This window comes from Acomys russatus, chromosome 15, assembly GCF_903995435.1.
Source record: "Acomys russatus chromosome 15, mAcoRus1.1, whole genome shotgun sequence".
Taxonomy (NCBI): domain Eukaryota; kingdom Metazoa; phylum Chordata; class Mammalia; order Rodentia; family Muridae; genus Acomys; species Acomys russatus.
The window spans coordinates 16,033,099-16,321,456 of NC_067151.1; the positions used below are offsets into that span (position 1 = coordinate 16,033,099).

At 38.9% G+C, this 288,358-nt stretch overlaps 3 protein-coding genes and 1 pseudogene across 4 annotated transcripts; 3 read left to right on the forward strand and 1 right to left on the reverse strand.

Moving 5' to 3' along the window:
* The first annotated feature begins 17,829 nt into the window (after positions 1 to 17,829).
* Positions 17,830 to 192,337, forward strand: Bltp1 (bridge-like lipid transfer protein family member 1). Of its 2 annotated transcripts, XM_051157074.1 has the most exons (86): positions 17,830 to 17,932; positions 21,182 to 21,298; positions 22,229 to 22,307; positions 23,382 to 23,446; positions 30,348 to 30,534; positions 32,340 to 32,421; positions 32,990 to 33,183; positions 35,239 to 35,318; positions 37,061 to 37,211; positions 41,479 to 41,635; positions 42,058 to 42,136; positions 45,875 to 45,966; positions 47,615 to 47,732; positions 55,686 to 55,841; positions 56,493 to 56,590; positions 57,931 to 58,109; positions 58,249 to 58,355; positions 59,260 to 59,468; positions 66,795 to 67,022; positions 67,734 to 67,871; positions 72,188 to 72,367; positions 73,852 to 73,980; positions 75,960 to 76,079; positions 77,922 to 78,202; positions 78,880 to 79,130; positions 81,167 to 81,425; positions 82,682 to 83,519; positions 84,827 to 84,897; positions 85,449 to 85,622; positions 88,049 to 88,169; positions 89,579 to 89,725; positions 93,016 to 93,143; positions 93,349 to 93,548; positions 95,259 to 95,456; positions 96,159 to 96,370; positions 100,732 to 100,883; positions 101,316 to 101,466; positions 101,642 to 101,794; positions 104,544 to 104,784; positions 105,821 to 105,963; positions 108,026 to 108,245; positions 108,943 to 109,101; positions 110,429 to 110,604; positions 113,715 to 113,890; positions 118,519 to 119,225; positions 119,633 to 119,878; positions 121,679 to 121,772; positions 123,912 to 123,962; positions 126,506 to 126,712; positions 127,558 to 127,796; positions 130,917 to 131,161; positions 133,320 to 133,425; positions 139,563 to 139,660; positions 140,473 to 140,658; positions 141,580 to 141,748; positions 143,560 to 143,771; positions 145,967 to 146,165; positions 149,706 to 149,765; positions 150,955 to 151,181; positions 151,823 to 152,023; positions 152,213 to 152,343; positions 153,811 to 153,934; positions 155,292 to 155,401; positions 156,263 to 156,353; positions 156,840 to 156,902; positions 158,618 to 158,871; positions 161,860 to 162,075; positions 163,803 to 163,983; positions 164,440 to 164,641; positions 167,005 to 167,166; positions 167,651 to 167,790; positions 169,005 to 169,206; positions 170,220 to 170,420; positions 171,109 to 171,288; positions 173,064 to 173,201; positions 174,275 to 174,532; positions 174,949 to 175,099; positions 175,610 to 175,767; positions 175,896 to 176,088; positions 176,301 to 176,518; positions 179,398 to 179,649; positions 180,504 to 180,707; positions 182,154 to 182,348; positions 182,947 to 183,081; positions 186,684 to 186,849; positions 191,549 to 192,337. In XM_051157074.1, the coding sequence occupies exons 1-86, from the start codon at positions 17,836 to 17,838 to the stop codon at positions 191,763 to 191,765; spliced, it is 15,282 nt and encodes a 5,093-aa protein (XP_051013031.1). In that variant the 5' UTR covers positions 17,830 to 17,835; the 3' UTR covers positions 191,766 to 192,337. The 2 variants fall into 2 exon arrangements, with proteins under 2 accessions (XP_051013031.1, XP_051013032.1); XM_051157075.1 differs by lacking the exons at positions 151,823 to 152,023; positions 156,840 to 156,902 and having other exon boundaries at positions 191,549 to 192,335.
* Positions 114,959 to 115,397, forward strand: LOC127199179 (FAU ubiquitin-like and ribosomal protein S30; annotated as a pseudogene).
* A 6,443-nt stretch (positions 192,338 to 198,780) lies between the features above and the next one.
* Adad1 (adenosine deaminase domain containing 1) lies at positions 198,781 to 228,634 on the forward strand. The gene is made up of 11 exons (XM_051156820.1): positions 198,781 to 198,957; positions 199,659 to 199,847; positions 200,740 to 200,907; positions 202,876 to 202,944; positions 207,697 to 207,822; positions 211,149 to 211,272; positions 213,252 to 213,422; positions 214,553 to 214,782; positions 221,548 to 221,785; positions 226,766 to 226,898; positions 228,310 to 228,634. The coding sequence occupies exons 1-11, from the start codon at positions 198,840 to 198,842 to the stop codon at positions 228,421 to 228,423; spliced, it is 1,680 nt and encodes a 559-aa protein (XP_051012777.1). The 5' UTR covers positions 198,781 to 198,839; the 3' UTR covers positions 228,424 to 228,634.
* Positions 228,635 to 232,967: 4,333 nt separating this feature from the next.
* On the reverse strand, positions 232,968 to 238,188 carry Il2 (interleukin 2). The gene is made up of 4 exons (XM_051156821.1): positions 237,740 to 238,188; positions 237,590 to 237,649; positions 234,872 to 235,018; positions 232,968 to 233,299 (listed from the first exon to the last, which is right to left on the reverse strand). Exons 1-4 carry the CDS (start codon positions 237,884 to 237,886, stop codon positions 233,186 to 233,188), a joined length of 468 nt encoding a protein of 155 aa, XP_051012778.1. The 5' UTR covers positions 237,887 to 238,188; the 3' UTR covers positions 232,968 to 233,185.
* Positions 238,189 to 288,358: the final 50,170 nt, after the last annotated feature.

Below are 288,358 nucleotides of genomic sequence, written 5' to 3' on the forward strand. Positions count from 1 at the left end.
ATCAAGAATTTCCCCCACAGGCTTGTCTACAGGTCAATATGATGAAGACATTTTCCAAATTGAGATTCTTCTTCCCAGATAACTCTAGATTGTGTCAAGTTGAAAACACAAAACAAAACAAAACAACAAAAGAAAACCCTTAGCCAATACTTTTTTAAAAATGAAATGGTATCACAGAAGTGGAAAACTGTTTTTTAAGTCAGTTAGGATACTTTCACCTTGAATTCACAGAAAATTCACTTCAGCTGCCCAAGCAACTCAAGATACAGATGTTTTTTAATGACTAGTAGCCCAGGCAAAGTCAGGGAGTGTTGCCAAGGAGCTTTCTACCATTATCAAGGTTTTCTCCCCTGTTCCAAAACACCACCAAAATGTACACTTTGGAAAATGTAAGCTTTGACTAAGAGGACAGCTTCCCCTGTGAATGAGATGACTTCATATGCTGATATCTGGGTGTGGTAAACATGTGGCTATTTTTTTCTCATGCATCTCTTTCTAGAGAGCGACATTTGATGGAAGCCCTTGGATTTCTTTCTCTGGGAACAGAACAACACAACCCCTGCAAACAATTGCTGGGAAGCACGTGTGGCTAACAGGATCGAATTCTGGGGCATAGCAGGGTGAAATGTCTAGCTGTGCCAATTGAGTTTCATTTGTCAATGGTGTCATGGAGAACCGAACTAATTGAGGCTTCAAAGAGGAAGAAAATTTCCCACATGAAAATATGTTACCTGTTGTCCGCAGATGACTCACAACAACAGCTTATGCAGTTTACAAACATGAAGGTAACTGAGTAACTCTTCTGTGCTAGACTTGTACCACTAGTGGTCAACCCAGCTGCAGGTCATACTTACTGGAAGGCTTCTTTATCTCCTGACACTCTCAAATGGAGAGGTGAACTGGGCTGTCTTCACTCACATCTGAAGTAGACTAGGCAGGCGTCATTCTCTGAGAAGGGCCCTGAAGAATAACCAGAAACAGAGCTTTTTCTCACTGCAGAACAAACTCTCCACGTATTAATTGTCTGGGGTCAGAAGCCAGCCCCTGGAGTTCTGATACCCTCGACCCCACCCCACCCCCCACCCCCGAGAGAGGAAGGCCTCATGGAAACAGTCCTGCATGACACAGCTGGGTCTTCCTCATGGCTGGGATGGTAAGAGTTCAAGTCTAAAAGCATCGTGCTAGCATGGATGCCAAGGATTGGGTGATGAAGGTCTTGCCTTTCTCTTCAGTCCTATCTGCCCTCAGTACTTCAATTTGAGAGGCAAAGAAAATAGTTTTATTTTATTTTAGGACATTTGTCTTTATTTTATGAGCATGAGGGTCTGTGAACTACTTGGGCACAAGTATCCATGGAGTGCAAAAGAGGTTTTTGGAACTGGAGTTAAAAAATGGTCGTGAGCCACTGTGTGAGTGCTGAGATTTGAACCCATATCCTCTGGAAGAGCAGCCCGTGCGCTCATCCACTGAGCCAGTCCTCAAATGGCTCTATTTTCCAGTACGCATTCTTGGTCTCACCTAGAGCTGCTTCAGTAAAGCCCACACCCTGTCAGTGAGAACCACACAGCTCCCATCGGCTCCCCTGTACCCCACCCTTCAAGAGCATGTGCCTTTGAATCCACAGTTTGTTGGGTTTTATATGAATGCTTTGGCTCTTCTCTATGCCCACATGCAACTGAGTTGGATTCTAAATTCCAGCAGAGCAGAGACTGAGGCTGGGTGCCTGTCACATTAAACATTCAAGCAAAGAAGCCATCGGCACAAGCTCTCACTTCACACATGAAAAAGATGAGCACAGGAAAGGACCCTCAAATCTGAAGCATAAAGTCATAACAAACATTTCTACGAACTAGGATTCCATTGTTTGTGTTGAATATTAAATAGGTTTAAATTGATATATGAGTGGGTGAGTATGCGTGTATGTGATGTGGGTGGGTGTTGTACGTGTGCCTACTGATGTGCCATTCATGCTCTCTTTGCATGGATTCTAAGGATCAAACTCAGGCTTGCGTGGCAAGTGCCTCTACCTGCTGTGTCACCTCACTGGCTCTGTGGGAAAGTACCAGCTAACAGATACAGTAGAAATGGTAGAACAATTATCACTGTAGCTGCTAATTAATATAGGTGTGACGACTCAACATATGCTAAACAGTGGGTAAATTGTTACTGGGGAAATAGATGTCACATGGTTTCCAAACATGACCTCACAGATAATGCGTTCATGATAAAAGAATACAAAGCCTGTGTTTTTATCATGGGATGATGAGTGGTCACCATTGTAACCAAGTGATAAAACTTTACCTCCTCAGCAACAGAATCTTTTTTTTTTTTTTTTTTTTTTTTTTTTTTTTTTTGTGATGTGCTGAGGTACATTGCCTGTGCAGAATCTACAATTAGGAAATAATAAGATAAGTGTGGATTATAGGATAAGTTTCACTGTAATAAGCTTTCCAAAACATCACTCCAAGTCAAATAAAAGGCAAGGAAATGCTTCTAGACTAAAGAAGACTAAACAGTTCTGGAACATGCCTCAGTCGGTGAAATGCGAGCATGACTGCCTAAGTTTAATACCAGGGCCTATGTGAGAGTAGAAACAGTCTGTATTGCCTTCAGTGGAGGAAACTGTTATACGGATACCAAGATGACGTCCCACGGGACAGAAACATAATAAAATAAGAAAGAGATGAAGAGATTAAAACACTTCATGGAAAATCCAGACACGGAGAAGGTGTACTTGTTACCTCAGAGATGGAGAGGTAGAGATAGGAAAGTTCGTGGGGCTCACTGACTAGCCAGCCTCACCTGCTTGGCAAGTTTTAGGACCCACTGAAAGACCATGTCTCAAAAAAAAGTGGATGTCCTGGGAAGGATAGAGGAGGCTGAGGTTGTCTTCTGGCCTCAACACACACACACACACACACACACACACACACACACACACACACACACACACACACACACACACACACACACTCATCTGTTCGCCTTCATACCCAGGAACACAAAAGCTGACCAAAACATTTATGACCGCCAGCCATGTAATAAATTGTCCTCAGTGGGATCCTGGATGAAAGCCAAGTGAAAGAGTGAGAAGAAATGTTCTGGGTGTGAATTAAAGAAAATTAAGTATTGAGTCTGAGTTTAAACTATGTTTTAGTTAAGTCTCTGTGTATACTTGTGATCCTATGACCATGTAGCCAAGGTGACCATGTAGCTAAGGTACCTAAGGTAGATATTCAGGGATGCTAATGGAGGGTACATCAGGAGGAAGGATAGCTGGATTGATTAGAAATATGATTAATTTGAGTATTTCTTTAACTTTCTCTAGATCTGAAGTTACTTCAAAGTAAGGGTTAGTGGCATACAGTTTTCAAAAATAATACACTATATCTATGCATATTGAGAAAGCAATTTTTTTTGCCAGTAGCATACACAACAGAACAATTTCAGAAGCAAAAGTTCATTAATAAACAGTGCACAGACAAGCCTGACTGATGCCTGGCAGGACAGAGAAGCTGACAATGATCCTAGCGAGTGCAGTGCGGGTGGGCATAGCAAGAAGCACACAGTGGGGAGGAAAGGATTTCAATGGGCCTGTCCCGGGACCTCCACAGTCTTCACAGGCAGAGCAGAAACCTTAGGGTAGAGCGGGAGGGTTTCAAGAGGGGAAGGGAAGTAGGCAGAAGCGGGGAGAGTGCTGGGTCCTAAGCAGCATTCTCTGCTTCTGCAGGAAGATGTACATAGTCACACTCCAACACGAAGCTCACTGTGCTGTATTGGTGACTGGGCTTGATTTCCAAGCACTTCTTTCTTTCTTTCTTTCTTTCTTTCTTTCTTTCTTTCCTTCCTTCCTTCCTTCCTTCCTTCCTTCCTTTCTTTCTTTCTTTCTTTCTTTCTTTCTTTCTTTCTTTCTTTCTTTCTTTTCCCTGCTCCATAACTTATAGTTCCAATCACAGGGCCACTAAAGGGCATAGGCTCACGGTTATTTTCTTAGGTTTATGACAACGCCCTTCTTTCCCAAGCCCTGAGGAAAAGCTCTGGGATATGAGCAGTGCATGAAGTGGATGCTGAAATGCAACATTTCCCGAGCAGTGGAGTACATCCTTTCCTAACCAGAGGATTTACAAACAGAGGGCTTTGTGCAAACAGGAAAGCAAATGCGCTGCATCTCATTTCCTTTTTTTCCTGTTGCATGAACATTTCCTCCACATCTGCATTTCCTAAGAAGCCTAACAAGCAACGCAACCCTTTATGTTTGCCTGCTGCAGGGGCTGTGGTTTCACTCCTTGTTGGTGTTCTCTTCAGAGAAGACAAGCGCTTCCATAGGAAATGTAAAGCTCTGTATAGCAACAACTGCCTCCTTAGTTTTCTATGCTTAATGAATAGATCCCTTTTTTTTTCTTTACATATTTGTATGTTGGCACTTGTATCCCCCATTTGGACTTTGTTATCAGAATACAGTGCTCTTGTTTAATGCGGGAGTGCAAATTTGTACAACCACTTTGGAAATCAATCTGGCACTTTCTCAGAAAATTGGGAATAGTGCTACCTTAAGACGCAGCTATACCACTCCTGGGTGTATACCAGAAAGATTCTCTACCATACAATAAGGATATTTGCTCAACTATAGCAGCTTTATTTTTAATAGAATCTGGAAACAACCTAGATTCCTTTACACAATGAAATACAGCTCAGCTATTAAAAACAAGGAAATCTTGAAAATTTCAGGCAAATGAATGGAACTAGAAAAGATCATCCTGAGTGACATAAAGCAGACCCAGAAAGACACAGATGGTGTATACTCACTTATAAGTGGATATTAGCCCAACATAGATGTCCTCTGAGAGACTCCACCTAGTGGGGGATTGGGACAGATACTGGGACTCTCAGCTGGACTCTAGGCTGAGCACCAAAAACTGTATGGAAGAGTTGGGAGAAGGAAGGACCAGGAGGGGTCAGGAGCTCAGCAGGTAGTCCATCAAGGCCAGAGGATCTAGACACAAGGGGGCTTGCACAAACTGATGCACCAACCAAGGACAATGCATGCAGAGAACCTAGACCCCCGTTCACATTTAGCCAAAGGACAGCTCATTCTCCATGTGAGGGTAGGGAGGGGGGACTGCTGCTGCACTGGTGACATGCACTCTGGTGCCCACAATCTCATCACTTCCCCCCAGCAGGGCGGCCTTTTGGGCACACACACACAAAAAGGAGATGCAGACTATCCTAATGAGACATGATAGGCTGTGGTCAGACAATGGGGGAGGAGCCCCCTCCCCACTGAACCTGTCAGAGGTCTAGGGGAGGGGAAGAAGGCTGAAGAGGGAGGGGTGTGATGGCTAAGGTAAGAGCAAGAGGATAACAATCAGGATGTAATATGGATAAAATGTAATGAAAAATTCTTATCTCCAACACTACAAAAGGAGATTTGCTGGGCATGTCTTGACCAGGAACCCATGATTCTCCTGGGCTTACACTTTGAGGTGGTTCACTTAATGGTTCTTGTTGTACCTGGGAAGACGGTTGCTGCTGGACTTGACTACTCAAGACAGGTTGGTTGCCAGCCTTCAGGGCTAAACAGCATCCTCTCAGTGTTTCTTTCCGCTTTTTAACTTCTTCACTGCTCCACTGTGAATTGAGAGACAAGTCAGACATTGGAAAGGTTAAATAAATTTTTTTTTTTTTTTTTTTTTTTGTAAAATTGTTCTTCATGCCAGAAATCCTCCCAAAAGTCTAAAGACAAGAAAAACAATGAAGCATGGAAACATGCATTTTCTTCAATAAAAACAAACCACAGTCAGGCAATCTTGCATGCATGTCTGTGTGAGGGTCTCAGATTAGAAACAGGTACGAGCTGCCTTGGGAGTTCTGGGAGTTGAACCTGGGTTCTCTCAACGAGCGGCCAGGCTCTTAGCTGCAGAGCTCTCTCTCCAGCTCCCTAATCAGGCAATTTTGGAAGTAAGCTTTCTCCCACTAGATCAATCAATCTATTATTTGTCTATTATATATTTATTTATCATGCATCTATCAATTTCTCTATTTATCATCTATCATGTATCAAATCATCCATCTATCAATTTATTTGCTTATTTATCATCTATTATGTACCTATTGGTCTGTTTGTCTGTCTATCTATCTATCTTTGTCAGTCATATATCTTCCTGTTTCATCCACCTGTCAATCATCTACTTGGTGTACCCATGCACACTAGTTACTGGTCTGCATCTACCATGTTTTCCACATCCATTCCTCTAGCCCCAGCTCCCTATGGGCAGTAGTGGTAATAATGAATATTTTCACAAACAGCAAACCAGGGACCCGTAAAAACATGTTCCTGGAATGGAATCACTCTGTTAGAGGGAAAACGCACACTAATTACTTTAATCTCCATCAGGCAGTTTCTAGGATGGATGTCTCACTAGCAGTGCACTACCACTTACCCAAATTTGGCATTCTCTTAGCCTTATAACTTTTGCCATCTGATAAGTTCATCAGACATGTCATTAAAAATGTCCTTTTTAACATTATGATAGGCAGATTTGGGCCCAGGGGTCCCGCTCAAACTAAGGTACCAGCCAAGGACAATACAGGAGGTAAACTTTAAACCCCTTCCCAGATCTAGCCAATGGTCAGAATATTCTCCACAGTTGAGTGGAGAGTGGGATATGACTTTCTCACATACTCTGGTGCCTCACATTTGACCAAGTCCCCTGGAGGGGGAGACCTGGTGGCACTCAGAGGAAGGACAGCAGGTTACCAAGAAGAGACTTGATACCCTATGAGCATATACAGGGGGAGGTAATCCCCCTCAGGAACAGTCATAGGGGAGGGGAAATAATGGGAAAATGGGAGGGAGGGAAGAATGGGAGGATACAAGGGATGGGATAACCATTGAGATGTAACAAGAATAAATTAATAAAAAAAAAAGATTAAAAAAAGATTAAAAAATGTCCTTTTTTTTTTTTTTTGTTCTGGTAAATTAGAGAATCTTATAGTATGCTTATGGGGCACTGGGCCTTCTCCCCTTGGAGCCTCTATTTTTCTATTCTTTTCTTACTTCAGGGACACCTCTACATTTGTTTGTATTTGTTTTCTTTCAGGCTATCTTGGTGACTTATTATCTGGTGCTGGGAACAAATCCAGAGCCTTCTCCATGATAAGCATGTACTCTTTTCTACCACTGAGTCCTGTCCCCTCATTGGTTTGTTAGTTTTAATATGGCAAGTGTTACTCCGGAGACAGTGACGTGTCTCAGTGCTGCTTGTGGTGTCTTACCCTGAGCAGAAACTATGGCCATTTTCACTTAATTTTTATATAGTCAGCATCCATTTGACGTTTTCTAGTTTTGCATTATTGCTTTGTGAAGAAAGCCTTTGCCCAACTATATATTACAAATCATTACTTTATATCATGTTTTGTGAGCTCTATTGCTTACCTGTTGCCCCTGTCTGTCTTGTTTGCATGGTATACATTAGGAATGCAATTAAGTACCTCGAATGAGCCAGTTAGATAGCTCCAACTCGACAACAGATCTTTTCATTGTAGCACTGTTTGGGGCTGTAAATATATATATATATATATATATATATATATATATATATATATATATATATATCAGTTTTCAGCACACACCCTCATACCATACCATTGTTTTACTATTTATCTATTCTTGCTTCAAAAAGCAATATTAGTTGTTTTCTTACTAACAATTTTCCTACTTTTTTCCTTCTTTTATTCTATTCTTCTCCCTCCCCTTCCTTCCTTCTTTCTTTCTTCCCCTCCCTCCCTTTTCCCTCCCTCCTCCCTTCCTCCACCCTTCCCTCCCTCCCTCCCTCCCTTCTTCTTATTGAAACAGGATTTCACGTAGCCCATACTGGCCTAAAATTTGCTATAAACCCCAAGATGGCCTTGGACTCTTGCTTTTTCTACCTCCAAGTTTAGAAATAGAATTATAGACTTAGCTTAGATTTTTTTTTTTAATACCTACTGAAGTAAGCCCCCTTTTTTGTTTACTGAAATCATTGACTTAATTGCTTCTGAAGCAAGTTTTTTATGTAATAAATTTAAATTTTCAAATAAATCACAACTTGTACGTGCACCCATCTCCCACCACTGGAAATCTCATGCCCAATTCTGTTTTAGTCCTTGTTTTCTGTTCAGGATCACCACTTTAGTTTTCTCTTCCCCACTATTAAAGACAGGGTATTGATTTTTATAAGAAGTTTAACACAACGTAGATAAAAATGGCTGCCTTTGAAGAAAGGACTAGGTGTAAGCAGTGGATCACCTACTCACCTCCGTTATTTCAATTCCAAGTCTGTGACAGTGAGGGCAGTGAGAGCAGGAATGCAGGCAGGGCAGGAACCTGGAGGCAGGAGCTGGAGGAGAGGCCAGAGAGGGGTGCTGCTTAGTGGCTTATTCCACAAGGTTTGCTCAGCCCGCTTTCTTACAGAACCCAGGGCCACCGACCCAGGGATGGCATCACCTACAAGGGCTGGCTGGGTCCTCTCCCTCATCAATCACTATAAGAGATCTTATGTCAGCAGTAAAAACAATTGAGGTTCCCTCCTCTCAGATGACTTTAGCCTTTCTAAAACTAAAACTAGCCAGCACACCAGGGATTAGCGACAGAGCTGAAAAGACTGGAGAATGACTATAAAGAACAGCAGGAAGAAAATCTCTCTCATGATGTGCACTGATGGCTACATGAATGACAGGTGACAAAGTGGCACGGAGCTGCCCACATATCACACCAGTGTAAAATGCATTTTTGTTTTTTTAGTTCCAAACCATCATTTTATTTATGTTGGAGAAACTAATAAAAAGTATATTTTCAAGAAAAAAAAAGTGAGGAAGGACACTTGGAGATCTTTAGGCTTACTATAAAAATATAATAATCAAGAGAGTGTTCTATAGGAACAAGAATAGTCAGTTCAATGCCACAGACTAACAAGCTCAGAAATACAACTTTATAAATAACATCTACCCATCTTCAGCAATAGTGGAGATAATCCATGGATAAAGATAATCTTTTCAACAACATGTGCATGCCTTAAAAATAGTTTCTATATAGAGAGATACCATTTCCAAATAAATTAAACTGGATCACGGTTCACAATACTGTGGAAGTCCAAGAAGATAACACAAGAGAAAACACAGATCATATTGGCCTTAGACACCACACAAAGGCGTGATTCATGGAGAAAATGGTGACAAGCTAGACCTTATTGAAATTAAACTTCTCTGGGGCTGGAGAGATGCCTCAGCAGTTAAGAGCATGTACTGCTCTCGCAGAGAACCCAGTGCTGTTCTCAGCACTCACATGGTGGCTCACAGTCATCTGTAACTCCAGTTCTAGGGGATCTAATGCCCTTCCTCACTTCTAAGGTCACCAGACACACATCCAGGGCACGTATATACACACAAACATTTGTACACATAAAAATAAATCTAAAAAATTGAAAAAAATTAAAAATTTCTAACCTACAAAAGATTCCATTAAGAGGATAAAAAGATTAATGCACAATCCTGCAGAAAGTATTTACAAAAAGCATATACAAAGAACTTTTGAAACAATGATAAGAAAACCATTAAAATGATATTTTAAGTTAACCAAACATTAACAGACCTTTGTTGTGTCTACCACTAAGAAGATATACAGATGGCAAATGTACATATGAAGACATGTATTACATTGCATCATGGAAATGCAAATTAAAACAATTAGATAGCAGTGCAAGCTTCTTAGCCCAGATTCCAGAACATTGGCAAGACCAATGGTGATTATATGAAGCAACAGAATTCTTCACTTGTTGGTTTGAGTGCTAAATGGTGCAGCCACTTGAGGGAAGTGTAGTGCTTTCACAAAAACCAAAACAGTGTTACCCAGTGCTTACATTCATTCCGCTTACCTTGATTGCTGAAAACTTACACATAAGACCCCTCACATGAATATTTAGCACTTTTAATCATATGTGTCAAAAATTAGAAACTAAGATGCTTTTCCATGGGTGGATGGATAAACTATGGTATCCTCAGACAACAGGATATATACTGTTCAGTGTTAAGGAGAAATTAGTCACCAACCCATGGAAATAACCAAAGGAAACTTAAATACACATTTTCTTTTATGAAATGTGTTTTTTATGTTGTATTATACTTACATAAGACAGAACCTTCAGAGGGACTTTGCTTGATCTTCTCAACTTCCTGCAAACCAGCCCTGATTTCAAACACTGTAACACAAAAACGTCATTAGATGGCTTTTGTCTTTTTGTTTGTTGCTCTTTACTTTTTGAGATGGGTCTTTTGATGTAGTCCAGGATTCTCCTGCCTCAGCCTCCACTGTGCTGGGATGCAATGCACACGCGGCTGTGCTCAGCTGGAGAAGTTCATGGTTTATTCTCTGGAGGCAGTTTCTTTGCGGCCTCCACCTTGGTGAACTGCCCGTGAAAGGTCAAAGAAGGAGGAAGGGTAGGGGGCCAGGAAGCTTGCTAGGGATAGGTCGTGAGCCACAGGAGCTCTCAGCTTAGTCATCTCTACAGGTTATAGGCCTTTCATCCTGATGATGCCATCCTGATGATGTCATCTCAGGTACGCCTGTAGTTACAGGGCGGCTCTCCCATCGTAGGGATAGGAAAAAAGAAAGGGCAGAGTGTGCAGATTCTCCAGCCCTTGTCTCCTGCAAAGGAGGTCCCAGCAAGCTACACCTCGCTCCTTGCCATTATAAAAATCTTCCTCTTATCTCTGGAACAACTTTGCTTCAGTTTAGTTTTGTCTAGGGGAACCTGAATCATATCTAGGTCACTTCTAGTTCAAAGAACTTGTAAGATCTCTCTCTCTCTCTCTCTCTCTCTCTCTCTCTCTCTCTCTCTCTCTCTCTCAAACACACACACACACACACACACACGCAGGCACACACACGCACACACGTATGTTTTTGTTTGGTTTGGGCCTCACTTTCCTTATATTCAATAATAATTAGGGCAGTTCCTTTTATTTTTTTCAGTTTACATCTGGCTTCACATCTGTTTAAGAGTAGATGCTCCCACTCCCTTGTAGAAATGTTGAGATGACCCGATCTCTGAGAACCAGAAGCTTACATATGGGCAGGTAGTGTAGAGAATTGACTGGAAGCCCTTTAGACTGGCAGTGTATTTCAACTTCCTTTTCAATTTGTGAATTGGAGAAAGACGACGATAAGAACATTCTTTGCAGAACTCACGGAAGAGAAACGAGTATGTAAGTCCTGCTCAGCAGTTTGGGCTTGCTGCTCCAGCCATCTGAAACCTGCCACTTGGCCAAGGCTGCTTAATGCTTTGCTTTATACAATCTGTGCACAAGAAACACACAGGTTAAGTATCTATCCTAAACATTTAATCTGGAGCTTGGCTCACTTGCTAAATCGTATTCAGAGTGGTGATCTCAAACCACTTTCATAATTAGAATAACGTATTCGGTTGATTTACAGCTACCTGACTTGTTTTGGCTTCCTTGTCCTATGTTGCCTCTACTGTACTATGTACATTATCAGGGCGGTGTTTACCTCCCCACTTGGAATCTGGAGCAAGGCAATTTTCATGTCCTAGTGACCTCTGCCCCTCAGACCAGTCTCTGCCCTGTGCACAAGGCCCCGCGCCTCTGCTAAGGCCTCGCCCCTGGTCAAGGCACAAGTCCTTTGCCCAAGGCTCTCCCCTAGGCGCGCCTAGAGCCTCCGATTTGGTTCCGAAGCTCAGGCCCAGCCCCTCGGCCTTAATCTCATCGGCGGCCTATACCGGGTCCCACAACCTAGGGCCTTCTAGTCCCAGGCCCGCCCCTCTCCTAGGCCCCGCCCCTCGTCCCAGGCCCGACTGCTTACACCTGCTCTGAGCCAGTGAGGGGCGGGGCCAACCCGGTTCTTGGGCGGGGCCAGAGTGGCGTACCCGGAGGCGCCGGCGCCCTGACGTGGGACGCTGCCGGTTGACGTAGCTGCAGTGGCTCCGGCCTCCGTTCCTGTCCCGGCCCTGGCTCTGCTCCTCCGCCCCATGGGCGTCCGAGGCGGCGAGCCGAGCTGGACCTGCTGCAGGCTGAGGGTGTAGGCGTCGGCGGAGGTCCCGACTCGGGGCTGCCGCCCTTGTCAGGTGAGTGGAGCTCGCGAGGCTGCGCGCGGTGAGGGCTGGGAGGTGGCGAGGTGCGCAGCGCCTTTCCGGGCGAGTCTGGGAGGTTTGCGGGGTGGCGGCAGTGGCGCGGGCCTCCGACGCGGGATCGGAGGTCAGAGGTTGCGATGGAGGCCTAGCAGGCTCTGACAGCCGGGTGCCGGGGGGTGGGGGGCATGCAGGCGCGCGCCGAGCTGCCTGGGCGGGCCCCGGGATGGCCTGGCTCCCCCCAAGGCGGGAAGCCTGGTCCAGTAGGGCACACCTGAGTGGACACCTCTCTGGCCAGAGGGAGGTCCACGACGGTTATCTTCCATTCAGAGAGTATTAATTGTCATCCTTCCTCGCCTCATTGGTCCCGGCGTGGACAGTGGGATGTCTGTTAAATGGAACGAATTCTTGTAAATTTCCTCTGTGGAAGTCATGGGTTCTGGAACTGAGAGTAGATTTCAGCCTGTTTCGTGTTCCCGTTTTCATCCCATGCATGGCAACGAGGCAGCTTTAGTCTGACAAGTATTAAAATGGACGAAGTAATCAATGTTTGACTTATCAACGCTGACTGCTATGTGCTGTTTAATGTGGTATTAGCATTTCCATTAGGCAAAACATAGTCCCGCGTTGTAGCTGAAGTTCTGTTTCAAACCTGGCTTTCTCACTTCTTTATAGCCCCTCAGGCAACATGCCGCCCTAGGGCCCAATGTCTTAGTGTTTGCAAGGCGACTGTCATTTTATGAAGTGTGCCTGGTACCCAGAGTAGAAAGGAAACTAAGGCACACGTCTTTCCATCAAAGACTCAGTGTCAGTAGAAGAACTTGGTCAGGGCCACACTTACCATCAGTGACCTGACCCCTGCCCTGCCCCATGTTCTTTTCACATGTGGAGTGGTTTTGAAAGTTTTAGTCTCATTTGAGATCTAGAAGTTCTTGTTTCAAGGGAATGTAATAGTAGACCAATACCGAAGAGTTTCCTGGTGTGTTTAAATAATTAAATTTGAAAGAGTTACAATACCAACAAAATTAGGATACTACTTGTAATTGGTTGATATGCTGTTCTTTTTCAGACTTAAGATGAAACGCTGCAGAAGGGCCTTCAGAAGAGGAAAGATAAACAACATTGAAGATTAACAAAACAAAACAAAAACACTTGTGTAAGTATTTTTTCCCCAAGATTAAAAAAAAAAAAAAATCCAATGCCTTATTAAAGCCCAGATAGAGAAACGTTGACTTTATGCCTCATTTGTGGTTTAGTCCATCTGTGACCGAGAAATTATTTTATCTGCATTTTGGACCTCTGATACTTGATTGATAATTAACTTGAGTGCTTAGCTTTGCATTGTGAGAAGAAAGTGCAGGGAGTCCCTGGCTTCATTACCAAGTGCCAGTATGCTTGCCTTTTACTTGTTGTATGAAAGATTTAAAAAAGAACATCCCCCTTTCTCTCTGTTATTGCTGTTGTAGTAGTTTGCTTCTCAAGCACGGATAAAAATCTGCACAGTCAAGGCTTGCCTCGAGCTAGAGATCCTCATGCCTCAGCGTCTTCATATAGGCTTGCAACAGTTACCCAACTGCAAGTGTTTTCTTTTGTTTAAAGTTATGAGTTCTATAGAGAATAGTAAGAGGCATGGGTAAATATGATTGAAAGCAATTTAATTCATTTATAGATATTTATACAGTGCTGTAGAGCAGACATCATTTTAAGCTTCTGGTAAAGATTGAACTGTTCAGGATGGTAGAAGAGGAAAGACACGCTTCTGTTTCTCTTGGATCATTTGCTGTAAGAAGATTATTCACTGGTCCTTACATTGGCTTCCAGCTTCTCTTCATTAAGCAGTTGATGTACCCTGAGATGTGGTTGAGCTGTGTAGCTCTAGTTCCTATGGCTACTCTGTTGCCTTGATCCATTGCCAGAATATGCTCTTCTTATTAAAGGCTGTATTAGTTTCTTTTCTAGTGCGGTGATAAGACACTATGACCAAGGCAACTTATAAAGGAGAGTTTAGTTTGGCTTATGGTCCCAGAGAGTTAGAGTCTATGATGATAGGACAAAGGCATGGTGATAGCTAACTGGAGCAGCAGTGGAGAACCCACATCTTGATCCTTGATCAGGAAGCAGAGAGCATCCTAGGAATGGCCCTACTTGCTCTAATTCATGGCAGACCTGCATAAGTGTAATTACTAATAACCATGTGACAGAGTCAATATTAGGCTGTCTTGAAATCTCCACTGCCAAAGAAATTAGTCCATCACTTTTCAATTTAGCCTCAGGCAAAGTTAGGACAAGGTTAGTAGGCAGCCACATTTTTTTGCCAGAATACATTGAAAATAGTCTGAGGCCTGTTGCTAATATTTTTCCTCTCTGAAACCTCATGAGCTGGGCCTCTCTAGTCCACATTGCTCTCAGTATGTCTGTCCGCTAAGCTTCTACTAGCATGGCCTGTTACACTCTGCTTATAACATTCAATTGCTTTTCTAGTCCAAAGTCCTGAAGTCTTCCACATTTTCCCAAAACAGCAACAACAACAACAACAGGAGCAGCAACAAAAACAGCATGGCCAGGCTAGTTATAGCATTAGCCCACTTCCTGATACCGGCTGCTGTATTAGTTTCTTTTCTATTGCTTTAATAAAGATGCTATGAACATTGCTACTTATAATAGAAATAATTTGATTTGGCTTGTGATTCCAGAAGGTTAGTATGATGACAGAAAAAAGGCATCACAACAAATGGCTAGAGCAGCAGCTGAGAGCTCACAGATCCACAAGCAGGGAGGTGCATTGGCAGTGATGAATTTTTTTTTTTTTTTTTTTTTTATTAAATCAAAAAGCCTTCCTCAAATGACATTCAACCTCGAACAAAGCCACAGCTCCAAGTCCTTCCCAAACAGTTACTCCAACTGGGGACCCAGTACTTAAACATAAGAGCTTATTCCCATGCAAGCTACTGCAAAGGTCTTCTGTGTTTGCACAAGACAATTGGTCTTTGATGATTTTTCTTAAAAGTGTGCATTAGTCTTATATTGGGGAGAATGCTGGTAGACACTAATCCTGCAGACTTAGCCTTTGCAGCTTCAACACCCCCTTTCTTCATTCCTTTGACAAGAATAATGAGCTGTTATAGTGGTAGATGATGGTCATTTTGGATGCGGATTCTAGGTTCTTTTGTGGATGAGTTACCACTTCTTGGATTAGATTAGAAACAAATTACCTTTGTATGTGGAGATTCTAATGCCAGAACATAGTCCTCAGTTAATGGTGTTATAGACCCTGTTTCATTGAGTATATACTCAGCTGGCATCTCTAAGATGATAAAAAATAAGCATAAGATAGGTACATGTTATTTTACCACATGTAATTCATTATAAAAGATGTGGAAATTTATTTGTATGTTTTTTGAGGTGGATTTTACTGGGCTTAAAGTCATGATCCTCTAGGGTTAGCCCCCCAAGCAACTGAGATTATAGGATTATTTATATTAACATTAGCTATGTTAATATATTAATTACTGGAGTTACTATGTCTAGCTAGGTATATTCTCGGCCTTTTTCCTTTCAGTGTTGAGTTTGGCATCAATTGTGTGTCCTCACATAGTTTTTGTTTTTAAGCTATGAGTGGATCTGTTCAAAGTGTTTCTCTCATTTGAATTAAAAAAGTTATTGAGCTAGGCACTGTGGCACAAGCCTGTAATCCAGGCACTTGGGGAAGAAGAGGCAGGTGGTTCTTGGAGAGTTCAAGGACAGCCTGGTCTACAAAGTCTGGGCTACACAAAGAAACCAGGTCTGGAAAAACCAGAATACCCAAAAAGGATGGAGAGAATGATCATTGTTATAACGTGATCCCTTCCTTCCTAAATTTAACCTGGTGACAGGTTTTTTAGTGCTTTGAGAAATATGAGAACAAGTCCCACTCAGTTTGTAAGCAGTGGGAACAAATGTAGATGTAGAAACATTTTTTTCCATTATTTTCTCTAGCTTTTCTACTGTTTCATGCCATTGTCACTGTGCTTGCTTCCCCCTCATTTTACTTTAAGAAATGTTTTGTTTACTTCTTTATGCTACACTAAGATTTTAACAATAATAACAACAACACACACACGTATACACATACACACACACAAACACATTTGCAAAATTACAATCCGTTGTGATCCTCAAAGTGAGAGTCATGATGAGCAAACAGAATATATTTAGAAACTTGACAACTCATATTCATTGAATTTCAATGAAAAACTTAGCCTCATACGTTCTTTGTACATCTTGAAAAAATTTATTGTCATTTTCCTCCTTAAAACTTGTCTGTGCAATTTGGTCAAAGGAATATTAACAATACAGTTCTCTTTATGATTCCTGCACCTTTTTTCGTTAAGATTTTTTTTGTGTGTGTTTTAATAATTTGGATAATTACTGCATACTTTATGTTATAAGTGGATTGGCTTAATTGTGTCAATACTGTACTAATGGGGGAATACTTCTATTGTTTTTAAATTATAACATAAAAGCTTTATTTTTTATTTTCACTCATTCTTTGTATATATTAAAATAATCATAATTATGATACTTGCCTAGCTGTTTGTAAAAATACACAGTCTTAGGTGAGTTCTTTTGCTGTGAAGAAACACCATGACCAAGACAATTCTTATAAAAGAAATCATTTAATTGGGTCTTGTTTTAAAGTTTCAGAGCCTTACTCTATTATCATTGTGATAGTTGAGAGTTACAGCCTGATCCACAGGCAGAGAGAGAGAGAGAGAGAGAGAGAGAGAGAGAGAGAGAGAGAGAGAGAGAGAGAGAGAGAGAGAGAGAGAGAGAAAGAGAGAGAGAGAAAGAGACACCCCCCCCCCCAACACACACAGACAATGACAGAGACAGACAGAGACCGGATAGACAGGCACTGGGCCTGGCATTGGCTTTGAAATCTAAACACCTACCCCCCAGTGACACACTTCTTTCAGCAAGGCCACCCTTTCTAATCCTCCTCATCCTATCTAAGAGTTCCCCTCCTGGAACCCTAAGCCAATGGGGCCATCTTCTTCAAAACATCATACATATATCAATATACACATTTTTCTACACAATTGGTCATGTGTGATCACAGTTTGACATTTCATTATAATGATCCTGAACATCTGATGACGAGAGGTCCTTTAACTATTCATATACTACGTAGAGTGAACTTGAGCAGATTATTATCCAGTCAAACACTGGAGAACACATAGAAGTCATGAAGATCATGAGGGTGTACTTAATATGTAACTCTAATACTAAGTGGTAACTTTCTGGAAAAACCTAGAAGAGTAGTTCTGTAGATAATTAATATTCCTTATTAACATAGGTTTTTACTGCGAGCTTTAATGGGAATCATGCTGTTTCTCTTAGTAACTACTCTGTTTTGCGTCTGTGTATATCTGGCTACCCTGGAACTCACTGTAGACCAGGCTGGCCTTGATCTTCCAGAGGTTTGCCTGCTTGAATGATGTAATCAAGACATTCCTAATGTGAGCCATGGTCTTTTATTTAGATAGAAATGTGTACACATTTCATTTCTTGTTTACTTGCATTCTCAGTGACAGAAATAGAAGGTGACTTAGTGAGCCTTGTTAATTCACCTTTTATTCCTTTACAAGATTTCTATTGCTCTTTTCTGAATCTTTGCCCTGAGTTTAACTGTTGATCTCCTCTAGGCCTTTAGATGCTCTGGAAAACATCAGGAATGGATCAAAGGAAGAATGAGAGCATTGTCCCTAGCATCACTCAACTGGAAGACTTTCTTACAGAGCACAATTCTAATGTTGTCTGGCTTCTTGTTGGTAAGTAGAATGTATTTTTAAAAATACTGTACTTTGTGCATATTTTAGTAACTGTCAGGTTTTAGGCAGTGGTTGACTGTGTCTCATCTTAACCTGTGACACACTACTTTCTCCTTTCTTAGAAAATAGTTATACATTTAAAAGAAATGGGCAATTCATTATTAAAACAATACTTTTTGTGTTTTTCCTTTTGTATATTCATGAATAGGGTGTCTTAAAAATATAAATCTTATAGATGACAACTTCTCATGACTAGTTAAAATTTGACATCATCTACTGTACCATAATCAGTGACGTTCTTCAGTAGTAAGCTATTGTTATAACAGTCACTGCAGATATTTGGGATAAAGTAGCCTATTTAATGTGCCTTTGGCAACATTTCCTGCATTCTATTACTTTTGTGTGTGTGTGTGTGTGTGTGCGTATGAGATGTGATATACATGTGTTTTGTGGAGTCTAGAGGTTGACATCAGGTGCTTTCTCAGCACCATATATTTTGAGACAGATCTTTCGACAAACTTGGAGCTCATCACTGACCAATGTGCTCTTGGGATTCTCCTGTCTCTGGCTCCCCAGGTCTGTTTAACAGTTCCGTGGTGCCATACCTGGCTTTTATGTGGGTGTTGGAGATCCAAACTCAGGGTCTCATGCAAGCCCTGTACCAGCTGAGCCATTTTCCGGGCCGTGCTTCTTTGAACATAGAGATCATTGATTAAGAAACCATTTTTCTCTAAGTTGAAAGAGGCGTGGCTCAGGTAGTAGCTCTGGCTCTGGCACCTGTAGCCTAAACAGGAATGATGTGAATGTGGTGGCAGCAGCTTGTGAGCTGCTCACCTGTCCCTTGAGCTGAGCTATTTCTTCTTACTGGCTCTGTGTTCCAGGCTTCCTTCTGCTGGGAGGGCAGGCCTTGCCTGGGAGGAGTGGAAGTGCTCTTAGGATCTTTGCAGAATACTCTGGGGATGGTTGGGATGCCCAGCATGGAAGAAATACAATAGTTTCAGTAGTGAAGGAACAAAACTTTGGGACTGTGCAGAGAGAGAGGTGGCATTGTGCTCTGGACATCATGAGACATGGGCCAGAGGAACATCAGGCCATCAGGCCCCCATAAGACTTTGTACTCTACCAATTTCTCTTTCCTTCTTGTTTATATTTCTCTTATGTATCATCTAATTCAATTTAGTGGATCAGTTTTATTCTCTTTCTCCCTCTTAATTTTGGCTTTCCTTAAGAACACAGATTGGCCAGGGTTTGTGGGTCTTCCTGCCTCAGTCTCCTAAGCACTGGGGAGGCTTTATGTTGTTGGTTACGTTTCCTTACATTTTTTTCTGTCTCCATTTCACCATTAAATGGAGCTGCCTTGTACCTTTTATCTTTACTGTTACATCCCTCTGTTTGTTTCCTGTCTGTTGCTCTAATACTAACCATTAGTTTTACTTTATTCTTTTTTCCATCACTGTTCTTAGTAACTGATACATTGTTGCACACTGTATTTTTGTACTCACCCAAAAGTATTAGGGTTGAGGGCAATTATTTTAATTAAAGACTATTCTGTTTTCATAATACACTTGACTTGTAGTCAGTAGTGGTTTGTTCTCAGGTTGAGTCAGATCCAATGGGGGGAAAATGACACCGTAACCACATTACAACTTAGTTCTACTTGAATACTGCAAATATTTGCAATGAAAAAAAGATAAGGGTGATTTAAAAAATCCAACCAATGATCTAATCCCAGATGCTTAATTCTCCATACAGAAATGCAAGAAACATAAAAAAGCAAGGCTGCAGTACACATTTGCAAATTCCTAATTGTGCAGTAATAGCCTCCAATGAGAGAAAGGATTGAACTCTCAAGGCAGTCAAATTTGTGGACAAATGGATTGATCTAGAAATTATCATAATGAGTGAGTTCACCCAGAAGCAAAAAGAGACAAACGGTATATACTCACTTATATCAAAACACTAGTCCAAGGGATACGTACCATGAAAATCTTTACTTACCAAGAAAGTGGGTCAGAGGAGAGGATATCCGATTGAGACTTTAGGCAAGAGTAGCATGGAAGAAAGAGGAAATAGTAGGACCCATAGGGTCCTGGAAACCTACAAGAAGAACTTTATGACAGGCAGATCTGGATCCTGGGGTCCTCCTCAAACTAAGGCACCAGCCAAGGAGAATGTAGGCAGTAAGCTTCAAACCCCTACCAAGACCTAGCCGACGAACATGATATTCTCCACCGTTGAGTGGAGAGTGAGATCTGACTCTCATGCGAACTCTGGTGCCCCTTTTCTGACCGTGTCCCCCGGATGGGGAGACCTGGTGGCACTCAGAGGAAGGATAGCTAGTTACCAAGAAGAGACTTGATATTCTGAGAACATATATAGGGGGAGGAGGTCTCCCTCGGTCACGGACATAGGGGAGGGGAAAAGGGGAGAAATGGGAGGAAACGGGACGGGCTAACAATCGAGATGTAATATGAATAAATTAATAAAAAAAAAGGATAATAAAGAGCGTTCAGTGAAATCAAAGAGGACATAAATAAAATGAATGACCTCAAAGAGCACAAACAGTTGAATGAAGTAAAGAAGTCAATACAGACATAAGAAAGGAATTCCTTAGATTCATAGAAGTGCTGAAAATAAATCAGTTTGAAAATTTCAATAAATTAAAAATAAAAAACTTAGAGAAATCCTCACCCATAAAATAGATCAAGTGAAAAGTGAATTCCAGTGCTTGAAGGCATGATAGATGGATTAGAACATTCAGAGACTAGTCAAGGTGAAATAGTAAGAGAGTGCGAACAGAACACACACGAGGTATGGAATACCGTTGGATGGACAGGTCTGGGAGTTATGGGCAGAGGAGAGGTACGAGAACAGTACACAGAACAGAGAAAGCATGCTGGAGGCTGTAAAAGTGAAGCACCAAGGTCCATGTAAAGGCAAAAACCTGTCAGAATAATTAGTTATTTTAGTTCTCTTAGCCGAAACTGAAGGCAGAGGCATGGGGCAATGCCTTCAAGTTCTTGAAACATTGCACTTTAATCTGATTAACACCTACACTTTAAAATTTTATGTGTTTATTTATGTATTTATTGTTTATTTGTTTGTCAAATAAATAAGAAAAAGAAAGTTATGTAAAAAAGAATTAGCTTATGACTTTAAAATTGCTATTATTAAATTGTCAGAGTATAGATTCCTATATGGAAGTAAATCTTATTTTTGTTGATTTTTTTTTTTTTCTTTTCTGAACAGCTACCATTTTGTCTTGTGGATGGATTATTTATCTCACATACTACAATTCTCGGAATGTTGGTCTTATTTTAACACTGGTTCTTAACAGATTGTATAAGCATGGCTATATCCATATTGGTGAGTATGTATAACACTTCATTTCTTCCATGTTACCATAAGATAATACATTATAAATTTATGTTTTATAAACAAATAGTAGCTTTAGAACATTGCTTTTGGTTCATGAGTTTGAAGTAGTCAGTGTATCTGGCTTTTCCTGTAACATTCCTTAAATAGCAGTGAACTACTGTTTACCCTGTTCTTAATACTTAAAGTATTTCTACAGTAACTTTTTGGCTTTTTTATCTCTTACAAAAGATGCTTATTAGAAATATTTGAGGAATTAAACATACTTAAATCAAAATTTCCTTAGAATTTGCATATTCAATATAGGTGTGACTTTTTTTTTTTTTATAAAGTTGACACTTTAAGAATCTATAGGTTGACATAATTTTGTGTATTTCATTTTGTGGCCAATTTTAGTCCATTTCTTGCTATCAGTAGAAAGCGTGCAAGTGGATGGGAATTTGCATTAGGAAGCCATGTTCCTTGAAGTGGAAGGGTTATTAGGAAGAATGGGAGGCAAGGCGGCCGGATACAGCCCCTCCTCGTATTCAGATACCTCTTAATGAGCACGAGTAAATCTTCTCTGAAGCATAAATGGTCTTCTTTTAATTTGGGAAATGACTGATGCAGACAGGTTAATGGAGAAAGATGGTGAGTTAGATTCTGTTTGGGTATGTGCAGTAGCTGTTTGTAACTGAAGGATTTACCCATATGAAATGGTTACCTATGTGATCACTTAGCAGTCAGTCCATTAGTGATATTTTTGACTCTTTTGTTTTTATTGGGAAAAAATGAAGAGAGATTTATAAGAACTGCAAGTATATGGAGAAAAGAATGGGAAAAGATTATTAAATTAAAGGCTAAGATTGTCTAAGCTCTAGTGCTCTTCTGTGCATTAAAAGAATTGCTGTAGTTAATTACTATTTCTTTTCTCTGTAACAGGTTCCTTCTCTTTCTCTGTTCTTTCTGGAAAAGTCATGGTTCGTGAAATATATTACATTACAGAAGACATGTCTATTAGGTAATGAGAAATAAAAAGAGACACAAACAAATGTGAATTATTTTAAAAATGATTTTATTTAATATAACTTATGTATTCAAATATGCTATAAATTAAAAGTTTTTTTTCAATAGTGTTTAAAATTATTTTTATCTGTGAGTTAATTTGGTTTAGGTTTATTTAGACTAGCAAAAACTTTTTTTAGCTAGCAGTTTATAGAAATGAATAATTTCATTTGTTCTGTAGCTGAAAATTGAACCATTGATTTACATGACTATTTCAATGTTTGTTACTTAAAATAAGTGTCAGGCGCATTGGTGGCTCTTATCAGTGAGCTCCTTTTTCAAGGTTAGCATATGCAGGTGTGAAGCAGGTGTTGGCACCTACAGTTTTGCTGTGAGAATGTAAAACTAATCTGAATATAATAGGGAACAATGACATGACTAAAGTGTTTCCTGTAGCCTTTGAAGAAAAGCTTACTATATTTTTATGTTTTTTCAAAATTTGAGACTTAGAAAAATTTTTGGGTTAATTGAAAGGAACTGTGATTTGGCATTGTTTATACCTCATTTAAAACTGGGAAACAACTTCTATGGTAGTCTATAATTATTTCTAAATCAAGTACAAATTATAGTTACAAAGCTGAGAGTGAATCCTTTTAAGGCATGAGGTCAAAGGTCATTAATAGATATGAAAGAGTATCTTTGAAAAATTTCCCTCAGTTTAATAGCACCCTTTTTAAGATTTACCCTTTAAATTAGAATTTTCATACTTAAAAATGTTATTTAAAATACAAAGTCTTTTTGTTATCTCTTCACTTTGCTGTAACTGTATTCCAGCATTATGTTTTATCTAATTAGAAAAGTTGAGTGATTTATATGTTATACATAATAAAGCTATACAATTTTATCAATTAAATAAGCATTCCTTTTTAATTTGGAGTTAGGCAGTCTCTTTCTTTTTTAACTGAAAGATGATGACATAAGAACAAGTAAAGCTGGAGGTAGAGACAGGGTGATTCCAAACAAGTCTGAAGCCAGTCTGGGTTTTAAAAAGTGAGTTGGGTTCTTGTTTTTGTGCTCTGTCTTCCTTTAGGATTCAAGATGGATTCATTATTTTTCGGTGGTGGAAAATGTATAACCCAAAGCAGAAACAACATGGTAAGTTCTTACTTTTACACATATTGAAGGTATTTAATCATATAACCAGAATTTTCCTTTATATGTATTTAAAGTTTCACAGAATAGGTAGTTTTAAATAACTTGGCATTTACAAAGCTCTGATTGTATGTCTTGCTTAACTTACTCCATCATTTTACCATTTATTCGGTCACTTCTCACTATGCTACCCATGTTTCTAGCATCTGTAGACTATGTGGGGCTGACCATATTCTGAGTAGAATGGCTTCCCAGCACTCTAGGCACCTTTCTAAGGTATCCACAGTCTTCAGCGTCTCTTTAGTCATACTTGGTATGTTACCCATCTTGGTCTTGACCTTCTGGACTCAAGAGATCCTTGTGCTTCTGTCTCTCTCGTAGCTGGAACTGCATGTGCCAACACACCTCATATGACTAGTGGTGGTGATTACTTCTATGTTAGCATTCATAGGTCTTCTTTTGAGAAATAGTAGGTCTCTTGTTCACTTCCTAACCAATTGTTTTCTACCTGCTTGAGTTTCTTAAATATTTTGTGTACTGTCTTTATCAGAGGACTTTTTAAAAATCAGTTGTGTGGTTTGAAAATAATTGCTCCTAATGAATAATTTGTATCTTCTGTTAATTATTTCCTTTGTTTTATGTCAAAATAAAGGTATTTTATTTTTATCTTTTTTTCTTGTGTTTTTTGGGTCAAGTCTAAATATCAGTACCTGAACCAACGTGATATTTAGTGGTTACTGTTCTGGTTTTTTGTTTTGTTGTTGTTGTTGTTGTTTATTTTTCCTGGTAGTTTTATGATTTGGGGTTTTATAAGTCTTTAGGCCATTTTAAGATGATTTTTTTCAATATGGTTTTGAGATTCTGCATGTGGATTTATAGTTATCAATACAATTTATTAAAGAGACTAGTTTTATCAACGTCTTGGGTTCATTTCTAGACTCTCGTGTGGTCCTGTTGGTCTGTTTGTCTTCTTTGCATCAGTATTGTGCTATTTTAGTGGTAGTCACTTTGTATCTAGTTTAACATTGAATACATGAGCTATCTGTAGCTTTGTTTTTGTGCTCATGATTTCTTTGGCAATTTGGGGTCTTCCGTAGTTCCCAATAAACTTTAGGATTACTTTTCCTTTAGCTGTTAGCTTTTTAAAAGAGTTAATTTATTTATCCACCTTACCTCCTGATTGTCACTCCTCCCTCCTTTCCTCCCAGTCTCACCCCCCCCTCCTTTTGCCTATCCTCTCTTCCCTGCTTCTCAGAAAAGAGGAGTCCTCCACCCCCATCAGCACATGGAGCTGCATCAGAACTGAGCACATTCTCTTCCACTGCAGCCTGGTGAGGCAGCCCCACCAGGAGGAACTGATCAAAATGCAGGCAAAAGCGTGTATGTCAGAGATAGCCCTTCTCCCTTTGCTAGGGGACCCACATGAAGCTTGAACGCTTATGTGCTACATCTGTGTAGGGGACGAGGTCCAGTTTACACACAGTCCTTGGTTGGTGCTTCAGTCTCTGCAAGCCCTCCTGGGCGCAGGTTGGTCTTCTTTGGGAGTGGTTGAAGGCACTATACAGCAAGCCTATAACCAACATTAAATTAGATGGAAAGAAACTTAAAGCAATCCCATTGAAATCAGGGACAAGACAAAGCAGCCCACTCTCTCGGAATCTCTTCAATATAGTGCTTGAAGTCCTAGCCAGAGCAATAAGACAACTACAGGAGATCAAGGGAATACAAATTGGAAATGAAGAAGTCAAACCAAGTATTGTTATTTGCAAATAATATGATAGTGTGCATAAATGACCACCAAAATTCTACCATAGAACTCCTACCGCTGATAAACACCTTCAGCAAAGTGCCTGGATACAAAATTAACAACAACAACAACAACAACAACAACAACAACAACAGCAACAACAAAACTAAATCAGTAGCCCTCATGTAAAACAAAAACAAAAACAAAAACAACAAACTGGCTGAGAAAGAAATTAGGGAAACTATACCCTTCACAATAACCTCAGGTAATATAAAGTATCTTGGTGTAACCCTAACCAAGCATGCCAAAGACCTGTATTACAAGAACTTCAATAATCTGAAGAAAGAAATTGAGGAAGATATCATAAGATGGAAAGATTTCCTATGCTCATGGATCAGTAGGATTAACATAGTAAAAATTCCCAACTTACCAAAAGCTATCTACAGAATCAGTGCAATTCCCACAAAATACTAACAGGATGCTTAGCTGCTATCTTGATTAGTGTTTTCTTGCATGGAGAGGCACCATGACCACAGCAGCACTTACAATGGGAAGCATGTAACTGGGGCTTGCTGTCAGTTGCAGAAGTAGTTCATTATCGTCATGTCGGGGAACATGGTGGCATGCTGGTAGGCGTGTGCTGGAGAAGCAGCTTAGATTCTACGTGCATATCTTAAGGCAGCAGGAAGAGAGGGACTCTGGGCTGGGAGTGGGCCTGTTGAAACTTCAGAGCCAGTGACATACTTCCTCCAACAAGGCCCACCTCCTAATCCTTTCAAATAGCACCACTCCCTGGTGACCAAGTATTAAATTTATGAGCCTACTGGGAAAATTGGAGTTTTTGAAGTGACTATATTGACTCTGTAGATGACTTTTATTAGCAAAATTTTAACAGTATTCTAACCTGTGAATATGGAATATATTTTCTCCTAATAGTCAATTCCTTTTCTTCGTGTTTTACAATTTTAGGTGTCTAGGAGTTTAATTCCTTTGGTTAATTTAATCTTAACTATTTATTTTTTGGTAATGTTGAAATTGTTCTCTTGAAAACTTGCTATTAGTGTGGAAAAATGTGAATGGTTTTTGCATGTTGAACATCTTTAATCTTGTAACTTTGCTGAGTTCATTCTTTCAGTTTTGAGTTTTTGGTGGAGGGGCTGGAGAGATGGGTCAGTGGTTATAGAGCACTGTCTGCTCTCCCAGAGGTCCTGAGTTCAGTTCTCAGCAACCACATGGTTGCTCACAACCATCTATACTGGGGTCTGATGCCCTCTTCTGGCATGCAGGTGTACATGCAGATAGATCACTCAAACACAAAAACAAACACATCTTTTTACAAAAGTTTTTTTTTTGTGGAATAGTGAGGATTTTCTAACTAGAAGTCTGTGTTGTTAGCAAACAAACAATTTAATGTCTTTCTTTCGTATTGATGCATTATTTTTCTTTTGGCTTATTGCCTTGGTAAGGAACTACAGCAATTCTGAAAATACAAAAGGGTAGATATTTTTGTCTTCATTGAGTCTTAATGGAAAGAATTCCACTTTTCACTGCTGAGTTAATGTAACTATGAGCTTAATCTATTTTCTATATACCTTTTAAGGGAATTCTTTATTATGGAAGTTAATGTTCTTAGCAGTGTGCTCATAATCACAGAAGTAAAGAGATGTGACGTAGCAATGTAGAGTGTACTGTTCATTCTGTATGTATTATGAATCTTCCATGATTTGGGACCAGAGTTTTAGAATAAAGTAGTTTTAGAATAGTGATATGCTGGAACATAGCGCTGACAAAATCTAAGTACTATTAGTAGATCATGTGATTATTTGTAACATGGAACATTTTAATAGTGAACTATATTCTCTAGTAGGAATTTATAGCCAAGATATTATTGCTGACGTAGGGTCAGGTTCATGTGCTTTGACAGTTACCCAGTCAGTGTAGATGGTTGGCGTTCCTTGACAGAAAACTTTCGAGTCTAGCTGGAGCATGGGCCTGAAAACAGTGGAAACTATTTGGACTTCCCAGGAGATGAATTAAAGACTGCCTCTTGGTAAGGCCAAGATTTTCATTAGAAATAGGAATTGTTTGATTTGAAGAAAGAGTGATGTTCAGGTCCAGAAATTCTTTGCTGTAGATGTTTTTTGGAATAATTTTAGCCAGGAATACACTGAAATTTGTTGGTTGTTCAAGATAATCATACGTTAGTAAGTAAGTAAGTAAGTAAGTAAATGAATAGAGCAGAAGGAAAGAGATATATTTAATGATTTTTAGCCATAGTATTTGTTGTAACTTATTCTCTAGGCTATAAAATTAGTTGTTTGCAATAGTTAGATGTCTGTAAAAGACATTTGTCATTGTTTTAGTAGTTGTAGGCGTGTACTCCAGAGTATGTGCTTGTGAGGCTTGTCTTTGAGTACTTCCAAGTCCCTGTGTGAGCACACCTATGTATGGTGTACATCTTTGTGTACTTGCCTCTTTGATAGGTATACTATTCATTGTTTGTCTGTCTCTATGGATCTGCTTTTAGAACTTTTGACTCTGTATGTATCAGGGTAGGGATGAAGGATAGAGGAGCAAGTGTTGCTGTATAGAGCATTTCTGCAAATTATAGGAGGCTGGTGGCATTGATGGAAAAGATCATGGACAGAGACCATGTGTAAGCATGGATGTCAATCTGGCTTTTAAACTTGATTTACTGTTAGAAGTCTGGCTTCACTATTGTCAGTGCAGGGAAAACAAATAGAAACAGTAGGTTTTATTTAAGGTTTGACCCATTACTATTTTTGGTCAGTATTTTAGGTATGTATTGCGTTCCTGCCCATATACCAGGCATGTGGTAGAACTACGGAATGGAAGAAGGAATTAGGGGATCTTATAATGTTTGGTAGTGTGTACTTAGTTTTTATGAGGGTTGCCCAATATATTAATAAATTAACACATTTAATTTTATACCTTGGCATCCTAAATACATTAATGCAGCAGTGTTACTGAAAAGAGAATCTTCAGCATATTCTGCATGGTAGAGATAAAGTTGGGAGCAGCCGGCTTCATCTTCTGCAGTCCTCATTTGTTTATTCATCACTGCTGATCCCATTAGGGACAGATTTGGGCTCTGTAACTCCTCCATTGGCCATCATGGCATAAACCTGATGCTCAGGGCGTTTCTCCTAAAGGAGCATTACTAAACTTCTAGATACCTAAAACTGAGGGCAGGTGCCTCAGTAAGTTTCCAGTTGAGTTGTTTATGACTTGAAGAATTGGGTAATAATTTCTACTTGTACAGGTCTATGTGAGATTATAAAAATATTCTTATATTTATTATATTTGTACTTATTATTTAAGCAGTGTAAGATCTCATGGTAGATTTTTGCTTTACTAGACAGATGGCATGTTAGGAAGATGCCCTGTTGATTCTTTTTGTACAAATGAGTTTTTCTGTATATTTAGCATTCTTCCAGGCACTAGGAATTTACCAGTGACTAAAATGGTACCACTGTTCACTGCGCTTCTCACATTCATGTTAGATTTAGATAATCAGCAAGTAAGGAGAAAAATACAATGCTGAGAAAAGTTGTATAAAAGCCAGGTGAGCTGAATGTTGAAGTTGCTCCTGGGACGTCAGAGATCCTTGACTGGCAGAGGAGAGCTAAAGAGAACAGTTCAGCCATGAGGGGAGTGTATGAGCGTCGCTGTCTCAGGGAGAGCTTTCTGTGGTTCTTCTGTACTTGGAGTTGGAGTGGACAACAGAATTACCTGGTGAGAGTGTAGCTTGTGTAGGACTTACATATTTGGAAGGTCATATTATCTCTCTGAGTGAGATAGGAAGCCATTAGAGAGTTAGGGAATAGAGGATGAGATGATCTTGTGTTTTAAATAATCTGGTCAATGTGTTTAGCCCAGTGTGAGGAAGAACAGGACAAAAGTAGACTAGACTGAGATGGCTATACGTGGAAAGTGACGGTGACTTGAGGCTGAGCAGTAGAAAGTGTTTGGATTCTAAATGTTTAAGAAAAGCAGACATGAAAGACCAGTCAAAGCTTTTGAACTGTAGCAGTGGAAAAGACAGATTTGTTGTTGAGGAACACTGTATTGGGTTTGGGTAGGAAAATTACGTATTGGTTAAATAAAAATTGGAGACATTGAATGCTGCCATATGCTCTTTGACCTTAGAGTCTGGGGTGCCATTGTCGATTACAGATTTAAACCTGATGGATGATGGAGTTTGAATTACTTGTTTAGAATGGTTTTAAGAATATAGTTCCTTATGCATTTTAATAAAAATTACCTGTTTATTTGTCTGCTTTAAGCATTTGATATGCAGTAAGGAAGAATGATGGAACGGTTGATGCAATAGGGATTGTCTTGGCTCGTAGTCATGCAGTGAGCCTGGAGAAACAGCAGAGAATCCAGGTCAAAGAGCTGTTTAAATGACAGGAAACTTACCACTCATAGCCACCAAGAGCTTGGAGTTAATATTACTTTTCTTTATTTTTACCACCGTTTTAATTTTTATTTTTTGGGCTGAATTTATTTCCCTCCTGCCCAGTTCTCCTAGAAAGTGATGATAAAATACTTCAAGATTGAAGTAACAAGATTACTATGTTAAAAATAAATATTTATGATTTGTTTTTCTTAGTTTTCTTTTAAGAAATGTGAGTGGCAGTATATTTTCTTAGTAAAAAATTTATAACAGCTAATAGTTTTCAACATTTCATTTTGGTGTCTTCACAAAGAGTAGTATCTCTCTTTAAAATTATAGTTTCACATACTACTAAAATAAAAGTTATTTTTCACTCATTTTTTAAAAACTAATTTTAATTGGTTATTCAATTTTAAAGAGTATTTAATATAATGATTTAGGTGGAAGATAAAAAATCGACTAAAATTACAAAAGATGTCATGAAAATGTAAATTTCATATTAGAACAAAAGAAATCTCTGTTAAGTTTCTCCTGATATGGTTAACATGAAATCCATGGCTTGAAACTTCCTCTGTAAAAGCAAATGTCCTCTCTCTTATAAGTAGGTTTTATTTTGTTAAACAAGTTTTGACAAAAAAATATTTTGATTAAAATTCTTCAAAAGCTGACTAAAACCCTTCTTTTCATTACTCTCTTTCTTGCTTTATTCATTTTTTTCCTGTATCTTGTGTCTTTAGATCCAAAGGCAGAAACCAGGTTATATATTACAGTTAATGACTTTGAATTTCATGTCTACAATCGCTCTGACCTTTATGGACGCCTTCAAGAGCTCTTTGGTTTGGAACCAACTATAATTCCACCCAAGAAAGATGATGATAAAACCCGGGAAAATGGAAGAACAAGAACTCAGTCCAAAATTGAAAGGTTCTGTCCTATACTTGACTCTTAATTTCCATATTTAAACTTTAGTAGAATGTCATTAACACTGTTTACATAAATAGAATCTAATCTGTTTTATATAGTTTATAATCTTTTAAATATTAAAGTGATACAAAATTAGTTTATATAAAAGTCCCATATCTTGTTAGTCTTACTTTTCTCCATATTCAGAGAGACTATTATTTGCCTTTTAATCCTTTTAATATGTGTATATAAACATAAACCATATTTATATATTCAAATGACACAGGAAAATACTGTATTTTGAACAATCATGTGTGGCCTCTTCTTGTAATGTAACTTCTTTCTTTCTTTCTTTCTTTCTCTCTTTCTTTCTTCTTTCCTTTTTCTTTTTGTTTTTGATGGTGCTGAGGATTGAACCCATGCTAAGTGAGAACTGTATGACTGAGCTAACCCCCAACCCTGAACTCTGCTGTTCCTTTAGAAACACATGTTAAAGTCTTTTTGTATATGTATACTTTAAATATATAACAGTTTCGCAAAGGAAAACAGAATAAGGTCTATTTGCCACAAAGATATCACTATCACAAAAGTATCACTGTCACTTATCTTTGTTTATATAAGGGCGGAAGATAGGGCAAGAACAGATTAAAAGAAAGGCTATTACAGAAAGAGAGAACTTGAAGGAGGCATTTATGAAAGAATGCTGGCAGTCAACACAGTGTTCAAAGCATAAGAATTTAGTATGAGTTTTGGAAAATAAGCCATAATTAGAAAGCTACTAGTAAATATAATAACTCATATACTCTTTGCAGAGAAATGAAAGTTTCTTTTTTTTTTTTTTTTTTTTGGTTTTTTGAGACAGGGTTTCTCTGTGTAGCCTTGGCTGTCCTAGACTCACTTTGTACTTCAGCCTGGCCTCAAACTCACAGTGATCTGCCTGTCTCTGCCTCCCTGAGTGCTGGGAAAGTTTCTTAAATTAAAAATTATATTCAAGAGGTTTTGTTGTCAAACTATTATTTTCAAATGAAGCTCATTTTAATTTTAACTAACTGTTTTAGATACAGATTCTCCTTTTATTTGTGTTTTTTTTTAATCTGAAAATTGTTCCATCATGTGAAATATTATTCAGCTTTTTTAAGAAAAGGAAATCTTGTTATTTGCAGCAAAATGGATATGATAAAATAAGCCAGGCACAGAAAGGCAAATACAACATAATCTTGTTTGCATGTGGAGTTAAAAATTCAACTCAGCTAGGTATGGAGACAAATGTGGGTTTAAAATTAGCTAATAGTAAAACCCTTTCTTTAAAAAATTAACAAGAAAAGGAAAATTTCAAGGAATTAATAAAAATACTCTTTAAAATAAGTAGAAAAAAGAAAACCCAACAAAATATGCCTGTCTTTCCCCAATCTTAAACTCAGAGAAATAGAGTGGAATGTGGTTACCAGGAGCCAGAGGCGATGAAGGTCACACTGACTTATATCTTGATAGCGTGAGTCACATGGTTGATATAATGACTTTGTTGTGTTCTATATCGGGGTGATGTAATGGGTGTCACAGTACAGTAATGATGCCATGTTTTATTCTACAGTGTTATTCTACAAAAATAGTTTTCACTATAACTTAAAAAACTAGAATGAAAAAGTACATGCTAAGAGATACTTTTGGAATATTACCATGTCTTCACATGGTCATTGTTTTGCTTACTTGAATACTCATTATATGTATTAGGAAAATGCAGCTGGCATTAGTGGTATATGTTGTGAGGAAGTTTAATTTTGTATCTTCAAGTATTCAAGTTTTTCTTCATGTCATTTTCTCATTAGAGTTAAAGTAAAAACAGAATCTCAAGACCCCACATCTTCATGGAGATCACTTATTCCAGTCATTAAGGTCAATGTGAGCACAGTAAGTAAATTATGTTCGAGTTAATGTTTGGCACATTAACACATAGAACTTATTTTTGCAAATACAATGTCCGTGTAAGAAAAGAAAATAATTTTGTACACATTTTAGTTCCTATTTCTGTAAGGTGTGAATGAGCTATTTTTGCACCAGCTCAGTGTTTAGACGTTTATTAAACCTGAAGGGCTATTTACAAGTGCATAAATGGCTCTAAACTTATATTGGTTTAAATAAGTGATGATGATTTTGGATAATGATTTATTTATTTGTTCATTTACTTATTTATTTATTTTTAAGTTTTGCAAGACAGGGTTTCTCTGTGTGTACCCCTGGCTATCCTTGACTCAATTTGTAGACCAGGCTGGCCTCCAGCTCACAGGGATCCATCTGCCTCTGTCCCTTGAGTGTTGGGATTAAAGGTATGCGCCACCACGCCCGGCTGGATAAGGATTTAAATAGCATATACAGCTAATGGGGACTCATTTAGCTGTTGCTTGAAAATGTTATTAGGTCAGCTAAGGAAAAACAATGACTAGACAATGCTGGTATAATGTCTCTTTTATGTTTCTAGGGACGTTTGGCCTTTGGGAATCATTACCAACCTCAGACTCTATGCATCAACTTTGATGATGCTTTCTTAACTTATACTACAAAACCGCCTTCAAGTCATCTGGACCAGTTCATGCACATTGTGAAAGGAAAGCTTGAAAATGTTCGAGTCATGCTTGTTCCTAGCCCAAGATACGTTGGTCTACAAAATGATGAGTAAGAAAACATCATGAAAATAGGAACGTCATGTAGCGTCCTTCTCATTTCAGTGGTAGAACTTGTACAGCAATCACACACATTTTTCAGTTGTTAAAAAGCCTTTGTGCTAAGAATTGATAGGTATATTTTTCAATGTGTTTCTGTGTGATTGTAATGATAATTTTTTTACCCTCTTTTGCTCACTTATTTTGGCTTAACTTAAGCTCTGGTGTTATGTTAGGACATACCCATTTTTCTATCTAGAGCACGTGGATAAGTAGTAAATTGAGCCAGGTGTGGTGGTGCACGCCTTTAATCCCAGCACTTGGGAGGCAGAGGCAGGCGTATCGCTGTGACTTCAAGGCCAGCCTGGTCTACAAAGAGAGTCCAGGACAGCCAAGATAATATAGAGAAACCCTGTCTCAAAAAAACCAAACCAAACCAAAACAACAACAACAACAAAATAAACCCAAAAAACAAAAAAGGTAGTAAATTGAAGGGATTGATTACAGTGTAGTTACTGAAAGTTGAAAATTGATCAAAATTTCTTTTGGGAAAATTGGCTAAGTTCGAGAGGTCATGCTTTGAGACAACCGCTTGATTTTCTTTGAACCCCCACTCGCATCCCAGTGTTTTCCCTGTGCTGAAATAGCTGTTCTCTTTAGAAGATGTTACACGAGTGACGCGCACTAGACCCGCCAGTGTGGTGAGGGGCTTGTGCAGCAGTGGACCAGGCAGCCCTTCTTTAACTCCTGTCAGACACCAGGTCTTGTATTGACCTCTGGGGTATGGTTCCCAGGCTTGATACTTTCTTAGTCTCTTTATTTTTTATGACGTGAACTCTGGCCGAAGTTGTGTAATTTTAAGTATATCCATGGAAGATTTCTATTGTGATGTTGCAGCTTTTTCTTTGTTGTATCAATAATGTAAGTTTTTATGAAATCATGAGAAGGAAATTTTAACTCCATGAGTTGTAGGTGGCTGTGTGTCTTCTTGGTCTTGGTCTTTGAGAGGATAGACTTGAGCAAAGATATTTTTGGAATTCGGTAGTTGAACACAATCTTGTATGTTTAGATAGAATGTATTGAGTAGAACTGCAGTTTTAAGTAACTAGAGTGAGAGATGAAAAAGTGTTCAATTAATGTAACATTATTTAATGTAACATTATTTAAAATTGTATTTTTTCAAAAATGTGGATATTGTGTGTAGTGGTCTATGACTTTTATTTCAGTATTTAGTGGGTAGAGGCAGGAGGATAAGGAATTCAAGATCAGATTTGGCTACTTAATGAGTTTCAGGCCATAGGCTGTATGAAATTATATTTTGAAACAAAACAAAACAAAAAAACTCCAACCAGATTGGCTTAACTTTTGTGGCTTAAAACATATGTAGAAGAAAATTATTGCATTCGTGTGTGCTGTTATCTGATGATTGAAAGTTGACTTTTTATGTAGAATACAATACTATAGGATTGAGAGTAGGAAACCTATGCTAAACATTCATGATTTTAAGTTCAGGATGTTTGCTTTACATTCATTTTAAGTTATTCAATGAAATATTCTTAGAGGAAAAGTTATTCAGTTGTTACAGATAAAAATGACAATTCTTTTGTTTCTGAATGATTATACTTTATTATGCTGGGAGACTAAGTATTACTTAGGATTATAATGGAATTAACACATCATTTATATTTTGTCATAAAAGCAGATTTGATTATTATACTTCAATAATTAGTGTTGTATTTAACCTCTGTTTTAAATAATTTTATCTCATTCCAAATTTAAAGTGAGGACTATAAGCTAGTTGTTTTCTTCCTACACTAACTTACCAATTAACTTTCAGAGTCATTTTATCATTTAACCTGATGTAAAATACAACTAGATTAACTTGTTACAGTTCTTGTCTATATAAAAGATGCTTTTTTCTTTTAAATATAGAACCTGTCATGTGTTTTGTAGTTTTATTTTTGTTTGTTTTTTCCTCTTTCTCTTCACTTTTAATTACTGTCCACTAGAATGCTGAGCATTTTGTAGTCTAAGCTATATTTAGTGTGTCTCACCTTTGTTCTCGTAGGCCACCAAGACTAATGGGAGAAGGTTTTGTGGTCATGCAGTCAAATGATGTTGACATCTACTATTACATGGATGAACCAGGTATGTCCTCTTTGAAGGTATGTCTTAAAGGAATGCTTCTGTTTCTTCTATGGAATGCTGTTGCCTACATATTTGAAATCTTCAAACTTCAGACTTGAGTTATTACATTACCATTTTCTAAACTAATTTTTTCTGCAGACTGCATTTTACAGATACACCTCAAACATTGGGGATGCAAATAACTAAGGAAAACCCTTCAGGAGTGTGGTAAAGGTAGTTTGCCTTAGCTTAAAGGCGAAAATCCAAATTTGTTACACTTGAACTTCAAAACTTAAAAATTGAGACCTAGCTACTTTCAGTGATTGTTAGATGACTTCTATTTGAGAAAAGTACCTAGTACTGGATTGTTTCAGCTCTTTTATCACACTTCTGTCTTTTGCCTCCAAGGGGCTTGTGTGGTCCCAAACCCTCTATCTTCAGTATAGGACCAGGATTTTACTTGCCTTTTTATCTTGACGTTGTAGATGCAATGGTGTTCAGAAGTCACGGCTGCATATTGGCGATTCAACAGAAAATGCCAAATCTGAAAAGATTCCTAGAGGAAACCTTAAAGATATCAGTTTTATCACCTGTTGAGCCATAAGTAGTCTTTACGCTTGGTGTGATGACCTGGGAAGGAAGCACACACAGAATACTGCTGCAAGCCAGGGTGTACTAGTGAGTGCAGAAAACAAGCACTCACTTTATTGACTCACACGCCTATTTGTTGTTGTTGTTTTCATGGAACACTATTTTTACTTGAAAAAAATAATTCAAGACAAACCCTGTAGTTTTTCGGGTGAAAATTAGAAAATTTTGCAAACTTCAGTGTTGTCTGACAGCATCTCAGTATTAACAGCTTTTCTAATGAAACTATTAGTGATAGTTGTATGTGGTTTTAGGAAAAGTTTAATGATAAACTTGCCAATACTTATAAAAATGAACAGTATATATTATACAATTATAATTTGTAATATATAATTATATAATATAATTAATTAATGTATATATACATACATAGTTCTGTATGTAAATCATATATATTAATAATATAGTATTACAGAGTAATGTACAGATAAAAGATTCATTCAGAATATAGGAGAGAGAAGTAGTTTTAACATGAGAGAGTTTGAAAAATTGAGTAATGGGTTTCAGGGTCTACACTGTAATCTTCTAAAAGTGCCACTTGTTGAAGTTGTTCAAGTATCATTAATATCATCCAACTGTATATGAAAAGGCTACATAAATGTCTCTTCGTTTTTCATATATACATGAGGCCATATTGCTTCAGATTCTTTTAAAAATAGATAAGTGTCTGCAGCTATAACAATCTACTTGTTTTCTGTTTGGCTGGACATTGACCTGTTGATGTAAATACTTTTATTACAGCACTTCCTACTCAATTGTTTTCGCAAACACAGTTTTTGCTTTTCTTTTTTTTTAAATGAAAACTTCATTTAATTTTTATTAAATAGTTATTTTAATTTTTAATTTATTTATATTTTTATTAAATACTAAAGTTTTTATGTAAGTAAATTCTAAGTTTATTGTTTAAATAAAGCCTTTTAAAATCATGGAATTTTAATTAAACAATACATTTGATATATAACATATAAATAAAACAAAACACCACCCTATCTGGAACTTTTACATTTTTTTATGAGTAAGGTTTCCTGAGACTAAAACATTTGAATTGCTAATATTGTAAGAAAGCTTCTTAATGATTATTTTAACTAATCGCCTTTATATATTCTGGCATGTAGGACTTGTTCCAGAAGAAACAGAAGAGAGTATAGAAGGAGAAATAAGCAGTGAAGATTGCAAATTACAAGACTTACCTCCATGCTGGGGACTAGATATTGTTTGTGGTAAAGGAACAGACTTTAATTATGGACCCTGGGCTGACAGGCAGAGGTACTTGAATGAATTCTATTTCTAATAGTTTTCCAAGTGTATTGAGATCTTGGCTAACTATTTAAAAATATTTTTATTATTTTAAATTCTGTGTATTTATGTGTGTCTGTGGGTATGTGCACATGAACTCAGGTACCCACGAAGGCCATGGGATCTCCTGGAGTTGGAGTTACAGTCAGTTTTGAGATGCCTATTGTGGGTGCCAAGAACCAAACTCAGGTCCTCTGGAAGAGCAGCAGGCTCTTTTAACGGCTGAGCCATCACTTTAGCCCCCATTGTTTTAGTTTTTATAAACTATGATGTTATGGCAGAGTACTTTTTCCATGAACACTTTGCTTCAAATTTTAACTTGTTTGTGGAGAAACTACAAGCAAACTCCAATGAGCAGCCCATTTATTGGTTCCGTTGTTTTATTTTTGTATTCAATGGATGATTTACTTATTGACCCTCGGTGAGCCAAGTATTTTGGGGATGTATAGATTCAGAAATTAAAGACTTAAGTGAAATGAAAGCCATTGCTTTAGTGAAGCTGTGAAAAAGGAGGAAAAGGTCTTGGTGACAGGCTTAGACAAACAGTAGTGATTTCCCAGGACTGAATAGCAAAGCATCACTGGGATATAGCTTCAGCAGCAGAAGTTTGTTTAATCAAGTTCTGCAGGCCAAAGAGTCCTACTTGCAAGTGTTCGCCATCTTGTTCCCTGTGAGGAACCAAGAGGAGGATACGTCCCAGGCCCCTTACTGATGCTAGGGCAGCATGTGATGTCTCCTCTTTTACATGCTCTGTACCTGAGTGTGTTGATCCCTCAATTAAGGAGAGCACCAGCCATGAGAGTTAGGGTATATTCTGATGCCCTTGCACCCACTGTCATCCCTGAAGTCTCTGTAGCCGAGTACAGTCATGTTCTAAAGCCTATGCTTAGGATTTCAACGTGAGTTTTCAGGACATAGTTTAGCTTGTAATCAGCTACTTTGCATTATGGTTAGCACAGTGGAGAAGGAAGGCTTTACTAGAGGCAGTGCAAGTGTAGTTTATGAAAGATAAGTAGTGATTTGCTAGGGGAGGAAAAGGGGTGTGAATAATCAAGGGAAAATGAATAAGGACAGTAGAAATTGCCTTGGGGACTTGTAGGTAGTGTTTAATGGTGAAGAAACATGGCCAGGTACAGTGATCCATGCCTGTCACTTTAGCACTTCAGAGGCTGAGGTGGAGAATTGTAAGTTGGAGGCCAGTCTGAGCTTTGAGGTGAGACCCCAAACTCAGAAAGCAATGGGCCGAGGCTTTAAGTAAATGGTAGAGTGCTTGTGCAAGGCCTAAAGAAAATAAATAAATAAGTAAATAATAAACCCAGGTATGGGTTTTACAGTAACGGCGAGTTTCTGAAAGGCGTGCTTGTTTGTTTTGAGGTGGGGGTTCTTATTCAACCTGGTCTTACACCCTGGATTCAAGGGATCCTTTTGCTATAGATTCTGAGTATCCAGAACTGTATATGTCTTTAGTATCATGCCTGTTTAGTTTTCAGAACCAGTCATTTATTAATTTTAAAATAACTTATTTGTAATATATTATGACCAGTTTCCTGCTTCTGAAGAATTTTAAAGGAAACATTTAGCACTGATTATTAAGGGACATTGAACATTAAAGTAGACATTGCTTAAAATTAGTTTAGTTTTTTTTATTCATTGATCAGTTTTTTTAAACAGAGAGAGAGATAAGTGAAGTCCCTGATGGAACCAGGTATTAATAACCTGTTGGTGAAAGAGTAGTAAAACTGTCTATCTATGCATTGGCTTTTTATACTCTTAGTTTCAAAAGAACTGCCTACCTAGTATTGTTGGAATAATTACACACTTTGTCAAGTAATATGGTCTTTGTTCTTAGTTTTTAAAAAACGGCATTAGAAATGAAACCAGGACCCCACATATGCTAGGCAAGTATTCTCAGTGTGGTTTTATTGTTGTTGTTTTGTTTTATTTTAAGACAGGGTTTCTCTGTGTAGCCTTGCCTGTCCTGGACTCGCTTTATAGACCAGGCTGGCCTCGAACTCACAGCGATCCACTTGCCCCTCCCAGTGCTAGGATTACAGGCAGCGCACTGCACCCAGCTGTATATTGAAGTAATATGCTGCAAAGAGTCGGTGTTTAACAGTTGTTCAAAAACGGAATACATTTTGCTGAAAACCTTTGAAATGTATTACTATGATCATTAGGTTTTAGTTAGATTACTTACTAAACTTGAGCATTGACGGAGCTTAATAGTTCAGGTTAGATAGCGAGACTATGTTACTGGATTTTATTTTTCCTTTCATAGTAAGTTTTTTGTTTTTTGTGATGCTATTGTATATAATGTGTGATTCTTCTTAAATTATATTTAATCTGGCTACCCTTGAAAATACTGTCACATAGTTACTCAAAAGCGGAAGCTAAGTTTTTTATAATACATACGTTTTTTTTTTTTTGAGATAAGGTCACTCTACACAACCCTGTCTGTCATACACCTCACTATGTAGCCCAGGCTGGCTCAAACTTGCAAAGATCCGCCTGCCTCTTCCTCCTGAGTGCTGGGATTAAAGGTGTGTGCCACCATGCCTGGAATATAAATTAACTTTAGAGACTGACCAATATATGTATTATTTAGAGAAATGACACTGTAGTTAGTGTGTGATGGAAGTTCACTTTCACAACCCCTTCTAGCAGGATTTCGCTGTGCTGAGAGAGAACCCCAGTATATTTTTATTTAGCCTCTGAGCTGTTCATATTCATTAAATCACAAGATTTGTTTTTCATTGTGCTTTATTCATGTGACTGTGCTTGCTTCCTCATTCTCATGGAAAGAGACATGCACTACTACCTTCTTCGAACTGTTAAGTCTGAAAACCAAAACAACCCAAGCAGTCACAAGATCTTTATTTGAATAAAATAAAGCAAAAACTGACCCCTCAGAGACAATAGCATAGATTCCAGAGCTGACTGTGTCTTTGAACATTCATCTTATCCAGTTTTTAAACAGATGACAAAGATTTATTGTACTTAGGCTGCTATTGATCGGTCAGTGCTGCAGAACAGACTTAGGAGCTGAATGCAACACAGAGCCAGAATGTTACAGAGTGTTTAAGTCTCCAGTCTACAAATATCTGTGCCAAGTTACCCGACCAATCAGGATTTAGGGACGGGGACTTCCTTAGGAACATGTGTTTGTGGTACATTTATGCTGTTACCATTGGTTGGATTATTCACCTGTGGCAGAAGAACTTGCCTAGCAGCCATGTCTCAGCTTGCCAACCATGTCAGTTACCTGTGTTACATGTCTCTTCCTGCCAAGCAGGATATCAGTTACCCAGGGAGGTCTTTGGAACTAAAACTTCATTTATTTGATCCCTACTCAAAATGGAAATTATATTCAAAATGGCTTCAGTTTGGTTCATTCTTACAGACCATGGTACTAAAATAATGTTGGCTCACATAGAAGATTCTCTGAATTAAACATTTCTTAGGTTCTTTCATCTTTGTCAAGTGATTTAGGGAGACATACACTAAGTTCAGCATCTAAATACTTGCTTTTTAGAATATATTGCTCTTTGTCCTTTCTCTGATATTGTGTTGATTAAAAGTGATCACAGGGAATTGGAGAGCTGGTTTGCTGGCTAAAAGCGCTGATTGGCTTCGAAGGGGACCTGGGTTGATGGTACTTACGACTAACTGTAACTCTGGCCTCGTGGGATCTCACACTTTCTTTTGGCCTTCACGTGCACTGAATGCATGCAGTGCACAGATACATGTGCAGGCAAGACACCCATACACAGAAAGATTACAGTTTTTCGGTGACTGAAAATAATACAGAAATTCTTCTACGTGTCACACACTGTCAAGTATTTTAATTTAATCTTCAGTGCCACTCCATGAGATAATTTATTCTTAGGAACAAGGGAGCCGGTCAGGTTTCCTCAGCAGGTTTAGGTCACTTGCTCAGGGAGGAATGATGAATTAAGCTATCATCTTTCAGTTCTTCCTTGATAATTTGTACAACTGATGTGCTTGTGGCATGTTCTTACAACTCACGTTCACTTAGACTGAGGACTGCTCATTTTTCATGCTGTAATAGTTTATTATTTGGTGCTCAGAGCTTATTGATACCTAGAAATATAAGGTGGAAAAATAATTTGTTAAATGAGCTGGCAATAATAATGTAAGGTTCAAATATGATTTGGTTCCATATCAAAGACAATTATGTTTAACTAACATGCCATTACTCTTTTTTCTTTTCATGTAGAGATTGTTTATGGAAGTTTTTCTTTCCACCTGATTATCAAGTTCTGAAAGTTTCTGAGATTGCACAACCTGGAAGACCAAGACAGATCCTTGCATTTGAACTACGAATGAATATTATTGCAGATGCTACCATTGACTTGCTGTTTACTAAAAACAGGGTATTCATTATAGAAGAGTAGAAAATAGTATATAAAAATTGAAAATTTTTCTCAGAGTATTTTTATGGGTCATAATTCTATACTTAGATTCATTTTTGTGAGCTCCCTATGCTTCCTTGAATAATTTTGTACATTTTACTTTCATAATACTTTATTAAGTGCTAAATAATGGAAATAAATTAACAATGATTGATAATAATAACAATGGACTTTTTAAGTTATCTTCTTGTTTCTCCTTTGTATTTTGTTAAATTTGTTTAGTATAAATTTTGATATAATTTTAGTATAAATTTGAATCATGTTTTTTATGAATTATTTATGGTTCATATTATTAGTAATTATAGTTCTTTGATAATTTTAAAGTAAAATGATAGGAATATAAGTTCAATAAATAATATAAATTAATCTTGTTCTTTTGTTAGGAAACAAATGCTGTACATGTAAATGTTGGGGCTGGCTCATACTTAGAAATTAATATTCCAATGACAGTTGAAGAAAATGGTAAGCTATCATTATTTTGCCTGAAATTTTTAGTGACATGGTTAATAAACTAATGTAGTTTGTTAGTCCTTTCAGATTAATATTGGTAATATTTTATTTTTAATTTTTGTCTTAATTTGAATATAATTTAGTTTTTTTTACTAATACAGAAAATAGTACCTATTTATGGGATACTATGTGTTGTTTGAACCCATGTTCAAAACAAAGTAAATATGTCTTTCTGCAATTATAACGTCTATGTAGTAAAGTAATTTAAAATCCTCTTGGTTAGCTTTGTACTTATTATTATTATTTTTTGTGACAGCTTTTTACTGTATAGCACATGCTGATCAAAGACTTTCTGTGTAGCTTAGACTTGTCCCCAATGTGAGATGCTCTGCCTCAGACACGCAAGTGCTGTGCTCATAGCTTGGTACCACCATTCTGAGAGACTTTCATTGAGCTTTTTAAAGTATACAGTATAGTCTCATCTGAGAGTCAGCCTATATAATTGCTGTCTGTAACTTAGTAGTCACTGTTCACCCACTACCCACCCTTTCTTTCTCCTTATTCTTCCTAACTACCATTGTGCTCTCAACTTCTCTGAGCTCAGTTTTTGTTTTATGTTGTACACAATAATGAGGTCATTAATATGATCACATCTTTTTTGTCTCTTGCTTATTTCACTTGACATAATGGCTTTCATTTCAAATTATTTTGTCACAAATGATAGGATCTCTTCTGTTTTTTTATGGCTACCTTTCCATTTCATATATGTATCATATTTCTTGTCTATGAGTTATAGGTACCATACCTAGTTTGTTTTCAGGTCATGACTTTTATGAATGCTGCTCCATTGAACATGGGCATGCAGGTGGCTCTCCAGCATAGTTATTTCATTGTTTTTGGAGTTATACCCTATAATGGAGTTGCTGGATCATGTGATGGAAGGATTCATGAGCAGATGAGGGCATTATTTTGATGGACCTGTGGTTTACATTAATACATAATCATTTGAATTTCTAGACAGAAGAATTTTCTACTTGTTAGATGTTGTAATTCTGAAATTTTGTTATATTGTCTTCATCTTGTAGGATTGAAACTAATCTGCTTAATATTTTTTCTAGTTAGACTCTGGTACTGTGAGAGTAGATGCTGTGCAGTGCATACTGAGCTCAGCTCCTGGGATTTGAGCAGTAACTGATTAGCTAACAGGCCTAATGTTTTAGGGCATACTGTTAGTAGAATTTTCCCCCTTAGAACACAGTGGGTTCTTAGAACAGCATAACTTTGAGAAATGCATATTTAAAATATCAAACAATTCTCTTACATCTACAGTTTCATCTGAGCTAATATAGTTCATTGCATGTTTGAAATTTGGGCACTTAATCAGTAGCACAAATAAACGTTTTTTTGTTAAATTTTGCTTTTTTTTATTTCCGCCTCTTAGTGTGTTCCTGACTGAGGAGAGTTAAGATGGTGGCGTACTTAGTCACTTTCTAGAGAGTAAAGAGAGTAGAAATACTCTTATTTTAAGAACATTAAATGACAGTGATACTGTGGATAACTGTGATTAATTTTATTTATTCATATTTTGTTTTACTTAGTTCTTATCTTGTACCTGCCACCTATATCGGCACTACTATAAAAAGAGAGAAAGTAGAGGGATTGACATAAAAGTTACACCATTTGGGCTTTCCTGTTTAGATAATGCATTGAAACAGTGACTGAGGATGTCATAATATATACCTCCACCCAACTTTAGGTCTTTTTTTGTATAGAACCAACCATTGTATTAGCTGGCTTTAAAATAATAGTCATGTGAGGCCGTGAAGGAGAGAGTTGAGATTGACTAGCACTGCCTGATTCAGAGGAGCTATTTGGTAAGAAAAGTCTGTTAGAAATCCCTTAATTACCATGTATCATAGGGGAGAAAGGAAGTTGGAGGGCGTACAAAATTAATAATAATTCAAATATAGGGCTGCTTTTACCTTTTAAGTTGGTAATGTAGGGGCTGGAGAGACGGCTCTGCAGTTAAAAGCACTTTCTACCCCTACAGAGGACCTGCTTTGGTTCCCAGTAGCACATGGTAGCTTAGACTCATCTATAACATTCTTTTCTGGCCTTTGTATGGCACGACGCACGCATCCAATGCATATACACATAGGCAGGCAAAATACCCATAAAATATAATCTTCAAGTTAATAATTGTCCTAGTTAAGGTTTCTATGGCTGTGATGAAACACCATGACCAAAAAGCCAATTGGGGAGGAAAGATGTTATTTGGCTTTCACTTCCTTACTGCTGATCATCATTGCGGGAAGTCAGGACAGGACTCAAACAGGGCAGGCACCTGGAGGCAGGAGCTGAGGCAGAGGCCATGGAGGATGCTCTTATTGGCTTGCTCAGCCTGTTTTCTTACAGAACCTAGGACTACCAGTCCAGGGATGGCACTGCCCACAATGGGCTGGGCCCTTCCCCATCAATCACTAATTAAGAAAATGTTTTACAACTTGATCTTACAGAGGCATTTTATCAACTGAGGTTCCCTTCTTTCAGATAACTCTGGCCTGGGTCAACTGACAGAAGACGAGCCAGTACAGGATGCACATAGTAAACATCCCCGTGTCATTTTACAGTGTATAACTATCATACGAATGTTGGCACACTGAGGTAATAGGGCCACCTATTGACTGAGGAATCAGTATCCCAGATAGCCATATAGTAGGAGGAGATAACTAACTCTCACAGGTTATTTCTCTGACCTCCACAGACATATTTCCAAGGGAGTAAAATGTAGTAAAAGTTGTTAAAAGGATTTGGTGGATTTAAGATGACTTGTGGAGCTACGACTTCACACAGAAGCCTAACACATTTTTCAAATTCAGATGTTTGGGATGGAAAAGAAAGCCTACAGTAGGGTGCATGGCAGAGTAGCTATAAAGCTTTTAGAATAATAACATATAGCTATTGTTCTTAGAAAAATAAGCCCATTAAGAAAGGAAATGGCACTTTAAACTTCTGCTTGTGCTGAGAATGGCCTATATTGAAGTGAAAGTGTCATTACAGGAGAAATAGATGATATGTGGCAACTGTCCTACTCCCTATAGAGGGAGTAATTGAAAAAATGATAATATATATACTTGACTCAGTGGATAAAGAAAAGAATGGGACTTGTGTTAATAGTTGAAAAGTTTTGCTTACAGAATAAACATGTGCAACTGGTCTATATTACTAGGCATTGCATTCATAGACTCAAGCAACTGTGACATGAAAGACGTTGTTTTTGTACTGTATACCTTTTCCTTGCCATTCCCTAAGCATCGCTGTTTAATGGTTATTACAGTATTTGCATTGTATTAAATATTACTTATAAGTAATGTGAGATAATTTGGCATATGTGGAGCATATATGTAATAAAAGAAATACCTTGACATTTTGCATATAGGTCTTGAACACCTGTAGATTTTGGTTTAGGTGTGGGATTTTAGAACTGCCCATATGAGTACTGAGAGATCACTATGGGTTTGTGCTCAAAAGCAAAGGAGGGTAGGTAGCATGTGGTGGTGATGCTTACTCAGAGCAGTTTATCTGAGAAGGAGCCCTCATTACACTAGCAAGCTCCCTGCCACTGAAGTACACTTAGGCTGTTTGTCCAGGCTTTCGTTTTTGAGTGGTAATAGGATTCAGTTCTACTCCAAAAGTTTTAATTGTATACTTTCTATTCTGGTTCTTACATTTTGTATTTTTATTTATTAGGTTATACCCCTGCAATTAAAGGACAGCTATTACATGTTGACGCGACTACGAGTATGCAATATCGGACCCTTTTAGAGGCAGAAATGTTAGCGGTAAGTCTAAATATATGAAATGCATTCGTTTAGATCATTAGATCATGGCTTTAGTTTTAATTTTCTAGTGTAAAATTTAAAAAAAACTATGTTGACGCTCCTTTTTATTTTATTTTGGTTTCTTAATGCCTCTACCTCCTTTCTAACTCCCCAATACTAGGTAGGAGAGAAGGCAGGTTAAAAAGGAAATGGGGTGGGGCATAATTTCCTTAGCTACTTCTGGCTGTTTAGGGTCATCGGGTTCTTTGAGAAAATACCCATCTCAGTTGTCAGGACATCCCACAGTCCAGCAAAACAGCAAACACAGCAGCAGTCTTCTTCCTTCCCGGAGTGTCCCTCAAAGCCTCCTCTTTTCTCTCTGGGCTCTGTCTGGTATTTATACCCTCTCAGAGTCCTCAGAATTCAACTAACTGCAGCTGCCAAAGACCACACCCCTCACAAGACAGTTATCAGCCATGGACAAACTAAAGGCAGCCCCATATCCCACACTTGGGATTAAAACAAAAACATAATTACATGACATAACTGAATTTTTAAAGAAATCAAAACTTCCACTACAATTATCTCTATTCTTACATAAGAACTTCCAAGTGGGTATTCTGGTTCTACCTAACTTGGGAAGAGAGCTAGATTCCCAGTGCTTCGTACTGCCTTTGGCATCTCTTTTTATCACTCTGCTTCTAATATGTTGGAGGTTCTAGAAGCCCCCAAACTTGTTAGAATTTAATTTCAGATTAGAAGACAATAACAACAACCACAACAAAAATCTACTCTGTAGGCTGGTTTATATTCACAGAAGATTCATTTACATAAGATGATGTCATAAGGCTCTAAATTACTTGCCTTAAGCCAATATCTTACACAATAAGATATGAAGTTAAGATGAAAATTTCACAATTTTACGATTAGTAAGAAACACATATACACGTATATAATATATATTAATCATCTATGACAGCATGCATATATTGTTTTAGCCCCAGAGTCTCTGCAGTCTTTTCTGTTGGTGTGGCTTAAGTCCATGCCATCATAGTTGGAAGCAAAACAAAACAAAACAAAACAAAACTTACTTCTTGGAGCATTCTTCCTTTCTAAGTATAAAAACATGTAGTCAGTATATGAATAACATAAAATACTACAGGAAATCTATTACTATGTTAAAATATATTATAAAATCATGTATCAAACTCAATATTCATTACAGTTCAGCAGTTGTTAGAATTCTCACGCTGTTGCTGATAAATGGGGTTTTATAAAACACTGCTTTTCCTAGGCAGGCAGCTTTTTTCTTTGCAGAAATGCCCAAGTCAGGTCGAATGGTACTATACATGGTACTCCACCCTCCTTCCTTTAGCAAAGGAGAGTACGGGCGTGGGTTGCTACCTGCTACGTTAGGTGTATGTGTTGATGGAACCATAGAATGACTCTTTGCTCTCAGAGAATTTTAGTCACATCAAAGCTTAATATTTCAAGATCTAGGTATTGACCAGAGACACTGGCCTTTTGCTACAGCCGTTTAGAAAGTCTCAGTGACACCTTCTGTACAGCTCAGTGGAAAAGTGAGTTTTACTTACTCACTAGTGTGTGTGGCTTCATTTCCAGCGCTGTTAGCAATGTTACATGTTAAGCTCTAACATTTGTTTTGCAGTTTCACATCAATGCCAGCTACCCCAGAATTTGGAACATGCCACAGACATGGCAGTGTGAATTAGAGGTTTATAAAGCCACATACCACTTCATCTTTGCACAGAAGAACTTCTTTACAGGTATTTTCTGATAAATAGAGAGTGATTTATTGTGGTGAGCCTATTTATACTCTGTATCTTTTATTTTATATTTAATATAGAGATGCGTGATATGATTATATGCTTCCTCTTTTTCCCTGAGTTTTCTTATTTATTCTTTTCTCATATATTACATCCCAACTGCAGTTTTTCCCCCCTCCCTGTCTCTCCCCCAACCTCCCCTTTCCCCCAGATCCACCCCCACCCCCTTCACCTTCCCTCATACCAAGGCTGGATAAGGCAACCTAGTAGGAGGAAAAAGGTCACAAAGGCAGGCAAGAGTCAGAGACAACCTGCCCTCACCCCCACACACTCTCATTGTTAGGGGTCCCACAAAAACAACAAGCTACACAAACATAACATATGCAAAGGGCCTAGGTCAGACCATGCAGGCTCCCTGATCTCTGTGAGCCCGTTTTAGTCCCCATTAGTTGATTCTGTGGGCCTTGTTCTTGTGGTATCCTTGATCCCTCTGGCCCCTCCAATCGTTCCTTCCCTTCATGGGCTGGACTTCCTGAGCTCCTCCTAGTGTCTGGTTGTGGGACTCTGCAGCTGCTTTCACCAGTGGCTGGATGAAGTCTGTCTGGTCTCTCTGATGACAGTTACACTAGGCTCTGGTCCCATCACATGCTATAGGCATGACAAACTGTAGGTTGGAGGTTTTGTGGCTGGGTTGGTGTCTCATTCCCTCTACTTGAGGCCTTTCCTGGTTACAGAGGATGGTTCAGGCCCCCTGTCCCCCATTATTAGTCTTTGCTAGTGTAGATATCATGGAGTTCCCATTGCATTAGGTTTTTTTCACCTCACTCCTGAAATGCCCCCCCAATTTCAGTCTCTCTCCCATATTTTCTCCCTCCATCCCCACAATCTGATCATACCTGTTCCTATCCCCATACGTCCCCAGTCCACCCATCCTGTGTCTCCCCTGAAGCACTCTTTGTTATTTAGCTTATCTGGATCTATGAATTGTGACATGATTATCCTTTACTTTACAGCTAATAGCCACTTATAAGTGAATACATAGCATGTTTGTTTTTCTGGGTCTGGGTTACTTCACTCAGGATGATTTTTCCCCCCATTTGCCAGCAAATTTCATGTTGCCATTTTTTTTTAAACGGCTGAATAATACTCCATTGTGTAAATGTGCTACTTTTTTTTTTTTTTAAACCCGTTCTTCAGTTGAGGGACATCTAGGTGCTTTCTAGTTTCTGGCTATTATGAATAAAGCTGCTATGAACAGAGTTGAGCAAGGATCTTCTGGTAGGGTGCAGAGTCCTTTGGGCATATGCTGGGTCATGAAGTAGGTCAATTCCCAATTTTCTGAGAAACCATCATTGCTTTCCAAAGTAGCTATGCATTAGCTCTCTCACCGGCAATAGAGGAGTGCCCCCTTGGTCCACAACCTCCCCAGCATGAGCTGTCACCTGTGTTGTTGATCTTAGTCATTCTGACAGGTGTAAGCTAGAATCTCAGAGCTGTTTTGATTTACATTTCTCTGATGGCTAAGGATGTTAAACATATCTTTAAGTGTTTCTCAGCCATTTGAAATTTCTTTGTTGAGAACTCTCTCTATATCTCTACCCCATTTGTTTGTTTGTGTTTGTTTCCTCAAGACAGGGCTTTTCTGTGTAGCCTTGGCTGTCCTGGACTCACTTTGTAGACCAGGCTGGCCTTGAACTCACAAAGATCCGACTGCCTCTGCCTCCCTATTGCTGGGATTAAAGGCGTGTGCCACCATACCTATGTCGACCCCAGTTTTTAATTGGATTATTTTGTTTGTTGATGTCTACTTTCTTGAGTTGTTTATATGTTTTGGATTTTAGCCCTCTGTCAGTTGTGGAGTTGCTGAAGATCTTTTCTCATTCTGTAGGCAGCTGTTTAGCTAAGTGGTATGCTTTCTTAACTTTTCTTAGGCCGAGAATATCAATGGGACTGTTGTAATACAACCTTTCTGTTCTAAATGACGACGGTAAAACTATTAATCCAGGGCTGGAGAGATGGCTCAGGGGTTAAGAGCACTGTTTGCTGTTCCTGAGTTCAATCCCCAGCAGCTGCATGGTGGCTTATAACCATCTATATAAGGAGACCTGGTGCCCTCTTCTGCCGTGCAGGTGTACATGCAGGCAAAACACTGTATACATAATAAATAAATCAATCTGTAAAAAAGGTTAATCCAGTTTTGAGCTTAGAAGCAATTGGAAGAACTCAGTTTAGGCTGCTGCTTTGTATCAGGCTAGCAAAAGGTAAAGATCGCATTGATGAATCAGTTGCTCCCTCTTCTAGCTTGGTTATTTCATTTTGACCATTGCCATCTATGACAGTATGCTCAGGTAGTCAAATATGTTGTTTTAGGCTCAGAGTTCCTGTTCAGACTTCTGTTAGTGTGGATTAAGTCAATGCCATTATAGTTAAAAAAATCTTCTTGGCACATTCATATTTCATAAGTATAAAAGCATGTAGTCTGAGTCTACAAATAATATAAATATTACATCAGATCTAGTAGCTTTTATTGATTCTGGCTTTAGAAATTTAGTCCTACAGAGTTTATCTGATTTATTAGAATCAGTAGCTATCCGTGGAAATATAACGTTTGATTTACTGCTTTTTATTATGTAAATCTTCTGATGACTTTACCTATTTTCAGATATCTAACACCTTATATTACTTTTTTCAAGTATTTCATTTTTGCATCAGCAGCATTAAAAATAGAGTGGAATTTAGCTTTTCACAATTGAAAAAATTCACTTGAAGTTGTTTTTTATTTTAAACTGGTTGCGTTAATTACTTTTAAATACTCAATTATATATTTCTTTAGTTAGAACAGATTTTTCTGTAAACTTTTTCTATCACTCTAATTTTTATGCTTTACCTGTTGTAGTTCATTTTTAAAAAAATGTATTTGTACCATTAAGTTCTCTTTTCTCAGATAACTGGTACATTTGACCGTTTTGAAAGGCATGACACCCTGAAGTAACTTCTAGAGTACCGTTTAGATTTACTAATTCTCCTGAAAGGCTGACTCTTAGATACTAATAGTGGTTTGGCCTTGACTGAATATCCTTGGTCACAGTGCTTGACTTGCTTTCTCTGTTGTCGGGATCTATGGGAAAGACGTTCTCCATCTGGTGTGAGGGAATGCCCATCATTCTTCAACAGAGAAATATTTCTTTAGAGATTTGGATGTGGGGCCGAGCTTTACCATAAATGTAAAGCCTGAGAGGAAAGGCTATAAAAGGGAGGCGGAGGCTGGAACCTCTGTGGAAATAATTAGATTGGCTTAGAGCATGGTGACGGGATGGGGAGGGAAGAACGATGGAATGATACAAAGCTCTAATAAGAGCTGATTTGACATTTAATGGAGTATTACCTAACAACTTAATTGTAAAGTAAGTTCTTGGTGTGTTTTTCAGATCGTTTTTAAAATTTATTGCCTTTATAATTTTTAAATTTCCTGCACAAATGAATAAGGACATCAAAAAAAAATGCTTCTTTTTAAAATTAAAAAAACAAAAATGTTGGTTCTGAGCTAGCTTAATGGTTCAGCCATTTTTCTCCAGCCCAGTGCTTCATTTTTCTAATCACAGTACATAATAAGACCATCTGGTTATGTGAGGAGCTTCTGAGCTAAAGAAAAACAAATGCTATTAAAGTGCAGCAAGTGCTTTATGTAGATGTTAATACAATATTTTTGGCAGTCACTTAGACTGATGATTGTACCATAGTCGTCTGTAAGTCACAGTTGCTCCTTGCCATGTGACTGACACTCACATTAGATCGTTTGTTGTAGCAGTCTTTCTTGGCCTACTACCACTGCGGTGTCAGGTGTTAGGTGATATCATAGGGCTTTTTGATTAAGTATTTAATTTTCATCTTTCTTAGATCCTTTTGGCCTCCCAGTTGAATAGAGATTTCTGTTAAACAGTGTGAATTTATTGTCTCTTGTAACAGAACCCTAATAGTGTCTGTTATGTTTGCAAGAAGTATTTTTCACCCTAATTTTTAATATTTATCAGTAAAGATACTGTAGATGCTGCTGTGGAGACAATAAGGTTTTTAAATGTAAATTTCATTAAAGTAGGAATTAGCTATTTGCACCATTTCCGTTACTACTGAGGAAAAACATAAGATTTCTTAAAATAAAAATTGGTTAATGAAGCCAGGTGTGGTGGCACACGCCTTTAATCCCAGCACTCGGTAGGCAGAGGCAGGCAGATTGCTGTGAGTTTGAGGCCAGCCTGGTCTACAAAGTGAGTCTAGGACAGCCAAGGTTACACAGAGAAATCGTCTTGAAAAACCAAAAAAAAAAAAAAAAAAAAAAAAAGTTAATGAATTTATTTAGAAATTACATGGATTTCCTGAGATACTAGATCATTTAAATTCCTGTTTTATGCCAATTTCATCTTTTTTTAAAAAAGAATATATGAGGTTTATTAAATGAGCACACGGGAGAAGGAAAGCGGGGAGGGGTATCCCAGAGAGAGACAGAGACAGAGGAAGAGGAAGAGGAAGAGAGAAGTGAGGAAGAAAGAAAGGGGGCAAAGTAGGTCTGTCCTTTTATATACGGGGCAGGGCCACGCCCCCATGACAGGTAGTCAGTGGCATCGCAGGGAGGGAGACTGAAGCAGAATCGTTTAGCTAGTGTAAGTAAGTATATGGTAGATAAATGGCTTTTGCTAGATAGTCCAAGTCTCATAATAATTCAAACCAAATACTAAGTATAATTTCTGCCCGCAGACTTATGGACATACCACTTTTTTTCTTGTTTTGCGTTGTTAGTCTCAAGTTCATTGACAGATACACTAGACATAAAATGAAACAATGCCAGACAGTATATATGTTGAGCTACAGTGAACTGTGGTGCTAGCACTGCATCTGAGATGGGTGGACATAAGAAATCATTATCATCTGAAGCCATCCAGAGAAAATAAGGATTATTAATAGTAGAAGTGGTCTTTATAAAATGAGTTTGGTATAATATGTTAGTTTGATTTACTTAACATTTTGCCTTTAGAACACATATTTATATTGCCTTCACATGACCCTAAAAAGCAATACTACTATTATTGTCTCTGCCGTAACAGAACTTAAAGCACGAAATTATTAAAGCAGAAGTAGAGGAGACATTTAAGATCAGTGTTTGGAGTGCAGACCTTGTGTTCTCTGTAGTACCTGCCTTGAATAATGTTTTTTTCCTTCAGCAGAAAGGATACAAATGGTAGTATAGTCAGTCTTTACTTGACATCCATAGGCCACTGGTTCTTATCCGTAGCTGCTTAATGCCTTCTATGAAAAGGTGTGGTTCTGCATATAGAGTGCACAATACCCTACATAGTCGCATTAATCTGCCAGTCACTTAAAGTACATATCATAGTGTGGATATTTCATAAAAAATACTTGTAGTATTTGCGGAATAAAGACAGGAAAAACACCTGCATGTTTAGTGCATTTACAAATACACCGTTTCAACCCATGACAGTTTGAAATTATGGTTATGGAGAGATGACTACATTAGTTTCAGACAGGATATGTAGTTTGACTAGGAATGCTGAGCCATAAGAGTTTATTAAGGAGAAAAAGTGAGGAAGTCAGCCTGGAAAATAATGAATTTTATTGTGAAATAAGTTTTGAAGGATAAGTTTTGAAGGAATAAAACTTGGGGAAAAAAAAATAAGAGTTGGGCTCCTTGAAGAGGCTGGCCTTTAGAAGTGAAGTTTAAGCATCTCCTAGAATGTTTTTCCTATATAAGTTTGTTTTTGAGGACAGTATCTACCTTTTTAAAATAGGGAAGAAGATTCTGTTTGAGAGTGAGGATGGAAGTGGAGGTGTGCGCGTGTTTGTCAGCCATTATGAAGTTTGTACATGTAATGTTTGTATCTGTAATTTTGGTATAATCACATCCTTTGGTAGAAGATAAACAGGGAGGAGAGAGTGAGAGTGTTTAAAGGTAAACATAGGGATAATAAGCAGTGGCTATGCACTGTAATGTTTAAATGGAATAAATGTGTATTTAAAAGAAATTTGATATACTTAAAATTTTCCTTTTCTATTAATAAGGGCTAAGAGTCATAGACCTTTTATTTATTTGTTCCTATTAATTAAATTAATTACAGTTAAGATTGCCATTTTATTAAGTTAGGACTTTATCTCTTTCATATATTTGGATAGCAGCTATATATACATGGCAGCTAGTTTTTAAATTAACTCAAACATTTGTGACTGCTTTCTGTAATGATTCTAACTTACATTTTTCAACTTAAAGTTCCCCTTTTAAAGCCAGGCATGGTAGTGCATGCCTTTAATCGCAGCATTCAGGGAGGTGGCAGCAGGCAGATCTCGTGAGTACGAGGCCAGCCTGGTCTACAAAGTGAGTCCGGGACAGCCAGGGCCACACAAAAAACCGTGTCTCAAAGATTTCATTAATTTATTTATTCACTGTACAGCCTAATTGCAGCAGCCCTCTCCCTCCTCTCCTCTCAGCCCCACCCTCAAACACCTCTCCCCATGCCTACCAACCTACTCTGGCACTAAAGATCCTCTTGAAAAATAAAATGACATTTAATATTTAAGTTTTATCTATAAATTTCTATAAAGTATCCTCAATGATAAATGCACTCTATTTATGAAGTGCTTACTTAGTATTATTTACTTGTTAAAATGTCACATAAATCATCTCAATTCTAATTAGGAAAATTGTTCTTTGTACAGGAGAAAGTAATGATACTTAAGCTATGTTTTCAAAATTACATTGCTAATAATATAAAACCAAAACTTAAACTTATTATGGTCTGATGTGAAAGTCGAGCACATGCACCTCATTTCATACACATAACACCAGGGTCTCTATGTACTCCTGAGTATACGCCTCTAATAGAGCTATTGCTCAGAGATAAACAATCCATACAAGTGATCGGAAGACAGAAGAAAAAGTTGTGGGAACTACTGTACACCAGAGCTAGTATTATCATACAGAGAGCCTTTACTTCTTAAGCTTAAAAGGAAATTAAATACCAGAGAGGAACAGACTAAATGTATAAACACAAATTTAAAAGCAGCAGCTGGGGACCAGTGAAATGGTTCAGCACATAAAGGTACTTGTTGTGTGAAGTCTGGTGATCTGAGTTTGATATCTGTAACCTATGTAAGGTTAGAGGAGAAAACTGACTCCACAAAATCATCCTCATATGTACACCATGACCTGCTTATGGCTTGACACATAAATCACACACAGTAATAAGTAAAAATTTATAAAACACCTTTAAAAGGAAAACTCAAACATAACATATAATCAAAGATGATTGTCTTTTACTTTTAAGATGCATTTTTTCCCCATTTCTGGGACTATTTATCTCATTTCAGTCCCAGAGTCTAGAACAGAGGCTGCAACATAATAAGCACTCAGTAGACATTTTTTATGAACAAATATGAAAAATGTTCGTCTATATTTAAATTAGTGGTATTTCTTTTCTTGCTTATTTTCTAACCCCCTCTCATATATTGTATATATTTATGTATAATATATACTTATATATACATAGTTTATATACACATGTATAACATACATGCATATATTTAGAACAGGGTCTCACTATGCATGCTGGCTGGCCTAGAACTCACAGGGATGATCTCCCTGTGTCTCCTGGGATTAAACAGGTTCACCGCTATTCTTAGTTGTATTTGTTACTAAGAAAATTTACTAAAGTGAAATACGTTTCACTTATAAAATAGCAAGCCTCTCATACCCCTAAATTAAAAACTAGTAGGTAGAAATAAACACAATGAGTTGATTCAAAGAAATTAGTGTGCAAGTATAAAGACTCTTGTTTTTTAATTTACAAAAGAATGTTTTTTTGAGAAACTAGAATGTGTGTATGTGTGCGCACACACGTGCGTGTGCATGTTCGGTGAATTTTGCTTTTTGTTCTCTAATATTTTTAGATCTAATTCAAGACTGGTCTAGTGATAATGCTCCAGATATTTTTTCATTTGTTCCATACACATGGAATTTTAAAATCATGTTTCATCAATTTGAAATGATTTGGGCTGCAAATCAACATAACTGGATTGACTGCTCCACTAAACAGCAGGAAAATGGTAAGAATGCTATTAGTTTGGTTAATTTGCTCATTAAGATGTGCCAATAAAAATAGTGTTAGGGTTCAGTGGATTCCCTCCCTCCCTTCTTTCCTCTCTCCTAGAAATCAGGCAGTGTGCCCTTGCAGTCTGTCCCTTAAGACAAACATTTGATGGTGTCTTTGCTGATCAAGGACTCAGGCCTTTGAAGAAAAAGTAAGATCCCTTCTAGCCACAAGATAAATTTATGGTCCTGGCAGTGCCTGTCTCCTCAGTAGGTAGCTCAGGCCAAATTATATAAGTGGCACAAAGGTTGCTTACCCCCTAAAAGCTTGTGAGAAACCCCCCTGTGCTCTTGTCTTCAGCCAGTCATCCCTACCCAGTCCTGCATGTGGGGAGTAGTTCTCCTAGGTGAGGGCCTTCCTCAGCCTCCGCTGTTGAAGCCCCCTGAAGGGGCATCTGCTGTTAGTGCTGCCCATGAGTCTGCTTCTCTTCTCTTTCCCTGACAGCAACTGGAGCTGATTTTCCTGTATTATCTTCTGAGACTATTTCAGAATGGGCTTTAAGATGTTCATGCTTTCATACAGCTACTCTTATTTAGGTATATATTTAATGTAGTTTTGTCATTTAAGTTTCATTGACATTAAAGTAGATTTGCTTTTTCTTTTACAGTGTACCTGGCAGCCTGTGGGGAAACCCTGAACATTGACTTTTCTTTGCCTTTTACGGACTTTGTTCCAGCTACATGCAATACCAGATTCTCCTTGCGAGTATGTATGATTGGACATATTGTTTATTCCACAGAATCATTTGTAGTTTGATTTCCTAGAGCTTCTGCGTGTTCCTGTCTATCCATTGCCGCCCTGAGAGTGTAGCACCCTTCAGTAACGTTAGTGTCAGTGTTCCTCCTCTGCCCTTCTTGTTATAGCCCCCAAGAAGTTGACTTGAGAAAATTACAAATTATTTTCTTAGAATTCATTTCTGATCTCTTTAATCTTTTTCTTTTTGTTGATATTGTTAGAGCCCCTTCCGTCTGTAAGGTGTTATAAACAGATTTTGTGCTTCCTTGTATTTGTTATACCACAAATTCAAAGAATAACTATAAGTACTTTGCTTTGCTTTGTCTAAAGGACAGCAATTACGTACTTTCAGTTCAAAATTTTGTGTTATATCTTATATCAAGGTATGGGTAGTCATTGCCAGTGATAATGCTCTTTGAATTATACTAGTAAATACATCAGTAATGAGAGGCACAGTTAACACCTGTTAACTCTTTTTAAATGTACCAGAGCTGTTCTCAGTGCTTTATGCATAGTAACTCATCTGGTTCTCCAAAAGCCTCCTTGACCTAGTTCCCTGCATTTGTATCGTACAAAATTGAGATATATTTGGGCATGATGCTTGTTATTCTAGTGTTCAAGACCCAGAGGCAGATAAAGGAGAAATTGAGGAGAATCTGAGCTACATAGATTCATCCGAAGGGAAGATAGGAGGAAGGATGCATAAAAATTGGGAAACAGGCTATGTAAATGTCACACACCTAGTGAGTTGCCAAGTTGGATTTTGAGCCCTGACAGTGTCCCTTAGGGTGCAGCATTCTTTTAACAACCCTGTTCTACTATGTTATCTGCTGAGAAACTAGCATTGAAATGAGAGGATAGAGGACCCATAAGAGAAGGTGAAACCCAGCCAAAGTCAAGTGGGTAAGCTATTTTAAAAGTTAAGAAATTGTAGACCATATTCTACCTGATCCTGAAGTAGAGAAGTTTTGATTTTCTTAAATTGAGTATCATTCTATCCATGATAAAGTATAATTCTATTATACTCTATTAAAATAACTCCAATAAAAATAACTCTGTTATTGTTATTTGTAAACTATGCATTGCTTTCTATAATATCTGTTCCATATTTTTCTATAAGCATTTAATTTTAGTCATTGTAAAATCTTATTTATCTGATTTTCAAGGGTCAAATATGCTACTTAAAATTTATTATTTAATTTTCAGTTTCTTTTCAAGATTGTATAGATAGATTTAAGTGTAGATAGACTTAAGTGTATATAATGTGCTAACATATTTATGTACTGATTTTTATTATATATTATTTTTAGGGAGAAGATGTTGATCTTCATTTATTTCTACCAGATTGCCACCCTAGCAAATATTCATTATTTATGTTGGTAAAGAATTGTCACCCAAATAAAATGGTTCCTGAAGTTGGCATTCCTGCTGAATGTCAGAGTGGCCAGAAAACAGTAAAACCAAAGTGGCGCAACATTACTCAGGAGAAGTAAGAGCATAGCAGAGTGGTCTGAGTACTTTAAGCTTATAGGTGGAGAAATTCCTTTTAAATAACAAATTATCTGAAAGTAGTGTTTCTGTCCAACTAAAGTGTCTAAACAGATTTTATTGTCGTTTGTATTTGGAAGGGCTGGTTGGGTTGAATGCTGGACTGTCCCAAGTGTCATGCTTACCATTGATTATACCTGGCATCCAATTTATCCACAAAAAGCAGATGAGCAGCTAAAACAGTCATGTAAGTGTTTTGAATATCATTAGTGTTTTGAGACAACTTCTGTTTTAATGATACTTATTGAAGATACAAAAGATAAAATTAATTGAAATGTATGTATTCTCAATACCTATGAACTTGTATTCCTTAAGTATTTTAGAATAGTTTTAGATAATTTTTATTGAGCATTTACTCTGTATCAAAAATTGAATCAAGCGCTTTTCTTACTTATATTACCTTATTTAATCCTTGTTAGCACTCTGTGATATATAAATAATGTAATTATGCTATTGGAGAGTTTAAGAGATATATTTTCCCCAAGATTTACCAAAGTAAAGCAGCAAAGCTGGACTATAAAATATAGAGTGTTATGTGGTATATTGAGTGAAATGTTAGTTTTTAATGCACATTAATAACTATCATGTAATTCATAGATTATCAAAGCTAATTTGCTGCATTTCTAAGGGCAGAAAAATAATTCAAGAGTTAAGTGATTTTTATCTTTGTATTTTTATTTGTAATTTATAATTCCAAAAACAGTTTTTATGGTTATTCATATTTATAGGATTTAATAACATCACACATATTTAAATAGCTGAATATGTGAAAACAACTTTAATGCCTAGATATAGTTGGTGTCTACTGTGATCTGAATTTCTATTTTAGGGACTCACAGTGTTATGTGTAATAGGAGCTTTTCATTGATTCTTTTCTTAAATTCTAATTTATGCATTTCCCTGTATACATCAGTGAAATTCTTTGCTTTCTTCATTATTGGTCTTTCAGGTTTGTTATTGTTAAATATTACAGATACTATGTTATGATTACACGACAAGAAATTTTATATAACTTTCTTGAAGAACTTCTAAAAAAATCAATTTATTCTTTCCTGGCATATTAATCTTTTGCCTCTATCAATTTCTTCCAGTGTCAGAAATGGAAGAAACAATGCTATCTGTATTAAGGCCAGCTCAGAAAACATCCGAGAGAGTTGTTTCTTCTCCATCTACCTCTCCTCGCCCTCCTGTTGATCCCTCAGAACTTCCACCTGATAAACTTCATGTAGAAATGGAACTGTCCCCAGACTCTCAGATAACACTCTATGGACCGCTGTTAAATGCCTTTTTGTGTATAAAGGTATTATTTTAAGAAAAACATATATTTTTAAACATATGCTAAGCAGTGATAATAGAAAATTAGGGCCATAAGAAATAACTAATTGGATGATTTAAATGGTTATTGAGGTATTATGTATGTAACTGGACTCCACACCCCACATGACTAGATTTTTTTTTTTAAAGTAATTTTTCATGTTTTTCCTTCGCACAACTTCTCCTAGACCCTCCCCACATCCCTACAAACCAACTTTATATTTTCTCTTAACGCTTTCAAAAAAAAAAGAACAAAAGTAGTTACAAAAAGAAAAACCACAAATACAAGAAACACAGATGAATATTATTCTGCTGTGTAAATTTATCACACTTTTATTGTTCATTCAACATTTTATGGATATCTATGTTGTTGTAATTTTTGGCTGTTATTAATAGAGCAGCAATGCCATGAATGCAGAAGTATCTCTGTAGTAGAATGTTGAGCCTTTTGGGTGTATGCCCAAGAGGTAGGATAGCTGGGTCTTGAGGTAGGTTTAGTCCCAGCTTCCTGAATAACCACCATGTTCATTTCCATGGTGGCTCTACATGTCTGTGCTTCCATCAGTAACGGATGAGTGTTCCCCTTATCTCATATCCTCACCAGCATGAGCTGTCATTTGTTTTATTGATTTTGGTAATTTTGTCTGTGGGGGAGAGGAAATCTCAAATAGTTTTAATTTGTATTTCCCTGATGGCCAAGCATATTGAATATATTTAAAGTGTTTCATAGCCGTTTGTGTTTCATCCTTTGAGAACTTTCTGTTTAGTTCTTACCCCATTTTTAAATTGTGTTGTTTTCTTGATTTTCAGCTTTTATGGTCCTTTATAATCTAGGTAGTAAGCCTCAATCAGATGTATACTTGGTAAAAACCTTTTCCTATTGTGCAGCTTGCACCTTTGCCACACAGAAGCTTTTCAGTCTCATTGTTCCCATTTTCTAAGTGTTAGTGCCTGTGCTGTCTGTGTCTTGTTCAGAAAGGTTTTTTCTGTGCCAATGGGTTCACTCCTATACCTCACTGTCTCTTCCCATAGATTCAGGTCTTATGGTGAGGTCCTGAATTTATCTGGAGTTGAGTTTTGTGCAAGGTGATAAATATGCATCTATTTTCATTCTTCTACATGTAAACATCCAGTAAGTAATAGTTGCTAGATAGGTAGATTCTAAACGAATAAACTGAAGGAGACAGACCTATGAGCAGATTTTTATATATTATAACTAATATACAGAAGTGCCCCTTAATATTTGACTATAATTAGCTAAGATTTCTTTTAAACTGTGCTCAACCATGTTCATAGCAGCCTTATTCATAATAGCCAGAACCTGGAAACAACCTAGATGTCCCTCAGTCGAAGAATGGATAAAAAAAACTATGGCACATGTACATTTACACTACGAAATACTACTCAGCTATTAAAAACAAGAAATCCTGACATTTGCTGGCAAATGGATGGAACTAGAAATGATCATCCTGAGTGAGTTAACCCAGACCCAGAAAGATACACATGGTATATACTCACTTATAATTGGACACTTGCCCAACAGAGATGTCCCATGAAAGTCTTCACTTAGCCAGAGATTGGGCTAGATACTGGGACTTCCTTTTGGGACTCTAGGTGAGAGAGGTAAGGAAGAATGGGGAAATAGAAGGATCCAGAGGGTCCTAGAAACCTACAAGAAGACCATTAAGGCTGGCATATTGGACCCAGGCAGATCAGCTCAAGCTACTGTACCAACCAAGGACAATGCATGCAGTAAACCTAGAACCCCTATCCAGATCTAGCCAATGGACAGGACATTCTCCACAATTGTGTGGAGAGCAGGGACTGACTCGGACATGAACTCTGGTGTCCCCTATTTGACCACTTCCTCTTGGTGGGGGAGACCTGGTGACAATCAGAGGAAGAGTAAAGCAGGCTACCAGGAAGAGACCTGATAAGCTGTGATCTTATAGTGGGGGATGAGGTCCCTTTCTGTCACAGACCTAGGGGAGGGGAATAGGATGGAGGAAGGAAGGAGGGGGAACGGGAAGATACAAGTGAGGGGATAACAATTGAGATGTAATATGAAGAGATTACTTTAAAAATTAAAAAAAAAAACCTATGTTTAACAAATGGAAACTAATTTATCTCAGAGTAATCCAAATTAATAAGTTTTAAGTAAATGTGCACCATATTTTGAATTGAAGCATGAATCCAGGGCTGTTCCTTTTGGCATAACTTTTCCAGTAATATTGCTTAACTGCACAGTAGGATAGCATTTCTAGGCTAATGCTTGTAGCATGATTATTCACATAATATTCCAGGGGCTGTTTCTGGAAAGATATTTGAGAACTGTTTCTTAAAGTTTTTTTACTCTTTCTATATTCAGATCGCATTTTAAAAATGCCTCCTACAGAGCTGGACACACGCCTTTGAGTTTGAGGCCAGCCTGGTCTACAAAGCGAGTCCAGCCAAGGCTACACAGAGAAACCCTGTCTCCAAAGACAAAAACAAAAGCAACCAAAAAATGCCTCCTAGAAGCCATCACCAAGCCTTACTAATTTATTATTCCTAATAAATGGCCTGCCTTTTCTCGGGAGTTCGGAACCCTGTTTTGTTCCCTGCTACCTGCTTAGTTTCTGTTAGGTGTAAACTGCATCTGACCAAAGAGAGATTCTCTTCAGCAGCAGTAGAATTACTTGTGGCCAGAATGGTTTTGCGGATCTAATTTTATAGGGCCTTTTCGCCTCTTTTGTCAGTATTTCAACTGTAGACATTTGGTTACTGAATACTTTGTTAAATGGGAATTTCTTATATGACTTTTCCTGGGCACCAACAGACCAAAGAGAAGAATGCATCTATCTCTGGCTTGGTGAACCAGTGGGCTTACTGGGGTTACTTAATAGCATGGGGAACTCATCAAAGTAGCTACCCCACTCACTATGAAGTCTCACTTTTAGCATTCAATTATGAGAAGCTGCACCAGTAAAGATTCAGTGCCCTTTGTCACCCTGCCCATCCTCTATTCTGTAGCACCCTCCAGAACCATGTGTAGCTGGAGAGGGCTTAGGTGAGCATGGAATGTTAGTAGCCTCATTAGCATCACCACAGGCATAGCCATAGCTGTGTCCTGCTTATTTGGTTGCTGTGGCTCTAAGCCAAGAACTTCTGTAGGTTATCACAGCCACTCTGTTTCGTGAGTGCTTGTCTTTGTCATGTACCAGAACGAAGCTGCACAGTCCACAGTGTCCCATGACACATTACATTAGTCAGGAAGCAGAAAGAGAGGAATGCTGGTGTTCTTGAATGTCCGTAGGATGGTTTCACCACATTCAGGGTAGGTCTTTTCTGACCATTTTAACTTTCCTGGAAATACTCTCAAGATGAACCCAAAGATATATATTTCCCTGGTATTTATAAATCCTGTCAAACAGAAATAAGTGTTAACTGTCAAGGTAGCTTCCAAAATTACATCTTAAGGAGCTGCTAAGGAAAATCATGAAGCTTCTGGGATACCACAGAATTGATTGCAGCTAATAAGGTAAAACCATAGGAAACAAGGGTTGTGCAGGGAATTAAGATTAAAAACAACAAAACTATGAAGGATGTTTATAGTCCTGTCTGTGGAATGCTGATAAAATTTCAGATTTGCATATGGGAAATGAGTAAGGAGATATATACTTAGGTCTCAAGCATAGTATGTTGCTATTTTAACATTATATTTGAAGTCTTTCTATATCAGGGAATATTTCCATGTAGGCAAGCTTTGTGACAAATGTTGTTAGTTGTGCTGGCGTTCTTGACTCTCAGCTGATGAGAGCTTTCAGCCAGTCTCTAGGATGATGGGCGTCTTCCCCTCCTCCCTGTAGCTTTTTGTTATGTGCTGCCTCACAGCAGTGCTTGCATTAGCACATGTCTTAATTTCATACTTTGTAACTTCTACTCCAAAAGTTTGTCCTGTTTATATTTTGATATAATATTTTGTGGTGTCCAGAGTTTGTGGTGCATTGAAAAATGGTTTAGAATCTGAATTCATCTAATAACTTAGAGCTTCTATGAAATATCTAAAACAAATTATAAAGATGCATGACTTAATATTAAATATATATTTAAAACAGGCAAAAAATTGTTTAGTTGAGTAAACTCAGTGCTTCTTTGTGTGACTCCTATTTCTGACGTGAGCGCTAGAAAGCATGGCATTCTGCTGCTAAGAGGGTGGTGCTCTGTCTTAAGTATGCTCTCCTTCTCTTCTGCTGGCGTCTTGTTCATGTTAGAACCTTAAAAAAGAAGGCATTATCTATATCATTTATACGTCAAACATACCAATTCTCATATGCAGATAAAAAGTTTAACTTATACATAATATATAAAATAAATCTATATCTGGTGGTGTTTGAAAAACTGATATCAAATCCACAAAAAACACTGGTCCCAGCTTTATCTCTGTGGCAGGGAGCTCTTAAGAGGAACACAGAGGTGCTGTAACGTCTCTGAAGCTGCTTTATAGAGGAGGAGTGGGATAACATAATTATATGAGCCCAGAGTCATTTCAGTCATTGAAGCCTCACATCTATAAATATTGTATCATTAAAAAAAAAGACATAAGGTTTTATAATAGTACTATTAACGTGTTACTTGTATTTACTTCTCTATATTTCACTAACGAGGAGGAAAGTCTTACTCTTTATAGTCATATCATGTCAGTGGTGGGGAATAACAACTGGGGATGAAAGCTTTATGTGGCGTATATATTCCTTACTTAAAATATTCTTAATGAACTTGGGCAGAAATTCGTGAATCACTCCTCCTACCATTGATTTTGTTTGTTTTGGCAAGAGAGGGACTTTTGTTTGTTTGTTTACTTTTGTGAGACAAGGTCTTCTGGAGCACAAATTGGGTTGGAGCTCATCTGGTAACCTAAGCTGGCCTTGAACTCACAGCAGTCCTCCTGCCTCAGTCATCTAACTACTTAGATTACTTGATGAGCCAAAATACCTTTATCTTTCTTTATTTTTTGAGATTAATATAATTAGAACATTTGTCCCTTCCCTTTTTTCCCCCCAAACCCTCCCAGAACCCCTCCTTGCTCCTTCAAATTCGTGGCCTCTTCTTTTATTGTGTGTGTGTGGGTGTGCATGCGTGTATGTGTGTACATATACATTCCTAAATATGGCCAGTTGGTGTACCTGTCCCTTGAGAAGACCATTTCTCCTGCTCTCAGCATTCCTCCGTTCCCTGTAGTTCTTTGAGGAGTTCTGTGAGCGAATGGGCCTTTTCTGTCTACTCTGGCATGCCCATCAGTGTCATGCTTGTTTAGCTCATGTTCAGGCAGGCATGTTGGTGAGGCTTTATGAGTGTGGTTTCTGACATTACAAGGAGACACAGTCTCAGCAGACTCCCTGATCTTCTGGTTCTTAAAATATTTCTGTTGCCTTTCTGCAATGTTCCTGTAACCGTTAAGTGTGGGAGTGGCTTGCTGATGCAGTTATTGGGACTAGGCTGCGTTTTGATCAGTTGTAGTTTTCTGTAGTTGCAAAGCCACGTTTCTTTGATGAAGGGTGAAAACCACACTTACCTCTGGGTATAAGGACAAATGTTTAGATTGTTGGCGATTGTGCTGGTTTAGTAGTGGTTGTAGATTCTCTTAGAGTATCCATGACTTCACAACACTGAATAATTAGCGAGGGTTCCAGTACCAGGCATGGTTTCCCTCTTTTTGACCAGGTCATTAGTCCACTGAGAGAGCTACTGGTTGCCGCTAAGGTCTGCATGTCGCTGCTGTGTCCTTAGGATTGTTGTGCCATGCTAAGGTCTGCCTGTCACTGTTGTGTCCTTAGGATTGCTGTTGTTCATAGGTGTCACAACTGCGTGGAGCTGTGGGTGGCTTGGTTGGTTGCTTGATTGGTTTGTAGAAAGGTAAGGCATAGATGTTTGGGTCAGAAAATTGTTTACAGATAAAAGTTACTTGAAGGATTTTTATCTACTTCATACTTTTCTGGACTCAGTACCTGCCACATACCTCTAAGACTAGGATAGTGTGTATTTTGAGAACAGAAAACTATTGATTTGAATTCTTTTGAGTTTTGGCAATAAATTTAATATATTACAGCTTATAGAAATGGGTAAAAGTGCTTCCTGGGCAAACATGAGTACCTGAGTGGATAGAATCCTGAGCACCACATACAAAGTCATGCTTGTGGGTGGCAGACAAGTAGATCCTGGAAACATGCTGGCCAGCCATCCTAGCTGAATGGTGATCATGTAGTTCAATGAGACTGTTCTCCAAGAATAAGGACAGCAGAATGGAAGACACCCAACATCCCCTCCCCCCCAACCTCTGTATGTGCATGCACCACATATTCATCTGTTATGCACTCACAGCACACATGCATACACATGAAATTTAATGTTGCAGTTACAATCAAACAGTTTTATTTATGCTTCAGTTTTTTAATCTTTCTGTTTTATAAGGACAGTTAGTAAAGTTTCAGTTAGCATCTGTACTATTTAGGGGTAGACAACACTGGAGAAAAAAGGGAAAAGTACTGATTGAATCAATGCTAATTTTAGTCTTTTCATTAATTATATGAGCTTAAAGGATATCCTTTCCTAGGAAAAGGTACTGTAGCCCGATGTTTGTAACATTGTCATAAAATAAGTTTGACAGTTACCAGCAGTACAAAATATGCTAAAATACTGGCTCGGTTGTCATACTTAAAAATATAACTAACAGTGATAATACTTAATGGCTTTTCTTTCATACTCATAGACCAAATTGGTAAAATGAAAATTTATACTTAATGGGAAAAGAGAACTAAATTTTTTTCTTAAGACAATATATTTTATTTTCTAATGTAAGGAAATCAGAATAATAATACTTTAAATACTTGTATATAAAATAAAAATCAATGAACTGTGTGAAAAGAAATTAGATAATTGTTAGGAATTTATTCTTTCATTTCAATAATACAAGCTGGATTTTAAGAGCTTTTGAATATTTCTGATAAATATTCCAACTGGAATGTATAATTATATCTATCTAATTGGACTTAGCTGAATTAATTTTCAGTGGTTGGATCTGCTTTGCTCAAAACACTTCCCTGGGATTGTCTCATAACTCTGGGAAGCAAAGATCAAAGACTATTGAGTTTTACTGTATTTCATATTTTAATGCAGAATATTTATGTACTAAGAGAAATATACTTTGTCATGTGAAGTAAGTAGAGCTGATGTTTTAAATTAAGTGCAGCAGTTTAGAGAGATGCATATTGTATAAATGTAGGGTTCACAGGCCTGTCTCTTATTAAGGCTAGCTTGTTTAAAATATTTACAGGAAAACTACTTTGGAGAAGATGACATGTATATGGATTTTGAAGAGGTTATTTCAAGTCCTGTTTTATCACTGTCAACATCCTCCAGTTCTGGGTGGACCGCTGTTGGAATGGACAATGACAAAAAGGAAAATGAAAGTTCAGCCAAGTCAATTCATCCACTTGCTTTGCGTCCCTGGGATATTACCGTGCTTGTTAATTTGTATAAAGTTCATGGGCGTCTTCCTGTGGTAAGAGTCTGGCTTATACTGTGCTATCTGTCTAGCATAGGAAGCTGCATATTTGTGCTTTGGTATACCTACATAAGAAAAACTTAAACCCAAGAGCTTCGAAAGGTATCTGTGTTTTTCTTCATTGTATAATTATTTGATCATCAAGGATTTTTACTTCTTTTTGTTGCTGTTGTTTGTTTTCATTTAAGCTCCTTCTTGTCCTGTGTAACTTCAGAACATTTTGCTATGATGTTGTAGTAACCTAGTGGATATTCTAGAACATGACAAACTAGTTTGGTGTGCATTCTTACTGCATAGCACTGACCTCCCCCCGCCCCCACCCTCCAAGCCCAAAAAGGTTCAGGCTTGGCCTCAGAGGTTGACTTGTGTTGTGGGTTTGGATTTAGTCTGGTTCTGCTTCACTTGAAGCTTGTCTTTGAACCCGTTGAGGCTTCCCTGGCCTGACATATTATCCCCAGAAGCCAGGGGCTTCAGACCCATGCAGGGATAGGGGACTCTGGAACATTGTGTCGTAGACTGGCTCCAGGACATACACCACCTTTGCATAGCAGAAGTCGTCTCTCGTTCTTATGTTGTTAAAAAGGGGACACATTAATTAGTTCGGTCAGTATGCACTGGTATTCCCTTTGAAGAATAAAAATTTCTTAAGCGTGATAAATATTATTTTTGAACTTTGTGTATTGATGGTGATGTTTTATTTAACTCTAGCATGGAACTACCGATGGTCCTGAGTGCCCAACAGCATTCTTGGAAAGATTGTGTTTTGAAATGAAAAAGGGATTCAAGGAGACCATGCTGCAACTTGTCCTGTCACCCCTGAATGTGTTTGTCAGTGATAATTACCAGGTAATGACAAAGTGACATATGGTAAAGACAAAATATTGTCTAATAATGACTAATAAGTACCTGTGGGATCAAGTCAGTGCTAGCTTCCATATGTGGTTTCTTTTAAAGTTAGATTTTTAATTTTACTGTAGTGGTGTTTTGTAAGTATGTGGACATACAGGAGTTGGTTGTAGAGTTCATCTTTTTCTTGTGTCTTTATTTATGTGATCCTAATCATGCTTTACTTTTATTGCTTTTAGAAATGGAATGAGATAGTATATGATTTTCTGATATGCTTATAGATGGCAAATGATTTCTATAAACCAGTGTCATAAAACAAATCTAGTCAATGATTCAATTCTTATTCACCTAATGTACTTACACAATATCTTGAAATTTACTTTGTCCTATTCTTTGGCTCTCTGTTGGAAGAGAACTCATGGCACTAACCAAATGTAGACTTATTTTAATCCTGGATAGATTGTCACTTTAATTATTTTTTAAACATCAAACAGTTTTTATTGGTGTGTGTTACTATATAAATGTGTGATGCCAAAATATAAATGGAATATAATGTAAGGCAAAAATATTGAAAATAAGAAAGGCACATCTCCAGACCTTCAGTAGGTAATCACTTACGATGAATTATGAGTAGCTGATGACTTTATTTTAAAAAGGACAGTCATCTTCACTTTTAGAAAGGACAGTCATCTTCACTTTAAAAAGGACAGTCATCTTCACTTTCTGTTTTGACTACAGTTGTTTGTAGACTTGCTAAGGATCCAGGCTTGCTTTAAACTTGTAATCTGCTTCTTGAGTGCCAGGGTTCTAGGAAAGAACCAACATGTATGAATAATTTATAGACTTTTATTTATTTATTTTTAAAATTTTTAGAAATTCTATTAAAAATTGGTTCTTATAATACATCCAAAACACAGTTTTCTCCTCCCTTTAGATCTCCCAGCAACCCACAACCTCCAAGAGGCAGGTCCTCCAAGAGAGAACAGCCAAACAGGACAAAAGAAGGTAGAAGAAGGCAAGGAAAAAACCCTCCTATAAAGGCTGGACAAGGAAACTCAAAAGGAGAAAGAGAGTTCCAAAAGCAGGCAAATAAGTCAGAGGAACACCTGTTCCCACAGTCAGGAGTCCTGTAAAAACACCAAGCTAACATCCATAACATACAGAGGATGTGGTGCAGACCCACGCAGGCCCTGTGCTTGCCAGTTCAATCTCTGTAAGCCCAGAGTAGTTGATTTGGTGGGCCATGTTCTCCTCATATCTTCCATTCCCTTTGACTCTTATAATCTTGCTCCCCATCTTCTGAGGAGGGATTCTGCAGGGAAGGGACATGATGGAGACCTCCAAGTTAGACTCTATCTGCAGAATGTCTGGTTGTGGGTCTCTGCCCCTGCTCCCATCTGCTGCAGGAGGAAGTCTTTCTGATGATGACTGGACAAGGCACCAATCTATGAGTGTGGTAGAATATCATTAGGAATCATTTCATTATTTTTTTCCAGGAATATTTGGTTTTACCCTGGGTCTCTGAACTATCCTGGCCATCCAGGCGATGTAGGGCATGGGCTCTTTCTTATGGCGTGGGCCTCAAGATAAACCAGACATTTGGCTGGCCACTCCCACAAGTTGTGTGCCACCATTACCCTAGCACATCTTGCAGGCAAGACAAATTCTAGATTGTGCTGGAGTCTAGGTTTCTCTTTCCATAACCCATAGAGTACCTTCTTGTGCCAAAGAATCTAGGGGTGAAGGCTCAGTGTCTGTACCAGCTCTGCCTCTCTACATTCAATAAGCTGCGGGGATGCTGTCCTCATCAATGGGACTCTGCTGTCAGATTGTAACCCAGTCCCATCACCGGAAGCCTTGCCTGACTACAAAAGGTGGCCACTTCAGACTCTTTATCTTTTAGTACTGGAGAACTTCACTGGTGTCACCCTCATAGATCCCAGGAAGTTTCTACTGCGCTAGGTTTCCACTTATTTGTAAAATTTTATTCTTTGTATTTGTATATTTGATGCACCTGAGATCATAATAGTAGAAAGTCTGTATTTAGTAGGTGCTAGACAATGTTTTTATTTTTGTCATAAAATGAGTTTTCCTTTTTTAACTTTCAATTGAAATGATTACAGATCTTTAGGAGTAACAAAGATCCTAAAGGAAGGGTTCTGAATGTACCGCTCCACCCCAATTCATTGATAGTTAAACTTTTACATAATGATAGCTCAGTTTCAGACAGCATAGTGTGTTCATAGTTAGGCATCGTGTTGTCACATGTGTATTCACTTCACTAGAAGAAAGAGACAGAACTGTCATTACAGAAACTTCATTTATTTAAAGCTTTAGCTTGTTATAGAATTTGAAAAAAACATGGACCCTCTTTTCTGTGATCAATGGGCTGCTACAGTTGGTTTGTATTCTGAGATAGGTATTTGTGGAAAGGAAAGGACAGCCATCTTGGTTTGTATTCTGAGATAGGTATTTGTGGAAAGGAAAGGACAGCCATCTTGGTTTGTATTCTGAGGTAGGTATTTGTGGAAAGGAAAGGACAGCCATCTTGGTTTGTATTCTGAGATAGGTATTTGTGGAAAGGAAAGGACAGCCATCTTGGTTTGTTTGTTTTGCCTTGAGGAAATTGATAAAGGGGGTTTTTACTTTCTTATGGGTGAATTCTAAGAATCTTAGATAAATTCCTATTTTTTCAGATTACCAAATCATGCTTCAACTTTTGATTATCACAAAAGGCTTTACTGGATTAAAAAAAAATGTTGAGCTCAGTATGAAGTTTTACATTAACCCATATTATTGAGGTATATATGAGTTTATAAGGAGCTGAAATTTTAAAATTGATTTAATTGAGAATTAGAAAAATAATTTATAGGAAGGAGATATGAAGGCAGTTATAGAAATCCTGTTCGTGATTTTGCTTCCTAGATTATTGAACTTCATATTTCTTTCCAAAGACAAGGGTAATGTATGCAAACTTCTGGAATTTCTTACCTTGCTCACATTCTGTTAGAGAGCATTTGTTCATTTGTCTAGATTGTTTAATGTGCTTTTGTGATAGGAAGCTTCATAATGGGACCCCTCCCAAGGGCCATTGATGAGCCATTGAGCCTGTCACTATTACTCTTGGAGGCATTACTCTTAACTCTGTGCTTTAAAGTAAAGGATCTGAAGTGCAGTAATTGCTGCTATGTACAATTATGAAGCAGCATACCTTTTTACTTCACAGTCTTTCTGACCGTGCTGCCTGTGTGAGTGAATGCGTGTGTGCATGCATGTTTGTGTGTATTAGTAGAAGTCAAACCCAGTGCTTCATGTGTGCTAGGCAACATTCCATCACTGAGCTAGGGTACATCTCCAGGCCTGTATGGTTGTGTATTTTTTACGTTTTCTTTGAAACAGGGTTTCTCTGTGTAGCCTTGGCTGTCCTGGACTCTGTAGACCAGGCTGGCCTAGAACTCACAGAGATCTGTCCGCCTCTGCCTCTCTGAGTGCTGGGATTAAAGGTGTGTGCCACCGCGCCTGGTTATGTATTATTACTAATGTTTTGTGAAGCCAGTGTATCAAGGCACACTTTGTTTTAGGATATAGTATGTCTTAGATACTTAATCTCAGCCACAAGGCTTAAAACGATTCTGAATGTCTTAGTTTTTCTCTAAAAGACATTCTTTTCGGTAGTAAGTGTGTAAATCTGTGAGATAAAACTATCCTTTTATTCATAAAAGTAGTCTTCGAAATCTGTACTAATCTTGGTTCCTCCTTCCCTTTTCCTATCTTCTCAGTTTTATAGTCTTTTCTCAGTTTTCTTCTGTGTTTTGGTTTTTGCTGTTTTAATTAATTTATTTATTAAGTATACAATGTTCTGCCTGCATGTATACCTGCATGCCAGAAGAGGGCATTAAATCACATTATATATGGTTATGAGCCACCATGTAGTTGCTGGGACTTGAACTCAGAACCTCTGGCAGAGCAGTCAGTGCTCTTAACCTCTGAGCCATCTCTCCAGCCCCTGTCTTTTAATAGCATGATTCCCAGCCTCCCCACAAGATTGGCCTCTTACATTCCCTGTCAGAATACTAACTTGCTTTCATTCATGTTACCAGTCTGAGATCTGCATACTTTCAGGATTTAGCATCTATTCTTATGGTGGGCCCCATGTTTAGATGTTGTAACACTTCAGCTGAACAAAAAAAGCCAAGATTAGTTCTGACATCTTACTTTCCAGAAAGAATAATTTTATTGTTCATATCCATGGACAACAAAGCAATGAGAAATTAAAGTGTGCTTTCTTGGACTTCTTACCATCTTGTTGTTTTCAGCAGCGACCTCCTGTAGATGAAGCACTCAGAGAAGGTCACATCAATTTGTCAGGTCTCCAGCTGAGAGCACATGCCATGTTCTCAGCTGAAGGTCTTCCCTTAGGAAGTGACTCCTTAGAATATGCATGGCTCATTGATGTGCAGGCTGGAAGTCTTACAGCTAAAGTCTCAGCACCACAGGTAGGTTCTCACAGTACTGTCTCCTACCATCTCTGTTTTTTTTACTCTAACCTTTTTAAGAGTCCCTGTATGCCAGCCTGATGCTCATTGCATTCCAGTAATGCCATTCTAATGGGAGCCTTCTCAACACTCAGAATTTAGCAACAGACAAATTACTGTTAAGTTTTATTTTTCTGAGCCATATATAATTGACTGGTATGTACCTCCATATAATACATGAATTTTAGACTTTTTTGGGAGGGGGAAGATGTTCCAATATTGGAAGGCCAACTACTACTGTATTTTCCAGTGCATAAGATGACTGTGTGTATAAGACGGCCCCCAACTTTTCCAGTTAAAATACAGAGTTTGGAATATACTCACCATATAAGCTACCCCTCTTCCAACTCACACCCTGTGCAGCAGACTCGGGCATTTGTCTGTTTGTAGGCAGGGCACAGACAGCCAGTGCCAGCCTACACTGCCCCTTTAAGATGCGCTCCACATTCAACCGCACAGCCCTCCAAGTCAAATGGGTGGGTTCTAGTGGAGAGCCAATCCATGCTCACATTCTCCTCCTTCGGGGTCAGGAAGATGCGTGCAGCTTGCTCCTCTCTGCCTCATACTCTCCACACAGAGTGGGAATTGGCCGCAGCACTCCTTGCTATATAAGCCAGACATATAAAGCAAGGGAAAGCAAGCTGCAGGCAAGTACCTGGTGTATAAGACTACCCCCGACTTTGGCACGAATTTTTTGGGGCTAAAAAGTCACCTTATATGCTGGAAAATATGGTAATTTTAGCTTTAATAATATTACTTACAGAGCAGTTATCATCACTTTGTATTTTTCTCCATCTTATGTGTTATGTGGAATCACATTATTTTAATTCATAGGTGACTTTATGTTTATTGTGCTAAAATAAAATTTATATAGTCTAATTGATGAAATTATGTATTTGGAGTGACATTCTGTGTACCAGTCTCAATACACTTATTGTTAACAACTCTAATGCATTATAAAATCAAGGGTGTCTTTAGTATCTGAATTATTCTGTTCACTTAAGCTATTACATAGACAGAATTGCTTTAGTCTTCAAATATCTAGTTTTTTAAATCTGTAACTTGACAGTATCATAAGTAATTAGAATTTTCAAAATTAAAGAGGATTTTAGGTGCCTTTTTGTGCAGTTACCTATATAATAGATCCAATTAGCTTTAGAAGAAGAGTAAAGGTACAACCTGTGGTTTAAAACTTCAGAAGTTGCCAAAGTGGAGTTTTTAGTTCAAATTAGTTTTCATGTAACAATGTATTTTTACATTCACAAATAAAAAGCAACAAGCTTATAAATGATATCAAGATAGAAAACCATTGGCTAGCCAGTATTTATGAAGTAGCAGTTACATAATTTTGAGTTCTTTCAGGCCATGTTAGACTTCATAAGCTATTGCATACTGAACACTTGTTTAGATTGCTAATAGTATTATCACCCTGTTATTGTCTGTAGCTGGCATGTCTCTTGGAATGGGGACAGACATTTGTTTTCCATGTGGTATGTCGGGAGTATGAACTGGAAAGACCAAAGTCAGTAATGATATGCCAACATGGAATTGATCGTCGCTTCTGTGAATCCAAGGTATGTTAACAAGTGTGCTGGCAATACTATAACCATTCACTGCTCTTTAGAAATGAGTCAGGCTTTGCTCTAAACAAATGGACATACCCATGAAGTTAACTTTCAGTTAATAACATTGTAAATTCTTACTTATATAGTAGTTCTAAAATCATGCTACTATGAAAACAATTCACAAATATAAGAGTTTTGTATTAATTTACATATTTTACTACTAAAATTCTATCTTATTCACTGTTATACTGTCTACTCATTTGTAGTTTAGCTGTGCATATAGAGATTGAGAAATTGAAGCAATAAGACCACGTAAGTGCCTTATGTAACTCAATTCACACACTGTCCTGAAACTTACTGTCAGTATTGGCAATTGTCAGACTTTTGATTCCACAGATTGTTATGTTCTTTTGAGAATACTGAGTTGCTTCCAGGTTAGACACCCCACAAGTGTCATGGAGAATAGATGGGAGCCTCTACAAACTGTTTACAGTGACATTGAAATGCATAGTGTCATTGTCACTACGTGCCCTATGACAGGGTCCTTTGCCCCCTGTTTGGGAAGTATGCATGCCTCAGAAAATAGAAATCATGGCAGTTTCACACAGGAAAAGTAATCATAATTGTGTAGCAAATAAGATGTGTCAATTGAATCATTCTTTTCCTAACAGTGCCTCCCTTTATGTTCTTGCTGTGCAAATTGTATGTTACCTCACTAAAATTTTATGTTAAAAAAACATTAATTCCCACAAAAAACAAACGGCAAAGTGTTTGCATTGCTACTAAAGGTTTTACTAGCCCGGCATAGTTTCCATGTGGTATATTCACTCCTTTAAGCTGTACAATATAAGTTTTAACACGTGTGTGTAACATGTAACCAGCTGTATGCATGTGTGTAGCCATTAGCACAAGTACAGATACAGAACATTTTATATCTCGGAAATTTTTTTTCCATTCCAGTCCGCCCTTGCCCTGCACAGCTACTGATCTGTCTCTTTTGTCACTTCATATTGTTTTGTCTAGCTCCAGTGTAAACTCTTTGTTATTGTTGTATGTGTGTGCATTTGCTATGTGCCCATGGGTGCTCGTGTACCTCAGTTCTTGTTTAGTGGTCAGAGAACAGCTTTATGGATTCAGTTCTCTCCTTCCACATTTATGTGAGTTCTGGAAATTGAATTTATATCAAGAGGCTTGCATCAGCAAGGATTCTTACCTGCTGAGCCGTCTTGCAAGCTTCTACTCTAATTTTTCCTAAGAGGAAATCCATCAGTATTGGGCATTGATTGCCCTGAAGAGCAACCATTTTTTCTTGTGCCTATGCCACTAATGTACCATACATGTTCTTTGCCCAGGCAATACTCACGACTTCCTTTTCACCACTAAGTTCATTGAAGTGGGGGTATGTTTGTTTTCTTCCAACCTAAACACTGTCAGATCTACTTCAGAATCAAAGTGAAATGAAGTTTGTGTGTATTATTCTAAAAATGAAAATATTTATAGTTGATTTCCTTGTGGGTGGTATGAAAACATGCATATGTGACAAATGTGTGCCTGTGCATGTGATTTTCATAGGGAAGTCTTATACTTGTAAATGCTATGCAGTGTTATATTAAGCTTGTGATATGTTTACTTCATCAATAATAAGTAATAAATATTACATATATAATATATCTGCATATTGTATGAATTATAAATATATAATTATATAGTATAATATACAATATCTATTATAATATTACTGTATATAGCATAATATACATATAATATAATCAGAGAGAGAATAAGAGATTTGCTACTTTTGAAATTGGTACATGGTTACACAAGGCTAGGTTTCTGGTGAGTTCTTTTGATTTCTGATTATTTCAGCTATCATAAAACAATGAAATTCAGTTGAGAAAAATATTATTTAACAAGAATTTTACTTAAGTGAGATTTGACTAAGTGTCAAAATAATGAATTAATAGTTGTACTGTCCTCCTTTATTCTAGTTGAGCTGTATTCCTGGGCCTTGTCCAACATCAGATGATTTAAAGTACACCATGACTCGTTTAGCAGTAGATGGAGCTGATATTTATATTGTGGAACATGGTTGTGCTACAAATATAAAGGTAACCATTTGTTTATCTCTTAGCCAGGGTAGTTCATTTTCTTTTCACTGAAGTAAATCTTTATAGCTAGAACCTTTTGTATGGTGTAATCTCATAGACTATTCCTACTTTTACTCACGTCTGTTTTCTTGAGTGTTGTTTCTGTTAGCACTTCCACCTCTTTTCCACAGTGAGTTACCATAACATTGATTCATGGCAGGGTGTAAAGTAGCAGGTTGCATTTATGTTCATGGTATAGTATTTTTTAAAAGATAGTACTTTGAATTAACTAAAAACCTGGCTGCATGGCACACATCTACACTCCTACTACCCCAATGGCGAGCTGGGAGGTAGAGAGACATGAGGACTGCCCAGAAGCCGGCAGGCCAGTTAGAATTGACAAATAGCAGTAGAAATAAGAGAGATCTTGGTTCAACAAGGTGGAAGGAGAGAACCAACTTCTGGAAGCTGTCTTCTGACTTCCACATGTGTTCCATGACACATGCTAATAGTGTGCTCTTCCTCCCTTCTTCCTATCCCTCTCTCACTAAATAATTATGAGAAGCTTTTGCTTTGAATGTTACAGCGGGACTTCCTCAGACCCTCCAGCCATGTACTGAGCACAGAGGCTTATTAGTATTTTAAAGCCTAGCCCTTGCCTTGGCAGTCTCCTGACTACTCCATCCTGACTATTCCTGACTCGCTCTGCTCTGTTCTGTCCTGTACTCTCCATGTCCACTAGCGAAATCTCTGATTTCTTCTGCCAGAATCCCTCTCTCTGCCTGGAATCTGCCTTCCACTTCCTGTCCAGGTGTTAGCCCCCATTAGCGGGCAGCTTTTTATTAATGCCAATCAGATACAATTCTAGATTGCCTCAGGCAGGTAAGGAAGGAACAAAGACTTACAAAATATGAGACTGGTGATGGGCCATATAAATAACAATACCAAGATCCTAGCTCTCTGCCTGTATGGAATTAACATTTGAATATTCAAAGATAGGCCTTCTCACAGTGCCCCCCAACAGAGCGGCTCTTGGTTTTACCCATTTATATTTCTTTTTGGCTTCTGAAAGCATCTGCTTACCACCTCTGCTTTATGGATTTTTATTATTTAAATCCAGCCCTGCTATGTTCCTGCGGTTTTGCTGCTTCGTACTTTGAATACTCTACCTTCTCTTGTTCCTTTGTAGTTAGACTCCTTTATTTGCATCTGCTCCTTAGAGTCACTTATCCATTTAGTTCTGTGTGGGGCGTAGAAACGCCATGCGTGTGTATGGAGGTCAGAGGACAGGTAGGAGTTGTTCTCTCCTTTGACCCTATGGGTTCTGAGGACCCAACTCCAGGACTGACAGCATGTGTCCATTCCCCACTTTGTCTGTCTCACCAGCCCTGCTCTAAACAGGTTTTTTTCTTATATTTATGTATTTGTTTTTAGTGTGTGTATTGGGGTACACACACGCACTCAGTGCCTCGGGATGTGTGTGTGCGCGCGCGCACGCGTGTTTGTGTGTGTATGTGTTGAAAATTAGAGGACAACTTGTAGGCTTTAGTTCCTTCCATCCACCATTTTTTTGTGGGCACCCCACTCAGGTGGGGAAGATGGGTGGCAAGCTCCCTTACCCACTGCGCCGCTACACTAACCTTGCCTCCTTAGGTTTTATTGCATGTCTGTTATTGAATTGTACCCTTATTTTCTTCCTTTCTTTTCCTTTGCTATTTCCCCCTTTCTTTCCTTATCCTTTCTCTTTGTTTCTTCCACCGATCTTTTACTTTATTTTAGGTAGTCATCAATTCTGTAGTTTCTGCTAATATGCTTAAAAATACTGAAGTTAAAGCTTTGTTTCTTTTTCTAATTCAATTGTAGATGGGTGCAATTCGAGTTGCAAACTGTAATCTTCACAATCAGTCAGTTGGGGAAGGAATAAGTGCTGCAATTCAGGACTTTCAAGTGAGACAGTATATTGAACAATTAAATAACTGCAGGATTGGACTTCAGCCAGCAGTGCTACGGAGAGCCTACTGGTTAGAGGCTGGGTCAGCCAACTTAGGTCTTATTACAGTTGATGTTGCACTAGCTGCGGATCATCATTCTAAACACGAGGCACAAAGACATTTCTTGGAAATTCACGATGCCAGAACTAAAAGGTGGGTGAAAATCTTTTAAGAGTAGGGGTATCAACTTCCATTGGGAATTATTGGATAAGTTTAGAGGAAATTCTACGGTTGCAGTGGATTAAACATGACTGTGCTACTGTACCTTATTGATTAATGTCCAGAGACTTAATATTTATAAGTAAATGTATCAGTTGAGGTTCTGTAGTGATGGTGTGGTTTTGGAAACAACATTATTATTTTTTCTAAGTCCGTGCTATGTATTTTAACAATGATAACAACTCAAATTATGGATTCCAGATAGCATTTTATGAGACACTATTCTTTTTCTCAGCTCTGTACTTCCAAGTCATTGCTCCTGGAAGCTGTCATATCATTAAGTGCTGCAGGCTTTCAAATTGGAGGGATGAGTAAGAGTACCTGCACCCGGTTTCCTTAGCCTTTAAGGGATGACTATACCTTTTAAAGAGTTACCAGAGCCTGTATTATTCTTAGTGCCTTTTCATCTTTTTTTGCTGTGGTACAGATGTGTTTTCATTTTGAAAGGTAAATTAATTAAAAGATATACTGTAATATTAAATGGTTATTTTGTTTACTTTGATTTTTATGTATAGTAATGATTGAGTTATAATTATCTACTTTTTGAAAAATTTCCTTAATGAGTTTTCTTCTGTGTTGTTTTTGTTTGTTTTACTTTGGGTTCTGTTTAGGTTATGGTTTTTGTGGCCGGATGATACTTTAAAGAATAAGAGATGCAAAAACAAGTGTGGCTGTCTCGGTGGCTGCAGATTCTTTGGTGGCACAGTAACTGGGCTAGATTTCTTCAAACTTGAAGAGCTGACACCTTCCAGTAGCTCTGCATTTTCAAGTACAAGTGCGGAGTCTGATATGTATTATGGCCAGTCGTTGCTACAGCCTGGAGAGTGGATCATTACTAAAGAAATCCCCAAAAGTGTAGATGGTAATGAACACGTGTTGTACGTCTGCAGCTATCCTCTTACCTCTGTCTGTGTGCCATTCTGAGAAAAGGCCTGTCATTTTATTCAATGTAATTGATTTTTTTTTTAGCAGTGTTATATATAGGGGTTAAAATGATCTATATTCATTTTGTAAGTAACTCAAAGTCAGATAAATGGAGTCTTTCTTTCCTTCTTTTGAGGGGTGACATAGGGTCAAAATAGTGTACTATTCAGACTTCCTGCTGGGGACAGTGGACAGCTTTCCCTCGGAGCTCAGCCTGCGCATGCCCTCATGCGTGTATGTTCCCTACAGCTCACTGCAGTTCACTTTTATAGAGTAACGTATCACCAGCAAGGTTTTTACTAATGCCCATATTACCAACCAATTGTTCAAGATATTTTAGTTGCCAATACAATTGAGCATGTGAAGAGAGACCTCACCTCTGAGCATACTCAGGATGGTGTGGTAGACACAGTGGTTTGACATGAGCAGTGCAGTTGTGGCTTTGAGTGTGTTAAGGTTTAGATTTAAGTGCTGCCTTTTCTCCAAAGACTACAAAAATGACTTTTCTTTTGGGCTTCTTAGTCAGATATCTCTAACAGTTAACTTTAAAGTTCACTGCTTAAGTGCCACATCACATAGATAAGAAATACAAAGACAAGTCTTGATATTTCATCAATATGCAGCATTTCCCCTTAGGTTACTCAAAAAAGAAATACTAACTTAATTCTTAGTTTTGGTTCCCCTCTCCCTTTTGGTAGATTTTTAAAATAAAAGGTAGTAGTTTTAAGAATTTTTATTAGACTGATTTCCTATACTTAGAAGCTTTTAAAGGAGACAGGCTACTGTGCTTAATCCTTGTATACTAGAATGCAAAAATGTGTACGTTATTTAGAGACATTTTATTTCAGGAATGTTACTATCACATAAAACTCAGAAGTATTAACACATTGCTATCTTTTTGTAACCTTTAAGAGACGTGTATTTTACAGTGTTGGCCCTGGCATCTTCCTCATTTCTTCCTCAGGCTATCATGTGACGTGGATGCTGTCCCTGCCAGTTGTTTGTTTGCTGACTCATTATTTTATGTTTGTGAAACCTGATCTTGCTATGTAGCCAGAGTGTTTTTTGTTTATGAGCCAGGACTTTTTTTTCTTAAGTGGTTCAGGGATGGCTGCGGGAGAGGGCAGATTGAGCAGGTTCTAGGCTATGGGGCTCTAGGCAGCTGAAGAGCTGTCCTTTTATCTCTTAGTGGCCACTCCTTCATTTTTATAGCAAATCATAGCACTCTTATGAAACTGACTAGGGCCGATCCACCCTAGCTGTGAATTCATTACTCTTTCCTCCATGTATTGCTTTGTGTCTAAGGTTGTTCTAGGCACTACAAGGACATCAATGAATAGAAGATGGTATAATCCTGCTCCTGTTCAGTTCTTTTCAGAAATTGTGGGAAATGTTTTAAAACAAGTAATCTAAGTGAAATACATGATGCCCTTGTATTAAAGTTTTCTGTTAAATATGAATTGTGTGCATAAGTCTGTACACATGCACATACGAGCTGGGATTCGAACTGTTCCTTCCCACATCCTGATCACATTCTCCACCGCTGACCTACCCTTAGCCCTGATCACATTCTCCACCGCTGACCTACCCTTAGCCCTGATCACATTCTCCACCGCTGACCTACCCTTAGCCCTGGTCACATTCTCCACCGCTGACCTACCCTTAGCCCTGATCACATTCTCCACCGCTGACCTACCCTTAGCCCTGGTCACATTCTCCACCGCTGACCTACCCTTAGTCCTCAAAGTATGGAAATGAAAGATTAAAACAAAAAAGCTTACATATTGTAGACCGTGGGCCAAGAATTTTGTAGACGATGTTTTGTAATGTGTAACATGTTACCATGTGAAGTTAGATGCGCGAGCTTTTAGAAAAAGGACAATACTGTAACATGCAGGTATATTAAAGTGCCATCTTATTTTTCATATTTTCCTGAAATGTTTATAGTCACTTAACCCACATTTTTTTGTTTAGGCAATGTGAATGGTATGAAGAGGAAAGAATGGGAAAACAAATCAATGGGAATAGAAGTAGAGAGAAAAACTCAGCACCTTAGTCTTCAGGTGCCCTTGCGGCCTCACAGCTCATCCTCTTCCTCAGAGGAAAGCAGCAGCTCCAGTGCTGCGCAGCCGTTACTGGCTGCTGAGAAGGAAAGTCCCTCTTCTGTTGCTGATGACCACTTGGCCCAGAAAGATTTCTTACAAGGTACCAAAAGAGATGATGGCCAAGCAAGGTCAGTATTCAGTTAGACTTAGAAACTTGATTATAACTGGATTATAATTACTTAAATAGTAGCACAGGCAACTTCTTTCCTTTCCACTTCCTTATTTTAGATTTTTCTCTTTTGAACCTGAACATATATCAATTTGTCTTTCCAAATAAAATTAATATACTTTTGGCAGACATTAGAAAATGTTAAAATTTACTTATAATGGAAATATTTCTTATCCTAACACTCAGTGTATTTTTATTACTACTCCTATACTGTCCTCTGTTGTTGAACATTTCTTGGTCTTACATATTAACAATTGAACAGTCCCTTCTTTTGAATTACCTTGCTTTCAGCACGATTCAGTTTGCTTCCTCTTTCTTGGCTGTACCTTCTGTGTCCATTACCAGGCTCTTTTTCTTCCTCTTTGTACAGCCTGGTGCTGTTGCGTGGTAATGTTTCTCTGAATTCTGTTCTGATCCTTTCTATGCCCTTTCCTTAGCCGTCTTAGTAGCTATTTGGCTTACTTAGGTATGATGATAGCCAACATCTTTCTAATATAAAACCTACAGTCAAAATCTTTATCCCACTAGCCTAGGTACCTTGATATTGCTGTTTGGGTGCTTCATGGAGACCTTCAATTCAGTGTCATTAAAATGATTGTTTTAGTCACAGTTCTCTAGAGCAGTGGTTCTCAACCTTCCTAATGCTGCAGCCCTTCAATACAGTTTCTCTTGCTGTGGTGATCCCAATCATAAAATTAATTTCACTGTTTTCTCATAACTTTGATTTTGCTAGTTATGAGTTGTAATGTAAATATTATTAGAGGGAGAGGTTTTCCAGGTTGAGAACCACTACTCTAGAGTGGCAGAGCTAGTGAGTAGAGTGGGTAGGAAGAGGTGCCTCAGTCCTTCCCTTCTTCCCTTGTCTATAATAAAACACCTGAAATGTATTTTGCTGGATGAGCTTTTAGAAGATGTGGAAAGAAAAAAATAAATAAACCAAACAAATGTGCTAGTATTCCTGGATTTCTTTAAACTTTTGTGATGTTTAAGATGTTTCTTTTTTTGTTGTTGGTGTTGTTGTTTTGCTTTTTAACTTTATGGGAGATATGAATTCATGTTGTAATATTTTGCTATTTTGAATTAATATTGTATTGTAAAATTCTAGATTTCTTTGATTTGTAAAAAGATAAAAATTAGCGAAATTATTTTATAAATACTTCATATTGAAATTATGTGATGTGCTGAAAACAGAAACAGTTTTCCTCTCTTTTGTAGTATTCCTACAGAAATCTCAGGAGCCAGTCCTGTGTCTCCTAACACCCAAGATAAGTCTGTAGGACAGTCTCCTCTCAGATCTCCTCTGAAGCGGCAAGCTTCTGTGTGCTCCACCCGCCTCGGCAGTACTAAGAGTCTCACTGCTGCTTTTTATGGAGACAAACAGCCTGTTACAGTTGGAGTCCAGTTTAGTAGTGATGTCTCTCGAAGTGATGAAAATGTCCTAGACTCACCAAAGCAGAGGAGAAGCTTTGGATCATTCCCCTACACGCCATCAGCCGACTCTAATTCATTTCACCAGTATCGGTCGATGGATTCCAGTATGTCAATGGCTGATAGTGAAGCCTACTTCTCTGCAGCTGAAGAATTCGAGCCCATTAGCAGTGACGAAGGCCCTGGAACTTATCCTGGCAGAAAGAAGAAGAAAAAGCAAATGCAACAGATTGACTACAGTAGGGGTTCTATATATCACAGTGTAGAAGGACCCCTTACTGTCCATGGAGAAAGCATGGCAGATCCCAGAACGCTCCCATTCAAAACTCACCCTTCCCAGGCTTCCTTTGTTTCTGCGTTAGGTGGCGAAGATGAAGTCATAGAGCGTCTGTACATCGTGGAAGGTGAGAAAGCAGGAGAGACTGAGCAGATCACGTCGCAGCAGCCTGCGATGAGTTGCTATCAGACTTACCTTACCCAGTTTCAGGTAATTAACTGGTCAGTTAAGCATCCCACCAACAAAAGAACCTCCAAGTCCTCGTTGCATCGCCCCCTTGACCTAGATACGCCAACCAGTGAAGAAAGCTCCTCATCATTTGAACAGCTTTCTGTTCCAACATTTAAGGTACCAATCAAATCATTGTTTCCCATTAATAGACTTATATAGTAAAACAATTTTGTAGGTTGTTTTCAGAATTCTTGAGTCATTTCAGCTAGCTTTCTCGAAGATAGGCGTTCTGTTGTATATCAGTCCATGTAAAACAATTAGGTTACACGGTTATTGCGGAATATTATAAATGTTAACGAATTAAATTGAGGATGGCTTGAGCTTTCATTGTGTTAATGTGGTAAACCACCACTGCATTGCCACTGCTCCCAAGATTTGGATCAAGTCTTCTTTGTGAGTTCATATTTTCTCTGTCTTAAAAATAAGATTTTGGAGGCCAGAGAGATGGCCTAGTGGTTAAGAGTGCATAATGTTCTTCTAGGGGGCTGGAGTTCTGTTTTCAGCACCCACGGCTGGCTCACAGTCCCCTCTAACTCCAGATCGTGGGGATTGGTGTCTCTCTTTTTGCCTTCACGGGCACCTGTACTCATGTATATACACTCATAATTAAAAAATTTTTTAAATTTCTTTTTAAAATAAGATTTTGGAATTATTTTGAATAGGTATTTTTTTTTCCATTGGTCCCAGTTCAACTCAGTTGATTTTTGAATTATTATAATTTAGTGTGAATGTGGTTTCTGTATATGACATTAGAAAAACTGAAAACTTTTCAAAATATATAGTATATATTTTAACCAGTATAACTATATATTAGCCAATGTGAATCTTATCTTTAAAACAGTGAACAGTGTTTAGGGGTCTCGGGGTGTGTGTGTATGTGTGTGTGTGTGTGTGTGTGTGTGTGTGTGTGTCTGCCTGTTTCCGCTACATGCATTATGGGCACGTGCTTCCGTGTCCATCTTTTTACATGGGTGCTAGGGATACAAACTCAGCTTGTGATGTTTATGTAACGAGCACTGTACCACTGAACTTTATTCCCCAGCCCAAATTGATGAATGAGGAGTCACTGAGGATGAGAATCAGACCCAGGGCCACTGAATGACAGGCAAAGGCATGGTCATCTAAGCTTCTGTGTGTGGTGATATTCCTTTGTGTCATGTGGTTATCCTGGAATACTGGAACAGACTTCAGAAAAAACTAACAGTGTAAACAAGAACTCACAGTGGAGAGAGATTTGAAATTCCTGGTTTTCATGTCTTTATCTTTCTATTCATTACCCATTGAATGTTTGCTGTTAAATATTTACATAGAATATATCAAGATCATAATAGCAAGGCTATTTTGGGTATTCACAACTATTGCTTATCATAATAAAAATAATAATTAAGTTTTTAGACTGTAAGCAACATTTTATTCTATTCTAGGTCATCAAACAGGGGCTTACTGCTAATTCTTTGCTAGACAGAGGAATGCAAGTTTCAGGATCAACTTCAAAGTAAGAATTTTATTTTATTTTTTTTAGACATAGGATCTTATTATGTTGCCTAGCTTGACCATTAATTCTAGGGCTAAAACAATCTTTCTGCCTCAGTCTTCAGGCAGCTATGACTACAGGTGCCTAAAAATTTTGCATTTTTGAAGTTCATAGTGATAGTTCTTCCTGATTATGAGATTAGGAGAGTTTATTCTGAGTAATAACTACTTTGTACTTGAGTTTAGGCTTTGTTTTAAGAATAAAATACTCCAAATAACTTTTTGTGTAAGAGTAGATAAACATGTTTGCACATTTTAGGACAGGCCTAGCTAGTAAATAAATATATCAAAAATATTTTTGTAATGTGATATAATTGCTCTCTTTGACCAATATGCATTTTAGTACCTCATTTGGCCTTGTTTTGAGAAGTGTTTAGACTTGAAATATTACTCTGTGAGGTTTTTTTCACTGAAATAAATGTAATTTAAATGTTCATTTACTTGAAAGAAGCCTCAACTTCTATTCTTGTATGTCATTGTTTAAATACATGCTTTTCTGATTAAACTCTATAGCACACCATATACTCCACTGGACAAGAAAATTGTTGATAATACAGACGATGAAACATTAACAGAAGAATGGACCCTGGATCAGCCTGTTGCTCAGACCAAGACCACAGCCATTGTTGAAGTGAAAGGAACTGTTGACGTTGTTCTCACTCCACTGGTGGCTGAAGCTTTAGACAGGTGTTAACTTTGTCTAAAAATATAATTTCTGCTTTATAAGTGACACATTTAAGGGACATAAGTAAATGTAACACAGACTGTTCATTTAGGAGTGTATTAACTAGCTGAGCATGGTGGTGCACACCTGTAATCTGAGCACTCAGGGAGGCAGAGGTAGGGGTATCTCTGAGAGTTTGAGGCTAACCTGGTCTACAAAGCGAGACCAGGACAGCCAGGACTACACAGAAATGTTGACTTGAAACAAAAAACAAAACAAAACAAGAACAACAGCTTAAAAAAAAAAAAAAAAAGAAAGAAAAAAAAGTGTATTAACTAGCTATTTTAGTAAAGATGAAAATAGATTTTAAAGAGGCTGTGTTTTAGTTAATCATCTGATATGTTTACAAGCTAAATATATTATAATGTTATAATAATATACTTTGTCTTTTACATTTGGACTAATAATCATAAAATGATCAAAGACTTAGGAAGACCTTTCCTTTCATACTAGTTAATTGAGGAGATAAAGGAAAATTAATAGTTACTCTGTCCTCAAGGTGTGCATAGTCTATCAAAGGAGATAAAGCTGACACGAGTAGAAACCCAAATGAAACAGAACGAAGTGTAAATCATGTAGAGAATGAAGAGGAGAGGGGCTCAATAAAGACTACTTCTCATGAAAATACTCCTTTTGCTAGAAGGGTACATAGCTTTATTCTGATAAATTGTCAAGATTCTTGTAAAGAGTCACACTAATGAAAAATACAGAAAATTGTCCTTGGGAGATTCTAGAAGACTTACTGGTTTATGCCATGGTTGGTTGATATCCCTGGGAGCCCTGCTCGTTTCTCAAGGGAAATGGAATGGGAAAGGGGAGGTAGAGGAGAGGAGGGAGGGAACTGCGCTTGGGATGCAATATATGAGAGAATAAAAATAAACAAACACATAAATGGGGGAGGCCAGGTGTGGCGGCACACGTCTGCGTTTCTAGCACTTGGGAGGCTGAAGAGAGTCATGAGTTAGATGCCAACCTGAGTAGCTACAAAGCAAGACGCTGTCTCAGAAAACCAAAAATATCAATTCAGAATGTATTAACAATTGAAGTAGAATACCTGCATTTGTCAAACTACCTCCCCCACCCCCCCACACACAAATGCACAGTGCAGACACTTTTGGATATTAACACGTGTAAGGATTCTTCATTTGGGGGCTAGGATGGGGGATGCAAAACCATAGCGGCAAAAAATAATTAAGCAGATAAATGGGATTACAACAAATTACAAGTTTTAGCAGATATAATATATAGTTCACGGGTAGGAGAAAATATTTGTAAGCCTAATACTTGGCAAAGTGTGGATATCTAGTATATATTAGGAACTCCAAAAATCTATTAGCAAATAAACAACACAATTAAAAATGACAATAGATCTAAGTAGACATTTCTCAGCATTGATGTACAAATGCCAACAGGCATATGAAAAACTACTAATCACTGGGAAAATGCCAATTCAAACTATAGTAAGATGTTACCTCACCCCAATAAGAATGACCATTATAAAAAGGAAAATAGATTGCCGTACATTTTTATGCAAATGTTAATTAGTATAGCCCTATATTTAGGTTCTTCAGAAAGCAAAAGACAACTATGATTCAACAACCCTATTAGTGGGTGTATATGCAAGAAAATGAAATTAGTATGTTGTAGAAGCATCTTCCTCCCATGTGCACCAGCACTATTTACATAACAAAGAAGTGAAAGTGATCCATGCCACCCAATGACAAATTCTGTACATTTACATGGTGGAATATCGTTTAGCCATAAAACAATTAATCTCATTATTTGTGGCAATATGGATGGAACTGAAGGTCAGTAGGTTAGGTCAAATAAGCCTGGCACAGACAGTTGTACATGACAGCATTTGTGGCCTTGGAGACAGTTTGGTCTCAGGATTTTAGTGGAAGAATGATGAACACCAGAGTCTAGGGACAGAGAGAGAAGAGGTTGAGTCAACGTTAGGATCTCTGATGTGTACTGCTGATGTGCCCTTACGAAAGACAGGGTTTTCTAAAGTCTTCACCTTAAATAAGTGACATTCACAATGTCTACATGATACTGTTAGTATGTACAATCCTGTGTTTTTATGTATTGGGTAAAAATAAATTTAAAAAACCAAACTGTTGGATTTCATTTTAGAAAACATTGATCACTGTTTATGGTGGGTGAAAAATGTTCCTGCCTAATCTGAGGGTCTTAGTGTGAAGGTAGGGCTGAAGTTTCAGTTATGTTTTCCATGTAGAATTTCTAAATATGTAATTTAGAATTTTGCATTTCAGTATGGAAGAATTGTAAATATTCAAATGGTAGTAAGCATCACTGATTGTTTGGTAAAATGAGTCATAGTATTAAATGAAATTTCAATTTTTTATTTTCCTTTTTCTTTGATCAGATACATTGAAGCTATGGTTCACTGTGCTAGTACCAGGCACCCAGCTGCAATTGTAGATGATCTTCATACCAAAGTCCTTAGAGAAGCTGTCCAGAATAGCAAAACGACCTTCTCAGAAAACGTAAGATGTTTCCATTCAGTAGGCATAGCAAGTTATCTAAACGTGAAAAACTTAAATGTTTCAAAATTCTATCAGTAAGTTAAATTGGAATTCATCTGATATTTCACAAAAGGGTTTTATATGCATGGCTTCATAATAGTACAGATAACTACTGCGGATTAAGTAGTACTATTTAAAAAGCATAGCTTTATTTTTTCTTTTGTTTTGAAAGTGGCTTATTTTTAAGTCTTTTTTTTTTTTTTTTTTTTTAAAGTCTTGTCCTTAAGCAATGAATTTATGTGCACAGGAGTACAGGTGCCTACAGAGGCCAGTAGAGGGTATTAGATGCTGGGGACAGAAGTGTGTGAGTAACTGTGAGCTGCCCAACAAGGGTCCTGGAGACAGAAGTGTGTGAGTAGCTGTGAGCTGCCCAACAAGGGTCCTGGAGACAAAAGTGTGTGAGTAGCTGTGAGCTGCCCACAAGGGTCCTGGGGACAGAAGTGTGTACTCAGGGAGAGCACGGTATGTTCCTAAATGCCAGCAGTCTCTCCATCCTTCTGGTGGACGTTCTTTAGAATTAGTATTTTAGTACTTTCAGAAGCAAAGGTACATGTATTTTTTTTAACTTCCCTTTATTTTTATGTTGCTTTTTCTTCACCTGAGTGAATAGCTCCCTTTTCTGTGTGATGATAGCTTTATTCCTGCTGCCATCTGGCTGTGATACTCTGGTGGTCTTTTGATGATTCTCTTTTGATTTTCAAGATGATCCTTATCATATTTAGATTAGGAACCAGAGTAGAGATGACAGTGAGCCTGAGTATTTCTGGTGAACCAGTTGCTACTCATCCTATGTTGGCTTTGCGTATTGCTACATTCAAGTAGCTAGGGTAGAGCTGTATGCATAAAGGAAATTTGAATTAATCCCAATCCAGTAAGGAGCCAGTTTTCAGAAACCAAGTCAGCATCCAAGACTGTAGAAGCCAGGTGTGGTGGCACACGCCTGTAATCCCAGCACACTGGGAGGCAGAGGCAGGTGCATCTCTGTGAGTTCGAGGCCAGCCTGGTCTACAAAATGAGTCTAGGACAGCCACGGCTATATAGAGAAACCCTGTCTTAGGAAAAACAAAACAAAAAGGCTATAGAGTTGAGTTTTACTAAAACAACAACAACAAAAAACAAAGCAGAAAAACACACCCATTATAAAAATATACTATTACCATCTTTGCTTCTCTGTGGTTGGGTTTCATTTTAGTATATAGTACTTATTTCAGTCTGGCAAGCTGGTCCATCAGGTTTTGCTTGAACTTCAAGATTGAGTGTTCATGTCATGTGGATAGGAGGCGTGGTGACGACACGATGACCATACGCATTGTTGTGGATGATGGAGAACTTATGAAATGCTGGAAAATAATTCTACTCAATGCTTTCAGTTATCCCCCAAGCAAGATGTCCGAGGAACAAAAACAGAGCATCCTGTGATAGGAACAACGAACCCGGGACAGATTCAGACAAGTGTCACAACGAAGCAAGATAATGTGACAATTAAAGGTCTACAGGCTAATGTGAGCGTACCAAAGGTAATGCTAAGCTTTTCAGAATCACTGTCCTGATAGAGGAGAGCATATATAGTTTGTTTTACCTTTTACATTTGCTAAAGAGAATGTTAGTGGGCCAGTTTGCAGTATCAAAAGATATATTCCATTTTTTTGATGATTTAATGTAAATTTTGTATATTATAACTAGTTTACCATAGCAGACTGTTAGTAAATGTTTAATAAAATATTCCATATCCATCTAGTAAAAATTTAATTGTGTGGATTTTCTTATTGTTTGACAATTTTATGCATGCATATAGTGTTTTGATCAAGTCCTTCCAATTCCCTCCTATTGAATTTCTCCCCTATCCACTTTTCTACCACTTTTCCCTCCCACTTCCATGTGTGTGCTCTTTTTCTAAACCCATAGAGTCAACACTATAGGCTCTCTGACTGTGTGCGCAGCCTATGAGGGGCTATGTCCCTGAAGAACACTATAGGCTCTGTGACTGTGTGCGCAGCCTATGAGGGGCTATGTCCCTGAAGAACACTATAGGCTCTGTGACTGTGTGCACAGCCTATGAGGAGCTACGTCCCTGAAGAACACTATAGGCTCTCTGACTGTGTGCACAGCCTATGAGGGGCTACGTCCCTGAAGAACACTATAGGCTCTGTGACTGTGTGCGCAGCCTATGAGGAGCTACGTCCCTGAAGAACACTATAGGCTCTCTGACTGTGTGCACAGCCTATGAGGGGCTACGTCCCTGAAGAACACTATAGGCTCTCTGACTGTGTGCACAGCCTATGAGGGGCTACGTCCCTGAAGAACACTATAGGCTCTGTGACTGTGTGCGCAGCCTATGAGGGGCTATGTCCCTGAAGAACACTATGGGCTCTGTGACTGTGTGCACGGCCTATGAGGGGCTACGTCCCTGAAGAACACCGAGTGTCTCCCACTGCAGCTATCAGTTGACACGAGTGCTTCAGACTGAGCTAGGACTTTGTTGAGCCCCTATTTTAGCTGAGATTTGGCTAGCTAGTTGTTTTTAAGTATAATTTTTTGTTGGAAAAAACTCTTTTATACCATATATTTTGGTCATTTTTTTCCTTCCCCATTGCATCCCAGATCATTCCCCACCTCCCTACCTACACAACTTTATGCTTTATGTTTTCTCTCTCTCTCTCTCTCTCTCTCTCTCTCTCTCTAAAAAAAAAGAAACATACAAAAACTGCAAAAATAAATAAATAAATAATGAGGCAAAATGAGGGAAAAAAATGTACAAAAATATGATTGAGTTTATTTTGTGTTGGCCAACTACTGCTGGGCATGGAGCCTGCCCTAAAATGTCATTAATATACCCAATGAAACTGCATTAGAGAAAACCATTTTTTCCTTAGCCAGAGGATATCGGTTAGACACAGCTTCATGGTTAGAGGTGGATGCCATGTCTACTTCCCCTTTGCAGTGCTAGGGTCCCATCTGGCTTTAATGTGTGGGTCCTTGTGTGCATGGAGCTACAGTCTCTGTGAATTCAAGTGTGCATGAGCCCTGCTGTGTCTGAAAGATTGTTCCCATGGAGACAACAATCTCCTCCAGCTCTTAGAATCTTCCCACTTACTCTTTTGCACAGAACCTTGATCCTTGAGGGGAAGGCTCATTGAAGACATTCCATTTAAGAACTAGAGCTCCGAAGTCTCTGTTTCTTTGTACATTATTCAGTTGCGTTGTTTGCATGTTAATCACCACCTACTACAAAGAGAAGCTTCTGTGACAAGGGTTAAGTGACGCTCTGTTATGGTATAGCAGTATGTCATTTCCATTTTGAAGCTCTGACTTATGGACATAGCAGTATGTCATTAGGAACCATTTTAGTCCTATGTTCCTCTATAATAATAGAATAATAGCAGTAGGTTTCTCCCCATTGTCTTTTGACCTATCTAGTCTCAGGTTCTTGGCCCCTTTAACATTGTTAGGTATGGAGTCCATCTCATGGAGTGGGCTTTCAACTCAATCTGAAAGTGGTTGGCTACTCCCATACTGTTTGCAACAGTTTATCTTGCAGCCATGTCATTGTTGTAGGTTGTAGGGTTTATAGCCAGAAGATATTTTCTTTTCTTTTCTTTTTTTTCCTTTTTTTTTTTTTACTAATTTATTCATATTACATCTCAGTTGTTATCTCATCCCTTGCATCCTCCCGTTCCTCCCTCCCTCCTTCCCGCTTTCACCCTATTCCCCTCCCCTATGTCGTGACTGAGGGGGACCTCCTCTCCCTCTGTATGATCATAGGGTATCAAGTCTCTTCTTGACAACCTGTTATCCTTCCTCTGAGTGCCACCTGGCGATATTGGCTGCCTTTCTCCAGTAGTGTGTGCAGTACCTGCCATTATCATAAATGCTAGGGCTGGCTTGATCTTATTCGAGTCTAGTGCATGAAGTCTGTCTTTTGTTAGTTGTGTGTAAGTCCAGTCTTATGTAGAAAACACTTTCTTAGCAGTCATTCACCACCTTAGGCTCTTAAGATCTTCCTCATCTCTTTCTCATTGGTATCTGAGGTTTGGGGTTGGGCGTGTGACACGAATGTTCTGTTTCTGATTGAGTACTCTTATTCTCTACATGTTGACAGATCGTAAGTTTCCATATTAATTGCCATTCACTTTAAAAGGAAACTTCTCTGCAGTTTTCTTTAAAAGTGTAAGTGACTACACTCCAGTCGGAGAACACACATCCACAAGTATTGTGGGCAATGCAAATTGGTCTTGAAGGATTTAAAAAAAAAACACACACACACACAAAATTGGGTAGGTATGCAAGGCAGGCATGGATCTGGGAGGAGCTAGAGAAATAGGAAGAATACAATCAAAAGTCAACTTAATAAAAAGGAAAGAGATATAGAAAACAGGTTCTTTAAGAAGTGTTGAGAAATGTATTAATGTGTGAGCAAAAAGATATACTTAGGAAAAAATTTAACACTGTGTCCATCTAGCAGAACAACATTAGTACGTTTTCTTCAGTCTGTCACCCACCTACCCAGCCACCAGTTCTTGGCCCAGTTAACAATTCCAGGTGTGAATTATTTCTTGATTAGGCCTTAAATCTAGTCATAAAGTGTTGATTACTCCCATAACATCTTTGCTACTATGCACTAGTGGGCATATCTTTGCAGGAATTATGGCTATTTTGAGAACTTAAAAATTTTGTCTTCATTACCCTCAGATAGATCTATATACTATTATTATTAGGTTTTTTTTTTTTTTTTACTTGTGTTTGTGACTTAGGTTTAAAATACAGTTTTTAACTTTTCAATTCTGAAATATGTGTTTTTGTATGTTAGGTTAACTTATGCTTGTTACAAGCCTCAGTGGAAGAATCTCCAGCTATAGTTCCTAGTAGAAGTGTGACTCATGTTTCCCTGGTGGCTTTGTGTTTCGACAGAATTGCTACGCAAGTTCGTATGAACAGGTGAAAAGATTTTATTAATTTGGGCCATGATTGTTGGATGTGAAAAACCTTAATTATCATAATTATTTTCAAGAAACACTTAGGTAATATTATTAGTAATGGTTTAGTTTAGACAGTGTTTCATTTTAAACAACATAGTTAAATATTTTTATTGTACTAAATTATTTAAATGTTAACCATGTGTACTTTTTTTGTTTTCACTAAGAGGTGTGGTTGAAGAGACTTCAAATAATGTAGACCCTAGTAAAACATCAAATTTTGATAGATACGTTCATGCCAGCAAGATGCAGCCTCAGTCATCTGGGTCTCTTAGGTCAAATGCTGGAGCAGAGAAAGGCAAAGAAATTGCTGCCAAGTTAAACATCCATCGAGTCCATGGCCAACTTAGAGGACTTGATACTACAGGTAAGCATCAAAAACTTGGTGATTCTTTGGTATTTGTAAGTGTCAGATTTTCCAAAGTAGAACATTTTCTTTGGAATACTGCAGCAAATTGACACTGTAAGGAAGAGAAAGGTATATCTATGTATGTTGTACTCAAGGTATTTAACTACTCCATAGTATAGACTATGCAGAATATAAAGTAAGTTTTTGGGGCCAATTAGGAATTACTTCATCTCTTTTGTTTTTTGTGTTTGGTTGGTTGTTTTGGTTGATTGGTTGTTTATTTAATTTCTATTTCTTGCTCATATAACAGAGAATACACACACACACACACACACACACACACACACACATACAGCTTTTAAATAATTGTATTATTAAAAAGAATTAATTGTAATATCAATCTAGTCTAGATAGACATTTTTCTTTAATGTCCCTAGTGAACAGCTCGCCAAGCCTTGAACACTCAACAGTATGGTCGAGTATCGCAGCAATACCCCAGCATCCTGGTACCAACTTGTCTTAGTTAGGGGTTTTATTGCTGTGATAGAGCGGCATGAACAGAGCTCAAAGCAGGGCAGGGCCTGGAGGAGCTGATTTGGAAGCCGTGTGCTTACTGTTTTAATGAATGCTGCTTACTGGCTCGCTCTTCATGGTTTGCCCACAACCCAGTCTTAATGGAGGCAGTTTCTTAATTGAGGTTTCTTTCTCTCAGATGTCTTTAGCTTGTGTCACGTTGGCATAAAAGTATCCAGCACAGGGCTTATTTCATCACCCTTTGTGTAAAGTCACATCATCTGGCCTGAGCCTTTCAAGAGTTCTTTTTTTTATAATAATCTGAAAACCATAGTCCGAAAACTGGGACAAAACACAGTGGTTTGAGTTGTAAAAGGTCTATAGTTGCAGTGGTGGCCTGTTTGCACTTACTTATTGTACCAAATCATAAGCATTACATTATGTAACTTGGAACCCACCAGCTAGAATAAAAGCTCATTACAAACAACAGTCTCCATGAATTTCCAAGGTACATTTGCGTAAAAATGCAGAACAAGTGGAAATTTTTTGCTTATGCATATGTTTGAGATTCTCAGTCTCATGGTATTTGATAGCTTCAGGGAGATGAAGCAGGTTTCTGAGTGCAGTACTCTGGGCTTTGTATTGTATAGCTGCATATCTATGGGAGTAGATGACTCACAAAATTAAATGTCTCACTTTATTCCTGTACTTTAAGTTCAAGAGACTTAGAAATTCAAGTAATTAAGTTATCAAAAAAAGTTGTGGGGAAAATGGAGGTATGCATTTGACTGCATTGCATCTGTAAGCAAGTGCATCATAGCAATGTCTAATAAATTGCAATTATATGAAATGTTAGTGTAAAGCTGTTGTCTTTCAGTAAAAGCTATACTTTTCCTAGGAAATAGTTTTTCCTGAGGCCACATAATTAAAATAAATTTGTAAATTATGAAAGCTTTTTAAATTACTTTACCACATATCTGGATTATTTAGACCCTTTTCACAGAATAGTCTTTCAAAAACAAATTGATAAATTCATTGTTAACGCTGGAATCTTCTTTACTTCTTTGTAGATCGCATTGTTTTTTAAGTGTTTTATTTATTTTTCTGCTTTTTCAGAATACTAAGCTGCCTTTTTAGGACAATCATTTGTTAACATCTTTTTTTTTTTTTTCTTAAAACAAAACAAAAATGTTCATTGTGCTCTTTCAATAACAGACATTGGGACCTGTGCCATCACTGCCATTCCTTTTGAGAAGTCTAAAGTCTTATTTACTCTTGAAGAATTGGATGAATTTACTTTTGTAGATGAGACAGATCAACAGGCTCTCCCAGATGTTACACGGATAGGTCCCAGTCAGGAAAAATGGGGCTGGATAATGTTTGAATGTGGCCTTGAAAATTTAACTATAAAAGGTAAGCTTCTTCCCCGCCCCCCAGCCCCACCCCCGAGATCTGCTTTAGAGCGGCTGGTTCAGTCCCACACTGCTGAAATGTGTTTTGCAGTTGTTTCTTGTAACAACCTGGATCAACACAATACAGCAGAAAGTGTGATACTTGGATTTATGTCTGAGGTGTGCGTAGACATCCCAACTATAAAAGTGGTATCTTTCCCACAGCCAAGTAGAGATTCCCTCTGTCCTGAAAGTCAGGGCCTCACAAAGCTGAAGGATTTAGAAATTACTGAGTTCACTGAACACCTCATTCTTTTCAGAGTTTAGAGCTTTGCCATATAAAAAGTTAATATTTCATGTGAATTCTTCATTAAATGAAAACTAGTGATTATCTACTTGTTTCTTACATAGGAGAAGGGGAGGGGGGAAGAGGAAAGGAGGAGGGAAAGTCTTGTGTGCTTATGAATGACACTTTGAAGTAGGAAAGTGGAGTTGTTATAAGACTTCAGGTTTAAAAAAAAAAGACTTCGGGTTTAGTCTTAAGTGGTACAGTAACTTCAAACCTCGTAGCTGTATGTCTACACCTGTTACCTGGTCAGTCAATCAGACACAACTCTTTTAGATAGGGAAAGGCTAGTAAGGGAAGTTATATACAGATATTTTAGAGTACAACAGTAAAACACATATCCACTCTTTTAACAAATGGCTCCTTTCATTTTTATAGGAGGAAGACAGTCTGGTGCAGTTTTATATAACACTTTTGGAGTTATGGGTAAAACTAGTGTCACAGAAAGAGGTGGAGTGCTGACATCTAACAATTCTTCTGATTCTCCTACGGGCAGTGGCTACAATACCGATGTCTCTGAAGATAACCTTCCGTGTGACCGAAACAGTCCTTCCTCTGATATAAATGGAAACTCAGTTTCAGATGAACAAGTTGGTGAATTTCTAATGATACTAATAACTTAGAATTAGAGAAGTACATACTTAATTCAAAATCAATTTCTGGAGCGTATCTCCTCGTTGTTTCCTCTTTTCAGTTGTAACATTTTGTTAAATATACTATGGCTAGACTATAATTCTAGAATAGGTGCAGGAATATATACCTATGGGGCATCTTTCTGCCCAGTATAATATTTAGGATAATACTCTGCTTAATGTTATATACATAATAAATATTTGTTAAGTAGATGAATTTATAGAACTTAAGAAAAATAGGCCTTGATTAGTTAATTAGGTTTTGATGAATTCTAGAATTCACATATATGTTGTTATTGGTGATATTTTATATAGGCAATAAATATTTTTATCAACATCTACATATTTTGGATACCGTCTTAAGTAATACCTTATATTCAACTCATTTATTATTTTTATTGTGGTGGAATTTAATTGTGATGGATATGGTAACAGCAAAAATACTTAAAATTCCATATTGTGGAAAAGCTGGATCACTAACTGGTGGCCTTGGACAAGCAAGTTTCTTAGCCTTTTCTGTATTTTTCAGCTGCAATAAGAGTGTAGGAAGTTATGCCATTGGTGCTGCAGAGTTTTGAAGATTGAAACAGATGCTATGTACGAAAAGCTTTACTAGTTACAAGCAAGAATTCCTGAGAGTAAACAAACAAGCAAAAAACAGAGAAAGCACTCTTTCATTAAGAACTGGGTGCATGACTGTAATCTCAGCACTCTAGGAGGCAGAGGCAGGTGGATTGTTATGAGTTCAAGGCCAGCCTGGTCTACAAAGCGAGTCCAGGACAGCCAAGGCTACGCAGAGAAACCCTGTCTTGAAAACAGAAGTGGGCCAGAGAGATGGTTCAGAGGTTAACAGTACTGTCTGCTCTTCCAGAGGTCCGGAGGTCAGTTCCCAGCAACCACATGGTGGCTCACGACCATCCGATGCCCTCTTCTGGTGTGTAGGTGTACATGTAGGCAGAGTACTCTATGCATATTAAATAAATGCATCTAAAAAAAAAGAAAAAGAAAAAAAATTTTTTTTAATTAAAAAAAAAAAAGGAAAGAAGAGGAAGGAGGAGGGGGGAAGTAATAGTAGATTGTGGGTACCTATTTTTCATGGTTGCACTCACCTCTGAACCCTGTTTCCTGGGGATTATTTGTCTTTGTTTCTCTGAGTGTGAGAGTCAGATGTGTGAGTGTGTGAGCATAAGCATGCACCTACCTGTGGAAGCCAGGGCACAGCCTTTGCATGGCAGCCCTTACTCTCTTACCTTCAAACAGGGTTCCTCAATGCTATGTAAACCAGGTTGGCTGGTCGTGAGACTTTGTAGATGCTCCTGTCACCACCTCCTATTTCTCTTAGGTACACACTGAAATTACAGACACATGTGACACTGCCTGATTTTGTGGGGTTTTGCTTTTTAATGTGGGTTCTAATGACCCAACAGGTTGTGAGGCTTGCTGGGCAAGTGCTTTTACCCACTGAACCATCTCCCTAGCCCCTAGGGCTTTATTTTTTATTTGGTGCATAGTTGTAGAGTTAATCAATTTCTAGAACAGCCTGATGGCTCAGTAGGTAGAATCTATGAAGTCTGAAGTCACAAAAACGAAACACCAAGGACATCCTTAGTAGAGCAAAAATTTTATTTTCCAGGCAACAGGGACATGGTTTTAGTCTTCGGAGTGAAAACCATGACCATGAACAAGCTTGTACAGTCTTTTAAAAGCAAAAAACCATACACAGAAAGCATGTGCAGGAGGGGGGAGGGCAGCCTTATCTGGGCTGCTCAGTACCAGAAGGACTCATAAGTTTTAACAAGGCAGGAGTTGACAGGACTTGACAGGGAGTCAGCAATGTGTGGAGTCAGCAGCAGCAATTTATCTTGGGACTGGGAACATCTGTCTGTCCTTGGTTAATATCTGGTCCCTTTATTTTCCCAGAACTGAAGACCTGTGTGTATTAAGATGCGGGACAGGCCCAAGATGGAGTCTGGGTTGTTAGTCCTTTCAAACTAATTGCTAGGTGACCAGCTTGGCAACCAGAATTTGACCTTTTGAATCCTTATAAAAGTAGGAGGAGAAAACTGACTGTCCTCTGATCTCCATGTTTGTACCATTGTACTTTTTTTTTTTAATTAATTTATTCTTGTTATATCTCAAAGGTTATCCCATCCCTTGTATCCTCTCATTCTTCCCTCCCTTCCATTTTCTCCTTACTCCCCTCCCCTATGACTGTGCCTGAGGGGGACTTCCTCCCCCTTTATATGCTCATAGGGTATCAAGTCTCTTCTTGGTAGCCTGCTATCCTTCCTCTGAGTGCCGAATGATCATAATGAGTGAGTTAACCCAGAAGCAGAAAGAGACAAATGGTATATACTCACTTATATCTGCATACTAGCCCAAGGGGCATGTCCCATGAAAGCCTTCACTTACCAGGAAACTGGGACAGAGTGGAGGACATCCTATTGGGACTCTAGATGAGAGAAGCATGGGAGAATAGCAAAGTAGAAGGATCCAGAGAGTCCTAGAAACCTACAAGAAGAACATTATGATAGGTAGATTTGGGCCCAAGGGTCCCGCTCAAACTAAGGCACCAGCCAAGGACAATACAGGCCATAAACTTTAAACCTCTACCCAGATGTAGCCAATAGACAGGACATTCTCCACAGTTGAGTGGAGAGTGGGGTCTGACTTTCACAAGTACTCTGGCGCCTCATATTTGACCATGTCCCCTGTACCATTGTACTCTTGCACCTACACTTACACATCTTGTTCACACCGCACACAATAATAATAAATACAATTTTAAGTTAGCCACTTTCCTTTTTAGTTCTTTAGAAGTGTTTGACGGAGGGGGCAGGGTGCTGGAGAGATGACTCAAGAGGTTAAGAGCACTGGCTGCTCCTCCAGAGGTCCTGAGTTCAATTCCCAACAATCACATGGTGGCTCACAACCATCTATAATGTGATCTGATGCCCTCTTCTGGGCTACAGCAATACATGCAGGAAGAGCACTACATACATAATAAAAAAAATAATTTTTTAAAAAAGAAGGGTTTGGAGGATTACATTAGGATTTTAATGAAGGGAATTAGGTCATATGTGGCTGTGTATTAAATAAAGGTTTCTTTAGTATTCTTTCCTTTTCACCTATTGAGAAACATTACAGAATCTTTTTTAGAGATTATTAAAATTTTATGTGGATAAGTGTTTTGCTTGCATTTGTGTCTATGCATAGTGTGTATGCCTGATGCCCACTAAGAGCAGAAGAGGAAGTTGGATCCCTTGGAACTGGAGTGGTGACACTTGTGAGCCACCATGCGGGTGCTGGGAATTGAGCCCAGGTCCTCTGGAAGAGCAGCTGGTGTTCTCACCTGCTGAATCATTTTCTCCAACCTCACTTTACAGAATTTTAAGGGCTTTTCTCCCAGATCATATGCTCCTTGGATATCCTAACCATTTATTCAGGTTCTGTGTTATCTTTTCCCATTTCTTTATGGAATTGTTTCTCCTCAAATGTGGGTGTTCCGTGGAATTTGTATTCATGGTCCTAATTTCCTCTTGCTGGTTGTCTGTTCCCTGACTTGCTGCCGGCTTCAGTATGTAGTGATACTTCCTCATGATTCTTTCACAGACCTTCTGAGCCGTGTAATGCCGTTTATGCATCGCTTTAAGTGTGCCGTGGCTCTGGGGACAAGTCAGTCTGCAATCATTTGCTTGACCATGCACACTGCTGTAGTAATAATGCATAAGTCTCCCTCCTTTTTTCACATGTCAAGTTCTACATCTGCATATACCCAAGTGCCTGTCTCATAGCGTCTTGAGAAATCAATGTTTCAAGTTTTATTTATTAGGTTTTGTGATGCTGAGGATTAAACTTAGACGTCACAGCATGCTATGCAAGAGCTAGCTCTACCACTGGCTTACCTCCCAGCTGTAGAGGCTTCTGTTGGTGTTGCTGTTTTGTTTTGTTTCTGTTTTTAAGAGAGAGCCTTGCTGTATTGACCTCCTGGGCTTTTAACAGATCCTCTTGTTTCAGCGTCCTGAGCATCTGGGACTACAGGCTTAGATTTCTTTCTCAAAGGAAAATATATGGGATTCCAGTAGATGGCTCAGCAAGCAAAGGCATTTTCTGCCTTGCTGCCAAACCTGAATTTAGTTCCGGGGATTTTCTGAATTAGCAGAAGACTACATGGAGCAATGTCTACAGTTGAAGGTTTTATGTAAGGGTGTAATCCGTCAAGCCTGATGGATGAGTAGGTTTTTTACATAAGTGCTAGTAAGCCTGTATTAATGGTTTTGCAGGATCAATACATTAACTTTTTGGCTTTTTAAATATAGGATGAAGGAGTTGAATCTGATGACTTGAAAAAAGATCTACCTCTAATGCCACCACCTCCAGACTCATGTAGCATGAAGTTGACCATTAAGGAAATTTGGTTTAGTTTTGCAGCTCCAACCAATGTGAGATCTCCTACACATGCATTTTCTAGGTAAACATTTTTAAAGTGCAATCTTGTCCATTGACAGTTTCTCCTTATCTCAGCATACTATTTTGCTTCGTGTATTTAATGAATTATTTTTCTGGCATATCTAATACTTTGTAAGTGCTAAAATGGCTATTCTTTCCATCTTTCTCATTGGACACTTTCTGTAGACATTAATTATTCTCTATTGAGCCTAATTTCTTTCCTAATGTAGCTGTATTTACTTGTCGTGCTGCCATAAACTTTTATTCTTCATTTTGGACATGTTTCTCCCTTCTTCCTTCCCAAGTGTCCATTTCTTATTTATATATTCAAAATTTACCAGTAACCAAGAGGAAAGAAATGCTGTCAGAGTAAAATAACATTAAGTGCTATAGGTGCAGGAGATTGTTTGAAATATAAAGTTTAATCTTACATTTTTTTCTTTTGTTTTAAAAGGCAGCTCAATCTTTTAAGCACTGCAACCCCAGCTGTTGGTGCCTGGCTGGTTCCTATTGATCAACTCAAGTCATCTTTAAACAAGTTAGAGACAGAGGGAACCTTGCGAATTTGTGCTGTTATGGGATGCATAATGACAGAAGCATTAGAGGTGTGTCTTTTAATCATATAAGTTATCAGGCATATTCTGTTACTGAAAATGATTTTTTAAGTATTATAGTTGTTGGAAGAAACCAGATCTACAAGTTCCTAGTTACTAGATATCTTTGATTATAGAATCTTTTATGTATGTCATTCTAAATCTATTGTTCTTGTTTCATTTTCAGAATAAAAGTGTGCATTTTCCTCTAAGAAGTAAATATAATAGACTTACGAAGGTTGCTCGCTTTCTCCAAGAAAACCCTTCATGTTTGTTATGTAATATTCTACACCACTACCTGCACCAAGCAAATTACTCCATCATTGATGATGCCACAATGGTGAGTACTAGCTATATGCTGCTGTTCTGTAGCAGTGATACTAATGGACAGGTTGAGAAATGTAGTTAGAAATACAGGTTAGTAGATACCAGTTTTCTCCGGTTGACACTCTCAGAGTGACTTGTATATAGAAGCTGTCAACAAGGATAAGATTTCTCAGCATGAGAGTTTGAAAGGGAAATTGTCAAAGATGGAATTCTGGAAAAAAAAAAATGCCAGCCTTCAAGAAGGTTAGAGAGATTACATAAAGCTAGATTGATTGCTGAGAAAAGAAGTAATCTCTGGGGTGGTCATGGTTTGGTAAAATAGTGGTTAGTCATAAGGGGAGAATAAATCATTGCACAACTTATCCCTGCTCCCAGGAAAGCAGATAGCAAGTTGGGAATGGGATTTTAGAACTGTGAGGACATTGCTTGTCTGCTCCAGGCTTTTGAAAAGTAGAGCATATACAACAATAACTAGCCAAATTATGCACCTATGTGTCAGCGTTATTAATGGCTAACCAAACCTTCTGTCAGGCACGTGAAGAATCTTTTAAGTGGTGGGTTTTACAAAGATGCTTATATCTAGACTGAAATAGCACTTCCTACTTTCTGGGATGAAGACAAAGTTGTACAATGTAAGCCTGACATGCCCACCCTAGAGAGGCTAGAACAGAAACACTTGTAGGCATTAACCACGAGTGGAGTGGGTGCTCTACATGCCAAGACAAAGCCAGAGGCAGGAGAAGTACTAGGCTTACTCTTCAGTAGCACCCCATATACAGACCAGTCAGGTCTCACCAGAACTACTGTAATGTTTTGCACTCTTTCAAACATTACCACACTGAGAACCAAACTTTCCAAATGCATAAACCTTCGAGGGATAATCTCTATATGTGTAGCTATGGCAGGTTTTATTGTCAACTTTAAGTCCTAGGTAAAGTTGAATAAATTAAAGATCTGCATTTTAGTTTCTTCTTGTCTAAGTGGAAATTTTGGGATTAAAATAATCTCATCATACATAATAGACTTTGGTGTGGTAATACATACCTTAACTTCTAGGCGGAGGCAGGTGGATCTCTGGGTTCCAGACTAGCCAGGGCTATCTAGGCTTTGTCTCTAAACAGTAAGGAAATGTGCATAACGGGCTGGTAAGGTGGCTCAGCCTATAAAGGCATATGCCACCAACTGGGACCTGAGTTTGAGCGCCAGGATTCACATGCTAGAAGGAGAAAACAGATTCTGGGATCTTTTATCCTCCACACAAGTGTAGTGGCCCTCACTAATTCATATATGTAAAAAATGCACAGCATGGTAAAAATAGAGGTTGACACCACCTTCAAGGACTGTTTTGTGTCTCATAGGAATGGTTACACTGGGGAAGTGGAATTTAAACTTGGTCTTTGAGCAGGTGCTACTACCCTGTGGTGGGGGTGAGCAAGTGGAAGGAATAGTGCTCAGAAAAAGGCACTGTACCTGCTGGCATGGGTTGTCTAGCCATTGTTTAAGTGTGCATTTAGTTATTGGTGCCAGGGTATTAGAGTGCCCAAAGGATGTCAGAAGTAGCAAAACACTCTGTGCTGCTAGCCTTTTGGGAGGGCTGTCTTCTTGGCGATCCTCTCCCCAGCATCTGCACACTGAGAGTAGTGTAGAGAAGAGGACGGGTGAGGGGGTTTCTGATAGAGCCACCACATCCAGAGGACAGTTTACAACTGTACCCAGGGCGCCATATGTGCATATCTGGTAAAATACTCGTGTTTATTGTGCACGGAATTTATTCCACATCATTAAAACTTTATAAATGTTCTAAAGAAGAGCTTATGGTTGAAAGGATAGCTAGTTAATATGGTCGAATCAACAGAAAAGGTTCCTCTTGAACGTAGAATTGTTAAGCCATGTCTGGACTATATGAGTTAATTCGTATTGCTAGGCTGACTATGGAGGGCCAGAGAGTGGCTCCAGGGGCAAGATCTGCAACGCTGTATTGAGACTGATATCTTAGCTGGGCTGTGGTGGCGCACACCTTTAATCCCAGCAGAGGCAGAGGCAGGGAGATTGCTCTGAGTTCAGGGACAGCCTGGTCTACAAAGTGAGTCCAGTACAGCCAGGGCTACACAGAGAAACCCTGTCTCGAAAAAAAACCAAAACCAAACCAAACCAAAAACAAAAACAAGAAAAGAAAAGAAAAGAAAAGAAAAGAAAGAAAGACAGACTGACATCCTGAGGGCCCTGCCATAGGTGCATCTTCCAGATACTCCATAGGAGAATACATTTATTGAGCGGGAACACCCCTTCTTCCTCATTTGTTAGTATACAGATCTGATGATAAATTTAGAAATGCTGTACTTAGTGTGGTCTGTTGCTTTGTGTTTCCTTGTAAGCTGAGCACCGAGGGAATGCAGAGTTTAATTGTAACTTTGCCAATACATATATCTAGATGCCTGCTGCCATTTTTGTCTTCTATGAAATTTTTGCCAAGAAAGATAGGATTGCAGTTTTGTCTGACAGATTGAGATGGCATGGTAGTGTGGAGATTTTAGTTGGTGAATATTCACGGTGTGGGGAAAAGCATGGTACATGCTGTATAATCTCAATTACACAAGTATATGTACAAGTTTCAGAATCTAAAAGAACACAGCAGCTGAGCCGCTTGTGACTGGGTGACTTAGTTCTTGGATTCTTGTGTTTTGTTTCCTATAATGCACATATTAAAAAATAAAAGATTCTTTAGACGCTTAAAAAAAATAAGCTCTTCATTATTATTACAGAGTGATGGGCTTCCTGCACTGGTAACTTTAAAGAAAGGATTAGTTGCTTTGGCAAGGCAGTGGATGAAGTTCATTGTGGTAACACCCGCCTTTAAAGGAGTCAGCTTGCACAGGCCAGCTCAGCCACTGAAACCTCCAGCTGCTGCAGACCGTGAGCATGAAGACGGACTCGGCCTGGATAATGGAGGTGGTCTTCAAAGTGATACCTCTGCTGATGGCGCAGAATTTGAGTTTGATGCAGGTAAGTTTAGTTTAGGGAACTTTTCTTTCCTCAGTGTAATCATTGTGTGTTTTTTGGGTATGTACATCTTGTAGGAATAGCTTCATGTCAACAATGTGCCTCTTTAAAAGATACCAACAGTACCTTTTGCTTATAGTTATTAGCAAATTAGTAATAGAAGCAAATCCTAGCTGTTACATACTTGGTCACATGGTACTCTATAATTTTAATAAGTTTTGTTCCAAATTTGAAAGTCCTGTGGATAAACTATGCAGTTATGAATTTCATTAATCCAAATTCACAATGCCTTTGGATTTTTTTACCAATCAAATTTTATAATTTAGTTTTGTGAGAAACAGTAGACTGATAACATGTCCAGTAGAGACAGCTTTTATAGCAAACTTGTAAACAAAAGCTAGCCTTTTAAAATTAAATTTTCCCGTTTATCTGTTGTCTGAGGAATTTAGTCTTATCACCTGTTACATATATTTGATCTTTAAGTAAATTTAGGGCCCTGATCTGAACATACAGTTCTATTTATAAAATGTGTTGCAGTTAAACAGGGTTAATAAACCTTTTTGAAACATATTTGTATTTTAACTTTTTGCAAAAGATTAATTTTTTATTATGATGATAGATTTATCTTAAAGAATTCAAAGTGCTGTGGGAGAAAAGTCCTAAAATTAAAGCTTCTAGAATTAAATAAAATTATTTTTAATCAATACATTATAAGTAGTAGTTTGAGTTTTATTGGGAGTTACCCAGAATTTGTTATGTACAGAGGTTGAATTAGTTTTCTAATTAACCTTGGTGCCTGTGTTCAATCCTGGCACTTTACATATTCTAGAGGGTGGTTTAATTGGTTTTTGGTCACTGTATCAGTTACACGGGTGGTATAAACGCAGATACAGGTTGGAGAGTAAGGAAACAAATAAATAAAATTATAAACATTACCCATTATTTTAGATTATAAAGATGGGTTGTAACTATACAGACCAGAATGTTGGTTGATGTTTCAAGAAAATGTGTGGTCACTTATTCTTTTGAACCATTTCAGCCACTGTCAGTGAGCACACAATGCTCCTAGAAGGAACAGCTAACCGGCCACCGCCTGGGAGCTCTGGACCTGTCACTGGAGCTGAAATAATGAGGAAGCTTTCTAAAACTCACACCCATAGTGACTCTGCATTAAAAATAAAGGTATAGCATTGCTGGTTTTGATTAGAGTTCAAAACTTACAGAAGCAACATACTTTTATTTAAATTTCAATGTTAAATATTTTAGATGTCTATTTTAAATACTCTGAAAATTGATGTTGAAATTAATTTTGTTAATAAGTTTTAGTGTATATATTTCCATGAAAATTATATCATCAATATTTAATACTTAAAGATTACTAAACCTTTTCTATCTTAATGAATATTATATATCATAACATTCAATATTGAATATGTTGACAATCTTGTCATTTCAGTTTTAGTGAGAAGCCTTTTAAGTTGTTCATTATTGGTTACTGACAAAGTTTAGGTTGAGTTTTTGCAAATTATACTCTTAATTTACACTCCATTGTTTTAACAAGTTTAAAGGATGCTTGATAAGAGGGGCAGTATAGCCAAATGGTAGACTTCCACTGGGAGCAGTGCCCTCACCTGAATTTTGCTCTGTAACTTGAAAAATTACTGATTGGATTGTACGTCAGCTTCCTTACTTGTAAGGCGTGGATTTTGATATCATCCTCCTTTGGAAGATTGTGATGAGAAATAACCGGTGAAGACATGATAAATATATCTGGCACTTTCTGTTTTTTAGGTTTGTTGATGTTAGTTTGCTTTTCTAAAAACTGAAAATACAAGTTAATAGTTTTACTTTCACTCAAAGTCTGCATATAGACTTACACTGACAATCAGAATACTTTTGACATTCAATATGAAATTTCTAAATAAAACTTTTTAAACAAAATACACATGAAAAAGAACTAATATTACCTAAATAAACAACAACAAAAGTATTTTTAATCACTAAGAAACAGAGATATTAAATATAATTTATTGGCCCTCTAAGTTTGTCTTGTGTCATGCCCACTATTTTTCCATTATAGGTGATGATAAAAGAAAACAGTCATTCTCACACAATATTAAAAAGTTGTTATATGAGAAAGCTTCTCCTGGGGAGATATTACAAACATGTCTACTCACCCCAAGTAGGGAGCTCCTGACTGCCAAAGTATAGATAGTACCAGAGTCCAGCTTGGTGAACCAGTGAGTTTTGTTGGGGTTTTTTTACAGGAGTAGAAATGGAATGTTTCAATCTTGGAGGAATTATTACATAAGTGAATATATGGTTGTGACTTTTTTGAAGGACAGTGTGGCAAGTATAAATGCAAACCTTTCATGTCAAACACTTTTGTTCTGGAAGTAGCCATAAATGATCAGACAGATCCTAGAGCTTTCTTGGTAGTATTGTTCCTGGAAACTAGTGGGCATGACACGAAAGAATTACACTTACTGGGCCAATAAATTATGTACACTGTTATAAATTCCTACCAGGAACTCTTTCCTGAAAGGGGTAGGTTTATGTGTAGCTGTCAATGTCACTGGAGTAACATGGGTTGAATTAATAGCAAAATATAGTGGTGTGTGTGTTGTACATTTCTATTGCTGTGAAGAGACACCTTGACCAAGGCAACGTAGAAAAGAAAACATTTAAATGAGGACTTACCTCCAATTTCAGAGGGTTAGAATCCATGTACAGTAAGCATGGCAGTAGTAGGCAGGCATGGAAGGTAATGGATTAGTAGCTGAGAGCGTACATGGTAAGGCAGAAAGAGAGAGCTAACAGGGAATGGTATGGGTTTTTGAAACCTCAAAGCCCACCCTCAGTGACACACCTTAGTCCTTTCCAAACAGTCCACCAACTGCAGAACAAGCTTACTAAGTCCCAGTGCTCTGGATACCGGCCCCTTAGATATTAACCAGCATTTTATTCCCTGTAGTTTGCTTGAGATGCTGCTGTTCTATGATTCTGGTTTAGTTGTGGAAACTAATGATTTGCTGTTAAAATACATAATGGGATATACATGAATATGGTGCATAGCCCTTAGTATTTTATTACAGCTATAAAGTAATTCTAGTAGACAAAGTCACTGTGAGTATTAAAGGCTAGAATAACTAGCAGCAATAGCAGCATTCAGAGAGGTTGGAATTATTAGCAGTCGTTTTCACATACTTCAGAAAAAAAACAAAGCCCTGTGTTCATTTTGTAGGGCATTCATCCATATCATTCTCTGAGCTACACCAGTGGAGACACTGCTACAGATTCTCCAGTCCATGTTGGCCGTGCTGGGATGCCAGTAAAAGAGAGTCCAAGGAAGGAGAGCCTTCTCAGCTATCTGACTGGGAGCTTCCCAAGCCTGCACAACCTTCTGGAAGGCACTCCACAGAGAAGTAGTGCAGCTGTGAAAAGTAGCTCCCTAACAAGAACAGGTATCTAGCTCCAGAGGACCCAACTCCCTCCTCTGGACTCTCCCACCCACTGCACTCACATATGCACAACACATACCCATGTAATTAAAAATTAAGTAATTCCTCCCATTTTTTTGTGGGAGAATTAGGAAAAAAGCTTATTATATCCTTCAATTGCATGACTAATCTTTTTAGTATGTTTTGGTTTTGAGAAAGTATTTTAGAACAAAATTGTAACTTTGTCTTTGTATCTTTCATTTTCATTTTCTAATTAGTGCTGACTAATGCCGTGTACACATGCTGAGTCTCAGGAACACAGAGTCATCACTGTGTGATAATAAAAGTGAATTCTGCACTAATGCCTTAAGATCCACATACCAACATCATGAAGTGGGAGTTTAAAAGGACTTGGAAAGATGGCTGAGTAATTAAGAGCCTTAGTTGCTCTTTAAGAGGACCTGGGTTTAGTTCCCAACACCCTCATGGCTGCTGGCAACCATTTTATAACTCCAGTTCCAGGGGATCCAAGTGCCCCATTCTGAGTTGTACACAGACACAACTCAGGGAAAAACACCTATACACAAATAAGTAAATAAGTAAACCAATCTTTTTTAAAAAATTGCAAAGACATTTTAATCTGACTTTCTGAAAACATCTAAGTGACATTTTTCTTTTTGTAGTATGTAATATTCTTATTGTCAATAAATTTTGTTTTCAGGAAATACAGTGGCCACTGACATGCTGTCTGAACATCCTCTGTTATCTGAGCCGTCATCTGTGAGTTTTTATAATTGGATGTCGAATGCTGTGGGTAATCGTGGGAGTGTGGTACAGGAATCTCCTGCTACAAAGTCAGGACATAACAGTCTTCCAACAGGTATTACAATTATCATTTTTATCTTAACTGTTTTAAGTGGTACAAACAATTACAGCAAAATCTTGTTTCTCAGAGGATACTTAAACTGTTAGATATTTGGGTGATATTTGGTTGAAATTGGATTCTTTCAGAAAATGGCAAGTTATACTATCACTTGGTGTTCCTGTGATATTAAATATGAGATTCAAAGAATTTAAAACTTTGTGTGATGTGGTTGGTTAAAATTTCGTAACACCGAAGGAAGGAGGTTAAAAGTGTAAAGTATAGTTACAGCGTGATGTGCCTGTAGCACAGGAGATAGTTTGAATTTGTCAGCTCCCGCTGAGACGTTATAGCTTTTCATTCATACACTCTTTGTAGCTACCTAACAAGTATATACGCAGGTCTAGGCGAACAGTAACCACAAGGAGAGAAATAAGTCAGGGCCATTTAATAATGTTAAAAGAACATGCATGTGAGGAAAGAAAAGTGGCAGGATATTGCCCGAGAAAGTGGTGGCTATATCCAGTGTAAGCATATCAGCTTTCCTTTTCCTATTTTTAAAGGTTTCCAAATTAGCGAATATTGAAGTAGACTTTGATAGTGATACTAAAAGTAGCTAAAATGAATCCTAAAGGCTATTTGAGCCATGTGAACTCTTTTCAGATAAGAATTATTAAATGTGAAAAGTAGTTGATTTATGACTGCTTACCGAGCTATTTCTTTTGTTAGTGTAGTTAGTTTTGAAGTGATCTGAATTCTAATTGCATGCTATCTCTGCATTGACCTTTGACTGAAGAAAATAGAAAGATGTATCCTGCGGGTCTCAGCATCTTCTTGGTTGTGATTTCATTATTATTTGAGTGGCTATATTTTAAATTTCAGGTGAACTAGAATAGAGCAGTATCTATCAAGAGTCCTTTGTCTGGAAGGACAGGATAAAACTTGGGTGTAATTCTGTTGATACCCATGGATTTTGCTCTGCTGCATTTGCTTTTGAAAGATTTTTCAGTCATAAAAGTACATTTTGGGTTGAGTGGCTTGAATACCTATGTAAGGATCACTAGTATTTTCTGAATATTTAATTTTATTTTTTATTAATAAATCACATCTGTGTATTTTTACTGTTAAACATTAGTAAGAATTTTTTGTTTTGTTTTTGAGTTTTTTGATTTTTAGTTTTTGGTTTTTGGTTTTATTTATTTGTTTATTTATTTATTTGTCTTCCTTTTCAGGGGTCTGGAAAAGGAACTACAATATGGTTGCTTTTACATTTGACTTGTTAGGCTCTTTTTTGGGTTTTCTGTTTCCAAATGATTTACATTTACTCTTGGAATTTTGCTGTTAGGAGTTGCACCCAATCTTCCTACAATACCTTCAGCCTCAGATTTCAACACCGTCTTGTCCAGTGATCAGAACACTCTGGATGGGACTCATTCTCAACACAGTACCAGTCAAGATGATGTGGTAGGCGTGGAAGAAGCCAACCAAGGGTTTCCTGCTGTTCAGCTTGCTGATGCCCAGGTGAGCTTGTCTGCTTTACCTGACAGTAATGTCAGCCCTTCAGCAGCCCTCAGGGCAGGCACCGTCAAGCAGTAGCTACCGAATTCTGTGCCTGTGCTAAAAGCCTTCATGCAAAAAAGGAGCAGCCTTTAGAAGGACATGGATTAATTATGAATGCAATAGGTTATCATTAATTGAAAGTTTCAGCATAATATTTTTGTGTTAACATTTGACCATAACATGACTAGAAAGTTGAATTTTATTATATTCTACAGTCTTTTGTACAAAGTTAAGATTTTATTAACTGAGCAATTGGAAGACAGTGGATTTAGAATAGAGAAATAATTAAAACATGTAGAGATATAAGTGTAGCAGTGTGTTAAGTGACTGGGTGGAGAAAGTAGAGGTGAAAGATGAACTGTTGAAATAGTTCTTACCAGTGATGATGAAGCTCTAGGAAATGTGGCCACTTTGCAAAAGTATAGGCAGATGCTGTGAAATCATTGGAAATATCTAAGTTTGAATGAATAGAAGGCAAATTGGACAGTGGGACATGTGGGGTTATGGTGGGGTTTTAAAGGTGGAGGTCAGAAAGCTGTGTATTACAGCTATTCACCAATCCACAGCTGTGCAGGAAACTTGTTATACTTCCCTCAATGGCGTCTTTCTTTCCTGCTATGTAGTAATAAATACCTAACTAAAATTTCAACATCTTGACCATAGTTTTTCCTGTCCCATGCCGTCCTCACTCCCCCATCCACTCCTCCTTTTTTTCTCTTCAGAAAAGGGCAGGCCTGCCATGAATACCAACTAGCCATGGCATATCACGTTGTAGTAAGACTAGTCACTTCTTCTCCTATTAAGGTTGGACTATGCAACCCAGTGGGAAAAAAGGGTCCCAAAAGCAGGCAACAGGGCAGAGACAGCACCCGCTCCTACTGTTAGGAGTCCCACAAGAAGACCAGGCTACACACTGTAACATGTGTAGAGGACAGGCTCTGGTTGATGGTTCAGTCTCTTTGAGGCCCTAAGAGTCCAGTTCAGTTGATTCTGTGGGTTTTCTTGTGTCCTTTACCCTCTCTGGCTCCTACAATCCTTTTTTCCCCCTCTTCTGCAGGATTCCTCAAATTTCACTTAATGTTTGGCTATGGGTCTCTGCATCTTTTTTCATCAGTTGCTAGGTGAAGCCACTCTAATGACAGTTGGGCTAGGCCCCAAGCTAACCAATACATGAATATTGCAAAATATCATTAGGAATCATTTCATTAATATTTAAATTTTTAATTTATTTACTTATTTATATTTTCCCAGTTGTGTTTGGTGTTTTCCTACGTCTCTAGGCTCTCTAGCCTCTGGTCCCTGATCCTCCAGTGTCCTGGAGGTAGACTCTTTACAGTGGCATGCATCTCAAGCTGGACAGTTATTGTTTGGCCATTCCCACAATTTCTGTGTCACCTTTACCACAGCACATCTTGCAGGCCTGACAAATTGTAGGTCAAATCTGGGTGTGGTGGCGCCCACCTGTAATCCCAGCACTCGGGGATGTAGAGGCATGTAGATCTCTGTGAGTGGCAAGGCCAGCCTTGTCTACAAAGCTAGTACAACATAGCCAAAGCTACACAGAAAGCCTGTCTCAAAAGACAAAAAACAAACAACCAAAAAAATTGTACATCAAAGGTTTTGTGGCTGTGTTCGTATCCTAGTCTCTCTACTGAAAGACTTTCCTTATTACAGGAGATGGCCAGTTCGGGCTCCATTGTACCCCATTGCTAGGAGTCTTAGCTAGGGTCACCTAGATTCTAGGGTCTCCCTTATAAATTCCTGGGCATTTCCATTGCACTATGTTTCTAGCTTGTCAGGCTAGTCACAAAGATGGCCACACCCATTCCAGTTGTCCCTCGCCCATCGTCCCCCTACCTGACCCTCCTATTCCCATCCCCACGTCTACATCCAGGCCTTCCTCTTGTCCATCCATGATCTGTTAACCCTTCACAGTGAGATTCATGTGTTCCCTCACGCCCACTCCCTTTAGCCCTTCTCGCTACATGGTTTCTCTGGGTCAGTTTTCTTGGGTCTGTGAGACTTGCTTTGTGACTAAGTATATGGTCCATTTTGGAGAAGGTCCCATGAGATGCTAAGAAGGCATATTCTTTTGTCTTTGGGTGAAACATTCAATAGATATGTTAGGTCCATTTGAGTCATATTATTTTTGTTTAGTTCCTGTCCAGATGGCCTGTCCACTGGTTAGAGTGGGGTGTTGAAGTCTATTCGTGTGGGGGTCAGTGTCCATTGGAAGGAGGTGAGGAGCTACTGGATAGCATTTAGATGTAGGATATGGAGAAGGAAAAGGGAGCCGACACCAGAGGGCCAATAGTTGAGTGTCACAGTGTCTGTGATTTGCTCCTGTGAACTTGACTTAGCTGGAGATTTAACCAGAGTAATGCTCTGCTGTAAGCATTTATAGAAGGATTCTTTAAAATATAAAATCACTTATTAGTAAAAACATGTTAAAGGACTGATATAGCTAGTGATTATCATTTAAAATGGGATACGTGTTCATAATACAACATTTAAAATGTTTTTATATTATTACAAGAAGTTGATAAACTGTTAGTGAACCTTGTATATTAGTTTTCGGTCGTTTTGTTTTGGTTTTGATTCCATTGCTGGAGATTGACTCATAGCCTCTCTCATGCTTGGACATGTCTATTACCAAGCTACGGCTCCATCCCCTTTGTAAAAGTTACTTTGAGATGATGTCTAAGTTGCCAAGGCTGGCCTTGAACTTACTCTCTAGGGCAGGTAGGCTTTGAAATCTTTCCTTTTGACTAGCTCTCTGTTAGCTGTGATGATAGGCTTGGGTGGCCAAGTCTGGTGTCAGTTTTGTTTTGTTTTATAGAAACTCACTGGGTATCCACAGATTCTTTTAAAAAGCGTGAATGAATATAACTTAAATTCTTTTACCCTCGGGGAAGTTATGGAGTGATCTTTTTTTTTTTTTTCCCCAAAACAATTATGATGTCATTTGCTTTTGTTTCATTTTGTATTAATAAATACTATATGCTAGAATAATAACTGAAGTAATCAAGGAGCAATAAATTATCTTAATGTTGTTGTTTGGTGTCTTCCAGGTTGTTTTTAAACCTCTTCTGAGTCATACTGGGATCCAGTCACAGGACACAATGCCCCTTTGTTACCGGATGTACTTTGGAGAACACCTTTCATTTTCAGGAACTTTAGACTGCCTCAGAGCAGATATTGTAGATTCAGACACAGCTAAAGACAGGAAAGGCAAAAGAGCAAGAAGGTATTTTTCATGTTGTATAAAATCTTATTCAAGAATTATAATTTTAGTAACAATGAAACCATAATTTCTACTTAATAATCATATTTGTTATGAATAAGTTACTGGTTTTATTAATGGATTAAGCAGTGAGTGTTAGGCCTATCTACAGACTGTGCATGAGGTACTACTCTAAAGTGTGTCTGTGGTAAGTGCACTCAGTATTCATATGCTTCCTTCAATTGTGGAGTTTTTATGGTTCTGTGGTTTTAATCTTTGTACCTGCAATTTATTCCTAACTTACCTTATAAGTTGAGTTTTAACATTGTGTGTGTGTATGCATGCTTATATACGTCTGTATGATTGTATGCACACATGTATGTAGAGGAATAGGGTATATACATGCACAGGGGTCAGAATAGGGTATCAGGAGTTCTCTAACATTTTCTATTATTTGAGACAAAGTCTCTCTCTGACCTGAACCTAATATTTTCTTGCCTAGGCTGGTACATAACAAACCCTGGAAATCCTCCTCACTCCCGCACTCTTAGAGCTGATGTTACAGGTGTCCCTGGGGTACTTGAGTGCTGAGCTCTGGACGCCAGTCTTCATGCCTGCATAGCCAGCACTCTTAGTTACTGAGCCGCCTCTCCAGCCTCTCAGACAGTATTCTATATCCAGAAATAGAGTAAAAGTCATACTGAGAGTATAGCTATCCGAAACAAATACACAAGAAGACAAATGTAGCATACGAAGAATAAAGATGTGAACTATCTGTTACTGCCATCCTGTATTCTTGTGGGTAGTTCTTTCATTTCTTTACATAGTTACCAGTAGGTTTGACTCTTCTTTTGAAAAGTGAGATTTTTACTTTGGGTGTCTTGTTGACATGGAAAGGGATCCTGAAATATGGCCACAAGTGACATTTCTGATAATATTTTTACAACATTCTTAGTTTTCTTCTTTGGAGTTTTACAAGGCTTAAGACTAAAATGTCACTTATATCCAATTTAAACTTAAGAAAATTATATTTTTACTTCTTGACTCCATCTTCGCGGTAGCAGCAGCGTCATCCGCGGGTTAGTCGCCAACATGCAGCTCTTTGTCCGCGCCCAGGAACTCACACCCTCGAGGTGACCAGCCAGGAGATGGTCGCCCAGATCAAAGCTCATGTGGCCTCACTGGAAGGCATTGCCCCCGAAGAGCAAATCATGCTTCTGGCAGGCTCGCCACTGGAGGATGAGGCCACCCTAGGCCAGTGTGGTGTAGAGGCCCTGACCACTCTGGAAGTGGCTGGCCGCATGCTGGGAGGTAAAGTTCATGGTTCCCTGGCTCATGCTGGAAAAGTGAGAGGTCAAACTCCCAAGGTGGCCAAACAGGAGAAGAAGAAGACGACGACAGGCCAGGCCAAGCGGCGAATGCAGTACAACCGTTGCTTTGTCAATGTCGTGCCCACCTTTGGCAAGAAGAAGGGCCCCAATGCTAATTCCTAAGTCCCACTGTGATCCTGGCACTTTAATAAAGCCATTTTGCCCAGAAAAAAAAATATTTTTTTAACTTGAATATTCTGTTCAAATTTTTTAAAAATGTAATTATATTTATTTCTTGTGTGTGCTTGTACACGCATGTGTGCAGGAATGGGGCAGCATTTCTATGGAGCTTAGAGGACAACCTTTGAGAGACAGTTCTTTCCTCCATGTGTGTGCCAGGGGTTGAACTGACATCATCAGACTTAGTGGCTGGTCTTTATGCATTAAGCTATCTTTAATGACCCATATTTCAATTTTAAATAATTTAATCAAAGTAATTTTCATAAATAATTTAATCAAATTCATTTTTCTAAAATTCTCTGGAATCATGATTGAATACATGATGTTTGAGATCAAAATATCTGAAGATTGTGTAACAATACAGGGACATAGATGTTGTGGAATTAGTAATATTTAATATTGATTCATGTAATTGTTAGGGTGTATATAGAAGGAATTGTTCTATTAGTTTTAATTAGTGATGGTTATTAATAAGACAGCTGTTATTCTTTAACCCACTATTTTATAAATAAAATACTCAGACCTGTTACAAAACTCCAGGGTTAGGCAGATATTAACCCTCTAAGCTATCTTGTACTCCGCAGCAAAATTCCCTGTAAATACTTACATGCTCCACTTGGCTGCTTCTGCTCCATCAGGCCAGTCCTCAGAGCCAGCTGCTCTTAGTCATGTGCTCCTAGTTACACGAACCCATGGCAACCTGCTCCTTTCTTCCTCCTTCCTCTCTCCTGTTTGTGGTCCTTCTGCAACCCCAAAGCCCAGGAACCCCAAAGCTCCACCTCTCTCTCTTCTCAGCCCAGGCTGTAGGCAACTTTATTAGCCAATCAGGGATAATCTGAGAGGCAAGGCTCACACAATGTCATTTTGGATTCGTGAGAATTTGCTAACAGGGCAGAAAGGATCGATCTTGAGGGACAAGTAATTAATATTTGAATACATTGTAGCCCCAGATCAACCCCAACACACAGGAATAGTTTTCTCTTTTCTGTTAAACACAGAGAGTCCTTGAGAAGTGTTTGTAAAGATTAGTGGAAAAAAATTGAGACTCTGAAATTTTGGCAAGTGTGTGTGTGTGTGTGTGTAGAAAGACACATACAAATACATTATATCTTCTAAATAAATACATACAATTGCATTATACATAGTCACTATATATAATATATAAAAATATAAAAAGTTACCTGTAGAAAGTCAGATTTTGTACATATGCACATAAGTATGATTAGATAACAGTTAACAACTTTTTACTGGTCTCTAAATGCCATGCAGTGTGGTGTATGTACCAAGTCCCACCCACTAGCCACGCTTTCCTTTCTGTGGTTCTCTAAGCAGACTGAACATTCCTCTTTCTATCGCTTCCAGCAGCACACAGGGCTCTACCTTCTTACAGCCAGCTCACAGCCAGCCTGCTCGGGGGTTTGCAGTTTTACCCTACACTCTTGGTTGCTTCAAGTCTCACTACACCATACATTTCTCAGCCATTAATTTTAGTCCCAACTGCTTTGTTTTGTAGCACACCATTTTTTCTTCTAGTTATTTTACATTATTTTAAATTGCAATTTCTTATATAAACATTCACAACACTTTGACGTCAAAGCCTTGGCAGTTAATAAAACCATTTAGCATAGGACCAGATGCTATATCTCTTAGATGTAGTTGACAGATTAATTTGCAAAGCGTTTGTAAAAATTGGTAGGGAAAAAATTGAGAGCATGAAAATGTTTGTCAAAATATTATATATAAATATGAATAAATATAAATATATACATGGATGGATGTAGGAACATAATAACTATTTTAAAGTTGTAACTGTAGCTTTGGCTTCATAGAGTCCATGCCAGTCCTTAACTCACCTGGCTGCTTTTGCCCTAAGTGACAGCTTCAACATATACCTGGAGTTCTTTTACCAATTTCTTGGCTGTCCTAATATTTTTTTTTCTTCTTTTTGGCCATTCTTATATATTTCTGGTTTGGGGAGGTTTCTTTGTTTGTTTGTTCTCAGATGTTTGTTAATTATCCTCTCAGTTTTGGATTATTCTTACAACTTTTCAGTTTTCTGTTTGTTCTTAGTGTCCAGTGTTTCTTTCTGCAACCACATGTAGAACATTGATAGCTCCTTGTGAGCATGTGCACTTGTAAATATTACACTATAATGTGACACACTTTTTATTAAATAATAAGTGCCATTATCCAGTAAGGAATTCCATACTCTAGCTGTAAATTCATAATTGAGAATATCAAAGTAGTTTCTGATTTTTTTTTTCCAAGTCAGAGTTTCTCTCTGTAGCTCTGGCTGTCCTGGAACTCACTCTGTCGACCAGGCTGGCCTCAAACTCGCAGAGATTCACCTGCCTCTTCCTCCCAGGTGTTGAGATTAAAGGCCTGCACCATCACTGCCTGGCCCATTTCTGATTTTTAAAAATAGAAATATGACCTCTGTTTCATTTGCCCTTAGTGGCAGTGTATTCACAGTGTATATAGAAAAAGAAAGGAAGTGCTGCTTTACTTGAGAATTATTATTATTGTTGATAGAAGTGGCTTTTAAAAATAAAATGTTTAAAATTGCTGTAATTCTAGATAAGTGGGGGGGTTTTAGCAATAATTTTTTTTGTGTAAGATTTTAGGTATTTTTAGTGTGGTTTTGTTTTCAGTGGTTTTCTTTGCCCTTGCAACTTGCCAAACTAAGCTGTAAGGATTTTCTAATAACAAAATTATACTAAGTTCAAAAATTCAATTCATTGTTTAGTATGACAGGTTGTTTCTAATTGATCTGTGGTTAACTGTAAATCTCCATACTGTTGGATGTGCTGTTGGGTAACAAGAAGGAAAACTGTCTCATTGTTTCATTGAAACCATTCTTTTAATAGAAGACAATTGATTTTGACTTGTTAGTCAATTTTAGAGTAAAATTAACAAGAAAAACTAAAGGCTATTTGCTAGCTCATGAAAAACCTCGACTAGTGCAAACATGTAATGTATTGAGTCTCTTGCTTAATGGTACATTTCAGTTTGGAAGTTATTATATTTAAGTACATAAGAATATGCTATGTAGTTCTTCACAGAGGGAATTAACAGCTTTTCCTTTATTTTTGGGCATTTTAGGCAAGGCCATGTGAATCTTCCCCCACTGGAGTTCAAGCCAGCACTAATGTTGGAGACGTTCAGCATCAGTGCTGTTGTGATGGAAAAGTCAGTGTGCACTCCTCAGAACCCTACCAGTGCCCTCTCCTTTCATGATCTCAACAAGCGTTATTACAACACTTTCCATTGCAACTTCACTATTTCCTGTCAGTCAATAAGTCAGCATGTGGATATGGCTTTGGTCCGTCTTATCCATCAATTCAGTACGATGATAGATGACATCAAAGCAACTCAGACAGACATTAAACTTAGTAGATACACAGCCGGATCAGCTTCCCCTACACCTACCTTCAAAACTAGAAAACATCGAGATTTCCGCTCATCTGACTTCAGTCGCAGTTCTAGAGGAAGTCTCAATGGTGGCAACAGAGTAAATAATGCCAAGAACAAACGGACCAATAATGAGAACAACAAAAAAGAATCAAGAAACAAAAACTCACTAGGAAGGTCTGAAAGAAGAACTTCAAAAGTATCTAGGAAAGGTTCAAAAGATGTGGTGGATCACATGACCATTCATATGGATGATTCAGATTCCATTACAGTGTCAGAGCAAAGCGAGCCGTCAGCTGAATGCTGGCAGAACATGTATAAACTGCTTAACTTCTATTCACTTATCTCTGATCCAACAGGAATATTGGAAAAATCTTCAGAAACTTTTGGACCAGCAGGTAACAAGCTGATTTTTATTATTTAAAATTTCTGCTTAGGAATACCAAAGAACACAGTAGGTTGTTCACTATGTTAATGGTATAAATTATTAAATGCAGAGGAATTGGTAGTTCCCAAGGAGAGAAATGGTGGTGACACTTAGATATTTTGTCCGCATACTTCCTGTCTCCCCTGACCCTGACACGGACTACTTTTAAAGGATTCAGATAGACTTAATTTCAAATATCTAGATTAATCATTTACTTCTGTAAGGTCTAGGAAAGATGTTGAAAAATATAGTTGAATCATTTAGAGAAGGGAAAAATCAGTTTGGCATTTGAAACCAAGAAAGCTAATACAGTATTTAGAATGTTCTTTATGTGGTGGTTTTCAAGTCTCAAACCATGTATTAACATTCACTAAAAAGGTGTTCGGAGTCCTACAGAGCCAACATGTAGAGTTGTGTTCGAGAATGAACAGGACAACAACAGTCTGACTAAAACACAGAGGAAACGCAGTCTGGTGACCTCTGAACCCCAGCATGTTACTTTGATTGTGTTTGGGATTGGTATGGTGAACCGAACACACCTAGAGGCGGATATTGGTGGGCTGACAATGGAATCCGAGCTGAAGAGGATCCATGGCAGTTTCACCCTTAAGGAAAAAATGAAAGGTATGATGCTTTTCCAACACTGTAATGTTGCTTTGCTGAAAAAAAATGAATGCTACCATGTTGTTGAAATTCCCAGAGACTTGCCAAAATTTTGCAAGTTAGTCAAGATCAGTGAATTAGAGGAAGCTTTGATATCTAACAGAAGTACTTGGGTTTGGGTAATTAATGTCTGATGGTGAGTGGTGGTGCCTATTCACTAACTTGTCTTTGAATGTTAGCTAGTAACAGATTTCTGATATTTGAGAATTCAAGAAAAAAGTGACATTTGTAAAAATAATTGCTTTTCTTTATTACCACCATAGAAATTTATAATTAATACTCATTTTAGTATCTTTATAAAATTTAAGAACTTTATAAAATTCTATTACTGAATATAAACTTTCCCTAGAGTAATGGAGCTGTGCCATTTATTTCTAAAATGATCACAGAAAGTATGGTAGTTCATTAAACCTGGGAGAGCATCTGTTTGAATACACACCATAGCTTTATCACAAACAAAATAATACCCTAGCACTCAGAGAGGCAGAGTCAGGCAGATCTCTGTGAGTTCAAAGCCAGCCTGGTCTACAAAGCCAATCCAGGACAGCCAGAGCTACACAGAGAAACCCTGTCTCTAAAAACAAAAACAAAACAAAGCAACCAACAAACAAGCAGAAAGAAAATGCTGTCAGATATAATTGCTTATAAAATATAACCCATTTTCAGAAGTTAAAAATAATATTAAATGTTAAAGTCAGTGGATTAAACAGTGTGGAATTAACTTTGAGGATTCCCTTTCATATCAGTGGTGGGTTTTTTGTTTTGTTTTTATTTTTGGTTGTTGTACAAGAAAACAAAATTATGAATGATCATGGGTTTTTGTTAATTTTATGATTATCCAATATACAGGGTTTAAATTTTGCATTAAATACCCTTATATAGCTGTTTTGTTTCATAATTAGGGTATGAAACAAAAGTTAAACCCAGATTTTACATGAAGACTTATGTGAGATTAAAGATAATTATGTGAAGAAATAAAAGATTATAAATTGCTAAGAAAAATGCAAACACGTTAATTTTAAAATACAAGGCATAAGATAGTTACATTGAAGTAAAATTTTCTTTTACTTCAGTGGTTTTTAAGTTAACCATTTTTTTCTTCTGTTGTTTTAGTAAACATTGAAAATGTCTGGGAAATAGACATTCACTACTAAATCAATTGATTCAGCATTCCCAAAGTTTAATAGGTTTTATCAATAATTTTTAAACTATATTCTTTATCTTGGCAGTTCTAGTTCTATAAACTTAGGAAGAGCAGAAGGCATAATTCTGTGGAAAAGACTGATGCTGAAGAGCTAGTGATTAATTTTATAGCACCAAGACAGTTTAAGATTTACCCATTACAAGTGGTACCATAGGGTTTATTTGTATGAAAAAAGGCTAAAAGAGAAAAGCAGGCAAAATGACACATTTATTTAGTTTTTTTAAGTAATAAATATTAGTTTATTTGGTTTCCTTTTTTTTTTTTTCAAAGTATATCTGTGATGTAGACCATTTGATACCAGTAGATTATTTAATGCATCTAGGCATGATAAAGTGCATTTTTCATACATATATACTACTTTTCATATATACTCTGTATTCATAAATGGATATAAAAATTAAACTGAGGAAGTTTTTTTAAGGTAGTTTGACAAAGATAAGCACATTTTGTTATAATTTGCATTATTGTTTGTCACCAAATATATTGTGAATAAAGTAGTTTTAATATACAGTTGTCTTATTTTCAGAATTTAAATTACTTTTTTCCTCATATTTAAGATGTTTTACATCAAAAGATGACTGAGACGTGTGCTACTGCTCACATTGGAGGTGTTAATATTGTGCTACTAGAAGGGATCACACCAAATATCCAGTGAGTGTTTACTTTTACGTTTTCTTTCACTTCTTTGTCACAACTTATAAAAACTTGAAATTCCTTGAATGAGCTCATACTTGATGAATTCTGAGGTTTCTACAGTGTTTCCAGATACAGTTTTTAAAAATATTACCAGTAAAATATTTTTGGGAAAAAATAATTGATTTTTGTTGCCCTTCCTACCCTAAATTCATTCTCCCATTAAAAAAAAGAAAGTCCAGTTTCCCGTACTTTGTGAGATTGTCTTATAAGAAAAATGATCACAGTACAAATTTCTATTTAGCATGTAGGCTGTAAATTTTCCTGTCACTTAAGTAGCTAATTTGAATTATAAAAATTAAAAACTCTTAATTTTATATTAAGTAGTCATTATTTATATTCATTCACCTAGACATCAGACTTGTCATTTTGCATGCAACAAACTTAAGAGTAAATCCTTTTAAATTTGTTGCAGTATAAATTAAACATTTTTATAAAGATCATATCAAGACTCTGAGCGTGGTGGTGCACGTCTTTAATCCCAGTACTTGAGAGGCAGAGGCAGGCGAATCTGGTCTACAAAATGAGTCCAGGACAGCCAGGGCCACATAGAGAAACCCTGTCTACAAAATAAAGCAAAAAAGGATCATCTCAAGCCAAGTGTGGTACCTCACCTTTAATTCCAGTACTTAGAAGATTGAGGCAGGACATTTGTCACAGATTAGAGGCCAGCTTTGGCTATACATTGTGTCCCAGGCTACCCTGGATTACAAAGCAAAAACCTATCTAAACAAAGAAACATCAACAACAAAAAACAAATAAATTAAATCCCATATACTGTATTTTTACTGTTTGTTCTTACTTTTTTCTTATAAGTTCTGTTCTTGGGTCTGTTCTGATTAGAATTCTTATGTTGATAACATTTACTCCTGGTATGCAGACCACTTATATAAGAAGAATACATGTGTATATGACTTTGTTTATATCTTTGGTAATGTTTGCCTTAATTTATAATTGTTTTTCAGTGGATCAGTTTGGTGTTGTAACTAAAAATGTTTTATAGTTAAGGTTATATTTTGAGCATTTGCTCTTCTTTGATAGTATACTTAGTGTTATACTGTTGCCCTGCAGCACAGTCTGAGCCTAGATAACTACTAGATAGAGAAGATTTGGCTCCTACTGTAAAATTATTAATGGATAAAACTAAGAAAAAGTGTATGTTATAGTTGTAGTCACAATATTTTAGAAATCTGGATAATGAAAAGCCTGTCTTGGGCAACATTTCAAGTAGACATTGATAAACAGGGCAGAGCCTGGTGTAGAGAAGATCTCAGGCTTAACTCTGCTCAGGAAGCTTAGAACTGCTACCCAGAAGCATTGATAGCTTATATCATAGGAGCTTCCCAGGGCCATTCAGTAAGCCATCTTAAAACAAAGCAAACAACAACAACAAAAAAAGCAAGAACAGCAAATTCCCATGCTTAAATAAAACAGGCCATTGCCCATCCATTGTGGAAGAGCAGCAGGATGCAGTAATACTGGTATTGTGAATCCCCTCTTGTAGGCCAGGAACTGAATATCAGTTTGTTTTCTTAGTCCTCTTGCAATTCTGTGAGCTGGGGTGATTAGCTCCACCTTATCAAATAAAAAGAAGTGAGATTTACAAAGATCAGTGTATTAGCACAAACTGTTTAAAGTGGTCCAGTCAGAAAAGCCCAAAGCCGCCCTGCCCCTTTCTCAGTTCACCCTCAGCAGCTCGCCACAGAAGGCAGCCCTGCTCTCGCTGTCTGTCACCTCTTAGCGAGTGCCTTCAGTCTCTCCGCTTGCACGGTTACTATGAAATGTGGAGGGGATACTTAGCTTTCCCCTTTATCAGTTTTACTTGAAATGTAAAAGTTACTCTTCTGTTACTGCCAAACTCTTAGTCTTAAGACTTTTTGCAAACACTTTTCGGAATTATTCTTTAGGATTTTATTTTTAACTGCAATTAAAAGAAACAGAATGGGAAACCGTAGCTTCAAAAGTGATTTGAAGGAAAATCTTAAGAGCTGGACATTAGCAAAGCTTCCTGATGTGCAGTCCTGTTGTAACTTACATATGAATGCTGATTTTGCTTCCTTTTTGTTTTCCTGCTTTCTCTTGAATCTGCATCTGTAGATTGGAGGATTTTCCTACATCTCCTACAAGTACAGCCAAACAAGAGTTTCTGTATGTCATATTCTTTTTCATGGCTCGTGATTAATATTGTATTATATAGTGTTTATATCATTTTCGTGGGATGTGTATAGTTAGTTACCATCTCAAAGCTTTGCCATAGACACCTGTATATTACAAGATGTTAACAGTCAATCAAGCCTAAGTGAGGGCTGTCTCTTAGGTAAGACAGACTTTGTTTTTTTGTGCTCCCGTGGACATGCTATTATTTGATACCATAATTAGAAACCAAAAAATTTCACTTGGTGAGTTTTTGTTAATTACCAAGTAATTTTTAAAAACTAACAAAGCATCTGCATGTTTCGCCTTTATATTTTTGCTTTTAGTGGGAAGATCTTAATTCTGATTATCAAGTTTTATCTATGGCTTTTACTATATGTACATTAAATTTTTAATATTTTAATTTAAAGCATTGTGTATTTTTGCAGTTAGCTGTACTTAATGGGTATATATAAATCTTCACCACATGAGTCTGTCACCGTGTCACATTAACATTTTACGAAGCAGTGGTTATGCCTTTGAACATTTTTTTTTGTAAAATTTGAATATGTTGAATAGGTAGGTGATCTATTTATTATGCTTTCTGCTGGTAAGATTATCATATTTTATGAAATCTGTTTCATTATTAATAACAAGCCATAGATAAAACATCAACAGTTCAAAGTCATTTGTTGGATTATATTCTATGTCACTTAATTGGCCAACTAGAAGTAATAAAAATTTAATTTTATTTCTGGAAAATAACATGTATAACATTAGTGTCTTTTTATGAACAGAAAAACCTACATTTAATTCCACTTGGGCAGTACCTAGAAATTTTCTTCTTATTCACTTTCTCAGGATGTGTAACAAAATATCACTGTTAACTTTAGAGAAAATGCTTTTAGTGGCCAAAGGTCAATCACATCTTTCAGGAAGTTATTTATAGGCTTGGATATTATGCACTAGAAAGGCTCCAGGAAGGCAGCAATGGAAAAGCAAAAGGGGGTCTTATTGTGAGTCCATTCTCAGGTTTTCTGCTGAGAGAGAAGATCATGTGTAGTACAGTTGCCAAGTGGGAAAGAAATTCTGTCTTTCATCATTGACTAAATAGGACATAGACATTCTACTCAACCCACATTTCTACTATAGAAAATTTCAAGCAGAGTGAGTTGAGATAGTCAGCACAGGCAGAATTATGTAAGTCAGTCTTTTCTGCCTGACTTGCTCAGCCAGTTCAAGGCTGCAAGGCCTTGGGTGGGGGTTGGGAGTGGAGCGTGAGCTGGAGCTACTAGTCGGTGTAAGACTGACAAGATTACAATGTAAAGAAGACCTCCTACTAGAGCAGGGCAGTTCTTAACCTCAAAACTTCCACTGAATCCATGAGCGGGCAATCACAAGGACACCTACTAGCTTTCCATTCTGAATTTAAATTGAGAATTAAGTTTGGCATGTTTTCTTATGAAATCCAGGTGATATTTAATCAGGCTGCTACAAGTTAAAAGGCAGATATGAAAAGGCAAATATATTGGTTTTTTTTTTTTTTTAACTTATACTTCTGCTGTGTGGTAAAGACCTAATTAAAGTTCAGTGCACATTGAGCAAAGCTGCTGCTTTTTGTAAGCGTCAGGAGGCTGTATAGTGCAAGGAAGGCATCCCAGAGGGTTAAGCAGCATGGTGGTCCTGCCCTGATCAGATCAAGCCAAAGCTCACAGGGGGTGTTCTTGTCAGCCCTGAAGGAAGTGGCTGTTGGTTAGCTTACAGGTTGTTAATGTGAGTTGTCTATTTCCAGTTTTATTCCTATTGAAGAGAGTTACTTCTTAGTTTAAGCCACGTAACACATATTTCTCAAGTTTTATTCAAGAAAGACACAGTTAAAGTTTCTTTAAAAGATGATGAAAAGCTTGTAGCATGTTTGATATGCCCAGCGTATGTGTGAAAAGTTCATGACAGATGTCCGTAAAGACTGGCTGAAGATGTACGGAGAGCGTAGTTTACAGCGTTCTGCCCGATCTACTGTAAGTTCGGCCTCATCCACCTTCATGCCTCAGCACACCGGGGCCTATTCCCAACCCATTTTCCTGAGCTCAAACAGCAGGCCTATTTAAAGCAGACCCCTGCCTTCAATTTCTGTTAACAGAGTAATGATTGTTACAATAATTTTCTTATTCTTTGATTGTATTTTAGAAGTATAGTAAGTTTATTTTTTTCTTCTTGTAGTCAGTGCCCCCCCCCCCCCTCGGAAAAAAGAGGTTCTGAGTGAGAAAAAAAATCAAAGTGGAATTTTTCTGTGTGTATGTATGTGTATGTGTGTGTGTACATAATGATGTACTAATCTTTGTGCTTTTACTTACATGTTAGTCTATTCTAAAGGAATAATAGACTTTTCAGTATAGTATAAAGGAATATACCTTAATATCTTTTAAAATAACTTTTCAGACTGTTTTGACACATGAATGATCTCAGGCTAACACAATGAGTAAAAGTATTTTATGTTCTTGGTATTTTCCTAAAATTTTTCTTTGGCTGTTTTAATAGTCTTCCTCCTCTGTTGCTAGAACTGTGGTGAAGTGCAGCATTGCCAAGTCCCAAGCCCTCTACAGTGCCCAGAGAGGGCTGAAGACAAACAACGCTGCAGTGCTCAAAGTAGGAGCTATCAGCATCAACATTCCTCAGCACCCTGCCACCTTACACAGCATGATGGTGCGCAGCTCTCACCAGCTCTCCAAACAAATCTCAGACCTGATTAGACAACCTTCCACAGCGTGAGTTATTTCCTATGCAGTACTCTGTGACTATGCAATAACATACACCTTTTATTTTTGCTGTGATAGCAAAAGGTTTGTAGAAAAATGAGCAGTTGCTATAAACATGGACTACCACTGTAATGGGTCTGGAGAGTATTCAGACGACATCAGAGGAGAATTAAGGTGCACATTATAAAACTATCATATCACGATGGCCATGCTATTGTCCCATACTAAATATGGAGCATAAGCATAAAGTTTAAAAAAGATCCTAGACATTTATTAGCACCATAAGAAATTCCAATAAAAAGCAAATTAATGAATTCTAGAACTCTCAGTCCTTGTTTGAGTTTTAAAAATTGCAGTGGTCATTTATAGCATACATGGTTTTGCATATTCCTTTATTGTGAAATTACTATTTACTATTGAAGACAGACTGTGCTCCATGTAGCATTGAAAGGGCAGTAAATCAGACCTGCTCATAGTGATCTTTATTCCCTGTGAATGCTGCCACTATTCATAGCATCTGCTTTTCTGACTTGTGTGTGTGTGTGTGTGTGTGTGTGTGTGTGTGTGTGTGTGTGTGTGTGTGTGTGCGCGCACGTATACTTAGTTTTCTCCATCCTATAAAGTGATGAAATAGTGTTTTTTGATAGTCTCAGAAACCAATGGCTCCCCCCAATAATTGTTTTATCCAGGTCTTTAGTACTCATATTAATAAATTATGGCCCAAGTTGTTACTCTGGTTTTTTTTAGATCATCATTATTTGTTAGCTGTTTTCCACTGATAAATCTAGTAGTTTTATCAATAAAGTAGTAGTTGCTAATAGTTTTTTGGGGTGGGGGTATGTTTTGGTTTATAGCCCACAGCCTATGAAAGAAGATATTGCAACCCCACTGCCTTCTGAAAAAACTCCAACAAGTGTTAATCAAACTCCAATTGAAACAAATGAATTTCCTCAACTCCCAGAAGGCTTAGAGAAGAAGCCTATTGTTCTCAAATTCAGCGCCATGTTGGATGGCATAGCCATTGGAGCAGCACTTTTACCGTCACTGAAAGCAGAGTACAAGATGGGGAGAATGAGAAGCCATGGAATGACAGGTAACGTGGAGTTTTAAGTCCAACTATGTAAAACTTACCATTCTGAAAAGAAAGTAACACTTTGATGAACAGGTAAAGTTCTTTAAAATATGATATTAAAAAATATAAATAGCCAGGTGTGGTGGTACACCCTTAATCTCAGCATTGGAGAAGCAGAGACAGGGGATCTCTGTGAGCTTGAGACAAGCCTGGTCTATGTAGTGAGTTCCAGACCAGCAACCACATACTGGGACCCTCTTAAAAAGCGAAAAACAAAAAGGTTAAATTATTATATCACTTAAATTTCAATAATGATTTTATTCTAAATGTTATTCATCTAGTCTTTTATAATTTCTTTCATGTATACATTGTATTTTGTTCATATCCCCTCCCCTCATCCCCGACTTCTGCCAGGCACCTCTAAACCACTGTTCCAACATCCTATTTTTTCCCCATTTATAAGATGATTAATCTTTATTATTTTTGCCTTGTCTTGATTCCAGTTTTTAAGGTGTAATAGTCAATATTTTACTGATTTTAATTATTAAAAATTTAAAAATAACTTTTTTGTTTTATGTACATAGGTATTTTGATTACATGTATGTTTGTTTGAGGGTGTCAGTCCCCTGGAACAGGAGCTACAGACAGTTGTGAGCTGCCATGTCGGTGCTGGGAACTGAACACAGATCCTCTAGAAGAGTATCTAGTGCTCTTAAGCACTGAGCCATCTTTCTAGATCCTAATTTTTTTATTTAAATATTAAAAAAACAATTATGATTGTCTGCTATAGGTTTTATATAGGTTTCTTTTATTGTGTTAACAAAAGCCATTTTTTTCCTACTATGCTATGAAATTTATGTAAAGAATAATTTGTGAACAATATACAGATACTTTCTTCTATACTGGTTGAGATATAATGTCTTTTTCCCTTTTTTTTTATTTTAACATGATAAATTACATTAACTTTTAAAGCACTTATAAACCTACTCAAACAAAGATAAGTTACATTAAGGATTTATGTATTACTACTTTTTATATTTCAAAGTTTCCTTTTTAAAAGAGTTTTCTGAACATCTCAACCTTTATTTTACCAGCAATAGAAATAATCTAAGGTGAGCTTTAGGATTTGGCCAAGTGAGAAAACATGGACTTTGAGAAATCAGAGGCCAGTTCTATCAATACATTGACTAATTTGCTCAGGTATTCATGTCTTCTGAAATTAGTAGGCTAAGGAAAAAAGCAAGCCACATAGGCAGTTTCAAGTTGAAAAAATAGAAATATTTAACACTACAATGGGTACTTGTAAAACACACAGGTTTTTTTGTTTTTTGTTTTTTTTTTTTCTATGTCCAGCCTAGCTCCCAAATAAGCACACAGAGATCTATTTTATTTATTAAAAATTTTGGGCACTATAGCTGGGTAGATGACCCGCTATTCTAACAATTGGCCTACTTCCTGTCAGGTGGCCTGTTACCTGTCATCTTACTCTCTCCCTGACTGCTCCCCTCCTCTTGGCACTCCACTCTCCTCTGATCCCCATCTGAGACCTCCTCACTGGGATCAGAATCTCACATAAGGAGAACCTCTCCTGGCCAACTATTGACTATTCAGCTTTTTACTTGACCAGTCAGTAGGTGATGGAGAAAAATGTTTACAGATTATTGAGTTAGGAGATGCTTCATAAAAATGACAAAGCCAACTTCCAGACTGTAACCAGATCTCTGGGTATAGAAGTCAGCATTTGTATGCACAGTGCACAAAAACATCCTCCAGTTGTTGAGTAGGCATACAAGTAACAATCCAGAATTCTGTAAATGAAGATAAAAGGCAAACCCAGTAAAAGAGTGACACATTCATGACTACAGATGAGTGATAACTGAGGCCTAGAATTGCTTTGATCTCGATGTTTTTATTTAGTGATGCTGACATGGAGGGACTAGGAGACAGAGTATGCCTCTTGCAGCCTGCAGGAGCTAGTCAAAGATATACTTGGTTGTAGCAGCTGTAAGAGCTCAGCATAGTCAGGACCTTTGTGGCCATCTGAAAGATACTCCATTGGAGAGTAGCATTTTCTCTTATGAGAAGAACCTGGTATGTATATACATTGCCTATGTCCTGAGCAATAATAGAGTTGATGATTATTCAGCTTCTGCCTTCATACCCACATAGACGGCTAAACAGTACTGGGAAAATAATGGAATTAACTGTACATTAGTATTTGCTTGAACAACTCTTTGCCAGAGAAAAGGCTTTAAAAAATTAACACAATATTCAACTAAACTATAACGTATTATTTGGTCTCTTAGTAGTTGTTAAGATTAAAGGAATGTGTGTTTAATGTTTCAAAATTTGGGACTTGGTTTTTTTTTTTTTTTAATTAATTTATTCTTGTTACATCTCAATGTTTATCCCATCCCTTGTATCCTCCCATTCTCCCCTCCCCCCATTTTCCCCTTATTCCCCTCCCCTATGACAGTTCCTGAGGGGGATTACCTCCCCCTGTATATGCTCATAGGGTATCAAGTCTCTTCTTGGCAACCTGCTGTCCTTCCTCTGAGTGCCACCAGGTCTCCCCCTCCAGGGCACATGGTCAAATGTGAGGCACCAGAGTACGTGAGAAAGTCATATCACACTCTCCACTCAACTGTGGAGAATGTTCTGACCATTGGCTAGATCTGGGTAGGGGCTTAAAGTTTACCACCTGTATTGTCCTTGGCTGGTGCCTTAGTTTGAGCGGGACCCCTGGGCCCAAATCTACCTGTCATAATGTTCTACTTGTAGGTTTCTAGGATTGGGACTTGTTTTTAGCTTGTTGTAGTATAATTTCTCTAAATGAAGGACAGTGTCTGTTCTCCCTTCTGTGGTAGGCAGAATCTGTACGTGTCTCTCTGCATTTGATACGATGTTGGGTACCCAGTTGGCTTCATAAATACTGCAGGCTGATTAGTACTTGCTGACTAATTCTTATAGTAAATGTACTTGTTTAAAAGTAGGGAGTATCTTATATGCAAATTTTAAATATTATCTTTATGTATATCAACATAGATTGTGGGATGGCAAAATGCTTTTCTTACTCAGCATTGTTGAAAAAGTGATTATAATACATGCTTGTACAGCTATAATGCTCTGTACTTCCCACAGGTGCACAGACAAGGTTTACATTTGAGTTACCAAATCACAGATTACGTTTTACTTCAAAAGTTTCTGCCACAGATATGTCAACTATCCCTCCTTCTGCAAGTCTTAACCTTCCACCTGTCACCATGTCTGGGAAATACATTATGGAAGAACATGATAGTTACTCAGACCAAGTGTGGAGCATAGATGAACTGCCTTCTAAACAAGGCTACTACTTACAGGGGAATTATCTACGCTGTGTGGCAGAAGTAAGTTTACTTTCAAAGTTACTTTTTGAAATTTACAAGTTTCCAAGATTTATATACTAAAATACATAGTGATCCAAACTTTGAAGGCTAAATGTTATATTAGTTGTTTCTACAGAAGGCTAATCTACTGAATTTCAAGAGAAAGTGCGTATATCTGTCTGTCTTTGTGTACCCTCGCTTTTCGGTCTTTTATGAAACATGCTTTTTGAAATAATGTACTACCATCTATTACTTTATATTTTATATGTTAATTTCAAGTTCATCATGGCAATATTTTTATGGCTTACTTGATTATAAAAGAGACTAGTAGCTAACATTAAGATGTTTTTGTGTTTACTTCTGCAGTCCTTTAATTAACTTTGTGTTGAACATACCTGTGTTCTTTTTGAGTGGGAGACAAAACAGATTTTTACTATGTTTATATGCTTTAAAACATAATCATTGGTCATGATCTAAAGATCATGTAAAATGATAAAATAAATTAACAGACTCATTTTTTCAGATAATGTTAAAAGCTGGCACTCCTGACTAACTCATTATTTTTACCTCTATGTATAACTGTCTAAAACTTAAAAAGCATGACATACCTGTTTCTTTTGGTTTGAAGATGTATAAGAAAACACTTTGAGTTTTTGATAGAAATACTGTAATTTGAGGAGACATGTAAGTCTGGTGGTGTACCTTTTTCAGACTGGACTTCCCTTAGCACCCAAAAGTTGGGATTTCTTCAGTTTTTTGTTTTTGGTGGGTTGCTTTTGGTTTTTGTTTTGATGTGTGTGCGCGTGCATGCGTGTGTGTGTGTGTGTGTGTGTGTGTGTGTGTGTGTGTGTGTGTAATATGTGTTGCAGGAAGGATGCTACAGCACACATCTGGAAATCAGATGACACACCTGTGGTATCTGTTCTTTGCTTCTACTTTTACCTAGGCTTTAGGGACAAAGCTCAGGTCTCCAGGTTTCCATGCTAGCTCTTTTGCCCAGTAATCCACGTAGCCAGGCCAAGAGTTGCAATTTCTGTGTGTAAAAAAAACAAATGTACCCTAAGTATTCAAGATTCTAAACTGCCTAAAATTGAATTAGGAAATTTTTTATGGCACGTATGCTTTCCACAAAGAAAAATAAGTGGCCTAAACTAGTTGAGCAATACTGTTAATAATGCTTCATTTCAAAGAAAGTAAATTAAAAGCAATGTATTGTACAATTCCATATTAATGTTAGATACTAAAAAGGAAGAATTTATAGTCTAGGAAAAATACAAATCCATAATTACCAAAAAGGAAAAGAAAATAACAAATTAATTTCAAAACATCTAAAAGTGTATCTTATTTCAAAATTGCCTATTTTATTGTGACCTAAAGCACATTGAAACTCATCTTGTCTCTTTTTGTACTATTCTGTGCAAGATAAAAGCGTCTGGTGCATAGTTAGAGAAATAATTCGGAAGTTAAGAGCATAACTCCCAAAGGGCCTCATTTCAGTTTCCAGCACCCTCATGAGGCAGCTCAAACCAGCTCCATAAGAGTGTCACGGCTCTGCCCTCTGTAAACACCTGCATTCATGTGCACAAATCCCACATACAGACAAGACACACATAACTAAAAATAATAAAGATATATATTTTTAAAGTATCTCCTGAGACACTTAAGATTTTTGTTTCTCTTCAAAGATAACAAATATATTTTGCTCTATTAATTTTTAATAAAAATATGAACAATATCACAATGATAGAAGTATTTACTTAACTCATGAGAGTGCTTGAATCTGGCTTTTTTGTTATAGCCACTTAATTAGAAGCTGTTTTGTACTTCATCTGTTTGTTGACTAATTCTTGTCGGAAACTAATGCTTTGTACTAATCACAGGACATGTTACATAAAATTAGACTAGGTGTCTCTGATTTGCTAATTCACTCTCACATAATCCTGAGACCTACAGTGTGCTGTTTTCGGGTTCTTGTTCTCAGTCACCATATTTTTAGCATTTAATACAAATAGAAGTGATCATTGGCACTGAGTACTTTGAAGCCCTTTTTCAATGCATCGCTCTCACATGGTGTATAGATACTTGCCTGCTTTTCCTAGAGTTGTGCATGGTTGGCTTTACAGCCAAGCAGAGCTAACTACTCAGCAGTACAATCTCACACTCTGATTTTGTTTGGCAGGTTGGTTCCTTTGAACACAATCTCACAACAGATCTCCTAAACCACTTGGTGTTCGTACAGAAGGTGTTCATGAAGGAAGTGAACGAGGTGATACAGAAGGTGTCCGGTAAGGTGCCTGGGGCCCAGCAATGCCAGTTTCTATTCTCATTTGCCATATGAGGTTTCATGATCTGAAATAAGACCTAAGTGACATAAAAATAGTAATAATTATATCAATAACTGGTATGTATGAGAGAGACAGACCAAGACAAAGGTGAGAGAAAATGCACATTTGGAGAACAAAAAAGAATGTCAGCTCACTTCTTTCTTTTACTTCTGGTTGTCTTATTCCCTTTCCCTGGACCTGGAGTCACCATTTGCTGCTGTTGTCATCGTTGTTGTTGCTGCTGTTTGAGAAGTAGGGTCCTTTATTTCAAGAAGGAAAACCCGTTGAAGGGAATGTCTCTGTAAAATCAAAGCCTAACATTCACTTATGAGCTGGAGTAGGTACAGGGCAGACAGAGAGGGAGCAGGGAAAGAGGGTAAAGCTTTCTTTTTGGCCAAAGATGAGCTTTTTCTAAGAGTGACCAAAGAAATGGTGAGCAGTGAGTAAAAGAATGTCAGGTTATAGGTAGACGTGTCGATGGACAGCTGGAAGCTCTGTATGTGTGGCAGGAGTCTCAGCAGTTACCAGGACAGACATGGGGGTTCAAAGTGCCGTGACCATGACTAGTATTCTTGGCTTTTGTTCGTGTGGGTAGATGGAGAAGAGGGCACATTTGTTGCGCATGTAGCCTTCCCTGCTGTCGAGATTAGCATCCCCATCATGCTTTGGGGAAGTTCTGGTGTTGGAAACATTGGAAGAGGATGCTGTCAGGGTGGAGTCTTCCTCAGAGGCCTCAGAGCTGGTAATACCTACCTGTCCAGCTAACGTTCTCCTCACAGTTCGAGACCCTGAACCTGTCTAGAAGGTGGTTGTTGGAAGTCAGTCCGGCTGCTAACAGCAAACATTGGGAGCATAGAGAAGCCTAGAGTCTTCTCCCATGCTGACTTTCAAGCATGTGAGATCAGTCAAAGGGACCTAGAGTTAGATTCTCTCAGGAACATATGAGCGTGGATCAACCATAAATGAATATAGACAAAACTAAGACAGTGGTTGAATACACAACATCTAGAGAATAGCACAACTAAAGTTATAATAGATTTAATATCCAGAGATGCAACCCTAGAGCTGTTTGCCAATGAGATGGTAAACTTTGGCTTGGTTTTACTCTTATTTTGTAGTTCTTGTAAAGAAAAGGAGACATAATTAGAATTATCATCAATATACAAATAAAAGTGTGTCTGTGGTTATGAAAAACATGAGGGGGAGAGAGTCCTTTAATTTGATTAAGGGCCTTACTTTGATTAAACCCATTGTCTCTTTTCAATTATCAATTATTTTAACTTCCATTATACTTTTCTGCTGTGTGCTTAAGACTTTAAAGGTGACCAAAATTAATCACTTTCTTTTTACTTTGATGGACATTTAGGGTCTGGCCCTCAAGGATTACCTGAGGTCAGGAGGAGCCTTCGTTACTTGTTCCATCTATTATGAGGATAAGTGCAAGTCCTTGCTTGACCATGGCTTCACCTGGAAACACGGAGGAAGTTTTCCCTCTGTATTGACCTTCCTCTTTGTAGAATGGATATTACAGTCTCCTTGATTGGGTCTTTATGGTCTCTTTAAAAAACAGGCCGGTAATTCACCAGAGCTGCAATAGGGGTTGAATCTTAGAAGGCAAAGAACAAAAATCTGTGCCTTTAACCCCTCTGTCCACATTAGTATAGCAACCAAGTACACCCAGAAGGTGTGTGAACACCAATTTAGTACTTTAACCGCTGTTTAATAAAATCTGAGCAAAAACTAAGCAAAAACTTTTAAATAAACGTTGATTAGATACACATTTTGTCCTTTTAAGTCAGTGCTTGTGTTACCAAGAACAGATAAATACTTACTAATTTGAGTAGAGGTTTAATGTCAGTATATTGTACTTTGGCCTTAGAAGTGTGTGTATGCACATGTCTTACAGAAGTTGGAGCTTTTGTGACTAGCTTAGACATCCCTACTAGAATGACAGCTATCAGCTTTTATGTGAATGCTGCGGATCCAAACCTCAGGTCCTTCTAGTGCCACAGCAAGCACTCTTCCCCACTGAGCCATCTCCCCAGCCCTGGATAAATACATGTCCACTCATCCTTTCTTTATATTTTTTGGGTTTTTTGTTTGTTTGTTTTTAGTTACCATGGAAAGTAATGGGTTTCATTATGACATTTTTATATACTTTGTTTTCATCTGTTTCCCTACCTCACTACCTCACTCAGTGTTTGTTCACTGCCCACCTCAAGCAGTCCCCCTTTTCCAGTCAGTCTTTCCAACTGCTTTTTTACAGCATACATTCTATTACCTTTACCCCTGTACTTAAGATTTCTTCCTTCCCTACCACAATTCCCTTACTACTTTATTTATTTTTGCCTTCACAGAGAATTTACCACTTATTCATTATTTCACTAAGAATTGCAGAGACTCTGTAAAGAAGAATCCTATAGTCCTCACTTGGTCACACATGTGCTGTGTTGGTTGTACCATAAGATTACTCTGTAGCAGTGACCTCAAACTTCCTAATTCTGCAAGCCTTTAATACAGTTCTTCATGTTATGGTAACCCCCAACCATAAAGTTGTTTTCATTGCTACTTCAGAACTGTGATTCTGCTACTGTCATGATCATAATGTAGCTATGTGATGGGTAACCCTGTAGAAGGGTAGATCATTCAACACAGCCCCAACGCGCCGTGACCCTCAGCCTGAGAGCCACTGCTCTACCATCATCTACAGCCTACTCTTGACTATAGAGCGATATGAGAGGCTAAGAAGTTTACTTGCCTAAACATTTTTTATTAGCAGCATTGAAAAAGTAATTCTCAAAGTGATTTTTCCTCCTTAGTACATGATATACTTTTGTATTTTTAAGTACAAATTGTCTATAAATTATCTTTATAAACTGTTTCTCTATATAAGAGAACTTAAAAGGCCATTTAAACGTATTTATGAGATAGAAAATATGTGACTCTAAGTTAGATGATGAAGGTACAGAGATATGTGGGTAATAGTTCTCGGACTTAGCAAATTTACACGTGTGTCACGCAGTGTACAGTGATAGCCTGGGTTCTGTGTCTGACGGGAACAGAGGAGAGGGATCTTGAGATCAAAGGTCCTTTTTCACTCAGGGCAAGCCTGTGCACTAGGCTAGGCTTCTGGTCTCACTGGGGGAGGTGGGAATGAGTTTTCCACTGGGTGTTACAGTTAGCTCTTGTGAAATGAGACTGCTGGTATCAGATGACAATGAAAACTTGGGAGTTCCAAAAGCCTGTATGATACCAAAAGTGTTACAGCCCCTTGCTAGGCTGCCATGCTAAGAATGCCAGAGGATGGAGGCAGACACCAGAAACCAGCCAGAAGGCAGGTCAGGTGAGATGCAGGCCTAGCGGGTGCTTCACTGGCCTGCAGCACTGATCTCTTAGCGATGAGCAGGTTTCAGTGGCTGCCCAGGCAGCTCCACCATCACTGCCTGACTGGCAGGGCATCCAGCGTTTGTTCTTCCCCTGAATAACTGAGTCTCAGATGGCGGTAGTGAAGGAGTGGGTTGAGAGAGCAAGCAAGCCAGCCTTTATTTTATGCAGTGGGAGGGATTTTGAGGGTGAGTATGTTTGACTCCCTGGGGCTAGGGATACCAGGGATACTTGATCTATATGTAGCGAAACAGCCCTGTCATAAGAGGGGAAAGCAGTGCTTAATTATCCTGAGGGATGGTCATGCACACACACACACCTCTTTAAAGAAAACATGCATAATGAGAAGTATTAAAAGCATTAAGGAGAATGGACAGACTGAGGACTCATGGCATCAGGATGACTTGAGCTAGGGCTTGAATACATTCCACTTTTATCATAGAGCCATTACAACAGACAGGGACCATTTCAGAGGGAGAAACCCACAGACATTACAAAGAGAAAGACATGCTCATTTGCTGTGATTGAAGGAAGAAATTCATGAAGACTTGCCATGGCTGTTCTGAGAAGGGCCTAAGACATGAGTGAGATGATAAGCTGGACCCTGAAACAGCACAGGTACTTGACAGAGTCCAGGAAAGCACTGAGAACTCACTAAGATACTGCTTCCCAAGGAACTCAACCTACTTTGGGAGATAACTGTGAAGATAAGTCAGAATTATAACAGAAATGAATAACTTGAGAAAGACCAAGTTCTCATAAGGATACATCGGGGAAAAATTGATAAATGAGAATTAATAAGAATAAGAGTGAGTATGCTCACATGTGGTGGACTGGGGTGAGCACGGGGCACATGTGTGCTCGCAGTAACTCGCTGTCCTTGGTACTAGGCTCCACAGGGGTGTCTGCTTAGTTGAGAATGTAGCAAGTAAATAAGAACAGAGTGAGCCGGAGGCCAGAGTTGCTTTAGAAAAGGGAATTCAGAATGGGAGTGTCAGAGAGCTGTGGCTTAGAATCCAAATGATGAGAAACGGGAACAGTGATTTAACATTTTAGAAACTACACTGAAAAGTAATGTAAACACCCTCTGTTGGAATGAGATAGCGTGAGACTTCCAAGTGTGGCATCAGAAAAGGCCTGACTTGAAGGGAGTTAAGCCATCTAAGAAATAATGTGAGTAATTTACATCACCTGAAACTTTGGTGGAAGCTGGATGATAGAAGTAAGAAGAAAGATGGAGCAGTTGATAGCTAGCTGGGGATAAGGTAACCACTAACTAAGTTTGGATAAGAATGACTATTGCAGATGTCAGACATGAGGTAGAGTTTAGGACCTGGTGATAGCAGAAGAAGGGGAAACAGTGTGCTGAAAGTTTGAGAGCAGAGCTGTTGAAAGAGGGAAAGTGCAGTCATGCAAGCAGGCACTCAGCACACAAAGTTATGGCCCACACAGATTTGTAGTAGATAGTAGGTTCAGTTTTACCTACAAATCCTAAATATTTGGGTTCCTGGCTCATACATTCTATTCCTTTTTTTTTTTTTCCTCTTGCCTGTGTATCTCTTTATCTATATATATGACCTTTGAATCAGGTTCTGTGTCTTACCTTGTACTTTCTATAAATCACTGCTTTCTATACCTTGCTTACTATTTTTATCACAGTAGAGATTTCAAAGTATATTTTTATCATAGTATTATTGAATAGATTTGTATCACTAGTCTATTTTTAAATTTTTAGTTTATCATAATTTATTCAGATTACATCTCGATTGTTATCCCTTTGCTTTTATCTTCCCATTCTCACCCTCCCTCTTCTGCCCTATTCCCCTCCCCTAAACCTCTGACAGAGGGGGACCTCCTCCCCCATCATATGACCATAGCCTATCAGGTCTCATCCAGATAGCCTGCTTCCCCTTCCTCTGGGTGCCCTTGTAAGAGCCGATAAAAAATTAATTTATCTTTCAAAGCAATATGTACTTCTCAAAATATTTGTTAGTTTGCTATGTCTGAAGTCTGTAATAGAAGAAAAAGAAGTTCTTGCCTTACCTATGTAGGCTCCCTGGGGTGATGCAAGACTCAAAACTTAGCAAACATACAAAAAGTAAAAATTTTTGAGGTAGAATATTTGGAAAGATAAACATGCAGAAAAGTATTCAAGTTGAGAGGAAATAAGTAGAAAAGAGGTTAAATATGAGGTTGCCTTAAATATGAGCATATTACTTCCTGTATCACATTGCCTGGGCGTAAAATGTTCATAGGAACTTCACTGTCAGGTCCCTGTCACCAATGGTTTTAATTCTGGAGCAGATGTTTGCTGTCACATTCTTTATTAGTAACACATTTTTCATTTCTTGGGGTTCTCTTTTCTTTTTGTTTGCAGCATATCTGACTATAAACAAGCTCACATTGTTGATTAAAGAAATCGTTTACATTTTGACTTCAAATATATTTTCTGAGACATATAATCATTCATTTGGTGCAGTTATGTATTTAATGCTGAGAATTGGTAATGTTTTAATTCTTTATTAGATGCTCTGAATAGTGTGTGTTATATAACCTGCCTCAGTGAAAGATGATTTGACTAAAGGTTACAACTAGAGATTGAGTTGTCATTAAAAAATATTTTATTGAAGGTTTTCTTTTTAAAGCACAAAATACAATGAATATTTTTCTGATAAGGAAGCTGCTCTGGTCCTTCAGTATGTAACCTTTTCTAGGTGGGGAGCAGCCCATTCCTCTCTGGAATGAGCATGACGGAGCAGCAGATGGAGATAAGCCAAAAATTCTCCTCTACTCCCTGAACTTACAGTTTAAGGTAAACTTTCTATAACAAGAATACTTTTAGGACCATCTTTTGTAGATTTCACCTTTTCCAAGCCTACTTTATTTGGGGTTCTTTCAGTGCTGGGGTTAAAGGTGTGTGCTACCATAGACTTCAATAATAATAGTAGTAGTAGTAGTAGAAATAATAGTAATTCTTATTATAATATTATTATATGCATGTATTTATGTATCTTGAGAAACTTCTATAGATTATTGAGATCAGCTTTATCTCCTGAAAGTTGTATTATTTTATATAATTGAAAACAGTTTGGCTATAATCTGTTGAACATTTGATATTTTTAATCACTTCCTTTATAATTTACTCTGCAAGAACATTGTAAATATTTGCTCAGTTAAAAATAATATTTGGGGCTATGATAGAGTGCTTGCCCATGTGTGCAATTAATTAATTATCTGAGTGAAACGAGGCTCTAGATTCTATCCTCAGTACCAAAGGTTGGAAAACAGTGTGTGGCCAAGAGGCAAAACAAAAAACTGTAATACTTTACATCTTAATTAGCTCCTGTAAGAATAGAAGTGTTTTTAAAAGTTAAAAATATTACTTAATTATTATTTAATTAAAATTAATATATTTAACCCATGAACACTTTGAATTTTAAATAAAGATACTAAAATGAAATTTGTTAACTATAAAGTCCTACTAATATAACTGAATTAAAGAATATTTGCCTTATACATATCCTATACATGCTTTTAAATGACTTTTTAGTCATATTTTAAAAGATTGCGTTGAGACTGCATCGATTTATTTTCTTATTATCCTCATACCATCTACCCTGCTAGGGTATTCAAGTGACAGCCACCACCCCTTCAATGAGAGCTGTGAGATTTGAAACTGGGCTGATTGAACTGGAACTTTCAAACCGACTTCAAACCAAAGCTTCACCAGGAAGTAGCAGCTATCTTAAACTATTTGGTAAATGCCAAGTGGACTTAAATCTGGCATTAGGGCAAATTGTCAAACATCAGGTTTGTATAAAATATGTTGTCTATTGGCACTCTTGTCTTTAAATTAATTCATGTGTTATAGTTTTAGAAATAGTTAAGTTCCTTTATATTGTAAATTTTGATGGAAAGGTACGTAGGCCTTTAGAAATTTGCTTTGCCATTTCTTGGAATATTTTGACTATATACTACCTGGTGCAGATTTATACAAGAGTGCTTTCATGAGACTTTATCTAGAATCTACAGAAACATTTGCTTTAATTTTTTAGTTTGTTAAGCAATATTTTTATTTGCTGTCTAGAGCTTTTACTAGTTAGTATCTAAAGTGTTAAGTTTACACCTTCCCTCTAGAATATTTGAAAATTTCATATGTATTCAGTGCTAAGTATGTAAAGTTTTAGGAAAAAGCAGCAGCGAGTGGAGCTCTCTAATAAAGGTTTACTGTTTATCAGAGATTGTTTCTGTTGTTTCAATTTTGCTAAATGTGTTGTTTAATGTCCCACCTAATTTTGATTTGAAGAGTCATTTTTAAAATGCCAGTTATAGTTTTAAAAATTGATGACTACATTAACTATTTCAAATTGTTATCTGTAGAGAAGCTATTTTTTTTCCAAATAGAAATATTTTGAGAGGGAGAAATAAAAAGGTCTTACTTATTTTGAAACATTTAGCCCACCACCGTGCTTCCCTCTGCTGGATGGCTGTACCGCAGAGCCTCAGTCCTGTTCCAAGTTTACCTGTTACGTAGTTCTTCATATTTTATATTAATTTTAAGCATTTAAATTGTACAAAATGCTACAAAATGTAAGGGATTTATCATTTAATGGTGGAATTGGGAGAGTATACTGTAGGTCTTTTGGGGAACAATGCTATTACTAATGTTTAAATTATTTTGGTAAAATTTGTCCATTATTTGATTCTGTTAAGCTTTTGATTTTATTTTAGGTTTATGAGGAAGCTGGTTCTGATTTTCATCAAGTTGCATATTTTAAAACTAGAATTGGATTGAGGAATGCCCTTCGAGAGGAGATCAGCGGCTCCTCAGATAGGGAAGCCGTGCTTATTACCTTGAATAGACCAATTGTTTATGCACAGCCTGTGGCCTTTGACAGAGGTGAGAGAAACCAGCCATTACTGTCTTCTGGGTGGTGAGCATGCTCAGGATGCATGCTACAGCCTTCCAGTGCACAGGTTTGACAGCTAAATGTCTCCTAAATCTGTAATGTGAACACCTAAGACAAGTCTTGCTAACTATAGTTTTTAAAATTACTTTATATTTTACAATTATTTTGCTTTTGACATAAATAGGATTATTTTATTCCAAGTGTCAATCTTAAATGCTAAAGGTTTTTATTTGGATTATCTACTGGTTTGTGTTTTTGCCTTTGGTTGATTAATTTATTCTAAAAATGTTTAGTGCGCGGTAGCTAAAAGTGGGATACAGTGGATAACAGGATCAGGATTTTTGCTCTCAAAAAACGTAGTGCACTGAAGAAGAGTTCAGGTAGACTTCTAAACAGAGTCAGTAATGCTTGTTGTAGATTGGAAAGCGTCTGTCGTGTTCTTTGGTTTTTAGAAGAGAAACAAATTCTTCAGTTTCAACTTTGAATGTACAGTCCACCAAGGAGATCACCTATTATTTACTTTCTTATCCCAGAGTAGCCGTAGCATTTAGTACTCCATACCAGACATTTCCAAGTGAGAAAGCGAGTGTTTGTGAGCACAGTAGTCTACGAGAAGATAGCAGCAGCTCTCAGAAAAGAAAATAGTTGGAAAGAAGACTGATTAGATGGACAAACTCATGCTAAATTGTTTTTCAGAGAGAGCGATAGAATGCTTCTGAATCCATGTAAAAATTTCAATTCTCAGTGGTCTCAGATCTGCCATTAAAATCTTCCCTTTTGGCATTGCGGCCATATCTGTGTTTTGCTGAACCTTTACTCCTCCTATGCATCTCCCATGTCACCACTGTCCTCCACCATGCCTTACAGCACTGTCGACTAGTGTGGGGCACCCTTCTTAGGTTTGTCTCTTCTAGTGTCTTTCCATTTTTATCCTCTTAGACTTCCATACTATTATGAGATGAAGATTTTTTTTTGGGTGTTCTTCTTACTAATAACTCAAATGACCTTGACCTTTCCAAATCACATCCTTTTAATATATATACCTAGCATTGTGTCTACATACTTAGAAGTATTTGAAAGCAGTAACTATATATAGTTGGTTTTCTGTTGGTAAGATAAAATACTGTGAACAAAGGCAACATGTAGATTAAGAGTTGATTTGGGTTAGAGATAGTCCATTGGCTATAGAGTCATGACAGCAGGTAGCCAGAGCACGAAGCCAAGAGACTGTATCTGAGCATGCTCACTCTGGGACTGTATCTCAGAGTGAACTATAATAATGGGCACTGCTATAAGCTTTCTGTCCACCCTCACTTGCCTATTTCCTCCAGCAAGGGTTGGTCCTAAATTTCCCATAACTTCCCCAAACAGTAACATCAACTGGGGAAAAGTTTAAATATATGAGCTTATGACATTTCTCAGTCAAACCAACACAAAAAGTAAACTGTACAGTTAAGGTCAAGGGCCATGTTTGTTTGCACTTATTTCTCCACCCAGGACCAAATGTATGATAGGAATTCTACAATATTAAATGGATGAATGGACCTGGATTTTCTTTTTGTTGACATTAGGCTGTTGCTTGCTTTCTGCTTCATTTTTGTATTTGTCCATGAAAAGTATTGACTCTATTTTTCTAAAGAAACACTTAAGTTTTGTCATAATTCTAGTACCACAATTTTCTAGTAGTAGTTTTTATTAGTAATTCTCATTAGTGATCAGGATTTTATGGTACTTGAGATTTACTGACTGTAATATATCACTGACTTTACTTTTCTTTCTGCCTGTTGCTAATTTGGAAAAGCTGTACTGTTTTGGCTGAATTATAAGGCTGCCTATGACAACTGGAACGAACAGAGAATGGCTTTACATAAAGATATCCACATGGCTACGAAGGAAGTAGTTGACATGCTTCCTGGTATCCAGCAAACATCAGCCCAGGCCTTCGGGACGCTCTTCCTCCAGCTGACTGTGAATGATCTGGGGATTTGCCTCCCTATAACAAACACTGCACAGGTACAGAGCATCAAGACAGAGGAGGCTTTACCCCAGGAGTGAAAGCTAGGGGCCTCTACTCACCACTTATGTGAACACAGAGTAATCATTTTAAGTAGAGCTGTTTATAACCTGAGTGAGAAAGAACTCTTTAAGTCTTTCGCATATAAGTTTCACAATCTTCCTATTGCTTTTTTAAAGTAAGAAGTCTTTGGATCAATCTTTGTATAAAGTGGAAACAAAGGGACATTTTAGAATGCACTTCAGTACCCCCATCTGTAATATAGCAGAGCATTTCAGCTTGCTTACAAACTGTAGTAAGTATGGATATTAAATAATGATAAAGAAACTTTCAAGTTTATCTGTATACAAGTATAAAAAAGGATGCTGTCAAAAAAAAAAAACAAAACAAAACAAAAAAAAGGATGCTGTCTTCATAGTTTAGGGCCAGTTTGCATTTGCACATGCACATGTGGTTATACAAGAAAATGCTGTCAGACCAAGAAGAGATTGCTCTAAGAATCCTATGCAGAGATGTGTCTGTTACAGTTTTCCTTCAGGTCACTTTTAATACTTTAAATGTCATGGCAGAGATACTAAGCCTGTGAATGGAATGAATTTATATTTAGGGTTCTGATTGGCAGAGCAGTGCTGAGAGAAACTTGGAGTTCAAGATGGGCAGTGTTGTTGTATCTGAAGCAGTTGAGATGTGGCAGCTTTTTAATGACATGACGAGAGGATTCAGGAAGGCTACACACACAAGAGCTGGTTGTCACATTGAGAGTGTTTCCCCACTATTCAAACAGACTACAGAAACACAGATGATTAACCCTTTGCATGTTAAAAAGGAAAAAATGTACAAGGAAATGTATTTCATTTGAGTAATGCTTAAACCTTTCTTACTAAGCTACTTTATATTATTTCTAGGCTTAACCCTTTCTAGATTTTTATTCTTAAGAATATAAAGATTTCTAAATTTTAGAATCATTGGGTCTGGAGAAATGACTCAGTAGTTAAGAGCACTTATGTCACTTTGGAAATCTATCTGGTGCTTTCTCAGAAAAATGGGAATAGGGCTTCCTCAAGACCCAGCTATTCTACTCCTTGGAATACACCCAGAAAATGCTCCACCACACAACAGGGACATATGTTCAACCATGTTCATAGCAACCTTATTCATAATAGTCAGAACATGGAAGCAGCCTAAGTGTCCCTGAGTAGAAGAATGGACAAAGAAACTGTGGTATATTTACACTATGGAATACTACTCAGCTATTAAAAACAAGGAATCCCCAAAATTTGTGGACAAATGGATTGAACTAGAAATGATCATAATGAGTGAGTTCACCCAGAAGCAGAAAGAGTCAAATGGTACATACTCACTTATATCTGGACACTAGCCCAAGAGGCATGTCCCATGAAAGTCTTCACTTACCAGGAAAGTGGGACAGAGGAGAGGATACCTATTGGGACTCTAGGCAAGAGAAGCATGGGAGAATGGGGAAATAGAAGGATCCAGAGGGTCCTAGAAACCTACAAGAAGAACATTATGATGGGTAGATCTGGGCCCAGGGGTCCTGCTCAAACTATTGCACCAACCAAGGACAATTCGTACAGTAAACTTTGAACCCCTACCCAGATCTAGCCAATGGACAGGACATTCTCCACCGCTGAGTGGAGAGTGGGGTCTGACTTTCATGCAAACTCTGGTGTCCCAAATTTGACCACATTACTTTGATGGGGAGACCTGGTGGCACTCAGAGGAAGGATAGCAGGCCACCAAGAAGAGACTTGATACCCTATGAGCATATACAGGGGGAGGAGACCCCCCCTCAGTCACAGACATAGGGGAGTGGAGTAGGAGGAAAGCGGGAGGAATGGGAGGATACAAGGGATGGGCTAACAATTGAGATGTAATGTGAATAAATTAATAAAATATTTTTTAAAAGAAAAATAATTTTTAAAAAAGAGCACTTGTTCTTGCTCTTTTTAGACCCTGGGTCTAATTCCTGCACCTGTATGGTGCTCTGCTGTCATCTGACCCACTCTAGTTGAGTGGATCTGAAGCCCTCTTCTGATTTCTGTGGGTACCAGACATGCATGTGATGCATGTACATAGGCAGGCAACACATTAGCACACAGAAAATAAAATAAACTCTTAAAAATAACTTTGTAAATTCACCTTTTGCCTCATTTTTCCTGTGATATTTCTTTAGTCTAATCACACTGGAGACCTTGACACTGGTTCTGCTCTAGTGCTGACCATTGAAAGTACTCTCATCACTGCGTGTTCCTCAGAGTCTCTGGTTAGCAAAGGCCACTTCAAGAACTTTTGTATCCGATTCGCTGATGGCTTTGAGACATCGTGGGATGACTGGAAACCAGAAATCCGTGGAGATCTAGTAATGAATGCTTGTGAGTCTGATTTATTTTCTATGTGAGACTTATAACTGTAAAAAGATAAAGTGTCTCTGTGTTGAAAAATTAATGGATGTACAGATACAGGAATGCTTGTTAGCAATGAAACAACTTCAGCTTTCTGGTAAGGCAGAAAGACTTGTACCCATTTGAAATTTTGATCACTACCTGAATTTTCCTGTCATCAAACTATGAGTGATCTGTAATAGAGTGAGCCAAGGCCCAGCTCACTAAAGGTAGAATAGACTATAAATCCATTGGGCTAGCATCCCAGCTTTAGTTATTGCTGACGCAAGGAATGACCCAGTGACACAGCTCACATTTCTAGGATTTGAGAGTGTCATTCTGAATTCCTCCAATTCCACTATTTATGTATGTGCTGATTTGAAAGTAGAAAGGTTTGTTTGTGTCACTTTGGGAGTCGGGCGGGGGGGCTTGGTTTTTCAAGACAGGGTTTCTCTGTGTAGCCTTGGCTGTCCTGGACTCACTTTGTAGATCAGGCTGCTCTCAAACTCACAGCAATCTGCCTGCCTCTGCCTTTCTAGTGCTGGGATTAAAGGCGTGCACCACCATGCTCAGCTCGTTTGAATCATCACTTTTAATATCTTTAAGTATCACAGCAAAGATACTATGGTATCACCCTTCTTTATAGAAGCTTAATGATAGTGAACTGTAATCTTCAGTCAATCCTCTGATCCAAATACTCTTTAGAAAGTGGCTTGCCCTCATTTATGCAATTTTCTCCTTTCTGAGAAATTACCTTAACTTATTATTTTTTCAAATTAAAGGCAAAAATAAATGTAAATGTGACTTGTATTGACTGTGACATCTTTGTCATCTTTGCACTAATTAAAATAAATAGATTGTGAATTATTGTTTTAAAATTACATGTATTATCAGTAGGCCCAGCTAGCAATCAATCAAGACACAGACACTTGTTATATTTTAAAATAGCGTTAGTTAGCCTGGGGCAGGGCAGATATCAATCCTCAAAACTACTTCTCATACTAGGGTCTCAGGCATGGGATCCCTGTTTCAATCCCATGCCATCTGTTTCTAAAAACTTCTATCAAGCTACCTCCCATCTATAATCCCATATACTTGCTCATGTTCTTCATCTGGGCTGGATTCTCCATCCACACTTGCAGGCCATGTGCTTCTCCTCCAGCTAAGTCATGGCAGCCTGCCTCTCTTCACTTCAGGTCTCTCTCTTTTTTTCTCATGGCAGTCCTTCTTCACAGATTCCTCTCTCTCCTAGCCCACCTATCTCCTGCCCTGCCCAGGTGGGATGGCTTTTTATTGAGCAAAAGTTGGGTCACAGAGACAGCAAGTTGTAATTAGCATCAAAATACATCAGACCATCCCCCAACAGTGAATAGAAAGGAAATAGACTATTTCCCTAATAGTTAGGAAAATTTATCTCATAGAGAATATAAAAAAATAAGCCTAGGGTTTAGAATTAAAATTATAAGTATTAAAATGAATACACTATTCAGTACCTCAGTATATATTCTTTTGAAAATAAAAATCCTTGCCATTCTGATCTCTGATATTCAGAATAACTAGATTTAGACTTTGGAGAACATTTACCTCTTTAGCTCACTGTTGTTTCTGGGGAAGGGAATTGGAGGGAGAGTAAACAGAGTAATTGTTTTATTGATATGTTATATGAATTCAAATTAATAAAATGAACAAATTGATTTAATAGTTTATAGTTTATTTTCACTATTGGGGGGGGGAGGAAGAAATTGTCTTCAAATTTAAAGAGTTTTCATTGTAGTAATCTTGAATTTGAAGGGCCAGTAATGTAGACTTTGTTCTGGCTTGTAACTTGTGTCTTTATCTGAAGGCACATCTTGCCTTATTTGTTTTAATTTAAAATTGACAAGGTAAACATCCATACTTTATGGTTTAAAAAAAAAAAATACAGTTTCTTTAGCAGTTACTGGCAATGTATATTTAAGACATAATAGGGTTAGGGATGCAGCTCACTTGGTAGAGTACTTGCCTGCCATCCAGGAAACCCTGGTTTAGATCGCTAGTACCACATAAAATTGGCATGGTACACACGCCTGGAACACCAGCCTGCTATACAAGTGGTAAAGGGATCTGGAATTGAGGTTATCATGCTAACCCTCAGCCTAGACGACAACATGAGGCCCTGAGGATCTTTCTCAAAAAGAAAAAGAGGGAAAGAGAAAGAGACCTGATCTTTTCTCACAAAGGATATTGTGCCTACGTTGGGATTACTTTTCTTTTTAGAAAAATTTCAAGTAAAGACAAACTTAATATCAAAAGACCTCAAAAAAAGGAGGTCACTCCAATTTTAATTGACATGTGAATACTAATTTAGGATTTACGTAAAGTTATAAAAGGACATTTCACTTAGGGCTGTAATCAAATTTAGATTGATATTTACTGATTCTTCCTTTACAATTTACTTTGTTTAGAGATTATTTCAAGATAGTGTATTCTTCACTGTATAGGTTTAAAGTACCAAGTTAAAATCAGGTGGTAGTAACATTTTGTAGTTAAAGTCAAATATGTTTCTGGGCTTAGAGCCAAGATTGTGAGGTTGACATTATAACAATCACCCATTTTTCTCATAAAATACTTCTTGGCAAAGAGATAGCAAATGTGACAAATTGTCTCTGACCTAATATGGCAGTTCTTTTTGCTGGTTTTGTTTTGTTTTCAAGACAGGGTTTCTCTTTGTAGTAGTCCAGAGTATCCTGGAACTCACTTTGTAGACCAGGCAGGCCTAGAACTCTCAGAGATCTGCCTGAATATGGCAATGCTTAATTGTCATTTTTTTTTTTTCACTGATTCTCGTTCTCAAAATATTCATACATGGGGCTGGCCAAATGGCTCAGCCAGTAAAGGTACTTGCCACTCACTATGCTGCTTAGGTGCTCCAGGAGCCACAGGGTAGAAGGACAGAGAACTAACTCCTTCTCTTTACTCATGTCATGGCTTTTGAACCAGGTCTACACACCTGTTCACACTCATGATAAATAAATTGTAATTTTTTGTAATTTAAAAAAAAATTTCCTCTCCAGGGTTTAGTGCCTTGTCTGTAATCGCAATACGTGGAAGCCTGAGACTGAGTTTTAAGATCAAGGGCAAGGCAAGCTACATAACAATAGCCTGTCCCCAAAAAATGAAACCAGCTACAACAATGTGTGTGTGTGTGTGTGTGTGTGTGTGTGTGTGTGTGTGTGTGTTGTGTTGTGTTGTGTATACATGATGTCACAAAAATTATCATAGAATCCTATAGGTTGACAGAATGCTGTGTCAGATGCCCAGGTAATGTGACTGTAATAATTACATGCCACAGGTAAAGCCATAACAGTAGGTTAAGTTGCTAAAATCATAAAATAAAATGTTACACTTTATATAATAGGGTCCAAAGTCCAAAATTTGTCCTTTTGTGGAGAGGAATTGAAACCTAGCAGAGCTAGAAATGCTGTTTACATTTTAATGTTTAATCACAAGCGTATTTTTATTGACACCTGTATTGGGGTTATTCTTGTGCAGGTGTAGTTCCAGATGGCACCTATGAAGTTTGTTCAAGGACTACAGGACAAGCTGCAGCTGGTAGGTTCACCGTTCACTTTGGTTGAAACAGAGTTAGGTGAAAATCAGATGGGAAGTCTCAAATGCCAAATTCAGGAGTTGATTTGATGATTAATAGTGTAGCTATTAAATATTTTTGAGCAAGAAATCAAATGGTGATAACATCAATGGACTACCTCAAGGCAGCAAAGCATACGAAAAGAGCTGAGAACTAACTGTGCAAGTGTGATTGGTATGGTGGGGTCTCAGCTAAAAAGAAAGCAGTGTCAACTATTATTTCTTATGCAGTGAAAGTTAGCAGTGTGCCCTAAAGACAGGCATTTACTTTAAGGCTCTTTGGAGGCTGAGAGGCATAGAAGCTGATCAAAGCCAGTAATTTTTCTAGTGATCCTTTCTTTTCTTGCTGGTCATTGACACTCTTTCATCTGCAGCCTCTGTACTCATCCTGAGTAAGTCATCTTGAGACACCTGCCGTCCCCAGCACAAAGGTCTCAAAAGCTAAGACGGTCTCCAGCAGCACTGCTAGGAGGCTAGAGACCGAAGCAAACACACCTTTTTGAGAGAGAGGATAGATGTCTTTACAAAGGCTGTCTGTTTATAAGTGAAAGCAACCTACCCAAACTAGCTTAACCAAAAGCAAGATCTTTCCCCAGGATATTTGTAGATGATGTTAATTTTAAGAATGCTGGGGCAAGGCAAGAAACAACTGGAACCATTATCAGCCAGCAGGGCGCAGGCAGCTCTGGCTCTCGCTCCTCTCTCACTGCCTCTTTTATTTTAGATTCTTTGTTTGTTAGTTTGTTTTGCTTTTATTGATAACAATCATGTCGCTAGAAGAGCCATGGCCTCATTTTCCACTCTCTCATTTAAAAGAGACCCATCTTTTCTCAAGTTCAGAGAAAGAGTTTTGTTTCTACAGCTTTGATGTTTACTTTGACTGGTTAGTTATTTGTAGCTGATAGATGAGACTTATGATGGTTCCTGTTGTATGCATGGGAAGAATCTGGGCTCAGAGGAATGAAAAGCAGTGCTACTGTACAGAAGAGGTAGGTGCGTGCTGTGTACATGGAAACCAGTTCACTGCCTGGTGTTTCAAACCGCTATTGCTGTGAAAGGCATTAGGCATCAGATATGGCCATCATATTGTTCAGAGTGCTTATACTCCAATTCCTAGGACTTTCCAAAAAATGCCACTCTTTAATTTTAACAGAAAGCAGTAGTGCTGGAACCTGGACGCTCAATGTGTTGTGGAAAATGTGTGGGATTGATGTCCACATGGACCCGAACATTGGCAAAAGGCTGAATGCTCTGGGCAATACCCTTACCACACTGACAGGAGAGGAAGACATAGACGACATTGCTGACCTCAGTTCCGTGAACATAGCTGACCTGTCAGATGAAGATGAAGTTGATACTATGTCTCCCACAATCCATACTGTAAGTGCATTCACTGCCAGGAATTTCAAGACTGGCTTTTCCTGAGACAGATAACTGGTTAACCCAGGATTATTTAGTATGGTTGCTATTGTAGAGGAAGGGGGGGAGGTGGTGATTTCTGAGTCTGCATTTTACAGTGCTGCTGTGTTTCATAATAATGCCATTATGAAATGGGCCTTAACCTCAGTATAATGGAAGAACATTGAAAGTAGGGTAAGATAAATCTGTAAACACAGTCTGGGGGTGGGGTGAGGTTGGAAAACAGGGCTGGAAAGGCCTGCTACTAGGAGAGGAGCTTTTCTGGGTGATGCGGAGGGTGTGGTGGTGACTGCAGAGCTCTGTGCATCCTAAAGCCACTGAGTTGTACATTTTAAATGGTTGGGTCTTAGGGTCTGTAAATCATAGCTAAGGCAAGAGTTTTTTTAAAAAGCAAAGTGTTTATATTGGGACATATACATTTAAATGTATTTCCCAGCTATACTGCTTATTCTGTAGTATCAAGTTATTTAGTGGTCATAAAAAAATGACTTTCAGTTTTCATTCTGGTTTTGATTTGTAAAGAGATTTTTAAGTATATTTATCTATTATATCATAAAATAGTTTTTCTTGGGAAGTAATTAATAATACTGTTTATTATTTAGAGTTCAGATGGAAGTTCAGTGAGTGGAGATGGCCACAAACTCACCTTTGGGCAGCGACTTGTAAATCACCTGCTAGGCCTGGCGCCCCCAAATCAGCGCTATTCTGTTCCTGCAGAGTATCTGTGTGATTCAGAGATGCGGGGCTCCCCTCAGTCTAGCCAGTCTCATTTGAAAGCGTGCAGAGCACACTCATGGGGAAACGTAGGTAGCAACTCGGTAGATGCCTTACAAAATGCGGGCTGTGAATCAGTGGAGAATGATAATCATCTGACCTGCTGTGGATAGCTTTGATTCTTGCATGCTCTCTTTGATCTGAGGCATTAATTTTGTAGTGTAGATTGTCAGTATGAACTGATGGTGGTATTAACATATATTCTTTCAATTTTTTAGGAAGCTATAGATTATCGAAGACAAGGAACATCTTCTAGTCAGCCAGGAGAAGCCAGAGGAAGAAAGATTGTGAAACGTTTAGTGGACATCAGAGAACTGAATGAGCAGGCCAAAGTAATAGATGATCTTAAGTATGTCCCTGGTGTTTACCTTAATGTCGCATTCTGTAGTAATAGAATAATAGGTGCTAAAGGTGGAAGAACCCTTTCAGTTTATCAGTGACGTCATCAGTGCTCCAAAGAGTTCAGTAAATTTTTTGAGCTTATAAGTAATACAGTCAAGATGGAATCCTAATTTTATGTCTTTATAACTCCTCATCTTTGTATGGCGAATCCTGACTTTATATCACACCCACACATACCCAGCTCTTTGTGCGTGTTCATGCTTGACTGTATTCACATGCATAGTTGATAGTTGAGTGTGTGTGTGTTAGTTGCTCACCTTGTTTCTGGGTTGGAAGGTTTCTTTAGGAGTTAAGAATCAGCATTTATGGGTGCCTGTTCTGGTGTGACATGCTATCTCACAGTAAACCTCACAGTGTAGTTTTGAGGTTAGATAACATTTTCCAAATGTACTGTTGAGAAAACTGGCTCAGAGTAAAGAACTGTGATTTGTATTTGTATAAATGTGAATTCAGAGTCTGTGGGTTTAAAAAAACAAAAACAAAACCTCCCCCCTCCAGCCCCCAAGACAAGGTTTCTCTGTGTAGCCTTGGCTGTCCTGAGCTCACTTCGTAGACCAGGCTGACCTCGAGCTCACAGAGATCTGCCTGCCTATGCTTCCCAGAGTGCTGAGATTATAGGTATGTACCACCACACCTGTCTTTAAAAACAAAAACAAACAAAACAAAAACAAAAACTCTTGACTGTTGATATTAACAGTTCTTTAGAAAACAGTAGGGATAAAGCAGAAAGCATCAGTAACCTTTTTTAAAAAATCTGTTGCCAGCTGTTTTATAATTTTTATAATTTTCCTAAGTATCCCCTGTACAAGAATAAATATTCTTCTTGCTAAACTTTGAAACTTTGATTTTCTCAAAGTTGGTGGCTATGCCTCATCTTTCCTAAATCTTGAGATGCTTATACCTGTGAGGAGTTTGGTGGTGTCGTTCAATCAGGACTTCCCCCAAAATACAGAAAATTTGAAAAATGAAGGGATGACCTTAAACTTTGTCTATAAATTATCATGTAATGATTCATATTTTTTATTAATTTGAGTTTTATCCTCAGGGAGAAAAATGACTTGAAACAAAATATATGTCTTCAAAAATCTCACACACACACACACACCTTTTTTTTTTTACAGAGTGAGTGTTTGGTTTTCATGAGATTGCTCATACCTTTTGATACATCAGTAGATAGAGAGTGTAAAGGCATTTCCTAGATGTTAGTGGGTCTTTTGTAATTTGCCAGATGTGAGTGTTAAATTTACAGGAATTGGGCTGGCCAGATATGCTTCTTTGCTTTCCTGACAAGTGAAAGGACTAAAAGAAGCCAGTGAGAAGTCAGTTGTGCTTTCTTGCTTCTTTACAATAACCCCTCCATTTTGGTGGGTTTTCTGTTTTGTTCTGTTTTTCTTTTTGGTTTTGTTTCATTTAGAAAATTGGGTGCAAGTGAAGGAACCATAAACCAGGAAATTGAGCGTTATCAGCAGCTGGAGTCTGTGGCTGTGAATGACATCCGAAGAGATGTTCGCAAGAAGTTACGGAGGTCCAGTATGCGGGTGAGTGCACACCTAAGACTTTCACCAGATTCATGTTACACGCTCACTTTCTAAGACCTAACAGTGATATTTATGCTCTTGTTCATGCTGGTGATAATACTATATGATTTATGAAAAGCAGACCTATGTATCAGGCACTATTTAAACATTTTGCCATTAACCACCCATAAATCTCCACAGCAACCCTATGAAGAGTTTTTCTCCCATTTTAAAAATGAGAAAACTGATACACAGAGAGGTCAAGTAATTTTTCCAAGTTTATATAGCCAGCAAGGCTTATGGAATCAAGTCTCAAAGCCACCAATGGAACTCTGCAGTTAGGCCCAAGCCACTGTGTGTGTCCTGCCATTCATGGACTCACACTGGCTTTTAACCTCTCATGTATATCTCAGAAATGTGCAGTCTTTTTCCTTGTCTTTGTCTCCAATTTTTTCAGTATTTACCGCTAAGTCACAATTTCTCTCTTTTCTGCTTTATCTTTATAGTAAAACACAATTTTTAGAGCAATTTAAAGCAGAATTGTGAGGAATGTATAGAGATTTCGCTTTATGTATCAGCCACTGTCAGTATTCTTGAGAGTGTTTTACTTACACAGTAAGTGCATGGACAGACACATGGACACAGTTCCCAAGGTTGGTGGTTTACAGGAGGATTCCCTCTCAATGCTGTGCAATCTGTGGTTTCAGAAAAACATATAATGGCATGTATTCTATGTTACATACACAGGAGTTTCACTGCTCTAAAAACCCACTATGTTCCCTTCTTATTCCTTGTTTCAACTGTGATTTATACTTAAAATCATGTACTGTTGAAATTATTTCTACATTCTTAATACTTGTTTCACTCAACATTTCCCCTGTAGTCTCTACTATTTCACGAGTCTCCAACAGTATGACAATCTTTCTAGCACCCAGCTCCTCAGCACATTTGAGCTCAAGTCTCTTCTTGCTGTCATCTCTTACAGTGAAGTAGACATCTGCAGGAGGGGTGCGTGTCAGTGTCCTTGAAGTGATAAAGTGGTTTGTTTCCGAACACATACTTAGCTTTTCCCTGGGATCTTTGCTCTTTTTCCCCCATTCTTTTCCTCTAGTTATTTTCTTTATTCTCGCTTTGTTTCTGTACTCCTCATTCCTTCCCCAATCCTTTCCTTTTCTGTTGAGTTAGCTAGTGGCTCTTACTGATACCATGACATCAGGCTAGCTGATTACTACGGTACTTTGATTCATATATACTGAATTTCATTTAAAGTCACTGGAAAGTAAAAGAACTAACTTAGTTTTTATTTTAGCTGAAGTGAAATACCATATCAGTATACAATTTCCTTGAGTCACTTTGTTTTCCTCTACCACTTTATTAGGCTGCTTCCCTCAAGGATAAGTGGGGTTTAGGTTACAAACCAAGTTACAGCCGATCAAAGAGCATTTCGGCTTCTGGAAGACCACCTCTTAAAAGAATGGAAAGAGCAAGGTAATACATATTTCAGCCAATGAGACAAATTATAAAATTGCTGACATCTAACCAACCAAGGTTCAATACTTTTTGGGGGATGGGGGGAGTAGTTTAAAAAAATCATCCATATTGGTAAAATAGCAGTCACTAGTTACTTACTGTCAAACATCGTGGTTTGAGGAAAGCTTTACAATGTTTCTTCCTCAACCCGAGCAACATTTTAGTAAGGCAAAACTATTTAAATATGCTTTATGTATAAGCTTACAGAAATGAAAATCTGCATACCAGTGGTTGCTTTCTAAATAGTCAATTTAAATAGTCAGTTTAGGAAAGATGATTGTACACATTAAAATCTTGTTTTAATATTAAGTCAGCATTATAAAAATAAGATGTATAAATTTTTGAGGTGAATTGTATAGTGATTAGTAGAGTGTTTGCCTGGCACGTATGAAGACCTGGGTCCAATTCCTAGTACCACATAAATTGAGTGGTACATACCTGTAATGCTAGCTCTTAGAAGGGGATCAGAAGCTCAATAGCATTCTCTGTCCCAGCTATATAGTGGATTTGAGGTTGGCCTGGGATGCACAAGACCCTATCTCCCTCCAAAGTAAAAAAGCATAAATTATTTTTATATAGTTAAGTTTTAGAAAATTTAAAGTTAATTGAAGCAAGGCTTTTTCACAGATGTTGAAGGTTAATACATGAAAAGACAAAACTTCAATCATCTGATAAGGTTAATATTCAGAAATAGAATGTTAATATCATTAATAAGACTTTTGCAAAGCCAAGATTTTTTAAAGTAGGAGTATTGGGTTTTTATATTTTATATTTGTGATGCATATTTATGCTTATATCATAACTACATTTTACTTATAGTTCTCGGATAGGAGAAACTGATGAGCTCCCGGAAATCCGTGTGGATGCAGCATCTCCTGGACCCAGAGTAACTTTTAACATCCAGGATACAGTAAGAGAGACAATACTTGTTAGAAGTTTGTATTGCTAAGTAGTTTTTAAAATTGCAGACTTGCAACATTATACAGTTTAAAAATATAAATTGTTACCAATGATGAAAGTGGGCGTTATAACTGAAGTATTTGCACTACCAGCGAGCAGGTGTTGCCTATAATAGCTACACTGCCCATGGCCAAGTATATGTGCAGAAAAAGTCCCATAGCTGCTTGCTCTTAAATAGGATTGTTTTTATTGAGCAGTTTTTTTATAATAACTGAGGACCCACATTAAACAGTTGTTAATGTGAAATACGTATTCATTTACATGTTTAGTTCATGGCGATTAAATAGTAGAAGGCAGAAGGAAGGACTGCTTCAGAGCTGCGCACTACCGCATGTTGAAATTTATGTTACAGTGTTTATTTGTGGAATGTTTGTTTGCATTGTCTTTATTTTCATGAGTTTTTTTTTTCTTTTCTTTTCTTATTACTTTAATTAAGTTGAAAAATACAGTGTGGGGAAGTTCACCACAGTCCAGCTCTCCAGGGGAAGGGTACTTTCAGGTACTTATGAAAACCACATAAAATTTTACTTTAAAACTAATTAACTGCCCTGAAAATTTGCTTTCAAAATGTCTTCTTTTCAAGCTAAACTGAGACCTGAGAAATACTCTGTGTAAAGATTTAAGGTTGTTGGGATTCTTTTTTAATGTGTACCTTATAACACTCCAATGTGGTTTTACATTTACATACGTCTTAATTTTGCTTTGACCTTCAAAAGTGAATAACTTTAATCAGCTTATCAAACCAGCTAAACCAAATTTTAAACTCTAAAACTGCAGTTTATTAAATCAATTACTATTAATTTGTTGATTCTGAAATCAGTCTCTTTTCCTTACATTTACAAAGTGAGTGATTTTAAAATCAGCAATCTTTGTTAAGTGTTTCAAACTCAAGTCAAATCTAACTCCAAACAACGGACTATTGGTCACTGACTATTACTTCTTTTAAGTCACTATGGTAGGCACAGTAGTTTTTAATAAATGCTATATTCAGAGCTGACTCTGATGACACATGCCTGTAATTTCAGCTACTTGACAGGTGGAGGCAGAAGAACAGGAAGTGCAAACCCAGCCTGGATAGCTTCATTTTGTTTTCAGTTTTTTGAGGCAGGGTCTAATGTAGCCTAGACTGGCTTTAAACTCACCATGTCATGAAGATTGCCTGGAATTTCTTATCCTCTTCCTGTGCCTCCAAATACTAAGACTACAGGCTTGTGCCATTACCCCTGTTCTCAACCTGAGCAGCTCAGGGGGACCCTATCTCATAAAAACAGGGCTAGGGATACTGCTCACTAGTAGAGTAATTGCTATCATACATAAAATCCTGAATTTGATCTATAGCACCGAAAAAGGAAAATAAAAAGAAACATTTTTAAAATTATGTTCAGAAGTGTGAAAGTGTGCTATATAATACTTATTAATATAATTAACATTTTAAGCCAAATTTTACCCTGCATGTGTCATTAAACTAAATATATATAATATATATCCTACACACAATACCAGGCATCTAATCTTACCTAGAATTTTCCTTTAAATTAGTTTTTAATAGAAAATTGGCAATTACTCCAAATATATTTCTTGTTTTTATTCTTTCAGACTTGAGTCTCAACATATATATCTTAGTTATATCTCAGCAAGTAGAATGTAGTTCTGGGGAGGACATGGCTTAGCAGTTAAGAAAAGTAAGGAAAAGAAACTGTGGCCTCCAGTTATTTCCTTAGAATACAGCATTGTTAAGTTTGGGTAGTTGACACGTGTATTACTCAACTGTTCACACGTCTTCTATCAACTCGTGACAGTTCAATTTTAAAAATTTGCCCACAAAAGCGCCTCCAAAATGTCTTTACTAGTAGTCACTGGACTCACCATGAGTTGTTCTTCCATTCTGATTTATACTTGATTGCTTCTTTCTTTACATCTGCCTCTGTGTACTAATTAAGTCTGATGCTTTATGTTCCTATAAAGTAAAATTTCACTGTGACTTTTCAAGTGTCAGTGGTGCCTCTCTGTCATTTGACCTGTTTCCTTCCTCGGTGTGCCATTTCATATGTTCATGAGTCTGACCTTCCTCCTTTCAGTTCAGAGTGAGCAAATTCAACTCAGAGATCCTAAAATACTTAGACTTACATCTTTCATATGTTTAATTTTTCTCTTGTTAATTGAGAGAGAACCTGACAAACAAACTTGATCGATATTTTCTGTTTATGTAATCAGTTTCCAGAGGAGACAGAACTGGATCTTTTGTCAGTAACTGTTGAAGGTCCATCACATTACTCATCAAATAGTGAAGGATCGTGTTCAGTGTTCAGCTCTCCTAAAACCACAGGAGGCTTTTCACCAGGAGTGCCTTTCCAATCAGAAGATGGCCGACGGGACGACAGTCTGTCTTCTACCAGTGAAGACTCTGAGAAGGACGAAAAAGATGAAGACCGTGAAAGGGAAAGATTTTATATTTACAGGAAAGCCTCGTGAGTAGCCTTCTGTTTAAGATCTTTAGGTGCTGAGTCAGAATCTAGAAGTCAGCCTAAGGTATTTTATCTAGTCTAATGTTTAATAAACCACGCATGATGTCACATGTCTACAAGTTCTGCAAACTCAGATATTCTGTCTCAAAAATATAAAATTATAAAAATAGCAACAATAAATTAACACAAAAAGTGTGAATTTTTTAGTTATACTAAGATACCTGTTCATAATTTCTAATGTGTTTTAACTTTTATGGTGCTATTTTCTTCTTACTATAAATGAGTTTGTTTAAATTGCCAATAAAACAGAAATACAGATATGGTTATAAATTACAATAAAGGAGAGAACACTGTTCCTCCTAGGCTTAATAAAAATAAAAGGAGACATTGAAATGTGTCATATAGTTGAGAAGTGTAGTGAATAGTAAAGGGATATGTATCAATGCTGAGGATTTCAAATCATTCTTGAAAGAAATGGATGAGATAGTGTTGATGAACTAAAAGGCCTGTGTGTATGAAGTCCTCTGAGAGTGCATCCGTGTGAGGAGCTAGGAGGACTTTAAAATGCACCCCACTTCTGAAGCCTGATCCACTGCAACTGGGCAATAGGATTAAGAGTTTCCACTGTTGCCATCTGAAGTCTTCTTACTGAGCTAAGAGGATTCTTGCCTCCTTTTCTCCAGAGTCTTGAAATCTTTCATATTAGCATACTTTGGCCTATTCCTTCACTTACTGGAATACAGCTTCAAATAACTATATTCAAAAATGAATTATAATTCAAATCTGCTTTCTTAAAGGTTTTAAAAATATAAAATAACCTTTATGTTCTGGATTGTTGAGTTGAATATAGAGTTCTAAGAATTACTGTTTCTTGTATGAAAATCTTTTCCTTTTCTTCCAGCACCAGTGTTGAGCATTTGTTGTTTGTAGTCTTCTCGGTACTGTCAGTATAAATTGCTCTTGTTTTCTAAAAGCCCTGTGTGCACTTCCACAGGGACTAGAAGGGGCGTCAGATCCCCTGGAACTAGAGCTTTACATAGTCATGAGTGCCATGTGGGTTTCTGGACACTGAGCCTGGGTCCTCGGGAAGCGCAATCAGTGCTTTAACTGCTGAGCCTTTTCTTCAGCACCTGCGTTCTTTCTTAATAGGAGCCCTCTGCATCACACAGTTACTTCCCTGGGACAGAATTTATATCTCTTTTATTGGCTTTTACATTTCCCATTTCAAGTAAATAATGATTTTTGCTAATTTAATAATCTTTTCCAAATGTCCAGCTTGATCATTTTTATGTTTTCTTTTGGCAAGAACATTCAGCATGAGATGTGTACTTCCTCAGGTGTCTGAGTGGGTAGTACAGCACCATTCTCTGTGGCCAGTGGCGCGTAGCAGGTTTTCTAGAGCCTGCCCTGAGTAGATGAGACTTGGTGCTGTTGGTTGGTAGTTCCCTCTAGTACCTATCACTCCTTTCATTTTTCTGTGATTTTTGACTGTTTTAAAGAGGAATCATGTAATACCTCTTTCTCTTTCACTTCAGCTTCTTTTGCTTCATACAATGTCCTCAAGTTCGTTTGTGTTGCTGCATATTGCTGTGTTTTGTTCTAAAGCGGAATTATGTGTAGGTTTCCTCCTAGGAGCTTTACCATCACAGCTCTTCTATCTCAGCCATATATACTGACAGACATTCATATCTTATTTCACAGCTGTTTTGCAATAAGTGCAGTGAACGTGGAAAAGCTGTCTCTTCACCATCCCAATTTTAGTTCTTTGGGTAAATGTGCAGAAGTGGGTCATACAAGAATTGTGCTTGTAATTTTTTGAGGAATCAGTTTCCTCTAGTTGTTAGACATTCCTACCACCAATGAAGAAGGATTCAGTTTCTGTAAATTCTGGACCAGTTTTATTAATCGTCTATTTTAACAGCCTGTTCTGTTCTGTTCTGTTTATTTTTATATCACGCTATGGTTTGGTTTGCTTTTCTTTAATTGTTAGTGTGAACACCTTTCATATACCTGTATGTGTCGACTATTGTTAGTCATCTTGGGGAAATGTCTCTTTAAGCTGTAAGCTCTTTTCATAATTACATTTGTTTGGTTTTGTTTTCCTGTTTAGCTCTAGGAGTCCCTTGTGTATTCGGTGATTAATCTCTTCTCTCAATCTGTATGCTGCCTTTCACTCTGTTATTCCCTTTGCTCTGGAGACACAGCATGCATTTGGTTTGATATAATATTGTGTATTTTGCTTTTATTTGCCTCTGCTTTTAAAAACTGTGGTATCTTTGAAATCATTGTCAAGATCAGTGTCATGGAAATTTTCCCCTTTGTTTCCTCCTAGGAGTTTTACCGTCATAGGTCATATGTTTAAGTCTTTAATCCATTTGGAGAGTTTGGAGTTTTTTGTTTGTTTGTTTGTTTTGTTTTGTTTTGTTTTTTCTTTATAGGGATAAGTTCCTGCTGTGTAGCCCATCTGGCCTGGAACTTACACTTATCTTGCCTCAGCCTCCCAAGTGCTGGGATAGCAACATGAACTATGGAGCAATATCAAGATGAGTGTCATCACCGTTGTGTAGTGTTTAGTTCCACCACGTGTCAAAGAGCTTTGGCATCTCTTCCCTTTTGCCTTCCCTGTTCTTCTATCTTTTTAATAAAAATGCAGAAGTCAGCATGTAGGCTTTATAATTTGTAGAAATGAGATCTATCCCAATATAAAGCACTGTTCATCCACTGTTGTTCACATCTGTTACTAGTTGTGACTTTGCCTGTGTCTTCAACATCTAGCGCCTACTGGCAGATAATGACCAATTCATAACTGTTGAATTATATGTGACTCCAGTAAACCCAGGAAAACCATAGTTAATATTAGCTAGATGAATACTTTCTATGAGTTGATAAAAACACTAAAATTTCTTTACAAACTATTACTCATTTAACGTTGGGAAATAATTCACTAAGCAAACTTCAGTTACTATAGTAAATGAATCCTTGTTTCTATAGACATACCTCTCGGAAGAAAGCAACAGGCTTTGCTGCTGTTCATCAGCTGCTTACTGAACGCTGGCCTACAACACCAGTCAACCGGAGCCTTAGCGGCACAGCTACTGAGAGAAATATTGACTTTGAACTTGATATACGGGTTGAAATTGACAGTGGAAAATGTGTCCTTCATCCAACCACCCTTTTGCAGGAGCACGATGATATAAGCTTAAGAAGGTAAGAGTCTGGCTGGAAAATTTACATGGAATTCATTAGTTAGGAACATCGTTCAAGCCTGGCATGGTGGCGCACGCCTGTAATCCCAGCACTTGGGAAGCAGATGCAGGCAGATCTCTGTGAGTTTGGGACCAGCCTGGTCTACAAAGCGAGTCCAGGACAGCCAAGGCTACACAGAGAGAAACTCTGTCTCAAAAAACCAAAAAAAAAAAAAAAAAAGGAGGAGGAGAATAAAAGGAGAAACACTTTATATATCATGTATTACCATAAACTTTCCGCAGTCCAAAACTGCACATCTTAAAAGTAACTGATCATAGTTACAGTGGTCATTTGCATAACATAACAATTCTTTATAACAAATACATATTTTTTGGCAGTTAGAAGCGAATATCTGATTTAGAGTCTGGTAAATTTGTTAATTAAAATAAATGTATAGACTAGGGATTTTAGCTTAGTGGTAGAGCATGAACATGTTGTGTGAGCAGAAGATTTACTCCCCCGTAGTGTGCACACACTCATGCACAAAACACACACAAAGATGTAAGTAAAGATTCTTTGGAATATTTTCAACAAGCCTGAATTTCTGTCTTGCCTTTGTATTAATTGAATACATTTCTGTTTTAAAGAATTATGCAGGATGAAAGACTGGAAACAATTATGCAAATACAGCCTAGCTAAATGGAAATATTCAGGATATGACTGCAGGATTACTATTTGTTTCTGTCATTGACTAAATGATGTTGCAAACAGATTTGACATTAGATTGTGTGTGTGTTCTAGTGTAGACACTTGTGTGTGCTCTTGTGTGTGGAGGTCAGAATCAACCTGGAGTGTCACTCCTCAGATGCTGTGCAACTTTGTTTTATGAGACGCGGCCTTTCACCAGCCTGCAGCTCAGCAAGCAGGCCAAGCTGGCTGACCAGAGAGCCCGAAGTACCTTCCTGTCTGTACCTACCCAGCACTGTGATATAAGTGTGTTATTTTCCTGGGCTGCGAATCTCAAACTCAGGTCCTCATGGTTGCTGTTGGAAATGCTTTCCTGGCTGAGCCACTTCCTCAGCTCTTTCTTTGAATCTTTCTATCTTTATTTTTTTCTTTCCTGGTCAAAAAAAAAAATTATGAAAGTAAGATAACAGAAATATTGACAAGAATGGCAGAATGCTATCAGCTGTTGAAACAGATGATACAGATTCTCCATCCCATCCCCTTTATATTTTATATGTCTGAGTAAAGTCTTTTTATGGTCTGACAAATGAAATTTTTTATAAAATGAAAGAATAAAAAACACTTTAGGTAATTAGAGTATCCCATAAGTGTAATGATGATCTGTGAATGACTGGTAGGCCGTTTTAATTGACCCATAACAGAGTGTTATGTTTAGCCACATCTGGGTCATCCTATTGAACTTACAAAAGAATAAAAGGAACCATGCATACTTGTAACTCCAGCATTCGGGAGGTGGAGGCAGGATGCCTGATCTCTTTACCTTGACCCTGTCACAACCAAAGAGTAAACAAATGGAGACAGCGAGTTTGAAAGCATGCAACGTTATTATCACTCTTCCATGACATTAACCACTCTAACTAGAAGTTCTGTTCTTTCCTTTTTCAGCTTGTCAAACTATTGCTTTTCATTTACCGCATAAGTAAGTTTGCTTTGAAACAAGAGAAAAGTAAATATTTTTTAAAAAAATAATTAACACGCCCCCACCCTTTTTTTTTCTGTAGAAGTTATGATCGAAGTTCTAGGAGTTTAGATCAAGATTCTCCTTCAAAAAAGAAAAAATTTCAAACGAATTATGCTTCTACCACCCATTTAATGACTGGCAAGAAAGTACCATCATCTCTACAGACAAAGCCCAGCGACTTAGAGACAACAGTGTTTTACATTCCTGGAGTAGATGTAAAGGTAAAAACCTAATTGTCTACAATAAGAAACTAGACTACTAATAAGTGTTTATTTTCTACAAGATACTTTTCTTTTGCTTATTTAAATGGAACTTCCTGGTTTATCTTATGTAGCCATTGTCTGGACATGAGAGTATCTAATTGTGGCTTACCATAGTAGGCTTGCTAAACCTTGCCTAGTATAATTTCCTTAAGCAGTGATTTTTTTTTTTTTTTAGTTTCTAAAATTGTTGAATGTTATACTGTTAAGCTCAAACGGACTTTAAAGATGATCTGGATTGAGCTTTTTAATTCTAAAATGAAAAAGTCAGGTAGTTTCTAGAACCTCACAACTGACTTCTAAAGCTGAAGCTAAGTGTTCAGGCTCCTGAACCAGTGTTTCTCTGAACTACATCTTCTATGTGTCATGCTGTTTCCTCATCTGCAAATTTTGATTTTGATTTTTTTCTTATTACAGTTACATTATAATTCTAAGACACTAAAGACGGAATCACCTAATGCCTCCAGAGGATCTTCTTTGCCTAGAACACTCTCCAAAGAGTCCAAGCTGTATGGTATGAAAGATAATGCAGCACCTCCTCCTTCTCCTCCTTTACCTTGCACTGTCCAGAGCAAGACTAACACCTTACTTCCTCCCCAGCCCCCACCTATTCCCTCAGGTACTTAAGACACTACACTGCATTTTTGTCATGTTTTCCTGATTTTTAGTTAATCTGCTTGTTCTGTTGAGACTTTTTAATTCCTATGTTTAGGAAAGGACATAGACTTATCAGTAATGGCTATATATAATCCATATGTGAAAGTACGAGACGATTACTTTTAGACTCTCTTAAATTTTTATTAGATTAGAATATTTTTAGTAAATAAACCACACTTTTAGAACAACGTATATTTACCAAAGAGAAGTTCATGTGGTTTAAGTTTGGGCAATATGATCAGCTAGGGATCAAATTACACGTATACAAATACACTGGTATTATCTGCACTTATTAATTATCTGTTGTGAAACAACCCATTGCCCAAAACTTACAGCCTTAATCACAGTGCCTATTGATACACACACACACACACACACACACACACACACACACACACACAAGAGGACTTTGGTTTGATAAATCTCAACTCAAAATCTTTCATGAGATTTAAGTCAAGATGCTGGCTATGTCGCCTGACGAGACACTAGAAAGATCTTCCATCACATCCTAGTCATGTGACTGGTGCCCCATAGGGCCATGACCACTAGGTTAGGAGGGGTTTTTGTTGTTAGGTTTTTTTGTTGTTGTTGTTGTTCAGTTGGTTGGGGAGGGGTGTCTGGTTTTTGTTGTTGTTGTTGTTGTTTTGGTTTTTGAGACACGGCTTCTCTGTGTAGCCTTGGCTGTCCTTGACTTGCTTTGTAGACCAGGCTGGCCTTGAACTCACAGAGATCCACCTGCCTCTGCCTCCATAGTGCTGGGATTTAAAGGTGTGCGCCACCACAGGAGTATTTTTATAATGTTACAGTTAACACCCTTTGGGTGGAATGATCAAAAGAGAAGCTGATCAAGCCTGCAAATCTTAATAGCTTAGCTTTAAAAGCCACAGAGAACTACATTTACAGTGTCTTACTGTTACACAGACCATCGAGGACAGGAACTGAAGCTTAATGCCAGCAAGGATCATTGGAAGACATCTTGGAAATGGATATCATAGCACATGATTGATACTTTACACATGCATAAACACACACACACACACGAATTTCTAACATAGGGACTGTTAGAACTAGGCAAGGATTATTGAAGAGGTTTTATTTGGAAATTTCACATGATACACACACCCTTTAGTCAGTAAAGAGTTGTGATGATAGTGCCTAGAGCTAACCACTTTCCAATTGACAAAGCATAGCTAGATCCATTAAGAATGAGGCAGATACTAGTATTCCGCTTTAGAAATGGAGAAAGTTAGGGCTTGTAGACTGGAGGCATTTTCTTATATTTATACAACTAATGTTCAATTTGGGGATATAGCTAAGACTTTGTTAGGTGTTTTTATACGTTTTATGAAGCAGAAATAATTGATTAGGGAGAATGAAAGAGACATAACATCCTAAATAGAGGAGCATTGTCAGTGTGTACATACTAAGCATAGAAATCCAAAAGCACTGGGCACAGTGTCACGCACCTGTAATCCCAGCACTCAAGAAAGCAGAGGCAGGAGGATCACTGTGCGTCAAGGCCAGCCTGCTCTACAAAGAGAGTCCAGGGCAGCCAGGGTTACACAGAGAAACCCTGTCTTGAAGAAAAAGAAAAAAGGAATCCAAAAGCTGTGATATTTTTTTTCTTCCCATATTAGTTGAAATTTGCTATCTTTTTAAGTGAACAAATGGACTAACACCAGCCATAAAAGTATAAAGCTGGAAATTTGGAACATATTGTGTAACCTAGCACAAGTAAGAACAGCATGGCATTATAGGCTTTAGTGAACATATTGTGTAACCTAGCACAGGTAAGAACAGCATGGCATTATAGGCTTTAGTGACATATTGTGTAACCTAGCACAGGTAAGAACAGCATGGCATTATAGGCTTTAGTGACATATTGTGTAACCTAGCACAGGTAAGAACAGCATGGCATTATAGGCTTTAGTGACATATTGTGTAACCTAGCACAGGTAAGAACAGCATGGCATTATAGGCTTTAGTGAGCATATTGTGTAACCTAGCACAGGTAAGAACAGCATGGCATTATAGACTTTAGTGACATATTGTGTAACCTAGCACAGGTAAGAACAGCATGGCATTATAGGCTTTAGTGACATATTGTGTAACCTAGCACAGGTAAGAACAGCATGGCATTATAGGCTTTGGTGACATTAATACAGCATCTCTGTCACCCTATTTCTACTGTTTTCTCTCACCATCGTAGGAAAGTGCTTCACTTAATAAGCTGTCATACAATTCTAATTTCTCATTAACGTGCCATATTTTGTTGAGACATTTTACTGAATTCCGGTCATTGATTGACATTTATCAATATTGTAGCCAAAGGAAAAGGAAGTGGAGGAGTAAAAACAGCCAAGCTCTATGCCTGGGTAGCACTTCAGTCATTACCAGAAGAAATGGTTATTAGTCCTTGTCTATTGGACTTTTTGGAAAAGGCTCTGGAAACTATCCCAATTACTCCAATTGAAAGGAATTATACAGGTGAGTATTCTCCACATAGGCGTTCTAACTTTAGATCTTGTTTGTAGAATTTCTCGGTGCTGTTATACACTGTTATATATTGCATTATATAGCCAATATAGAACTGGAGAGGAGCTGGAGAAGTCATTGCATTCTTGTTTGCAGGTAAAGAACCCAAACGGTGGTGAAGCTATATGATTTTTTTTCGAAGATGCCCCTAGATAGTGGCAGTGTTAATGTGCATGTCCTGTTGTAATGTGTTCTTGCACTGGAACCTCCTTGTGGGCACAAGTGCTGCTCTCTGTGTGCAGTGTGTGATACGGTGGGAGAATTTAGTTGGGGGAAATGAACATGAGGTCTGAGTAGACCAGGATGTGTAGACTGACAGACTTCAGAGCAGCTCTCTGCTAGGGAGGTGTCTTATGCCAGTGCTAGCTAGAGATAGGGAGCTTCCGATGATTTGCCCTTGACATGATATAAAACTTGAAACTAAATATTTTAACAGCGGTCAGCTCACAAGATGAAGATATGGGACACTTTGAAATCCCAGATCCTATGGAGGAGTCAACAACATCCCTAGTGTCATCTTCAACGTCTGCTTACTCTTCCTTCCCTGTAGATGTTGTGGTTTATGTGCGAGTTCAGGTGATGTGTGTCATTTCTTCATAAAGGAAATACTTTATTTGAAATTTCAACATTATTTCCCTTCAAATTTTTTGAGTCACAATCTCATGAACGTTTGATATTTCTTCAACAGCTTAGAAGTTTTCTAAGTCCTGGGAAGTATATGTTAGAATTTGTATATATGTTTACTATTCTAAGCAGTTCCATAGACTAGGTGTTTTCCATTTTTGCTTTTCAATCTTCTATGAAAAAAATTAAAATATGTAAGTTTAAGCCATTTGAAAGCATCTTATCTCTTTATTAGTACAATAAGTACCCTTTGCTCTCACCATTGCACTTTCTGGACAGATTTACAGTATAAATAAGATACAATAGCACCTTTTATGGAGTTTGTATAAAAGTTAGGTAGTTTTTAAAATGTTTTATTCTTTAATGCAATCTTATTATCAATACACCTTTAGGAATATATATTATCCTTTTTTAATCCATCCGTTAAAGAGGATTAGAAAGATACCTGTATCTAAATTTCAAGCTCAGATTACCATTCGTACAAAATTTTTAAATCAATCTGTTTGAAAAAGAAAAGTTCTGGTGTCATCTGTTGCATGAATTTTCTACAGTAACAGTTTGGCCAAAAGATACTTAGTCTGATACTCTGAAGCTTTGTACTAGCTTATGTTAAAGGTCTGATGAAAATATACCAAGTATTCGAAGGTTTGTAAAAACCTTTGTTACTAACACAACAGTATTTTTAAGTGTTTTAGTATGAGATTACTTGCTTTAATAGATTTTATTATTAACAAAAGTAGTATGAAAATAAATATGTTTAAGGTTCTGAATTATCCAAATGTCAATGGGTCTTCAAATACTTAGCTTGTTGTAGACAAGATTTCAACTCTGTACCCCAGGCTGCCATATACCCTAGGTTGGCTTTGAACTTTGAATAATCCTCCTTCCGTAGATCCCCTGAGAGCAAGGTGAGCTTCTTTACTTCGAATATTTAGGTTCATAGAGATTGTACCATTCTGTTAATACATTTTGGTTCATATGTCATCCTTCTGCTTTTATAAGTTGTGGCATTAAGTTTAATTGCTTTTAAATATCAGATGATTAAACATAATACATTTGGTATATGTATATAAAAATGAAATTACATATAACTTTTAGATTCTAATATGAAATGTTTTAGCTATGCAGTTCCTAGAAATCCTTTACCCCTGCTTTCTACACTTTAGCCTTCACAGATCAAATTTAGCTGTTTGCCAGTGTCAAGAGTGGAATGCATGCTGAAGCTACCATCTCTGGACTTAGTGTTTTCTTCAAACCGAGGAGAGCTGGAGACTTTGGGGACTACATACCCTTTGGAGACCTTATCCCCTGGGGGTAATGCTCCTCAGAGTGGAGCAAAGGCCTCTGCTAGCAAAGCCGGAATGCCAGGTATAGAAATGTTAAGTCACCTGGTACAAAGCCTAATACTATTTTAAAATAAATTCTTAGTAGTTACTCATCTATATTTTAAGTAGATTTAGAAAGACAAAATATTAGAGAATTGTGACATTTGTAGGAAAGCAATATATAGTAGACCAAAGTTGTAAGTATTCTTCATGTGTTGGTAGAATGAGTCCCCTTTAATTAATATTTTTAGCTCAAGAGTAATTAGATAGATTGGAGTTTCAGCCTGCATGCCACTAGAAGCACTGTGATGAGAATGCTAACAATTCATGCTTTTGGATGTTTTGTGTCATGTTGAATTATACATTTTAAGAACAGTGGGTTTTACAAATAGAAAATAAGAGATATGCTTTTATGAAGATCTATATTTATCAAAATTTTGCCAAGTAGCACTTATGTTTTTAAATGATAAATTAGGTTGTCTACCTCATTTGTTTCATGAAGTTTTATTGTAAAGTACAGTTGAGGATTTTTTGATTTCTAGCGCTAAAAGCTCTGTGCCCATAAATCACATAGAAATTCAAATATAAATGAGAGCAAAATTGGCTTGTTTGAGTGGGAATTGACAGTAAAATTGAAATGTCATTAAAACAGATTCTTAACCAAGGACAGCAGATGCCTTTCATTATTGGGATTTCACAACTGAGAGACTTTAACTGGAAATGAGTGGGGAAACCACGAGCAGCTTGCAAATTTCTTGCCAATCTGAAAACTCTTCTTTCAGAATGAATTATTTGATCTAAAATGCTAGAAGTGTCAAGGTTGAATACATTAAAGCAAAAAATGTGAAATGAAATCCTAAACTCCAATATTAAGAGAAGCATGAAAGGCTTCAGATTTGGAAGGAACCACTCAGGGATCGGGTCTTGTGTTTTGTGCAGTTATCTTGAATTCAAAACTTTCCCCAAGTAGCCTTATGTGTCGCTTTTGAGAGAGAGCATATCAGTGCTTGTAGACTTCCTAGTGGCTCATGATATTGGGGTATCTCTTATTTGCAGGTTCATCAGGATTAGGCAGCCCACTTGGCCGAAGTCGACACAGCAGCAGTCAGTCGGACCTGACCGGCTCTAGCAGCAGCTCATCAGGCCTGAGCTTCACGGCATGCATGTCTGACTTCTCCCTGTATGTGTTTCACCCCTATGGTGCAGGGAAGCAGAAATCTACTGTTTCTGGTCTGACATCTGGATCAGGGGGACTAGGTATATTTCCTCGTTTGTGTTTTTTGCTACATTTTTTAAAAGCTTTCTTTTCTTAGACCATGTTACCTTAAATAATGAATATAAACCAGCATCAGAAGTTTGTATTTTCCCCTTTTGATAATATCTATTTTATAAGTAAAAATATGAAATAAGAAATTCAGATAAGCTGAGTATACAAGGATTTCAAACTTAAGAATGCTTGTTAAACGATATGTATAGCATACCATCAAAGATAGACAAGTTTTCTTATATTACATATTTAAATGGATTATCAAATTACTTTGTATAAACTTATAGTCCATAAAAAGTAAAATTTTAAAGTATGTAGTTTATGCTTGGTAATTTTAAATGAGATCATTAAACTGTCATTTAGTAAAACTAAATTTATGTTTTAAAGTTCAGGTCTCACTAATGAATATTTTTTACAGTCATACAAGTAAATAACTAGCTTTTGTTGCTTGGGTGAGCTTGTCAAAATTACAACTCATGTATGTGGGCTTCAACCTACCTAAACTGTTCTGAGAAATGATTATTTTGTCTAAATTTTCCCTAATTTAACTCCTTCCTTTTGACTGGTGGCATGTTACAGAATACTGGGTAATTTTCATTAACTAGTTGTCTGCATACACACACTTCTGTATGTACATATGCATACATATGGGCGTTTTTCTTCTTTTGGTTTTCTCAGGGAATGTGGATGAAGAACCCACTTCAGTCACTGGTCGAAAAGACTCACTGAGTATAAATCTTGAGTTTGTAAAAGTGAGCTTGTCTCGGATAAGGCGATCAGGAGGTGCCTCATTTTTTGAAAGTCAGTCTGTAAGCAAGTCTACAAGCAAAATGGACACTACATTAATCAATATATCTGGTATTCTATTTTATAGTTTTAAATGAATATACTATTGTTTTTAAACAATGACCTCTCCTTTTAATAGTAATTAAGTATTAAGTACACTAAACCTTCAGTGTAGTGATAAAGGAAAAAAGTTCAGCCCAACCTACAGGACTCTCAGATCAAACTACTAGTGTTAGATAGATATATATATATATATATACAAGGGCAAAACCTTGCCAAGTTAAAGAACAATTTCTTTTTTTTTTTTTTTTTTTTTTTGCCTCTTCTTCGTTATAAGTTCATAAAATTTGTGACTTTTTATGTGTTTCAAATTGAAGATGTTTACAACACTAAAAATGGGATGGGTAGCCTTAATAAACATTCTATTTTGTATTAATAGGTCTTAGCCATCCATTTGTTTCTTTGCATTATACCTTGAATACTTAAAATTAAATGCATATAACCGCCTTTGGAATTTAAGGTACTAAATGAAAACTTTAATTCATCAGTCTCAATAATATAGTATTTTCCCTTAACCTGATAATCATTTAGCAAACATCCTAAGCCTATGTTTTATAGTAAACTTTTCCCAGGTACCATGCTACATTAGTGGTGTGAACAGGCGTGAGTAATGCAAGTTCTTATATATGGACAAAATAATGATACCACACATTATTTCCTGGAGAATATCCTTGAAAGTAGCGTCATGATATTCTGTATTTTGTATCATAGAGGTATCAAAAAAGAGCGTACATTGGCTGCTATGGCTGAATCATTGTGATTAACCAAACACTTTATTGTACAGAATGGATGGGACAAGAGGGAAAAGTCCTGGCTAAAGGGAAAGGTGAAATAGATCAGGAACATATATGGTGGGCTCAGGTTGAACTGAAGGATCAGATTTTTTTACTTCAGATAGTGAGTGATTTTTAAAGAAATGGAATGATGCTTTGGATTGATATTTTAGAAAGCAAGTTGATGATACCACAAAAGATGGGAGTGAAACGATGCCTGAGAACATTGTTTAATCAGCAATAGTGAGTGAAAATCTGAATATAACAGTAAAAAGGAAAAGATGGGAATAGCTTCAAGATAAAAGAAGAAAATCTCCAGGTTGCATAAGCAGTAGGAGAGGACAAGCAGTGGCTTTGAGCTTACATGATTGGGAGGGAAGTGGTTGAAACCATTAACTTAAATAACTATAAACAAACTAAAGTGAGAATGATCGTAGATCTGTCAGTGGGTCAGCTGGCCACCAGGCCTAGGTGTGTGGGCTCAGACACTGTGTCCTTGAAGTCATTGGCATGCCACTCTAAAGAGAAAGGTGGCAGAAGGGGAGTGATGCCAAAACAGAGCCCCTGAAGGCAGCCAGAGAGTGCTTTTCCTGTGAAAGCTTCTACCCTGGAACAAGGCAGGAAGTGAGTTCTCCCTTCCACACAGCTATGTGGTTTGCAATTGCCTTTGTGCAAGTTCATATCCCAGCTCCTACTGTTGACTTATTTCCAAATTTGAGTGGAGCCCTGTGTTACCCTGAAAGCCTGTTATATAACTAATCTATAGACTCTCTCTGATAACTGTGACAAAGCAATAGTAGAGCCCAAACTTGCGATCTCCTCAAGAAAAGGACACAGTGCACTATTTCTGTGATTTGAAAAAGACATAAAGTCACTCATTAAATACAATGTATCCTGGTATTTTACGGTTTAGAACAGTAGATAGAGTCAGCTCTGTAACACCATGTCTGAAAACTGAAGTTTGAAGTTTTAAAAGTCTTTTCTCAGCTCTAACAAACTTTATTTCTGCATCAGCTGTTTGTGATATAGGGTCTGCTTCATTTAAGTATGATATGCGCCGACTCAGTGAAATCCTGGCATTTCCAAGAGCCTGGTATAGGAGAAGTATTGCAAGGCGCCTGTTCCTTGGAGACCAAACTGTAAATTTGCCAAGTAAGCTTGTTATGTAATAATTATATTTCTTTTAATTTGCGTTAAAGAAAACAAGATCCTTGATAATAACATAAATTTTGACTTACTTTGTAATCTATACCATACAATTCATTCGTTTGTTCAAAAGAATGTTGAGTCCCTCTAGTGGCAAGCACTGGGCATGCTGAACAGACAAATGCCTTACCCTTATGAAGATTACCTCCTCACCAACCAACATTTTATTCTATAATTAATTTACTCTGTACTCCTTGTAAATTAGTTAAAGCATAGAGAAATGAAAATATTGAAGGCATACTACCTGTTTTTCCTCCATCTCTTTCTCAATCTTAGACAATGTCATAGGTATTGTTACGTTGAGCTGAAGAATTGTGGAAGTGAAGAGTACAGTTGGCCTGATACAGTGGAAAATGTAAAAAATTCTCACAAGCGGGTCTATTGGTTCCCTTTAATGGAACAAAAATATCTGTTTTGCCCTTCTCGTACCGTTTCTGCTAGAATTAAATAAAATACTGAACTGTTGCCAGACATAGTTGTGCAAGCCTGTAATCCCAGGGGGCCGAGGCAGGTGGATCTCTGTGAGTTCGAGGCCAGCCTGGTCTATAAAGTGAGTCCAGGACAGCCAAGGCTACACAAAAAGCTTTCTTTCTTTCTTTCTTTCTTTCTTTCTTTCTTTCTTTCTTTCTTTTCCTCTTTCTTTCAGATTTATTTATTTATTTTTGTATACAGTGTTCTGCCCCTATGAACGCCTGCGCATCAGAAGAGGCCACCAGATTTCATTATAGATGGTTGTGAGCCACCATGTGGTTGCCGGGGAGTAAACTCAGGACCTTTGGGAGAGCAACCAGTGCTCTTAACCTCTGAGCCATCTCTCCAGCCCCAAGAAACCCTGTTTCAAAACAAAACAAAAACACTGAACTGGTCTTTGCAAGTTATTTACTGCCATTCAGTAGCCAAATAGAGAAGTGGAAGGAAAATGCCATGTAGTTAGAAATCATGTCTGAGTGAAAGAACTTGTATCACTTAATGTGCCTATCTGTGACTTTTATTTTGTTTTGCCTCTACTGTTGTACTAGCCTCTGGTCCAGGGACTCCTGATTCCATTGAAGGCGTGAGCCAGCACCTTTCTCCTGAGTCATCAAGGAAAGCTTACTGCAGAACCTGGGACCAGCCAAGCCAGTCAGCCTCTTTCACCCATATGCCTCAGTCGCCCAATGTGTTCAGTGAGCATATGACCAACAATACCATGTCACCAGGGACAGCAGCGCAGAGCCTCAAGTCCCCAGCTTCTATAAGATCAAGGAGTGTGTCAGACTCTTCAGTTCCTCGGAGAGGTAACTGCTCTTTTTCTGTTGTCCTTGGGCTTATGCCTCAGTGTATTAAAATGACTGATAAGTTCTTGGTATAACCAAGGCTAAAGTTTAATGAGCAGTGATGCCAGGTTCCCAGCCGGTGCCTCCGTTTCAGCATGCCCCTGCCTTTGAGACTTCTATTTGGCTGAAGCAGTTTTGGGTTTTCTCTCTTATGAAAAAAATCCTAGGGTGATGAATTTTCTTTGCAACTATATCTCAAGCTCTATGCCTTGTACACCTAAGCTCCCTCATCTCACCTGTTTTAGAAGCAATGTGGCTACTATTAGCATTTGGTTTCACACAATATCATGTTTTAGCTCATAGAAACTAGTGGGTTATACTTTGTAATAAGCCTTGTTTTGTATGCATAAATACGCATTTGGTTTTTCTGCCTTTAGATTCAATTTCAAAAACATCAACACCTGTTAATAAAGCAAACAAAGCAGCAAGCCAGCAAGGAACTCCATGGGAGACACTTGTTGTGTTCGCTATCAACTTGAAACAACTAAACGTTCAAATGAATATGAGTAATGTCATGGGAAATACAACGTAAGCTATTCAGATAAAAAATGTATCTAATAGCATTTAAGTGTTTTTTATAGTGTTATAAAGCAGGTCAAACCCTTTTAAATGTAGATCTTTGAGACAATAAATAAGTGAAAGGTTGTAAACGTTTTGTTCTGAAAATGGCTTAATTGTAAGGACACTGAATACAAACAACATGAAGCACATTCCCAAGGGAAGATTATAAAAGGAAATAGGATTATTTCCTAGCTGTAACACTTAATTGGTTTTAATATTCAAACATCTGCCACATAGTTTTTAGTTCAAATATGTGTTGAGCTGGGTATGGTGGGTGTATGCCAGTCATCGCAGCACTCGGGGGCTGAGATAGAATCATCTGAGTTCCAGTGTCGTCAACACAGTGAGAGCCTGACGCAAAAAGGAGGAAAGATTTCATTGTCAAGGGGATCTTCTCCTTAATAATCTGATTTAGCTACTGTTTTTAATTCATGACATTACCAGCCACTTATCTAACAACTTTTTCCCTCCTTTTAGTTGGACAACTAGTGGTTTGAAAAGCCAAGGCCGACTTTCTGTAGGAAGTAACCGTGATCGAGAGATTAGCATGTCTGTTGGCCTGGGAAGGTCACAGTTAGATTCCAAAGGAGGAGTAGTTGGTGGAACCATTGATGTCAATGCTTTGGAGATGGTTGGTATGTTGGAATTTTACAGATTACTACTGTAACTTCAAGCATTATGTTGGGGAAAAGAAGTTTTAGAAAGTTGAATTTGGTAAGTTTTTCATGAATATTTCTAAGGAAAATAATTGTTTCTATTTTAGCTCACATTTCTGAACATCCAAATCAGCAACCCAGCCACAAAATACAGATTACCATGGGTTCTACTGAATCTCGAGTTGATTACATGGGCTCAAGTATCCTCATGGGTATATTCAGTAATGCTGACCTTAAGCTTCAGGACGAATGGAAAGTCAACTTATATAATGCCTTGGATTCAAGCATGACTGATAAAAGGTATTTATTAGGATGCTCCCTTCTGAAAACTCTATGTGACTGCCCTTAACATTTTTTAACATTCAGGGATGAGAGTAGTTCATTTTTTTCTCCAGACTGATTTTATATTGTACAACTAATATAAATGAAAAGCTGGGCAAGGGGGATAGTTATTCTTGCATTATTTATATCTTCTCTGAAATTTATGATACAAATTCTGTTTCATGCTCTAGTGAGATTTTTGTGCATGGAGATTTGAAGTGGGATATTTTTCAAGTAATGATATCAAGATCAACCACACCAGACCTGATAAAAATAGGAATGAAGCTCCAGGAGTTCTTCACGCAACAGTTTGATACCAGCAAACGAGCTCTGTCGACCTGGGGCCCTGTTCCTTACCTTCCACCCAAGACAATGACCAACAACCTGGAGAAAAGCTCACAAGAGCAGTGTAAGAGTGAGAGTTCAACATTGATACAGTCTTTATCTTCCTCGTGTAGCACACTTACATGACATACTTAGAAAATATCCTGTGGGTTCTCCATCCCATCCACTCAGCAGAAGCTGACTGTGCTCCTAGTAATGGCACCAGCTGCCCCTTGGGAAGGTATTACTTTTTATCCCTCCACCACAGCTTACCTGCAGCGTGCCTGCTCCATTTGTGGCATGAGCTGAGGAGGTAGAATTACTGAGTCCGTCTATTATTAGCTTGTGTTTACTAAGCAATAACTATATGCTTCGGTACTTCTCTAAGCACAAGAATTGCAAGATAATGAATGTCCCAACCTCATGAACCTTATATTCAAGTAGAAGATGGAGACTATAATTAAATACATAAATGACATGGTTTCATGTAGATTGAATTAATTATTTAAAAACAAAGCAAAGGAAGGATATAAAGAAGGCTAAAGTGAAAGAATGGCTGCTTCAGGGAAGATGATCAGGGAAGCCTTTCTGAAGTGACATGCTTTTAGAAATGAGTCAGTGGCTAAAATAACTGAGCTAAGACAGGAGGGAAAGTTCTAGGCAGAGGGCCATGGAGGTCTAAAGCTCCCGCTGATCCTCATAAAGTGGCTAATTTGAGAATGGGTGCTAGATCTGGTGGCATAGTTCTCTAATCTTAACTACTTAAGAAGCTGAGGCAGGAGAATCACAAATTCAAGTCCAGCTTGGACAGTGTAATGTAAGACCCTATCTCAGAGTGAAATGGTCACAGTGGTCTGTAGATAGGGCCATGTCTGACATGTTCTCAAAGGATGGGGTTTGAGGGGGAATGAGAGAGTCATTAGTAGCCTGTGACCAGAGCAGAGTGATCACTAAGAAAAATACTGCACATTAACTCAGGTATTAGCCACAATAAGGTTTTTAATATGATGAGTTAAGTATTGTAGAGTCTTTAAGAGATTTGGTATTATTTGGTTTACCTTGTCTTAAAATACTCCTTTTCAGAACATCACCATGGCTACTGGGTGGAGAACAGTCTGCATAGGCAGTTAGGAATGGGCACAAGGAGGACATTGTGAGAGTCCAGACTAGACATGATGGCACCTTGGGTACCTAGGGTGACAGTGGTAAATGTGATGAACAGTAGGCAGAATGACAGCAACTCTTAATTGGTTTGGTTTGTTTGTTTGTTTGGTCTTTTGATACAGGGTCTCTCTACATAGCCCTAGCTATCCTGGAACTGACTATGTAGATCAGGCTGGCTTCAAACTTAAAGAAATCCGCCTACACCTGCTTCTCAAGTGCTGGGATTGAAGGCATGCACCACTGCACCTGACCTAACTCCATAATTAATTTTTTATCATAGAAATAGTGTGTATACATTGAAAGCAAGCTAGAAAATATAAACAAAAGTGAAGCATCATATTCCTGCCTCAGAATCATCACAGTGACACAGCTTATAGCTTGCACATAGACATTTTTCTACATATTTGTATGTTTGCTTGTTGGTTTTGTTTTTTAAGACAGGGTTTCTCTGTATAGCTCTGGCCTTCCTGGAACTGTATAATTTTTTTTTTTAAACCAAAGTACCACCTACCCTTTCCCACACTCCAGCTTTCTACTTTGCCAGTATCTCTGTCTTCCAAGGAATATTCAAACTTCATGACTGACCCACAAATATCAAGTAGTTTGTCCAAACCAGAGCTTAAATCTGGTTGTTATCTATCTTACTCTCCTTTAGTTTGGCATAGTGCCTTCTTGTATGGGTGCACTTATGAAAGACTTAGTCAGTTGTCTACAGGACACTTACTCTTCTCAGTGACTTCTTTGTGGTGTCATTGTCTTATCCTTTCAGGCCTTTATATTCCATATAAACACTATTATTATTATTAGCAAGTATATGTAAATTGTGGTGCTGAACAAAGTGTATGCTTTATTTTACAAAGTCCTTGTCAAGAGAAACAGTCAACAGATTTAGAGAATTATTTTTAAAAAGTGTGTGTGTGTGTGTGTGTGTGTGCGCGCGCGCCAGCATGATCCTTGGTAGTGCTGAGATAAACATGACAAACAGGCAAAAGGAAAATTACTGGAATAAGTGAAAAGAATCTAAATCTGAATTATGTGAATTATTAGCACTTCTCAAACATTTAACACCTAGAAATCTATATTTTGAAAATGCTAAGGAATGAACTCAACTTTGCACAAGCCAAGGAGATGCTCTGTCACTAAGAGTCCTCAGCCCAAGAAATTATTTGAAAAGCAGATCTGATACAGTACATAGTGAGTGGATTTAACAAAGGCGTGGTCATACATGCCTTTAATCCAAGCACTCAGGGCAGCAGAGGCAGGTGGATCTCTGTGAGTTCGAGGCCAGCCTGGTCTACAAAGTGAGTCCAGGACAGCCAAGGCTACACAGAGAAACCCTGTCTCAAGAAACAAAAACAAAACAAAAAAAGAATGTGAAATTCTAAGAAGTTCCTAGAATGGTGCTGGTCCTCTGAGCTCACTTGAAGTAGGAGAGAAAGAAACATAAAACCCCTCACTTCTTTTTTTGTTCTTTGTTTTGTTTTGTTTTGTTACCTATGAAAAGTTGATAGATAATTGCTTTATTTATTGTTGTGTAGAAATTGTGTAAAATGCCATACAAGCTCTTTCTAATTCAGTCAGCATTATAAATGTACGGTTCATGAGAGTTGTGAACATTATAAAGTTAATACCTTCCCACACTGTGTTCATCCTTAGGCAACAGCTCTTCTTAGTGTTTACTGAACAATAGCTTAACATCCTCCATTTTTTCTACTCAGCATTGTAGTCACTTTTAACGCTTTTGCCCTGTTTGGGATACTTGAGACAGTTTATGACAGATGTTTCTTGGTTCTCTTGTAGTGCTCGATGCTGCACACCATCGACATTGGCCTGGGGTTTTAAAGGTGGTGTCTGGATGCCACATATCCTTATTTCAGATTCCATTACCAGAAGATGGGATGCAGTTTGGAGGATCCATGAGCTTACATGGAAATCATATGACCCTGGCTTGTTTTCATGGTCCAAATTTCCGTTCAAAATCCTGGGCCCTTTTTCATTTAGAAGAACCAAATATTGCCTTTTGGACTGAAGCTCAGAAAATCTGGGAAGATGGTAAAGTGACACATTTTCAGTTTTGTTTTTTGTTTTGTTTTATTTTTATTCTTTGCTGTCTTCTAGCATGATCATAAATGATTTAAGTAATTTTCTTTCTTTGATATTTTGTGTGTTAAATTTTGAGTGTGTGTGTGCGCGTGTGTGTGTGTGTGTGTGTGTGTGTGTATGATATGTGCATATGTATGAGTGAAGGCATGTGCATCCCACAGTGTACATATGGAAGTAAAAGGACAGCCTGGCTATCAGTCCTTCCCTCCACCTTGTTTGAAAGTATGACTGGCCATGTGCTTCCAGGGACTCTCTCCTGTGTCCACCTCAGATCTTAGCATATGAGCCCTGGGATGAGAGACACACTCTACTGTTGGCAGCTTCATCAAGCTTAGGGCCTCATGCTTGCACAACAAATGCTCTACATACTGAGCCATCTCCCTGACCTCCCTTGTGCTTGTGTTTGTTTATAATTATTTATTTTGGTAGAGACACATTTGTGGTATAGCACACATGTAGGCATCAGAGGACAACTTGAGGAGTTGGTCCTCGGTTTCCATCTCGTGGGTTGAAGTCAGGTTGTCAGGCTTGGTAGCAAGTCCTTTATCTCCTGAATCATCTCACCAGGCCCTTCTGCGTGTTTTTATTGGTGAAATCGATCACGATTTGTTATCCTGTACCTAATAGATCAGGGAGCTCATTGCTTGTGAGTCAGTATCTATAAAGTCTCGACTTGTTAAAGAAACATCTAAACATTATCTGTGTTTAGCTTTAGTTATATATGTTACTCTGAAGCCACAGTTATTTTCTTAGATATAAATACAATTTATCACTTTCAGAAACATGCTTTTCTTGGATTATAGGCTCTAGTGATCACTCTACATACATTGTTCAAACTTTGGATTTTCACCTGGGTCATAATACCATGGTCACCAAACCATGTGGTGCTCTGGAAAGTCCTATGGCAACAATAACCAAGATAACGAGGCGTCGCCATGAAAACCCACCCCATGGAGTGGCAAGTGTGAAGGAATGGTTCAACTATGTCACTGCCACAAGGAACGAAGGTCAAGTATTTAGCCTTTGTAGGACTTATTTTGTTTCTTTTTCTATTTTGAGTCATGTGGGCTTTTAAAATTCAAATAGAGGTCAAGTGTTCATGTCTTAATACAGTTCTCATGTATTTATGTTGATACAAAAAAAAGTGGTTATTTCATACAGGATCAAAAACTTGGTGGCACAGCATTTTATATGCTCAGATTATTCTAGACATAAATGAAACCATCCTAAATAAATTGATTTTAAATAAATAAAATTAAGTTTGTTTTATAACATTTGGGAAATATTTTAGAAGATACTGAAAAACATGTTTTGTAGTTATTATAAAAATTGGTCATTTGGGAAATGTATTATACAGCTAACTAACAGAATGCCAAAAATGTAAGATTCTACTTACCTGGAGTAAAATTTTAGTAATGTTCACCCTACTGATTCCTATCTTTAAAGAAATGCTTTTGATGAATTTTTCATCTATTAGACTGCTTCTGGGGTAATTTGCCAGGTCGCTTTTTCGTGATTGCTTTCAGTTTACATATGTAACATTGACTTTTATCAATCATTGGTATTTGGGAAAGCTGACTAGATTAAGATATGTTGAATGTTTTACTTAAAAATGGCCTTTCTAAATGAAAAAAAAATTATTTGTACCATGTGATTTTAGAGTAGCTTTCAGAATAGATACTATAGATGGGTAAAAATATGTTAAGAATCATAGAATGTAAGAGTAAATTAAACTGTGGCCTAATTTGACTTTTTTACATTTGAAATAGAGTTGTTGTTGTTGTTGTTGTTGTTGTTGTTGTTGTTGTTGATTTTAAAGATTGTTTTTCAGCTGGGATATTTGAGGGAACTGTTTGTGAATCTACAGCAATAATCTTCACAGCTATAGAGTAGTCATATGTTTTGAAAAATAAGAACTACATTATTTCAAGGATCAGAATAATATTTAGTCTTCAACCTAATAGACCAACTTAAGACATGATTAAAATTGAGAATAATAGTCACATTAAAAACTGGAGAAACCAAAACTAGTAGGTATTGGGTTTATCCAAAATTCATACTACAAAGTTGTGGTGTTGACACCAATAATGTATACATGCACATTTCTTCTTAATATGATTATTTCCAACTTGTAAAGTCATAAGAGTTTGCTATATTATAGTGTCTTTTTTTTTCTTTTTTCTTTAAAAAATTTATTCAGATTACATCCCATCGCTTGTATCTTCCCGTTTATTATAGTGTCTTTAAAGCCACACTTTGAATAACTTACTTAAATCTATTACTCTGGAGTCACAATTATTTGCCTGCATCTAAATAGAGTTTATCACTTTTAGAGACAAACTTTTATTTTTTTGTCACTAGGCTCTAATACTCATTCTACCTACATTATTCAAATGCAGTGTGATGACAGTGCCCTTTGGCTTAACTTAACCCTTTCTGTTTTATGCATGTAGAGTTAAACTTACTTCGTAATGTTGATGCTAATAACACGGAGAACAGTACTACTGTGAAGAATTCTAGTTTGTTGAGTGGATTCAGAGGAGGTTCTAGCTACAACCATGAAACAGAGACTATCTTTGCCTTACCAAGGATGCAGCTTGAATTTAAATCGATTCATGTTCAAGAACCACAGGAGCCTTCATTACAAGGTATGTGAGAAAAATCTCTAGTCTTAACAGTTACTAAGAAAATTCTAAAGAAAATTCAAACTAGCTGGGCAGGGTGGCACACGCCTTTAATCCCAACACTCCAGCATTCAGGAGGCAGAAGCAGGCGGATTGATGTGAGTTCAAGGCCAGCCTGGTCTACAAAATGAGTCCAGGTCAGCCAAGGCTACACAGAGAAACCCTGTCTTGGAAAAAAAAGAAAATTCAAACTACTCTTACTCTCTTACTGCACGTTATTTTCTATGTTAATTTAATAAAACTGATAGTGTAAGCCAAATTGATATTTTTACCAGATATATATATCCTCTGTTAAATTTATTTAGACTATTTGTGCCTTTTCTCACAAATACTGGGGATAATAATTTTACTTTATTTTAAGGAACAATGACACATTCTAGGAATGTTTTGATACATTAGTCTGTAAGCTGTATGTTCATAGCACACAGCAATTGCTCATTTCTTTCTTTACATTTATATTTCAAGTGGGTGCATTTACATAGATCTATGTAAATCAATTAATGGAAGAGGCCCTGTTTCATGGAATTTTTTTAACTGTAAAAAAACCTTTATCTTTTTGCAGATGCCAACTTGAAACCCAAGGTAGAATGCAGTGTGGTGACAGAGTTCACTGACCACATCTGTGTGACAATGGATGCTGAGCTCATCATGTTTCTCCATGATCTAGTGTCAGCATATCTGAAAGAAAAAGAAAAGGGTGTGTTGCATGTTTTTATTTTCTTCTTGTAATTTACAGGAAAGGCAGGTGTCAGTGGATTAACATGGAGAATGTTGTTATGGTCCAGGGTAGGACAATTGGAGCATGCCTTTTTCCTTTGTGGGCCACAGATGTCAGGAAATAGCATTGCTAAGACTATATGACACATATCCGAGTATCTGCTGGGTCCATGGCACTCATTTTAATTTTTTGTCACATTTATTTCTTTTGGGCTCTCTGGGTGGGGGATGGGTTCATCATGACACACATGCAGAGGTCAGAGGACAGCTTGCAGGAGTCAGTTCTCCCCCTCTGCTGTGCAGTTTCCAAAACTTAGACTCAGGTCATCAGCCTCGGTGGCAAACATCTCTACCTGCTGAGCCATCCACTGGCCCACAGGGATATCCATTCTAATAATAATGTGTTTTCTTACTTCTTATAAAGAGTTTTTTTTTTAAGGGGGCGGGGGAATACTGGTAAGGTGGCTCAAAACAACCTATAGCTCCTGCTCCAGAGGATCAAACATCTTCTAGCTTCTGCCAGTACGTGCATACACACATGCAACGTACATGTACATATACACATAAATAAAAATTAAAATAAATTTCTAGAAATTTTTAAAATATGAAACTCTGCAATGAACCCTTATAGGTGATTTTTGCAAAGTTGGAAAATGGGAGGGAATAGTACAGATTTAAGTAAAATTACTGAAGAGACAATTACCTAATAGAGTTGCATTATTATGCATTGTTGAATTTATTTTTATACAACTATGTTTCTCTTATCTTATTTCTTAACCCGTCTATCACACAAATAATTGAGTCTTTTATAATTCTATGCTTCGCAACACAATCTGAGCAGTTTACGTGTATTCTTAACCCTTTATGCTATTTTGTCTTACTCCCAGCAAACATTCTCAGCTCAGCTCCTTCTACCTCAACTTCCTGTCCCCTGTCCCCATGGCTCCTTCCCTAACTCCTCCTCCCCTGGCTGCCAGGAAGTCCAGCCCTTTTCTCTCCCCTACTCATCAATTGGCTGTAAGCTGCTTTATTGACATAACAGAGGGACAGTTGGGGAGCAAATCAGAATTTAAACTACACAATAACCTTATGCCTACACTGCATATCATACAGTTATAGAAACTAAATTTAATAAGGAGATAATTCTATGCAGAGAACTTTTTGGTTTATAATAAATTACTTAGACCTTAGTGGACTGGTTTTGGTTTCATGAGGTAGATAGCATCGGCTTCCTTACTGGTCCATAAGTGTTGCTGTAACATACTGAATGTTACAATAACCTATTTGGAATTGGTTGCATATTCTGTAGTACCCCAATACTATTGATAAAGTAAGGAATGGCCTCCCAAACACTGATTTGCTCCATTCGGTGTTTATTGCACACTATTGTGTGTTTATAACATAGGGAGTTACTGTGGGTTAAGCATCAGATGTGTTGGTTTCCCCAGTGCTGAGCTCTGGGCCTCACACATGCCAGCAGACTCTCAATCACTTAGCTACATACACACCCGTTGTTCACCTTTTGTTGTCGCTGCTGCTGCTGCTGCTGCTGCTGCTGGTGGTGCTGGTGCTGGTGCTGGTGCTGGTGGTGGTGGTAATATTCAGGTAGGGTCTCCCTAAATTATCCAAACTGACCTTGAGCTCACTTTGCATCCAAGACAGGCCTGAACTTTTACTCTTCCTGCCTCAGCCTCCCACATAGCTCTGGGACTGCAGGGCTAACTGCCAGGCCCAACTCTACATGTAATTCTCACTAAGTGTAGCCTGGAAAAATATAGCTTGTTCAGATCATTCTATAGTACTGTTTTGTTTTCCCATGAAAAAAATGTTAAATTTACAAAATAGACTTACAAAATAAATTTACAAAAAGCCATATTGAAAGAGTACAGAGTTAACATACCATCAACTACATCACTCTTCCATTACTCTTCATCAGAATGAGAGAATCAGCAGTGATGCTGGAGAGCAATATGAAGCCTCAGTTGAAGCTGCTACCTACCTCGCACCTTGCCCTGGACTCAGTGTGTCAAGCCCCACCAAAGCATGAACCCACCTTTCATGGTCTAGCACTGAAGAATAGTCCTGAGTTACCCCGCTCTCACAGTCTGTTCAGTATTTATACATAATGTACACAAAGCAGGCCTGTACAAACCAGCATTCAAGCTTCATTTCCAGTCTGCTCATGTGTGAAAGCCCCTGTATGAATTTCTCTTAAATGTTATATCAAACCTTTGGCATTTTGTGAAATATTGTATTGGGTTCAGTCTGCCTCAAACTAGTCTACCTCTAAAGCAAAAGTCTCTTAAACTGTTTTATAGGTGTGGTGGCATAGGCTCATAAACACAATAACATAGAAGATTGCAAGTTCAAGGCCAACCCAGGCAACATAGTAAGAGTCTCTCTTTCAGGGAAAAAATTAAATGGATTAGTGGTAGAGCACTTGTGTAGCACCCAGTGGCCCTAGACTCAATCCCCATTAGTGCATGAACAGTTGTAAGACATTTGAATGAGAAAATGTTATTGTCTGTGAAGATGTTAGTTGTAAAGATAGTGTAATAGCCACTTAAGGATAGCTCATTATTACAAATTTTTAGGCCAAAATAAGCAATAAAATTTCTCAGAAAGTTTTTACCATTGTGTAAGACTAGACTAAAACCAACAATTTCTAGAAGAAGATGATAAATTATAGCAGTGTAACTACCATCAACAATTAAAGCCCAGCAAGCAGTAGAACTCATAGACATCTGTGGTGACAGCGTGGTGCAGCCCAGCTCTTTATCAGTCAGGTTACGACTAGAGCTGCACAGTGAACATCACGTTTAGTTGTCTTAAGTCCGCTTTGTGTTTTGAAGTCTATACCTCAAAAGAAATGCTGTGTTTATTCAATAAGATCACATAAAACGCTCTGTGTGTCTCAGATGTGATCATACATGTGTGTGTTTATGGTAGGCAAGTTTTAAAAGACTTAAGCACCATGAAGAAAGGATTTTACATTTTTAAAAAACTACTTATTGTCACTATTTGCATAACTATACAACTGTTGGCACACTGATTACGTGCTTTAAATGAATTTGGTATATAAATAACAGTCCGTCTAAACTTTTAAAAGTCATCAAGCTACAACCTTTTTTTTCTAACCATGCTGAAGTTTAGACTCAAGGTTCAAGGTTTTCACACATGCTACGAAAGTATTTGCCATGGAATTAATCACCCTTACCCCTCCTTTAAATTTTTATTTTGAGACAAGATCTTACTAAATTTTAGGCTGGCTTAAAATTGGCAGTGTCCTCTGTCTCCTAGTCATCTGAGATTACAAATGGTGAACAGCATACCCAACTACTAGTTACTGTTTAGGAAGTCCCCTCTATTGAGCACAGAAGTGATCTCTACGTTCTTTATCACAGTGGCAACCTTGCTTTTCTTAGAAATACTAATTGATATCTTCTCTTGGCTTATTTTAAGATACCTTTTAAATGAGGCTTAGCATGATAATAAATAAAATAATAGAGCCAGTAGTGGTTCTTCAATTTGTTTAATAAATTTTTGTAAGATCTGACTTTTTTTTTTTTTTTTTAATTATAGCTATTTTCCCACCTCGGATTCTGTCTACTCGACCAGGCCAAAAATGTCCAATTATTATACATGATGATAATGCCTCTGACAGAGATAGAGAAGACAGTATCACTTACACCACTGTGGACTGGCGAGACTTTATGTGCAACACATGGCATCTGGAGCCGACTCTTAGGTGAGAAGTGGGTGTGCACACCTCAGCACGTCCAAGGGTACTGCACTGGTTGTTCTTCCCATTGCTGTGGCCAAATGCCTACAAGAAGCTCAAGGGAGGGAGGATTTATTTGGGCTCACAGTTTAAGAGGGAATATAGTCCATCCTGGTGGCACAACATGACACAGTTGGTCACAGCGTATCCACAATTAGAACCTGAAATGTGATAGAGTAGAGCCAGGCAATAACATCTCCCAGCCTGCCCCTGTGACCTATACTTGCTCCAGTAAACCCTCACTTCCTCAAGTTCCACAGCTTGCACCACCCTCAATAGTCCCATCAGCTGGGGCCCAAGTGCTCAGTGCAGCCCATGGAGGACATAGTTGTGTTCAAGCACAGCACCCACTTCACCCCACAGAGACGTGTACCCATTCCATAGTGGAAAATGTGCTCATTCACCTTCAGAAGCTGTCATAGTCCCAACTGTATTTAAAAGTCCAGAGTCTTTTGAGACTTAAGGCACTCTCTTGATGGTGAGCCACTATATAATCAAAGAACAAGTTAATATTCCAGCATATAGTGGCACCGAACAAACTTTCCCTGTTACATATAGAGCAATAGAAGCATAACAAGGAAAGGTTGGACCAAAGCAGTACTGAAACCCAACAGGGCAGAAACCCAGGCTCAGAGGTCTTCAAGGCTCCACTCTTCCAGCTCTGCTTTCTGAAACACACATACTCTCTCTCTTGGGCTAGTTCCTCTCCATGCTTGCAACTTTTCTCAGGATCCTGATGTCGTCATCATCCTAGGCTTTCCCCTGCTGCTTAGGCTTCACTTTCACAGCCTCATGCAGGAAGCTCTTGGTGCTTCTTTGCAAAGATTGTGACACTGCTACACGTTGTCTGGCTTCAGTGGTCTCAGGAACCTCGGCACAAACTTCTGTGATCCCCCTACCCTGAACCCAGTACTATGGAGACAGTGCTGCCAAACTTTGCTGCTAGCTGAAGATATAGCCTGCCCCATTGGACAACAATGCAATCAACTTCTATGTATTGCTCATGGGAAGCACTTTCCAGGGAGATGTTCTTCCACTAGGGAACCCCTTTGGCAACACTCTCAGTTGAGGCTCTCTCCTTTCAAGATGGAACTTTTGATGAGCAAAGTTTTGCCAGGACACCTTTTCTGATGTTCCAGTGCAGATCATAAAAGTGTCTCTTTGATAGTGTCAATCTCTTTTTAACAACCACTTTCTTGGCACTAGACTTATTACAGTTTTAAACATACTCTTTTTACCAAACTGCAGATTTATCTGTAGCTGGTCTTTGCTACTTTGTGGGTTCTTCTTTTTCCCACCTTTTATTCCCCCACCCTTGTTCTGGTTTCACCCTCTAACAGGGGACAGGGGACAGAAACAAGGATAGAAGAGATAGAAAAATTAGGAAAACCCCAGAATCTAATTTGTCTTTTGTTTCTTCTTTGACCATGGCTACTAACAACTGCAACCAACCTCCATAAATGACCAACAACCATTGACCCCACATCTCAGGGCCCTCAAAGTTACACACTCTCTGAAAAGTCCCCAGGATTCCAAACATCACAGAAATTAACTGCAGTTAGCAAAACCATGCGTCTGCTGGAGCACAAGGCAAATCATAGTCAGCTGCTGTGAAACAGCCCCACATCTCTACACCTGGGATTAAAATGAAAGCACGTTCTTTTAATATTTCTGTGGGTTTTTAAAAAAGAAACCAGAATTACAAAATTCTCACTATACTTATTTTCTCCTTTTATTGTTCAACTTCTACTGTAGACCTAAGAGTACCCTGAATGCTGTTCTGCTGTATTTCCTCTGTCAAACAGATTATCCCATTACTTTTTAATTCAGCCTCACTCAAGTTCTCAGAACTTAGAATGTAGCCAAATTCTTTGTCGGAATATAGGAAGAACAGGTTCTAGCCCAGTTCCCAGCAGAGTCTTTATGTCCCTCACCAGCTGTACCTTCACTGTCCACATTTCTTTGGGCATCCTTGACTTGTACACTTCTACCCATTAACCTCTGCTAGTAGTATTCAATGGCTTTTTAAGCCCAGAGTTCTAAACTCAACCACATCCTCTAGTTAACAGTTTCCAATGCCTAAGAACCACGCGTTCAAGTTTATCACAGCAGCAGCCCCATACTCAGTACTAATTTTATAAAGTAGTCATTTTTCTCACTGCTGTGATCAAATACCCAACAAACGGCAACTTAGGTAGGAAAGGGAAGGCCTGAGACCATCTATAGCCAGGAAGCAAAGCACAAACAGGAAGTACAGCACAACTGTAAAACTCAAGCCTGCCCATACCCCCCACATTCCAGGCTCCACTCCTAAAGGTTTCACAGTCATCGAAAACAGTGCCACCATCTGGTGACTGAATATTGAAACACATGAGCCTATGGGGAACATTACACATTCAAATTACAACAGGTACTGTGAAAGAGGTTATGAGCATCTTATGTAGGTTAAAGCTAGGTACATAAAGTAAATTTACAAGTCAGTCACATGTGAGCTCTTCATCTTTGACGACTATTTCTGCACTTCTTCCTTGCTTTTGAGAGTTCCCATGGTGAAGCAAAGCAAGCACAAGCATTGAGAGGCACTCAGTGAGCTTCAGTGTTGTCACGTCTTGTTCAGTCACTGGAAGATCAGGGTACCTCCTTAAGCTGTTGCCTTCTTCACCTTTTGGCAGGGACCTTACATTTACGTTTTAGCCACAGCAACAAGTGTCAGTAGTCGTACGTCATTTAATAAGGAGCCATCAGAGTTTCTTACTGAATGTATGTTATGACAGTTGTACAGTGACACAATGTCTTCCTTTTGCATGCTATACAATATAAAGCCATGTCTACAACGCTGAGTCTAATGCTATCAGATAATCATTTTTGTAAGTGGGTCATATTTTCCAGTCATGATACACCAACTATTCTTCATATTGAATCTTCAAAAGTATTTTCTAATTTTAACTATAACAATTGCTATAATTAGTGGTACCTGCTTTATATGTTATTAATATACTTGCTTTATATGTTATTAATATCCTTTTTGTTGCTTCCTAGCCACTTTATTACTCAAATGCTTTTCCAAATCCTTGGATGGTATCCAGAACAGACTCAGCCAAACATTCTGCAAAATATTTTTATTTAAATTAAGTTATTATTCAGATATATTTGTGTCACAAAATAACACTAAAATAACAAAATTTAATATTGTACAATTATGGCTTGTTTTTAATATATATTTGATAAGATTTGCTATGACCAAGTCAACAGAACACTTTGTTATGAAAAGTTTTAACGTTGCTATTACTTTGGGCCAACATAAGTATTTTTCAGAGGTAAAACGTTTGGAAATATGCATATGAAAATATGCAGTAAAATATTTGGACGATGTTTTAGATTTGTAAATCTAAATTATAATGGAACTAAGTGTCTTTAGAGTGTATTTAAATTAAGTATAAATGAAGTTCCAAGTGAATATTTAAAAAGTTAGTGTATTCCTTTTTAAGCAAACTCATAACTGGTTGGTGAATATTGTATGTAGAGTGCTAAAGAGTATTGTTACTAGTTCTGGCTCCAAGCTTGGCTTTATCACAGAGTAGTTCAATTATCATAGCCAAAAAACTTCCACTACTTTAGTTTCCTCATGAATTTTTTTTTAATGGTAATGTCTACATTGTAAGGTTGTTACACTGGTTAAATAAGTTAGCTGATGCAATACACTTAGGGTTCTTTTAGGGAGGAAGAGGTTGAAAATTTTTGGTTGGTTGGTTGGTTGGTTGGTTTGGATTTGAGATTGTTGTTTTTTAAACAATCAGAATGCTACAGTTGAATTTCCAGAGATTAGTGCCTAATAACATCCAACTGAACTCAGGACCTTATAAGAGAACAGGAAAGACGTATCTAGAAATGAGGACAGTTTGAGTGCTCATAGGGTAGACTGTTTATCAGCAGTGGCTTTCTACTAAAAGCTTCAGTGATACAGAACTCCTCGGGGGTCAGCACTTCTATGTACCCACCTAGCTGTGGGCAATACCTAGTGCCTGGGACCAGCCTGTTTCTTGCCCTTGAAATGAAGCAGGGACAGACTAAAACAGTCTCCCTCATTTAAAAAAAAAAAATCAATTCAGGAAGCACTTAACATACAAGTCAGTTCTTCTGTTAACTTTGCCAGTCAGATAAATCTTAAGTATAGACTGAAATACCAGGAAGTGAGTCATCAGTAGCGTGTCCTCCACATGAAAAAGGAAATACCAAGATCAAGGAGAGGTACTCAGGAGGCAGAGGCAGGTGGAGTGAGTTCGAGGCCAGCCTGGTCTACAAAGTGAGTCTAGGACAGCAGAGAAACCCTGTTCAAAAAAGCAATTAAAAAAAAAAAAAAGATCAAGGAAATGATGGTTATCCTCTCAAACATGTTCAGCACATAATACTTAGTAAATTTTAGTTTTTCTTTTATGTTTTTATAAGACATGTGTTTGTAAAATCTTTTATCCAGTTGTCCTTGTAGGTATCTAAGATGACTATGCAGTAGGCCTGAAATAAATTAAACACACTGGAAGTCCATCAATATTATGGATGTATGTAGCATGTGTCTGCTGAAGTGTTTTACCCAGAGTATATTAAGGGAGTACAGTAATTTTCATGTATCATATACCTTGATAATGAACATTTCTAATTACTATTTTAGATTAATTTCTTGGACTGGAAGGAAGATTGATCCAGTAGGTGTTGATTATATTCTTCAAAAACTGGGCTTTCACCATGCCAGAACCACTATTCCCAAATGGCTTCAGCGAGGAGTGATGGACCCACTGGACAAGGTGCTGTCTGTTCTTATTAAAAAACTTGGCACTGCCCTGCAGGATGAAAAGGAAAAGAAAGGAAAAGACAAAGAAGAACACTAGAATAGTAACGATCTGTGGAAAAAAAACAACAAAAACAAAAACTTGATTGTGTCCGTTAAGTTTTATTACACTGGAATTTTTTTCAGCATATTACTTTAAAATAATTCTAATTTTGTGGCCATTATTGTAACAGCTTGTAGGTTAATCTGTTTGTTCTAGCTCTACTATTCTGTATACAGTAAAGTATTGCATGAGAATGTAAATTTTGTAGAAAAACTAAATTAAAATACACACATCTACCCATTAAAGTTTAAGATTGTTTTATGTGCAATATTATTACTGCATTTAAAGTATTTGCAGAGTAACTGTGAAATTTGTTATTGGCCATAACTTTTAGAAAAATCTTGTTGATAATGTGATTGGGGTCTTTTTTTATGTAGCCTTGTATAAAGATCTATTTGTATATAATTTGAGTAATTGTGATGATTGTATACCACAAAAATATTGTTTGTAACTATTGTAATAAAGTCACAGTAATGGCTTCAGTCAGTGAGTAGTGGTTTCCTATCTTGTTCTCATTTGCTAGTTTGTTAGTATGTAGATGTTCATTGTTTCACCATGTTTTCATTAATGGTGCTTGTAAAAAATTTAAGTGCATAAAAATACTTAATAAAAAAAATAGTTCCAGGGAAAAGGTCACCAAAGGTTTCAGAGCCATTAGGTATTATTCTTTTCTGTAGTGAGTACACAGATGTTCATTTTTATCATTATACTGTATTTAATCCTTATATGTATTATGCAACCCTTTATGCTTGTGAAGTCATAAGGATATATATATATATATATATATATAAAATACACATGAGTATATAATGTATGTGTGAAAAACACATGTGTAAGCATACTAAAAATAATTTAAAAGAATTGCAGTATTGGGCTAGAGAGTTGGCTGGGCAGTTAAGAGCAATGGCTGCACTTCCAAAAGACCAGGGTTCAGATCATATAAATTTTTCACCTTGTACAAAAGACCAGGGTTCGATTCCCAGCACCCACATGGCAGCTCATAACTGACTGTAGCTCCTTTTCCCTCACAGAGACATACATGCAGGCAAAATCTTAATGTATATAAAATTCAAATAAGTTATTTTTTAAAAAAAGAATTGCAGTATCTAAAATTAATACTCCAGTTCTCAGTATACATAAATAAATAAATATCCAAAAGTAGCTATATTGTTGATAATTCAGGTTGGAAATTTGGCCAAACCAGGACAGTCTAAAGATTGGACATACAGCAGAGCTGAAGAAACCAGAGCTATAAAACACCTCAAGGAAACTTCTGGTGGGCCTTTGCATAGAAATGAGTATTAACAGAACAGACCTCTAGAAAAGGCACATGCTCATTCACAGAACTGTGTCCAGTATTCAGTGATAAAGGAATATCAGTTTTATATCCTTTTGACAGACCATCTCGTGTAACCAGTTCTACAAAAATGAAGATACTCTGAAATGATACTTGTGCCCCTCCTTTTGGCTGAGTATTGAAAAGATAGGCCTCAGGGAGCTGAGGAATTTTTAGAAAACCTCATGCTGGGAGAAAGCCAAAAGCCTGAGCCTGAGCCAGCCAGAATGGAAACTTTCCTCTGGAAAGAGACCGCCTTGCAGGAGAATAAAGCCAAAACAATAAGGGGACAGGACTATTTAGATATGTGTAACTCGATCCCTTGACTTAAACCTTAACTCATGTCAGGTCTCACAAGATGCACTTGGGCTATCATTGGATCTTTGTCACTCTTCCCTCAGTGTCTACACTGAATGAAAATCTCCTCTTCTTGCCTTCCACTAATGACTTGGATCTTTGAATTGGCTTGTCAAGGACAAGTAGTCAATCCTGGCTTGTTGGGGCACAGGCTGTGACAGACAGTAACAGTCTGTCATATGTCAACCTCTGAATCCTCTCTAGCTCACCTAACAACTGGTTCCCAGAGGTATGTACAAAATTAATTTCATTATTCCAGCTCACCAGAGAAGCAAGTTATGGGTCTAGTTTGGTTATAAGGTTAAGATAGCACCACTAGAAAGTTAGTTACATATGCCTTATGTAAGCTCTGGTCAAAGTGTAGTCCCTACCACTTAGCACTGACTCTTTATCTTGGTTCAAGTCTTTCCTGTAAGGTGCCCCAATTTTTTTCTACTTCCTTCTTTTTTCCTAGCATGAGATCCCTTGATGCCTTGCTTTAACAGTCTGATGACAGGGTGACAAATATACTTTTGGGAAAAGAAAGTCCTCACAAAACTCCTAAATGTTGGGAGTTATTTCTGGTTTTGGTAAAATGCTATTGAAAAGCACTCACAAGAACAACTGCTGTAGGTAGGGACAACACCTGTCCCTCTGCAGAAGCAGTGCTGCAAAGTGGCAACCATCCAGTTTGCACTCAGAATGAATGCAAGTTCTAAGTGGAATGCTGTTCTTTTTATGCATGGCTGCTGGCTGCAGTGCTGAGCAGTGTACTAAGTTTTGCTAGCATATATCTTCTATATTTTGTGTAGGATTTTCATTGTTATTGATATCAAGGTCATAGATTATGAAAGTATATATAATCAGTGGTGACAGAAACAGAAACTCAACTCCGTGCTGTCAGTTGCAGCCTAAAGTGTTCCCTTCGTCCATTAGGGACCTAAACTCAGACAAACAAAAACAAGATTCTTGGCCACACTATTACAGTAATCTTGGGAGCCATTGTGAATAGCTATCAGGACCTGTAGTGACACATTAAGGGAAAGTTACTTCCTCCTGGTCAAAAGAATGGAATCTACTTCTTTCCCTAGGTGGAGACATGACAGCCTGATCTGCTCCAAAGATCTGAACATTGCATACTATTGTCTCCTCCCAAGACCTTAAGCACTAGAGAGCCATGGGTAATTAATGACTGCTGAGCAAGGGATGAGCCCCTTAATGGGTAATCCAAGCAGTCAGCCCTAAACACATGTGCAGCATTTAAACACATACATACATGAGGAAGGTCAAGTGAACTCCGCAGCTTGTGTTCATAATGCATATATGTGTAACTAATAGTAAAGGCATGAATTTACAAGGAGGAACACAACTGAGGAGTTGGAGGAAAGCGAGGGAGGTGACATGTAAATACAGTATTCACATATGAAATTCTCAAAAACTAATTTTTAAAGTTACTTCAGCTGTACCTATCACCTCCAGGAGAACGCCTCTGAATCCTGGTTCACCTGAATTTGTGTGAAGGAGATGGGAGGAATAATTGTCTAATGAAATAATATATTTGACCTCCCCAGAAACTGCTGCCACCCAGTTGCTTCCAGAACTGCCTCTCTGTAACTCTGCTAATCCACTCTGCTCTCAGAGTTACTTCAGAAGTATAAGTTCCCCTTTTCCTTTTAAATATTGATTTACATGCTTTCCTGGACATTGGCTTTCTCACTCTTTTCTGAAGCTAACAGTGTTTTCCCCTTTCTGCCACGTCACACAGCTGAAATTTGTCATGTGCCTGTTTGCTGACCTCCATTCCCTGCTGTTTTTCTAAAACTACTAAAGTTGTCCACAAACTTATTTCTGAGTGCATTCTTAATTTTTTTTAATTAACAAACTAAGAACCTATGAAAGTGAACATCAGTTTTCTCAGTAACATTTCCATCCAACATTGGACTTTCCCAAAGTTCCCTGTAACTGGCAACCCAGATGGAATTGGTTTGGTTTGGCTTGGTTTGGTTTGGTTGTTTATTTCAAGACTGGGTCTCTCTGTGTAGTCTTGGCTGTCCTGAACTTTCTTTGTAGACCAAGCTAGCCTCGAACTCACACAGATCTGCCTCCCTGAGTTCTAGGATTACAAGCATATGCCACTGTGCCAGCTCCAGATGGAATCTTAAACAAAACTGGTGAGTATATCCCAAGACTTTGGGCTCCTACTTCTTTTATTCACCACTTTTTTCCCTCGATTCTGAGAAACCCTTGGATAATCAAGGTGAACAGGGTAATTTGGCTTGGTTAGATCTGCAGGTACTTGGCTGAAATAGAGGGTGCCAATGTGACAGAGAGCAAGACAGTGCAGAAGTTCTTTCATCTTGTATCCTGGTGAGGACATTTTAGGTTTAACTGAAATTTTATCTCAGTGGAGAATCCTGTGGAAAATTACCCAACTGCATGCCCCTGCTAACTTACCTTAGCTTCTGTTAAACTTCGTGTTTGTGCAAACCTTCCTGTCCCTCTGCTTATCTTAACTTCTGTTAAACTGCTTGTTTGCCCAAAACCTTCCCTTGAAGCTGCCAAACAAGATTCAAAGATGTGGTTTTTGCCTTTTAAAAGCCTTTACCCTGAACACTTGGGACTACACTTGAGTCCTGAATGCCTAAGTGTAATTCAGGTGGCTTTAATACAGACTATAAACTGTGTCTGAGTGGTCATCTCTGGTGGGGTCCCTGTTAATGCCAACAATAAGACTTTAAATTGTATAGTTCCCAAGGCCGTGTAGGTAATGTACACACACTGAGTTTAACTGCTTCTAATGTGTTGGTTTCTAAGGGACTAAAAAGCCTGCCAACACAGAATGTCAAGATCTCAGCCCATACTATCCTTGTAGAATGATCCACATGGGACAGTTACTGATCCCATGCTAATTAAGTCAGTTAAATTTTTTGAGTCCTTTTTTTATTAGTGGACAATCAAGAGTGAGATCATAACTCTGAAAAGCCTCTTGGTGCCTGAGTTCAGGGATACAATGTTTAAGAAAAACATAATTACATCAATGCTGCGGGTGGTGTATTAAATGAGGATTTTAAAGAGGCCTCATAGCATCTGCTTTCTTTGCAAGGCTCAACAGTATCTTCTAGACATTTCATACTAATTTGGACCATCGTCAACAGGAAACCAAGGGATTTTACTGTCATTATTTTTCTGTAAGTTGTATATTTTAAAGTCTCTCTCTCTCTCTCTCTCTCTCTCTCTCTCTCTCTCTCTCTCTCTCTCTCTCTCTCTCTCTCTCTCTCTCTCTCTCTCTCTCTGTGTGTGTGTGTGTGTGTGTGTGTGTGTGTGTGTGTGTGTGTGTGTGTGTTTAGGAGAACCTACAGGAGTCAATTCTCTCCTAAGGATCAAACTTGAGTTAGCATGCTTTGCAGCAGGATATTTCTTTCTTTTGTTCCTTCAACTTCTACTTCTGTTCCATATCTACCTTTATATTTGACCTTAATATAATCGGATTTGTTATTAAATATTTTACTCTCATCTTTGTCCTTAGCAACAAAAATCCCTATTTAATTAGTTATTAGTGGGCATTTGATGAAGCAAACTTAATCAAGACATCTTGATAATAACTAAAGAAAAATACTTATTGCAAATACTTATGAAAATGGGACTATTTTGCCTTCAGTTTCACTATGTACTTGTGGATGGATGTTATGTCTTACTACACTTAGGTAAATGGCCATCAGTTCTATTGTCTTTTTCTCTTTCCTTATTTTTAAAAATGCCTTTAATTCTTGAGAAAACTTGCCACATCAGAGTAGATGTCATCAAAATCTCATGCTAACAGAACTCAACACTGCTAATTTCTTTTTGATTGCATGTCAACACTTAGTAATCTACTATTTAAAATATTCCCTATCATCTAATACCTTGGTAAGGTTCTTTTTTGACTGGTATGAGAAAAACCTCAGGACAAGGGGAGGGGTGGTCAGTCACCCAGATATTAGGGCCATTTGCTTTCAGCCTCACATCTGACTTCCTGATTGTTCTTGGTAGCTGCGCTGGTGGATGGATCTTCAGCTTGTCAAAGGCCTAACCCCTGGGCCCTTCCTCAGAACCTACCTGGAGAAGGCTTGTCTTTGAAAAAGCCCCAGGTTTTCCCGGCTGCCTCCAAGGACCTTGGGGAAAGTGCCCCTAGGTACAGACACTGAGGTGGACTTAAGCAGACACCTAGTGTTTTGTAAGGGCTGGCACCCTAGATGTAGAAACTGAGGTGAGGATTGGCAGTCTCTTGGTACCCCTTGAGGGTTGGGATCACTCTTAAGTATAGACAACTGAAGAGGGTATAAGCAATCATGTGATGCTCTGTGAGGCAGGTGGGTCGTCGTCCTAGGTGTAGACAACTGGGGCAGGAATAAGCATCCAAGTTTGTTTGTGTGTGTGTGTCTGTGTGTGTGTTGGGCGTGGGGATGGGGAATCTTCCTAAATATCCACAATGGAGTGAGGACAAGCAGGCACATGAGGCGGTGAGAGGGACAGGGCAGGAGAAGAGGCTGAACCTTGGGACTTTGCCTTCCAGAGAGAAAGAATGCAATCTAATCACGGCCTGGAGAAGGGGCTCGAGAGACACGAGGCCTGGAACCTGCGCAACATTCACCATGACCCCTCCCAAGCTACGCACACGTGCGCTCCTGCGCGCGCATGGGGCGCGGGGGGCGGGACCAAGAGCGAAGGTTCTTGCTGATTGGACAAGGGGCGCCGCGGGGGCGCAAGCCTCGCTCCTCAGGGTCAGCTCGAGGGGCCTTTTGAAAGACGCGACTGGCCGCGTGTCTCGCAGAGGCCTGAGGCGAGAGATCGACGGTGGCAGCGCAGCAATGGCGACCGCGGGCGGCAGCCGAAGAGCCCCGGTCCCCAGCCCTCGGCTCGGCCTGCCTCTGGCCGCTCACCTGCCTGCGAGCCTGGGCGGGGAGGCCTCGAAGGACAGCCTCGGGGGTGCGCTGGCCGGGAGGCCGTCGGTTTGGTTTTGTCTCTTAATGTTCTCATCTTTCTAGACCTTGCTATTGAGGCCCCTCAGCGCTAAGGAGATTCGCGCTTTTGTTGGTTTTGTTGCTGTTGTTTTTCACACACGCTCTGTGGGCCCTCGGTTCCTTTTGTAGTTGAATTTAGGAAAGGAATTCTGCAAAGTTCTGTGTTAAAACGCAGCACAGCTTTAAGGTCGATTCAAGAGGGAGTTGGGAGTAGGCATTGGGAACGTGCGTGTGGGGGGGGGGGGAAAAGTCCGTGGAATTAAGTTTTGGTGGGTTCCTGTTCCGGGAACTTGTTTACCTACGTTTTTCATTTTCTGCCAATTTCATCCCCACACAGGTGAGAAAACTTCTGGAAACAATGACTGGTTTCAGAGTTCCAGGGTCCCTAGCTTTGCTCAGATGCTGAAAAAGAATTTACCAGTTCAATCATCAGCTCAGACGGTAACATTGCCCACCGGATACTCCTCCGAAAGTTGCAGCCTGTCGAATATGGCATCCAAGGTTACACAAGTGACAGGTACAGCTTTACTTGTGTTTGTAGCGGTACCTTGGTTCACTAAGACGCCGGGATTGTCAGTAAGTGCTAAGCGCAGTGTGTGCCTATAATGTGTGGCCATGTGCCATTTGGAGTTAGTAACTGACTTATAATACAGTAGGAGGGCTGTAGCACTGGAGCCTTGCACGTCATTTGTAACCCCCCCCCCCCCCCCCGTCACTGTTGAATTACTCAGTATGACTTACACACACACACACACACACACACACACACACACGAGTTCTCAGGGAAAGCACTAAAGTAATAAGCATATTGTGTTCTACCTATCACTTAGCATAATATAAAGCAGAGGCAAACATACTGTAAAACTTCGGTTGAATTGCATTCAGACAGCTTAGAATGCATCAGTGGAATAGGAGATTGGAGCACAAAACTAGATTGTGGTCCCAACCATACCAGATCTGTATCATTTCCACTGTAGGTCTTAGTGCCCTCGTCTGTAAAAATGACTAAAATTCCGTTAGTTTTTCTATCATTAACTATGTTTCTGTACAATGTGTCTTCAGTATGCCAAAACACATATACAATAACAGGTTGTACCTATATGTGTGCCCAAACTGTCCAGTAGGAACTTAGTGGAAAACATGCTTATTTTAGAAGGATTTAGTTCTTTTGCTCGTTTTCTTTAAACCAAACTTACCAATGTGAACATTTGTTTTTAGGTAATTTTCCAGAGCCATTGCTTTCCAAAGGTCTTTCATCTATTTCAAATCCTGTCCTTCCTCCCAAAAAGATACCTAAAGAGTTTATAATGAAGTACAAGCGAGGAGAGATAAATCCTGTCTCAGCCTTGCACCAATTCGCACAAATGCAGCGTGTGCAGCTTGACCTTAAGGAAACTGTAACAACAGGCAAGTTCAAAATTTTGTCTAATTATCCCATACTGGCATTTGTTTTCCCAACAAAAGTATGGCATGTAAGCAATTCTATACTTACTTTGGCGTGCAGTGTAAGGGTTAATAGGTATTTTGTGATGCACACATTTCTGCTGATGTTAAGTATGTGTCCTGAAATCTGTGATTGTGATACCTAAAAAAAACATATGGTCAAATGTAGCCCCTGAAATTGAAGGATGTGACAAGGAAAGGGCACTTGCACGGTTGATGCTGCCTCTGCATCTCTCTGAGGTCCCTGCCACTCTCCTTTAAACCTTAACCTTGAGCCACGTCTTCCTGTGCTGCCTTGTGAAAGGCTGCAGGAGTGTAAGCACTTACAAGCAGAGAGAGGCTTCCTATCTCCTCATGTGTGGACAGTAACCAAGAACCCCGGCACCTGGAAAATAAGAATTAAGTGCTTTTAAGAAGCACTGACTAAAATGTGACAGTGAAAACACAGCTTTAAAATAATTTGTGAGTTTTGTTTCTGTATTCTTCCAATGTTTGCCTATATGTTTCTCAATGATGGCATCTCTGCAACCTAATTTAAAGCTCTGGAAATTTTACTGAAGATCTTAAGTAAGTTTCTTTTACGTTAACATACAGGTAAACATGGAAAATAGTAAGTTCAGATGCTTAGATAAAGGGGGAAAAAAGCAAGATTAGCCAGATATGGACTTAAGTTCCTAGTAAAATCTTAAGTGTATGTTTTAGGAGTTAGTGTACCATGATTGTAAATATAAAGGAGGTCATCAAATGCTAAATGGTTTTCCAGAATTTTATATGAACTATTTTACTAGTATTCAGACATTACTTAAAGGAACATACTGTGAATTATTGTAGCATTCATTCTGGGTTCTTTCTCAAGGTAATGTTATGGGACCATATTTTGCTTTTTGTGCTGTGGTGGATGGTATTCAGTACAAGACAGGACTGGGACAAAATAAAAAGGAATCGAGATCCAATGCAGCAAAACTAGCTCTTGATGAGCTTCTACAATTGGATGAGCCTGAGCCAAGAGTTTTAGAACCAGCAGGTAAGTGCGACTGACGAGATAGGTGTTTGAATGTGTTATTTTCCAGAAGTTTACTTAGCAACTACAAAATGACAGACAGAATTTGAATAATTTTTTTCAGTTGTTATTTGCTGGAATGTTTCATAGTCACAGTGATCTTGTATTTTCATCCCCAAGTTAAGTCCCTCACAACAAACAGACAAAGGGGTCAGTAAGATGCCTGCCTAGGTAAAAGAGCATTTGTTATGCAAGCCCAATGGCCTGATTTCATCCCTGGGACTACTATGGTGGAGGAGAGAGCTGACCCCTGAAAGTTGTCGTCCTGCCCCCACATATATACACAACCAACTTACAAAAAACTTGAAACAAGCTACTATAAAGATATAATTATATTTTGCCAGTAGTCACAGTAAAGGCTGTAGAGAAGTATCTTTTGTGGTTTTGACTTAAATTCCCCTATTGATGTGTGATGTGTTTATTGTATATTACCTTTTTAAGGAGAAGAGACAAGTCATGCTTAAGTCATTTCTTCCATTTCCTATTAATTCTGTTGTTACTGACTCTTAAACTTCTATGAGTATTCTGGGTATGTGAGAGTGGGGCTGGGAGGGGAGGAGGGGGGTGTCTGTGATCAGGTTGTAAAGTGTTTAAATAAATAAATTAATGAAGAAAAATTAGAAAGATATATGATGTACAAACAAAAGCACTCTGTCCTGTGGGTTACCTTTAATTTTGTTGGTAGTACCGTTGATGTACAAACAATTTTGATAAATTCAGTTTTCCTTTGGTATCTAAGCCTTTGGTGTCATACTCAAGAAATTATTGCCAAATCCAGTGTCAAAGTTTTCCCACCATAGTTTCTTTTTAGAGGTTTGTAGTTTCAGCTATTACATTTAAAAGATTTTGGAAATTTTTTATTTTATAGAAGATATTAGTCTCCAGCTTCATTCTATAGCTTGTGAATATTAGTTTTCCCAGGAACATTTGTCTTTTTAAAAATGCCCCTAACATCCCTGTTAAAAACAACTGGGTGTTGATTGATTACTAATATTTAATAGGAATTATTATTTTAGTGAAATCAGCAATTGCTCCTTAACCAGCTTTATATATAAATAACCACACAGAGAGACCAGGATCTATTTAATTAGCCTACAGCACTAATTGCTCTATCCTGAACCTCCATGCTCATATAGTTTCTTCCCATTCAAATTTCCCACATTATACTTGATTTTAAATCATCTTTTTTTGAGCTTCTTCTGGGCGTTCTGGCCTACGTATCTACTCTTATACCAATAATGTACTGTTTTGGCTACTGTCATATTGTTTTGATTACATAGCTTTGGAATAAGTTTTGAATCTGGGTATGCAAATTCTCTAATTTTAGTTTTTCAAATGGTTTGGCTGTTTGTACCCAGTGTTTTACAATGAAGTTTCCTTGTATGGTTTTGTTTTAATTATTGAGATTATTTGTTCCTGATAAGCAGAATTTAATGTCTTTAGTTTTCCTTCTGCTTGAGCCATGTACTCTTGAGTAAATAGATTTTAAATCCTTCCTTCTGAGTTTTCAGCTTGCTTTTCTCAACTCCAGGGGGTGTGGGTCTAACTGTAGTAAGCATTTTCTCTGGTATGAGGTCTCAGGTAACATCACCATCCTTTCCTTGCTGTTTCTATATCTTTAACTGCTGTTTCATCTTAAAGGTAGTCTAGAGGAGTTCTTCCCACTGTCTTTTAACAAATTGAAACCCCTAGCTTCTGGAGCCTCTTCGTTCAAACTTTTCTGACTTGTCCTTGTAGGTCCCTCTAGTTTAGTGACAGACAGGAGCTTCTTATTTCCCTGTGCTCTTTAGCATTTAAGACTGAGCTGGGATATTATTTTTTGGATTTCATTCTTGGGTTACTGTTACTGCAGCCTAGTAAAGTGATAGCTCTCAGCGTTTCATGATGTTGCCATTTTATTGTCTCCTTACATTTTTGTTGTTTTGTTGACAGGACCTCCTCCTATCCCTGCAGAGCCTGTTGTCACACCTGAAGCAGCATATGTTTCCAAAGTACAATATGGTAGGAAATGTTCTTTTTAGAAGATTAACCCAATGAAAAACTAAATTGTAGATATAAAAATATACCTTAACATTTTATTCAGACCTTTCATGCTTCTGTTAAAGGGGAAATTTTACTTTAAAAATGTTCCCTACGCGCGGGTTCAGTTATTCGTGGAGTGGCAAGGAGGGTCGCGACCTGTAAATAAAGAATTGGGCGAAAGAAAGGCACGAGCCCAGGAAAACTTTGCTTATCGAGGGCCGTTTATTGTAAGGGGGTATCCAAGTTTATAATAAGCTTCTGAAAGGGCGGGGGTGGGAAGGAATGCAGTGAAAAGTTACAAAATCTTCTGGGCCAGGCCCAAGGACAGCAGGTGTGGAGTGGGGCGATTATACAGAAGTCTCGATACACCGAATGTTCTCTTTCTCAAGGTCAGGCTGGGTCTTTGTGGTAGCCAGGCAGAATAATTATCTCAAGTATGCAGACAGCTGTGGCTTTTAGCCAGCAGGGCCTCTCAGCCACTGGGGCAGGTCAGGCAAGGTCCTATGGCTCCTGACATAAAAATTGCTTGTAGTGACAGAAATGAGGTTGGAGAGGAAATATTTAAAAGGGAATTTGATCCAGTTCTGATGGTATAGCCATGTATATATATATATATATATATCTCCTAGCTGTTCTGGGAGCTGAGGCAGAAGGATAGCAAATTCAAGGCTTAACACTCCACCAAACAGCCTATCAATTTAGTGAGAGTTGTCTAAAAACTAAGAGGGGTCTTGGGCTAGCTTGTTGTTACAACACTTGCCTGCATGGTGTGAGAACTTTGACACAAAATACTGGAGGCGAGTCATTTTAATAAGGAGGTGGAGGCAGGCGGTGGTGGTGTATGCCTTTAATTCCAGCACTCGAGAGGCAGAGGCAGGTGGATGGCTGTGAGTTCGAGGCCAGCCTGGTCTACAAAGTGAGTCCAGGACAGCCAAGGCTACACAGAGAAACCCTGTCTTGAAAAAACAAAAACAAAATAATAATAATAATAATAATAATAATAATAATAATAATAATAATAATAATAATGAGATGGATTAATAAAGCATGTACATGGTACACATATACATGTAGACAAAATACCTAAAAACAAATCTTTAAAAATCATATATACATATGTGTATGTGCATATATATGTATATATGTATGTATCTTCAGTTGAAGTTACTATTTATGTGACCAAGGACTAATTAATTTTCATTGTACTTTAATTCCCTCATTTTAAAAGTTGCTGTTACAGCAATTACCTCATGAAATTATTGTGAGAATTGGGTTGATAGGTATAAAATATATGAGTATCTGGCATACAGAAAGTGTTGGTTAAATCAGAACTTTTGTTCTTTTATTTTGACACTGTCACATTCAATGTTATATGGCCATTGTGCCCTTGACTGGCAGACTGTTGTCTCCTGGAAGGCAGAACATTCTTCTTAATTTCTGTATTAATGATATTTGAGAGATACTTCAGATTTTACAGTATTTGTAAAATGCAACATTTTCCTTTCATTTTTTTCTATTTAGTTAGACTTTCTTTTTAGTCAGCCTTGCTCTTGTATTCATCTTTCTAAGACAAAGTAAGAGGTCTCAAATGTCCAAGTGTTTATATGGACAGACCAGGGAAAATAAGCATATTCAAAAGACAAAGTCCACCAAGAGGTAGGTATAGCCACTTGGCCTCAGGGGTGTAAGAATTGACTAGTAGCTGTGAGGGCTCAGACTTCAAGCCTGATTGCTCCATGTTGGAAGAGGTTTGGCCATCCGCCTCAGCCCCTATAGATGTTTTTAATGACCAACGGGCTAGATTTCAAACAATAAATAAACTAGATCACATTACCCTGAGAAAACAGGTCATAGTATATGAGTGAGAAAGGATACAGTTTTTAAAATAATGTAAAAGTGGAGTCCAGCTTGGGAAGTTGAGTTTTGGGGCCAAATGTTAGAAAAAGGTGAGCAAACGAATGTTAAAGCCTTTGAAGAAAAAAAGATTTGAGACCCCAAAAATGAATGAACACTTCATGTTGGGCCAGTTATCAAGTTGGTCAATACTTTACAGCCTGTCTACTCTGCAGGACATGTCTAGTGGACTATATGGCCATGAGAGCAGTAGTATGCTGGCTCTTAAAACAGATTCAGATTACCCATGACAATGGGCCTCACTTGACATTAGTAGCTTGTAGTCAAAGAAGTGGTGGCTCAGTAGGTAAGATCTCCTCCTACTCATGCAGAGGACCCAAATTCTGTCACAGCACTCAGAGCAGGCCACTCACAGCTGCCTGTAGCTCCTGCTCCAGGAGGATCCATCCTCTGGGTCCTATAGACCTGCCCTCACATTTACAAACTCCCCCCCCCCCGACACACACTACACATACAAGTGATAAAATACCTTTAAAATAAATACTGTGAACAGGTTTTATGTTTGAGATGGTTTCATCTCATTATTCCTAATGCTTTGTGAAGCTGTGTTATTCCCTCAAAACTGGCACACATATATAAGGCAGACAGTATTGTACTTACTCATTTTTTCACTCATATGTTGAGAGATACATTTAGTAACTATTTGATTTGATTTGATCCAAAATATTTCTTTGAGCATTAAGGTCAAGGTAGAGAGATGCCTCAGCAGTAAAAAGCACTTTCTGCTTTTGCAGAGGACTACAGGCTTTGACTCACAGAACCCACATCTAGTGGCTCACAGCTGCCTGTGGTTCCAGCTCCAGGGGTTTGGACATCCTGTTCTGGTCCCCATGCTCCCCCCACCACCACATGCACATATACACAGAAAAACAGACCTACATGTACATAAATAAAAATAAATCTTTAAACTAAGATGAAGAGCTATTTAGCTTATTGGTTTGTTTGTTTTTATGGTGTTTATGATTGAGCCCAGGGATACATTTTAAGCACTTTAGCAATGACCTATGTTTTCATCTTATATTGAACAGTGATGAGTCTCAAATGTTCTTTATGTTATTTTTAATATGCTGAAAAATATTTTCTTGCCACATTCACAATTTGTATTCTGTTGGAACTAATTTCAATGTACTTTTGGAGTGGGGTTCAAAAAATCTGGCTATCCTATAGACCAAGCTGACCTACGCCTGCCTGTTGAGTGCTGTAATTAAAGGCATGAGCCACCACTTGGCTCAGTGTACTTTTTTATATCATAAAATAAGACACAAAGTAATTGCAAATCATATATAGTATATTCATTTTCAGAACCATTACAGAGCATGAAAGACCATTAACAACAACCTTCAGTATTTAATGCTATATACAAAGAATGGGCTTTAGCATATTCTTGTTTTTATTTTTAAATGATGTTTATGTTTATAGATTGTGTCTCAAAATACCTGTAAAGAATTTGTGGTAGTGGTTCTGCATCTAGAGAGGGAAACTTCTGAATCTGCATCTCATTTCTATGAAAAATGAATAATTAAAAATGTTTATGATGGAAGCTTCTTTATTTGTACCATGAATTCTGGGTGATAAACAGCCACAAGTTCGCTCAGCTTTAACTCAAAGTTTAATTCTCTAATTTTGTGACTGTCGTTTTACTCTTTGTCTTTTTTGTAATATAAATTACCTGGCTTGTTACAAATACAGTGTTAATAATATGAACAAATAAAAAAAGTAAGCTCAATTAAAACAAGAACAGAAAAATGAACTAAAAATAAGTTATATCCACTTAGCAGAATACTAAAACTGTTAATGTTTTGTGTGCTTTTAGAAAATAATGATTATTAAAATAATTTACTGAAAAACTTAGCCATACATGGCACAAATGCAAAATCATTTCAGTTTTCTTTGAAAATGTTAAATGATCTATGACCCACTTAATAAACCATTAACACCCACCATGGAGCATCAAGAACCTTTTCAGTGGGTGGGGCATGTTGGCATATTCCTGCAATTCCAGAGCTCATAGGACCACGAGTTTAAGGCCAGCCTGACCTATACAGTGAGATACTGTCTTAAAAAACAAACGCAAAAAGCAGTGCTGTACGACCATTTTTGGGAAATAATGTGCTAAGTGATTTCTGAAGTTTCTTACCCACTAGAACAATGGCCTTTCATTAGCAATTCACAGTTGTAAATGAACAAAATAGCAGGTCTCTTTGCCTTGCAGTTTCAAGCTCCATTGTGTTAAAATAAAAATAAAGGGTCCTGTATAACTGTGTTGTATGCCTTTTTGTTATGTGCACTGTTCTTTTGGTGACTCTGGTTACTTAGAATTATTTGACACCTCTTTCAAAGTCAGGAAGTTCTTTAGTAGGCGTATGGAACTGTATCAGGAACACGGTGTTTACTGATTTGAAGTGGTTCTCATTGGGGCAAATTATTAAGTACATTGTATCATATGACTGTGATGACTATGTTTTGATTGTCATGAGTTGGGGAGGATTATTACCATTAAGTAGTATGTTGCAGTAGCAAGGATATACAGTACTATACGGTAAAACACAAGAAACACAACAACAACAACAAAGCAGTGTCTCTTAGGAGTTTGAGTGTCATGTCAGACTGAGTTCTGCAAATATGAGCAGTAATGTTAAGGTTGTAAGGTTGATACTGACACCGCAAAAAGTTATTCACAAAGTGCTGTAATTTATAGTCTTAGTATACATCTGTCTATATATCTATATAAATTATTAACAGATGAAACTGCAAAATAAGACATCTCAGAAAAATAATACTGCTCTTTAAATTAGTACTGCTTTTTATTTTTTCTAGAAGGGAGACAAATGCAGTATGCCAAGATTTCACAGCTTGTTAAAGAAACATTTGATCAGCTGATTTCTAGTCACTCACAATATCTGAAATGTAGCAGTTCATTGGCTGCTTTTGTTATTGAAAGAGGTAAGTCTGTATACTTGGTATATGTTTCTTTGCAGAAAAATTAATACCTTAATGATATGAACTGTACTTTATAGTATTTGGTTAACTGTCTTTGCTTTTGCAGACAGTGATTTTACATTGATTTGAAGTGATCTTTTCTGGTAGGCAAGTCATTAAATGCAAAGTTTCTCAAAGGTAGAGCCTAAATGGACTGACCAGGAGCCAAAAGAGAGCTGCAGAATAGTGAAAGAGTTAATACTCAGCCCTTTCCCCACCAGAAACAAAGCCATCTCCACAGCAACACTCACTAAAACAGACATTTAAGAAAGAGCTATGAAAATTAGCATCTTTATTTATTTTTTAACATATACATTTATTTTTATTATACATGAATGAAACAAACTAATACAGCAGGGAGAAGCATTTTTATTTTCAAGTAAGAAATTATCAAAATATGAAAGACTATGTTCCTATGGGCATTTTGATATTATGGTTCTATTTTAACCTTATTCTGTCTTTTCATGTTTAAAGTTTGAATTTTATATTAGAGTTGTTGATAAAACAATTTTTGATAATTAATATATTCTTTAAATTTTTTATGATCAAGGTGGAAAAAGAAGATATTTATGTTTATAAGATATATATATTAGTTTAAGATGATAAAAATGAAAAACGGCTTTTAGTCATGCAAACATGTGTGAGAAGCTGAATGTGGTAGCACACCCTTTTTTAATCCCAGAACTGAGAAGTCTGAGACAGGAGGATCCTAACCTCAGGGCCTTCTTGGAATTACAAAGTTAGGCAGGCCCTATCTCAAAAACCAAGTTATAAGAATTCATAGATAGGAGAGAAGTAACTGAGTAAGTATTCTTCTGCAATAACAGGCAAGTCTTAAGCTGAAACTTTAAATGCTAGTGAGGTTTTCCTGAGTAGAGGAAAAGAAATATTTTTAGACACAGGAAGACATGAGGAAAAAGTGTAGTGGAAAATATTTATTGGGACAACAAGGAGGTGAATTTATTGATAATACATGGTAATATATGTAATGGAGCAAAATAAAATAGATTGATAAGATATAATATTAGACTACATAGTGGCCTAAAAGCCAGATAAAAATCAGATTTAATAAGATTGATAATGCAAAAGATATTTAGATATTAGATAAACACAGCTGAAACTGTTACACTGGAATTCCTCTATAAGAACTGGGAACATTAACAAAGAGAAATCCATATTTAAATTGATAAGATGAAGGTGATAATAATATACTAGGATCAATAAAAAACATGACTTCAAGTTCACATGGTAGAATAGTATCTCCATGTTCACAAAAATTCTGCAAGATTGACATGAAGTTGTATGAAGAATATGAAAGGGAATAAAATGTTTTAGGAAGTACAAGTGTGTATGTGGGCTAATAAATCTGAAGGAAGTCAAGTGAACATTCCCGTAATAACTCACATGTATTCCCAGACTTTATTACCTTCCTTGCCTCTCATTTTAGTTGAGTTATAAGAAGCTAACAGGAAAATGGATAGTGAGCTGGCAAAGTCCCAAAAGAAAATCCCAATCTCTGTCAGTATGCAGGCGTTAACTTTAGTGTTTGCATGTGTGTAAATAAGTGGGAGTGGGTATTAGTTGTCAGAGTAGACAGGAGACCATAAAAGGAAACTAGAAGTATAAGGAAGGGGAATAGAGGCCAAAGGCTGCATGTGACATGGAAGCAGAAAGTAGCCTACTGAGATGGAAATCTGTAAGGTAGAGAAGGGACTGAAGAAGTAAATCAGTAAAAAATGAGGAGAGAGAATATGTTCTGGCATTGGCATGCTATTCATGTAAATAGGCCCTTGTCAGGGCTTATCATTTATGTCAATTCTGTACACATTTCACAATGAAATAAGCTGGGGAGATGTCTCAGCAGCTAAAAGCACTTGGTCTTCAACCATGAGGACCAAATTTGAACCCCAACACCCATGTAAGAAGCTGAGTATCCCTTTAAATTTCTGTATCCCCAGTTCTAAGCAGGGTGGAAACAGGAGGATTTCTAAGGCTTGCTGCTTCCAGCCTAGCCAAGAAGTGAGCTCCAGGTTCAGGAAGAGACCCTGCCTCAGGAACAGGCAGAGAGCAATGGAGGGGCAGTCCTGACATCCTCTCCTGGCTTCTGCACATGTACACACGTGCAGCATGCTCACCCACACATACTTCCTAGGGCAGCTCTGCCGACTGTATGCCTCCTCAGGGCAATACTTTGCATAGTTTCCTCTGAGGTGGATGCCCTTTACCCCTTAGGTTGCGGCTTTAATTGAGCATCTGCCATGCATGGTAACCTCTTACTCCTCACATCAGCTCCATATCTGTTTCCTTCAAAGCGCATATTGCAGTTTGGGATTCGTTTAGCCTTTCCCCCTTGTCTTCTACATGATTAGTGAAAGTATGTCTTTTTCAACAGTGAACCTAACTAGCATCTATTCAGACCTGGCACTTGCTGGGATATTTCCAAATTCTATTGAATTACTAAGTTCTTCAGATTGCAGATGTAAACTGGACTTTGTGTGAAAGGCTAGGACTAGAGATTATCTGAAATCATCAACATGGAAGTAAAAGATCGAAAAGGAAGATATTTACAAGTGAATTTTGTTATTGTGAAGGGAAAGCAATGAACTAAAAAGGATCCATGATCAGGATGTGAGAGGAGAAAAGACTGCCAGTTTGAATTGCACGAGTGTGAGCACAGTAAAATGCGGATGGGAAAAATAAACTGCTGAGAAATGCATAGGGGTCTTCTATTTAAAATAAACCAGTTCAGTACAACAGAGAAAAGTACTTGAGTTTATAGAGAGTTTGAGTAGATTAATGAAAGTTGGAGGCATTACAGGTAGTGCTCAGGACAGAAGAGCCTTGTGAGTCCTGTACATAGTGAAGGCTGAGGATATTTGGTAATTCTGTTGCTTGTATTAAAAATTAACATGATGTACTGTGACATAAGAGTGTTGCCACTTATATTGAGATAACTACTTTTAAATTTCATTTCTGAAAACATTCTAAGACTGTTGGGACTATGTTTCCTATTAGTTTTATCTGATTGAAAATTGGGCATAGGTTCGGCAGTTTCTGCAGAGTACCTGAGTGTGGCTCCCAGCACCCACTTTGGGTGACTCACAGCTACCTATAATGCCAGTTCCAAAGGCTCCAACACCTTCCGGCCTCTTTGGGCAGTGGCATTCATGTGGCATAGACACAGATATATGCATACACATAAGTAAAAATAAATTCTTTTAAAAATAATGATAAAGCTGGAATTTGAACGTAAAGATCGGGGCTAAATAACAACCTGCTGCTGTTTACAGCTGGACATCATGAAGTTGTGGCTGTAGGCACAGGCGAATACAACTACAGCCAGTGCATCAAGCCGAATGGAAGGGTGCTGCATGACACTCACGCAGTTGTTACAGCAAGAAGGTCTCTCCTTAGGTAAGGTAAATGATTTACTAGTGTTCTGAGATCAAAGTAACTACATAGAAGTTTTCCTGTTGACAAGTGGAACTTAACAAAGTATATAACAACCTGTAATCCAAGTCATCTGTTGTGGCAACCACACCATGGTAATTACAGTGTCTTCTGTAGATTTTGGTGACTTCCTTGTGAAGTAGGTTTTAAGAGCCCTACAAGATATTTTTCAATGATTAAAGTTATTGAAAAGTGTTACTTTAGCATTGTACAAAGTAAACTTGATCTTATTTTACTTCTTAATTAGATATACTTGTCTGAAAGCAGCACCAGAAAATAACATCTTCCAGTTACAAACTCCTCCTTACTCTGCTGCTATTTAGCAGGGTATAAACAGTGTACTTTAGACTGGCAGTTCTCAACCCCTTTTGGGGCTGAATAGCCCCCTCATGGAAGCTATGTATTAGATATCCTAAATATCAAATATTTACATGACAGTTTGTATCCGTAGCAAAATTACAGTTATGACATAGCAACAAAATAATTTTATGGTTTGAGAGTCACCAACATGAGGAACTGCATTAAAGGTCGCAACATTAGGAAGGTTGAGGACCACTGCTTTAGACTGATAGAGCAAACGAGAAGGAAAAGGGGGAAGTCAGATTCCTCTTTTCCCCCCAAACTGATCGGTCATTCTGCTTCTCACAAGAGGACGGAGTGACAAGTGGTTCAAAAGACCAAGAATGATGTTCTCTTTAGAAGAGGGAATTGAGTGTTACTCCATATTATATACTTTAACCTTTAATTCTCTTAAGCCGTTAAACTTCTTACAAATTTCCATTATAGTAAATATCAAATCCAAATTGAAGTAAGTTTTGTCAGCCAGCTTGGACAGTACCAGCATTCTTCTGCTTTTGCCTAATTTCTGTATTCTTACTGTTGCTCTTTTCTTTGCTAGAATAGTTTAAAACAAATTTTAGACCATTTTGGACCTGTTTTACCTGAAAAGCAATGCAACTAGGGATCTCTAATCAGGAAAGAGTCATATAATCTTAAAAGTTGTTAGAGAAGCATGGTGGGAAGACAGCTAAGTGTGCTTGAGAACCTGCTAGCAAATCTCCAGAACTCAAATACAAAGCTGGGCATGGCTGCATGTCCTTGTGACCCTAGCCCTAGGGAGTCAAGATAACCAGAGTCTGAGAGCTGGAGGGCCAGCTAACCTTAACTAACTTAACTGCCTTTCTCCAGACGATAGAGGAGGACAGTTGAGGAATACACCCATCCTCTTGTCCTATCATTTCCATGTGCACCGTGCACACTTATGTACGTGCATCTCACACACACACACACACACACACACACACACTATTGTGGAAGCCCATTAGGACATTACAGCTCATTGTTGTCCATTCCTTCTTGATGCTGATGGAATTATCTGACCTTCTTAATGCTGCTACCTGTGAAGTGTGAAGTTTTTCTCATGCTTGGCATTGTTGCACACTGGTGTTTAATTATGTGTTTCTGGTGATAAGAATAAATAGACTATCCATAAAGTCAAGATGGTTTTTTTTTTTTTAAGTAAAATAACATCCATCCTCCCTGATTAGTTGCTATCTTTCAGGATATCTTCTTTACTTCTTAGCACAACCAGTAATGAATATCCCCTCTGTTGTGTCTGTAGTCCTGGGTTTTTCTTCAACACTGTTAATGATGGTGATGGTAGTAAAATAGGGTAAAGGGCAACAAGTTGACTCTGCAGAACGATCTGAGGAAGAGAGGAGCAGCCTGGAGAAATGGGTCCTTTGCAAGACATGACAGGACTGAAGTGCGCAGCATAGAATAGTAAGGACGCAATGATGCTGTAATAGTCCAGGACTTGCTGAGGGGCTTCTCACTAGATAAAGTTACAAGAGCCTTATCAGTATCAAAGCTTTGACATATATTGCTCATGTTATACTTGGTTATGGTACTCATTAAGAAACTTCTGACAACATTTATTTTAGGTACTTTTATAGACAGCTTCTACTCTTCTACAGCAAGAATCCAGCTATGATGGAAAAGTCAATCTTTTGCACAGAACCAGCTTCTAATCTACTTACTCTGAAACAGAATATCAACATTTACCTCTATATGAACCAGTTGCCTAAAGGATCAGCCCAGATTAAGTCACAGTTGTAAGTAGTTTGGACTTGCAACGTATCTTTAAAAGACAGCAGGATGACCACTGTACATGTGTTCCGAGTCCCTCCCTCAAACAGAAGGAGTAAGCTTGTGTATATCCATGTTTCCTGTGTGGCCTGGAGGTGCTATCTCTGGGCTTCAGGGCACAACAGAACTCTACCCCCCTCTCCATTCACTCTGATCTGTGACCAGTTTAAAAAAAATACTTTCTATTCTATTGAAAAATCTGCTTTTAAGATTTCACAAGCTTTAGGAAACTATGGATCTATGTGATACGCACATTCAAATATAGGAGATTAAAAACTGTTCTATAGTCAAAATGTCATTGTTTTGATGAACACATAGTAGCAGATAAAGTGAACTCTGAGCAGTGCGTATAAGCTCAGTGAGAAAAGAAAATCCCAGCCCCAGTATGACCATCTAGAAATAACCAAGGGCAACATTTTTTTTTTATATAAAAACTCTAGGAATCACCTGGAAAATAAGATCTATGGATAGATAAAATTCTAGAAAAATAACTTTAGATTTTATTACAGTTTACCATAGATGAATTTTGAGTAAAACTTTTTCCATTTTTTTATTTTGTAGTTTGTATAGAAGAAACTAGTTCTCAGAGTACAAGAACAAAAATTTTGTTGTTACTATTACTGGTTGTTTGAAATAGGGTCTCATGTAGTCCTGACTAGGCTTGAACCTTGAGCCAAGGCTCATCCTAAACTTGTTGGCAGGGGTCAGGGTGTTGAGACAGCATCTTGGTATGCATCTCTGGCTAGCCTTGAACTTGCTATTTAGACAAGACTGGCCCTGAATTCATGGAGGTCTGCCTGCTTCTGTCTCCCAAGCTATGGAGTTAAGGCTTGCAGCACCACACTAGGCTTTACCATTCTATTGTAAAGACGCATAAAGAGTGATGATCGTCGGAAAGGCGTGCTGAAGCTCAGTGTGTTGGTAATTTGGGTTAACTTGGGGGGGGGATGGTAAATCCATTCCTACTTTGTGTTTGCCTCTGTTCATGTTATTATGTGTGTACTGGCAGATTAAACCTGTATAGAACAATTCTTGAGAACATGCATATTTTACTTTTAACAATTTTGTTTTTCTTAAAACATTTTTCTCTCTCTAGGCGCCTTAATCCACATTCTATTTCTGCGTTTGAAGCTAATGAAGAGCTGAGTCTCCATGTGGCTGTTGAAGGCAAAATTTATCTCACTGTTTACTGTTCTGCTGACGGGGTTAATAGAGTAAACAGTATGTCCTCAAGTGACAAACTGACAAGATGGGAGGTGCTCGGAGTACAGGGCGCATTGCTGAGTCACTTTATACAGCCGGTTTATATCAGCAGTATACTTGTTGGTGAGTTTTAGCACATTTTGGGAATGTTCAATGAAAATAATCCACATATTTGACATGTTAGTATACAGCCAGCTTTTGCATACAGGAAACAAAGTAAAAAGCAGACATCATTGCTTTGTTGAGCTATTTGTTTTCTTTAGGCCCCTTCTTCTCCTTGCATCATTTGAGTATATTTGGTCATTACAGATTACATTGGTCAAATGAGTGGTTAACTAGAGCAGAACTAACATTCTTAAGACACAACTGTTCATCTCTTAGACAGAGGGTGCTGTAGAATTTTGGATTTATATTTGAATGGCTTTCTAGATACTATCTCATTGAAATAACAGTTTGGGGATTTTCTATTAAATTAGTATAGAAAGTAATGGCATTCATTATGACATTTCCATACATACATGCCATTATATTTCTTTCTATAGATTTTCTTTTATTATCATTTGGCATACAAGATAATGCGAATCATGGCATCTACATGCATGTACGTCAATGTGCCGTGCTCATATTCATGACCTATATCCATTAACTGCATCCCCTTTCTTCTCCTCCCCCCTCCTGCTGGTCTCTGCTGGCTTTCATGGTGTGTGTGTACACATACATGCACATACGTATATATGTATGAAAATTCAGATTCTTCATATAAGAAAACATGACTAAAACCACATTGTGTTTATATACTTAATCCCCCTTTCTCATTCACCTGTTAAAGGGAGCGTAGGCAGGTTCACACCTTGTGTGTCATGCTTACTGCTGTAAGAATGTGTGGCTAGGAGCCTAAGCCTGGAGCACCTTTGGACTTCTTCAGGTATACACCCAGGCCTGTTACAGCTGGATCCTCTGGTCATTGTGTTCTTAGGTGGTTAAAAACCTCCATGCTGACTTTCATAGTGACTACACCAGTCTACAGTCCAACCAGAAAGTCATTTTGTGTTTCTCTTTTCTCAACATCGTCAACAGCATTTGTTGTCATTGGTTTCCTTGATGATAGTCACCCTGACTGTGGTGACATGGAATCTCAGTCTGATTTGATTTGCACTTCTCTGAGGCTAAGAATGTTTAACATTTTTAAATGTATTTATTGGCCATTCACATTTCTTCTTTTGAAAATTATTCAGTTCATCAAGCAGGTAAAAGAGTCAGACTGCCGCGTCTCCTACTGTTAGGCACACCAAGCTACATAAACATAACATATATCCAAAGGATCTAGGCAAGATGCCTACTTATTCCCTGATGTCTTCAAGCCCCCATGAATCCCAGTCAGTTGATTCTGTGGGCCATGTTCTCACGGTATCCCTGATCTCTCTAGCCCCTCCAACCCTGCCTGCCTCTCTCCTCAGCACTCCCTGAGCTCTACCTAATGTTTGGCTGTGGGACTCTGCATTAGGTGCTGGATGAAGCCTCTCTGGTCTCTTTGCTGATGATTCTGCTAAGCTCTGGTCCCAAAACATCCTACAGGCATGACAAACTGTAGGTTGGCGGTTTTGTGGCTGTGCTGGTGTCCCAATCCCCCCATTTGAGGCCTTGCCTGGTTCCACAGAAGATGGCTGGTTCAGGGTCTGTATCCCCCATTATGAGGAGTCTTTGCTAGGGTTGAAATATATTTACATTCTAGATAATAATCCCTGTTTAATACAAAGTTGATAATATTTTTCTATAGAGTATGCTGTTTTGTGACAGTGGCTCTACTGGATGCTTTGGATCAGGCATTGTGATGGCTTGAGCATTGTTCTTTCTGCTCACAGTTACTCAGGGTTCTTTCGATCTTTGTGTCCATAGGAATTTTCTGATTGTTTTTACTATTCTGTGAAGAATGCCATTTATATTTTGAAGGACATTGCTTCAGATTTGTAGATTGGTTTTGGTTAGCCATTTTAAGAATATGAATTTTACCCATCCATGGATATGAAAGGCCTTTCTATATTCCGTCTTTCTTAATTTGTTTATTTTTTGAAGTCTTCATTGTAAAGGTATTTTGTCTGCTTGGGTAGATTTATTTGTAAACACCTTTTTAAAAAGCTATTGTGAATGGTATTCCCTGATTTCTTTTTCTGCATGTTTGTTACTAGTGTATAGAAATACTAGTGCTTGGGCTGGAGAGATGGCTCAGTGGCTAAGAGCACTGTCTGCTCTTCCAGAGGTTCTGAGTTCAATTCCCAGCAACCACATGGTGGTTCACAACCATCTATAATAAGATCTTGTGGACAGTCACACATGCAGGCAGAACATTGTATACATAATAAAATAAATAAATAATTTTAAATTAAAAAAAGAAATACTAGTGCTCTTTCAAATGTTAATTTTTTTAACCTACTATGAGAAAAGGGCTTGTCAGATTTAAGAGTTTTTAATGATAGACTATTTAGAGTCTTTTTAAAAAACATTTTATGAAGGGATGGGATAATCATTGAGATGTAATAAGAATAAATTAATAAAATTCAAAAAAAAGAAAAAAAAACATTTTATGATTTATTTATTTTTATGTGTATGAGTGTTTGCCTGCATGTATGTATGTGTCATGTGCATTCTTGATGCCTACAGAGGCCAGAGAGTGTGTCATATCCCCTGGCATTGGAGTTAGAGGTGTTTGTGAGCCTCTGTGTGGATAATGACAACCAAACTGGGACTTCTGCAAGAGCAGTAAGTACCCTTAACTGCTGAAACATATTTCCAGCTCTATTTAGTTTTTGTTGTTGTTGTTTTTATTAAAAACGTATTGTTTGTAAATAGGGATTTTGCCTTATTTTTCATTTATTTTCCCCCTTCAGATTCTAGCTACAGTTTCTACACTACTTAATAAGTGTGCATAGGTAGACATCTTTGTTGTTTCATTGCTAACTTTAGAGGAAGACCTTGAAGGTTTTCCTTACTTAGTATAATGCTAGTGAGACATCTGTCATGTAGTGCATGCTTCTTCTTTCCTGGCTTTCAGCACTTTACTCGTGAAGAGATGCTCAACTTTGTCCAAGGGTTTTCCTGATTCTATTGAGATTATGGTGTAATTTCTACCCCTTAGTTTATTTATGTTCTGTATTACAAAGCATTCACTTGTGTATGCTAAAACATCCATCTTTAAATGTCTAGGATGACACCAACTGAACATGGTACATGTTCTGCATGTGCCATTGAATTTGGTGTGCAAGTGTTTAATTGAGAATTTTTACATCTGTGTTCTTTGAGGCAATTAATATATAGTTGTTGTGTCCTTGTCTGGTCTTTGATATAATAGAATGAGCTTGGTAGTGTTTCATCTCTTTCTGTTTTATAGACTAGTTAGTGTTATTCTTAAAAGATCTAGTAGATTTCCATAGAGACTCAATTCAGTTCTAGGCTTTCTTCATTAAGCTACTTGCTTAAATTCATTGCTCATTACAGATTGTTTGACTGGTTTATATACTCCTGATTGAATTTTAGTAGGTTGAATTTTAGTAGGTTATATATGTCTAGGAACTTCCTGTTTCTTGCAAATTTCCCCATATTTAGGAATCTAGGTTTCCAGAGTATTCCCTAATGAGCATTTGGTTTCATCTCTTAATTATATTAATTTGAGTCTTTTGATTACTTTGGCAAAGGGTTTATTAAGCTTTATATTTTCATTGAACCTACTCTTTGCACTCTTTTTTACTTCATGTCATTAATTCATCAGGATCCTTTGGTGTCTCTTTCTGTCTGTTGCTTTTGGGTTCTGTTTGTTTTTGTTTTTCTAAGACCTTTTAGAAATGTTAAGTTGCTTAATTGAGATCTTTTGATTTCCTGTTTGTGTGTTTGTTTCTTTGTTTAAGACAGGGTCTCATGTAGACCAGGCTGACCTGAAGCCCCTCATGTAACTGAGACTGTCCATGAACTCTTGATCTTTCTTCCTCTGGTCTTAAATTCTAGGATGTGACACCATACCCAGCCTTTCCACGTGTGTTTGTTCAACTTCATAATGCATATTGTAAAACGGAAAATGGTTATCATTTATTTTGCTTTATTTTAAATGTAGAGGAAATACATTGATTTGTAATTCAAAAGATTCAGCAAAAAGTCTCTGTCCCACTGCAGTCCCTCGGGCACCCATTTCACTTCTGTGAAGCATGTTATTGTTAGTTTCTTTCTGTGGGTAGTTATTATGCTTTATTAAAATCAGAATATGTATTCTTTGTTCATATTTTATACTTTAGTCACACCGATATCAGCAGGAGCATCCAATTTACACTTTTCTGCATCAGGTTTTCTCATTTAATAAAGGGTCTTGAAAAATTTTACATATGTATATGTAAATAACTTGTTATTCCTTTTGGGCTTATGTATATCATGATTTATTTAACCAAATGTCAGTTGATGAAATTCTAGATTGCATCTAATCCTCTGCAGTTACTAAAATGTTATTGTGAATGACCTTTTCATACTTCTATTCATACATTCATATATATAAATTATATTTATAAGATGAAGTTCTAGAAGTAAAGTTATAAGGCAAAGAAACTTGTAAAAGTATTACAAAAAATTCCTGGTTCACCTCCCTACTAACTGTGGGCAACTTACACCCACAGTCTTGGTCATTTCTTACACTCCACAGGGAATTATTTGATACTTTTTAAGATTTCATTGTTGACTAATGTTCTTACTATCTATCCAATTTTAGTCTATTTGAATCCTTTCTCAAGACATGTCAATTTTTAAAAATCATCTGTAGCAGATTCTCTTTGCTGTTAATAAATATGTGTGGGATCTAAGAAATCCCAGATTTAGTGCTCAGAGCTTTTGTTAAGTTTTATTATGTTTTTAAAAAAATTGTTTGGATGCTCTAACTTCATTCTGTACTAATAATGCTGAATAAGAGGATAGACATTTTCTTTTGCATATTTGGTTAGTGGTTTGGAACAGAAACAGAAAAATTAGATCTAGTCATTTGACTGCCATCTTGCACCTAACAATTCAGGGGGTGGTATACAGGCAATGGGAAGAAAATGGCTCTGGAAGAGTGCTTCAGATTTCCCTCTCAGCATCCCTGTGGGTCTCATATAGAAATAACCAGTGATCTGTCTGGTATAGCCTAAAAACGTGCTCTGTGTATGAGTAAGAAAATGAACTCTTCTGGAACTTTTGGAATCTGCAGTAGGTTCTGACACAAGTAGTTGAATGGCTCACATTTTTAGCAATTCTCATTTAAACATCTGTATCCTAAGAGTGATTTGGATACCTGGGAGATACTGAGAGTTAACTGAGCTTTATTTGCTGTGTCCTACAGTTTCCTACCTAACAGATAGCACTTATTAAGTTCCATTCTGAATAGGCAATCGTCTTAAATCAGTAGAGTCTAGGTGTGAGCACAACCAATTGTGTTAGCTGAGCAGATCCAGTTCTTTAAAAACTTCTTCCTTTATATCATTGAACTTTGCTTTCCTCTTAATTCTATAGCAAGGATCATTACTAATTAAATTTAATTCTTTGAAGATGTCTTTATCTCTTTTTCTCTTAAGTCTTTTAGAATGTTTATAATTCCTTTTAAAATAGGGTGACAAGTGGACACACAAACACAAACGCAATGTAATTTTGAAATGGTCTGTGTCCGTATGGGGCTCAGAAGGCAGCTGGCAGCAGCAGGTTCTCTCTCCACTGTGTGAACTCTGGGATCATATTGATTCTCCCAAGCCTGTGTTAACTTAGCAGAATAGGAATGCAAAGAACAGTTTATTTTAAACCTCGCTTTAGTTTGGAAAGCTTTTCGTGGTCTTTGATAGGAGGGTTAGGTTTAAACAAAGGGCGAAAGGTTTGCACAGTTAAGCACTCCCTTTTCAGTCTGCTCCCACTCATCATTGTCCCAGGTCCAGTTTCCCCTACAAGATTGTCTGACAAGTTGTCCAAACAGTGTGAAACCTCTTTGTGAGAGACAACCCTCACCCTTGCCCTGGCTGCCACCTGGATACCAGTATTTTCCAAATTCTTGGGGTTCATCATTTTAGTAGTTTGATAGCCAGAGTGAGTGGCACTTGTGTCTCGGGAAGACCTTTACTCCTAAACAACATTGTGAGAATTTAAAACGTTTAGTACTGTTTACAATGTTAACCAAAAATGGCCAGTCTTTGAATTGCTTTGTGTCCTGAGATTGGAACATTGTGGTTCTATGACGGTTACTATGTATGGCCATTAGGTATAGAAAATTAATTTTTTCCAATAATGAGACTCGTTTGATGCTCCAATGGTGACTTCATGCTGAAGCCAGAACATGAAGACAGAATGAGCAGAGCTGCTGGCAGGGCCCTGTAAACAGCACCGTTTCTCTGTGGGTCACCACTGGGTTTTGCTTTTTTGTTTTTTATTTTATGTAAGTGGGTATTTTGCCTGCATGCATGTCTTTGTGCAGTGGACTTGCAGTGTCTGAGGAAACCAAAAGAGGTCATCAGACTCTCTGGGCTGAATATTCATAAGGTTGTGAGCCACTGTGTGTTGCTGGACATCAAACTCTGGTCCTCTGGAAAAACAACCAGTGCTCTTAACCCTGAGCCATTTCTCAAGCCCCTGGTTCTTGGTTTTTATTCACTAGTATTACTTTATTATTTACTTTTTGGCCTTTTTACATGAAAATTTTGTTATTTTGTCCTGATTCTGGTAAAATATATGGAAATAGCTGCTAAGAGGATAGATGCAAGATAGAGAATATTTTCAAAGAAAAAATAGCTTTGGATTGTTTACAGTTAACCAATTCCTATATTTATCTTTTGTTTTTTAACACGACTTTTTCTTTTGATCTTAAAATCCTGACTATGTTTTGTTTTTGCTTTCTAGGTGATGGGAATTGCAATGACACTAGAGGCTTAGAAATCGCAATAAACCAGCGTGTTGATGATGCACTCACTTCAAAACTGCCCATGTTTTACTTGGTCAACAGACCTCATATTAGCCTAGTGCCCACTGCATATCCACTGCAAATAAACTTGGACCACAAATCACTCAGTTTGAACTGGGCACAAGGGGACAATTCTTTGGAGATTGTGGATGGCCTAAGTGGGAAGATCACTGAAAGGTTAGAATTACTACTTTCTCTTTTTAAAAATCATATATTAAGCAAAAGAAGGCATTTTATTGTTCTTCTAAATCTGAATTTCCAGATCTGGGATTAGGAATCTACATTCTCTCATATTCTATGCCAAATATTATAAACATGTAAGTATAAAAACCACGGTAACATGTTATGTTACCTTTTATTGTGATAGGCATGTAAGTTGCATAGGATTTTTCCAATATTTTATCTAAGTTACCCCTATAGTAAGGATTACAAACTGAAATTTTAATCTAGACATTTTATTTCCAAAGGCACTTTAACAGTACTATTCTATGCCTTCTAGATATTTCTTTGTAATATTCTTGCAATTTATTACTGAATAAAAATCAAACCTTCTAGTAGTACATATATACCTTTTAAATGAGCAGTGAGTGATGTTAAAAGCTTAATGTCCAGGAGAGAAGTCTTTTTCTTCAGGATCGTAGCCATGGTAAATGACCTAGGATCCAGTGACTAACCCTGTAGCCATGCACACACAAGCAGTTCCGAGGAAACTAGTGTTCTTCTAGTGTGATTTTTTTTTTCCTAGTTCACATGTTTTTAATATTGTCCTTCTGGAAGGACATGTAATCAGGACCAACACAACTATTTCTTGGCATGAATATCATCAAGCATAATATTCCGGATAAAGTCAATAGTCATACAGACTACTCTAGCAGGGTTAATGCATTGTCTGGGCTATGTATTATAAACAGATTCAACTTTACAAATTAAAACAAATACAAGATATTTTAAAACTCAAATAATAATGATATGACAAAATGGAATAAATTAATGTGAAATTAGCTTAATTTTTTTATTATAGCCAAGGATTTGCAAATAATAAAAGTAAAGCAGTCGATGTGTCCAACTGTTAGGCTATGTAAATTTTAGTCCCAAAAGAATCACAATAAAGCAAAAGAAGTCCAATCTAGTGGTGCTAAACTTGGCACCGGATAGAAGAAAACAGGGAGGGTCCTCAGTTTAGAGCAGCCTGCGCTTTTTAAAACAAAAAGATGCTTGGTTTTTGTTGTTTGTTGCTGTTGTTGCTGCTGCTGCTGCTGCTGCTACTACTACTACTACTATTACTGTTAGATTTTTAGATTTTTGAGCCCTGAGGCCTCTATCAAAAGAAAAAAAATAATAAAGTCAGGGTCTCCCTATCTCACCTAGGCTAGCTGGAGCTCAGCAGTCCCCTGACTCTGCCTCCACAGACTGCTGAGATTAAAGGCATGTGCCACTATACCCAGCCTTCCAAAAATGTCTTAATTCTTTATTGAGTTATGTACATATCACATTTTTATTATCCTTTCTTCTGTTGAGGGGTGCTTAGGGTTAGATTATTTTCAATTTCCTGGCTGTTATAAATATAGAACATCCATGAACATGTATCTGTGGAGTAGGATATCAAATCCTTTAGCTATATGCTCAGGAATGATATAGCTGGGTCATATAGTAGATTGTTGCTGCTGTTGTTGTTATTTAAGGATTTTCCGTACTGATTTTCAGAGTGGCTTCACCAGTTTGCATTCCCTTCAAAAGTTAGTGAGCATTCCTCTTTCTTCACAACTTCCCTATAATTTGTTGTCAGTTGTTTTATCTTAGTCATTCTGCCTGACATGAGAGGAAATCTTCAAAGTTATTTCAGTTTGAATTTGCCAGTCTGCTAACAAAGAGAGCAGATGATGAGCAAAAAGGGATGAACACTTTGAGGTATCTCTTAGCCACTTTTTTTAAATTGAAAATTCCCTAGACCATTTTTAAATTGGTCCATTTGTTTCCTTGAATGTTTTGTTGTTATTTTGGTTTCTTTCTTTCTTTCTTTCTTTCTTTCTTTCTTTTTGAGTTTTGTATATTCTGGATATTAATCCTCTGTACATGTATAGCTCAAAAAGGTTCTCTCAAATTGTGTGGATTTCTTCTTTGCTCGCTTGATTGTTTACTTATTTGTAAACTTTTTCATTTTATGAGGCTCACTTATCAGTTGTTCGCTTTCATTTTTTGGCAAATGGGTTTTTATCAGAAAGTTATTTTCTGCACCTATATCTTACAAGATACTGTCTATTTTTTCTCTAGCAGTTTTAGTGTCGCAAGTTTTAAATTGAGATCTTTGATCCACCTGGATCTAAATTTTGTCCTGGGTGGTAGATAAAGGTCTAGTTTCATTCTTCTGGATGTGAAATCCAGTTTTCCCAGAATCATTTTTTGGAAAGTCTGTCCTTCCTTTAGTGTATGTGTTTTGCCTCTTTGTCAAATATCAGGTGGCTATAGTTTAAGTGTGTGCGTGCACACACACACACACGCGCGCGCGCGTGATGATGATGATGATGAACGGCTATCAACTTGAGATGATGACATGGGATAGCCTAGAGGAAAGGAAAGGGTGGTTATTTTATTTCAGTTAAAAACATTTTTTTTTAAAAGCAAACAGAAAAAACAAAAACACTGAGGTGAGAAAAAAAGAAGAAAGAAAATATATAAGTGCCAGAGAGATGGTTTAATGATTGAGAGCAGTTGCTGATCTTGCAGAGGACAGGAGTTTGATTCCCAGCACCCACATGGGATGGATCACAAACACCTTCAACTCCAGTTCCAAGGGATTTGACTCCCTCATCTAGATTCCAAGGGCACTTAACTTGCACATGTATATATTTGCATGTATGCATATGCTCACACACATAGATTAAAAATAAAACATTTCAGAACATCCGTGTGTGTGTGTGTGTGTGTGTGTGTGTGTGTGTGTGTGTGTGTGTTTATGTGAAGACAGAGTTTCCCTATAGCCCTGGCTGTCCTAGAACTTGCTCTATAGACCAGGCTGGCCTAGAATTCAGGGATCCATCTGCCTCTACCTCCCAAGTTCTAGGATTAGAGGCCTGCACCACTGGGTAGCCTCAATTTTTCAGCTGTGTTGCCTCAGCCTGCTAAGCGGTAGGGTTACAAGTATATAACCATGCCAGTTATGAATCCACCAATCCTTAATATGAAGTAGGTGCATCTTGCAACCTGAAACATATTGAAAGATACTTTTTCCCCAACATACATGCAGAACTTATAAAGTAAGTTTCCTGATAATCAAAACTGCAACAAATAAATAGTATACTAAAATAGTCAGATATTGTATACAACAGTACTAATTGAAGTTTTTCTACAAGTGTAAGAATGGTAGCAGATTATGATGGGTGGATCTGGGCCCAGGGGTTCTGCTTGATCTAAGGCACCAACCAAGGACAAAACGTGCAGTCATCATCAAACCCCTACCCAGATCTAGCCAAGGGACAGAGCATTCTCCACAGTTAAGTGGAGACTGGTGACTGACTTTCACAGGATCTCTGGTGCCCCATATTTGGCCATGTCCATTTGTTGGGAGGCCCGATGGCACTCAGAGGAAGGATAGCGGACTACCAGGAAGAGACTTGATACCCTAGCACCATATTCAGGGGGAGGAGGTCCCCCTCGGTCACAGTCATAGGGAAGGGGAATGGGGTGAAAGTGGGAGGGAGGGAGAAATTGGAGGATGCATGGGATGGGATAGAAAATGAGATGTAATATGAATTATTTTTCAATAAAAATGTGTTTAAAAAAAAGAATGGTAGCAGAGATGGCACCAAGTTATATATTGATATTTCTTATCCCTATTTATTCATATCATTATTCCACTAGAGCATATATCAAAGACCTACTAAGAAGGAGACATGAAAAGGAGAGTAGTAGATGGTTTGTTGCAGAATAAAATACATCTTTATTGACTCAAAAATACTAAGATAATTGGTGCTGAGATGGCAGGGTGACTGTTCACTGCGGTTGTGTGACATCAATATGCCTAATTAGAGAAAAATGAGAAGCAAAATATGGGTTGAGGAGATAAAACTACCACTGGTGGCACCTCACAAATACTAGGCACATGCCCTTCTTCTGTGTTCCCCAGTTCTGCTGAATGGCCCAAGAAATTTACGGAAAACCTGACCACAGGACCATGGTGGGAAACTAATTGCAGAGATCATTAGACTCTATATAGATGAGTGCATGCTAGCATTTGCTACATATAAGCACCCTCAAAATTCAGCGATTTAAAGCAACAATATATTGTTTCTTCTCATTAAGTGTTTGGATGAGCTGAATGGTTCTTCTGGATCTGGTTAGAACTTCCTCAGGCATCTAGAACTAGGTGTGAGGCAAATAATAAGTCATTTTGGTTAATCTAGTAGAAGAATAGCATTTTTCCCCATTTGTAGTGTAATCACAGAATGCTTGCCTAAACATGAGTCTCAAAAGAAGAGCACAGTGTTCCCTGGAACTTAGGCTCCGAACCGTCACAAATCATAAGGCTAGCACAAAATCAAGGGGATGCATGACTCTGAAAAGCTACGTGATTTAACCATTTTAATCATCTGTCACAAACACAGCTAATAAATTATAACAAGGGGGAAAGGTTACCTCATAAAAAAGTTTGTGATCTATGGACCCAGTTTTATTAGAACAGACAAATAATACACATGTGTGCACGCACATGTACATATGTAGATGATTATGAAGTAGTATTTTCTAAATTAAAGTTTGCAGAAAAATGCATTTTACAATTTCTGATTTGATAATGTATCCATCCAAGTCACCTATTACTCTAGTCAAAATTCAATGGTTGTCGTCACTCCAGAAGGTGTTTCCATGCTGCCTTTTAGTTAATCATGGGAGAATCACTCCTTTCAATATATTATCATAGATTAATTTTACTTCAGATAGCAAAATATTCTGTTTAAACTTTTGATTTGTACAGTACTAAGTTAAATTAGCTTTGGACAGCAGGGAAGGACTCAGAATGCGTATCTAAAGTAAAGCCTCACTGCATGCATTCTTCTTCCTGACTGGGACCACAAATATTTGTGAGCTGTTATTTAATCCCTACAGTTGCCAACATAAATCATTAACTGTGACTACTGCATGTTTGATTCCTTTTGACTTTAGTTCCCCATTTAAAAGTGGTTTGTCAATGGCAAGTCGGCTTTGTAAGGCTGCAATGTTAAGTCGATTTAATCTGCTTGCCAAGGAAGCTAAAACAGATGATTTACTTGAAGCTCGGACATACCATGCAGCCAAGGTAAGGTGATCATAAAAGTACAGCTAAAGACAATAATGTAGTGAATACATGGAAACAGCAAAAATGTATTAAATGGTTTTGATATATATATAACAGTACGTATTTTGCTTAGCACTTTTTGTTGTTGCCAGAGAAACAAATGTAATAAAAGTCTTTTTTCTGCATGACATTATTAACATGTTAAGTCTTACAAATAATGCATTGCTCAAGGTAAGTTTCATTCCAGGCCCTAGTTTGGACATGATTCACAGGTAATACAGATTTTTTTTCTCTCTAAACAAATCTTTGGGGACAGGAGGGATAGATTGATTGCATATCTAAGGGAAGCATTGTAGCACTGGCCTAAACTCACAGCACATACTGGATTTTATTAAACTTCATTTAATATGGCATGTCATCTGAACACTTATCACATTATCATTAGTATGTGGGTTTTCTGATTTTAATAATACAAAGCTTACATGAATGTTTATAACATCATTTTCCTAATAGTAAAAACTGCAAACAATGCAAGCTCATAAGCTGTGCTAGACTCATACAATGGTGTTAATCAACAATTAAAAAAACAATCTTGACGTATGAAATAACGTAAATTGAAAAATACTGTGTTAGCCTGACATAGCAGAGTGCATACTGTATTGCTCAACTTATATGAAACTTCCAGGAAAATAAATCTAGAGACAGAAAAATATGTAGTTGCCTAAGGCTAGGGCCAAAGGTAAGGGGTCCAGACTGACTTCAGACAGGCATAGTAGATGATTTGGAGGTGGCAAAGTTGCATTACTGTTGGATTTTGGCTGTCCTAGACTCACTTTGGTGACACTTGCACATCCCAATAACTTTAACAGAGACCAGATTGTACACTTGCAGTGGGTAAGCTTTGTAGTAAATCATACTTTAGTAAAAGTAGCTTTTTAAAGGATATATATGTTCACTTACAGAAAATGAGAACACATGAAAATAGCAATGGTAGTTATCTATAGTTTAAGAGTTATAGATCATAATTCTGTGCATTTCTTTGAAGTATTTCTTTCGTGAATTTGTTTTGTGGGTGTTCATTTTGTTTTTGTTTTTCAAGGCAGGGTTTCTCTGTGTAGTTTTGGCTGTTCTACACTCACTTTGTAGACCAGAATAGCCTTGAACTCAGAGATCTGCCTGCCTCTGCCTCCCAAGTGCTGAGATTTTAGGCAATCACCACCGTGCCAGGCTGTGTTTTGTTTACTCATAATTAAAATGTTAAATAGCAAAAAAAAAAAAGTGTCTGTTTAGGCATGTTGGGAAAGAATTGTTTTAAATTAGCACAGGAATTGAGAGTTTTTTTCATTAGGTTGTTTTAAATGTAAAGTTAAGCAGTATGGGATTATTTACTTTGTAGGCCAATTTGATGCAATTCAGCTTTCCCTCTCTCTAGTGTATGTCTGGACCCTATCAAGAAGCTAAAGCACTATTGAAGGCCTACTTGCAGCAGCACGGCTATGGCTCCTGGATTGTGAAGTCTCCCTGTATAGAGCAATTTAGTATGTGAATTAGACAACATATTGTCATATTAAAAATCTTTTATTTTTGGTGTGTTTGACTGGTAAAAATATTTTAAAATATAGAGGCGTTAGGCTTCACCGTGGAGGTTTTGCAGCAGTAGTGCCTCGGTGTTGCTAAAAGTGTGTAAATACCCATGTCACCTTGCACTGACACATTATGTTCCTTTGCCTTTTATAAAAAGAATTATCTGACTAAACATGTAGACATTTTTCATTTATTTTTATAGACATAAAGCTACTATGTAGTTTAAGAAGCCATTAACCTTTTAATGGCTTTAAAAGAGAATTCATATTTCTCTCTTTACTTTACACCATTCAGGTGTAACATACAACACTATATCTGGTATCCAATTACAGGTTTTTATAATTAAAAGTGAAAGCCAAGAATAAAAATAATACTAACTTACTGACTAGTTTAGCAGCCATGCAACTCACCCTGCTTGGTGATAGAAACTAAAGATTAGAATGTCATCTGTGGCTCAGAAGTATGAATAAACTCTACATACAAATACCTAAAAACCTTAAACACATTAGGAAAGAGTCTGGTAAATGATTGTGATTAATGATATTCTGTAAAAGAAGTTCCCATTTTAAGCAGCCTATTGGACTAATGATACATGTAATTTACTTCTTTATAATTAGATTACTAGAGATTTTTAATTGATAGGGAAATAAAATATCGTTGAGACTCATACATCTTTGTTTTTATAGAAGTTAGATGAAAGGAATAGCTTACTCACTTAGTGTTTCTACTTTATTCTTTTTCGGTCAGAGCTTTATCAAGCATTATTGATTCTCAAATTTGTCTCTCTTCTCTTACATTTTTACTAAATGTATGACTCCTACTCACCCTACACCAGCTATTGTGTACTGAAACCATTCTGTAAAGACACTGACAGCTCTGGGTACTCTTGACTGTACTTAACTCAGCTGAGCTATGGGGAATTACTGTTTTGGGGGTGAACCCAGGGGGGTTCACCTTGATGTCCTGGACTCACTTTTAGACCAGGCTAGCCTTAAACTGGGAGATCCGCCTGCCTCTACGTTCCTGAGTGCTGGGATTACAGGCATAGGCCACCGTAGCTGGCTGGGAAATTGCATTTTTATAGGATAGAAATTATTAAAATATGGGCAGTTTCTTATAGATCATTGTAAACATATTAGCAAATTACATCTCAGTCAATTGCCTGGCACTTACTGATTAATTTTGCTTATTTCTCTAGTTGACATTTCCTTGTAAATACTTGTTTTCATTTTGAAATTGTAGCCACTTTTTCCCCTCTCTATTTATTTATTTACATCACTTTACAGCCTGAATCCCAGCCCCTCCCTCTTCTCCTTCCAATCTGACCCTCACATCCCTCCTTCTGGCATTCTCCTCTCTCCTTCTACTCAGAGAAGGGTAGGCACCTAAGAGCTACCAACCCATGACACCTCCAGTCACAGCATCCTCTTCCACTGTGGTCTGATAAGACCACCCAGTTAGGGGAATGGAGCCAGTGGCAGGTAACTGTCAGAGACAGTCAGAAACAGCCCCTATCCCCATTGTTAGGGGACTCATGTGTTGACTATGCTGCACATCTGCTGCATATGCATAGGGAATCTAGGCACAGTCCATGTATGCTCTTTGGTTGGTGGTTCAATCTCTGTGAGCCCCCATGGGCCCGGGTTAGTTGACTCTGCAGGTCTTCTGGTGGTATCCTTGACCCCTCCAGCTCCCTCTATCCTTCCTCCTACTCTTTGACAAAACTCCCCAAGCTTGGCCTATTGTTTGTCTGTGGGTCTATGCATCTGTTTCCATCAGCTGCTGGATGAAGTCTCAGCAGACAGTTACGCTAGTCTCCTATCTGCAAGCTTAGTGACAGGGGTTGGCTCTCTTCCATGGAGTGAGTCTCAGGTTGGGCCGTTCACTGGTTTGCCAGTGCCTCAGTCTCTGCTCCATCCTTACCCCACACTTCTAATAGGCAAGACACATTTTGGGTCGAAGGTTTTATGGGTGAGTTGATATCCCCCTCACTCCACTGGGAGTTTTACCTAGCTACAGGAGGTATAAAGAACTCTAGAAATTAAATAACCTAATTTAAACAAACCAAATAACCTAATTAAAAATGGGGGTACAGAGCTAAGCATAATCCTAAACAGAGCAATCTCTAATGGCAGAGAAACACTTAAAGAAATGCTCAGTGTCCTTAGTCATCAGGGAAATGCTAATCAAAACTACTCTGGGATTCTATCTTACACCCATCAGAATGGCTAATATCAAAAATTCAAATGACTGGAAAGATGGCTCAGAGGTTAAGAACTGGCTGTTCTTCCAAAGGTCCTAAGTTTAATTCCCAGCAACATGGTGGCTTATAACCACCTGTAATGAGATCTGGTGCCCTCTTCTGGTCTGCTGGCTCACATGCGGGCAGAATACTGTATAAAACTTTTTTTTTAAATGTTTAAATCTTAAAACAAACAAACAAAACAAAAAACAAACAAACAAAAAAAACCCTAAAGTGACAGCACATGCTGGCAAGGATGTAAAACAAGGGATACACTCCTCCGTTTCTGTTGGGAGTGCAGACTTGTTACAACCACTGTGGAAATCAATCTGGGGTTTCTCAGAAAATTGGGAATATATATGCCTCAAGACCAGCTATACTACTTCTGGGCATATACCCAAAAATGCTCCACCATACCACAAAGACACTTGCTCAACTATGTTCATAGCAGCTTTATTTGTAAATATTTTTAAATCTCTCTTTCTTATAAGTTGCTTCCTTATCTCTGCTCTTCTTGCTTTAAGGTATGCTCTAGCTACCTATAGTTTATATTCGGCTGTCCTCTAGTTGGTGTTCAAAATTAAGATTTGTGTTGCATATGCTATTTACTACTCAAACGTTCTTCCATTTAAAGTACTTTTAAGTAAATAGCATATACACAGTTATACAAGTTGTGTTGGCATACCATGCACTCAGGGCATACCATGTGGTGCTATTGCTATGTTCATTCCTATGTGATCAGTACAGTTGCAGGGTCCTATTCAGGGCTGTATTTCCTGGTGTTGGTTCTAATGCAAACAATACATTTGAGTGCAAGCAGAAAACAGGTAGCATTCCTCAGAAGGAAGACTTGATACAGGGAGGATCCATAAAATTTGGTCAAGATACAAGGAGCCTTAAAGTATAGCATAGGTAACCTAGATCTGGAAACAACTGAAAGAGTACCCTCAAATTGAAAGGAGACGCGGAAGGAAGGCAAGATCCAGAAAAAAGTCTTGAGTGAAGATGGAGTCTTTAGCCAAAGGCAGGAGATCCTCTGCATCTTAGACCTCACACCAATACTCACCATTATCCACACCCAAATGAAAAACAAGAGAAAAGAAAGAGGACATTTGATTTAGCCAACTGAGAGTTTTAATTGCAAAGAGCAGTGTTAAACCATAGAGGGCAGATGATGATGATGATAATGTTGTTTTGGTTCTTTTTTTGAGGCAGCGTTTCTCTGTGTAGCCTTGGCTATCCTGGACTTGCTTTGTAGACCAGGCTGGCCTCGAACTCACAGAGATCTGCCTGTCTTTGCCTCCCTGAGTGCTGGGATTACAGGCATTCGCCACCATACCTGGCTTAGAGGGCACATGACTATGTGAGAAGTGCTATGAATTATCCCATAGGTTCATGGGTTGTAAAGTTGGTTCCCAGTGTGATGGTGTGAAAGTGGTAGATAATTGTGCAAAGTAATTAATTATATTATGGCCCATGGATTACTTATACATGAATAAATATTGCTTTCGGAGAGTGGGTCAGATTGTGTGGGACTGGACTTTTTACTGCAAGAATGGGTTGTTATAAGTGTCTCTCTCTCTCTCTGTCTCTCTCTGTCTGTCTCTCTCTCTCTCTCTCTCTCTCTCTCTCTCTCTCTCTCTCTCTCTCTCTCTCTCACACACACACACACACACACACACACCATCTTCTGCACACATGTCCACTGTTGTGATACCATCTTGCCATGACATTTTTACATGCTCTTGAACATCTAGAACTGTGAGCTAAACTTCTCTGTAAAAAGTATCAGGACCCAGGAGTTTTGTTACCACAACATAAAACAAATTATGACAAAGGGTTTTACGAAGTTTTGCTTAGTATCCTGTTTAAAGGAAAGGAAAATGCAGAGGGAGGGAGAGAGGAACGGGAGGATACAAGTAAGGGGATAACAATTGAGATGTAATCTGAATAAATTAAGAAAAAAGAAAAGGAAAGGAAGATACTATAGCCTGATAAGTTGTTCTTATGTCAGAACTAAAGATCGAATCAATACTTAAAAGGACAATATTAGGACTGTGAGAAACCCTTGTCTTATTTTACATACTTCTCCAGGGGAAAAGTGATTCTTGTAAATATATTGACTGTCATAGAGGTCACGAGAATAGCTGAGAAACATTTTAGTGCTTGTGTTGTGCTGTCCTAAAAATGACAGACATCTGAGTATATTTATATTCACTGACTTTTCTAAATACTTTTATTAATGAATCTACATAGACATGATATTTAACAAGTCAATGTAATAATAAATAATTTTAGATAAATAATTTAAAACATTTTAGAGCCCTTGGGGCTTACAAAAAAAGAATCTTTAAAGATCCATATTTATCATCTGAATACTAGTAGTTACAAAAGATAGTAAACAATACATCCAAAAATAAATATAAAGTTAAATATTTAAATAAATAGAAAGCCTTGTGTGTTGTAAGCAGGAAGCACATAGTTATTGAATCATGGTTGAGATGGCGCTTTGACAGAAGGCAATCCATCTCCTCAGGAACTCCACCACAGTCACTGGCTCATCGTCGAATTTGCATTTGAATGTGTTTTCAGAGCCCTAAAAAAGAATATAAAGTTTTAGGCTAAGGTAGCTTACATACAGTTACTCTTCAGTGAAGTTCTATAGGCATAGTTCTAACACTTGTTAAATATATTATTCATGTTTCTTAAATGATCAAAATTGTTGGTTATGTTTTATTCTGATGCCAAATGATAAAAGCATACAATAAAGTTTTCCAGAGTTGAGTACAAATGAGAAAACATTGAACACTTTGTAGAATGCAGTTGTTTGACCTCTTTTTCTCTGGTAAATGTACACAGCTATCTATTTATTTTTTATTATTTGTTTATTTATTTTTATTTGTTTATTATTTATTTTAGGGATAAAGAAATAATACGCATCATATGTTCTTTTCTAAACCTTAAGGTTTTATTATTATTTCCCCAAGTCAGAATAGGAGCAACCCACAGTAGATTAGGACAAGGTTTCTTGCATGAAGTTTGGAGAACATCATTATAAATAGATCTGTCTACCATGATATCAATGCAGATGATTTCACTCAGTTTGTACAGGTAAGAATATTATAAAATTGTTCTTTGATTGCTTTTGGAAGCTAACCTCCTCTGCTAAAGGAGATTCAATTCTGTTTCTAAGTGACAGGCTGAAAAGGAGATATTTTGGCAAATTTATGGGGTGCCTTTTCCAAATCTGACTAACTCCCTGTAAGTCAAATGAGACAAAGTTTCTTTTAAATAAATGTTCCTTTTCAAATAAGCTGCTATGGTCTTATATATCCTCTTTACATTCTATGTGAATGTTCTAATATCTTGGATTTTTTAATTTTTAAAGGTATGTAGCTCTTGAAACATGCTTTTCTAGTCTTCACATAGCTGTAAAGCTTGTACCATTTGTTTGGGGTGAGCTTTCTGGTGTTGGCCAGATGTTCTAGAGCTCACTTCTCTACATAGATAAGGACCCAAGCCCTTCAACGTCTAGATAGCATGGGTCTCAGCCTGCATTCAAAACCTCAAGTGGAAGGAGAGCACTGAGAATGTGACTTTTTTTTTTTTTAATGACAGGACTAGCCTCACCTTCTTGGAGGCTTGCTGCTATAGCAGAGACCAAGATGACACTGCCTCCTCAGGATACCTGTCAGCTAGGGAATTTTGTGTGGCAGATAGAATGGAAAGGAGCCATGATTATTCTTATATGCACCAGAGTCGTTGATTCTTGTGTATTTAAAAATAAAGTCCTGAGGTGGGCTCTCCTCATCCTCTTTGTCCATTTTAATGGCTACTAGTTTTGTAGACAAATCTGTTCTTCCACAATGCCAGCATGCATTCTCTGGTGTGATAAATATGTGAAGGCCAGGAGAGTTACCTGTTTCTTGTGATTCTCCTCTGCTTTCTCTCACATCCAGCCCTATGCTAGTGTGAGAGGAAGCAGGCTGTTGTTGGTGAATGGGGACTCTAGCATCACCCTGCTGTGGAAGGGTTAACATGCATAGTGGCTTTGACTGTTTGCTGATTAAATGCATGCAACCCAACAAAGACCAGAAATGTCAAGCCACCTTAAAATGCAATTCTTCTCTATTTTATTTCCAGCTTAGCAAATAAAGCAACATCTTACCTTTAGTTTCGCAACTGTTACTCTGATATTGTTGATGAAATTCCCAGTGTCTTCTAAGTAAAAGCTTTTGCTTTGATTCAAATCCAGCACACTCTGCAGAGCGCCAAGTTCTTCTTCCAGGCACTGAAGATGCTTCGGTTCTGTGGCCTAGAGTAAGAGAAGCGTAACTGTCAGCTCAGTTCACCAGATACCCACCCAGAAGTTAATGTGCAGTTTATCTCATCAAGAGCAGGCAGCACACAGTGATTACCCCTCCTGTTCTCAGTATACTTGTAAATCTAGAAGAGCAAGAGCTCAGACCTGTTCAGTCATCTAGGTTCTAGTCTTAAGCTTTGAAAAAGTATGTTTTCTTCTCATGATGCATGTCACAGGTATAGAAAAATTTCCAGTTTGCAAAGAAATCTGCATGGTTCACACTCTACACTGAGTATCCCAGTATGATAAGGGACAAGAGTCTTTGCATGCCAGCTGTCACAAACTCAGGTCATCCAGATTAGGTTATCATAGCTCTGAAAGATGAGTGTCAAGATAGCTAGGAAGACACATTTAACATTTCTTAAGTTTTTACTTTTCTGCAATTACTAAATGTGAATTTTGTAAAACCTACTTGTTAAGGCAGCAAAGATGCCTATACAGATGAAGGCACTTGCCACTAAACTTGATGAAATGAGTTCATTGACCCACATTGTGGAAGGAGTGACCCAACTCTCACATTTTGTCCTCTGACTGCTACAGGTGCACAGGCACCTCCACACACATACACGAATGGATGGATAGATAGATAGATAGATAGATAGATAGATAGATAGATAGATAGATAGATAGATTTTAAAAATCTATCTGTCCCAATGAGATAAAAAGTCACAATATTTGAAACAGAACACTTGGAGAATTTTCCCAATACCTTTCTGAAAGAATATATAAATGTATACACATCATGCATATTTATGCATATATACAGAGATAAAAATATTGTCTAGTTCTATAGTATACTGATTTCCATAAAAGTCAGCTACTTTTGAATGAGATGCATTATTTTTGCCTGTAAAACCCCATAGTTGATTTCAGATGTACTTTGCAGGACCTCAGAAGCAGGCAGTGAACTGGCCTATCTCTATTTTTCTAAGTCTCACAAGCTTTATCTTCCCCACAGCCACATGAACAGGGGAAGCAAGGGTAGCATGTCACTCCTTTTCATTAGCTCACCCTTTGAGTTACATGCTTCTATTGTTTTTAAAATCTTAAATACATACCAAGTGGAGGTTAAATGAAAACATCAACAGAATTTATCACAATACTCTTGTTTACAATAGTTATTTAAAAACTTAGATGCTAGACATGGTGGCACACACCTTAATCCCAGCACTCAGGAGGCAGAGGTAGACAGATGGCTGTGAGTTCAAAGCCAGCCTGGTCTACAAAGTGAGTTAAAGACAGCCAAGGCTACACAGAGAATCCCTGTCTCCAAAACAAAAAGAACCCTTAGATTTCTAGGAATTTCACCACTCTCTAAATTAGCAGGGGTCTCTGTTATATCTCTAACAATCCTTGAAGGAAAAGGTCTGACCAGACAGCACATACCTCAGTTGTCTGCCTGTTTACCTTCCAACTTGTTATGGTGACTTCTGCATGTTCCATGTAGAACTCTTTCTCTCACAGAACTATCTAGTTTTTTTTTTTTTTTTTTTTTTACTGTTGGGATTGAAAGTTATGTGACTAGCTAAGCTGAAAGAGCCATTTTCTTTTCATCTCCAGTAGAACGGCTAGAGGCACAGTTACCCTGACTTAATAGAAGTGGCACAACAGCACCTCTTTGTCCCCTTAGATCCCATTTTGCTTTAGGCTTGGATAAATCCTGGGACAAGCTCTTCCTAGCATTAAAGCTCTTCATCCTCTTTTGACTGTCAGGACTGGAGCAAATTTCTACCCTTGATGCAATCATAGGAGCTTAGATAAGCTATTGCTTATCATACAACAATCTACAGCCAAAAGAGCCAAACAAAACCTTCAGCATTGGGAGACAGTGCCATATAGTATATCACTGCTCTCTAGTTTCACTTGTTTAAAAAAAGACTACATAAACTCAACACTGTTTTATACATCCTGGTAAGAATTTTTCTACACTACCACTAATAACATGTTCATGTGGTGTTGGCTAGACACTGTTCTGAAGCCTATAAGCATAGCACTTGTCATGTATGTAAGTAGGTGAATAAGCACAGGTAATTTCCCAAGGCCATGAGAGCTAGAACCGAGCAACATGGGACTCCAGATCCCCTTCCCTAGAACCTGCGAATACTGGTTATGCTGTTCCTCAAAAATGGAGTCATGGAATTTTTTCTTAGAACAGGAGAGTGTTTACAAAATGAGCCCATCTGAAATCAATTATGATATTTTACAGGCAAAAATAATGCCTCTCATTCAAATATGTCTATGATGCACATAAAACAGAAATCAACACAGTCTTTAAATTATTCCAGCATCAAAATGGAATTATCTTATGTTTTCTTCTCATTCCCTCTTTCCCAACACACAAATATATATGAAAAATTTTGACAAAACAGTTTAAAAGAAGGTCATTATCAAATAGTATTCTTTTACACAGATACTGAAGTAACCTTTTTCCTCAGATAAGGTACTATTCATCTGATACCTGTACACACATGCATGCTATTTTTAATTCATTAAGGCACCAATTGAACATAGAAACTCACTTACCTTCATGGGCATGTAAAATTTAAACCTGAGCATCATGGGGAGTTTCGGGTTCTTGTAATTCTGAGAAAGCATAACACACTGTTATTAAGACCCAGCCTCAGACAGGAAAGCTAACAGTAGTGCCTGTAGATGGGAAGGGTGTGCACTTACATTGATCCCTCTCTCAAGCACCTGTAAGTCCAGCAATAACTGCTCCAGGTGCTGCCCCGTTTCCTCTGTAGAGCTTGAAGTGGGTGCGCTGTGGACAAGGAGTACGAGCGTCAGTGCAACACAGGATGCGAGCTGCATGCTGTACATGCCTGCAGGACTTGAGGTCTCTGTGAGTAGTGATTAGCAAGGGTGATAGGCAGCTCTTCAGCATGGGAGGCAATTTATACTGTTAATGCTGGAAAAATAATATGGGGGTGTCAGAATGTTTTACATATTACACATATTTTCAAAGACTCTACCTGTGTGGCAGAAAGCATTACCTTTGTTTTTCCTCTTCTGATGACTCTTTGGAATTTCTTTAAACCCCCATAAACTGACTGAATGGATGTAGGTGAAATCCCTCTTGGTTGGGTTAGCCCACACTTAGGTGGCAGTTTTAATTCATACAATCAACACCTTCCGTATGAAACAAATTTTCCTCCTTTCTTTAAGGGGGTGGAGATACAAAAGTAACTCGTGAAATGTTCTCTTTGTCAAAATCATTCTGAGCCTGTAAGCAGCCTATTGTGGTGGACAAGCACGACAGGAGATAGATGAAAGGAATAAATCTTTTAGATTTGTTGATTAGACAGGAAGAATATTGGTTTCCTGTCTCAGGATGGTTTTACCTTCTTATCTACACGATGAGCTAATTGCACAGGAGGTGATAGGTGGCTTCTTACAGTTAGCCAGAGAAATAGTAAGATGAGGACACTTCAAATGTTTGTTGTTTGAGGGTCTATTTTATTTTGCATGTTTTTGTGTGTGATCAAATGTCTTAATGTTTATTAAACTTTTTTAAAAAAAAATATAATGTCCAACAAATTCAGGAAAGCTAGCATCTAAGGATGTTGTGCTTTTTTGTTTCTAGTATCTTTTAAAATATTTTCGTGTGTGTGTGTGTGTGTGTGTGTGTGTGTGTGTGTGTGTGTGTGTGTGTTTGTACACGCCACCACAGTGTACCTGTGGAGATCAGAGACTAACTCTTGCTAGTCAGTTCTCTTATCACCTTGTGTGACCCAGGAATCTAACTCAAGTCTGTGTGCAAATGCCTCTCTCTACCAGTGAGCCATCTTGCCAACCTTGTTTTCCCTTCTTTAATGGATTTGAATTTATCTTAAAAAGTACCTACGGCACTCTGAGAGTAATAGCTAAGGAATATTACCACATGCCATCAGTGGAGAGATAGAATTTCAAATCCCTCATCCTCAGTATAGTGCACTGGCTGAATGATGGAATAGGAACACATTTCCAATTCAACTGATAGACAGAGGTCTTTCCCAAAGAGGTTGTCTGTGACATCTTCATTTTTAATGCCTTGTACTGGTCTAGTCTTTATGCAGCATTAATCTAACATTTAAACTACCCTGGGGTACATAGAAAGGGAAAAATATTTGCAAGTACACAGATTAACTTAAGCCTTACCACACACCAGTGACACGATCCCATTCTGTAGATTAGAAAACTGAGCATAAAGGCTAACGAGATGGTTCACAGGGGCAAGGTGTTTGCTGTGCAAACTTTGCATCCTGATCCTGAACACACATAAAGGTGGAAGGAGAGAACTGACTCTGCTAAGTTGTATTCTGACTGCTACATGCACACTGTTAGAGCATGTCCACACACATACACATAGGAAATAATAACAGATACAAAAAAAAAAAAAAGGAAACTAGGAATCAAAGGGTTGCTCAGCCCTTACTGCTAGTAAAGGGTAGGGTGAAGATTTGAAGCTAGAATGTTCTGACTCTGAAATCTACTCTCTTACCATCTGTTCTACCAACCTGATCCTTACATGTAGACAAACGAAATCCTGAGTAAATGGTGAGTGGTGAGTTATGTAAGGAATTTTGAAAATCAATTACTTTAAACTGAATTTCGCCGCTGGGGTATAGTGGATATGGAAAGATTAAATATTGTAAGGAATATTAGCTTGTAGCCTCTCACAAAGAACAAAGAGAATGGGTCTGGCACAGTTCTCCAAGCACTGGGCAGTATTCTGGAAAGCAAAGCAAAGCTCTGCATGCCTCATGCAGTAAGCATGACTGGCATAAGCTCCTGGCATCATGTTGGCATGGCTGGCATGATTGAAGGAAGGCAGGACAGGGGCAGGTCTCCTGGGTTTTGTCACCTAAAAATTCAGAAGTGTTCTGTGCCTTTCAGACTAAAGCATGCCATTGTGAGGGAAAGCAACCTGGTGACCTGCCCATTTTAATGCTCTTCTCTCACTTCTCAGATCTTCAGTCTCTCATCCCAGCCCAAGCAACTCAGGTCTTCCCCCTTCCAGAATGGAAGGAATCAGGCCCACACATTTTCCTGTGTGGGGCTTTTCCCCACAACGAGGCCTTTGATGTCCTCATGGGCTTGATATCTATATTTTTCCAGCTGTTTCCATTAGAGAAATTTACAGGGCTGCATTCTAAAAGCCTATAGACAATTGAGTTCCTGGGAGTTTACCCTCATCTACGATTGCATAGTAGGCACCATTATAAAAGCTAGCCTCACAGTTTCTTGAAATGCTTGGGGAGAAAGCTACTAACAACTATGGTGCACTTTCCATTTTTAACATACCTGACACAGCCACTGGGTTTTCTGGCTGAAGTGGTGATATGATCAGTCGCAGCCTGACTAGCGCATGTGTCATAACCCACAGAATTCTGCTGCTCAGCATGAGCTGTTTCAGCTGCTCCTCGAAGTAAAGCAGGCCCAGGCCAGCCTGTCGCACACACTGTGAGAACTACCTCTGAGGACTGTGCCTCCCACAAGAGTTTATTTTTCCTGGTCTCTCGTGGGCTTACAGCTTCAGTCTGGTCTGGTGCGAGGCCACTGTTAGTTCATCTGTTACTGGTTTCTGTAAAGTTTGTTTGGCTTTCAGTTCAGACCCTGTCCTTTCCCTTTGAAAGTGGGGCATGCCACTTGTTTGTCTGCAAAATCTGCATTGCTTCAGGGTGGTGCTCCAACTTGGTCTTTCCAGACAATTTTTAGTGATATTTATGACCTTCAGCATGGAAATGTTTTTTATTTCCTTGGTACTTTTAATTTTTAAAAGTGTTCAAATTCATCATCTCACCAAGTCACATTTAATGGATAAGAAACCTGATGTGTGGGGAGGTTGAATGACCCCATGTTCTTAATTGGTGGGAGTGTTGAAGATTTCTTCCTGATCCTCATCATCCAATCTATTTTCAAGTGAAAGACAGTGAAATTGAAATCCCTTTGAGACTGTGCCTGCTGCTCTGTCTCACTCCAGCCTACCAGAGATGGCCAGGGGGTTCATGCAAGGCTCTATTACCTCCTTGTCTGAGCAGCTTTGGGGGTCCTCAGGACTTAGGATAGCTAGGTTCACTTAATACAAAGCCTAGTGTGAGAGCAGATGAAGTCCCGAGTGACTGTATATGGCAGAGTTAGATCACAGACCCACAAGTATCGTCAAAGCCTTCCCTGGGCCAGGGTCAGGGAATTGCCAAAAGCCTTCCTCCGCTCCAAGCCCAAGTGTTCATAAATAATGGACCAGTGTGCAAAAAGCAAAAACCTAGCAACCATAGCTTCCTTCTTCCATACAGACACCTCCCACTGAGACTATCTAGCCAGCCCCCTTATACTGTTTTGGGATTGCTACACAGTAGGTGCCCTCCATCAGAGTGAGTGGCTCACTCCACCCCGGCTTGTCTCTCCATGTGTCTGTGTGTCTGTCCTTTCTTCACTCCCTCACTGTTCACTCAGGTCAAGTCCAGAACTGGATAGGACACGGCAGCTTAGGTTTTGCTTAGCTTTTAAAATATTTTTAGGGCCTTAAAAAATGCCAAAGCCCTTGATGATCCTTAAATTTCCTTCTCTAAAGTAAGGAAATGAGTATATTCACAGTGTATCCATGTAGCATGGTGGCTTTAGGATTGCAGTGTTCTGATGCTGACAGGAAGTGGTGCTGGTGATTGTCTGACAGCAAATAGACCCGTACTGCTGCCTGTGCTAAGAACAACAGAGTCTTTCAAACCCTGAGGACTCCTAAGGAAATAGAGACCTATATTTTAGGTCACAGGCTGTTTCCAGTGGCTGAGTGTATTCATCTGACAGCCATGTTAGGTTTTCAAAACACAGCAAATTTATAAAGCACTTTCACATCCATTTATCTTTATCTTTTAATCTCATTTCACCACACATAGTTAATGAAACAGTTCGATATATCCATCCACTTTCTTTATATGTTAAGAGACACGGCTAAAAGCCGGGTATGGTGGCACACACCTTTAATCCCAGCACTTGGGAGGCAGAGGCAGGGGGAGGATCATTGTGAGTTAGAGGCCAGCCTGGAATACAGATGAGTTCCAAGACAACCAGGGCCCCTGCTACACAGAGAAACTCTGTCTCAAAAAACCAAAAGGGAAAAAAATGAGAAAGAAAGACATACAAGTAAATATTAGCATGTTCCTCTGTAAGGTATGTGAATTAATCAAAATCTTGTGAAAATAAAGCTATTAGTTTGTGCAGCTCATCTGTACCCTATGCTTCCTGTCAAAATTTGTTCTAATCTCTTTTGACAATTTGTTATTTTTTTTTCTTTTACAGTGGTTTGTATAGACTAATGGCAGAGCCTGTTGTACTGTCCTTCTAGGTAATGTTCTTACAGTAAACTAGCCCCTTTACATAACATTTCATAACACATTTTGTCTAAATAAATTAACATTTGCTATAGAAAATTTCAGAAATGCAATGCCTTTTAAGAATATATAAACCTAAAAAACAATCTCTTGTCATCTTGCCCACTAGAGCTAGTGATTGTTAACATATATTACTTCACCATTCTGAAGATCAGGGGAAATTATTATTATAAAAAATTGTTATGCTGGAGAAGAAGAGGAAATGAGGGAAGTCGGAATGTCTGCCAAGATTCATGAGGATGTAGAGGCAGTCGGGCTGTGTAGATGAGAAGCAGCAGCAGCCCCCGTTGTGGAGGGGAGGGCAGGACCCACCACTGAGGGTCACTGCTTGTGTATGGCTGGGTCTTCCAACTATGGCATAGTAACCACACTTCAGGACAGGCCCCCACCTAGCAGTGTTGAATGGCCAACACAATATGAATTCAGTGGTGGTTTTATAGGCCTTATATAACTTTAAGCATGTTTTTTGTCTTTTTTATCTTTTACTTGCCTTTTTTTGGTTTCCAATTTTGCGTCTTTGTGGATTGCAGGGGGATCTTTTTTAACTTTGTTGTTTTTTCAGGATTTTGGAAAGAGTAAAAGAAAGGTTATGGAGTTGAGTGAGAAGGGAGGTGGAGATGATCTGAGAAGAGTTGGGAGAGAGGAAAAGCATGATCAGAATAGATTGTTATGAAAAGAAATTGAGAACCTTTTTCAACTAAAGTTTGCCTCTTATATAATTGTAAAGATTATCAGCATGTACCTCATTCTGAGTTCTCACCTCTGTCCTTGACCACTGTCAGTGTAGCCCCACAGCATCAGACAACGCTATGTACTCCTCAGCTGTGATGTCAGCATTCCTGCAGAGTTCATTCCATCTTGGACTCCTTGCTTGTAGATTTCCCTGTGCAAACCTCTCCCCCACAGGCTTAGAGCTTCTTCTTCCTACAGCTTGGACCAATAGCATGGGGCTTCCTTAGATTATCTACAGCAGTTCTCTTGAGGAAAACTTGTGTGTATCATTGTAAAGTACCCAAGTGAAGACAGCAAAACAGCCCAGATCATTAACGTAATGATTTAAGTTCCTTTGCCAAACTGGTGGTCTGCAATAGTTCAACAAGAACAAAAGCATTTCATGATTCAAGATTGTCAGAGAAAAGAACACAATGGATAGGACCCAAACTTTTTCAAGAACCACAGTCAGATTTGCACACCAGAATCACTCAATCCAAGTAATAACTCCTCTGACAATCAGCAGCCATATGCTCCTGCTGTAGCTAGCCGCTTGTTATTGTGCCAACTTGAAGTCAGCAGCTAAACATTAGGAAACTGTGTTTCTGGTCTGAAGGAGCCTTGAAAATGTGTCTCTGTTTTCCCACCTCTGTCCTGTGAGGCTCTAGGCTACTTGTACAGTCCTTCCAAGAGAGACATAACCTTCTGTCCTGTGAGGCTCTAGGCTACTTGTACAGTCCTCCCAAGAGAGAGACATAACCTTCTGGTACAACCAATTTTGTATGCACAAGAAGAAAAATAATGGAATTAATTTCTTGGGTTAGTTCATTAATAACTAACAATCACCCAAATGGAGAAGTGCGCATATGGATGTGTTTGTGTCTTTATAACTAATGACTATGGATAGATTCCAGATTTGGCAAATCCCTGGGACTTTAACTTAAGCTGGCCCATAAATTGTGGTCAATACCTATCACTAAGGCTATGTATCCTAGGAATAAAACAGTTTGAGGCCATTGTTATCAGCCTTCACACAAATATGAGGAAGTTTGTTCCTGTAGTAAAAGCATGCAATCACAGAAAATATTCATATCAGTAATACTTTGTGACATTAACCTGGAAAAATTGAGATTCTCTCCTCTCTGCCTACCTCACTTTCTCCTTATACATTTTCCATATTGTAAGTCAGAAAATAATAGGGTGGTTCTTACAAAACCACGGAGCTAATTTAATTATAGAGCATAGCCAAAACACTTATTATTAAAACACCCTTTCTTTAAAAACAATTTTTTTAATTTTATGTTTACTGGTGTTTTGCCTGCATGTGTGAGAGCTGGGTCCCCTGGATTAGGAGTCTTAGATAGTTGTGAGCCACCATGTGGTTGCTGGGAATTGAACTCATTTCTATCTGGAAGAGCAGCCAGTGCTTTTAACCACTGAGCCATCTCCCCACCCACAATGAATGCCCTTTCTTATGATGACTGGGGAGATGGTTCAGCAGGTGAAGAGCACTTGCTACACAAGCATGAAGACCGTTGAAATCCTCAAAGCCCACATAAAAGCCCAAGATTGCATGGGCCTGTAATTCCAGCACCGTGGGCGCGTGGGTTGGAGACAGGAGGATCACTAAGGCTTGATGGTGATCACCGGTCTAGCTGTAAGATCAATAAGACCCAGTCGCAAGGAAATGAGGTAGAGTGTAATACAGGACACCAGATGTCCTTGTCTGGCCTTCATAGCCACATACAAACACACATACACACACACCATTGCACACAACATTAAAAATTTAAGTTACAGGAGCTGAAGAGATGGTGCAGCAGTTAAGAGCGCTGGTTGTTCTTCCACACGACCAGATTTAATTCCCAACACCCACATGGCAGCTCATAGCCATCTATAACTCTGGTTCTAGGGGATCTGATGCCTTCTTCTGGCCTTTAAGAGCACAGCACACATATGGTACTCAGATAAATATACATGCAGGCTAAACATTCATACACATAAAATAAAATTTAAAAGTTACAAAGTGATGGCCAGCTGCATGAAATTTTAGAAAGAAACAAGCAAACGGACATGAGTAAACCCTTGGTGTGGTAGAAGGTTAGGAATCCGGAGTCTCACAGGCATCGTGCAGCGTTGTTATTCTAACTCGGAGCATTGAATGTGTTACTCTAAGTGTGAGCATGCTTTTCAACGTTGTCAAGAACACTCAGAAACTTCAGCACAGGCCTCGGCAAGGAGACTGCGGCATGGTTGCTTTGTGAGCCTCAGCACCACTTGAAAGCCTTGGAAACTCTGAGTCAGTCTTAACTTAGATTTGTGCTTTGATGTTCTAACTTATTCCCTCATTTCTGTGGTGTTATGAACATAGCGGGAGGTGAAATAATAATTCTCAAGAATTGTATTCACTTTTTCAGGTAAGGAATTATTATTCTTTGATTTAATAGACCTTAACCAGGCAGAGTGACATCTGCCTGTAATCCCAGTTACTCAGGAGGCAGAGACAGGATGAATGTGAGTTCAAAGCCAGCCTAAACAATATCACAACATTTTGTCTCAAAACAAAACCAAGACCTGTGAGGTGAGTGGCGGTATAGAAATGCAAAATCCTTTTGAGAATTGCAATTATAGATAAAGAGGAAAAAATAACATATTTTCTGTGTTGGATACACAGAAGAGAAAGGCTCTGTAATCCAATATAGCATCATTTTACTCCTAAATTCGTCTTTCATGGATGACTGTGGCTGTGATAGCTAAATTTTCATTTACTAGGAATATTTTTGTAGCTGAACATCACTGCAAGTTCTATTGACATAATTATATACAACTTATAATAATTAATATAATAAATTTTTGGAATCTTTTCTATTTCAAGAGCTTTTAACTGTTTTCTATCCTAGAGTAATCTGTGGGGATATAGACTATCAAGAACCTATTTTAAGGGTTTATTATTTTTAATTATGTTTATATGTTGGAGTATGTGCATGTGAGTGCAGGTGTCCATGGGGCTGGATCCCTCTTACAGGTAGTTTGTGAGCACCTGATGCCAGTGCTGGGAACTGAACTCTGGTCCTCTTATTCTTAACCACTGAACCATTTCTCCAGCCACAACAACCTATGTTATGAAGGAGACATTTAGAGTGACATAAAATGATGTTGTTTCTTAGGGATTAAACATTCAGATATCATCCCCCAGTCCAGAGAACACACACTGATTGTGTGACAAGGACCCCAGAGCCTGGAGAAAGAACAGGTTCCACACCCATCCAAACTCCAAGCCCATTGTTCCTGGAGAAACCGGAAGAAATTTCTAAATGTCCCACTTTCTTTAGACTCAGTGGAACTGTATAAGTTAAGTTCTTATTTCTGCTGTAGAGAATGCTAATTACCCCTAATAGCATTAATTGTCTTCCTCGTTACAAACAGAATCCTAAATTTTAACTGGACATATTTGCTGTTCCTCATTAAATACCACATTCTCCAATGACATTTGCAATGAGTTATCGACAGATAGAGTTAATGCCTGGAACTCTCATGATTCTTCTAAACATGAGGACAGAGTACCTGCCATTCTCTAGGGACAACATAGACAATCATATGGGGCTGCCAGTAAACTCTGGTTTCCTGATTCCTAAATTATTTCATGTAAGTGACCAACATGGTATTTAAGGCACTTTTATTTTGGGTTCCTCTTTCAACTGGTCTGCTTTCTGCAATAGCCACATACTTAAGACAGTTTATTTACAAAGAAAAAAAGTTTTATTTGGTAATGGAAGTTTTTCTTTCTTTGTAAGTTATAAGTATGTTTTTGTTTTAATCCCAAGTGTGGGATTTTAGTTTGGGCTTTAGTATGTCCACAGCTGATAAATTGCTTCCTGCAGGGCGTGATGTTTGCCAGCTGGTAATGGCCTGCCTCATGCAGCATGGAGAACAGCATGCGCTAGGACTCTGAGGGCAATAAATAGGAGAGCCCGGAAAGAGAAGGTGTGGTGTATAGCGTGGTGTGTGGCATGTGGCAGTTTGAAAAGCCCAGAGATGAATGATATGATGGCTTGGAGATAGATGAAGGGAAACATTTTAACGAAGTGGCTTGGAGGACACTTCTTGCTGCATTTGCTGTTGACAGAGATTGGTATTGCCCCAAAAGAACCCACTGACTCTAAACAGCCGGGAGAAGTAAAGGGGTCTGTGCCCACTCTCTCTACCTACTTTCTTCTTTCTCTCTTACCCAGGGTTAAGGGGATTGATGGAAGGGAGGTAAAGGCTTCAATAACCCAAATAAAATAAGAGTTTAAAAACTAGCATCAACAATTGGACTCATGGTTCTGGAAGTTACAACCAAAATTAAGTGACCCCATACAGACCATGTGGCACTCTTTGGGAACAAGACTTCAGGTGACCCAAGGACTTCCCACAAGGTTTCAGTCTCGAGGTTCCTGCTCTTCCCAGCACCGCTGCCCTGGACCAAGCCTCTGTGAGTGGCTCTTGGAAAGACACACAGGCTGATGACAGCTTTACAAATGGTGGCAGTTCTATGAGTACCTCAGGTCATGTTCTTTTAGGATTCTACATTTATGTTGATGAACTCAAAATGTTTAAGGGGATACTGTTAAATGTCATCATTGGCTATGGGAAATAAAAATGAATAGTTCTCTCTGGCCAAAAAAGTGGTATGTGTTAGTAAAAGACAGACACCTAGGGTTGCTCCCACACAGGACAATGACTGTAATGGGCTGGGGAAGTACTTAATTCCCAAGTGTAAAATCTTGTAGCTTCTAGCATACACTTAGACATACAGATGGGTGAGATAAAACTGATAGTTCAAAATTAAAATCTTACATTTGTGGTTGAGTTTTGACAAGAGTGCCAAGATAATGATGGGGGAGAACGGTCATTCTACCATGTAGGACTGCGGGAACAGATTTGTGCATGGCAAAGTAGGAGGCTGGATCCTTATCTCACACTTCAGATCCAAGTGGCTCATGAGTATAAATGTAAGAGATAAAATGATAGTAAATGAAAATTATATCCTTCCACTTGGCATATCTAAATGCTTGGAAAGTTTATTGTAAGAAAAATAAAGGTATTTACAAATACTATAGAGAGGTGGCTGTGGTCTGTGAAAAGATGGCAGCCATCTTATGATACAGGCTACCCCAAACCACTAGACTTAATATTAGGTACCAATGACATCACATCTCTACATGAGAAGATATGCCAAATGTCTAACTGGCATGGGAGTGGCAGAACATTGAGAAAAACAAATGTGGTGACCTGTATGTGTTTAGCCATATGATGTTTACTTTATACTTCAATTAAGCCAATATTTTGTATTTGAGTTATCTATGCTCTACTATACCTTCTTTTGAAAATCTGAAGAGGTGGCCACACTGATGCTGATGCTGGGAACTGTTGTCCCCATAAATGTTCTCATGCTGTGGTTCCATGGGAGCTTACACGGGGCCACTTCACTCATATGTTATGAATCTGACTTTGTAGGTACAGTGGTCTGGGTGCGCGTTGTAGATGTTCTCTAGACATTCACGTGTGAGAAGCTTGGCTCCAGTGAGGGAGTGCTGAACTAGTGAAACCTCTGTGAGGTGGGATGGGGCCTGGAGAGAAGTAGACAGGTCACTGGGAGTGCCTTCATCATTGGAGTTCCATCCAGCAAGTTCTCATGAGAACTAATTGCTAAAAATGAAAAAGCCCTGAGCCCTTGTCTTGTCTCATGCTGGGACCTCTTTGATGTACCCTCTGCCAACACCATCTGACATGAAGTCCTTGCCAAAGACCAAACACTGGGCTGCTGATCTTGGATTTAGCTTCTGTCCATGTTAGTTTTAGCTGCCAACTTGACACAGCGCAGAATCACCTGGGAAGGGAGTCTCAACTGAGAGATTGCCCAGATCAAATTGGCCTGTGGACATGTCTGTAGGAAACTGTTGTGATTGGTGGATGTTTCACTATTGGCAGCACCATGCCCTGGGCGGGTGGTGCATAACTGTGTAAGCCTGTACACAAGCCAGCAAGCAGAGTTCCTCCATGGAACTCCGACTGCTTGAGTCCTGCTGGGATTTGCTCAATGGTGGACTATGCTTGTAAGCTGAAATAAACCTTTTCCCTCCCAGAGTTATTTTGGGTAAGAGTGTTTGATTACTGCAACAGAAAGGAAATGAGAACCGCTCCCAAACAGTGAGCTGCTCTGTACTGCCAAGCCACGAGAGATTTGTGATAACAGTAAGACAGCAAGACAGTAAGCATTTGAGCTGGAGCCTAAACCTAAACTGCTCATTACTTATTCTGGCTGTTTTGTGTTTACAGAAGCTGATTTGTCATCTGTCGGATGAACAGCATTCTGCCTTTCCTTATAACACCACTATAAAAATTTAATAATGTGACATGAAAGCACTTCATATCTAAAAATATATATATGAATCAATTCTGACCTCTGAAATCTAAAATATCAGTTAAATCATCTGACCATCATCCCTTCTCCCCAGCTTAATGGGCATAATAATGAATACAAATCATATGAACACTTACATTAGTATATCTTAATGTATACAACTTGTTTCATGTGTATACACCATGAAATTTGTCATCGAGGGAATGCTAATTAACATATCAATCTCTTCACATGTGGCATGTGAACAGTTACAGCTTTCTCTCATTGCAAATTTAAGTACAATTGGGCATCCTTGTCAACTGTCACCTTGCTGCCACTGTGTCTCCACCAGTAAGTTGTAGGACTAAGTCTTTACTTATACCTGTGAAAGGCAGCCTTCTGTCCACTCACCCCCAGCCCCTGGCAGGTACCATTCTCCACACTGGGCTGCAAGTAAGATCATGCAGTATTTGTCTTTCTGTATCTTCCTTATTTCTTTCAGAGGTGTGACCTCCATGCGTATGCATCTAGCTACAAATGACAGAGGTGCTTCTTTTTAAAGACTGGGCTAGACTAGAGAGCATTCCACGGCCTCCACACATAGGCTTTCTTTACCCCATGTTCGTTGATGGGCTCTCAGGTTATTTTCTTAGCTACTGGGACTAGTGTAATGTACTTGAAATACTGCCATCTTTTTGAACCTTTAGTGTTCTTTCTTTTGGATGATATACACAGAAGACACATTGCTGCATCATTCAACAGTACAATATTTAATTTTTAGAGGAAAGTCTATAGTTTTCCCTAGAAGCACTACCAATGGTGTGCACAGGTGTTGACACATGCATGCCATTCCACCAGTAGTTAATGTTTTGTTGGTTGGTTGGTTGGTTGGTTTTTTGTTTTTTGTTTTGTTTTGTTTTGTTTTGTTTTTTGAGACAGAGTCTCTCTGTGTAGCCCTGGCTGTCTGGAACTCACTTTGTAGACCAGGCTGGCCTCGAACTCAGAGGTCTGCCTGCCTCTGCCTCTGAGTGCTGGAATTCTGAACTTTGATCTGCATTTCTCTGATCTTGTAACTGTTTTCATGTATTCACTGGCTCATGCCTTCATGTCTGGCTTTCATCTTTTTAAAGTAGTAATTTTCTCTTAAATTTTCTGCCTATTACTGCATTTTTTCTTCTTGAGTTGTTCTGAAACCTCTTGAGGGTTTTTTTTTATTTTTTGTTTTTGTTTTATTGTTGGTTGGCTTGCTTGCTCGCTTCAATGGTTGTTTGAGTGTGTTGCTACATTTCCACTCGTTTGATAATTTTTCCATTTGTCTTCTCTTATCACTCTAACTTTTCTCTGTATGATCAGAAAAGACATTTGAAATGGTTTGAATATTAATAATTTTTGCACTTTGCTTTGTGACTTAACATTTGATGGTTGCAGAGAAGGCTACATGTACTTTAGGAATTCAGTCTGACGCCACTGTCTATAAGTAAGGAGATACAGTAGCTTGTGATTCTAGTAGCTGGATCCAGAACATGTGGGGCCAATGTTCTTTTGTGGCCCAGTCAGCGTCATCACAACATGGCAAAGAAGTAGAAAATGAAGTAGTTACATACAGATGATGAGTGTGTGTGAGAAACAAGGCAAGCTGGGCCAGGCCTGATGTGTCATAGGAACTAATCCACTCCTGTTGGTCCTGACTCACTAGTTCACTCCTGAGTGAAGTCCCCACAGCCCAGCCGCATTCTGCCAGACCTGCTTAGAGGTTCCATCACCTGGGCATGGCATGGAGAGCCACGAGCTGGCATTTTGAACTCCAGAGGACACACACATGCAAATCTCCGTGGACAGTGAGAGAACTCCATCCTCTACTATTGAGCTGATAACACCTAAACTTTGATTGCAAACAAAACCTGTGCCTAACTGCACACCTGCACACTTACTAACAGTGGTGTGGCATTTAATTCTTCTATGTCACAGTCCACTGCTGTATTTTCAGTTATTGCGCCTATAGTTGTATTCAGCACTCTTGTCTTTTAACTTATATATCCTGGTTAAAATTCCAGCGTTCTGAGCTTACCATCCTTACCTTTATAGTACATTGTGTATATACCTTGTGTGTTTTCCTGCTATTTGCTAGGGTTCCCCCTTTTCAGCCTGAGGAATTTTAATGAGCAGTGTTGATAAGCCAGGTCTAATATGAGCTCTGACATTTGATCTGTGAAATTGTTTCTGTCTCACTTTTAGAAGGTCAGTTTTACCTTCACTACAGCAGTCTCCATGGCAGACGCATTTCCGTCAGCCCTTTCATATGCCGCTCCCTCTTTCCTGGTGTATGAAACTTCTGCTGGGAAGCATTTTAAGAGTTGAAATAGCTGAGGGGGGGCACACCTTTAATCACAGCACTCAGGAGGCAGAGGCAGACAGGGCTCTGCGAGTTCAAGGCCAGCCCAGTCTGATCTACAGAGAAAGTTCCAAGATAGCTAGAGCTAAACAGAGAAACTCTGTCTCAACTCCCCCACGTCCCTAAAAAGTCAAAATATATAGGTCATCTGGTTTTGATGAACCTGGGTGTATAGTTCCCTTCCTTAATATAGGAAGATATTTTGTTCATGCTGAAGGTCAAACTCAAAACCTGGCACATGTTGGGCAAGCATTGTAGAACAGAGCTAAGCTCCACCACAGCTCCAGAGATAAGACTCTTAGCTGTTACTTCGTTAAATAAGCTGCCTTGTATTTCCATTGCTCTTCTGTGAGTCTGTTGTAACAGATGGTTCCCACAGGCTCCACAGGCTTTGATTTCTTTTTAACCCCCCTTTTTGCCACCTTACTGGTGCAATTCTGAATTAATTGATCCTTTCTTCTGTTTGTTGAAGTCAAAGTTCTATGTTGATATTTTTTTAGGTTAATCATAATTTTTAGCTGTTTCTACCTGTGCTGAACTTGATTTGTTCTTCTACTGTAATGCTGGTTTGGTTAGTTCTGTCCTATGTGGGACTTACTGGGGCTCTTTTAGACCTGAAGCTGTCATCAGGCTGCTCACAGCTCTCCATCTCTTCAGGGCTGGGGAGTGCAGTTTCTTTTGTTCTTTGATGGTGCCATGTTTCCCTGACTCTTTGTGACCATTGTTACCTTACTTTAGTGCCTGTACATTTTAAGATGCAGTGACTTTTTTAAGACTGTATTTGCCAGGAAAAGTTTCTGACCAGTCAACTAACAAGCTGTTCTTAGAAGTCATATTTATACAGACTAGAGTCAGCCCACCACCACAGACCTCGTGTGGGCTGTTCAGCAGGGCCTTCAGATGGGCTAGCAGGGACTGTGAGTTTACTAATGGCCTGACTCCACAGGAGAGCGAGTACACGGATATGCTCTGCAAGTGTAACTAGGCCAGGAGTCTGCGGGTGAGTATTTTATAACTTGAAAGAAAATGTTTGTGCTTAGTCATTTACTGTATGTCTCCTTTAACATCTTAAGTTTCAGAGGGCAGGGCCCTGTCACTCTGGATAATGAGTACCTAATACAATCCCGTCTCAATAGAAATTAAATGTGAGATTAGTTATTTTCTTTCTTTTTTTCTCTCTTTTTTTAATCAATATACATTTTTTTCCCCAAGAGTTGTTGATTAGCCTGACTGATTATGAACATTTCCCACAAGATTATTCAAAGATCTAATAAGTAGGGTTTTAAGGTCATACCCTGACTCTGCGGGAGATTTAAGTTAGGAGGAAAAAAATGAACTTCAAAAATATTTTTAAGATAGTTCATCTTATGATAAAGTAATATAAGAAAATATTTACATTATCTAAGGACTGATATTATCAATAATTGAATGTTAACTTGAAATTTGTTTTTTATGTTTTAGATAGCAATGGGATTATATCACTTGCCCTTCTTTCTTCCCTCCAACCCCTCTCAGCTACCCTCCTTTGAACTCCTCTTATGACCCCAGGGGGTTCACCCCTGGAAAAACCCAATTCTCCTTATATCAACAGTCATTAGTTACCTGTAGCTCTTTATCTAGGCATGAGACCCTGCATGAATTTGCCCCTCCTACGTTATCATATCTGTTTATCATCACCATTTTACCTGTCTTGATAGGACAGCCAGTTTTAGATAAGGCTGCTTCACATGGGATTTCCTGGTACTCTGGCTCTTAAAATCTTTCTCCCCCTCTTCTTTGATGTTCCCTGAGCCATAGAGGCTGGGAGTGTGTGTGTGTGTGTGTGTGTGTGTGTGTGTGTGTGTGTGTGTGTGTGTGTGTGTGTCTGTGTGTCTGTGTGTGTCTGTGTGCATCTGTGTGTGTGTCTGTGTGTGTGTCTGTCTGTGTGTGTGTGTCTGTGTATGTGTGTGTGTGTCTAGATTAATCCATTGTGGCTGGGCTACCACAATCTGCTGACCTCTCTATTGTGTCCAGTTGTGGTTTCTGTGTGCTTTAAAGAGAGGTTTTTGAGGGACAGTGCCTACACCCAGGGAAGATGGACCGGACACAAAGAGGATTCTCCAGCTATGGGTCTGGAACTAGGTTTCTGAATTTGCAGAAGAAGTCGGGCTGAGGTAAGGGATAGACTTGAATTTTTTTGTTTGTTTGTTTTTGTTTTTGTTTTTCGAGACAGGGTTTCTCTGTGTAGCCCTGGCTGTCCTGGACTAGCTTTGTAGACTAGGCTGGCCTTCAACTCACAGTGATCTGCCTGCCTCTGCCTCCTGGGATTAAAGGCATGTGCCACCATGCCCGGCTCTTGAAATTTCTTTTAAGTATTATTATTTATGAAGATAAATATAGTAAATGCTCTTTATAAAAGGGAAATAAATGTATAAAGGATAATAGCCTTGTATTCTCACTTTGGACCTTCAGTGTACTTCCAGATTTTTACTGTGCAGGAAATGAATATTTTTTAAATAAAAATTGCTTATTATCTCTATGCTGTACCTGCCATGTTATAACATCATTGTTAACTTGATTTGCTTTCTGATTTGGGCCAACAAAATGGCTCAGTGAGAAAAGGCAATTGCCACAAAGCCTGAAAACCCGAGTTCAATCCCCAAACCTACAGCTACACTGCAGACAAGGGGCTGATATCCAGAATGTAAAAGGAATGACAGAAACTAATACCAAGGAACTAAAACTTCCAATCAGTGAGCAAATGAACTGAATAGTTTTCAAAAGAGAAAAGAAAGAAAGAAAGACAAATGGCCAATAACTAATTTTAAAACATTCAGCATCTCAAGCGATCAGAGCAATGAAAATTTAAACTTTGAGCAATAGCTTTGCACAGTCAGAATGAATGTCATCAATAAATATGATAAAACATACTGGAGAGGAGAATCCTTATTCACTATTGGTGGGTGAAAATTAATGGAGTCATTGTGGAAATAAGTTTGAAGAAGACTCAAAAAACTAAAAATAATACCACTTCACTACTGAGCATATACTCAGGGAACTCCATACCCAACATAAAGATAGCTGTATCCCCATGTTCATTACAGCAAAGAATTAGGATCAACTTCGTTGTTCATAAACAAATGAATAGATAATGAAAACTCTGTGTGTGTGTGTGTGTGTGTGTGTGTGTGTGTGTGTGTACACTAATCAGCTCTAAAAAATGAAATAAAAATTTTCAGGAAAATGGATGGTCTTAGAAATGTCACACAATCTCAGAAAGAAAACCTCACATGTTCTATTTGTGGAGAATAATAAGTGCGCATGTGTATATAAATGTGCATGTGGCCACAGTAGGAAAGAGAACAAGGAAGGGTCAGTGTAAGGGATGAAGAAGCACTGAATGAAGAGGAACAAACTAGGAGAGAGAATCTAAAACTCATTGTTTTTTGAGTTTTAACTCTGTTGTGGATTTTGTTTGGTTTTGGTGGTGAATAATGTTGGCCATTCACACAGACTCAAGTGGCAGGGAAAGTGTTCCTTGCCATGGACTTCTTGTGAACTTTGTAAACCCTCTAGGCAGGAAAGTGGCCAAGCTCCTGCCTGAGGAGCTCCAGCAGGCAGGCCCCACCCCACAGACTTCCCTAATGGCCTATTGTCATTCCCAGCCCCAAGGCAGGAGAGTACCTAGACCGAACCCTATTTAAAAAAAAAAAAAATCCCATCAATCCCTGAACAGGAAACCCACCAATCCTTGAGTTTGAAATTCCACCAATCCTCACCCTGGAAAGCTCTGCCCTGGAAAGCTCTGCCCCCTAAGAAATCCTATATAAGCCTTGCCTGTTGTTCAGTTCCCCCCTGTCTTCTGGGGGAGCAGAGGCAAACACCCCTGGATTCGTGCCACCAAACCGTGCATTTGCCCTCCCAATAACTCTCTTTTAAGAGATATGCTGCCCAGTGTGAGTCTCTCATTGGAAGAAGCGAAGAAGTGGAGCAGGGCTGAGGCTCCTGAGCTCAGCTGGGAATACCCTCGCCAGGGAGCTGCAAGCTCCAGCTCAGCCAGGCATACCACCCTCAGGACAGCGAGGCCTCTGCTGAGGAGGCTTCCTCTCAGAGCTGTGTGGTTCATGGGCTCCTGAGTCCCAAGTTACCTTTCCATCCAAGCAGAAATGCCAACAGATAAGTGCATAAAGTCATACTCAGTAGTGAAAGTTGGAATCCAAAGAGAAGCTCCACAGTGCTTTCTGTTTCCATGGTGACGCTGATTGTGTAGCAGTTTGTTGAGTTGTACAGTCTTTATGTCTGGTTAATTTAACTGTGTGAATTTTTACAAGTTGTTGGGGTTGTTTTTCTGTAATAAAATTTAAAATATATATTAAATTTTTTTTGGAAAAATAAGATTAAAATATACCTCCTGGTGGGCATATCTGTATTGTGGTGGCCTCAGAAGGCAGTGCCCTCTGAGCAGACTATGGGAAAAGTTTCATTTACAAAAGCAAAAATCCCCTTTTGTACATTTGAGCTATTTCTAGCTGTAGTGAAGTATAAATTCCATGTTTTTCTTTTTCTTTTCATGGCTATTTATAATCTGAAATGAAAGTGTATACTTTCCTGGAAGCCTTCCACCTTGAAGTCACTTTTCTCAACTAAAGGACATGCAATTATGGCTTTCTCTATATGATTGTGCTAAGTATTTCAGAAAAAAAATGTGATGTATTTTATACTGGAACAAATATGGTTTATATTTCAGTGTTACAGTTGAAAAACTTTATACTGTCCATCGGTATAACTCTTACTAACTTTCTTGGCAAAAATATACCATCTCTGAAAGGGTATTACCATAATTAAATATTAGGGTGAAAGGCTGTTTCTTCTAGTAGATGGGAGAGATGGCTAGGTGGATAAAGAAGCTGCCCCAAAAGATGGAAACCTGAGTTCAAATCCTTGGCACTCCACTATAACCCAGCACTGGGGTGTCCAGCCCTGTAGTTCACTGATCTGCTGCTCAGGCGGTCCCCAAGTTCTAAACTAATGACAAATCCTGTCTCAAAAAATGAGGTAGACAGTGACTGAGCAAGATACCCAATATCAACCTTTGGTCTCTACTGCATGCACACGTACATACATGTATACCTACACATACATGTGAAGATCTCACACACAGCACACACACACACATGCACACACATACACTATTGCTCTTGGCCTGCCAAGCTATTGTGAGCAGGTGCAGACCAGGCTTTGACTCACACTCTGGCCTGCAAATGCCTGTAGGCATCATGTTGAGAACAGAGTGTCTTTCGAGACACCACTCTTCACTATTCTGGTGGATTTTCACACTGCTTGGCTCTACAAATTGGGTTTAAAATTTCTATTTAAGCCATTGGTTCTCAACCTGTGGGTCACAACCCCTTTGAGGGAGCAAAGGACTGTTTCACATGGATGCCTAAGACCATAAGAAAACACAGTTTTTACACTATGGTTCATAAAAGTGGCAAAATTACAGTTATGAAGTAGGAACAAAAATAATCGTATGGTTGGGGCATCACCACAAAATGAGGAACTGGATTAAAAGGCCTCAGCATTAGGAAGGCTCAGAACTGCTGCTCTAAGTCATAAATAAGTCAGGAACTGGAACAGAATGGGTAAAACACTACGTTTATCAAATCAGTTACATGGAACTTAACATTTACTCTTCTATTCAATCTGATTTGTTTTTTCATTCTGATTTTTCTTCTACGTTTTAGATAGACAATAAGAACCTTTGGGGGTGTGGAGAGATTGGCAGAGAGCTTGTGACAACCTCCGTGCCCTTTCTCGATGTTCTGAAAGTAAGCAACCTCTTCTCAATGTTAAGCCACTCTGAGATCAAGACAAAACACAGGTGATGCCACAAGCCCATGGCACCACGGAGAGATTTAGGAAGTCCACGAGGGCCCATTTCTCTAAGTTCTGTCAACAAGATTGTGTGACTCTTCTTTTCACACAACTGTTTCTGGAGTCAGGTTTGTATAGCTTCCTGCCCTTCAAAGGAGACAGAAACTGACAAAAGACAGCAAGTTTATCCAAGGCTGGCACTGACGAGGACAGGAGACCCCACCTCAGACCTCTGTCTTTGGGGGGTTTCAGGGTATGAAGAGCTTCGGTGAGAGAGAGAAAAACGAATTATAAAAATCCAACAGGCCGGGCATGGTGGTGTACCTGTAATCCCAGCACTCAGGAGGCGGAGGGAAGCAGATCTCTGTGAGTTTGAGGCCAGCCTGGTCTACAAAGGGAGTCCAGGACAGCCAAGGCTACACAGAGAGACTCTGTCCGAAAAAAAAAAAAAAAAAAAAAAACAAACACAAAAACAAAAAAGCAGGTTGGAATCGCACACATGGGTGAGCCTCCCTCCCTCTCCCCTGGCCAGAGCCTCACAGTGGATCTTCGGGATTGTGTCTGGGCTACCTGACAGAAGGAAGAGTTTTCCACGCAAAGGCCAGGGAAACAGACAGGCAGAGGGAAGAGAGGCAGACAAAAGAACATTCCAAATGAATCCCTGCCTCATTACTGGGGGATTATTTCATGGCAAAATGACAAGTGCTTCTTAAAAACTTGAAAACATTGTCTTCATTTTATAGTTATAGGCCTTACAGAGGTAGTTCAGCTTGATCAGGACCTAATTTCTTTCTTTTTTTAAGATGTGTGTGTGTGTGTGTGTGTGTATGCTCACATTGGTGTTTTGCTGCATATATGTCTGTGTGATGATGCCCAATCTGCTAGAAAAGGGCAGCTCAGGACCTAATTTCTAGGATATGGGCATCACTGAGTGATGGCACAGGTAAGAAGGCAAGCTGAACAGTGTCATGGCGCCATATCCCTTCCATGGCACACTGGTGGTTTTGAGCTGAAAGCAAACTGACAAACACATGATCTGATATACAAACAAAAATGGGTGAGTATGTGAATATTTAGTTTAATGCAAAGTAATTTCACAATCTGGAAATGAACTTATGAGTGGTAGTAAACACGAGACTATAAGCACAGTCTGGTTGGAATTCACTGTGTTCCCACTGGTGGTGTTTCCCCAGGACCATAGACCATGTGCTTGGGCACCTGTGTCCTGTGGTTTGCTTTTAAATGTCCTGGGTTTCTGTCCCAGAAAAGTCCAATTGATTTAAAGAAGCTGGTTGCAGTAGGGGTACAGGAAGCTGAGGTTAGTTTGGTTTCCTGTTACCCCACAAACAGCCTACAGGTCTGCTGCTATCACAGCTTTTCCACAGTGTCCAGTGTGAGGACTTGAGATTTTCGCTCCTCACTCCCCGCTGGGTAGCATTTGCTGTGTTAGATTTGGCAGCTCAGACACTTACCTATGGAAAGGACTTTGCTTTCCTGAAAAGAATTGCCCCTTGCTGCTCTGGCTCCTCACTCGACACCCCACCTCTCTCCACCTCAACATCTGTTCTCAGTGGGCAGAGATACTGAAGCAGGTGCAGCTGAGGGGAGAAGGTTTTGGACAGGGGGCTTCAGCTCAGCCTTATGTCCTGATTGGTGCCCGTAGCACCAGGATTTAGTCACAAGGTAGGTCAAGCAAAAACAAACAAACAAAACCAATCCTGCCTGACATACTGTCACAATTTCCAGGCTAGCCCTATCTGAGCACAGTAAGGACTAAGGCTCTCTTACTATGCCAAAATGCCTAGACTCTTTGGAGTCCCAGAGGCAGCCAAGAGGATGAAGTTCTCTACCTTTCTTTGCATCCTTGGCCCTATCGAAACAGAGCATCACCTCACATAGGAGCAAACCTTCCAAGCTGACTTCTAGTGTGAGGCTATGAAACCCCCACACTTCAGCTTACAGGGAAACTGAGATGGGAACTTACTCCACATCCAGATCTGGAGAACTGGCTGCTTGTGTTTCACAGTGAATCTTGAGGAGAAAAATGACGACACATTTTTTTTAAGTGAGATGTAATTTGCAAGTAGATATTCAACACCTGAGATGCCTCAAACACGTCACAGAAACCGTTAGGCCCTGGGTAACCTAGTGCAGCACAGGCTAGGTGGCAAGAAGTGCCCAGGTCTACAGGAGATGCGGAGAACTGGACCTCAGACAGCCTAAAAGCTAGAAAACACTTCAAGTTCCGGCCAGGGGCCTTGAGAATTGCTTGGAGGGACTGAATTCTTTAAAAAAAAAAAAAAAAAAAAAATCCATCTATTCTTTCTTTGAGAATTTCATGCAATGTGTTTTGATCACATTTACTCCCATCCCTCCTCCTAACTTCTCCCCACCCCACCTCCCTACTCCCCTATTTTGTGTCTTTCCTCCTCCTCCTTTCCTCCTTCTTTTTTCTTCCTCCTTCTAGAACCAAGTACAGTTTGTGCTGCCCATATACTCCTAGATGTGGGGCCATCCACTGGAGTTCAGTTGACCTACCAGAAGCCACACCATTAAAGAAAACTAAGTCTCCCTCTCACAGACGCCGTCAGTTGTCCATAGCTCCTACTTAGGGATGGAGCCTTGTGAACCTCTTCCCACTGATGCCAGAATGTTGGCTGGCTTGATCTTGGGACATTTCAGAAGAAGTGGATTCTTACAAGGCATTTTTTTCATTCCAGCACTGGCCATATCCAGCCCCATGTTTTCCAGACTCTTCAATAGTTGCAGCACACCTCACTGCTGTGTCTTACTGGGGGAGATGTGGTGAGTTTTTGATTTTAGAACACTTCTGGTGCCCAGAGTAGGTTTTCTGCTGCTCAGGAATGAATCGGCCATAAGGTACCACAGCAGGAAGGAGAAGGGCATTTTGGAGCCATTTAGCTTCTCCCTGGCTCCAACAAGAGCCTGGTCAGGATCACATAAATGAAGCTCAGGTTACACCCAGTAAGAAGGCAGCGCTGAGTCACTATAGAGCACTGCACATTCACTGTTAGATATTTTGTAATATAGAAAAAAGTGCCTGAGCCAGGCATGGTGGCACATGCCTTTAATCCCAGCACTCAGGAGGCAGAGGCAGGCGGATCGCTGTGAGTTCGAGGCCAGCCTGGTCTACAAAGTGAGTCCAGGATGGCCAAGGCTACGCAGAGAAACCCTGTCTCGAAAAACCAAAAAAAAAAAAAAAAAAAAAGCCTGCACTCCTGACGGCGACTGTCTCTTTGCAGTGATCGCCTCACCTCCCACAAGTGTGTTCACAGCATCTGCAAACCCAGGGTGACAACCACCAACCACTTTAATTCTGCTTTTAAACACATCATGGCCTTTTAAATATTGTGATAGAACATTTTTTCACCACTGCCTTTTCTCACCTATTAAGAGCTTGTAAGAAACCATTTTTCTTATAGCATCTTGCTGTTGCCTGGCCCTCTTTATCTCTATTCTGTGCTCCTTTACTGCTGTCTATGTTTACACAGCCTGAGGACAGCGATGAGCTTTGTGGAAGCTCCAGTGTGACTCTGACACCGTCCTTGCAGCTAGAGTCCTGGGATGCTCAGGGGAGGCCACACTGGTTTGTTGGCTTCTTCTCTGGTCTCTGCAGCAGTGTTTGGTCCTGGAGGAGTCACAGTGTGGCTTCCCTCTCTATGTTACCTTTACACCTCCTCTAATCACAGTGATCAGGGGTGCCTGTGTCCCCCACTCATAGGTTTCATAGCTTGGAGTAGTGCTGGAATCCCACTGGCACTTCTTTTCAGCGGGCCACTGAAGTAGGTACTATCTTCAAAGAGGAGCACCAGATCTCACCGGCAAGTGACTTGTCACCCACTTCGCCCCCAAAAAAACAGAACCAAAGTAACCTTGGGCCCAAATAAATCTCCCCTCCTTGGAGCTTTCTAAGTATTTTGTCATAGAGAGGGAAGCTGACTGACCCCCAGGTATCTGTGGTCTCTGACATATTGTTAAAGATATTTCCTAGAGCTACTGTCCTTATCTGAAATATGGTGGCAGAGTACACAGTTCTGCTTTTTGTGTTTTTTGAGGGTAACAGTTACATCTTATTGAGATAAGTGTCATCATCTGTGATGTCCCCTTTCTCCTAGGCACAGACTAGCACTTCAGGTGGTGTCTCTGTAGTGGTATATTACATCAGTCTTCACAGGCTGCTCAGAGAGTGGTACCAGGAAGAAAGTGTGTTACTCTGGCCCTCAAAAGTCACCAGGAACATGTGCTAGTTATCTGAAAAGATTAGATATTCTTCAGAGCACTGGGGAGGTGGGAACAAGTATGCCCCTGGGTTCACTGGCCAACATGCCAGGCTGGTAAGAGATTTTTGTCTAAAAAGAAAGAAAGAAAGAAAGAAGAAAAGATAAACATGCAGTACCTCAAAACTGACAGCCAAGAGGGTCCTCTGGCCTACTTGCATGAGTATGCATGTGCACACACACACACAAGCACCAGGCTATAAACTTGCATGGGAGGCCACATACACATACATGTACACACACAAATAAATAGCAGTTCTTACAGAAAAGCATGTTGGGAGCCAAGGGCATTCAGCTTCATGAAGACCGATGTGTCATCTGACAGTTAACAGTTATCCATCAGAGCTCCACTCCTGCCTCCCCTCTGTGCCTGCCTCTCTTGCTGAATGCTGGCACCAGGGTTGACTGTTCCATTCAAATTCCCCAAGAGAGTTGGGCCATCTTCGCCCTGCTGAAGACAAGTAGAGCTCAGAACCAAACTTACAAGTAGGGCCATCCTACCTGTGACAGTCTTTGGTGGTTCTTCCTGGTATGATTAACCTTAACAATAACGGCAGGTGTGGACTAGTAGACATGGTGGCTCAGATCTCTCAGAAATAGTCACAAAACTCTGAGGCTTCTCAAGGGACTCAACATCACTGGCAGGACCCAGCCTTTTCTGTCTTCCCCCAGAGGAGACTTCCTGGAGGCAACTATATACAGTCTTGAAGGACAGGGTTTATTGAGGAGGAAGGAGGGTCAGGCAGAGGTCACAAGCTGAATAGCATACAGATGCACAAAACTACAGTGGCTCAGAGTCACAGAGTGACAAGAGTCACAGTGTCCTGCCTGGTTAGGACAGTATCAAATGAACCTCATAGACAGTGAGGGAAGAGAGAACATAGGTGGGAGATAAAGCAGAAAAAATGTTTTAAAATAATAAATAATAACTCCTATTGTTAAGAGTATAGAGTTCCCAGGGTCCTTGCATGGGCAATCAGTGGGTAGTGAGCACCCACTAACTGAGGTTTAGGAACATGGAGCAAAAGACAGCATTGACCTGGGTCTGGTGTGCACACCTATAAAGCCACCATTCAGAGATTGGGGTAGAATTGCTAGTTCAAGGCTGCCTAGTGTCAGGCCAGCCTAGGCAAGACCAGTGTCAAAAACAAAACAAAAATAAAATAAAATAAAAATAAGAGGGGAAAGATAGGTTTAGAGGGGGAGGGCACTGACTTTTTAAATGCTCCAAAGACACACATTGAAGTCCATCCAAACGTTATTTATTCAAAGAAAGATATTTGCTCAGATTTATTGAGGTGGAACTGATGAAAATTGTATGTATTGATGCCACATAGTGTTTTGATATATGCATACCTGGTGAAATGGTCACCACTATGAAGCTAAGTGTGTTTCATAGAAGGGCTTCTCTGATCCCGTCAAGGCACTGGCTGCTCTATGCTTATCACAGTTTCAAGAGAGGGGTGCTGCGCAACATAGTTCTCTTTGGAGGACGTGTGCTGTTTATTTACTGAGTGACTGGAAGTCAGCAAACATCTACTTGCGGACCGCCCACTGCTCATCAGTAACCAACAGCTGGTTACGTGTTAGAGCAGCAGGGCACCGAGCTAGAGACTCGAGAGGAGAGGGTGCAGCGTCAGTGAGTGGGTGGAGGATTTGCCACACGCGGTAAACAAAACCACAGGACTCCTCCCTGACAGACACAGGACTCCTCCCTGACAGACACAGGACTCCTCCCTGAACCTCTGCTTGTGAAGGTAAGAACCCTGATCCTCGGCTCCCTCCTCAGTAGTTGGTTTTGTTTCCTATGCTTATTTTAACTGACAAGCAGATTTCCCCAAAAATTGCATTTTCATCTTCTTGAGCATGTGAGTCAGAGAGCAGTGGTTAGAACCGTGAGTGCACTGTAACTCCAGCACCCCGGACACGGACGGGAGCCCTCTGCGTTCCAGGCAGCCTGGTCTACATAGTGAGTCCTTCCTCAAACATCACACAACATAAGAAGATAGAAAAACAAAACAAACACAGCCCTTGAGCCAGCTACTACCAGGCTCCAAAAGTTCTGTTTGGGGTTTTCTAGGATCCCTACCTCCCTAAGAAAAGGTAAACTAAGGTTGTTAAACCGGGCAGTCTTCTGCGTCCAATGGAGGAAACTGCCGCAGCATTCTCCCCGCCCACTGTTGCGGTATTTGGGGCCACTCAGGAGCTGTGGCTCCATTAGATGACTTCGTACGTCAGACAGGGCTTCACAGCTCACTAGTTTCCTCAGAGAGGCTCTGAATTGTTCTGGAAACAAGATAACAGTGTGGTTCTAGCAACTTTCCTGAGTGATCTTTAGGGCTGTCCTGTGGTTAATTTGATCTATGAAGCTACTGCATTGTGGGTAATTTTGAAACATGGGGCATACTTATCTGTCTAAGCTAGGTGACAACATTTAGGCACCAGACTGAGGGACATACCAAATTTGGCTTGAGGACTTAGAGACAGGATCAGTCTCTCTCTCTGTCTCTCTCTCTCTCTGTCTCTCTCTCTCTCTGTCTCTCTCTGTCTCTCTCTCTCTCTCTCTGTCTCTCTCTCTCTCTGTCTCTCTCTGTCTCTCTCTCTCTCTCTCTCTCTCTCTCTCTCTCTCTCTCTCTCTCTGTCTCTCTCTCCCCTCACTCAAATTAATGTCCACATAAAGAGACACAATTATTATGATTAACTTCTAAGTATTATGATTTAGGAGATGTTTTTATTTTTCTTTATATCTCTCTGTATATATTTTAACTTAATCTCTGGCATAAGCATTACTATGCCTTTTAAAAAGCAACGGCAAACCCCTTTCTTTTGGAAGAACCGTTTTCGCCTTCTCTTTCATGACTGTGACTCCTGAAGCTGTTTTCTACTTTCCTTTTACAAGAGGAAGGTTAAACAACAGAGGCAGAACAGACAGAATGTTCAACTAAACTAGTCAGTAAAGATGCAAATAATCAAAACACCAAGCCTGCAGCGAGAGTGACATGTCACCTGCTGTGCTAACAACAAAGTTCCTTAGGAAGCACATTGAGAGCTAGACCCTCGCCTAACCTAGCACGTGGGTGGCAAGGGCCTAGGGCTTGTGAGCCTGGGTCTGCAGAAAACAGATGGCATACAGAAGGCCTGCTGGTGGTCCACTGGATACACATTCAGGATTCTCCTGCATTTGGGGCTTTGTGTTGCCCAGCTCTATGAATAGAGGGTAGGTGCTCTCTCTCACTGTGATCCCCAGTGCTTTGCAGAGGGTGATTCTGGCAGACCTTGTAGAGGAGACAGTGGGGAGGACAGGGGTGGGCACTTGACAGGTTGTCTAAGCCTGCCACCACTCTCCTTCCATTTAGTGTATTCTGTCCTCGGTCGCTTCTCTGACTCCTAAGCGGTGGGTCCTGATGTGTGGATATTACCAAAGCTCTCACTGACGCACCTGAGAGTAGCAAAAAGGAAATTTCTCTCTCCTGTGTCTCTGGGCAGCCCAGTGAAGCGGTTCTTTTTTGTTTGTAGCCCCTTTGGCCTTGCTCCAGAATGGAGCTTATACAGCTGGACCAGAGCTACTGTGACTCTGAGCCCCGACCGGAGCGCATAACGGCATGAGGAGCTGGATTTGACAGGTCAGTGCAGTAAGATGGAGCCTGTACCGAGGACTGACACTGCAAGGCTTCCCAGTGAGGCCGCTGGCCTGGAGCTCAGCTTATGAAGGGTGCCATGGGGGTGAGTTTACTGGTTCTTCATGTCTAAGTCCGTGAGCTGCTGTAGCAGATTACTGAGGAATGAAGAATTTATAAGACATACAACAAAACTTCTTCATTTCTCACATCTCTAGAAGCAAAATAGGTTTTCGGTATCAGGTGCTGAGAGAGTTCACTTCACGAAGGCTCAGGCTCTGCTTCCGAGAGAGGATCTTGAGCACCAAGCAAAGAGTGCTGAGCCCTCCCACGGCAGGTGTGGGGAGGCCACCCAGAACAAGTTTCACTTGTTATACCCGTCTACAACAGCTTAATGCCAACACGTGGATCTCGGGGCACATTTGATCCCGGGACTCTGTAAAGGAGTGTTTGGAATTGAACTCAATGTTCAAATGCAGGTGAATGTTCATAGTTTAACTGCAATTTCCCAAATATTACCTACTTCTGACTCTCAGACGTATAAGTGAATATGATCATTCTTCCCACCTTGGCATCTTCAGTGAACTAGATCCACGTGGCCACTGGAATCTTTAGTGAACTGGACTTAGAGTCAGGTCATTTGGAGTTGACCCCTCCCGTCCTTGCCTTGTCTCTCTCCCCTTGCCTGCTCTTGCCCTAGGACTTCCGGTTCTTTGGTCTTCAGACCTTAGCTCTGATGCCTTCTGGCCTTCCTGGATTGTCATAGAGATCATCTTGTCACAAGAGATTGTCCTTTTTCAGCCAGACCATTAGGCCACATCACCTTTCTCCTGCCCCTAGGCTCTCCATAGGCTGAGCAAGCCCTCCGGACTCCACTGGAGCCTGGACTGACAGGCCACTGTTCTCTGCGGGGCTCACATTAACACACATGGAGCTGGTCTGAGTGGTTTCAAAGCCAGCTCCTCACTTGTAAGACATAAGGATTGAACTATGCCACCCTACAATGTGTTATGAATTAAGAAACAAACATTGTTGGTATGGATAGTATTTGTAATAATTTTGAGATACACATACTATTTTTTTTTTCTTTTCAACATGGATTTTGCCCTAGAGTTTTTAATCGCTCATAGTTGATTGAGAAGACCATGACACATAGGGTTTCTTTTTAAAAAGTTGAAAAAAAAAATGGAAAACTTGAGTGACTTTGCACAGCTCATGTCAAATAGTCCTGTGCGTCCCCTTCAAAGTGGGGAAGACGAAGGCGGACAGGAGCCTTGATAAACTGGAAAGATGTGGATGGTCTGACGCAGGCTTCACCTTTCAGGCCTGGAGTTTTCACCCGGAGCAGCCTGGTACAGTAAGCAAAGGCATAAGACAGTGGAGAGATGTGCTTGAGATTTGGTCTTCCTGCCCTCTTTTACGTTAGCTTCTGTTACTTTCCATGGCTTCGAAAGGGGGAAACTGAAGGTAAAGTGGGCGTGTGCAGTGCAGCTCTGCTCATACCTTCCACCGCTGGCGCGAGGGTGATCAAGCAATTTGGTTTTTCCACATCCAAGAATCATTCAAAAAAGAGTTTGGTTTTCAATGGCATTAAGATAGAAAGTGATCAACGAAGGCAGGAAACTCGCCGCGGAGAACTGAGATCCCTTCACAGCTCAGAAGCCCAAAATCAGCCTGGTGATTTGCTCATGCAGGGATCCCCTGCCCATACTCAAAACTGCACCCCCCCCCCACATGATGTATCTATTTTAGTCATGCAGAAAAGTGCTTCATGTGCGTGCTTGTGGGAAGGTTTTTATAATAATTCTCAAAGGATTGTTAAGTCAGGGCTGCCATGTCTTGCTTAGAGGACAAAGCTTAACTGAACAAGGTTTCTGAGATTATTTTTTGTTCATGTGAGTGTGCATGTGCGTGTGTGTGTGTGTGTGTGTGTGTGTGTGTGTGTGTGGTGGGAAGGGGCAGGCGGAGTGAAAACAGGCCTAGCGAGGATGCTGTGTTCTGAACCCATCTGTTATCAGTTTGCAGCCAGCATAGGAGGATTCCCTCTTCTGACAAGATTGGCTAGTGTTGATTTTTCCAGTCTTTGTCAGTATGATAGAGGAAAACACTTTCTTGTTGTTTTTACTTTAATTTCTTTTGTTATCAGTGAGTTAAAATCCCCTTTGGGTGTTTATTTACACTTGCACATGTTCTGCCTGTGAATCCCTGACCAGGCCTTGCACACGCCAAGCTACATCCCAACCCTGAGTAATGTTGCTTGGTGAGACCACTGAGGTAAAACCAAAACTAGGCATCTTGATCAGGAAGAAAGGTACAGCCCCCAAGCACAGAAGGAGCCAGCACTGTTAGAAGAGAGCCTTTGTTATGGAACTGTCCAGTGACACACCTCAGGGCAAAGACAGCAGGGGTGACTCCCTCCCTATAACCTCCAGTGGAGTAAACGTTAAAGAGGCAGCAATATACAGGCAAGCCAATAGCCAACATCAAATTAAATGGAGAGATACTCAAGGAAATTCCTCTAAAATCAGGGACCAGACAAGGCTGCCCACTTTCTCCATATCTCTTCAATATAGTTCTTGAAGTCCTAGCCAGAGCAATAAGACAACACAAAGGAGATCAAGGGGATCCAAATGGGAAAGGAAGAAGTCAAACTATCCCTATTTGCAGATGATATGATAGTGTACATAAGTGACCCCCAAAATTCCACCAGAGAACTCCTTCAATTGATAAGCACGTTCAGCAAACTGGCTGGTTACAAAATTAACTCAAAAAACTCAGTAGCCTTCCTATATACAAATGACAATCAGACAGAGGAAGAAATTAGGAAATCTACACCCTTCATGTTAGCCACAAGCAATTTAAAATACCTAGGAGTAATGCTAACCAAGCAAGTGAAAGACTTGTTTGAAAAAAACTTTAAGTCCCTAAAGAAAGGCAGCAAAACTTACAATGCAGAGACAGTTTCTCTGGGGAGAGAATTATTCACCTTCAGTTCAATGATTCTCTTTGCTTATCGAGTCATGACTGCTCAGTGCTGCCAAGGTTTCACTAACTCCCTCTTTTTGGGGGTCCTAGGGACTTTCTCTCACTTTTCATTCCCAGGGGTTTTCCTGGGTATTAATTTGCTATCAAGCAATAGAGAGAGAAAGTTAACCACTTGTTTTCTTTTCTTTTTTTTTTAATCTTTTTTATTAATTTATTCATATTACATCTCGATTGTTAGTCCTTCCCCTGTTTCCTCCCATTCTTCCCTCCCTCCCATTTCTCCCCTTCTCCCCTCCCCTATGTCCGTGACCGAGGGAGACCTCCTCCCCCTATATATGCTCTCAGAATATCAAGTCTCTTCTTGGTAACTAGCTATCCTTCCTCTGAGTGCCACCAGGTCTCCCCATCTGGGGGACATGGTCAGAAAAGGGGCACCAGAGTTCGTGTGAGAGTCAGATCTCACTCTCCACTCAACGGTGGAGAGTATCATGTTCGTCAGCTAGGTCTTGGTAGGGGTTCGAAGCTTACTGCCTATATTCTCCTTGGCTGGTGCCTTAGTTTGAGGAGGACCGCAGGATCCAGATCTGCCTGTCATAAAGTTCTTCTTGTAGGTTTCCAGGACCCTGTGGGTCCTACTATTTCCTCTTTCTTCCATGCTACTCTTGCCTAAAGTCTCAATCGGATATCCTCTCCTCTGACCCACTTTCTTGGTAAGTAAAGATTTTCATGGTACGTATCCCTTGGACTAGTGTTTTGATATAAGTGAGTATATACTGTTTGTCTCTTTTTGCTTCTGGGTGAACTCACTCATTATGATAATTTCTAGATCAATCCATTTGTCCACAAATTTCGGGAATTCCTCGTTTTTAATATCTGCGTAGTATTTCCATCGTGTAATATACCACAGTTTCTTAGTCCATTCTTCTACTGAGGGACACTTAGGCTGTTTCCATGTTTCTGGCTATTATGTATAGAGCAGCTATGAACATGGTGTAGCATATGTCCCTGTTGTGTGGTAGGGCATTTTCTGGGTATATTCCAAGGAGTGGGATAGCTGGGTCTTGAGGAAGCCCTATTCCATTTTTCTGAGAAGCCCCATATAGCTTTACAAAGTGGTTGTACCAGTTTGCATTCCCACCAGCAATGAAGAGTTTTGTCCTCTCTCTCACATCCTCGCCAAGCATGTGGTGTCACTTGAGTTTTTGATCTTAGCCATTCTGATGGGGTAAGATGGAATCTCAGTGTCGTTTTGATTTGCATTTCTCTGATGACTAACGAGGACGAGCATTTCTTTAAGTGTTTCTCGGCCATTTGATACTCCTCTGTTGAGAATTCTCTGTTAAGTTCCAACTTCAAACCTCTGAAGAAAGAGATTGAAGATGACACGAGAAGATGGAGGGACTTACCTTGTTCGTGGATCGGGAGAATCAACATAGTAAAAATGGCCATCTTACCAAAAAAGCAATTTACAGATATCAACGCATCCCTATCAAATACCTACAAAATACTTTGAAGATATTGAAAGATCAATTCTCAAATTCATATGGAAAATAAAAACCCAGAATAGCAAAAACAATCCTATACAACGAAAGATCCTCTGGAGGAATCTCCATACCTGATCTCAAGCTGTACTACAGAGCAACAGTAATTAAAACAGCATAGTACTATGGCAAAGCAATAGACTGGTGATCATGGAATCGATCGAAGACCCAGAGATGAACCCACACACATTTGCTCACTTGATTTTTGACAAAGAAGCCAAATCTATATTCAATGGAAAAAGGATAGCATCTTCAACAATGGTGCTGTCTAACTGGATGTCTACATGTAGAAAAATGCAATTAGACCCGTATTTGTCACCATGCACAAAATCAAGTCCAATGGATTAAAGGCCTCAACTTAAAACCAGAGACATTAATTCAGTTAGAGGAAAAAGTGGGGAAGAGCCTGGGACACATAGGCACAGGAAACAACTTCCTGAACAGAACACCAACAGCCTAGGCCTTAATGTCGACAATTAATAAATGGGACCTCATGAGGCTGAGAAGCTTCTGCAAGGCAGGAGACACTGTCAAGAGAACAAAGCGACAGCCTACAGACTGGGAAAAGATCTTCACCAACCCTACATCTGACAAAGGTCTAATATCCAAAATATATAAAGAACTCAAGAAATTAAACACCACATAACCACTTGTTTTCATAGCTCTTTAACACTTTGGTAAATCAAGTCACAAGATAATCAAGACTCTTATCTAGCAATGAGGTGAATGTCTCCTAGCAAGTGGGGCTAACGTGTCCTACCACCCCTCTTTGGGTAGTTGTTATCCAGATACTTATTAAACACCAACTTTTAGGATGCCCTGCTACTTTCTCTGTCTCTGTCTCTGTCTCTGTCTCTGTCTCTGTCTCTGTCTCTGTCTCTCTGTCTCTCTCTCGCGCTCTCTCTTCTTCTCTCTCTCTCTCTCTCTCTCTCTCTCTCTCTCTCTCTCTCTCTCTGTGTGTGTGTGTGTGTGTGTGTGTGTGTGTAGGAAGGCATATACATGCCCCAGCATCCATGTGGAGGTCAGAAGACAACTAATTTGTAAGACTTTATCATTCCACCATGTGGATTCTGAGTGCTTTTGCCCACCGAGCCATCTTGCCAACCTAGCTCTTGATTTTCAGCCCTCTAACCATAAATCAAGCCATCCTCCTGATAGCCCTAGGCAAGTTCATGTGCCAGGTACCAAGTAGAGAGGGCAGGTCCCCTGGCAGTTCTTTTGTCCTGATGGGACATTTGATTCACCAAAAGGTGGTGACAGAAAAGTTCTCTCCTACAATGAGCAGAAGCTGGGTTTCCCGCTCTGTCACCTACAGCACCTCCCTCTGTGAGGAGCTAAGTCAAATCTACAAGGAGCAGCGTGAGCCTGGCACCTGCCCGGAAACCACCCTTCATTCCAGGGAGCATCAGACACAGCCTGGGTGACACTCTGGGTCCTCCCTCGCCTCATCGTTCTTTTAGAAGTCGAGTGTGCAACTAGATGGCACAGATTTTTTTGTTGTTGTTCTTTTGAGAGAAAGGGTTTCTCTGTGTAGCCTTAGCTGTCCTGGACTCACTTTGTAGACCAGGCTGGCCTCGAATTCACAAGAGATCCACTTGCCTCTGCCTCCTGAGTGCTGGGATTAAAGGCGTGTGCCACCATCTTGAATGGATGCTCCGCAGGGTAACTCCAGCACACCAACCTTTGTGTGTTCTCAAGAGGAGCCCATGACCCTTTTGCTAGCTGTTTTTTATAGTGATAGTTTCAGATATGATTATCAACCAAGCACCTTGAACAAGTATCATAGGAAACTAAGCCGCATCTCCTATTTTTTGGGAGGTTGGTCTCTCTGCTACAGTGTTACAGGGCCCTGTACTCACACTGCACTGGGGATGACTACTGCTGCAGTCATACAGCCAGCTGAGCATGTTCAGAGGGCAGCTGGGTGAGAAGGGGAGTAAGGCAAGCGTGGGGTTCCCATAGACATGCACAGAGCAGGAGAAGGTGGCGAGGGGGACATGTTAGTTGGCCTAGGATGGGGAAAATAAAAAATCAGGTGCTGTTGAAGGGGCGAGATCTATGTTCATCTGAGTTGCTCTAGAGGCAGACCTGAAACCAGAAAGCACACTTAATACTGTCATAAAGAACTTTTATAATTCAAGAATAAAATCAGCCTCCTAGTGAAGTACTGAGGGTTTTTTTTTTCAAACAAATGTTCAGATAACCAATGATGTCTGTGAACACTTGAGTGTGGAGACTCTAACGCACAGTGCCTGGCCATCATGAGCACTTGCATTGTATTTGGTCCCTGGTTCTTGCTTTCAGAACACTTGCTTAAATTGTAGTGTGCAAAGCAAAGAAAAAAATGTAATAAACTAAGATTCCCAGAGCTGGTGTAGAATTAATTATCCTGCTCTTTTTAACTTTGAGACGACCTCACTGTGTAGACTAGGCTGACCTCAAACTCACATTATACCCTCCTGCCTGCCCCAGTACTAGAATTGGAGGCACGCACCACCATGCTCAGCTTAGAACTTTTTCTTAAAGGAGGAATCATATGAGTTGATCTTCAAGGTATTAAGAAGAAACGTGCAACTTTGGAGAAGAGCACAAAGTTCAAGAGATAAAAGCAGAGCCCAGCATGAGGGCTGGACACAGACTGTTGAGTGCTATCTCTGGGAGCAGGGACTGCTGAGGCAGCAGATGCAGTCCATTACAGTACAGATTTAGAGCTTTGACAGGGAGTCTGGAACTTCCATACACCACTAAGCAAGGTGTATGTGTGCATGCATATGTGTGCCTGTGTGCATGAGTGTATGTATGCATGCATGCGTGTGTGCTGTGTGTGTGTGTGCGTGTGCGCATGCGTGCTGCGTGTGTGTGTGTGTGTGTGTGTGTGTGTGTGTGTGTGTGTGTGTGTTGGGGGTAGACAATGCCTAGAATGTATGTGAGGATCCATACCAGCCATCACAGAACTGTTCTCAAAGTAGGTGTCCCCCACTTCCTGATCGTAAGATTTACTTGAGGATTTTAAGAGAAAGTTAATTTTGCTTGTAACAGATGCCATAAATGTATATCAAATTAAAAAGGTGTATATGACTTTGTAAAATGACATTTTTGCACAGAATGGACATTGGCTGTGCCCAGGAGGCCTGCCCACACTCTTGAGTGCTCGCCTTTGGACCTCTCTCTTCAGATCAGGGCGTGTAAGAAGCCTGTGAGAAAGCAGATGTCTGCTGTCTTGGGAAGCCGAGAGCAGCAGCAGCAGGGCTACTGATTGAGCAGACCTCTGAGCCAGAGTGGCAGCTGTTGCTACACGCGCTCCGCAAGGCCCAAAACTCACCTGGGGGAGGAAAACAAGCGGGAAAAACATGGGTGCCACACAGAAAGCAAGGATGCCCACGCCGTCTGCTCTCTCTCAGAGCCTCTCACCCATGAACTCAGACCAGCTCCTCTCCATCAGCGGCCCTAAACCCAAGGTCTCAACTTTCCAAAGCTGGGTGTGCCCTGCCTACTGAGAACAAAGCCAGTGGAAATTCTAGAATGACTTTGTATGTGGTTTTAAAATTTATTTTTTTTTATTTTTGAGATTATAGCCACATCATTTCATCTCCCTGTCCTTCCTCTAATACTCATCCATTTCCAAAAGGAGAAAATTAAGCTTACTAAAAGTTATATCAGGGCTAAAGGAAAGATGGCTAACATTTGCCCTGCATACATTCAGAAGGTATGTGTGACAGAATCCTTAAAGGGACATAATGTTTCCCTTAAAGGAAGGTGAGTGACATCGGACATGATTTTTCCTCCTGGACGTTCCCTTCCTTGAGCACAGGAATATCTAACATAATGTGGCCATTTATTGTGTCTGCTGATGGAGCTCGTGGGAACGGTTTTCTCACACGCTTTTGGATTTGAGTGATGGCTGCATCTCAGACAGAGCTTGGTGACACTCTTGTGTGGGCCAGCCCCCGTTTGTTTGTATTTATTTACTCTGCCAGTGTCTCGCATATGTTACAGCTGAGATCCTGTGTTCGCGTCTCACTCGCCAGCTCTTAAACAAAAAGTGGTATATCCTAAGCTAATGTGAACATGGAATTGTGGGAGCAGTTCTCAGCTCCACCACACCTCGCTCTGTGAGAGTTAGATGTTCATTTCTGATTTCATTTTATAGACACAGGTGTAATTCAGAGTTTTGAGAGGGTACATGAACTGCTCAATTTGCCAGATTAGATAGCTTCTTTTATTTAGATTTTATAAGTTCTCATTAATTTCACCAGGTAAATGGCAAATGTCGTCATATTAATCAGCATTCTATAATCTTCATATAAATAGAAACAATAGAATGGTATATATGTACACACAGGTATATATTTATATTGCTGTATTTTAATAAAGAATCAGCTTAGGCCTTATGCTGACTAGGTCCTACAATCTGTACTCAGAAGTCAGAGACTCAAGAATTGCTGTCCAAAACCTAGAAGTCTTGAGACCCAGGATTTATCAACATCTCAGTCTGAGTCCAAAGTCGAGAAAAGACCAGTGTTCCATCCAGGAACAGTTTCTTCCTATGTGGTTTGAATAAAAATGCCTCCATTGGCTCATATATTTGAATGCTTAGGAAGTAAGGCTTGTTTAAGTAGATATGACTTTGTGGAGGAGATGTGTCACTGGAGTACCTGGGTGGGGTAGGGGAGATTTGGAGTTTTAAATGTTCATGCCTCTCTCTCTCTCTCTCTCTCTCTCTCTCTCTCTCTCTCTCTCTCTCTGTCTCTTTCTCTCTGTCAATCCTCTCTACATCTGTCAATCCAGATTTAGACTTCTCAGCTGCCTTGCTACCACTATGTCTGCCCGTGTGCTAACATCTTCCCACCATGATGATAATGAACTAACCCTCTGAAACTGTAAGCCATGTCCAATTAAATGCTTTCATTTATATGAGTTGCTGTGGTCATGGTGTCTCTTCACAGCAATAGAAACCCTAACTAAGACATTAGGGTTTCAAGTGATTGAAGAGTCCCACTTCCTAATGCAGGCCAACAGTTAAAAAGTCCACTCCTACCCTGAAACTCACAGACACTCTGGGAATAATCTCTGACAATAAAATAAGCTACCCAAGCTATCTTGCTATCTTCATAAATATGCTCTGAGTATCTGCAAACTAGATTGAGTGGAGGGTAGAGATCCCTCTTAGTGTGGAATACTCGCCTAGCATGAGTGGAGCCCGGGGTTTAGCCCCCGTGTTAATCAAAGAAATAAACTGGTAAAATATAATTGGGTTTAGCCAAATAATATAAAGACGAACCTATGCTTGAAAATCTTGAGAACAGAACCATTGTCTCATTTGCCTTGGCTTAGTCGATGGCTGCCATAAATTTTTTTGGCACATCATTGGCTCTAAGGAAGTGTTTGCTGAGGTAACAAACCATCTGTGTATTAGAGGATATGTAAAAACATGTATAGAAATTCATAAGCTTTTGATGCATTCAATTTTGTTCATTTTTTTATATACTCAAATATCATTCTATTTAAGAATTGCTTTCTTAAAAGAATTTAAGAATTGCCTTCTCAAAAAACAAAACAACATATGTATAGATAAAAGGATTAAAGACTCAAAAACTCAATTATTCTTTGTAGTTAATAGATATTCCTAACCAATCTAGATATTTTAATCCTTAATTTGAATGTGATTTCAATTAAATTTCGTTCCAAATAATTATTTGAAAAGTAGTCTACTCCTTGTCAGTAAATCTTCCCTTTGAAACAAACACTTAGGTACGGCTGGGGTTTGGGCCTAAATTTTTCTGGCTTTAGAAAAGTGCTAAAAGTACAAACTATTGAACTCATGTGAAAAGTGAGCCACTGTAATCAGACAGGGTTTAATTCATGGATGTACTGGACACATGTCTGAATTTGACAAGAACTAGAAGGCTTTACAGTGGATGCTTTCTCGGCTCATTATCACACACTTACTCACTTAAAGAGCCAGCAGGGACTTGTGGAGGTCACTTCATCCAACCTCCAAATGCTGGAACCACCCTCAGCACATAATATTCTACCCTATATTAAACCAGTCTATGAAACAGTGGAAATTTTAAAACCAGATTTGCATGTGTATCTTTGTATTCCCTGCCGAGATCATCATGAAGGAATGAAAATTCAGAATTATTCTAGAGACATGTGGACGGGCATCACTCCCACTGTTTGTGGTAGATTGGCAAACCACAATGTTTCTTGGGTAAAAATGTGCACCATCACACAGAATATGATGGGTGGCTGGCCTGTGGTTTCTCACAAGCGTTCTTTCAGCAGAGTACGTTCTGGCATTCTGAGTGACTGATTACATAAGATCCCTTGCTTCAGCCCAATGCTAGCAACCCCTCTCAGTTATTATGGCAACAAAAACAATGTCATCACCCATCCCAAATACCTCTCAGCAGCAGTATTACCTCAGCTTTAAAAATTACTTCATTAGCCTATGAATGTGGTATGAATGGCCAATACTACACACAGACCTGAGTGTATTTGTTAATACACATGAGCAAATAAACTCAACGTGGAGGTAGAATTGCCTTCGTGGAGAATTCAAATAGTTATCACGGCCTTTTTCAGAGATTTACTCAGTTTTACGGGCATCTCGGTGGAAGCAGAATGTGACTGTTTGAAGTTTGATCCTTGTCTGCTGTCCTGTACTACACGTGTTGTTGGTCCATGGCCAGCCTTCCGAGGCTTCCTCTGCTTAGTCAGTCACAGTTTACAGGCAAGAAGGCAGAGAATGCCACTGTTTCCAGAGGACCCCTGAGAGAAAGGGAAGAAGGCAAGGATCAACCTGACCACGGCTAGCAGGAAGAGAGGGAGCTCGCCTGCTGAGGAACTTTGGCAGCATGTCTGCATTAAGGACCTTAGACTACATGAAAAGTGAGTCTCTGGATGGATGGATCCTTGGGGAATGCTGCCTTTGAGGCCCTAAAGGAAAATGCTTTATGACTTAGTGTCCCTCCTCCCATGTGAGAGAAACTGTTTAAATCTCATTTAGAGACCCTAGATCTTATTCTGGGCCAGAATATGACTGCTGGCATGAAAAAATGGGAGCAAGGCAGCTACCTTCAAACAATACAGACATATACACATGTACATGTAAATAAATAATAATAAAATATTAAAAATAACAATGATACAAAAACAAAAATACATTTCATTAAGTAAAACAATGAATCAATGATTGAAAGCATTCTGTATTCTCTTCTGCCTCTTAAATCATCTTGTGCTAACAAACTCGAAGGAAGGAAGGAAGGAAGGAAGGAAGTTTCTATTTCTTTTTGTTTCAGGTAAGCACAGGAAAGCATGCCTCCTTGAAGTTATTGGAAAAGTTTGATATTGGATAAGGACTCAAATGTAGATACTCTGGTTTGGGCAGCTGATTGGCAAAGCCCTGCTCCTGGTGTGAGAGTCCAGAGGTACTGTTGCTTTCGTCATGAGACTGCACACCATGCGGTGCCATGAAATCCCTATGAACCATGCCCAAACTCAATCACCATCCTAGGCCTTGATGATTCAGGATAAGACAAAGGTCTTACTTCCAAGTCCATGTCCTGGATCCATCTGAATTACTTAAAAACTTGGTTCATTCAGAAAAAAATAAGGTATAGGTAGGTTCAGCCCAGATTTAAAGGGTATACTTTTTAAAAAAAAAACAATATGAGTTATAATAAAGCCCCACAAATGTAGACAATGAACTAAAATTCACTAGTAATTACTCTAAATTATCACTAAGCATGAGACAGTATCTTTATCAATATTCTCTTTTGAAAATGATATGCTAAGTATATTTAAGGTTCTAAAGCCAGAAAAGTACACTTAATTCTCATTTTTGCATAAATAAAATAATGAATATTTAAACATATCAACTAGGTCTTCATTCACTATATATGAGAACGTGAACACACTGATGGGAGCACCATCACCATGAAAATAACAATGCCTTTTACTTCACCCACAATAACTAGCACTGGCTTCATGTGGTTAATGACAACATAGCACAGAGAGTAACAAACAACACAGAACAGAGAGACAATACAGTGAGTAACAGACAATACAGAACAGTGAGTAACAGACAACGCAGAACAGTGAGTAACAGACAACGCAGAACAGTGAGTAACAGACAACGCAGAACAGTGCGTAACAGACAATACAGAACAGTGGGTAACAGACAATACAGTGAGTAACAGACAACACAGTGAGTAACAGACAACGCAGAACAGTGAGTAACAGACAACACAGAACAGTGAGTAACAGACAATACAGTGAGTAACAGACAACGCAGTGAGTAACAGACAGCACAGTGAGTAACAGACAATACAGAACAGTGGGTAACAGACAATACAGAACAGTGATTAACAGACAATGCAGTGAGTAACAGACAGCACAGCGAGTAACAGACAATACAGAACAGTGAGTAACAGACAATACAGTGAGTAACAGACAACGCAGAACGGTGAGTAACAGACAACGCAGTGAGTAACAGACAACGCAGAACAGTGAGTAACAGACAACACAGAACAGCGAGTAACAGACAATACAGTGAGTAACAGACAACACAGTGAGTAACAGACAACACAGAACAGTGAGTAACAGAAAACACAGAACAGTGAGTAACAGACAATACAGTGAGTAACAGACAGAACAGAGAGTAACAGACAATATAGTGAGGAACAGACAGAACAGAGAATAACAATATACAGTGAGTAACAGTACAGAACAGTGAGTAACAGACAATACAGTGAGTAACAGACAGAACAGAGAGTAACAGACAATATAGTGAGGAACAGACAGAACAGAGAATAACAATATACAGTGAGTAACAGTACAGAACAGTGAGTAACAGAAAATACAGTAAGTAACAGACAGAACAGAAAGTAACAGGCAGAACAGAGAGTAACAAACAATATAGTGAGTAACAGGCAATACAGTGAGTAACAGAATAGTAACAGACAACACAGTGAGTAACAGACAACACAGTAACAGACAGTACAGTGAGTAACAGACAACACAGTAACAGACAGTACAGTGAGTAACAGACAACACAGTAACAGACAGTACACTGAGTAACAGACAGTACAGTGCAGTGAGTAATAGATGATGCCCAAATGCTTGACCGTAGAACGACACACAAGCTGGAGATTAAGCTTTACAACTTAAAGATTTCTTGTGTTCAAATTAAATTGGGCAGGTTATTTCACTTTTCCAAACCTTATTTTCTTTAATGTCCAAATTGAGAATGATGATAGTATCTAATACAAAGACTTTGTTTAGAAACCAAACTTGAATGAAGTAATATGGGTAAATACATTAAAATAGTCCCCAAGGGCTGGGGGCATAGCTCAGCGTCAGAGTACTTATTAACATGGCCACAGTCTTGGGTTTGATTTCCAACACCACAAAAAATGAAAAATAAGAAAAGAGTTTGTGGCATTGTAACCAGCAAATAATACACATTTACTAATTTCTAAATTGCTTCCACTGCACATATTGGTGCACACCTGTAATCCAGCACTTGAGAGAACGAGGCAGAAGAATTGTGAATTCAAGGTCAACTTGATATATGTATCTGTGTGTTCCTCCTCCCCTCTCCCTCCCTCTCTCCCTCTTCCCTTCCTCTTCTTGCTCTTCCTCCCTCCGACTGTGTGTGTGTCTGTGTGTGTGTGTGTGTGTGTGTGTGTGTGTGTAATAAGCAAGGTTAAATGGTCAGAAAGAAAGTAGATACCCTGTTAGATTGAGCTCTCTAAACTCAGGGTGTCAGCAAAAGAAAGGGTCTTGAAGGTTTTGTTTTACTTGACTAGCTTGTCTTAATTAGTGAGTAGCACAGCAAAGCACTTAGCTGTGCAACTGGATGGAAAATGTAAGCAACAGTGCCCCTAGAAGATGTGGGTCTAAAGCCTAGCACCTCAAACTGTCTGAAAAATGTCCTGTGAGGCTGTTGTGGGGAGTAAATAGCCTGTTTGTAAAATATATTGTACACAGTCTAGCCATTGGGACACCCACAAGTTGTTGGTGTGCACAAGACAAGCCCTCTGCATAGACACTAACACAGGCCTAACAAGCTAATAACCAGTGTGGGATATGGTCAGTTCATAGAGGAGTCTTCAGAGTCCAAGGAGAAGCTTCTCTGCCCACACCCTATGCCAACTGGATGCTTGCAAACCCAGAATGTCCAAGCAGAAAATCCTCTGTCTGAAGGTAAGGGGAAATGTGCCAGTGGGTCACAACCCAGATTTCTCTGATTCACCAGGGAACCTTCTAAAAATACAGATTCCGGAGCTCAGTCAAACCTAGAAACCCAACATCTCTGGGGGTGGGGAAAGGAGAGAAGGAATCGTGTGTTTTTTAAAAAAACACAACCCAGCCGTGGTGATTCCCATGATAAGTCAGTGAGATGACCTCTCTGTTCCCTTCAAGACTGAAATTCTGTGATTCTAATCTCTCTCTCTGTACGTGAGTCAGAGCCCAGAATTATCATGCAAAATGAGGTAATTTGTGGTTTCCTGTTTTAAGATTATGGCAGAGGGAGAGTCACATAACTAGCCTTGCCTAAGTTATGCAGATCGGCTATAACAAAGGAAAGTGGAGAGGGGGTGGGGGTGGGAGAGCCTACGTAAGTCCTTAGACTAATATCCTGACTAATTAAGTGAACAAAAAGAACCCGCAGGCTTTAGCCGCTGTGAAGAACTCTGATGACAGAAGGAATGCTCCTGATGGAGACTCAGGCCCAGGCAGTGACACAGCCTGCTCATTTCACCTCGCAACTGAGCGACTGCAGTCTGGACTCTGAAGAAATAAAGAAAAAGAATAGGCCACCAGGGCCCAATGCTTCCTGCAGAATTACAGGCACAATTGCTGCCTAAGACCCATATAGCCAAAAGAATGTAACAAAATTAGAGTTCACAAACACCTGACTCAATCAAGGACAGACTCCAACAACGTTTTTACCATGTGTCTCAGGATGACACCAAACGAGACCCCCCTGGAGTTGGAGCAGATTTGTGTTCCAACCCTGAGGTTGCCTGCCATGGCTTCCAGGGTCTAGAAAGCCTCTAAATCCTCAGCGATGGTTGTCTGAGAAGGAAGTCAGGACAGCAGCAATACTTGACACTTCTGATGGCTGCACACAGAGCTAAGTCATGGCAACTATGAGTGGCCCCCCCCCTCAGGAATAGCTGCCCACTACATCGGCATGAATGCCGCATGGAGTCAGCGTCTTGTTGACTTTTTGTTTGTGTATCGACCAGACTGTGAACTGGTATTGGGAATGAACAGATTTCATGTTTTAGCAAAACAGTTCAACAATCTGTGCTTCCCACTACGTATGCGACTCTCTTAAAGCCCTTGTGAATTGTGTTATAGTGCAGAAATGGGGCTGTGGAGATAGATCAGGGTTAGCATGCTTGTCCATCATGAGCATGACTTCGTGCTTGGTGCCCATGGCTACCCCACATCAACTGATTTCATGGTCCTAGACACTCAACAACAGTGGGGAGATTTTGGAAAGACTGAGCCCCATGCAGGCCTGTCTCCAGCACCTTGGCTAAGAAAAGCCATGCAGTCAGTGGACAGAAGGTTAGTGACATCCTCTAGCTAAGGGTCTCTTGGATTTACAACAGTCACCATCTCGTCAGTATGAACTTGCTAGTCTGTATTGTGGGGACCTGAGAGTTGATAAAGCTAAGACTTGAGGCTAATGCTAAGTGCACAAGAAGTTCTTAAGGGCTCTATTCCCCATCCTGTTTTAACTCTGAAGTGTAAGAGTAGAACGTAGCACAGAGGAGAAAATGACAGAGATTCATTCTCTGCCCCAGATAGCCATAGTGTGATTGGTACAATGTAACAACTTTCTTTGGTAAAGAATGCCCAAGAAAACTCAGGTGCCCCATATTTGACCACCTCCCCTTGGTGGGGAGGCCTGGTGGCACTCAAACTACCAAGATGAGACTTGATAGCCTATGACCATAAAGTGGGTGAGGAGGTCCCCCTCGGTCATAGACCTAGGGGAGGGGAATAGGGTGAAAGCGGGAGGGAGGGAGGAATGGGAGGATACAAATGATGGGTTAACAGTTGAGTTGTAATCTGAATAAATAAATTAAATAAAAACAAACAAACAAAAAAGAATGCCCAAAAAAGCTCTTCTGGACCTCAGCCAGGTGCAATGGTCTCACAAATTCTATTTTGTTTTATTTATTTGATTGCTTTCCAAGATTGTAAAGACTAAACAAAGAGAATTTCCCCGCAGGTACTAACCACCACTGAAAACAGCTCCTGGCTGCTAATGACTCTTCTGAATAGCAGCTCAGCCTTCTTGGAGTCCTACTTGATGTTTAAGCCAGCTGTGAGGCGATTTGGGGGAAAGTGAACAGAACACCTTAAGTCTGTTAAGAGTGATGTCTGCGGGTGTGGTGGCGCTCACCTTTAATCCCCGCACTCGGGAGGCAGAGGCAAGTGGATTGCTGTGAGTTCGAAGCCAGCTCGGCCTACAAATCGAGTTCAGGACAGCCAAGATTAACACAGAGAGACCCTGTCTCGAAAAACAAACAAACAAACAAACAAATGAAAGAAAAAGAGTGAGGTCTGTGGCAAGCAAAGGAGAGGGAAGCCCTGGCTCTCGCCAGAGCTGTTTGCATCAGCACCACAGGTACTTTCCTCTCGCAAGGGAATTAAGGCAGGTTGCCATCCAGACTCTCTCTCTCTCACTTTCTCTTTCTCACACTTGTGATCTCACTGCACTCCTCATTCTGCTTTGTGTCCCCTCACGTTTCCGTCGGGAAGTCTTACCATTCCCCTCTCCTCGGGTCCCCTCCACCACAGCCCCTTTTCAGTTTCCTGCCCACAATAGGTACTCCAGGTTAAACACCCAGATCTAAAAATCATGTACAAGGAAAAACATTCATCATTTTGTCTTTTTGTTTCAGGGTGACTTCACTCAGCATAATATTTTCCATTCCAGACATTTTCCTGCCAATTTCATAATTTCACTTTCCTTTACAGATAAATAAAGTCCCGCTGTGTACATGCACCACATCTAGGCCGCATCCGTTCCCTAGCTGTTGTGGATAGAGTGGGGATGAATATGGACGTGAACGGTGGCTGCACTAGGGCATGGAGTGCTTCCAGTACATGCTCAGGAGGAGCACAGCTAGGGCATAAAGGAGGGATATCACATGTGATATGAAAGGACAGGGTGGGAATACTGGGAGTGGGAAGGTTTTAGTGAGGGTAGAACTGAGGGCAGGGGGAGAGGGGGAGGAGAGGAATAACTAAAGGATGTATGAAAGCCTCTTGTTCCTTTCTTTTTCTCTTCCCCTATCTACTCTCTCTTACTCTTCCTCTCTCTCCCCTCTCTTCCTCTGTCTCTGCCTCTGCCTCTGTCTCTCTGTCTCTTTCTCTCTCTCTCTCTCTCTCTCTGTTGTTCCCCTCCCCCTTTCCTCTCCCCATATTCATTTAATAAAATCTATATTCTAAAAAAAAACTATTGTTTTTCAATCTAACAGTGAAATGCAATTTTTATGAAAGGACTTTGAACAAAAGTACTCTGCACAGGTAAACAATGCTACCAAGAAGCCATGGGTTACTTTTTTGTTTGCAGCTTCTAATATTAAAATATAATTATATTTTCCCCTTTCTCCTTCAGAACCCCTCTTCCTCTCACATGCCCTCCTTGCTCCCTCTCTATTCCTGGACTCTTCCTCCCTGATTATTACTCATACACACATACTCACATGTGCATAAGTATATAAATACAACCTCTTGAATCTATTTAACTTTGGATAGATAGATAGATAGATAGATAGATAGATAGATAGATAGATATAGATAGATAAGGGTGTAGATATAGATATAGATGTCTAGAAGCTATAGATTTTTAAACAAAAGACAGCAGCAGGTGTGGGATATTGTCTTGTTGGCCAGGAAGACCCCAGAGGACCTGAAACAACCCAGGTGTTGCCATTTCTCTCAGTTTCCCACTAGAACTATACGATAAGACTCTGTTGCTGAAGACGGCACACACTTTGACTGCAGGACAGAGGGAAGTCAAGCTAAAACTGAGATATAAATGTTCTTCCTGCTGGCTGGCTTCCCTAGTGTCAGAAGGCACAGGATAGGCTATGGAAGTAGAAATCATCAATAGCCTTACTTAACTGGGTCTGAGCTATGACACTGACCTATCAGAAAAAGTGTGTCCACTGGTGTAATAGTGGCATATGTGTTATGAAGATAACCAACCCCTTTCTGCATGGATTTGGGGCCTGTTCCACAGGAGGGAATTTATTCCCCATATTGTAAATCTTGTCAAAAGGCCAAGGCTGTGGAAGTTGTAAGCCATAGTGAGGAACCTAAATCAACACAACGTCAACTGCTTATATGTTTGTGTTTATCCTATAGATGACTAGCAGGGTATTCAGATTTTGTCAGAGGCACCTCTGCTTTCAGTGAATTAATGTCAGCGCAGAGGCTCATAACTGGTCAAAGTGCTGAGAATAAGTGACCACCAAGCAGTCAGCCTCAGACAAGATATCTATATCAGTGCTCCCCCACCGTTCTGATCTCTGGCTCAGGGAACATCATGGAAGAAAGGGCAGAAAGGCTGTAAGGGCTGAAGGATGAGGAAGCGTGCTGTGGACCATGAAACACAACCTTCTGTTGATGACACAGACACTTCTCACAAACTCACAGCACCTGTGATTATCAGTACAAGAGGAGCCTGTTGACAGTCCATCATAAATAGTAGGGAGTGCTCACTGGCGGGTAATTGTCGTTAGAGAAGGGGAGCTATTTTTTTTCCAGTGGTGTAGCCACTGATATGTTGCTCAGCTCCTTACTAAAGATTACTGTTAGTCTGCGATCACTTTGAGAGAAGCTCGGCCACAGCCAGCTAGTACAGGTGCCATTCCTAAGTCAAGAGACCTGGTGATTGGTTGAACAGGAAGAAGCTGGGTACAGTGGTCTGCATATGGAAACCCAGCACTAAGGAATCTGAGCCCAGAAGGTTTCAGTTTAAAGCCAGACTGGGTTAAGAAGTGTGATTTATCAAGGAAGGGAAGAGAAGAAAAAAAGAAAGAGAAGAAGAAGAAGAAAGAGGGGGGAGAGAGAGAGAGAGAATCTGGTATGTGACAAGTCCCTTTGTGGTGTAGCATGGACTTGTGAAAGGCCAGTCTTTGATACAGACACAGTTGAAAACAATCTGTCATGTTTCCCCAGCTTGCCTGAGGTGACTTTTGGAAAGAGGCACAGAATTCCTCGATTCAGAAGAAGATCCACTGACTAAGGAGCAAACATTTAGTTGGCTGACTGGAACCCCAGCACTAACACATGGGGCATCATCTCCTACCAACCTCTGGGGCTGGTTCTTGCAGCTCTAACACGGAAGATGGAATATTCTGGCATCTGAGCACAGCGGAAGCACAGGAGAATGGAGCAACAGTTCCACAGAGGTCCCTCCCCATCCTTCCTAATAGGTTTGAGCCTGTAAACTAGAGCAAAGATAGAAATTGGTCTCTGCCACCCTTTGGGCTAAGGAAGAGGAAAAAGCCGGGGTCAGAGGAGCTGTGTTTAGGGCAGGCTGAGTGACAGTGTGTGCCAAGTCACAGGGAAGACTGCTGCTTTCTAGGGCACAGCCCAGCCTTTTTGACCCAAGAACTATCAGTTTGGGGCGCCACAGAGAAACACCTCTCCCTAGACCTTGTTCCTCTCAAGCCACAGTAATACTCCTGCCAATGGGCCTCTGGGCTGAAGACACCATAAGAAGGTGACAGACCATGGCAGGAGTGCGAAGGACAACTTTGCATAGGTACTCAAACCCCACTGTGAGGAATTATGATGGGGGTGCACACCTCTAATCCTAGCACTCAGGAGGCTGAGCCAGAGGATGGCAAATTCAAGGCTATCCTGGGCTACATGGCTAAACCCTGTCTCAAAAGAAGAAAATAAAACAAGGTGATTTGTTTCCCCCCAGCTAGGGGACTCGATTTTGAGAGGCCGTGGAACCTTCAGGAAGAGCTGCCTACCTAGTGGGTGTAAGTCAGAATGGGTGGGTCTTTGAAGAGTAGATCTTGCCCCTGCTTCCTGCCACCTTCATCCTAAGCGTCTTCCACTATGAGCTGAAGTGCTCTGCCATGCTCCCGCCACCACGATGGACCCAAAGCTATCGAAGCTGTGACATCACTTTCCTCCTTTATGCTGTCTATCACGGTGATATGGATATGTGGAGGGGCGGTGGTCAGGATCGGGAATCCCTCATGAGTGCGTGCATTGGAAGGTTTACTTACTTTCTATCAGAAATCTTCCTGGTCTTTCTGAAGGTGATTTCCTGAGCTTCATTGCCTCTAGAAATGAAGACTGAATAAAGATCAAGTGTAATTGTAACATTATAAACTGTTTAGAGCACTCCAGCAAAACTTATTCTAACAAAAACTTCTCAAACTGACACATAGTTCTGTTCCATCATCACCACCCATACATAATAGACTCTTGTTTTTTACTCTTTCAAGTAAAATGCAAGATGCAATGATAAAATGTTTGAAAATGGGGAGATTTAGAAAAAATATCACAATCCTATGTTGTTCTTGAATGAAAAAAAGATGGAATAAAAGGAGGAGGACATGACTACTCCTCAAATAGAAAGATTTTATTGTAGGTATAAGGGAGAAAGCAGCAGAGGGAAGAGTCCAGGCTGAACATGGCCGCTGGACTGCAGTGGACCATGAGAGGAGAGACGGGGAGGGATGGCAGGAGAGAAGCTGCTGACCAAGAGAGAGAGGCGGCGCTGCCAAGAGGCCAGCATAGCCCAAATGGCTGAATAATATAGGGCAGAGCAGCTGGGGGAAAGGGCAGCCTAGCCCAGTCGCTGGGCTGGGGAAGTCTAGGCTAGGGGGTGCACCATCCATCCCAGCCAGGAGGACCCTGTAGCAGCAGGGCCTGGAGGATGCTGGGAGGACCAGGCAGCCAGAGTCAGCTTTGCTATGTTAAAAAGCACCTCGGCCTTTAGTCCAGAGTCTGACATTTCTGCCCCCACCCGACTCCATTTTTTGTTAGCATAACTGTAACAGGAGGGCTAGAGAAATCAAGGCTGAGTGCATTCAGAGACTACACGGCATTTGTCTCTCAGGTCTCTACATCAGAAATACGGTTAAAGCAGGATGTTAGCTAGTAATCTAGTGTCTTAACGACGGCCTTCTGCAAACAGTACCTTTGCTCTTAGGAGAGCACCTGACCCCGGATAAAGCCAGGCAACTGGAGATGGTCTGTTGCAGTCTCAGGCCCTGCAGTGAGTGGCAGCAACACAGCCCCGCCTCGGCAGCTTCTACTTATGGCTTCACGAAGAGCGTGTTGTTTCTCTTCTCCTATGATGGACGTGACTTAATCCCAATGAAATACCTCCTCCAGGTAAAGTTTTAAAAAGATAGAAATCAAAGTAACTTATTTCTAGTTGTGAGGGTCTAGAATCGTCGTCAGACACTATGTTGGCCAAGGAGCCAGGAGCGAGGCGATGAGACATCTCACTGAGGAAGGTAGGAGAGGAAGGCGCCCTGTGTGCAGCCCTCAGAGATCTCAAACCCTGACTCAAGTCAAGCTGACGTCAGACAAGTCTATAGATCTTTTTTTTTTTTTCCCAAAGACCCAGAAAAAGTGTAGTACTAACGTACTTAGGCTTGAAACTTGTGCTTATCCAGGGCCCAGGCCTAGATAAGCAACACCCTAGTGAGCGATTTGTAGTTAGGGGTAAGTTAGCTTCTGGGGAAGGTACAGAGACATTTGCGTTTCACTTTCTGCCTAGCATCCGCTCTATTAAAGGACTTGAGTCATGCATGCACTTTAACATTATTTTTATTTTATTTTATTAACTCTTGAGACCAGGTTTCATTTCATCTAGGCTATGTTATGTATCCAAGGTTGATCTTACACTTCCAATTCCTCTGCCTCCATCACCAAGTACCAGAATTAAGGTACACAGGCCACACTCAAGACTCAGCACAGATGGTTTTTTTTCCAGGGCTGGGAGGTGCTAGAACATAAAACTACTGACGCAAGAGAAAAGGTGGGAGGTGCTCAAGATGCAAGAGGCAACGTGCTTGAGCGGATAATGTTGCTAGAATGAGATTGAGAAGGCTAGCTTCACC

Bases quoted from the DNA above. Each gene is read 5' to 3' on its own strand.
- Bltp1 (XM_051157074.1), top strand. From the start codon at position 17,836: ATGGATCAAAGGAAGAATGAGAGCATTGTCCCTAGCATCACTCAACTG. The intron at 67,872-72,187 runs GTAATGACAAAG...TGTTGTTTTCAG, and splicing joins TTGTCAGTGATAATTACCAG to CAGCGACCTCCTGTAGATGA. The intron at 139,661-140,472 runs GTAAACTTTCTA...CTACCCTGCTAG, and splicing joins CCCTGAACTTACAGTTTAAG to GGTATTCAAGTGACAGCCAC.
- Adad1 (XM_051156820.1), top strand. From the start codon at position 198,840: ATGCTGAAAAAGAATTTACCAGTTCAATCATCAGCTCAGACGGTAACA. The intron at 198,958-199,658 runs GTACAGCTTTAC...ATTTGTTTTTAG, and splicing joins CAAGGTTACACAAGTGACAG to GTAATTTTCCAGAGCCATTG. The intron at 221,786-226,765 runs GTTAGAATTACT...TTTTGACTTTAG, and splicing joins AGTGGGAAGATCACTGAAAG to TTCCCCATTTAAAAGTGGTT.
- Il2 (XM_051156821.1), bottom strand. From the start codon at position 237,886: ATGTACAGCATGCAGCTCGCATCCTGTGTTGCACTGACGCTCGTACTC. The intron at 235,019-237,589 runs GTAAGTGAGTTT...CTCTTACTCTAG, and splicing joins AATTTTACATGCCCATGAAG to GCCACAGAACCGAAGCATCT. The intron at 233,300-234,871 runs GTAAGATGTTGC...ATTCTTTTTTAG, and splicing joins TAACAGTTGCGAAACTAAAG to GGCTCTGAAAACACATTCAA.